Source organism: Peromyscus californicus, unplaced genomic scaffold (assembly GCF_007827085.1).
Source record: "Peromyscus californicus insignis strain IS unplaced genomic scaffold, ASM782708v3 Scaffold_4__1_contigs__length_199733344, whole genome shotgun sequence".
In the NCBI taxonomy this organism is placed as follows: Eukaryota; Metazoa; Chordata; class Mammalia; order Rodentia; family Cricetidae; genus Peromyscus; species Peromyscus californicus.
The window spans coordinates 159,991,985-160,259,901 of NW_026294562.1; the positions used below are offsets into that span (position 1 = coordinate 159,991,985).

The 267,917-nt window shown below is 49.1% G+C and overlaps 7 protein-coding genes, 1 non-coding gene and 1 pseudogene across 28 annotated transcripts; 6 read left to right on the forward strand and 3 right to left on the reverse strand.

Annotated features, from left to right (window-relative positions):
• Positions 1 to 37,853: 37,853 nt before the first annotated feature.
• LOC128095729 (U6 spliceosomal RNA) lies at positions 37,854 to 37,960 on the reverse strand. The gene has a single exon (XR_008213341.1). It is a non-coding gene; the product is annotated as a U6 spliceosomal RNA (small nuclear RNA).
• Positions 37,961 to 61,101: 23,141 nt separating this feature from the next.
• LOC128124018 (histo-blood group ABO system transferase-like) lies at positions 61,102 to 68,982 on the reverse strand (annotated as a pseudogene).
• A 33,318-nt stretch (positions 68,983 to 102,300) lies between these two features.
• On the forward strand, positions 102,301 to 123,836 carry Gramd1a (GRAM domain containing 1A). 4 transcript variants are annotated; one of them, XM_052761768.1, is made up of 20 exons: positions 102,301 to 102,461; positions 109,399 to 109,615; positions 110,482 to 110,502; positions 111,207 to 111,291; positions 111,435 to 111,538; positions 111,623 to 111,718; positions 112,840 to 112,920; positions 113,550 to 113,662; positions 113,892 to 114,042; positions 114,461 to 114,659; positions 115,207 to 115,350; positions 116,907 to 117,025; positions 117,107 to 117,249; positions 118,435 to 118,538; positions 118,618 to 118,791; positions 118,871 to 118,958; positions 119,704 to 119,715; positions 120,078 to 120,185; positions 120,277 to 120,397; positions 123,355 to 123,836. In XM_052761768.1, exons 1-20 carry the CDS (start codon positions 102,454 to 102,456, stop codon positions 123,445 to 123,447), a joined length of 2,181 nt encoding a protein of 726 aa, XP_052617728.1. In that variant the 5' UTR covers positions 102,301 to 102,453; the 3' UTR covers positions 123,448 to 123,836. The 4 variants fall into 4 exon arrangements, with proteins under 4 accessions (XP_052617728.1, XP_052617729.1, XP_052617730.1 ...); XM_052761770.1 differs by lacking the exon at positions 102,301 to 102,461 and adding an exon at positions 102,506 to 102,795; XM_052761769.1 differs by lacking the exon at positions 119,704 to 119,715.
• A 3,439-nt stretch (positions 123,837 to 127,275) lies between these two features.
• Scn1b (sodium voltage-gated channel beta subunit 1) lies at positions 127,276 to 136,463 on the forward strand. Its single transcript, XM_052761926.1, has 6 exons — positions 127,276 to 127,428; positions 128,877 to 129,043; positions 130,314 to 130,554; positions 135,165 to 135,306; positions 135,691 to 135,762; positions 135,847 to 136,463. The coding sequence occupies exons 1-5, from the start codon at positions 127,389 to 127,391 to the stop codon at positions 135,755 to 135,757; spliced, it is 657 nt and encodes a 218-aa protein (XP_052617886.1). The 5' UTR covers positions 127,276 to 127,388; the 3' UTR covers positions 135,758 to 135,762; positions 135,847 to 136,463.
• Positions 136,464 to 136,546: 83 nt separating this feature from the next.
• Positions 136,547 to 155,257, forward strand: Hpn (hepsin). Its single transcript, XM_052761888.1, has 13 exons — positions 136,547 to 138,424; positions 142,374 to 142,433; positions 143,843 to 143,944; positions 144,033 to 144,074; positions 150,583 to 150,712; positions 150,786 to 150,908; positions 151,017 to 151,057; positions 151,281 to 151,446; positions 151,537 to 151,727; positions 154,045 to 154,140; positions 154,304 to 154,446; positions 154,572 to 154,736; positions 154,927 to 155,257. The coding sequence occupies exons 1-13, from the start codon at positions 138,409 to 138,411 to the stop codon at positions 154,963 to 154,965; spliced, it is 1,314 nt and encodes a 437-aa protein (XP_052617848.1). The 5' UTR covers positions 136,547 to 138,408; the 3' UTR covers positions 154,966 to 155,257.
• Positions 155,258 to 166,072: 10,815 nt separating this feature from the next.
• Fxyd3 (FXYD domain containing ion transport regulator 3) lies at positions 166,073 to 183,393 on the forward strand. 9 transcript variants are annotated; one of them, XM_052761938.1, is made up of 8 exons: positions 166,073 to 166,218; positions 180,312 to 180,365; positions 181,826 to 181,858; positions 181,947 to 181,970; positions 182,602 to 182,676; positions 182,754 to 182,790; positions 183,042 to 183,079; positions 183,185 to 183,393. In XM_052761938.1, the coding sequence occupies exons 1-8, from the start codon at positions 166,182 to 166,184 to the stop codon at positions 183,202 to 183,204; spliced, it is 318 nt and encodes a 105-aa protein (XP_052617898.1). In that variant the 5' UTR covers positions 166,073 to 166,181; the 3' UTR covers positions 183,205 to 183,393. The 9 variants fall into 9 exon arrangements, with proteins under 9 accessions (XP_052617898.1, XP_052617891.1, XP_052617897.1 ...); XM_052761932.1 differs by adding an exon at positions 177,112 to 177,213 and having other exon boundaries at positions 166,120 to 166,228; positions 182,602 to 182,790; XM_052761933.1 differs by adding an exon at positions 177,112 to 177,213 and having other exon boundaries at positions 166,122 to 166,218; positions 182,602 to 182,790.
• A 613-nt stretch (positions 183,394 to 184,006) lies between these two features.
• On the reverse strand, positions 184,007 to 197,913 carry Lgi4 (leucine rich repeat LGI family member 4). Its single transcript, XM_052761866.1, has 9 exons — positions 194,156 to 197,913; positions 193,690 to 193,761; positions 193,280 to 193,351; positions 190,648 to 190,719; positions 190,468 to 190,539; positions 190,089 to 190,258; positions 186,761 to 186,925; positions 186,173 to 186,678; positions 184,007 to 185,042 (listed from the first exon to the last, which is right to left on the reverse strand). Exons 1-9 carry the CDS (start codon positions 194,323 to 194,325, stop codon positions 184,728 to 184,730), a joined length of 1,614 nt encoding a protein of 537 aa, XP_052617826.1. The 5' UTR covers positions 194,326 to 197,913; the 3' UTR covers positions 184,007 to 184,727.
• Positions 197,914 to 198,211: 298 nt separating this feature from the next.
• On the forward strand, positions 198,212 to 211,369 carry Fxyd7 (FXYD domain containing ion transport regulator 7). Of its 9 annotated transcripts, none has more exons than XR_008223069.1 (11): positions 198,227 to 198,329; positions 199,198 to 199,221; positions 199,543 to 199,607; positions 200,012 to 200,044; positions 200,420 to 200,494; positions 200,837 to 200,873; positions 201,710 to 201,759; positions 201,911 to 201,965; positions 202,089 to 202,558; positions 206,542 to 206,571; positions 210,964 to 211,369. XR_008223069.1 is itself a non-coding variant. In XM_052761930.1 (6 exons), the coding sequence occupies exons 1-6, from the start codon at positions 202,528 to 202,530 to the stop codon at positions 210,984 to 210,986; spliced, it is 234 nt and encodes a 77-aa protein (XP_052617890.1). In that variant the 5' UTR covers positions 202,393 to 202,527; the 3' UTR covers positions 210,987 to 211,369. The 9 variants fall into 9 exon arrangements, 3 of the variants coding, with proteins under 3 accessions (XP_052617890.1, XP_052617888.1, XP_052617889.1); XR_008223071.1 differs by lacking the exon at positions 198,227 to 198,329 and adding an exon at positions 198,344 to 198,553; XR_008223070.1 differs by lacking the exon at positions 199,198 to 199,221 and having other exon boundaries at positions 198,212 to 198,329.
• Positions 211,370 to 211,824: 455 nt separating this feature from the next.
• Fxyd5 (FXYD domain containing ion transport regulator 5) lies at positions 211,825 to 221,891 on the forward strand. 2 transcript variants are annotated; one of them, XM_052761921.1, is made up of 10 exons: positions 211,825 to 212,277; positions 212,376 to 212,436; positions 213,617 to 213,685; positions 214,581 to 214,637; positions 215,587 to 215,700; positions 217,611 to 217,688; positions 218,712 to 218,741; positions 218,826 to 218,900; positions 221,585 to 221,630; positions 221,723 to 221,891. In XM_052761921.1, the coding sequence occupies exons 1-10, from the start codon at positions 212,185 to 212,187 to the stop codon at positions 221,787 to 221,789; spliced, it is 690 nt and encodes a 229-aa protein (XP_052617881.1). In that variant the 5' UTR covers positions 211,825 to 212,184; the 3' UTR covers positions 221,790 to 221,891. The 2 variants fall into 2 exon arrangements, with proteins under 2 accessions (XP_052617881.1, XP_052617882.1); XM_052761922.1 differs by having other exon boundaries at positions 211,826 to 212,273.
• Positions 221,892 to 267,917: the final 46,026 nt, after the last annotated feature.

A 267,917-nucleotide genomic window follows, 5' to 3' on the forward strand; every position in this document is an offset into this window, starting at 1 on the left:
GTTTTTTGACCAAGTAAGGATTGACTTGAGGTAAGCTTTTCCAGGCGAGTTCTAGGAACCCATACTGGGCAATACCCACAGGTTGGACGGTATCCACATTGTTCTTCCCAGAGAGGGGTATCACTTCCCAGAATTTAAGGGAACCTGCAGGGGCACCAGAGCCACGGCAAAACAGACGGTAGAACAGCCGCTCCCCGGGCACTAGCTCCACGGCCCTGAGAGTCTCCTTGGAGACGAACTCTTGGGACTGGGGCTGTTTTCTCAGCAGCAGGTCCTGCAGCAGCCTCTGGATTCGGGGGGACTTAATCTGGTACAGGTCCATGAGCTGGTAAAACTTTTCCATCCAAGTAGTCATGTCTTTGGCATACCGCTGCTGTAGCATCCGCAAAACATGGTAGAGCGCCACAAACGTCTCCCACGAAGGCAGCGCTTCTCTTTTTTCTGAGACAGGCTTTGTCTTCTCCAGTTTGGCCAATACGGGATACCTGCCTTTTCTCTTAAGAGCCTTGAGTTCCTTTTGATACATCAGGGCCAAAGTTTGTCTGTCTACAGACGCATGGGCCCCTGTGAGAATGTCTCTTTGGGCGGGATAAAAGTGTCGCATCTCAATGTCTTTGAGGGTGTCTGATAACTGCTGCATACGGGCGCTTCTGTGTGACTTATCTAAAAGCTGCCAATGTACAGCCTTTGAGTCTGCAGTCCTACTGGGGATCAGTGGTGACACTGGTCCAGGGACAGGTACTATCTTCCTTGCCCTTGAGTCTGGGAAGTCCTTGAACATCAAGGCCAGGGTGTTTCTATCCTTAAAGGGATAGGCAGCTCCAAGACCATCCCTTCTGGTTGGATAAAGGTGCTCTGTGTCCTTGACAGCAGAGGGATCCCAGCTGAAGGCTTCTGGGGTTTGAGTTTGGGTGGTTGAAATGACCATTGGTTCAGGGATAGAGGATGATGTCTGCCACCCCTCTTCTTTTCTTTTAATCGGAGGGATCACTTTTAAGGGCAGGGGACTAAAAACGTCTTTACGAGGTTGTGATAGACCTGTTTGGCCTACATCTAGGTGCTGAACAATGGTCTTCAGATTGGAAAGCTGTATCCCCTCCCAGTAACTGGGTGAGCAGAAGTCTCTGAGGAGTTGGTGCAGTCGATGGAAACTCTCCCTGGAGAGCTGTTCTCCTGCTTCAAGCCTCCCAAAGGCATCAGTTATCCAGTCCTCATGGGAGATGCTTGCTCCTGCATAGGCTGTGCTTTTATATCTTCCAGGAAACTTTTCAGGAGAAGAGGCTGGGGCAGGAGGTACAACCCGGTCCTTAGTGTCCTCCAATGGAACAAGCCAACTCGACTTGTCACCTTTAGGCGTCTGTGGTTGTAGGGCAATGGGTAATTCCAACTGTGGTCTCTGGAGCCACTCTGGGATTTGAGTCTCTAAGCTAGTTCCTATGACTTGTAAAAAATACTTCCTGTCTTTTCCCAAGATCGCAGTCTCTTGTCTTCCCCATGAACTTGTTGTGGGGAGTACTTCAAGAAATTGAGTATCCCATCTTCCTTTCAGCTCCCTCAGGAATACTTCCTCTTTCTCCCCTGGGGGCACCTGGTGTGGAATTACTAAGTGGCTTTTGTCTGTTAATCTAGAATCTCTCTTTCCATCGAGCAAGACTTCTTTCTTAAAAAGCATTTTCCGTCCAACTATACCCTCCCTCTCCTCAGCAAGAGCTTCAACTTTCCACCACGGTTTGGGAAAGGCTGCTTCCGATTTCAACACTCTTTCCTTTTTTAAAAGCGAGGTGTCTTTAAGTCTCTTCTTTTTCTCCTTCTTCCTTTCCTCCTCTTCCTCCTCCTTTTCCTCCTCACTCAGGCTCTCTTCCTCCTCCTCACTCAGGCTCTCTTCCTCACTGAGACTCAATTCCTCTTCACTGAGGCTCTCCTCTTCACTGAGGCTCTCCTCTTCACTGAGGCTCTCCTCTTCACTGAGACTCAATTCCTCCTCACTAGGGCTTTTTTCGCTCAGTTTTTCCTCACTTGGGCTTTTTTCTCTCAGGCTTTTTTCTCTCAGGCTTTCCTCACTTGGGCTTTTTTCTCTCAGGCATTTTTCTCTCATGATTTTTTCTCTCAGGCTTTTTTCTCTCATGATTTTTTCTCTCAGGCTTTTTTCTCTCAGGCTTTCCTCACTTGGGCTTTTTTCTCTCATGCTTTTTTCTCTCGGCCTTTTTTCTCTCAGGCTTTTTTCTCTCAGGCTTTTTTCTCTCATGATTTTTTCTCTCAGGCTTTTTTCTCTCATGATTTTTTCTCTCATGCTTTTTTCTCTCGGCCTTTTTTCTCTCAGGCTTTTTTCTCTCAGGCTTTCCTCACTTGGGCTTTTTTCTCTCAGGCTTTTTTCTCTCGGCCTTTTTTCTCTCAGGCTTTCCTCACTTGGGCTTTTTTCTCTCAGGCTTTCCTCACTTGGGCTTTTTTCTCTCATGATTTTTTCTCTCCGCCTTTTTTCTCTTGGGCTTTTTTCTCTCAGGCTTTCCTCACTCAAGCTTTTTTCTCTCAGGCTTTCCTCACTCAAGCTTTTTTCTCTCAGGCTTTTTTCTCTCAGGCTTTCCTCACTTGGGCTTTTTTTTCTAATGCTTTTTTTTCTTGGGCTTTTTTCTCTCGGGCTTTTTTCTCTCAGGCTTTTTACTCTGAGGCTTTTTTCTCTCAGGCTTTCCTCACTTGGGCTTTTTTCTCTTGGGCTTTTTTCTCTCAGGCTTTCCTCACTTGGGCTTTTTACTCTGAGGCTTTTTACTCTGAGGCTTTTTACTCTGAGGCCTTTTTCTCTCAGGCTTTTTTCTCTCAGGCTTTTTTCTCTCAGGCTTTTTTCTCTCAGGCTTTTTTCTCTCAGGCTTTTTTCTCTCAGGCTTTTTTCTCTTGGGCTTTTTTCTCTCAGGCTTTTTTCGCCCGGACTTTTTTCTCTCAGGCTTTCCTCACTTGGGCTTTTTTCTCTCAGGCTTTCCTCACTTGGGCTTTTTTCTCTCAGGCTTTCCTCACTTGGGCTCTCTTCTTCCACACTAAGAACCCCCTTCTCATCTTCCCTGGCCTTGTCCTCCTCCCCAACATGCCCCAACTCTTCTTGAATGAGACGTCCCTCCTCTTCCTCATCTAGGCCCTCCTCTGCGCTCAGCTTCTTTTTCTTCTCAGCCAACCTCTTTTCCATTTTCCTTTTTTGGATCAGCCTCCTTTTCCTTTGTTCCTCAGTCAAGTTCTGTAAGTCCTCTTCACTCAAACTGACCTTTCTCTTCAGGTACCTCCTTTTCTTTTTCTTGGGCACAGCCTCCTCTTCCTCTTCGCCTTCCTCTATCCTCTCCTTTTCCTTTTCCTCCTTAGGCACCCCTGCTCTTTCTGGATAAGTTAAGCCTTTCTCCATTTTCTCCTCAGCCCATTCCTCAAAGAGGTGACATCTGACATTGTCCAGCAGCCACTTCAGCTGTATCTTTCCTGGCTCTCTCTCTTCAATGTGCTTGCCAAGCTCTGCTAGCTGCTTTTGCTTTAAGAGCTGTCCCTCCTGGAGCCTCGTCAGCAGTGTCTCTACCTGGGCTCTATCCAGGGAAATCGTCTCCTGGTTCTTCCTTAAGATCTTGCAGTCCTCCTCCAAGTGGGCTTTCTCAGTCAGCCTGTCACCTTCTCGCTTTCTCTCTTTCCCGGCCTGCTTCCTCTCTTCAGCTTTTACCCCCTGTTTCTTAAGAACTTCCCATCCGCGGCCAACAACTCTCATACCAGGGAGCTTATGCTCTTCTGCTGGTATGTCTGTCTCCCCCAAAGGCATTGAACCCGCTTCTCTAAGTATTCCAGCCAGGTCCCTCAACAGTTGCATCTCTTTAGCCCCTAGTTTTTTCTTGGCACCAGCTTCCATCTCTTTAGGAAGAACCCCACTTTCCACAGCCTGCTCCTTAACTGCCTGCTTTCTTTCCTCTCTGCCTTTTTTCTTATCCTTAACAATGTGCCCCCGCTTGATCCTAAAGATATCGGTTAATTTCCTCTCTCCCTGGAACAATCTTTCTTGTTTTTTCTTAATTTGTTCTTCTTTTAAGGTTACTTCTGTCTTTTCCTTTCCTAGCCCCATTCTCTCCTTGGCTTTAGCCGGTTTTTCCTGTCTCCTTTCCCAGTCTTCTGGGGTCAGTATCACTTCCTCTTTTTCCTGGAACTGGCTCTCGAGTTCACTAGCCTGAGGACTCTCCTTTTGTAGCATCTCTTCCTCTTCTTCTGGAACCAGTTGGAACCAGCTCTCGAGTTCACCAGCCTGAGGACCCTTTCTTGTTAGCATCGCTTTCTCTTCTGGAACCAATTGTTTTTTCTGTTCAGTCTCTCTCTCCTCCTCCTGGAACTGACTCTCCTCTTTCTCACTCTGTACAGCTGGTTTCTCTTTTTTCTTGGTTCTCTCTTTTCTTCCCTCAGGTGCTTTCTCCCTTTTCTTTGCCTGTTTCTTTTTTTCCGCAAGCCATTTCTCCCGCATTGTCTCGTCTTCTGGAACTACCATTAATCCCTTCCTTGGCCGCTGTGTTATTTTCACAGGCTCAGGCTCTTCCTCCTCTTTCAGAGTCAGTTGACTTCTTAGAATGGATAATCTTTCTCTTTCAGCTCTCTGTTTCTCTTCTTTCTTGGCTGCTTCTTTCTCCTCCTTCCTTCCCTCCTCCTCTTCTTCCTCCTCCTCCTCTGCCTCTTCTTCTTCCTCCCCCTCCTCTTCCCCCTTCTCCTCTTCCTTTGCTAGCCCCATTTTCTCCTTTTCCCAGAATGCTCTCTTCTCTCCTTCAGTTATCATTGTATCTTTCTGGGTTCTTCTCTTTTCCGGGTAAGCTTTTCTTCTTCCTTTCCAGGTGGGCCTAACTTCCTTCATTTTTTCAAACTCTTCCTTCTCTCCTAGGTCCAGTCTCTCTCTTTCCTGAGCTAAATGTTCTTTCTCCTTGGCTTCCTCTTCCTCTTCCTGCTCTTGTCCCAACTCCTGCTCTGGCCACTCTTCCCACTGCTGTTCATCCTCTTCCCTGACTAGTCTATCAGCTTCTTTTTCTTCTTCTATAGGCCAATCCTGTTTTTGAGCCAATATATCCTCTTGCTCTGTCAGGCTCTCCCTTTCCAATGCTTCCTCACTTCCTTCCTCAGATGTTTCCTCACTTCCTTCCTCAGATGTTTCCTCACTTCCTTCCTCAGATGTTTCCTCCTCTTCTGGAGAAGAATATGTTTCCTGCTCACCCTCCTCAGTTCTCTGCTTCTTCTCTTCCTGAGGCTGTAGCCTCTTTTCCTCAACTTGTTCCTCTACATCTGGGATCATTTGCTTTTCTTCCCCAGCCTCTTCCTCTTCCTCCTCTTCCTCTCCCTGCTTCCTCTTTCTGTGCTTCCTCTCTCTGCGCTTTCTCGGTTGCCTGGCCCTCATGCTCTCCTCATGGGCTTCCATAATCTTTTGCCCATCCCACTTTTTCTTTTCCAGGGCCATCGTTCCTCCTTCTGAGACTGCTTCCTTTTCTTCCTTATGTAGCTTCTTCTCATGTCTAGGCAGTTCCTTTTCTTCAAGAGCTAACTTCACGTCTTCTGTACTTAACACGTTTTGGGGAAATTCATGCATTTCTTTGTCCGGCATCATTGTCTTTTCTGGATGGGTTGGTTTCTTTTCATCCATGATCAGTTTTGTCTTCTTTTCTTTTCTAAGTTGTTTCTTCTCTTTTCTAGTTAGTCCTATTTCTTCTTGAAGTAACTTCCGGTCTTCCATAGTTAACAGCTTTTGAGGGGCAGCAGGTGTCTCTTTGTCACGTGTTAGTGTCTCCTCTGGGTAGGCTATTTCCTCTTGAAGTAACTTCCGGTCTTCCATAGTTAACAGCTTTTGAGGGGCAGCAGGTGTCTCTTTGTCACGTGTTAGTGTCTCCTCTGGGTGGGCTATTTCCTCTTGAAGTAACTTCTGGTCTGCCATAGTTAACAGCTTTTGAGGGGCAGCAGGTGTCTCTTCGTCACGTGTTAGTGTCTCCTCTGGGTGGGCTGGTTCCTTCTCATCTGGGATTAATTTTATTTTTTCCTTCTTTGTTTCCTTGGGCTTTTTCAATCTCTTTTTCTCTTCAAGCTTTATCAACTCCTTCTTGTCTTCAGCTCTTTTCCCTTTCTGTTTGCCTGGTTTTCTAGTTAGTCCTATTTCTTCTTGAAGTAATTTCTGGTCTTCCATAGTTAACAGCTTTTGAGGGGCAGCAGGTGTCTCTTCGTCACGTGTTAGTGTCTCCTCTGGGTGGGCTATTTCTTCTTGAAGTAACTTCTGGTCTTCCATAGTTAACAGCTTTTGAGGGGCAGCAGGTGTCTCTTCGTCACGTGTTAGTGTCTCCTCTGGGTGGGCTGGTTCCTTCTCATCTGGGATTAATTTTATTTTTTCCTTCTTTATTTCCTCAGGCTTTATCAATCTCTTTTTCTCTTCAAGCTTTATCAACTCCTTCTTGTCTTCAGCTCTTTCTCCTTTCTGTTTGCCTGGTTTTGTGACTATTGCCTTACTTTTCTTTTTCTCCAAGGGCCAATGACTGTCTGAGAAATCCAATCCACTTTTCTTGCCTTTTGGAGAAGATCTCTTGTGTTTCTTCAGAAAGCTTGTGTCCTTTTGAACTGGCACTGGCACTTCCTCCTTGATAGCTTTTTTAGTTACCTTTCTTCTAGGGACAGATGGTTCCTGCACAACTGCCTCAGGTTCTGATGGCATGGTTCGTGAGACCCTTCTCTCAGGACATATGTCTTGGAAAAGAGCCAAGCTGGGTTGGTCGGTGAGCACCACCTCAGCCAAATCCTGCAGTTCTTTACCCAGGTCCCTTTCCGTGTCTGGATAAGAACTCGCTATTCTTGAAGTGAGAAGGTTGCAGATATCCTCTCGCCAAGACTTCCTGTCTGATTGGCTCATACGCCCAGGGGGCCCCGCCAAACCATGACTCAACTTTTCATATGTCTTCATTGTGTCTTTTCCTGGCTCAGCAGGTGGTAGGAGTCCCTTTTGGACTTCTTTCTTGGGTGTTTCAGCAGCCATCTCTGGAAGACCCTCTTTCAGCTCCTGCTGTGCTACTTTTTCTTTTCTCACTGCTTGTTTCAAAAGCATTTTAAGGTAAGCTTCTCTTTGCTTAATGGTCGCTTCTCTATCTGTGGCTCCCAGGAGGTCCAGAACCTCTTTGCCTGCCTTCGTCCCTGCTTCCTGTTTTTCCGAGGTTTGCTCAGAGCTGAGCTCTGGCATTAAGGAAGCATCCTGGATGTCACCTTGAAGGAGTTTCCTAGCCCTTCTTTGTTCAATTGATATCACGGAAGGCACCTTTTGCAAATCTGTCTTTTTTCTCTTGGACACTTTCAGGGCTTTTCTAACTGTGAGATATTGGGAGAAAAATAGTAAGAAAATGTAGAGGTTGTGAGACATTCTGTGATAGTTCAGTGAACTTTGATTAGAGTAATAAAGGTAAAGGGGACAAGGCTTTAGAATTTACCAATTTACTTTTTTTCCCCCACTCCCCGCCCCAAACAGGGTTTCTCTGTATAATCTTGGCTGTCCTGGAACTTATCCTATAGACTAGGCTGGCCTTGAACTCAGAGAGATCAGCCTGCCTCTGCCTCCAGAGTGCTGGGATTAAAGACGTGCACCACCACTTCCCGGCAATGCTCACACTTTTATCCAGGTTCAATATCCTAAAGACAACTTTGGTAATTGCTGCCGGGTAGACCTTTCTCAGGAATACTGCTTCCTGTGACCAGCCCCTCCCACTTCACTGTTCCCACTTTTTATGTACCTTTGCCTTATTGGCCCTGCCTTAGTAAGACTGGCCCCAAGGAGGTCCCATGCATCATCACCTCATACATACCAATCTTTCTGGTCTTCTCTTGAACACGTTTCTTTCTTTTCTTCAGTCCATCAATCTTTTCAGATTCTGACAAAGGTATAAATGCTTGTTCCGCAGCTGTCTCAAGTTCCTCGAGGGTCACCGAATCAAAGGAAAAACGGAGTGAACTGCCTCTGTGTGACATGGTCAGGTCTTCATTTAACCGCTCCTTCACATGAGAGATCAGGCAATCCATGTCGCTAGCTTCAATCCTCAGCAGATGGCTTAGAGAGATATCATCAATCATTTCTTGCCTACAAAAGTAATGAAGAAAGGAAGACGACACTGAGCAAGGGACAAGACAATTTAAAGAGGGACAGGGCTGGTGGCAGCAGCGGCTGCAGTGGTAGAGGCAGTGCACACCTTTAATCCAGCACTCAGGAGGCAGAGGAAGGCGGGTCTCTGTGAGTTCAAGGCCAGCCTGGTCTACATAGCGAGATCCTGCTCAAAGAAAAGGAAGGAAGACGGAAGGGAGGGAGGGAAGGAGGGAGGAAGAAAAGAGTGATGGGAGTGATGATTCAATATTTTAGTGTTAAGTGCACTGGCTGTTCTTCCAGAAGACCTGAGTTTGGTTCCCTGAACCCACATGGTGGCTTACAATGCCTGTGACTCCAGTTCCAGGGGATCAATGCCTCCTGCTGGACTCTGCAGGCACTGCACACACATGGTACATATACATACATGCAGGCAAAACACACATAAAAGAAAAGTAAAATAAATCTTTAAAAACATTTTGTTTTGGTTTTTCGAGACAGGGTTTCTCAGTATAACAGCCCTGGCTGTCCAGGAACTCTCTCTGTAGACCAGGCTGGCCTCGAACTCACAGAGATCCATTTGCTTCTGCCTCCCAAGTGCTGGGCTTAAAGGCATGTACCACCACCAGCTGACCTGAAGACATTTTTAGAAGAGAAACAAGAGAAAAGAGAACAGGAAATTAAAGGAAACAGAAGAGGAAATAAAGGAGAAGGAAAACTTTATAAAGCACAATGGGAGAGGCAGGAATAAAGTCATTTAAAGCAGACTAGACTGAAGTAGAACACAGAGAAAGAAGAAAGAGAAGAGTAAATGGAAAGAAAAATATCCTTTTGGCCCCAGAAGAAATCTGAAAAAGAGATCTTTTTAAACCCTTGACGCCACCCAGGCAAAGCAGTAAAAGAAAAGAGAAGAATGCAGGGTTGATTGTTTTGTTAGTGGTGGTTTGTTTTCTTTTGTTTTAGTTTTTGGAAGATCTTACTGTGTGGTACAGGCTGGACTAAAAGTAACCCAGGTTGGCCTCAAATGTGATCCTTCTGCTCAGGCTCTTAATTGCTGGGATTAAAAGTGTGCAGTACCATATCTGGTTTAAGAGAGTTCCAGTAATTTATAATTTATTGTTGTGGTTGCATTTCTTTGGTTGGTTTTAGAGGTTTTTTTGAGGAGGAGGGTTTTTTTTTTTTTTTGAGACAGGGTCTCATGAACTCCAGATCCTCCTGCCTGTGCCTGCCAAGTGCTGGGATTCCGAGCATGGTTTAGGAGTTCAGAGTTGAATGCCTAGAATTGTTCCTTCATAATTCCTGACAGGAGGAATGTCATAAAGCTCACCTCAGACAACTAAAGTATAACCTAATGCTTGGGGTGTAGTCCATAAATAGTCCAAAGGGTGGATGCAGTAATGCAGAAAACCACATAAGACTTCCTCTAGAGAAAATGCTTACTGGTGTCTCTCAAACTCACACCCTCAGACTTCAACATGCCATAGAGCAAGCCCTTCCATGATCTCTGGGTTTCTGAGTCTTAAGCCTTTATTGGTGGTACCCACCATTCTCTTTCTCTACTACCACCCCCTCAATCTTTGGCTCTTTTTGAGGTGGTGTCTTGATGTCAAATTCTTTATCCAGCTGCTTGAGCCTCCCAAAAGCAGGATTACAAAGCATCTACCCCCATGCCAAGCTTTAGTAATTCATCTTGAAATGTGAATAAACAAAGGCTAAAAATAAGACTATATGGACTGGAGAGATGACTCAGCAATTAAAAGCATTGGCTGCTTTTATAGATGACCTGGGTTCAGTTTCCAGCACCCACACGGTGGCTTACAACTATCTTGAAAATGTAGTTCCAGGGGGTTAGCCAACCTTTTCTGGCCTTCATAGGCACCAAGCATTCATGTGATACACACACATACATGCATGAAAAACACTCATACACAAAAATAAATCTTTGAAAGAGTAAGGCTGCCCATCTGACAGTGATTGAGGAGTATCCAGAGGGCGTGATGTCATTTGCCTATAAGATTTCATTCATGAATTTGCCTTCCCAAGTAGGTGTTTTCAAGAGCTCCCCTGGTTTTTCTGCTTTTTCCAGATCTCTGTGACCCATCATGTCACCAGGAATGAGTGGGCTTCCTCAAGGAGAGGGGCTAATCTAGCTGTCAGGGTAAATGCATCTGTTTGTCCATCCAAATCCAGATTTTTCTCTGAAAGCACAATATTAGGTGTGTATTTTGTTTTCTGGAATTATTTATCTTCAGGAAAAAATGATTATTTATTACATTTTTTTCCTGTATGTGTGCCTGTGTCATGGTGCACGTGTGGAGGTCAAGAGACAACTTTGGGGAGTTGGTTCTCAACTTCCACCATGTGGGTCCTTGTGTACAGTTCCTCAGACTTGTCAGGAGCCACCTTTACCTCTGAGTCATCTCACCAGCTGTGGTGGTTTGAAAGACAAGGCCCCAAAGGGAATGGCACTATTAGGAGGTGTGGCCTTGTTGGAGAAAGTGTGTCACTGTGGAGGTGGGCTTTGAGGTCTCCTATGCTCAAGGTACCACCCAGTGTCTCAGTTCACTTCCTGTTGCCTGCACAAGACGTAGAACTCTCAGCTACCTCTCCAGCACCATGTTTGCCTACATGCTGCCATGTCCCACCATGATGATAACAGACTGAATCTCTGAACTATAACCCACCCCAATTAAATATTTTCAATTATAAGAGTTGCCATGGTCATGGTGTCTCTTTACAGCAATAGAAACTCTAAGACACCAGTCCAAATTTTTATTATCTATCTATCTGTCTGTCTGTCTATCTATCTATCTATCTATTTATCTATCCATCTATCTATCTATCCATTTATCTACCTACCTATCTACCTACTATCTTTTTATTTTTGTCTTCAGAAAGTAGAGGGGAAGGGAAAATAGTAGGTTATGATCTGTGAGGCACCACACATGATAGTGTAGTTCCAGAGTGAAGTTTCACTGCATGCCACCACTGCCTCTGAAATCAGCACATGCCATGAAGGAGTCATCCTATGTGGTCATATCTTCTATCTTGGGGGTTAATATCAGCAAGCGAGTAATGTAAGTACATGTCCAAGTCTCCCTAAGACACTTGAGCCATTGGATGCCCTTGAAACTGGGAATTCCCAGAGCCTTGTTTTAAAGATTTGAACTACAGTTACAGAGAAGAGCATAGAGCTCTTGTGTTCTTGCACAATACAAGACCTTGCACCGTGCAGGGTTTCTTCTGTGGTGGACTGTGTCCTAACTTCTCATTGTCGGTTTTGCACATGCTCAGACTTGCCTACCTCTGAAATGTAGCTGATGGCATTCACGTCCTTGCCTGCAACAAATTCAGTCCTTTTTTTCTAGCTCAAAAGTTGAGAAAAGAAGTTCATGAAAACATGCATATTCAGATTTTTGCTTGGCATTTCCAGGTGTTTGTAGACCCCTTCTTGTATTCAGCGTTCCAGTGCTGATTCGCATTGAATAACAAAGCCCTGATCTAGCTTGTCCTATCTGGTTCTATGACCTATGGAAGACTGAAGCTCGTCCTGTAAACGGTTTCCTGTTAAGAAGAGAGTGACAAGGGGGTGCTGAAGAGATGGTTCAGCAGTTAAGGACACTTACTGCTTTTGCAAGGGACCTAGGTTTGGTTCCCAGCTCCCCTGTGATGGTTCACAACCACCTGTAACTTCAGCTCAGTTAACCCTTGTAGGGTAAAAGAGCCAGCCAAAGAAACACACCCTGCCCCTGAAACCAGAGTCAGCCAAAGAAACACACCCTGCCCCTGAAACCACAGCCAGTGAAAGAAACACACCCTGCCCCTGAAACCAGAGTCAGCCAAAGAAACACACCCTGCCCCTGAAACCAGAGTCAGCCAAAGAAACACACCCTGCCCCTGAAACCACAGCCAGCCAAAGAAACACACCCTGCCCCTGAAACCAGAGCCAAAGAAACACACCCTGCCCCTGAAACCAGAGCTAAAGAAACACAGTCTGCCCCTGACCAACTGGGCATGAAACCAACCAATCCCTCAGCAAGAAAATCAGTTTATCCCTGAGCACAAAATCCAGTCAATCTCTGAGCTTGTTCAAGCACAGGCATTAAAATCCAACCAACTCTCACCCTGAAAATCTTCACCTTGGAAAAACCGCAACCCTAAGAAGCCCTATATAAGTCCTATAGCTGTTCAGTTGAGAGCTGCCCTTTTCCACCCTGGCAGAGGCAGCCACTCTGCTGGATTCCTCCCTCCCAATAAATCCCTTGAATGAGTTTTGGGTGAAGACCTTTTGCCAGAGCGGAGCAGAGAAGTAACAACTTTCGCTGAAACAGGAGCAGAATTGCTACATCTCTGAGAAGGAAATCCCCTTAGCACAGTGGAGCATAGCTGAGCTGTAACAACTCTCTTGGAGAGGAGCAGGATTGCTACATTCCTGCGAGGGTGGGGAATATCATCCACCATCAGAACAGGGCTGTAGGTATAGCCTGGCTTCCAACAGCCAGGCTACCTTCTCCTTCAGAGCTGTAACACTTACAGGCATAGCCTGACTTCTGACAGCCAGGGGTACTTCTCCCTCAGGAGCTGTAACATTTACAACCCTCCTTTGATCTCCATGGGCACCAGGTACACACACACACACACACACACACACACACACACACACATACACACACACACATACACACACACACACACACACATACACACACACACACACACACACACACACTGTGTACATACATAAATGCAAGCAGAACACTCATATACAAAAAATAGAATAAAGAATCTAAAATAACAAAATTAAAACTGAAAAAGAACAGAGTAACAGGGTTCTGTCCATACAGTCTGTACATGAGATATGCTCACTATTTTCCCTTCTGGGCTTCAGCTTGGAATTCCAGATTTCTGAGGAGAGACCCTTTCCTAAAAACCCAAATCAGAAGTAGACACTTGGGTGGCTGAGGCAATAGAATCTCAAGTTGAAGGCTAGCTTGGGCTACATACAGGTTTCCAGGCCAGCCTAGGCTATGTGGTGAGAGATGCTGTCTCAAAAAACAAAACAGAAAACTACCGAGGAATAAAACAACCCTGAAACCAGATGAAAGCCGGATCAGGAAGAAATTAGCCATGTTTTGGTTTTGCGTGGGTGAAGTTATTAATAACATCATTTTCCTTTTTAGGCACTGTGCAGGAGACTCCATTGGACCTTGTAGTGTATATTTTATTGGTGAATTGTCATGTGCTTTTTTATATTCACTCGAAAGCCAGTTCTGGAAGCCAGAATGGCCCCTATCATCAGACCCAAGCATGTTTATGTTGGGTCCTCCAGAACTCATGTTGCTGTCCTCACATCAACTCTGTGACAGAGAAAAGCAAGCAGTATTAAGCATTGTGCCTTTGAGAAAAGCCCAAAGGTGAACTGTTTCCAGCCAATGCTAGTATTTACGCCATCATATAAAATGTCTGTGGTGGGAAGAAGAACTGAATCTCAACCCTGGAGAGGAGGCTCTGGGCTGTGACAAAGTCCTGATCAGAACAGCATGACTGTTTCAAGGCTTTCCCAAGCTCTTTCTGCCTCCAAGTGAGTGATGCCATTTATCTGCGGCTGTGTGTTATTTACTTGGAAACCATACAGAGAGGACTCTGCAATGACTAGGACTCTCAGTCCAGCTGCCTTAACAGGGTTTCCCCAGTGGACTTCTGCGGGATGTTTGTAAGCTCCTGATTCCATGTTACCTTCCATTTGTTTTTCTCAGTTGGGATGCTTCAGTGGTTTCTGTTGGATGTCTGTAGCACCCAGTTTGATGGTGCTTTAATATATATCTGCTGACTCTGTCCACTACTTGTGACTTACTCTTTTACATTTACTTACCATTTACTTAAATCCAATCATTCAAAACCAAAAGTATGACTATCATAAATCATTCTCTAGACCAAACAAAACATACGTTTCCCCTGCATATTCTAGACTCAGAAGTATTGGTCTTTGTCCTGGTGATGATGGAGCAGACCAGCAGTCATGCTTCTGGGATATTAATCCTGAAAATAAAGTGGTTTTGATACTGTTTGTTCTTCAGCTATGTCTACTCTTCCTAAATAGTCCTTCCTTCTGCTCTCTCCAGGGCTTCAATTTGCCATTGAAAAAAATGATGAGAAACCTACTACTGTAGAAATGTCATGAAATATATACATATGTGAAAGGAATTTAAATGGAGTCACCATAGAATGGGGGAGATGATGCCCCCAACCAGATATCTTATGGCATCAAGGAAAAGCTCCAGTGCCAGAGATGGGTTATTTCCTGTTGAGTCATTGGCCAAAGGGATCTGATGCACCTCCCCAAACATCACAAGATATTGCCAAGGCTATTGGTTGTTCTCTACAACCTGATGGTAAGTAAGGTCCTATTGCTGAAGAAACTCTTACACATAGACTGAACGTGGAGAAGTGTAGCTAGTGCTCAACTAGAAGCTACTTATGTTACCCTGGCTGTCCTGGAACGCATGTAGAACTATGTAGACCAGGCTGGCCTCAAACTCACAGAGACCCACCTGCTTCTACCTCCTGAGTGCTGGAAGTAAAGGTGCACACTATTCCCAGCCTAGAAAATTTTCAAAGAAAAAAATAGTCAGGTGTGGTGGCCCACAGCTTTAATCCCAGCACTTTGGATCCCAGAGGCAGATCTCTATAAGTTTGAGGCCAGCCTGGTCTACACAGTGAGTTCCAAGACAGCTAGAGCTACATAGAGAAACCCTGTGTTGTGAGATATTTGTTTGCACTGACACTCTGAGACTGCTAATAAAGTTTTTATTATTAAGAATCAGAGGGTAGTGTCAGTGATTGGCTGACCAGATTAAGCCATAGAGGTTTTGGAGGACCTAGACAGAGGGGCACAGGAAGATATAGGGAGGGGATTAGAGAGATTTGCAGCCTTTTCCATCTGGGAAACTTTGGAAAACTTGGGGGTCAGCTGATCATCCCTCCACTGCTCTTTGGATCTATCAGATTTTTACCCCAGTATCTGACTCCTGAGTTTTTATTAATAATAGAACAGTAGAGGTAAATGCTTCATCTGGTGTCCAACACCTAGCAAGATCATGCAGTGGCTTTTAAAGCTGCCACTTCACTGTGCTGCTGAAGATCACTAGCTTTTCCCGACATGGCTTTCCAGCAGCAGTCTCCCTGCACTCGATGGGCCAACATTCCTCAGGTCATAGTCACAGCCACCCAATGCCAGCTCTACAGCCCCCTGAGTCAACCAGCTCTATCATCTAGGGGGCCCATGCCCTCAGCCCCCAGTTGCACATGAACAGCTGCAGGTGCCCTGGCCTGTGCATCACAGTGGCTAGCCCAGCTGTTTGGATACCCCACCACAGCCACTCACCTCAAGGGCTGGCCCTACACCAGCTCTGTGCCTCTCAGTGGCACAAGCACCTGGGATGAGCAAAGTTAGCCCAGCTGCCTGGACACTCCATCCTGAACACCTCATTGCCCCTCCCCACACACACAGCTGAGAACCACTGCTGTATCTGACACACAGCTCCATTATTGCTGTTGTGGAAAAATTGAAAAGTCAGCATATCTGGTGAGACACTTGAGAATTCTTTTTTTTTTTTCTTTCATCACTTGATACGACACAAATTCTTATCCTAATAGTGAAAGGTTTCACTAAAGCGTGCCCAGTGATTGGGCAAAACCAAAACTTATTATAAGCCACAGTCATCCTAGGGTCCCCCCTGCTATGTAGCCTCCCTGGTTCTGTGGGTTGTAGTCTGATTGTCCTTTGCTTTATATCTAGAATCCACTTATGAGTGAGTATATACCATGATTGTCCTTCTGAGTTTGGGTTACCTCACTCAGAATGATATTTTCTAGTTCCATCCATTTGCCTGCAAACCTCATGATGTCATTGTTTTTCTCTGCTGAGTAGTACTCCATTGTGCATATGTACCACATTTTCTTAATCCATTCTTCAATTGATGGGCATCTAGATTGTTTCCAGGTTATGGCTATTACAAATAGTGCTGCTATGAACATAGTTGATCATGTATCTTTGTGGCATGATTGAGCTTTCCTTGGGTATATACCCAAGAGTGGTATGGCTTGGTCTTGAGGAAGATTGATTCACAATTTTCTGAGAAACTGCCATACTGATTTCCACAGTAGTTGTACAAGTTTGCATTCCCACCAACAGTGGAGGAGTATTCCCCTTGCTCCGCATCCTCTCCAACATAAGCTGTCATTAGTGTTTTTGATCATAGCCATTCTGACAGGACACTTGAGAATTCTTAAGGCAGGAATTAGGTTTTTATTAAAAATATATATTATAATATATATAATCTTTCCCAAATTAAGAATAGGGAATATTATGATGCAGGGAGTTAGGTCTCTGTATGGTTCCACAATGGATGGTTCAAAAGTGGAAAAGTTAAGGGGTAACAAACTTATCTGGGACTGACATGCTAATTAGAATTATTATTTGGTAATTCATATTTTATCTTTTAAAAAATGGTTTGATATCTGTACCAAATATGAAAAATTGATACAAGCCCTAGAAAGACCTACTAATGAAACTAATAAAAATATTCACAGACACAGAGAAATTTAGAGCAGAACCTACTATACCAGTGCATGATGAAACTGAAGAGGAACGGCCCAAGGTTGTTAGAAAATCAACCTTAATTTATCCAGTTACCATAGAAGAACAATCACCAGATGATAAACACCCCCAAGGCTATGCAGAAGTTAGCTGGAATCCTGTAGAAATGTTATATTTGAGGAGATATAAGGAAGCATTTGTTTCATATAGTATACATTCACCCTTTGTGAAGCAAATGTTAAATTCATGGACAACTCAGAATAGAATTATCCCCCAAGACAATATTGGAACTGGTCCTCAGTTACAATGGAGAACATGGTGGAAAGAGGAACCTAGGGTCATAGAAAAATGAAATAGAGCTAAAGGTATTGGTATTTCCCAGGACCAGTTTCTCAGTGAAGACCAGAATGCTGATTTGCAAAGACAGTTTAGATTTGATGATTACACCTTGGCCCTATGTTGTCACACAGTTTCAAATGCTTGGGACAAGGTTAAAGAATCAGGTAAGAGGATCAAGTCATTAACTAAAATTATACAAGACCCCAAAGAAGCTTTCACTGATTTTTTTTGCAAAGATTGACCTCAGCTGTAAATAAAATAATATCAGATCCAGAAGTTAGACAAATATTCATTGAATTGTTGGCTTTTGAAAATGCTAATTCAGAATGCAAAAAGGTGATTAGACTTTTAAAGTCAAGATCAGCACTCATAGATGAGTATCTAAGGTAGTCTTAAGACATATAGTAATAAGCTTGTAAGAAGTAAAGATGCTAGTTGTAAATATAAGTTTAAATAAGAATAAGATGGAATGAATATAAGAAATATATAAGAAGTAATAAGAAATATATTTGCTAAAGTAGTTCTATAGTTTCCTTAAGGAATATAAATAAGTAGATGTTAATGTTATGAGTTTGTAAAAACACGTAAATGTTGAATGTGAGTCTAAATGCTTAGTAAAGAATGTTATATGTGAGTTTGTAAAGTGTAAATGTTAAGTATGAGTCTATTCTTAATGTATATGGTGAAAGAACCTGAGATACAGAAGTTAGTGTCCTAGCAGACTGCAAAGCAGGCAGTCTGAGCGGTTTTCAAAAGTTCCAGAAGCCGCTAAGAATCTAAGAATGGTGGACGCCAGAACCAGCACAACAAGGCATCCGCAGCTGAGATCCGTGGAAAATCAACGCAACACAGAAAAACCTGAGCTAACAGCAAAAATGGTGCAGTTTAACATATTACTATAACTAAAAGGGTCTCTGGCTTGAGAATAAAAGTTGCAGGGACGCTTGTTTGAACTAAAATTGTTAACTGCAAAACGTTTTGGTTGTAAAACGTCTCTTCATATTTGGAAGTGAAAGCCTGATACCAGAATTTATTTCTTGTTTGAACTTTTTGAAATGAAAATGAGATAAAACTACAAAAATTTTGGTTATGGATTTCTTCATATTTGGAAGACCTAGTACCAGAATTTATCATTTGAATTTTGGGACTTAAGAAATGAAATGAACAAGCCGGGCGGTGGTGGCGCACGCCTTTAATCCCAGCACTCGGGAGGCAGAGCCAGGCGGATCTCTGTGAGTTCGAGGCCAGCCTGGTCTCCAAAGCGAGTTCCAGGAAAGGCGCAAAGCTACACAGAGAAACCCTGTCTTGAAAAACCAAAAAAAAAAAAAAAAAAAAAGAAATGAAATGAACAATAGAGATTTCATTTCAATGGGACCATTTTGAGTTTACTTATAGTAATGACCTAGGAACTGTTTTCTGGAATTGGGTTAAAAATGGAACTGTTTAAATGAAGAAATTTATTGTTTCTACCTTGACTCAAGATACAGTTTTGTGTATGCATATATGCTGGTGATTCAAGTATTGTTCTGTGTTAAAAATGCAATTGTTTTGTGGAACTGTTTATGTAAAAATGGAATTATGTACAGAACTGGTTTTGTGTTACAAATGGAACTGTTTAAATGGATAAGTTTGGGTTTTCTAACTAGGCTTGAGATTTTGTTTAAAAAATTATAAAGAAACGGGAGAGTTAATATTCCTTAGTCTACTTAATTAAAAAATTGTTTGAGTGGATTGTTTTGTTAGTAAGAAACGCAAATGGGGTATACTAAGAGACTACTTTTAAGGTGTAAAGAGTTTTATTAAGAAACTGCTTTTGGATGTTTTGCTAAAAGTTTTCAAAGTGTTAATGGTTAGATTGAAAATATTGCTTTTCAATATGGGTTTGTAGGAATTGTTTGGGTTTTTTCTAACTAGGTTTGAGATTTTGTTTAAAAAATTATAAAGAAAAGGAGGAGTTATGAGTGAATTAAGGTTTAATGTATGTTTGCAGAAATTCTGTTTAACCTATTGATATTAATGCACCCTGGTTTTGTGGAGTTAAGGAAATATTTAAGTTTGATGTGAATACATCAACATTTTCCTGTGTTCTGTTAGCAAGAAAATTCAAATGATTGAGTTAAAGTTGTAAGACAGAGAAAATTGTTAACTATATATAGCACCATATATGCTAATTCAAATGGTTCTGTTAAGAGTTTGCTTTGTGTTGTAAGATTGAGAGAATTGTGACTATGTATAGCAATATTTATATAAACCTGTTAATGGTAATGATGAAGCTAAGGGATTCTTTAAGTTTGTAGTCATCTTAAGAGTTTTTGGTTTAGAAAGGGCTTGAGGCAGCTAAGACTGCTGTAGTCACCTTGGACCTAATTCAAAAGAGAAATGCCATCTTTATCATCTTCTACTCCATACTGGGAGGTGTAACAGCTATGGAGATTGCTGTAAGCCATTAATAGTTTTTTTTATATATATTAAGAAAGGGGGACCTGTGGGAGCCCATTCTCGGGTTCCTCGTGGCTTTACCCAGCAGGTCCGCATAGAGGATGATTAGGACCATGGGCCTGAGTGCAGGTGTCTGAGATGGTCTGCACTTGGCTGTGCTGGGGGAGGAGGTCTTTTGCTCCACCCCTTGGCGTCTCTATAAAAACCCTGGAGCAGAGATAGGGCCCGTTGGAAAAGGTTCCAGGCCCTCTCGAGGCTATCCTTTATTTTCTATCTGTTTATCTCCGCAAGATTCTCCGCAATAAATCCTTCTTTCTAATATTTCCTGCTGCTCGCACTCAAGAAAACTCTGGGGAACTGTGGGGGTGGTAGGTAAACGCCCCACAATAGTCCAAGAAAACTATCAGTTGAGGCTGAGAGAGAATCGGCTTTGGTAGAAGAGAAATTACAGGCTGCACATGTGGATCACTCGGCTCCAGAGCCTGATTATATCCTGGTCTTACTACCTTCTATACATTCTGCTACATGAATTCTCATGCAGAGAGAAGATAATATCTTAGAATGGATATTTTTACCATAAAAACAGAGTAAAAAAATTAAAGACCCATGTAGAAAAGGTTTCTGAATTGATTCTGAAAGGAAAACTGAGACTTCATCAATGAACAGGAAATAGACCCATCAGAAATTGTGGTACCTTTTACTAATGCTATAATTGCCTCATTGTGGACAGAAAAATGAACATTGGGAAATAGCTTGCAGTAATTAGTAATTTTGGGAGAGAGATTAGCAACAGATATCCCAAAAGAAAGAGACTTCAGTTTATAAAGAGAACTAACTGGAGCCTTCCTTACATGCTAAGGGGAACACCAATTTCTGGAGCCCCTACATTCTATACAGATGCAAACAAATCAGAAAAGGCAGTTTATAAATCAGGAAATTTAAGTAAAGTGGCTCAAAGCCCTAATGATTCTGTTCAAAAGTCAGAATTATGATATTCTCATGGTATTATTACATTTTCCAGAACCTCTTAACATAGTTACTGACTTTGAATATGCAGAAAGGTTGTTTTACATATTGAAACCACTGAACTTATTCCAGATGATTTGGAGTTAACTTTGTGATTTATTCAGTTGCAAGAAATAATCAAGAATAAAAATTTTCTCTTGTATATAACACATATCAGATCCCATATGGGTCTACCAGGCCCTCTAGTACAAGGTAATGATGAAATTCATCAGATATTGGTAGCAAATATGCTAGAAATCTCAGAATTTCATAAGGAACATCATGTTAATAGCAAAGTTTTGAAGAAAGATTTTTCCATCACTTGGCAACAAGCCAAGGAAATTATAAGGAAACGTCCTACTTGTTCTTTGTATAACCAAACTCTACTACCTGCAGGATGTAACCCAAATGGTGCTCAAATAAATGAAATTTGGCAAATCTATGTGTTTCATTTTGTGGAGTTTGGAAAATTAATGTGCACCATACCATAGATACATATTCAGGATTTCAAGGGGCAAGTGCTTTGAATTCTGAAAAGGCTGATTACACATTTTTTAGAAGTTGTGGCCATTATGGGGATATCCATACAAATGAAGACTGACAATGCTCCAGTATATGTTTTTAGTAAAATGAAACAGTTTTTGCATATTACAACATAAAGCATATTACAGATATACCACATAATCCTACTGGACAAGCAGTTATAGAAAGATTTAATTGCACTTTAAAATATATGAGTAATAAACAGAGAGGGGTAACAAAGACTCCCAGAGGTGGATTGCACAATGCTTAATTAACTTTAAATTTTTTAAATGCTAATGAGAAAGGAACAACAGCTGCAAAGAGACATTGGGCAGTAGAAAAAAACTGCTGAATTATATGGTGATATTTTATTTGTATTACAATGTTATTTGTATGTTAATAAATAAAGTTGCCCGGGGGTCAGAGCTATTAGCAAGCCATAGGAAAGCAGGGCAGTGGTAGCGTACGCTTGTAATTCCAGCACTTGGTAGGCAGAGCTGGGTAAGTCTCTGTGTGTTCAGGGATACAGCCATTATTGGATACACATGCCTTTAATCTTAATACCAATCATGGAAAACCTGGAGGCCTATACAGACAGGCCGTGAGGAGGCGGTCATGATGTGGTTGGGTTTACAACCAATGAGAAGGCAGGACAGGAACTCTATATAAAGACTTTAACACAGGGGTAGCTCTGGTTCGGAGAGGTAGGACCACCGCAGGAGGAAGGGTAAGGTTTTAGCTCTTAGCTCTGACCTCTTGGCTTTCTTCTTTGCATTGGTTCTGTGTTTCTTATTTAATAAGAAGGTTGGATACATCTACATTTGGCGCCCAACGTGACAAGAATTCATTAAAAACCGCTTGGCTTGGCTTGGCTGCAGGTCCGGTTTCCGGCCTGGGCGGCCCGGCTGCCTAGCTTGGGCCCAGGCCTGACTGACCCGCAGCTGGAGCTACTTGCAACTGCTACAAACAACTCAGGCCTGCCCTGCCGAACAGGGCCCCTGCCTGTAAAGCCAAGGCTTGACTCGGCTCAAGCGGCTACGCTTTCTCTCTCTCTCTCTCTCTCTCTCTCTCTCTCTCTCTCTCTCTTTCTCTCGCTGGATTCACACCTCGAACACCAGGTGGCTGTGAAATTCCCTGGGATTCTACTGTTCTACCCAGACTTGGTAAGTCAATTAACATATCTATTTAAAAGAGAATTTTTTTCTACATTAAAAAAATGGACTTTATGTGTACATTGGAAGAAAATTGGGCTTTGTTTGAAATTTTAGGCACTCTGACAATGGAACAACTATATGAAAAGATTAATATTGATCGAATTATTCAGTTTATTACTTTTCTTATCCTCATTTTACTATTTAAAAAGATCGTCAACTTAAGTGCCAGGATAACAGTCTTAGAAAAACTTGTTAAACTGGTAAAAATGAATTATAGAGAAATTCAAATTCAGACAGAAGAAATAAATAGTGAAGTTGTTTCAAAATTGGATCATAAGGTTACAGAAAGAAAGCCAGTTTTCACACAATCACCCTTAATTTATCCAGTAGCCGTACAGCAGCTACCTGATGAAGAGAATGAACAAAATACTTGGGTTCCAATTGAAATGTTAGACTTACGAAGATTTAAGGAGGCAATAGCATCTTATGGCATGCACTCCCCATATGTAAAGCAAATGTTAAACACCTGGTCAACTTGTAATAGGATTCTACCAAAGGACTGGCGGGAATTGGCACAGACTGTTCTTGAACCCGGACAAAATCTCCAGTGGAAAATGTGGTTCAGTAATGAGGCTAAAAATATAGAAAGACAATGGAGGGATAGCGGAATACAAGTCTGCCAGGATCAGCTTATTGGAGAAGGCCAATATGCTTCAGTACAAACACCATGTTCATATGATGTCCAAACCCTAGTTCTATGTCGAACGGCAGCTTTGAATGCATGGGACAGAGTTGAAGAACCAGGAAAAAAAAACTGAGTCATTTACAAAGGTTATACAGGGCCCCAAAGAATCTTTCACAGATTTCTTACAAAGATTGACTTCAGCAGTACAAAAAATGGTCCCAAATTCACAGGCTAGTCAGATAATAATTGAATCTTTAGCCTTTGAGAATGCAAATGCAGCGTGCAAAAGAATAATCAGGCCGTTAAAGGCAAGATCTGCACCTTTGGAAGATTGGATTAGAGATACAGTTAATGTAGAGGCTTATGACCATGATGATATGTGGGTAGGAAAAGCAATTTCAAAAGGTTTGAGCAATGTTACATGTTTTGGATGTGGAAAGCAAGGACATTTGAAAAGGGATTGTAAACAGGTCATTCCTAGAAATAATGTTTCTTCAAGGAACACTGGCAACAGAATGCCCCTTCCTTCTGGAGTATGCAGAAGGTGTGGTAAGGGAAAACACTGGACCAACGAATGTAGATCAACAAGGGACAGACAGGTTAACCCTCTGCCTCGAGCTTCGGGAAACTCCCAGAGGGGCCTCAGGCAGGCCCCCACAGTAAATCCAGTTCAAACCTTTCCTGCAGTTGTAGAGGAAACCCCTACTCAAAGCAACTAAATAACCAAATGTCTATTGGAATAAATCATGTTAGTCGAGATGATGAAACAGAGAAAATAGGAAATACAGGAAAAAACATAAAGAAAATTTTTTGGCAAACTTCTATTAATGAACAAAGACCAAAACTAACAATAAAAATAAATGGTGTTTTGTTGTCTGGTCTGGTAGACACAGGTGCTGACATTACCATAATTGCACCAGAATTTTGGCATCCAACTTGGCCTCTTCAGGAGGTAAACATTCAACTCTTAGGAATTGGGACATTATCTAGAGTGAAACAAAGTGTAAGATGGCTTGAATGTATAGGTCCAGAAGGACAGAAAGGAAAATTAAAACCATATATGGCTAACATAGCTATGAACCTGTGGGGTCGAGACTTGTTACAACAATGGAATACTCAGATTAATATCCCTCCAATCTCAGAAACAAATCATAAATTAGTACATGTTTCTGAGAGAAATATTAAAAGATATTATTCTAATGAGTGCTCACCAGCCATCCATGTCATGCAAGAACAGGGCACAACAACTGATAATCTTCCAAAAACACTAACAGCTCTACCTTTAAAATAGTCAACAGACAAGCCTGTATGGGTTCAGCAATGGCCTTTAACAACAGAGAAACTCCAGGCTTTACAAGAGCTGGTGGAAGAACAGTTAAATGCTCATCATATTGAAGAATCAACCAGCCCTTGGAATTCTCCTGTATTTGTTATAAAAAAAAATCTGGTAAATGGAGAATGGTAACAGACCTTAGAGCAATTAACAAAGTAATTCAGCCAATGGGCTCTTTACAATCTGGAATTCCTTTGCCTACTCTTATATTTTTGGTTGTGAGCCTAGCCTTTAACGGCTGAGCCATCTCTCCAGCCCTCCTTTGCCTACTCTGTTACCAAAAGGATGGCCTCTCATAGTTATTGATTTAAAAGACGGTTTCTTTTCAATACCCTTACAAGAAAAAGACAGAGAAAGATTTGCTTTCACAGTGCCTACTTATAATAATTCTCAACCGGTTAAAAGATTTCAATGGAGGGTTCTCCCACAGGGAATGTTGAATAGCCCAACTTTGTGCCAATATTTTGTAAAACAGCCATTAGAAGTGGTACGTAAAAAATTTCCTAAATCTATAATTTATCATTATATGGATGACATTTTATTAGCTGATTCAAATGCAGATACTTTAGAAAGAATGTTTGAAAAAGTAAAGAAAATTTTGCCTTGCTGGGGATTACAAATTGCTTCAGAAAAGGTACAAAGAGGAAATTCTATTAATTATTTAGGATATAAAATAGAACTTCAAAAAATTAGACCTCAAAAGGTGCAAATTAGGAGAGATCGACTACAGACTCTTAATGACTTTCAAAGATTATTTGGAGACATTTCTCATCTAAGAACTATTGTTGGGGTAAAAAATGATGACCTGAATAATTTGTTTAAAACCTTAGAAGGTGATAAGGACTTAAATAGTCCAAGAGAATTATCACCTGAAGCTGAGAAAGAATTGGCCTTGGTAGAAAAGAAAGTACATGAAGGGCACGTAGATCGTATTGATCCAAAGCTGGATTGCATTTTGGTTATTTTACCTTCTAGGCATTCCCCAACAGGAATATTAATGCAAAGGGAAGATATTATATTGGAATGGATATTTTTACCAAATAAACCAAATAAAAAGTTAAAAACTTATGTGGAAAAAATCTCTGACTTGATTTGGAAAGGAAAATTGAGACTTCGTCAATTAGCAGGAATAGACCCAGCAGAAATTGTCGTACCTTTAACTAAGGAGGACATTGAAAAATTATGGATAGAAAATGAAGCTTGGCAAAAAGCTTGTAGTAATTTTTGGGAGAAATTAACAGCAAATATCCCAAAAGCAATAGAATTGATCTTATAAAGAGAGCTGATTGGATCTTGCCTCAAATTGTGAGGAAAAAAACCCATATCTGGAGTTCGTACATTTTATACAGATGCCAACAAACAAGGAAGGCAGGTTACAAATCAGAAAATTTAAGTAAAGTAGTTCAAAGTCCTTATAATTCAGTTCAAAAATCAGAATTGTATGCTATTCTGTTGGTATTAATGGATTTTTCAGAACCTCTCAATATAGTAACTGACTCTCAGTATGCTGAAAGAGTAGTATTACATATTGAGACTGCAGAATTTATCCACGATGCTTCAGAATTAACTTCATTATTTATTCAATTACAAGATGCAATCAGAAAAAGGAGTCATCCTTTATATATAACTCACATCCGATCCCATACTGGTCTGCCAGGCCCTCTAGCACAAGGCAATGATGAGATTGATAAATTATTGATAGGAAATGTGCTGGAGGCCTCAGAATTTCATAAAAAACATCATGTAAATAGTAAAGGTTTAAAAAAGGATTTTTCCATAACCTGGCAACAAGCCAAAGAAATAGTAAAGAAATGTCCTACTTGTTCCTTCTACAATCAAACACCATTACCAGCAGGATGTAACCCAAAGGGTACTCAGAGGAATGAAATCTGGCAGATGGACGTGTTTCACTTTGCAGAATTTGGAAAACTGAAATATGTACACCACACTATCGATACTTATTCAGGATTTCAATGGGCAACTGCTTTGAGTTCTGAAAAGGCTGATTCTGTAATCACTCATTTGCTAGAAGTTATGGCCATTATGGGTATACCTGCACAAATCAAAACTGATAATGCTCCATCATATGTCTCTGTTAAAATGAAACAGTTTTTTGCTTATTATAATATAAACCATGTTACAGGTATACCACATAATCCTACAGGTCAAGCAGTTATAGAAAGATCAAACAGAACTCTAAAGGATATGCTAAATAAACAAAAAGGAGTAACAAAACCCCCCAGAAATAGACTACATAATGCTCTATTAACTTTGAATTTTCTCAATGCCAATGAGAAAGGAACAACAGCTGCAGAGAGACATTGGATAATAGAAAAAACTACAGAATTAAATCAGCCTATATACTTTAAGGATGTGCTGACCTCAGAATGGAAACCAGGATATGTGTTACATTGGGGACGAGGTTTTGCTTTTATTTCTACAGGAGAAGATAAGCTGTGGGTACCATCAAAATTGATAAAGGTTCTATTTGAACAAGAGAGACCTCTTAATTAGAGGAGGTGATAGTTCATCAACTATCGTAAACATCCAATTTAAACTAACTTACACCAGTAACACATGCCTTTTCATTTAATCAGATAACTTGTCAAAAAGGAACATCCCCAAAAAACCTTGGGGAAAGGTTTTTGTTTTTGTCTTTTAGGAGAATGAAGGTTAAGGAATTTGAAGAACACTGGACAAATGAGACAACTGAAGAAAAGGGACAAATCGTCTATCCTAAGAAACAGAGTGAAATGGCGTATGGGTATGTTATCTAAAAAAATTTTATGTCTTCCTAAATGTTTGTTTCTGCTTTTCTTTAAAGATTTAACACTATTTAACTTCTAATAGTCCCAGTTCAATTAAAATTTAAAGCTGACTTTGGAGTTGGAGAATGGCTCGCTCCTTCTTCAAACTCAAGCATGTTGTTAAAAGGAAAATGCAAACTCCCTGTATCATGCCAGAAGAAAAGAGCCATCTTCTGCTATGGGACAGGAGAAAAGCCAAATTAATTAAGGGACTATTCTATTACGAATCTCAACTCTTTGATTCTATTCTGATTCTTTAAACTTTTCTTAAAGTATGAATTTTATATCAAAATTTACAAGATCAATATATATATATATATATATATATATACATTTTAAACTTTGTTAAGATATAAATGGTCATATAGAGTACTAACTAATTCTAAAAAGTCGCATATATAGTCTTTGTGTTCGAGTCTCATCAGTTTTTTGCAGGAAATCACGGTTAGGCCTAACATCAACTGAAGTCTCCAGGAAGAAGATGGGGCCCCACAACAACAACAATTCCACGTGGACAATAATAACATCACTAAGCTGACAAACATCATCTACAGATCAGCTTTGAACTACAAAGTGCTCAGAGCAATTTTGAGAGAGCTAGATGAGATGATCCAGTCTCAAAGACTACTTGAATAAGGATTTGAGATAAACCCTGAATTTTGGCATTATACACAGACTGGATAACGAAGGATATATTTACCTTTCCTAGAATTTGACAATTAACCTAAAATTTTTCTTTCAGGATAAAGATACCTTCGCCCATACCCAGCAGGAAGCAATTTCAAGAATACGACGCCCACATTCCCAAAGAGGTGGTGTGGGGCGGTTGGTTTTTTTGGTCTTTTAATGGGTTTTGGGTCTGGGATAATTTTCATTGATTAGGGGGGTTGGTTATAAGTTGTTGTCAAGGGTTAGGAAAAAGGCTAAGCAAAGGAGATTAGATTTAAGGTTCTTATTAAAAAAAAAAGAAAGAAAAGAAAAATGTAAATACTTTACATTGGATTGGATTGTTCTATATTGTATACAAATTATATATATTGAAATTGATAGAAATTTTTATATATTATATATAATGTTATATATATATTTTTCTAATTGTACCGTTCATCTAACAATGTAATGCAATTTTCTGATCCTTGAATGTTATTACCAACTATTAGGATATAAAGAAATGAAAGTTAGTAGTTAGACATTATAATAGAACTTGTAGTTATATTAGGTATGTTTTCAAGATTGAGTAGATATATTTTAGATAGACAGGTTATCTTCAAACCCTTCAGAGATCTACAGAATATGGCATTTAAAATGTTTTAATAACTTAGAAAATTTTTCTTTTTTTTTATGACTATGAGACATGTCGGCTCCTGGCAGTACCAATCTACTTCAGAGAAAATATGGGCATTGAAGAAACTGCATATGGAGTTAACTTTCATTGTGGCAAAAGTTAGCCACTGGACAACAAAGTATCCTCGAATCAACAGGACAAAATGGACAGACAGGACATAAAACAAAGGATTACTGATTCTTGCCAAAACAAGTGTGGTTATGGCTTTATCAAAAGGCATCTTCAGAGGCCAGGACAATATGGCACCATCCCTGAAGTGGCCTTCGCAATTCGAAAAAGGTACAGTGCCCTTTTCTTCGAAGGCAGCTGAACAGGCAGTGGGCCGATGGCCTCTGATGTGCAATGGAACAGCAGCTGAAACAGTTATTCTTGAAGAGTAACTAAGCTCACGCCTCTCAATAGTAGACTGGCATTTGATAGAGGGATATGGAGAAGAATGGGATGCTGAGATGAAGCCATATATACACAGCCAAGAAGAATGGACAGCTGAATTAAAAAACCATCAACAATTTCCAGAATTTAAAATCCTGAATCATGACATGACACTAGTGGAATTCAGGTGTTTCTGGTACATGGACTACTCTCACTCAATGTGAGGTTGAACTGTTGACCTTGTGTACATCCTACTTCACAAATGAGTCTGTCAGATATGCTAAGCCTATAGGCTGAAGATGATGCCCCAGCACTGCGGAGAAACCTCAGGTGACTGTCCAGACAGCTGGCTGTTTCTGTCAACTCACAAATTTTTTGGAAGTTGCTTGCATGCACTTCCTGTTTTTATTTTTGTTAGCTAATATTATTTCTTTCTTGGGTCTCTGAGGGAGTTGAAGATTAGTTAGTTATAGTTGAAGGTTAGTTAGTTATAGTTGAAGATTAATTAGGATACATTTTGGACTTACCAAAATAGGATAGATAATGAAATTATTTTCTCTGAATTTGTCAAATACAAATGGACTAGACATTGTTTAGGTATTTATTACTTGTATATATTGTATATAGTTATTGTACTTTTGTATATAGTTTTTCTTATATTAGTTATAAGCTTTTTCTTTTTTTTCCTTTTTATTAAAATAGAAAAGGGGAAATATGGTGATATTTTATTTGTATTAAAATGTTATTTGTATGTTAATAAATAAAGTTGCCCGGGGGTCAGAGCTATTAGCAAGCCATAGGAAAGCAGGGCAGTGGTAGCGTACGCTTGTAATTCCAGCACTTGGTAGGCAGAGCTGGGTAAGTCTCTGTGTGTTCAGGGATACAGCCAGTATTGGATACACATGCCTTTAATCTTAATACCAATCATGGAAAACCTGGAGGCCTATACAGACAGGCCGTGAGGAGGCGGTCATGTGGTTGGGTTTACAACCAATGAGAAGGCAGGACAGGAACTCTATATAAAGACTTTAACACAGGGGTAGCTCTGGTTCGGAGAGGTAGGACCACCGCAGGAGGAAGGGTAAGGTTTTAGCTCTTAGCTCTGACCTCTTGGCTTTCTTCTTTGCATTGGTTCTGTGTTTCTTATTTAATAAGAAGGTTGGATACATCTACAGAATTAAATCAGCCTATATACTTTAAAGATGTGTTACCAGGCAGCAGTGCTGCACGCCTTTAATCCCAGCACTCAGGAGGCAGAGCCAGGCAGATCTCTGTGAGTTTGAGGCCAGCATGGTCTACAGAACAAGATCCAGGAAAGGCACCAAAACCACAGAGAAACCCTGTCTCAAAAAAAAAAAAAATTCCTTAGAATGGAAACCAGGATATGTGTTATATTGGGGAGGAGGTTTTGCTTTTGTTTCCATAGGAAAAGAAAAGCTATGGATACCATCACAATTGATAAAGACTAAATTTGAACAGGAGAGACCTCTTGAATAGGAGAGGCAGTAGTTCATTAAACAACTTGATCATTCAGTCCAAACTAACTTATGAGACTAATAAATGCCTTTTATTTGATCAGCTATAACCTACTAGAAAAGGGAACTCCCCAAAGTTAGGGTTGGGGCAAGGTTTTGTTTTTGTCTTTCCAGAAGAATAAAAGAATCCAACTAAGGAAACTGAAGACCGCTGGACAAATGAGATATTTGAAGGATGAATCATCAAGAGAAAATGTCCCAAGAAAAAGAATAAATTGGCCTAATGGTATAGCACACTTCCAACAGGATAACATTTCATAGATCTTCTAAAATGTTTGATTCTGCTGTTCTCTACAGACATATAAGTCAAATGGTTTTGTTGTAGTCCCAGTTCAATTAAAAATTAAAACTAGTGTTGGAGCTAGAGTGTGGCTTTCTCTTTCTCTAAACTCAAGCATGCTTGTTAAAGAAAAATCCAAAATCTCTATCTCATGTCAGATGAGGCACCTGGTATGGGACAGAAGGAAACCAAAATTAATGGGCTATTCTATTGCCACTAATCTCATAATCCTTTGGTTTTATTTTGATTCTTTAACACTTTTTTTATGGTATAAATCTTATCTCAAAATATATGAAGTTATTTTATATATATATACATATATACTTTCTGTCATAATATTAATGGTTATATAGAGTACTAACTAATTCTAGAAACAGGCTTCATCTAGCTTCCTATCCATGATTTCAGGCTTGAGTCTGAAGCAGGTAACTAGGAACTAAGTGTGTGTACCCCAAATGTACTTAACAAATTGTGATCCTTTAAACTTTCAGAGATCTACTGCATATGACACTAAAATGTTTAAGTTTTCTGAAATGACCTATGATCATTCCTGGCAGTGACCTTTGAGGTCTCCAAGAATAATATGGGGCCTGCAATGACAAATCCACCTGGACTGCAATAACATCATTAATTTGGCAAACACCACCCCAAAATCAGCTTTGGATTACAAATGGCTCATGACAACTTCAAAGCAGTTAGCTAAGATGGTCCAGCCTCAGACTACTCCAGTCAGGACTTTAAACAAGCCCTGCACTTTCACATCACATTGAGACTGAACAATAGCTAGCTCTCCCAGGACTTGACTGTTATCTTAATTTTCTCAGGGTCTCCTAAAGATGCCATCTCCCCCAGACAACAGGAAGTAATTTTAAGAATACAACATCCATATTCCCAAGAGGTAGGATGGGTGGTTTTGGTTGGTCAGTGGGTTATGGATGTTTATCATCATTTTGGGGGTTGGTTGCAAGTTGTTATTGGTTATGGTCAAGAATGAAACTAAGCAAAGGAGGTTAGATTAAGGGATCTCTTTCTGAAAAGATAAAAAAATGAGGTATATAGGAACAACAGGATAAAAGCTTAGATTATTGAATCTACTATTAAACTAAAAAGCAACTATTAATCTCAAATATTTTACATTGGCATGGATTTTTGTATATTGATACAAAGTTAAGGTTATTTTTGTTACAATATTCTGTATATTTATTTCTGCTCTTGTTTAAGGTATTTTTGTATATTGATACAAATTTAAGATTATTTTTGTTAGGACATACTGCATATATGTTTCTACTTTTATTTAAGGTATTGTACCTATGCAGCTCATTTTAAAACGTAAAGTTCTAGACCTTGAAAGCTATTTAGGATAATAAAGAAAGACAGGTTAGTAGTTAGTAATCTATAACAATCAAACTTAAAGTCATGTTAGGTATGTTTTCAAGGTCAAACAGAGATATATTTTAGATAGAGAGATGGTCTTCAAACACTTCAGAGACCTACAGAATATGGCATTTAAGTTGTTTTAATAATGTAAGGGTTTTCATGATAATGAGACACGTCTGCTTCTGGCAGCACCAGTTTACTTCAAAAAAGGATGGCGGGCACTGGAGAAACTTCATATGCAGTTTGTTTTTTTGTGGCAAAGTTAGCCACTGGGCAAGAAACTTCCCTTGTCCCAACTGCTGATAGTATGCTGCCTAATTGGAAAAGCAGGACACAAAAGAAGGCAACTTTGTCAAGACAAGGTAGGACAGTCCTTCAAAATTCCTGCTTCACAGAAAAGTCTGTCAGATATTCTAGGCCTGTAGGATGAAGATGGATGCCCCCAACATTGCAGAGGAACCTTGGATGACTGTATAGGCAGCCAGATGTCTCTGTGTTTCTATAGTTTTGGAAGTTGTTTGCTCTGTACTTCCTGTTTACTCAAGTAATGTGAAGGTCTCTGATGTGGTTGAAAACTAGATAGTTATAGTTACAATTTTCCTTGTTACCAAATTCAGAAAAGAAACTCAGAAAAGAGATGTAAAGTGTATAAGGTTGAGAGACATGAACGCTTAAGTTGCTATCTAAGAAAATATTTTAAGGTCTAAAAAGATATTTCTAGGTTGGTAATACAAGTTATGACAGAAAGTGAATTAGGTACAAAACTTTGGACTCATCAAGATGGGTTAGATAATAGAGTATTTTCTCTGAATTTGCCAAATACGAATGTACTGGACAATGTGAATGTAATTCTTACTTCATAATTGTTCTTATTGTATATAGCTTTACTTTGTTAAAGTTAAGACCTTTCCTTTTTAATTAGACAATATCTGACATTTGTTCTTATTGTATGTAGTTTTACTTTGTTAAAGTTAAAACCTTTTCTTTTTATTTAGACAGAAAGGGGAATGCTGCAGGATATTTTTTTGCACTGACACTCCCAGACTGCTAATAAAGTTTACCTTGAATTAGAGAGCAAAGTCAGCAATTGGTTGACTGGAATTGGCCATAAGGATTTTAGAGGACCCAACTAGGGGGGTAATGGGTGGCATGTTCTAACTATTGTAACAGAGCTTCACCCTCATCAATGACCAGTGATGGGACATACAAGGCAGCCTTCCTTGCCATTAACTTCAAAGAAGTCATTGGAAGAAAATGATGGAAGAAAAGCCTGGCTGATTGCTAGAACCATCAGTTACTGTCTCAGTTTACAATATATAATGGTTTACTGCTGTCATTGTCCATCCTACAGATGATTTAGTATTTTGGAATAGAGACACTTGTACACATTGCTGATACAGGGCACAAGGGCCATTAACTGTCCTGCTTTCAGCTTAAGTCCCTGAGGCATTTCTCCTGTCCTGCTGCAGTCAGTACCTGTGTCGGCAGGTGAGTTCACGAGCAGCCTTTCTGTGGGGAGGAAGAATAACTATATACAAAGTAGAGAAGTCTCCCATTATGTGACAACATTAGTGCAATAAAATCTTGCATAAAGTTTAAAAATAAGCAAATAAAAATAATAAAGGTGAAAAAGAAAGAACAAGAAGGTGGAATAGTCGTGTGACCCAAGATACTTCTTCGATTGGAAGATACGTGAACTTAAATCCTGAAAATCCTTTTTAAAAAAATGATCTAGAACTCAGGATCCCCCTGCCTCATCCTCCTGAATGCTGGGACTCCAGGTGTGCATTGCTGTGCTGGGTGCAATTTTGAAGACTCTTAAAGAAGTGAGGAAATGATGGGAGGACAGTTGTCAGAGGCAGCTGGGCAGAGCGAGGGAAAACAGTCGTGGAGCAGGGGGAGTGAAAGACAATAAAAGGAGTCGCGAAATGGGGCAAAACGCCGTCAGGTTCTAGAAACTAAGAGGAATCAGCAAAAGGGAAGCTCGCCATTCGACTTACTGTATTTCTTGGAGGGTATCTCGACGTCTTAGCTGGTGTAACAGCATGGACTTGGTCTGGATGCCAGTGTATCTGGACATAAGGTATAAGACCCTAGTCCGCACAGTCTTATCACTGTCCATCAACCCCGTAGTCAGTGGAAGGGTAAAAACGTGGCTTATGAAACCCAGCCTCTCTAGCATCTCCCAGGCTAGCTCACGGATACCGGAGTTGTAATGGGTTATATCTTTGAGCAGGCGGCAGGCTGTCTCAATACGCATCTTTGAAGGGATTTGGTAACTGGCGAAAATCTGTGTCAGAGCACCAAAATATTTCTTGTATTTTTCTGTAGAACAGTAAACTGTGAGGTTGAGAATGGTCTCTACCAAATTTTCTACAAGCCCATCACTAAATCTTCTTCCTGTCCATCTTTTATTGGACATGCTTTCAAGGATACCATAGGATTCTCTTTTCTCCTCCTGGTACATATCCCCCCGTTTTTCACTTAACAGTTCCATGTCTCCTAGATTCACAGATGACAGTGACCGGGATCTTAATGGTCCAAGTGCATCCTTATCCTTATCTTTGTAGGATAGGCTTAGATCATAGCGCAAGAAAACTGGGGTACCATTAGGCCAAAGGCGGGCACGAATCACTGAGTTAGGGATGTAGCAATCAGGAGCAAAGGGCCATTCCCGCCCTTGGCCAAAGAAGCTTTGGAACATGTGGTAAATGTTCAGCCCGTCCCAGCCAGGCAGGTGTAACTGAGCAGGGATGGCATTAGGATACATCTGCTTGGAGTCAGAAGTATCGGCATACTTATCCTCCACAAAGTACAACCCAGGTCTCTTGTGAGTTGTGATGGGTATTTGTTTGCCTTCCTCGACAACATGGGGCACAGTGTCATCAAAAGCAATGGCCCGTTTGTTGACAAGAGTGTCGAGCCCCTTAAGTTCCTGAACACTTTGTTCCAGGTACATAAATTTGGGTACAAATATCACTTCAAATGAAAACATGAAACTAGGAAGGAAGGGCTTCGGGATTTCTTGTATTTCATCTTCGATGTTTAGTGTATTTAGGTGCATCAGCCGAGTAAGAGGGAGTAACTTTAGGCAGGACACTATGTAGATGCTCTGGTTGAAAGTCAAAAGCAGGTCACCTCGATCATTGGCAAAGCAAGGTGAACCAAAATGCAGTTCGGAGTCAAACTGAGTTACCAGTTTCCCATGGAAGTCCCAGATCCGGACTGATCCATCAGTGGCTCCTGTGACAAAGAGTTTCAGGGAGAGGCAGACATCAAAGGAAGTGACAGCACATTCGTGCAGGCAGTTTGTCTCTCTTGACATAAAATTTTGTCTTGATTGTGATGTTAGAAAATCTTTATAGTGCCAGAGAACCCAGCAGGAGTGCTCAGTGATAGCACCCACAGAACCTGGCAAGAGTACCACATGTTTCAAGGGATAAACACAGAGAATTTTACTGACAGGCTCTAGGGTCATGTTCTTCTCTGAACGTACCACCTTTGTGAGGTGTATGTACTTGTCCTTGCCATAGGAGCACAGTAAAGGATTTTCTTCAAAACCCTCCGGGGTAGACAAGGCCAGCACTGCCCCGGAGTGGATAGTGTTCTCCGTCCGAATCGAGCAGTACTGAGACAAGATTCTCACAATGCCGCTCTCGTGCCCACAGAATATCAGTCCTTTGTTACTATTGCCCAAATGGGACCTCCCGTAAGCCAGGCATTTTACTTTATCTCTGTAGTTTTCTGAAGTGCACACGATATATTTGGCTGTACAAGGGGAACGTGTGACATCAAACACCAGCACCTCTGGACTGTCTATTGCCACAAAGAGCTCCTCTCTCTCTGAGTGATAGACCCACGCCACAGCCTTATCCATGATAAGCAGAGGCCACGTAACAACCAGGAGGTCCCCTGTTACTGGAGACAAGAAACGCAGTAAACCGTCCTCGGTGGCACACAGGATGCGAGTCCAGTTACGGCCACAGAGGACCCGCTGTATCTTCTGCGGAGCAGAGCCGCAGATATTGAAGAGCCTGTAAAAGTGGGGCAGGCGATTCAGTGAGAAAGTAGAGGCACTCTGGCAGAAGAAAGTGTTGTTATCCATAAACTGCAGTTGTTGCAGACCTGTGCCAACATTCAGCTGCCGCAGCAAGTTCCCAGAAGCAAGGTTCCATTCCTTCAACAAACCCTCTCTCCCCGCCGTGAACAAGGTGTAGGTCTCTGGTCGACTGTTGACGCACATCACTGATGAGGAATGGGCCTTGAAGCTGTGGAGGAAGTTACTGTTATCTATACCCCAAGCGTGGATCTCTCCATTCTTGTTTCCAGCGTAGAAGGTGTTCTGTGAAACACAGCTACAGGAGCAGGTGAGGGAGGAGCCGCTGGTTAGGGAAGTGAATGTCTTCACTTCTCTAAGCTGGCCTTGACCCTCCTGGGTAAAGACCCTCACCACACTCTCACACAGAGCCATCAGGAAGCCCAGGGATGAGTTCAGGGACAAGTCCTGTACAAGCTCACGACCGCTCACAGCCACTTTTTGAGCCATCTGGAGGCCCTCGCCATTTGCTAAGATCGACCAGGTAATCACAGCTCCCGAAGTACCAGAAAACAGCACCCCAGTTTCTGAGTCATAGCAGAGACAGCTGATGGAGAAACGACAAGGCACTGTGCTCAGAGTGACGAATGCCTGACGGTGGTCTCCGAAGAGCCGCAGGCGCATGTCGTCGCAGTAAGCTATTAACAGGCGATGGGAGCTCGCGTGGACCATTGATTTAATGGGTGGCACTTCAGCCATCATGGGAAATTTCATCTTCTTGACTATCCTTTTCTTTTCTTTATTTTTTTCCTGTATCCACAGTACTGCCTAGAAGAAGGTGGGAAACAGAAGCCTGGTCAAGCGGGAAGAGCATCTCCCAGGAATGCACTGTAAGGAAAAATGTCTGTTTCCTCTTACAGATAGAAGAAGGATTTGGCTTTGGGGGTTTCCTAGTACTAGATACTGGACTTACAATAGAAGTCCTGAGTCCAAGACCATTTTGTTGGCCTTCAGTCTACTTTATGATGAACATGTATTCTTTGGGCCTGGTAGTAAAAGGGTCGCTAATCTAGGTCAAACTCCAACATGGAGCCAGGTATTAAAATGAACTGATTTTCCAGCTGTGGGGGCATAGCCTGTAATCCCAGCCCCCAGGATGCTGAGGTGGACAACTTGGACCACATAGTGAGTTTGAAGCCAGCCTGAAATACATAGGAAAACCCTGTCTCAATGAATGAATGAGTGAACATATAATATGAATTTATTCAGAGGCATCCCTCTCACTCTGAAACAAGGACATTTTAGGTATGGGACATATAAATTGCATTATGAAGGAAGAAGCAAAATTGAAGTAGCTTTACTTGTATTTGTTTGTCATACTGTTCCAACCAGTTTAAGGCGATGAAATAGTTGGCATCCAGAGAGTAGAAGCACACAAAAAGCTTTTTCTGTAAATGATAAGACTCCTGGTACAGAGTCTGGTGCCGGTCACTCAGGACAATCACATTACGCCTGATGTCTTCCTGAATCTAAAAGAGAAAAATGACAGGTGCTAAGAAGTATGAGCAGACACTTACTCATTAAACAGACACTGAGGGATTAGTGAACATTGGTTTAGCTTGTTTGAGCCTAACTGATATTTTTTTGTCCTACCAATGGAAGGCATTATCTGGGGACCACTCCTCCCCTAATTAGCCTCAGGCTACAACAGAATTCTTCTGGGCTTTTTCTTTAAAGAAAAACATTATGGAGGCTGGAGAGATGGCTCAGCGGTTAAGAGTACTGTCTGCTCTTCCTGAGGAGCCAGGTTCGAGTCCCAGCATCCACATGGCAGCTCACAGCTGCCTGGAACTCCCGTTCCAGGGGATCAGACATACATAAAGGCAAAAAAAAAAAAAAAAACCCACCAATTCATATAAAATAAAAATAATTAAAAGAAAAAATTATGGAACATTTCACAAATTTTCATGTCATCCTTGAGCAGGGGCCATGCTGATCTTCTCTGTGTAGTTCTAGTTACAGTATATGTGCTGCCAAAGAAAGCACATATCTGGACTTTCCTTTTTTAAAAAAAGATTTATTTATTTATATGTATTTAGTGTTCTGCCTACACACCAGAAGAGGAACCAGATCTCATTATAGATGGTATGAGCCACCATGTGGTTGCTGGGAACTGAACTCAGGACCTTTGGAAGAGCAGCCAGTGAACCTCTGAGCCGTCTCTCCGGCCCTTCTGGACTTTCTTAACTAAGGTTCCAAAGAAAATTAAGCCCTACCATCCCCTCATGGAATAAAAGGATTCCTTTAGTTATGTAGCCTTGAAAACCAAGAGATAGCTACTCAAACCACCTCCTGTTGGCGTGGTTCAGATGGAAAAGCCTAGTTGAGAATGGCTAGTTGATTCTGTTCATAGTTTTGTTTTTGATTTTTCTTTTTTTTTTTTTTTTTTTTTTTTTTGGTTTTTCAAGACAGGGTTTCTCTGTGTAGCTTTGCGCCTTTTCCTGGATCTCGCGCTGTAGACCAGGCTGGCCTCGAACTCACAGAGATCCGCCTGCCTCTGCCTCCCGAGTGCTGGGATTAAAGGCGTGCGCCACCACCGCCCGGCTGTTTTTGATTTTTCAATACTAAACACTGGATCTAAGCTGGGCGGCGGCGGCGGCGGCGGCGGCGGCGGCGGCGGCGGCGGCGGCACACGCCTTTAATCCCAGCACTCGGGAGGCAGAGCCAGGCGGATCTCTGTGAGTTCGAGGCCAGCCTGGACTACCAAGTGAGTTCCAGGAAAGGCGCAAAGCTACACAGAGAAACCCTGTCTCGGAAAACAAACAAACAAACAAATGAAAAAGACCAGATCTAGAGCCTCCTGAATGCTAGGCAGAGGTTTTTTATCACTGAGCCACATCTCTACCCCCTCACTAGTGAATTTTAGACAAGTGCTCTATTGCTCAGCCATACCCTTTTTTAATTTTAAAAATATTTTAAAATTTCATATGTGTGTATATTTTGTATGTGCAAACCTATATGTATGTGTAACACCTGTGTGCAATGCCCAAGGAGGCCAGAAGAGGTCATAATCTTCTGGAATTGAAGTTACACAAGATTGTGAGTTACCTAATCTGGTAATGGGATCCAAACTTGGGTTCTCTAGAAGAGTAGCAAATGCTCTTCATAGCTAAGCCCTCTGTCTAGCCCCTGTCTGGCTGTTTTGAAGCAATGTCTCACTATGGAGCCCAGGCTGGAACTTGTAACCATCCTGCCCTAGCCTTGTTATAAGCTGCAAAAATGTATAAAGTATGATTTCAGCTGATTGTGACAAAGCTAACACCTGGAAGAAGCCCAGGGCCTTCCAGAGGTCAAGCTGAGGCTCAAGGAGCCTTGGTGATATTTGGCTTTTGATTATTAGCCGTTTCCTGCTATGAGTTTCTTGTGTGCTGTTGTAGCTTTTCCATCATTTATTGGGCACTACTTCCCCTCTACTACTGGAATATTTAGATAACCTTCTGCACTGACAGCTATGCACAGCCAGAACCCCAGTTCAAGCCTCCCTGTAATTACTGTCATCTGGCCAGGACCATCCCTGGAGGGACGAAAGTATCTTATTAGAGAAACCTCTGTACTCTCTAAGAACAAACTTAAGCATCCAAGGTCAAATGAAACAACATCTGCCTTTTAGGTCAGGAGAATAGCTTTATTTCTTGTGCAATTTAGGGTGAGACCCTCCTTTCTTACAGCCTTACCAATAGACTCCTAATTTCTTACCTAACCACTTCTAGGAATGTAGATTGAGCACATAAATTCCCTTCTTGACTAACCAATCATTAGCTCTCAGTTGACCTCCCCCTTTACCACTCCCATTTTGGGTTGTAAAAGAAAGCCTGATGTCACGGCCTGAGGAAAATTCTTACCTACCTTTATGACCCTGTAAGAATTCAAGCCTGGTGATCTTGCTCTGCCAGAGGATCACCATTGCTTGGGTTTATAACTGAACACCTCAGAGACTTGGGAAGAACTTGGAGGTATAAGGAGACAGAGAGGAAGATAGGACTGGAGAACTTGAGGACAAGATGGAAGATGAGGAAGAGTCAGATGGGAAAGTACTAGATGGGTAAGAAGAAGATGAGAAGGACCTAGATGAGGCAGAACTAAGATGAGAGAATTAAGATAGAACTTAGAGGGGACAGCAGATAAAGGTAGAGACAAATCAGACAAGAAAGGAACTAGGCTTGAGTACAGAACCGTAGCTGTGTAGATAGGATCTTATCCCAGAGGAACAAAGTACACGGACAAAGAGCTTGGTGTACTTAGATTCATTTCCCGAAAATAATTCTCGCCATTTGTAGTGCTCTTCTGAGCCCCTGGGAAGTATATTATTAAGGCTGGTCCTATAATAATATACAAGACAGCCTCCCAAGCAATGGGATTACAGGTATACCCCACTACACCCAGGCAATGAGCTCATCTTTTTTTTTAAAGACTTTTATTAATTCTTAAAATTATGTGTATCAATGGGCAGTGGTGCCACATGCCTTTAATCCCAGCACACTGTGAGTTCAAGGACAGCCTGATCTACATAGCTAGTTGGAGGACAGTCAGGGCTACACAGAGAAACCCTGTCTTGAAAAACAAACAAAAATTATGTGCATGTGTGTGTGCCACATGTATGTGGGTACCTTCATGTATGAAGCAGTCATTCATTCATTGAACTATGTCAAGAGTGAACTCCAGTGGACCATTCTGCTTCTGTGTGTGAGTAGGTGCACAGGTGTGCTACAGGCATTGGACCTCTTCAAGCTAGAGTTACAGATAGCTGTGAGCCACAGGTGTGGGTTCTGGGAACTGAACTCCAGTCCTCTGGGAGAACAGTATGCAATCTTAACTCCTGAGCCATTTTTCCAGCCCCTTAATGCTAATGTTCTAATGTAGAAGAGAAAGTTGTTTGACTGTATGAGGGGAGCTCTCCATGAATGTTCATGTCTTACCCATGCCCATCCTCCCATGGCAGGAAGAGATCATTCCAACAGCCCACCACATGCATAGCTTTCCCACAAATCACCTCTCTGTCATTCAAGATGTCATTTATGATAGATTTCAAATTCTTCCACTCAGGAATAAGTCTAGGTGAGAGCAAAGTCTTAGAAACTTTCCAGTTCTTCTTAGTCATCTTGGAGTATAGAACCTGGGAAAGATGAGAACATCTGACGTCAGGCTGGAAATTAAGGGAACTGAGAAAAGCGTAAGTTACAGAGGGAGGAACAAGTATTTATCAATGGGAAAACTCCTCTGTTTATGTGTATGAGCATTTTGTCTCCAAGTATGCATGTGCACCACATGTATGCCTGGTACCTGGGAGAGGTCAGAAAGGGAACCAGATTCCCTGGAACTAGAGTTACAAATGGCTGTGATCTGCCATGTGGGTGCTGGTAATCCAACCTGGGTTCTCTTCAGCAGTTACAAGTGAGGCTAGGAGCTGTGGCACATGCCTTTAATCCCATTTAATCCCATTACTCAGGAGACAGAGGCAGGCAGATTTCTGTGAGTTCGAGGCCAGCCTGGACTACAAAGTGACTTTTAGGACAGCCAGAGCTACATAGTGAGACCCTGTCTTGAAACAACAACAAAAATCAAATCAAGGATTTGAATTTTCCTTTCTCCCCCACCTCCCACCCTTGCCTAAGACAGGGTCTCACTATATAGCCCTAGCTGGTCTAGAACTCACTATGTAGACCAGGCTGGCCTTAAATTCATGGAGACCTACCTCATGCATGAGCTACCACGTCTGGCAAAAAATAAAAAAGTTGGGTTTTGCCAACTAAAGCAATTCAAAAATTAAAGTCAGATAATGAAAATCAAAAGGCTTGCAGTGTGGTGGTGGCTCATGCCTTTAATCCCAGCACTCAGGAGGCAGAGGCAGGGGGATCTCTGTGAGTTCGAGGCCAGCCTGGTCTACAGAGTGAGTTCCAGGACAGCCAGGGCCGTTACACAGCGAAACCTTGTCTCAAAATAAAGAAACAAAACAAAAACAGAAAAACAAGAACAAAAAGAACAGAAAAAGAAAAAGGGAAAAAAAGAAAGAAAGAATATCGAAAGGCTTTACAATTAAAATTTTTAACTGCATTGTAAAACCAGCGTTCTGGCACTGTGAAAGGGCCATACTGAAATCAAGAGAGAATGAGAGACGAAACAGAAGCGGAGTCCCACAAATTTACATTTATATCCTCCGGTTCTGCCACTTCGCTGTTTCTCTTTTTCCTTTGGATTTCTCAGACCCAATAGTCCCATCTGACGGATAGCAGAAGTCGTCATGATCTCAGCAGGACCAATGCCATTCATCACACTTCCTCCTAGCGGTTTCTAATAGTGTACAATACCATAGGCTTCCCATTCACTCCCCATTCCCTCCACACCTTCGCCATCCAGAGGACTACGTACCCTTAATTCAAGAGACAAACTCCACTTACAGGTTTCCACAGAAGGTGAGTCACCAGCTCCAACATCATAATGCATTGGACTCCCCAAGCCCCCTCCCCCAACCCACACATCTGTGGGGTTCACTGACAGCACCAACTTCCCTAAGAATCTGAAACTTCCCCAGCGAATGTGCCAGTGCTGGGAGGCATGGGGACGGGGAAGGATGAGTTTAAGAAGCCAGCATTATATTGCAGCAGAATGGAGGGGAATTGAGAGTAGCCTTTCATGACAGTGGATTTCTGAGGGCTGGTCTTGGGAGTCTTACAGTCTGATGAGAGACCTGTGTTGGAGGTAGGGGCAAGAGCTGTGCATGATTAAACTTTGTGTTTACATGCCTCAACGCTGTTCTAAAGGCTTACCTGTGCAGCATTACCTAACTGCCTTAAGGTAGGGCTGACAAAATAATTAACTTCGAATTTTAGGTACTAGGACACAGCTTGTTCTAAAAAGAAATCGCGGGCTTAGGTCTGAGGATGGAGCTTAGTTGGTAGAGTGCTTGCCTAGCACAATCGAAGCCCTGGGTTTGATGGCGTACCCGACACGGTGGTGTACCTCAGTAATCTCAGTACTCGGGAGGTGAAGAAGTTCTTCGTTCTCTGCTATTTCGGAAGTTCTAAGCCAACCCAGAATATGTGAGACTCCGTCTCACAAAACAAAACCAAGACCCAAACAAACAAAAACAACCACAACTAACAGAACAAACAAAAAACAAACAAACCAAAAAAAAAAAAAAAAACAAAAAAAAACCCACCGGGAACTGCAGCGTTTTCCCCCCTCCCTGAAATTAAATTTTAATTGGTTGCCCAACATTTTTACTTGCTAACCCTATTTCAGCCATATCTCCTTCCTTCCCCAGGAAAGGAAAACCCAGCCACACTACTAGAGGCAGGGCCAGAGAGAAAGACGCCAGGCATGGCAAAGTCACGGTACATGCATGGATGGGAAACGCAGGCCTTTATGACAGAGGCCCTGCATCAGCCGCCCGCGTGTAAGGGAGGGGCTCTCTGTGATTATCAGGGGTTTCTATGCTGCCCTTTGTTGTGTTAACCCTGGAACCAAGCTCAGAGGAGCTACAGTCAAACCTAGCATCAAGATAAGGACGGTACCCACGTTTCTTCCGTACTTCAAAAGCCCAAATGGATAGGTGTGGGGTCTCTGGAAGATAAATGAGAGGGAACCTCAGGTTCGTCCCATGGTCCTCCATCCTCTGGCCTAGGGATGCAGGGCGGGAGTAAACTAGTGTTCTCCGGGATGGGGTTGGAGTGGTGATGGGTGTGAGGTTAGCCCAGATCAATCACATGCGGTCCATCCTACGCCTCATGTTCTGCAAAAACCTCATTCTCGCCAGCTTGGACAGACAGACCACAAGATAGGGTCATTACCACATGATAGAAAGTTTGTGACATCCATCTACCACGCATGCATGCAGCGTGAGGGTAAGTTAGGCCATGAAAGGCACACTCAGGGGAGAGACAGCAGATGCGCATGCCCGCGCCGGCGGGAGGCGGAGCTATTCCCTTTGGAGGTTTCGGACATGGAGGCTCCACTCCTTCCTTCCTCCTGCGTGGGGCTTTCAACCTGCCACAGGGCTGACCTTCAGTCTCTGGTTTAGGAACCGCACCCTGAAACCATGGAACTATGTAGGTGTGACAACCTCGAGGATGGCTTCTTGCACTCGCTTTAGTGGCGTGCCTGCAAGAAGACTAGATTCCACCATGTTGAGGAAATTTCTTTCAGGTACTACCTCTCCCAAGTTCTGGAGTTCCCCCCATTACTGGTTTAACCTTCAGCCAGTGTCCCTTGGTGTCAGAGGTGGTGGTATTAAAGTCCCCATCCTCCTGGGCAAGGGGAACATGCCTTTTTTAAATCCCAGCACTCAGGAGGCAGAAGCAGGTGGATCCTTGTTTTTGAGGCCAGCCTGGTCTACATGGTAGTTCTAGGCCATCCAGTACTACATAATGAGACTCTATCTTAAAAATGAAATTCCTATCTTACCTTGAGTATGTATTAGATTGAGCAGTTCCCCCACTATGGCAGCTACACACCATTTTTAATTCCTCCTTCATATTGTTGGCTATTGTTTCTAGCAGAACTAAAAATAGCTATAGTCTGCCTCGAATTTCTTTTGTCTGAATCTCAGTTTATCTCAACCTCAGACTTTAAAACCTATTACTGTACAAGAATACTAATTATCAGAATAAGTTTTTCAAACTAAGGGGGAAAAAAGGTTACTTGTAATCTCCATGCTTAAAAATAGTAATAATTTATCATTTTTTATTATTACTGGTATTTTTGAGACAGGGTCTCCCTGTGTGTTCTGGCTGTCCTAGAACTCACTCTGTAGACCAGGCTGGCCTCAAGCTCATAGAGACCCGCCTGCCTCTGCCTCCTGACTTATGGGATTAGCGGCATTCAGCGCCACGCATGGCTGGCCTCACCATGCTAAATTTAATGATTGAGTTGTTTTCTCAACCTGCTAGGAGCTATTGACACAAAAGATCATTTCCCCTATTCCTTTATATACTTTCTTGACTTACTCTTCATGACATCATCTTAGTTTTCTTTTTGTTTTTTGAGACAGTGTCTCTATGTAGTCTTGCCTGTCCTGGAACTGGCTATGTAGACCAAGATGACCTCAAACTCACAGAGATCTCCTGTCTCTGACTCCCAGGTGCTGGGACTAAAGGCATGTGCCACCATGTCTGGCTTCTTGGTTTCCTTTGAAACCCATGACGTGTTCCTTCTCAGTCTCGTGTCCTGCTTCCTTCAGTTCTGTCTGGCCTCTCACTGTCAACTGTCAGTCTTCAATCCCTGTTCTTCTTTCCACCCACATTCCCCTGGTCATCTCATCCAGTCTTATAAATCCTACATACCCTTGATAGTCACGTTTCACTCCAGTCCAAATGTGTCCGCCGGATGCAGGCCTGTGGTTTTCATTCCCTCCTAGGCTAGCTTGTTTTCTGACAACTTGACACAAGCTAGAGCCATCCAGGAAGAAGGAACCTCAGTTGACAAAATGCTTCCATCGAATTAGCCTATAGGCAAGTCTATGGGGGCATTTTCTTTTTTGATGGTTGATGTTGAGAAACGGGTTTATTTCATTTTAGAGTTTACAGTCCATCATGAAGGGAAGGCAAGGCACGAACTCAGGGCAGGAACCTGAATGCAAGACCTGAAGCAGAGGCCATGAGGAATGCTGCTTACTGGCTTGCTCAACCTGCTTTCATAAACAACCCAGGACCAACTGCCCAGAGGTGGCACCTCCCACAGTGGTGTGGGCCCCCCCACATCAATCATTAATCAAGAACATGCTCGATAGATTTGCCTACAGGTCAGTCTGATGGAGGCATTTTCTGAGTTGAGGTTCTTTTCTTCCCGGATGACTAGCTTGTGTCAGGTTGTCAAAAAACTAACCCCGTACACTTTCCTTCCAGAATTGTTCTTTTTCTAATTTCAGTTCAGAAATCTGCCATCAAAAACCCACACCAAGGACACACTCACACACATGCACATTCCAAATAAAAATTAATGGGCTGGAGAGATGGCTCAGCCAGTAAAGGCTAGGCTCACAACCTAAAATAAATTACAAAAAAATTATGGCAGAGAGGGCTGGAGAGATGGCTCAGGAGTTAGGAACACTGGCTGCTCTTCGAGAGGTCCTGATGTCAATTCCCAGCAACCACATGGTGGCTCACAACCACCTATAATAGGATCTGATGCCTTCTTCTGGCGTCCAGGAATACATGCAGAGCACTCATACATAAAGTATAAATAAAATTTTAAAAAATATATGGCAGAGAGTAGCTGAAGAAGACACCTGTAGTGGTTTCAGTGAGAATGGCCCCCTAGGCTAATCTATTTTAATGCTTAGTTATCAGGGAGTGGAACTCTTTAAAAGAATTGTAAGGATTAGGAGGTGTGGCCTTGTTGGAGGAAGTGTGTCACTGGGGGGAGGGGGAGCTTTGAGGTTTCAAAAACCCATGCCAGGCCCAGTGTGTCTGTCTCTGCTGCCTGTGGATCCGAATACAAAGCTCTCAGCTCTAGGGCCATGCCTGCACGCATGCCGCCATACTTCCCATCATGACTAAGCCTCTGGAACTATAAGCAACCCTCCAATTAGATGCTTTCTTTTCTAAGAGTTGCCTTGGTCATGGTGTCTCTTCACAGACTAGAAGAACACAATAGAACACTGACTAAGACAACACCCAACATTGATCCCTGTCTTCCACACATGTACATGTGCACATGAGCACACATGAACAAGTATACTCACCAAAAAAAGAATGGGCATTGGACTAGGTGTGGCCATGCCTAGCCTGCAATCCCAACACTTGGAAGTCAGAGGTAAGAGGATCACCACAAGATCAACCCTAGTCTGATCTACATAGTGAGATCTAGGCCAGTCAGAGTTAAGAGTGAAATCCTGGAGCTGGGGAGATGGCTTAGTGGTTAAGAGCATGCCCTGTTTCTCCAGAGGACCCGAGTTCAATTCCCAGCAACCACATTAGGTGGGAGTTCAATTCCCAGCAACCACATTAGGTGGCTCACAACCACTTGTAACTCTAGCTCCAGGCTAGATCCTCTGTGGGTACCTGTATTCATGTGCACACACTTGCACTTAATCAAATATATAGTAATAATTTTGTTTTTGTTTCTCTGCCTTGAACTCAGAGATCTGCCTGCCTCTGCCTCCCAGTATACTGAGATTAAAAGTGTGTGCCACCACTGCCTGGCTAAATATATTTTTTAAAAGAATGTCATGTGACAAAACTAATCCCCCCAAAAAAGGGGGGGGGAGTGAGATTGTGTCTCAAACAAAAATTACAGAATAGGAAGTAGGCCTGGATCATTTGCTTAAGCACCAAGTTGTAGACCAGCTATTCTCAACCTTCCTAATGCTGTGACCCTTCAATACAGCTCTTCATGTTGTGGTAATCCACAAGCATAAAATTATTTTTGTTGCTACTTCATAACTGTAATTTGCAACTGTTACGAAACATCTGGTTTTCTGATGGTCTTGGGTGACCCCTGTGAAATGGTTGTTCAAGCCCAAAGGGTTGAGACCTACAGATTGAGAACCACTGTTGTAGAAGGTCACCAGAGTGGGTCATCCTCCTCTGTTCTGCGTCAGTGTGAGTCAGTGACTCCCAAACTCACCAGACTGGGATATTTCAGACTCCACGGGAGGATGGGAAGAGTTCTTTGCCTTGGACATCAGAGAGTTATGCCTAAGGCAGTGGTCCTACTTTGGCTATGAGTGGTGTCTGTAAGCCATAGGGAATGGGGACTGCTGGAACAGACCTTGCTCAGCTCTCTGTATGATGAATGTGACTTGAAGTTCCATGGAAAAGCCACACCTGTGTTGAAGATTGTGGTGACTGGTTTTCTGGTGTACAAGAACTTCTGTAATTGTGGACAATTGGAATACTGCAGCTTCTGAGTCAAAATTGTTTTGAGCTCTCTTTAGTCCTCCTAATAGCCATTTCATCCATCTCTGTATCAAAACTAACATCCCATTTGACTGTCATGGAAACCTTTCAGATTAACTCAGCAGATGCATTAGTTATTTTTCCACTGCTGTGATAAAACACCACAACCAAGGCAACTTACAGAAGGGAGGGTTTATTTGGGGCTTACCTTTCCAGAGGGGTAGGAGTCCATCTCCAACATAGTGAGGACTATGGCAGCAGGCCCGTAGGCATGGTGCTGGAGCACCCGAGAGTTCACATCTGGATCCACAAACAGGAAGCAGAGAGACCATCCTAGGGATGATGGGAGACTTTGGAAACATTAAGCCTGCCCCCAGTGACATACCTCCAACAAAGTCATACCTCCTGATCCTTCCCAAACAGCTGGCAATTGGGGACCAATTATTCAAATGCCTAAGACTAATGGGGGGATCTTATTCAAACTACCAAGCCAAAAGCTAAGAATGCCATCAGGCAGCGCTGAGATCTAGAGCAGTTTTCTCTGTCTATAACCTGCCTACCTGGAGCCCTGGCCAATGTGATTGGTTAAATCCATCAAGTTTTGATGATCTTTGTTCTGAGGCTCTGAAAGCTCATGTCACCACTCCCATGGTGGAACATGTCATTCAAGGCAAGCCAGCCAGGCCACAGTCATTCATGTTGGGCTCAAACAAGCCATATCTCACCCCTTTGGGGTGAGAGTTGTGATTTTGCATTAATCATTTGATGCAAAACATGAGGCCACAAGAATGTTTATCCAAGAACTCACCTATATTGGTACCTGGTACCAGCATGGGCCCTTTGGACCCAGCCATCTTTACTACCTTGTCAGGTGGATGATGGTGAATATTGTTAACCAGGAATTTTAGAACAAAAGCCTGGGTTCTGATAACCTCAGCAAACTAGTCTTGGCCGTTCATCTCCAACATGCCAATTAAAAAGACAATATTAAAAGCAGAAAAAAAGGAGATTTGTTCCATGTGGGTACATTGCGGAGAGAAATGGGAGAACGACTGCCACCCTCTCCATTCCACCTTGAGGATACTGATTAGAGGTTTACTTACAACAGCAGCAACAAATGCTTCAGAATTTAGCCAATAAACTTGTGAAATGTGTGTGTCTGTAAAATTTTAGACGTATTTATTTTATGTGTGAGTGTTTTTCCTGCATGTAGGAATTTGTAGCAAGTGCATACCTGGTGAAGAGAGTCAAATACCCTAGAACTGTAGTTACAGATAGTTGTAAGCCACTGTATAGGAGCCTACATGCACATAGACATGCACATAGCACCTACACAAATAAACCCAATGCCTATACCTCGAGAGACATCTCCTTTTTTATGACATGTATTTATTTATTGTGGAGATCAGATGACAACTTTCTTTTTTATATATTATTTTTTATTTCATGCACATTGAATATATATCTGTGTGAGGGTGTCAGATCACTGGAATTACAGACAGTTGTGAGCTGCCATGTGGGTGCTGAGAATTGAACCCAGGTCCTCTGGAAGAGCAGCAAGTGCTCTTAACCACTGAGCCATCTCTCTAGCCCCTCTAGAGACATCTCTTGTTGCTATGCTCTGGCTAAGAAGCCCCAGAGATCAGCCTGTCTCCACCTCCCCAGTGCTAGAATCACAGCATGTACCACTGTACCTAGCTGTTAGTTCTGAGAATCAAGCCAGGCCATGGCAAGCACTATTGACTGAACTATCTCGTCAGCTCGGGTATATGTAAGACCTTTTTTAATTTTAATTTAATTTTTTATTTTTTAAATTTTTATTAATTATGTATATAGTATTCTGCCTGCACATATGCGTGCAGGCCAGAAGAGGGCATCAGGAGTAAGACTTTTTTCTTTTTTTTGTTTTTCGAGACAGGGTTTCTCTGTGTAACTTTGCACCATTCCTGGATCTCGCTCTGTAGACCAGGCTGACCTCGAACTCACAAAGATCCGCCTGCCTCTGCCTCCCGAGTGCTGGGATTAAAGGCGTGCGCCACCACCGCCCGGCAGGAGTAAGACTTTTTGAACAGGCTAAATTTGCTTAAAATAGCAAATACATTCCTTAGAAAAGGATTTAAGTTAAAAATTGAGACATACAAACAAAAAAAAATGAAGGAACTTTTTTGGGGGGGTTTAGTTTTTGAGGCAGGATCTCTCTGTGTAACAGCCCTGGCTGTCCTGGAACTCACTCTCTAGACCAGGCTGGCCTGGAATCAGAGATCCACCTGCCTCTGCCTCCCAAGTGCTGGCATTAAAGGTGTTCACCACCATGCTCAGCACATACAATTTCTAACCTAAGAGTCTATATACCTTAATAACTCATATTTCACTGGGTATGACAGAGCACACCTGCAATTCCAACATTTGGGAGGTAGAGGCAGGAGGATGGCTATAAATTCAAGGCAGTCTGGGCCTACTATAGTAATCTGATTGAAGGACTTCATAATTATGGCTTTAACAACAATTTCTCTCTCCTGAAGACTTACTTTCTTATCTACTCATTTATTCATTCATTCATTCACATATATGTATAAAACAATTACATATAAGTAATATATATGATATGTAATGCATATATAAAATTTCATATATCCCAGGCTGGTCTGGAACTGACTGAAGCTGAGGATGACCTTGAACTCCTGACTCTGCACCTCACAAGTTCTGGTAGTATAGGCATACCCTCCTGACTCTCACCAGTATCAAGCCCTAAAGGTGAATCTTCCTAGTGCTGTGGGAAATGAGCTCTGCATGCACAAAATGTGATTCTCGACCAACCAGGGAAACCAAACTGAAGCGTCCTGGGAAAGCCACACCCATATTGAAGATTCTGTAGATTGATTGGCTAGAGCTTCTGTAATTGAAGAGAGATGAAATGTTGTGGGTCAAAAGCCAAAATTGCCTTGGGCTACTTTTAATCCATTTATTTATTTGTTTATTTATTTATTTATTTACTTATTTATTTATTTTTAAGACAGGGTCTCACTATGTATCCCTGGTTGGTCTGTAACCCATAGAGATCTGTCTGCTTCTGCCTCCTGAGTGCTGGGATTGAAGGCATGTGCCACCCACCACATTTAACTTAATCCACTTTAACAGAAAGATTTTAAATATTTGTGTGTACATCTGCCATGTGGGTGCTGGAAGCCAGCTAGAAGAATGTGTTGGATTCTCAGGACCTGGTGTTACAGTTAGTTGTGAGCAATCTGATTTGTGTGCTGAGAACTGAACCCAGATCCTTTGGGAGAGCAGGACACTCTTAACTGCTGAGCCATCTCCTAGCCCCTATGTTTAGACCACTTCATAGTCATTTTTCACCCATTTTTTACTTCCCTTTTGACTGCCAGATAAACCCTTTAGAGTGTATTAACTCAACAGATCACTATCTTCCACAAGCCCAAAGCTAAGAATGCCAACACATAGTGTCTTAGTTAGAGTTTCTATTTCTGTGAAGAGACACTATGACCACAGCAACTCTTATAAAGGAAAACATTTCATTGGGGCTGGCTTACAGTTTCAGAGGTTTAGTCCATTATTGTCATGGTGAAAAGCATGGCCACGTGCAGGCAGACATGGTGCTGGAGAGGTAGCTGAGAGTTTTACATCTTCATCCAAAGGCAACAGAAAGTGAATTGTGTCCCGCACTGGGCATGGCTTGAGCATATGAGACCTCAAAGCCCACCCCTAGAGTAACACACTTCTTCCAACAAGGTCACACTTCTAATAGTGCCACTTCCTGTAGGCCAAGCATTCAAGCACATTCATACCTACTCAAACCACCACACATTGCAACTGAAACCTATAGCAGAGTTTCCTCTGCTTTGCAGTTCCTCACATACCTGCTTCTCCCTTCAATGTATTGGGTAATTGCATTGTTTTATAGCCATCTTTGTTCTGTGACTATAAAGGTTCATATAACTGCTTCCACATGAAACATGTAATTCAGGGAAACCCAAATCCATGTTCCCGGGCCATGGCGTTTATTTGGCTCAAAATAAATGATCTCTAATTCCCTTTGGAACATAAATCATGTTTTTATACCAACAGTTAAAAATGTTTTAACCGTGCTTGGCTTTCCTTGGCAACCCCATTACCAAGACACAGTAGGCAGCAACATTTGGATTTCTACCCCTGGTTGTTGACATAGTGTCTTTGCTGCCCTTATTCTACCTCTAGCATTGATATCAATGCTACAGTATGGGTGAGTTTGGAAAACTTACACTATGTGAAAGAAGAAGGTTCTAGAGGGTCACATATATAAGACCCTGTATGTGCAATTTTGAGAATAGACACATACATGGATACAGAAGATGGTTTAGTGTTTTCCTATTGTAACAGGGCCCCAGACCTTAGCATAACTGACTCCATGATGGAAGTGCCATTCGGGTTGTAAAACTCAGCATGTAGCCAGCATCACCTGGCAAAAATGAAAACAAAAACTTAATCCATCAAAGTCCACAGTTCTGTAAGTCTCTAAATGTACTAACCTTGCCTTTTAGCTTCTGTAGTTCTGTTTCTGGCTAACTGTTTTTGTTTACTGAAGTATGTCAACCCAGGATATGGTTTTGGTGCTTAAAAGCTCATACTGAAGAAGGCTCAGTACTACACTGGGATCCCCAACACCCAGTGTAGTCTCCAGCCAGCAAATAAAGACTTTCTATTGGCTTAAACCCATGTCCAAGCAGTCTTCTCTGGTGGATAACCCTCAACATTTCTGGAGGTCCCACCAGGATCCCAGAGACCAGACTCAAGACATGGGGTGGGGTCTCAGAACCCCTTGGAGCAAGGAAGAGTGCAGTGATCAGGGAACTCCTAGGGGTGCAGAACCTGACATGTTCCAGATCCCCAGGGCCCCTTTGAGCAGATGTTGCCTAAAGCTTCAGAGGGGCCTGACACCTTCACCCCAAAAGGAAACAAAGTAGAAAGTCATCTGGTCACCTCTGAGGTAAATCTGGTTAAGGCGCCTTGTGTTGGAGCACTTAGGAGAGGTCAGACACGGCACCTGATCCAGTGTCTGGGCTCCACGTGAGATGTCACTGGATCCCTCTGTCTGTTCAGGTGTATGACCGTGCGGTGGCCACCCCTGGTTGTCTGTACTGTGTCTCTGTGTGTGTGTCTGTGTCTTTCTATGTGTTTCTGTAAGTTTTGTTTCCTTGTATTGATCAGTGGCTTTCTCTGGTATGAGAACCCCCAGCTTAAGAACTGTGCCCAACTCCTGTTGGGGATCCAAATCCTTTGGCTCTGCCAGGTCACAGAGAGGGGAAGGAAAACCAGGAGCAGGAGCTCTTGCTTGTTTTGCATTTTAGTTGCTTGACTCCTGCTCAGGGTCAGGGTTGGTCCCTGTGAGGAGGCGGGGAGGGGCCAGGCCTCTCATCCAGGGCCCCTCCCATCTGAGCTGAGCACACACAGGGAGGGGAAATAGTCCTCCAGGTGAGCATTCCCTCCACTCCTTGCCTGCTCTAAGAAGCCCCAGGGAAGGGGGAAAGTTCTCCTGGGCTGTGTCTGAAAGAAAAGAGAAAGTTCCACTCCTTTCTCTTTCATGATTTATGTCATTCTTTTAACCAATGATCCATAAAACCCACCATTCTCTTAAAAAAGCAAAACAAAACAAAACAAAAAACACCTGCGGGCTGGACACAGGGATCACTGTCAAACAATGCAGCCTGGACAGAATGGATTCTCCCTTCTGTCCAACACTGACCAAGGAGACTTTAAACAACCTTTGTTAGGTCCTTTTTAAAGGATTAAAGATAGATACAGTATGATCCTAATTAGTCTTATCAATAAAAACCAAGAGTCAAAAATCTGGGTAATAATCTGAAAGATCAGAGAAGCAGAGCAGCAGCCACTAGAGACTTCTTACTTCTATGAATCCTCAGACGGAAAGGGGGGCCCCCCCCGAGATCCTGTCTCCATCCACCTTATATTCCTGTCTCCACCTCCTGATTGTGCTGGGATTAAAGGTGTGAGCCTCCCAAGTGCTGGGACTAAAGGTGTGAGCCTCCCAAGTGCTGGGACTAAAGGTGTGAGCCATCACCGCTTGGCCTCTATGGTTAACTAGTGGCTAACTCCACCCTCTGATCTCCAGAAAAGCTTTATTTGTCAGAACATAAACAAAATATCATACAACAGGTACTGAAAAGATTTCCTTTGAGCCAGGCGGGAGGCAGAGACAGGTGGATCTCTGTGAGTTTGAGGCCAGCCTGGTCTACAGAGCGAGTTCCAGGACAGACTCCAAAGCTACAGAGAAACCAATCCTTCCTCAAGTCACTACAGACCCTTCAGTCCTACATACAGACTATTCACGAAACTGAGAGACCCAGTTTCCCCTTGTTCCAGTCCAGTGATACTGTCTGGGTCAAGCAGGTAGCCAAAGGGGCACCAGAACCAACTTGAAAAGGACTCGCAGTGATTCTCTCCACTTCTATGGCTGTGAAGGTCTGGCACTACACCATGGACCTATCACGTGCAAGTCAAATAAATGAAAGTCATGGATGCTGCCAAATGTCTCCAGACTACAGACTCATTGCAATTAAGGTCTCATTGAGGCCCCCAGGCCCTTCCACTCCCTGCCCCTCTAACCTCTCCTGAAACTTGTGATCGATATGAAGACTGGGTTATGGTCCAACCCCCCACAGCCCTCAGGCCTGGACCTGGGAACTGAGGAAGACAGATACAGGGAAGGTATCAGCTCAGACCAGCAACCTATATTCCATCTTGACCTGTACTTACTAATGCCCACTTTAAGTGTCTGGTTTTATTGGAAAAAGAAAAGATGTGGGAGTTTATCTTTTGAGATGGGAATACAGAGTTTACAATTCTCTGCATGCCCTGTGGCTGGACCCCTAGATGTCAGGAACAAGGGAGTTTCCATTGTAAAAACTGAGGGTTTATAAAACTGAGGCTTAGCCCGGCATGGTGGCACATCCCTTTAATCTCAACACTCAGAGTCAGAGGCAGGTATATCTTTGTGAGTTCAAGGCCAGCCTGGTCTACAAAACAAGTTCCAGGACAGCTAAGGCTGTTACACAGAGAAACCCAGTCTCAAAAGAACAAAAACAACCACCGGGTGGTGGTGGCAGTGGTGGTGCACACCTTTAATCCCAATACTCGGGAGGCAGAGCCAGGCGGATGTCTGTGAGTTCGAGGCTAGCCTGGTCTACAGAGCTAGTCCAGGACAGGCTCCAAAGCTACAGAGAAACCCTGTCTCAAAAAACCAAAAAAAGAAAAACAAAAACACAAAAAAACAATAATAATAATAATAATAAATAAAACTGAGGCTTCCTGAAAAATTCCTTTAAAATATTCTAGCCTTTGGGAAACAGGAAAAACCTGGAGAATCAGACTCTATGCCTGAAAGGGAAGGGACCCTGGGGATAGAGTTAATTATTCCCAGTCAGAAATCAGTCAGGATTGCTGGTTATGCTTAGACACACCTGGTCCCTGTACTACATAGGATATGAACTAACCAGACTGCCAGCCCATTGACTGACAAAACTCTCTGTGACTGGGGACAGCCCAAATCTATGTTAGAGGATTTACAAGTGGCTAAAACTTGTCTAATACCCAAAACCTTTGACCTATGCACTTCCCCTATTCTGATACCCGCTGTTCTGCCTTGTGGATTAATTCATGTGGATAACGATATCACTGGGCCTCTGAGACTACTTGGTGGGCGTGTACTCAAGGTTTCACTAAATGTGTCTCTTCTCATGCTTTCCAAACTGAGTAGATGGGTTGACCAGGACCTCGAGGTGCTAAAACAACAGTTAGATTCCTTTGCAGAAATGATCCTACAAAATTGGAGAGGCTTAGACTTACTTCTCATGAGATAAAGGAAACTATGTATGGCTTTGAAGAAGAAAGAAAACCTGTTGTTTCTATGATAATTGATCAAGAATAATTTTTTAAAATCTTGTCATGGTGAGAGAGCGAGAGAGAGAGAGAGAGAGAGAGAGAGAGAGAGAGAGAGAGAGAGAGAGAGAGAGAGAGAGAGAGAGAGAGAAAGAGGGATCTGATATCAGCAATGACTGGACCTTTAATTTCATTCTAATTGGATTAACAGCAGGGCCCTGCATCTTAAACTATATGGCCAATTTTGTATCAGTTCAGTAAAATTAAGTGTCCTTAGGACCAACTACATCTCTGTAGAGCAGGATGAGTCCATGATTTAACTCATCCACTAAGACCAATGGGGAATGTAACAGGTCCAAAGACCTTAACACAACTGACTCCATGATGGAAGTGCCATTCAAACTGTAAAACTCAGCACATAGACAGCACCACCGGCCAACATGAAAACAAAGACCTAATCCATCAAAGGCCGTAGTTCTAGGAAAGTCTCTAAATACACTAACCTTGCTTCCTGGCTTCTCTAGTTCTGCTTCTGACTAACTGGTCTTGTTGACTGAAGTATGTCAAGTCAGGATATGGCTTTTGTGCTCAAAAGCTCACCCTAGGAAAGGCTCAGGGCTCCTCTGGTGCTCATCCCAAGTACCCAGTGTAGTCGCTGGCCGACTAATAAAGACTTTCTAGTGGCTTAAACCCATGTCTGAGCAATCTTCTCTTGTGGAATAATCTTTTGTACACTGTGAAGACATGCCATTCTGGTTGGTTTAATAAAAAGCTGAACAAATAGCTAGGCAGGATTTCCAGGCACAGAGGATGCTGGGAAGAAGAGAGGAGTCACCAGGGGATCCAGAGCAAGCAGCATGGGCATTACAAAGCAAAGGTAACAGAGCCACATAAAAGAATATAGATTAAGCTCGGCGGTGGTGGCACACTCCTTTAATCCCAGCACTTGGGAGGCAGAGGCAGGCAGATCTCTGTGAGTTCTAGGCCAGCCTGGTCTACAAAGCGAGTTCCAGGAAAAGTGCAAAGCTACACAGAGAAACTCTGTCTTGAAAAACCAAAAAAAAATGTAGATTAAAAGATATGGGTTAATTTAAGTTATAAGAGCTAGTTAGAAACAAGCCTAAGCTACTGGCCAAGCTTTCATAATTAATAAGTCTCCGTGTCCTGATTTGGGAGCTGGCTGGAGGGACAGAAAAAGACTCTACAGTCTTCTTTGCTGAATACCCCACAACACTATGACTGGGAATGATGGGGTGGCTGATGCCCAGGCTGGCCCCAAACTCCCAATATTCATCTTGTCTCAACCTCTCAGGTACTTGGAATACAGATGTAAGTCACACTCAGCTGTTTTGTTCATCATCTTAGATGGTTTGTAGAAGAATGATATACTATTGTCTTTGGCCATGATTCTAGAAATAGAATTATTTGTCAGCTCCATTCACTGAGCTATCTGAACTTCATATTTACTAAATTTCATCTTGTTTTAAAATACTTTCTGTTGGGCCGGGTGGTGGTGGTGCACGGCTTTAATCCCAGCACTGAGAGTCAGAGCCAGGCAGATCTCTGTGAGTTCAAGGCCAGCTTGGTCTACAAAGCGAGATCCAGGACAAGCACCAAAACTACACAGAGAAACCCTGTCTGGAAAAACCAAAAAAAGAAAAAAGAAAGAAAGAAAGCAGGCTGAGCAAGCCATAACGTATTGTTCTTTCATGGTCTCTACATCAGCTCCCGCCCTGACCTTCTTCCATGATAGACTGTGAGCCATCTGTAAGGTGAAATACACCCTTTCCTCCCCAAGTTGCTTTTTGTCTTGATCTTTATCATTGCGATAGAAGGTAAACTAGCATTAAGGAGTTGCCCATAGAATTTGGAATCTCTTGGTTGGTGTTTTTTGTTTGTTTGTTTGTTTTGTTTTGTTTTTTTCTTTGTTCAAGGTTGAAACCAGTACCAAGCCCAGACCTTTCAATGACAGGTTTTCCAGCAGGGCTGCATTCACTTAGGGTGGTGATTGAACAAGATAATGCTGATGAAAGTTAGCATCCCAGCTCTAATAGTGTAAAGCCTGCTACCTCAAAACAAATCCTCAGTGGCTTCCATTTGACTTTAGGAGAATAGGAAAAACAAACATTGAGGCCTATGTCACCCCCTCTACCGTGTCTACCCAATGGGTCCTCCCAAGTGAGGGCCCCATCAGCCCACCTAGATGTGATGTTAGAGACAGTCTGGTCTCAACGCTGTGGATTTTCCAGGGAATTGGTTTCTGCTAACAGTTTCACAAGTAGGCATTGTCAAGGGCAGGGTGAAGCATGGGTGTCTTGAGCGCCAGGTCACTTCTGGTGGTGTCTGCCCTGCCCTGGTTTCATCATAATCTCTCTTCTTGGCCTGCTTAGTGATGTCCTTTGAGCTGGTCTCCTGAGCATGTTCAAGCATCCTGAGTTCAGTCCTATCTGCTGTCCTTGGTTCTCCAATGACTGACTCCTGTGGTACTGTTGCTTTGAAAACACTATAAAGAGAAACTGACTTCGTTGGAGTTCTGTCGGGATTTCCAGACTTCCTCCATTTGAACCACATGGCACCTGATACTTGGGTCAGTCTTGGGGACTTTGGAGGGCTGCTGGATGAGTAGGCTGTGTTGTTGGGGACTTGGATATCTCAGAACCTTGGCTTTGGCCCATCCAACCCAGAACAAGTCATGGAGGAGACACCAACAGCTGTGACTCATCTGCTGCCGAAATCTGAGAGATCAAAATATCACTCACTTCTTTCTGTGACCTTTGTTTTCCTGCTTGCCCTCACCCTGGCCTTTTTTGCCTACGCTTTCCTGATCCTGGGAAAACAGAAGCCAAATACATTCTAGCCAAGGACAGCATAACGGTTAGAGAAGTGGACCACCTGAAAATAGTGAATGTGTCCAGGATGTGGTATTATCAGTCAAGACTACTAGTGCCCAGTAGTGAAAACATAGTCATGCAACTTCCTCTTCAAATTCTTTTTTTGTTTGTTTGTTTTGTTTTTCTGAGACAGGGTTTCTCTGTGTAACAGCTCTGGCTGTCCTGGATCTCACTCTGTAGACCAGGCTGACCTGGAACTCACAGAGATCCGCCTGCCTCTGCCTCCTGAGTGCTGGGATCAAAGGCGTGCGCCACCACTGCTCAGCCCTCTTCAAATCCTCTGTGACCGTAGAAGACTTCCCTTGAAGGCTTACTCAGCTGTGATGCCAGATCAGGACCCTCTTTCCTCATGCCTGGCTTCTGTCCATCTCAGAACACTGTCCCGTGTTGACTGACAGCAGTGAGCATGTCTGCTGATGGCTCGTACTCCCCGTTCTCAGCTTCTCCATGATCCATGAGTGAATGAAGATGATTTCCAGCATGATTTGGCCTTGTTGCTTCAGGCCTGTGGCACATGGTGAAGGAGAGCCTCTCAAACACTAGCCAGAAGGAAGCAAAGACCAAGAGAGAGGGGGCAAGGCTATGGAGACAGAATTACCTTCAAGGGAACTTCCTCCCCAATGACCTACTTCCTCCCTCTAGGCCCTGCTTCCTAATGTCTACACTATCCTCTAACAGTCCATTCCCTTGTGAACTGATCACTAGCATCAAGACCTTCAAGATCCAGTCAGGTCCCCAAAGTCCCACCCTTTGATGATTGCAGCTTTGAAGACCAACCCTGCAACACACAAACTTTGTTGGGATGGGGTAAGGTGGGGGGTAAGATGGGGTATTTCAGATCTGAACTAATGCTCATCTTAATGTCTTTCAGGGTACCACGAGGGTAACAAGCTCGATAGACTTCTATGTTGAGTCTGTTTGAAACTAAACTGTTGATGGAGATGAATCTTTGCAACTGATGCTTCTTCCTGTTTTGTTGTGTTTTTAAAACTGTAGCTAAAACCCAGTCTTTATCACAGCGCCTCTAATAAAGCAGCCATAGCTCAGCCCGTGGTATCCAGGGTCTGGATGTTGTGTAGAGAATGGATGCCTTCTGGGGGATCATGGGGGACGGTGAAAAGTAACATGTGTGGTTGCACTGAGCGTGAGGACCCAAGTCAGAGCCAGAATACTTCTCAGCCCTGCCACTATGTATAAAGTAACATAATATGATATACATAGTGATATGCGCAGTAGTCGCATGCCATTTACATTCAATACCATCACATATTTTGACAACATTTTCCTGTTCTTACCTGCTTCTGGCACCATTCTCCAGGGCCTAGTCATCTCCTCAAGTCTTTCTACATTCGTGGTGTGTGTGTGTGTGTGTGTGTGTGTGTGTGTGTGTGTGTGTGTGTGTGGTGTGTGCTTATAATAGCAAGGTTCTACACAGGAGTGAAAACATTCAGTATTTGTCTTTTGAGTCTGGTTTATAAATTGATCAGATGTGGCACACACACACTAGACTTCTGCATAACCGTGAGGAAGAAAGTTCTCTCATTTGCAGGGAAATGGGTGAAACTGGAGATCATGCCGAAACTGGCCGGACAGTTCATCTGTCCGGCGCTGTTTACTCATTTGTAAAGTAGGCTTCTGCATTTTAATCTTTATTTTTTAATTTATTTATTTTATGTGTGTGTGTGTGTGTGTGTGTGTGTGTGTGTGTGTGTGTGTGTGTGTGTTTCCTGCATGTGTGTCTATGTGCCTTTTGCATGCTGGGTGCCTGTGAGATCAGAATAGGGAATCAGATTCCCTGGAACAGGGAGTGAGCTGCCATGTGGGTGCTGGGAATCAAACCTGGGTCCTCTGCAAGAGCAGTCATTAAACCATTTAACCATTAAAACATCCCTCCAATTCCATAAAGTGGGTTTTTAAAGATTATTTCTAGCCGGGCGGTGGTGGCGCACGCCTTTAGTCCCAGCACTCGGGAGACAGAGGCAGGCGGATCTCTGTGAGTTCGAGGCCAGCCTGGTCTCCAAAGCGAGTTCCAGGAAAGGCGCAAAACTACACAGAAGAACCCTGTCTCGAAAAACCAAAAAAAAAAATAAATAAATAAAGATTATTTCTAGGAGACAGGGTCTTCTGTAGCTCAGGCTGGCCTCAAACTTGCAATGTGGCTGAGGATGACTTTGAACTTCTGACCCTCCTATCTCCACCTCCCTAGTGCTGATTATTCAGGTAGATGCCACCATGGCAGTTTTATGCTGAGCTGAGGCTCAAACCCAGGGCCACGTGTATGCTAAGCAAGCCCTTTATCCACTTAGCAACACATCTAGCCCAAAGCGTATGTATAAAACTTCAGGCTTTAACCAATCCCCAAACATAAAAGTAATGTGGATGGCCACAGGCAGGGAAAGGGCTTTTATTTCTCTGAAGGCCATCCCAGCAATTCAGGGGGTTCTGGAGATGGCCTAGGAGGGCTTATCTCAAGACCCATCTATCTACTGGTGGCATTTGCCATTTTCTGCTACTTCCTGAGGAGGAGGCGGACCCGTCTGCATAGCTCCATATCATGGCTGCTTCTGCAAAGGTGGAGGAGGGGGCGTAGGGCTAAGGCTTACTCAGCAACAAGAGTAGAACTCCAGCAACTGATTCAGTCTGGCAGAGTACACAGTCTAGGGGGAAAGGCTTGATCCCTCTAAGGCATGCTCCAAAACATGCAAGGCAGATAACTACCTTCCAGTAGGGTGTGGTTGAAAGGTAGGAACTGGGTTAGGCTTTCTCTTGCCAGGGTTTAAATGTTTCATGTCTCCTTGAGACTTTCCATTCAAGGCTACCTCTAATGCATCAGTATTAGGAGCTGGGGCATTTGGAAGGTGACCATATCATAAGGGTCCACCATGGATGAGATCAAGGAAAGGACTGGAAGAAGGTAGCTGGGACTGTTATATCCTTGTCCCCGTGCAGTGTGAGTATCCTAGGCTAATGATACAGATAAAACTGTAGTAAGTTTCATCAAGAAAGTAAAAGGGAAGTTGAGCAAGGAAGTGCACACCTTTAATCCCAGTACTTGGGAGGCAAGGCAGGTGGATCTATGTGAGTTCAAGGCCAGCCTGATCTATGCAGCAAGTTCCAGACTAGTCAGGGCTATATAGTGAAACCCTATCTCAAAAGAAGAAGGAAGAAGGAGGAGGAAGAGGAAAGGTAGAAGAAGAAATTTAAATGGATGAATCCTGGTGACACGTGACTTAAGTGTGACAAAGAGGCAGAGGCAAACAGCTCCCTTCAAATCCGAGGCTAGCCTAGTCTACATAGTGAGATTGTCTCAAACAAAAGGAAGAAAAAAATTAAAAGGGGAAATACCAAATAATGTCAGGAATCAGCAAGAACATCACTACAGTCTCAAGAGTTAAAGAATAGCAAATGAGGACAAACACCCTTCCATGGTGGAAACTAAATCCGGCCAATTCTTTCAAGCACATTAGGACAATATTTTACCAGTGTTAAATTCTTTCAGTGGGTGGAGAGGAAGAAGCTTTCCTCTTAGCTGTCTCAGTGAGCCCAGAGTTACCTCAGGCCAACAATAAACATACTTGTAGATGAATACCCTTCATGAAAGTATACATAAAAAGCTATTAGCATTTTAGGAAATGCCAACTAACCCATGAGAAAAGGATGACCATGGTGGTTTGAATGAGAATGGCCCCCATAATTCATATGTTTGAATGCTTAGTCCCTAGTTGGGGAACTGTTTAGGAAGGATTAGGAGGTGTGGTCTTGTTGGAGAGGTGTGTCACTGGGGGTGGGCTTTGAGGTTTCAAATGCTCAAGCCAGGCTTAGTGTCTGTCTTCCTGCTGCCTGTCAAGATGTAGAACTCTCAGCTCCTTCTCCAGCACCATGTCTGCCTCTGTGCGGCTATACTTTCTGTCATGATGACAGTGGACTAAACCTCTGAATGTAAGCAAGCTGATCAAATGCTGTCTTATTGAGAGCTGCCATGCTCATGGTGTCTCTTCACAGCAATAGACAGTTAGACCCTAACTAAGACAGAAGTTGGTACTAGGAGTGGAGCATTGTTGTGATAGGCCTGACCATGCTTTTGTTTGGAGGAATGTGGACTTTAATATTTTGGATTAGGAAAGCAGTGAAATGCTTTACGTGTGGCCTACTGTGTCATACTAGCAGGTGCATGGAAGGCAGTGGTGCTGAGCGTGATTTGAACTGTGCGGGGCCTGGCTCAAGAAGATTCAGAGGAGAAGAATGCTATTAAGTTGCCTACAGACCAGTCTTGTGAAATTTTGGCAAAAAATGTGGCTGCTTTCTGCCCTTGTCTGAAAAGTCTGCCTGAGGCTAAATTGAAGAGTTTGGGGATTAACAGTATTGGCAGAGGAGATTTCAAAACAGCTTAGTATTGACTGTGTCCTGTGGTTATTAGTGGCCAGTTTTACGAAGCTATATAATGAAAAAAGCATCAAGCTGAGCAGGGAAAAATACAAAGTGTACAGTTCAAGGAGAAAAGGGGCTCCAGTAAAAAGTTTAAAGAAAAGCCTGATGCAAAATGGGATTAAGGTAGTGGTGACCACAGGGTAAGATCCCACCTAGCTAAACTTTCAACTTGAGAAAAGGTATTAAAGAAAAGCTTAGGGCCAGGTGGCAGTGGTGCCCACCTTTAATCCCAGAACTCCAGAGGCAGAGGCAAGCAGGATCTCTGAGTTTGAAGCCAGCCTGGTCTACAGAGTGAGTTCCAGAATAGCCAGGCTTAGGCAGTGAAGGAGACCATTGAAAAGAGAAAGCTGGTGAAGATATAATTGAACAAGAGGACCATGTTCCAGGCCCAGCAAGAAGAACTTGGCAGCTTCAGCCATGTGGCTCTGGAGTCAAGGATAGAAGAAAGGGGCTGTGGAACCTTCCTCCCTGACTAAGGAAAGCTGCTGAGGCCAGGCCTGTGTCAAGGGTGTCCCTGCATGGAGACCTAGAGAAGTCATTGCATGAAGCTGTGAAGGTGAAGCCTAGATTGCTTTGGAGAGTCCATGATGCTGGAGATGCCAGAGCTGTGGGATACCTGTCAATGAGAGCTGCTAACAGGAGTGGAAGCAGCCCAAGAGAGAGAAGTGTGTGTAAGTCAACAAAGCTGAAAGAAGTTGGAGATCTGAAGAGCATTTTGACAGTAGACATGGAGATGCAGAGTTTGGAGTTTGCCCACCTGGTTTTAGGTCTTGTTTGGTCCAGTTTTTCCTCACTATGCTCCCTTTCCTCCCTTTTGGAATGGTAGTGTATAACTGTGCCACTATATATTGGGAATATGTGATCTGTGATCTGCTCTTTCATTTTGATTTTACAGGGCGGGTATAGTTAAGAGTCCCATGAGTCTCAGAAGAGACTTTGAACTTAGGACTTTAAGTGTTGAGACTGTGATAGACTGTGGGGACTTCTGAAGATGAACTAAATGCGTTTTGCCTTATGATATGGCTGCAAGCCTATGGGGCTAGAGAGTGGAATGTGGTGGTTTGAATGAAAATGGACCCCATAGGCTCATAGGGAGTGGCACTATTAGGAGGTGTGGTCTTGTTGAAATAGGTGTGGCCTTGTTGGGGGAAGTATGTCACTGGGGGTTGGCTTTGAGGTTTCAGAAGTTCAAGCCGGGGTTGGGGATTTAGCTCAGTGGTAGAGCGCTTGCCTAGCAAGCGCAAGGCCCTGGGTTCGGTTCTCAGCTCTAAAGAAAAAAAAAAAAAAGACAAAATGACAGAAGTTCAAGCCAGGCCCAGTGACTCTCCCTCTCTCTTCCTGCTGCCTGCTGAAATGTAGAGCTCTTAGCTACCTCTCCAGAACCATGTCTACCTGCATACTGCCTTGCTTCCCACGGTGACGATAATGGACTAAACCTCTGAATATAAGCAAGCCCCCAATAAATGCCTTCTTTTATGAGATGCATGGCATGAAGAGATGGTCATAGCATCTCTTCACAAAAATAGAAACCCTAACTAGGATAGACCTGTTTATTCCTGCCACAAGGCAGTTTCTGGGTTAGAAAGTTCCAAGTGTAAGTAATGTAAAGAGGAAACTCTTCAGACAGTCAAATTGCCCACTTCAGTCAGGAACCTGAAAGTGAGTCTATTATTATTACAAGGGATTCTGCGGCCCATGAGGGCACATATTTCTAAAATGGGGTGCATGCAGTACAGATATGGTGTCCTGTTTGGTACCTGGGAGATAGCTCATAGACAGTTGCATGGTCACTACAAAGTCCACTCTGCAGAGAAGTGCATGGTGTTCATGCTGATGTTTGGTACACTCTGACCTGTATTAACTGATAAGGCAGCAGTGTGCACATGTTCACTAGCTGTGTGCTGTAATGTCAGATACTTGAACTATAACAAAAATATTACTTTTTTTTTTTTTTAGGCCGAGTCTCACTATGTATCCCTGGCTGTCCTGGAACTCACTATTAGATCAGGCTGGTGTCAAACTCACAGAGATCCACCAGCTTCTACCCTCCCAGAGTGCTGGGATCAAAGGCGTGAACCACCATGTCCAGGTAACAAATCTTAAAAGGGGACGTGCATGAGGAGAAAGGACACCCCCACCGCCACCCCGGCCGGTCAGGTGGTGAATGTATAAACTATGGAATCCTAGCTTCTGCCACTGCCACACAGGTGACCCAAGCACGTTTCCAAGTCTTAAATGCTCTTTATAGTTATTTAAATTTGCTAAAGGAAGCAATGATAAAGCACTTGCCCAGTAGTGGTGTTAGGGAGCTTGGCATCTGGGTAGATCAGTGTACCAAGTTCCCCTACCCAGAATCCTTCACAACCTGGCCAGGCAGGCTCAGAACTCATGCCTTTCTAAGGCAGCCATGGAGAAGATACTGTAGACTCAGGGAGGTCTAGAGGGACCTATGTGTGATAGTGCCGAGCCACCAAGTAGGAAGGGGAGTGTAGGTTATTGTGGAATATTAGTTTAAGGTGTGTTACATTCATTTATGCTGTGGGACATTCATTTAATGATACAAAGATGTGTTTCAGTCTTTTATGTTGCTTTTGTTTAAGTCTGTGAAGCTGTGTTACTTTGTCTGTCTAAAACACCTGATTGGTCTAATAAAGAGCTGAATGGCCAATAACTAGGCAGGGGAAAGGATAAGCAGGGCTGGAAGGCAGAGAGAAGAAATAGAAGGAGAAATCTGGGAAGAAAAGATCAAGGAGCAAGAGAAGGAGGAAAGGAAGACTCCAGGGGCCAGCCACCCAGCTACACAGCAAGCCACAGAGTAAGAAATAAAGAAAGGCATACAGAATAGAGAAAAATAACAGCCCAGAGGCAAAAGGTAGGTGGGATAATTTAAGTTAAAAGCTGGCAGGAAACAAGCCAAGCTAAGGCTGGGCTTTTATAAGAAAGAATAAGTGGGGCTGGAGAGATGGCTCAGTGGTTAAAAGCATTGGCTATTCTTCCAGAGGTCCTGAGTTCAATTCCCAGCAATCACATGGTGGTTCCCAACCATCTGTAATGAGATCTGGCACCCTCTTCTGGCCTGCAGGGAATACTGTTTACATAGTAAATAAATCTTAAAAAAAAAAAAAAGAAAAGAAAGAAAGAAAGAAAGAAAGAAAGAAAGAAAGAAAGAAAGAAAGAAAGCCTCCGTGTGTATTTATTTGGGAGCTGAATGGCATGTCCCCAAATAGCAAAGAGCAAAAGAGTAAAATAAAACCACCACCAACAGTGTGTGGTTGAATGGCATTCTCTGTGCTGGCAGAAAAGGAACATCAACTCATGCAGCTTGGTCCATTCCCCGGACCCCAGAGCATACTGCCTCATTGGCTGCAGCCACACCAGCCGCCTGGGTAGCAGTAATGGTGGTACCCAGAATTGGCCCGTTGCCCCAATCCTCATCTCTCCTACCCTGACCTCCTATGAGCCTTGCCTCAACCCTGGCTCTGACCTCTGATGACCCCAGGACAGAAGGCCCAGAGAGTCATTGGCACTGACTTTAGGTGCTGAGGAGTGATAGTTATTCAGGCTCTCCTGGAATCTGCCATCTTGAACTGTCCCCAAGTGCCGCCCTCCTACAAAGAGCAAAGGGTCATAAGCACTAGACAATCCTGAGGCTGAGCTGCTGAGCTAGAAAGCTTCCTTTGACATCATCTTCCTCCACACGATGGTAATGATCTTTCCACGTTAGAAAGAATCTAAAAATAAAAGTGTGCTCGTTTGTTCAAGAGGGGAGGCACAAGGCACAACACAGAGCAAAGGAGCCAAGAATCTGTGTCCAGGAGACTTTTTCCCTAATCCCTGAACAATTTCATCTCCAATGTCCGCTATGTTATGTCAAGCTGAGACTACACATGTCATCTGCCTTCAGGGTGTTTGGAGTAGCTCAGTGACAGAAGGGTGTTGTTGGCTTTTTTTCTCACTCCTTGTTCTTTTGGGGGTCCACCACCCAGCTCCCAAATAAACCACACACAGAGTCTTATTATTACTTATGAATGCCTGGTCTTAGCTTGGCTTGTTTCTTGCCAACTTTTCTTAACCTAAATTAGCCTGTTTACCTTTTGCCTCTGAGCTTTTACCTTTTTCTTATTTCTGGATATCTTTCTTTCTTTCTTTCTGACTGCGTTGCTGGTTGTGGAGCTGGGTGGCTGGCCCCTGATGTCCTCCTCCTCTCTCATTCCTTCATTTTTCTCTCTGAGATTTCTCCTTCTACTTATCCTCTCTGCCTGCCAACCCTGCCTATCCTTTCTCCTGCCTTTCTATTGGCCATTCAGCTCCTTATTAGACCAATCCAGTATTTTAGACAGGCACAGTAACACAGCTTCACAGTTAAACAAATGCAACATAAAAGAATGCAACACATCTTTGCATCATTAAACAAATGCTCCGCAGCATAAAAGATCATAACACACCTTTAACTAACATCCTACAACAGCAGGACAAAAACTTGTACCTGAGCTTGGACTCTGGCCTCCCTAAGTGTGCGTGTGCGTGTGCGTGTGCGTGTGTGTGTGTGTGTGTGTGTGTGTGTGTGTGTGTGTGTAACAGTCCTCGCTGTCTTGGAACTCCCTCTGTAGACCAGGATGGCCTCGAACTCACAGAGATCCACCTGTCTCTGCCTCCCGGGTGCTGGGATTAAAGGTGTGTGCCCCCACTGCCCAGCTCAAACTGATTTTAAGTGAAGAGGGCATGCTGAGGGTACAAGGGCTGGAGAGATGGCTTGGTGGTCAAGAGCATTCACTGTCCCTGCAGAAAAGCAAAGTTTGGTCCCCAGCACTTACATGGTTGCTTGCAGACATCCTTAACTCTGGTTCCATGGGGTCAGATGCCCTCTTCTGATCTCTGTGGACACTACACACATGTGGTGCGTGTACCTACATTCAGGCTCTCATATACATAAAATAAATCTTTAAAAAGAGAGAGAGGGAGCATACTAAGAGGGTGACTAGGGCACAGCAGTCATCATCTCTCTCTGAATAGTTTCTGACAATGTCTTTATTATGTGTCTGCATGTAATTTGGGGGCAAGTCCAAAATTTTAATGCGCTTGAAGAAGTGGAACAAATCGAAGTGTTCATTCACCCACCTCTCAGTAGCGATCTTCTCATTGAACATGTACTCTGAAGAAAGGATCTTGGTGGGTTTGTGGTAAAGCAGGTACTTGTTCAGGTGACTCTCGCTGAGCCACAGGGCCTCAATGTTATTGGTTTTATCTGTTATGATCATCTGGTGACAGGCTGCAGTGAGCCTATATATCTCTGCCACTGATCCCCCAAGTAAGGACCCTGTGTAATAGAAGTCCCCTCGTCCTTTGGACTATAAGCTTGTGACGTAGGCCGGCGTTCCTAGTGGATTGCCTCCCGACCAGCCATGAAGAAGTACAGATGAAGAGTGACGGCGGACACGGGAGAGAGGATCTCCACGCCCACCTTGTGCTGGAAGGTGACATCCACATCAGGACACACCAGGTAAGCCACCTCCTTGTGAAAACGCTGCTTGGAATAGATGCTGATGAACTCCATGCGCTGCATGGAAATGTCCTGTGGGCGTTCAAAACTCGGGATCTGGAGAGTAACCACTCTTCTTCCGTTGTGGAGGGGGATCTGAGGGACAGTGTGAGGTTGGTCGGTGAAGATGTAGTAGTTCACCTTGTGTCCTACCATGAAGAATGTCTCCGCAGACCTCAGGAACTGCTCCAAGTACTCCTTGTAGTTTTTTAAAGCAAACACGGTCAATCCAATGGTAGCATTCCGGAGGTGGAACTGCTCATTTAAGATGTCGATGTTGAAAGTCCCTTCCCACACAACCGGGGCCAGCCAACTGGTCAACACAAGGACATCTCTCCTAGTGGGTATAAGCAGACTTGGCTGGGTATATATCAATTTTGATAATGATTTATCTTGCAGTCTATACTGTTTTCTATCAGCCATGTCTGCCTTGATTAGTTCACCCTTGTGAATCTGGCTCTTCTGGTGCCAGTAGCCATAACCAAAGATGGCCAAGAGAAGAGCAATTAGAAGAAAGTCGCTTGGTGAAATGAGAAGTATTGCCTAGACAATGTCCACAATGGCCAGGCCATGGTCTACGTCCAATAGATGTAGGCTGGATCTGTCAAGGCTCTCAGCTACCTGCCCCTGCCAAGAGATGGGGGAAATGCATGGATCATGGAACACCCATGCCTCCTCCCACTCCTCCTGAGTCCCCATCACAGTGCAAGAGGTACCTGAAAGCAGGGTGTCCAGGGTCTCCCAGTGGAGGACAGTTCCAGAGACGTTACACAAGTTGTTAAATTCAGCTTTGGTTTGAGGTTCTGCTAAAAAAAAAAATTGCTCAGGGGAACCCAGTCAACAGGCAAGTGGATCTTCAGAGCCAGAATACAGAAGCCAGGACTCCTGAACCAGGGTGATGTGGACGCTGAGCAGATGAAGGGGACGTATTGTGATGAAAGCAAGTCAGGCAGGACCACCTAGGGGTCAGAAAGCCTGTGCCCTAGCCTGCCTGCCCTTCACCCTCCCCAGCTTGAAACCTTCGCTGACACCAGCCATCATTTGAGAATCCTGACCTAGAAACCCCAGTCCAAGAAGCAGGAAATCTCCAGGTCAAAGGTTACTTTCCTTTAGTCCCCAAGGAGATATTCGACACTCCCAAGGGTCTACTCAGGAGGCAGGAAGCCACACGCCGTGTTTAGGGTTAGACCGCCAAATCCTTTTATATAATTTTGATGCCACATAGAAGCCTACGTGTGAGTGCTGTGGGACCCTCCCAGCACGGATGAAAGCAAGCCCCGGGAAGATGGCTGACTAGACTTCGTTGACAGGCCCAGCTGGAAAGCAGAAACCAGTTCATCCGTGAGCTCTGGAACCCCTGATCTACCTCCTCACATATGTATCTTTTGGGAGGCTATTTAATGTCTTGGTTGACTTTCTATTGCTGAGATAATGACCATGACCAAAAACAACCTGGGGAGAAAGGGTTTAATTGGGTTACAGGTTACATGCAGCCCATCGTCGGGGCAGCCAGGGCAGGAGCTCGGGAACTGAAGCAGACCGTTGAGAACTGCTAACTGGTTTGTTCCCCGGGGCCTGTTGGGCTACTTTCCTTATACACTCAGGACCACCTCTCGTAGGGATGGTACCACCCACAGCGATTCTCACACAAGAAAATGCCCCACAGACTTGCCTACAGGCCAGTGTGGGAGGGAGGCATTTTCTCAGTTGAGGGTCTCTCTTCCCAGATGACTCTAACTTGTGTCAAGTTGATAGAAAACAACAACAGCATCAACAAAACAGGACATTTTCCAGGCAAATTATTTTGCTTAATACATGTCTTTGTGTGCGCATGTGTGGCATGTTTGTGCCTGTAGATGTGTGTATGTGCGGGAGTGAGAGGAAAATTTCAGGTGTTAGTGTCAGGAATGTCATCCACCTCCTTTGTAACAAGGTCTGTCATTGGCCCAGAGCTCAACAATTAGGCTTGACTGGCCGGTCAGTAAGCTCTGAGAATTCTCCTGCCTCTGCCTCCCCGGTACTGGTTTTCAAGTGCATGTCATCAAGCCAGGCTTTTTAAAAGAGGTACTGGGCCTAGAACTCGGGTACTATTGATTGCAAGGCAAGCATGTTACTGACTGAACTGTGCTCCAGCCCCGGACAAGCTGTCTTCTAAATGTGTCTTAGGCTTCTGTTTCAGCTGACTCTCAGACAGCACCCACTTGTGTGGGATAGTTTTATGTCAGCTCGACACAGCCTAAAGTCATCTGCATGGAGGGAGCCTCAATTGAGAAACTGTCTCCATAAGATTCGGCTGCAGGCAAGCTTGTAGGCAAGCATTTTCTTAATTAGTGATTGATGGGGGAGGGTCCAGCCCATGGTGGATGGTTCCATCCCTGGCTGTTGGTTCTGGGTTCTGTAAGAAAGCAGCCTAAGGGGGCTGGAGAGATGGCTCAGAGGTTAAGAGCACTGGCTGTTCTTCCAAAGGTCCTGAGTTCAATTCCCAGCAACCACATGGTGGTTTATAATCATCTGTAATGAAATCTGATGCCCTCTTCTGGCCTGCAGGGATGCAGGCAGAGCACTGTATGCAGAATATATATATATATATATATATATATATATATATATATATATATAAAACCTTTTAAAAAAAGAAAGAAAGAAAGCAGCTTGAACAAGCCATGGGGAGCAAGCCAGTAAACAGCATTCTTCCATGGCCTCTGCATCAGCTCCTGCCTCCAGGTTCCTGCCCTGTTTGAGTTCCTGTCCTGACTTCCTTCAGTGCTGAACAGTGCTGTGGAGGGGTAAGCCAAATAAACCCTTTGCTCCCCAAGCTGCTTTGGTCATGGTGTTTTGCTGCAGCACTAGAAACCCTCACTAAGATGGGGAGGGGAATGTTTATTTGCTTATGTTCGCTACACGCACGTCTCCTCTAAGCACTTCTGAGTGTGTGCCTCATTGAAGACAAATCTGACATAGACCCTTTCCCATGGTAAAACTGACAGAGTATAAGATAGAGACCCATGGTGGGGCAGGAGCCCATACCACTTACAAAATGAACCTGACTGGTGACATTTGTTTTTGCCTTCTTGCATGAGAGGTGGCTGGCTGGAAGTGTGCCTTTTCATGGGATTCTGCCCTTTAGGGCACTTCTGAGCACATGGCAGAAAGAAGGGGGTGGATAGGGTTGTTGCAGGGGGTTGGGAGGGGGCGTGCATTACTATTCTTTCTTTGGGACAAGGTTTGATGTAGCCCAGGCTGGCCTCACACTTGCCGTGTAGCTGAGGATAACCTGAGTGTTCTAATCCTCCTCCTCCCCATCCCCACCTTTCTAGTGCTGGGGTTACAGGTGTGCACCCCCAGACCTCCTTTACACCATGCTGGGGAATGGCTGGCTCCAACTCAGTGCTCCCTCATGGAGCACCACAGAGAGAGGAGCAGTAGCCTTGAGCACTCTGTACACAAAGGCCAGGGACCCCTGGTTATGGAACAAAAGATGGAAGGTCCTGAGAATTCCAGCAAACTCTGACTCCTGCTTAGCCACCTCCAAGAGAACGCAGCACCGTTAGGCAGGGTCTCCCCACTGTCTGCAGTACTGAGAACACAGCACCGTTAGGCAGGGTCTCCCCACGGTCTGCAGTACTGAGAACACAGCACCGTTAGGCAGGGTCCCCCACTGTCTGCAGTACTGAGAACACAGCACCGTTAGGCAGGGTCCCCCACTGTCTGCAGTACTCTGCCCCATTCACTAGCATCACTTCTCGCCTTGTGTCTTGGTTGCTATTCTACTGCCGTGACAAAACACCATAACCAAAGCAACTATAGAAGAAAGCATTTAATCTGGGGTTCACGGTTCCAGAGGATTAGAGCCTATGACCATCATGACAGGAAGCATGATAGCAGGCAGACAGGCATGCAGGAGGGAAGGCAGGCAGGCAGGCAGGAGGGCAGGCAGGTGCGCAGGCAGGTGCGCAGGCAGGCAGGCATGCAGACAGGCAGGCATGCAGGCAGGCAGGCAGACAGACAGGCATGCAGACAGGCAGGCATGTAGGCAGGCAGGCAGACAGGCAGGCATGCAGGCAGGCAGGCAGACAGACAGGCATGCAGACAGGCAGGCAGGCAGGCAGACAGGCAGGCAGGCAGGCAGACAGGCATGCAGACAGACAGGCAGGCAGGCAGACAGGCAGACAGGTGGGCAGGCAGGTAGACAGGCAGACAGGCAGGCAGGCAGACAGGTGGGCAGGCAGGCAGACAGACAGGTGGGCAGGCAGGTAGACAGGCAGACAGGCAGGCAGACAGACAGGTGGGCAGGCAGGCAGACAGACAGGTGGGCAGGCAGGTAGACAGGCAGACAGGCAGGCAGACAGACAGGTGGGCAGGCAGATAGACAAGCAGACAGGCAGACAGACAGACAGGCAGGCAGACAGGCAGGCAGGTGGGCAGGTAGACAGGCAAACAGGCAGGCAGACAGGCAGGCAGGCAGACAGGCAGGCAGGCAGACAGGCAGGCATAGCACTGAGCAGTAGCTAAGAGCTTACATCTGATCCACAAGTGTAAGACAGAGAGCAAGCACACTGGGAATGGTGTGGGCTTCTGAAACCTCAAAGCCCACCCCCAGTGACACTCCTCTTCCAACAAGGCCACACCTCCCAATCCTTCCCAAGCAGTCCACCAACAAGAGACCAACCATTCAAGCATATGAGCCTATGGGGGCCATTCTCATTCAAACCACCACACCATGCTTCTATATCAGTTGTGGACCCTCCTGGCCCCAGGAGATGGTACACCCACAAACACTGCACCACACGTGCTGAACTGGAGAAGATGGCTCCCTGGACAGTACCAATTAGACAGCAAATACTTACCAGTACTGAAGATTATCATGACTACCCTCTCCTAAAGATGACACAAAGAATTCAGAGCATTCAGACCACACGAGGGGCCCATGAAGCACAGGAATACTGGACCTAGAGAGCCCTGGGTACAATGCATACAAAGCCACATCTTCATCACCAGCTCTGTGGGAGGGCAGTAATGGGCATTTCTCTGAAATGCATATTTATAAAAATGAGAAACAATCGTCACTAAGCTGGATGTGGCGGTACACTCTTACAATGCCAGCACTTGGGAGGCTGAAGTTGGGGCATTGGTGTGGGCTTGAGGCCAGTTTGGACTACATAATGAGACCCTGTGGTGGTTTGAATAAGAATGGCCCCCATAGGCTCATATATTTGAATGCTTGGTCATCAGGTAGTGGCACTCCTTGAGAGGGATTAGGAGGTGTTGTTCCTCTTGTTGGAGGAGGTGTGTCACTGGGGGTAGGCAAGTCAGGCCCAGGGTCACTCTCTTCCTCCTGCCTGTGGATCCAGATACAGAACTCCCAGCTACTTCTCCAGCGCTATGTCTGGCTGCATGCTGCCAGGCTTCCTGCCATGTTGATGATAATGGACTAAACCTCTGAAAGGATGGGCAAACCCCAGTTAAATGCCTTCTTTTCTCAGAGTCGTCATTGGTCATGGTGTCTCTTTACAGAAGGAGAACACTGACTAAGACAGAACCTGTCTTTAAAAAAAATCAGCCAAAAAGGAAATATAATAACTGAGCAGGCAGACCCATCGGTAATGAATAAATGTTTACATGATAGAACACCATTTTTATCTTATTCCCTTTTATTTAAAAAAATTACTACCGTTATTTATTCTCTCTCTATCCCCCCCTCTCTCGTGTGTGTGTGTGTGTGTGTGTGTGTGTGTGTGTGTGTGTGTGTGTGTGTAACAGAATACATGTGTGGAGGTCAGAGGACAACTTGCAGGAGTTGGTTCTCTCCTTCCATTATGTGGGTCCTAGGGACACAGCTCAGGCCATCAGGCTTGATGGCTGTTTTTCTTACCCTATGAGCCATCTCATCAATCTATTTTGTGATGTTTTAAAAGAATTGTTTGTGTATGCGTATGTGTGTGTGCACCCACAGAGGCCAGAAGGAGGTGTTAGATCCCTTGGAACTGGAGTTACAGGCCTTTGAGAGCCTTGCAGTGTGGGTGCTGGGAACCAAACTCAGGCCCTCTGCAAGAGCAATCATGTCCATCACAGGAATGTAGATGAACTTTCTCGTTGAGATCACCAGCTCACAAAAATGACATGGAGACTTATTATTAATTATGAAAGCTTGGCCTTAGCTTAGGCTTTTTCCTAACTAGTCCTTAAAACTTAAATTAACTCATATTTTTTAAAATCTATGTCTTGTATGTGGCTCAGTTATCTTTGCTTTGTACTGCCCATCCTGCTTCCTCCCCATCTGACTGGCCACTCCACCTTGTTCCTTTCCAAGTCTCCTGGCTTCTCCTCCATGCCTAGATTCCTCCTCCTTCTCTTCCTGGAAATCCCACCTCTACTTCCTGCCTAGCGATTGGCTATTCAGCTTTTTATGACACCAATCACAGAAATCCATCTTCACACAGTGGACAAATACCCCACACCACAGGAACAAGGGCGTAGCTGGATCTGAGGCTGCACACAGTCCTGACAACAGGATGGGAGGTCTGGCTGAAGCAGGAGCAAATGCTGGCCCTCATCTCCCGGACTATACATCACTTAGGCTCTGGGACACATGTGAGCCACGTCTCTATATGATCCGTGTGTTAGTTTGTGGTCGCTGTGAGCAGCTGCCTATCATGATGTCCAAGATCTGTCATTAATTATGCTCATCCTCGTCTCTCTTCCAGCACATGCCTTGGATGCAGTATTACATTTAGTGGTGTTTTCTTTCTCTCTGAACTGTACATTTTGTATTTCTTTGGGGGAGAAAAAGTACATGATCTTATGGTGAACGCACCTTTCTAGGGCTGGCTCAACTCTCAAGGGAGGCGACAAGGGAGTGTCTCCATCTAGAGGGAGATCCTATTTCTATATTCCTATATTCTATAAGATAGTCATCTCTGGGAGAATACAACCTGAGACAGACTGAACCCCCCTGACTTCCTCCCCAGCTCAGCTTTGTGGGAGTCCATGATAGCAAACACTACATGGTGAAGAGAGGTGTACCCATGAAGAAAGGAGGAGCCGGAATAGTCTTTATGAGACTTCGATACATCCCTGTGGCCTTTCCTGTGGAAGCCGGATTCCAGAAGCAGGCACATTTACCTGGGTGGACAACAGTCACTGGTCATGTCTGTGGGGTGCTTACCATTCTCAGGGGGCCTATTACAGTGATGCCTATGAAACCATTCCTTTTTTATGGCTATGTAATAGATTGCCACACATATAGCAGATTAAGACAGCACCCATTTATTGATGCATTTACTTAAGCATTTATGTTCTTTGTCTGGGGTGGCGGTTGGGAATGCATGCTATGTGTGTTATGGGAATCCTGTCACTGGTCTGCTAGCCAACTGAAAGGAGTGTTTGGGTCCAAGAGGCAGAGTTTTCTTTGGGAAGGGATGTGATCCAAATAAAGACAGGGCCAAGGGATGCACAGGCCCTTTTGAAACGAGGAACATGCACCTAGCAGAGAGTGGAGCAGCAGCTAACTCAATTTGGATTTCCCCCTTTCTGTCTAATCAAAAAGGAAGGTTTCAACTTTTAACATAGTAAAATTACATACAGCAAAACAGTTACCAAGTAAGAATTGCAGTCGCGCCGGGCGGTGGTGGCGCACGCCTTTAATCCCAGCACTCGGGAGGCAGAGCCAGGCGGATCTCTGTGAGTTCGAGGCCAGCCTGGGCTACCAAGTGAGTTCCAGGAGAGGCGCAAAGCTACACAGAGAAACCCTGTCTCGAAAAACCAAAAAAAAAAAAAAAAAAAAAAAAAGAATTGCAGTCGCAACATCCAGTTTATTTCTATTTGACAAAAGCAGAGAATTTAATTATTCATCCTCTTTTAATTATCTATCCTATCTTGGTGAGTCCAAAGTTTTGTAACTAATTTACCCTTCCATCATAACTAAGAAAAATTATAACTATAGCTATCTAGTCTTCAGCTCCATCAAAGACTCCAGAAGGATGCAGTGTTACCTAATGACAGGGACATCAGGCTGCCTGGACAGTCACCCAAAGTTGCTCTGTAACGTTGGGGCATCCAACTGTGGCCTGCAGGTCTAGCATATCTGACAGACTTTCCTGAGAAGCAGGGAATTTTGAGGGACTGTCTTACCTTGTCTTGGCAAAGTTTGGCAGTCACTGTTTTTGTGTCCTGCTGGTCCAGTTAGGACAGTAACTGTCAGCAATTGAGGTAAGGGCAGTTTCTTTGCCCACATGGCCAGCTTTTGCCATAATAAAAATAAACTGCATATGGAGTTTCTCCAATCCCTATCATCTTCTCTGAAGTGGATTGGCACTGCCAAGAGTAGATGTGTCTCACTGTCATGAAAAGTTTAAGTTATTAAAACATTTTAAGGCCGGGCAATGGTGGCGCACGCCTTTAATCCCAGCACTCGGGAGGTAGAGCCAGGTGGATCTCTGTGAGTTCGAGGCCAGCCTGGTCTACAGAGTGAGATCCAGGACAGGCACCAAAACTGCACAGAGAAACCCTATCTCAAAAAACAAAAAACAAAAAACAAACAAAAAAATTTAAATGCCATATTCTGTAGGTCTTTGAATTGTTTGAGGACCATCTATCTATTTAAATATATCTCCATATATGAAAACATATCTAACATGAGTATAAGTTTGACAATTATAGATGACTATTAATCTGTATTTCTTAATTATACATTATATTTTTAATTGAACTACATAAACACAATACCTTAAGCAAGAGTAGAAATATACATACAGTATAAAAAAATTAACTTTAAATTTGTGTCAATAAACTAAAATCCATACCAATGTAAAACATTTTGAGATTAACAATTGTTTTTTAGATAAAGGTAGATTCAGCCGGGCGGTGGTGGCTCACGCCTTTAATCCCAGCACTCGGGAGGCAGAGGCAGGCGGATCTCTGTGAGTTCAAGGCCAGCCTGGGCTACAGAGTGAGTTCCAGGAAAGGCACCAAAGCTACACAGAGAAACTCTGTCTCAAAACGTCCCCCCCAAAAAAAGTAGATTCAATAATCTACCTTTTTTCCCAATCATAATAATCTACCCTTTTCCCATCATTTTTATATCATATCCCCCTTTCTTCTTTTAGAAAGAGATTGACTATGACTAATAACAATTTGTAACCAACCCCCCTTAAATGAAAACATTTATAAGCAATATTTTGGAAATGTGGGCACAGTTTTCTAAACTACTTCCTGCTGATTGGTGGGTGCTGATAATCTTTGAGGGCCCCTGAGGTAATTGTTAAATCTTGGCTGGAGTATTTTGTGAGGCTGGATCATCTCAGTCAGCAGCCTTGAAGCTGTTTTGGATGTTGGATCATCTGGGCTGTTTTTATCGGTGTCTGGTCCCCTTGTTCTGAAAATATATAAATGTTTAAAAGTAACATACATATCTGTATTAATACAAATATAAACTGTGCGTTGTACATAAGCCAGCCAAAGATAATTCTTTTGTTCTATGTTTGATCGGGAAAAATATACATTAAGTGTCTTGTATTTTACTTCAGGTTTATTTTCCCATGTCTGTAGTCAGGATTTCAGGGGGTCTTCCTCGATCAAACCTGATTTTCCTCAACACAGAATGAATCCACAGACTCTTATTTTCTGTGGAAACAAAAATACAACCTCTTCCCCCAAAGAGACATAACTTTTGACTTACATTTTGGAGTCAAGATAATTTTAAAATATATAAATTGATTTAATTTAGTAGCTTTCACAATCAAATGTCTCTCGGCAGTTACCATTTGCCCATTAACAGAAAAAAAAATCTAAAAACAACACAATAAAATATAGAATCCAGACTCTCTGTGTATTTTCCATCTTTACATGGCTTATCATAATTTTTTATTACTCTTTTCCCTTTTTAAGGACTTTACTATTATTTTTAAATCTTTTTTTCTTGTTTGTTTTGGTTTTTTTTTTTTCCGAGACAGTGTTTCTCTGCGTAGCTTTGCTCCTTTCCTGGAACTTCTGCCTCCCGAGTGTTGGGATCAAAGGCGTGTGCCACCACCGCCCATGCCTGGCAATCTTTTTTTTTTTTTTTAACCTATGACTGTTTCTACCCTTTCTCTTCTCTCTCACAAGCGTACGCACATTTTTCAAACACACTGTGACCCGTTTAGAGTCCTTTTTGTCTGAATCTGTCCTTACTGTGTATTTAACCCTTTTTGTCTGTAAGAACAAAACCCCTAAATCTGCCACGAAGTACACAGCTGGGAGACACTTCTCTGTACCGTGGCTTATGTGAGACTGTGGGAATTCACCATGCTGCGGCTCAAGCATGCATGCCGCTGCCTGCCTGCAAGACATCAAGTATGAAGCTGTTCTTGGCTCTGTTTTTGTGTCTAGAACCCCCCTTTTTAAGCTTTCTCAGGCTGTATGTGGATGTACGTGTCCCAGGTTGGGCGGCCATTTATGTGTGCCTCTAAAGTTCAGAAGACAATCGCAGAAGAATAAAACTAACACTTTGTTGTTGTTTGGTTGGTTGGTTTTTGTCTTGCAACTGTAATTTTGTTTTCTTTTGTGAAAATAAACTGGGAATTAAAATTGCTCCAAAAACCATAAAAGTGAAATGAAGTACACACAGAAGAAGGTTGTAAAGTGGTGGGGTGACGGGGAGGGAAGGGCAGATTGTACCAGCACAGACCAAGCTGGCAAATTGGGGTGCGGCATTGGGATGGACCAGGGGAGCTGGAGAGATGGCTCAGTGGCTAAGAGCAGTCGGGGCTCTTCCTATAAGACCTGGGTTTGTTTCCCCGCACCCATATGGTGGTTCACAACCACCTGTAACGCCAGCTCCAGGGGAATCAATACCCGCTTCTAGCCTCCATGGGCAGGCACACACACACACACACACACACACACACACACACACACACACACACACACACACACGGGGGGGGTGGGAGGGAGAGAGGGAGAGAGCTCACATAGACGTGTGCATACACATAAAAACATTTTTTTAAAAGTTGGAACAGCTTGGATGAGGCCTGCTCAGGTTATAAGGCCAAAGTCAAGGTGTGAGCATGCTGGGCTTGGAGGCGGGAGTGGGGGGAGCGCAAAAGAGGACTCTGCAAAGGCTCCAAGAGCACTTGGGTGGGGCGGGGTGGGGTGGGGGTGCCACATTAGCTTCTCCGCCCGGGGCTGCTAGGTCTATTCTGACCACTAGAGGGCACAAGAACCACGATTCCCGTGCCTTCCACCGGTGCTTTTGCTGCTGTGGCCCTAGATGCCAGAGGGCCCTAAATCAGATCCCTGGGGGTGGGGGTGGGGTGTTAACTCCAGACTTGCAAAATCCCTTCATCGTTGTTGACTCTCAGGCATTTCCTGCGCACACGAGAAAGAGCACCCGAATTCAGTGGTTCTTATCCTTGACTATGCGTGAGAGCTGCTGGAGTTTTTGAAAATGCCTGTTTCTGACTGGAGAGATGTCTCAGTAGTTAAGAATGCTTGCTTCCTGCTCTTGGAGAAGACCTGGTTCGCTTCCCAGTACCCACGTAGCAGCTCATAATTGCCTGTATCTCCAGCTCCAGGGGGTCCAACTCCCTCTTCTGGCCTCTGCCAGTACCTGTATGCACTCACGTGGTATACATAAACTTATGCACACGAATATATGTATTTTATGTGTATGTATATACATATTCATAAATATATGTATATATAATACATGTATTTTTAAAAATCTTTAGCTATTTTTCCTGATTCAAAGCCAGGGTTATACATCCTGGGATCATAATGATCCATCTATGAAGCAAAAGGATCAGAGTGAGTTCAGAACACAGCTAACTCTGTCTCAGTCCCTGCCCCTCCAACCCCCCTACCCCCTCAGCCCTGTCCTGTTTAACGTCCAGGCATTCTAAAACAGAAAAGAAAACGATATGGGGGAGAGAAATGGAACCGGAGAAGGGAGATGGGGAGATGGAGGTGTGCAACAGAGGAGGAGAGTGTATGTAGTTAAGAACAAATTGTAACGAATGAGACATATGTATGAAAATGCAATAACAAAATCCATCAACCTTAAAATTCAGCTGAGCCAGATGTGGTGGCACACATCTTTAACCCCAGCACTTGGGAGGCAGAGGCAGGCAGACAGATCCCTGTGAGCTCCAGGCCAGCCTGATCTACGAAGCAAGTTTCAGGACAGCCAGGCCTGTGTGGTGAGACCCTATCTCAAGAAAATAAAAATAAAAATAACTAATTGAAAAACTCCTGATTCAGCCGGGCAGTGGTGGCGCACGCCTTTAATCCCAGCACTCAGGAGGCAGAGCCAGGTGGATCTCTGTGAGTTCGAGGCCAGCCTGGTCTACAGAGTGAGATCCAGGACAGGCACCAAAACTACACAGAGAAACTCTGTCTCGAAAAGCCAATAAATAAATAAATAAATAAATAAATAAATAAATAAATAAATAAATAAATAAATAAATAAATAATGAAAAGAAAAAAGAAAAACTCCTGATTCGTGGGCATCCACCTCCAAAGACGATTTTTCCTGACCTGGGGTATGATGAGATTATTATTTATTGTTATTGTTATTTGAGACAGTGTTTTGACTTAGCCCCGGTGGTGGCACATACCTTTGATTCCAGAGCTCGGGAGGCAGAGGCAGGCGATCTCTATGAGTTTGAGGCCAGCCTGGTCTATAGCGCAAGTTCCAGGACAGCCAGGGCTACACAGAGAAACTCTGTGTCAACGACAACAAAAAGGAAAAAACCGAAAAGATTTTTAGGATTGGGATATGGCTCAGTCAATAAGCACAGGAGCCTGAGCCTGGATCCCCGGGGATCCAAGTGAAAAGCTCAGCGTGAAAGTGTAGACGTGTAAATCGAGCACTAGGCTGGCCTTGAACTCACAGAAATCCACCCGCTTCTGCCTCCCAAATGATAAAATTAAAGACGTGCACCACCAGGCCTGGCTGAAGTTTGCTATTTTGACTAGACCAGCTGAGCAGTGAGGCCCTGGGATCTGCCTTTCTCCATCCCCAGGGCTCTGGCTACAGACAGGCATCACCATGGCCACCTTTTTACATGGGTCCTGAGGACACAAATGCAGGTCCCCATGCTTGTGCGCCGGGCACGTTACCCATTGATCGTTTCTCGGCCCTGAATGTGTGTGTGTGTGTGTGTGTGTGTGTGTGTGTGTGTGTGTGTGTGTGTGTGTGTGTGTGTGTCACACTTTTTAAAAATCAGGAGCCCACTCTGGAGGTAGCTCACAGGTCGCTAAGGTGATGGCATCAATTCATTCTTGATGACAGAGACTCTGTGAACTGACCACCTCCCGCCCACAGGCGCCTTCTCTTCATACTGTTGCAATGGCAATTAAATTTTCAATGACTTTAGAGGGGGCGTTCGGACCACGGCGCCATTCCTCTCCGACTACCCTCCCCAAACTGATACCTATGAGTCTTATTGAATTAATTTTCAGTGACTGTATCATGTCACTAGGAACACAGACGTCAAGCTGGGACGTGTGTGCACCGCTGTTAGAGTTCCCTCTGGTGCGGCCCTCTCTGTTTTCCCTTCCGCCTGGAGTTGGACCCTTTTCTCCCGTTTGAAGAATTTCATCTCCGGTATCTTTGCTCCTCCACTCCACTCTGGAGCGCTGGGATGTTCCTTCACCATCACGTTGTATCTAGCCTCCGTTTCTGTTTCATGGGATCAACTCAAAACACAACTCTTGCTCCAGAGGAAATGGGGCTAATTTTTCTCAGAGCCGGTAAGATGGCTCACCAGGTAAAAGCGCTTGCCGAGCAAGCTTGGCGGCCTGAGTTCAATCCCCAGGACCCACAAAAGGGTGGACAGGGAGAACCGGCTTCACAGAGTTGCCCTCTGACCCCCACATGCCCACTGTGGCACAATAGTAACTTTATTTTTAACGTAAAAAGAAGGGCTGGACAGATGGCTCGGTGGTTAAGGATGCATGCTGCTCTATCAGATGGCCTGTATTCAGTTGCCAGCACCCATGTTAGGTGGCTCACAGATGCCTGTAAATCCCCCTCTAGGGGATCCAACGTCCTCTTCTGTCCTATGAAGACACCTTCACACACTTGGCAAAGACATGCATAACATAAACATAAGTAAAAACAAAAATCTCTAAAGAAAAAATTAAAACATAAAAAGAGATAATTTAATCCGAGCCAAATATGCATTCTCATGGCCCAGGAACACAGACTCAGGCTACCACAAATGACAAGCTCCACTGTCAAAGTAGTCACATAAACTTCAAGAGTCACAGAAGACAGCCATAAAGCAATGCCTGTACCAAACACATTGGTGGGGCCTTGAGGTTGGCAGGTGACACCAGGAGGGGCATAGCTCTCCTGCAGGTGTCAGACTCCGTCTTTAACATTCTTGGTGTTGGGGTCTGGAAGCCAGTGGTCTCCTAGGCAACCGCATTCCTAAATACATTACCTAGAGCTCAAAGACATTAGGTCAGACATGGAAGTCGCTAATGCATGGCTATTAAGAAGGCTGAAGACAGGCTGAGATAATGTTGACTGTCCATCTGCAGCACTCCACCTCTACAATTACAAGGTTCCTAGCCAGTCAGCCTGCGCGGCCTCCACGCCAGACGTGTCTTTTCCGGCAGCCTCTGCCCGCACTGGTTCACTCGCTCTTCTTTGGTGGGAATATCTTCCAGAAGCCTCCTCAAAGAATGCTCACGGGTAATCACTGATCTTTTGAGCCAAGACACTGTTTGCCCCCAAACGGCTACTCGTGTTCTTTTTTCCTGGAACTCGCTCTGTAGACCAGACTGTCCTCGAACTCACAGTGATCCTCCTGCCTCTGCCTCTCAAGTGCTGGGATTAAAGGCGTGCGCCGCTACGCCGCCGCTGCCACCTGGCAAAATGGCTACTCTTACTGGCACTTGGTTGGTCGCTGTATGGAAGTCTAAGTTAAACAGCTGGTTTCCTCCCCACCCCCCCCCTCCACCCCACCCCCAGCTGCCAGTGTCCTTTCAGCTACCATCTGGAACATAAACTGAACACTCTCAAATATCATTCCTACGGCTTCTCAATCGCACTGAGTGTTCTCCAGGCCTCCCCAATCATGTTCAGTTGTGGGAAATTTCCTTTTAGTGTTTCTTTAATATTTTACTTACTATTCTACTCTATTTCCTATTTCTTGAAATTCTGCATTTATACTCCAATTTTCTTATCTTTTCTGTTATTATCCATGTCCAATTTTTAGTCTACTAAGACTCTGCCTCTTCATGTAACATTTGTAGATGATGTTTCATTTACCAGCTTAATTTTCTTAAGATTAAAATCAGTGTGTGTGCAGGTACATGCAGAGAGGCCAGAAGAGGTCTCCTGGATCTGGAGTCATGCATGGTGGCGAGCAACCTGAAGTGCGCGCTGGAAACTGCAAGAGCAGAGAGTGAGTGCTCTTAACCTCTGAGCTGCTTCTCACCCCTCTCGTACCAGTTTGACACGTACTCTCCTGTTTCTAGTTTCCTGGGTGATTTTATTTATGCATCAGTGTGGAATTGCCTAGATTTTTTTTCATCTTTTCATCTTTAATTAGTTGGGTTACATTTATTGATGTGCTATATCAAGCCATCCTTACATTCCTGGCATAAATTGGTCTGTGAACTATATATAGTTCACTAATATTTTATCTATTGTGTTTGCATCTATGTTTATGAGTTTAATATTTCCCACAATGAAAATTGACAAAATGGTCAGATTTTGAAATCATGGGGTATTGAGAGGGGTTAGAAGGGCCCTGACTGCTATCCTAAGTGGCAGCTGGGAACAGAGGGAAAACCAGGTCCCGAAGCCCTGAGTACAATAGGGGCCAGGAACAAGCTGTGTTTGAAGCCTACGGTGACCTAAGAGCAGACGGCCCCAGCATGACCACGGCCAGCGGCCGCTCCACGGAGTGGAGCACAGTAGTAGTTACCAATGCAAAGGTGGCTGGAAATGGTTGGTGCAAACTCAAACGATTTCAAACTCTAGTGTGAACTGTTTGGGGTGCCCTTCCCATGGTGGGGTACCTGCTAGCCTGCCACTGCTTTGGTGAGAAGAGAAACCAAGCCACAGACTAGGTTTGGGAGGCTCTTGGCAGGCTTGCGTGCCCTCATCTCACTCCAGGTTTGACAGCTCTGTCCCGACTGGTTGCATTCTCTGCCCCATTTGCTTGCATAGACCCAGCGGATCCGGGCACCCCTGGCTGTCTATAACAAGGTACATAGGCTCCTCGTCAGCAAAGTCCTCCAATTGCTTATCCTCAGCCATCCTCACTGGAGCAGGAGAAGATGAAGGAGGGGATAGAGGAGATGGGAAACTGCCCTCAAGACTAGTAAGAAGCGGGGAGTGATGGTGCACCCCTTCCACCCCAGCACTTGTGAGGCAGAGGTGGACACATCTGGGGGGTTCAAGGATAGCCTGGTCTACATAGTGAGTTCCAGGACAGCCAGGGCTACCTAAAGAGACTTTGTCTCAAACAAAACAAAAAACCTAGCAGGTGACAGCCTTCCTATAGACTCAGGCCCTGAGGCTTTTGCCTCAGGTAGGGAACTCACTGAGGCTCCAACCGCTCTACCCTCCAAGACAGGTCCTGTGGCTAACAGTCAAGGAAACCCGTTCCTGCCTCAGCCTCTGAGCCTCTATGCTCCCATTGCAGATAAGAATTGTTGAGACCAAGGTTGGATAAAGCACAGGGACAAATAGCCAAATGAATGGAAACACATGAACTATGAACCAATGGCTGAGGGGTCCCCACTGGATCAGGCCCTCTGAATGGATGAGACAGTTGATTGGCTTGATCTGTTTGGGAGGCATCCAGGCAGTGGGACCAGATCTTGTGCTCATTGCATGAGTTGGCTGTTTGAAACCTGGGGCCTATGCAGGATTGTTTGGCTCGGCCTGGGAGGAGGGGACTAGACCTACCTGGACTGAGTCTACCAGGTTGACCTCAGTCTGTGGGGAAGGCTTTGCCCTGGAGGAGATGGGAATGGGGGGGGGGGGTTGGGGGGAAGGTGAGGGGGACGGGAGGGGGGAGAACAAGGGAATCCGTGGCTGATATGTAGAACTGAATTGTATTGCAAAATAAATTAATAAAAAAAAAATTAAAAAAAAAAAAAAAAAGAATCCATTCTGGCTGCTGTCCCCTGCCCTCTAAGATCTGCCATTTCTGAGGACTGCTGCTCTGAGCCTGTGACTCTCCTGGAGATCTACGAGATGGTGACATTTCTAACATGTGTCAGCAAACTCTCTGCCAGCCTCCTGCAGCTACCAAGAGTTCTAATCCTAGGGTTCCATTTAATTGTGGTCTCTCCTCCGCTCGAATTGTTCATTTCCCATTGATAAAGTTCCCCTTGGTTGCTCACCCTTAACCTCTGCCCACTTCAGTCCTGGGGAGAGCGAGACAAGAAGAGGATGGGAGAGCAGAGAGCCGACCTGGGAGGCAGACCAGGGAGTCGCTCTCCCTTTCCTTTCTAGAGAACATTTCATTTAGATGGGATTACCGTTCCCTTGGAAATCTGGTTCAGAACCTTTCGGTCGGTCTGTTTGAGTGGAGATGGTGACATGAGATGGTGAGACGCCGAGTTGCAAGGGTGTGTGTGTGTGTGTGTGTGTGTGTGTGTGTGTGTGTCTGTGTGTGTGTGTGTGTGTCTGTGTGTGTGTGTGTGTGTCTGTGTGTGTGTTTGATTAGTAGCTCAAGTATTGAATTTTAATGTAACTTACGATTGTTTTTCTTGAGTACATTTCAGTAATTCCTGGGAACTGGACCACTGTGTCTAAGTTTTAAATACATTGACAAGAAGTTAAAATCCACTCAGTATTTTCATACTTGTTGGATAAGTACCTTCCACTCTGACCGCCGTTCTCTCCCCCTCTCCTCCCCACCAGTCAGGGTACCTGAGGTTTTGTCAGTCTTCTATGTGTAATAAAAGAATACATATGTCCTCCTCCTAATTGTATGCAATTTGCTTCTCAGTGCACCCAAGTCTATGTTCCCCCCAATTAAGTGAACTTCTGCGTTGCCCTATCAATGTCATCTGTTTCCTGTTTTATTTTGAAGCAGGGACTCATGTAGCCCAGGCTGGCCTCCAACTCACGATCCTCTGCCTCAGCCTCCCAAGTGCTGGGATCACAGATATGTGCCACCACACCCCTTAAAGTTGGTCCTTTTAAGAATGCCTTTGCTTTTGTCCACTGTTAAAGCCACGCCACCTTTCATGTTATTATTTCCTCCTTGTTCTTCCATCCATGTGTCTGTGATTTGTCTCATAAATACTACACAGCTAGATCTTTGCTTCTTGTTTGAAAGTTTTTTTCCTTTTAACTTTCAATAAATGGTCCATTTTCCTGTATTATCATTGTTCATTTTTTCCAAAGTTTTATTTTACTTTTATTTATATGTATATGTGCATGCGAGGGCAGCGTCCCTGGACTCCCGAAGAGGGCACTGGATTTACAGGCAGGTGTGAGTCATCTGGTGTGGGTGCTGGGGACTGAACTCGGGTCCTCTGGAAAAGCAACCAGGATTGTTAAGCACCGAGCCATCTTTCCAGACCTACAACTGCTCATTTTTAAAAAACATCCCGTCACCTGTGTCCTGTTTATTTTCTCTGTGTGTTTCTTCTTTTTCCTCTGGTGTCTTCGGACTGACAACTTCTGCTCTTAGCTGGATTCCACGCTCCATTGTTTCACACAAGTTCCATCTTCTCACTCCCCTTGAGCAACTCAAAGACTGGGAAGCAAGTTCTCTCCAATGTCCTTCCTGTCGGTCCATTATTATCATGCCCACGGGCTCTGTTGGATTTGGGTTTTTTTAGATTTGCTTATTTTACGTTTTTATGTGTCTGAGTGTTTTGCCTGCATGTATTTATGTGCACAGAGAACATGCCTGGTGCCTGCAAAGATCAGAAGAGGGCTTTGGATCCCCTGGGACTGGAGTTACAGATGGTTGCGAGGCATCGTGTGGGTGACTGAACCTGGCTCCTCTGCAAGAATACCAACTGTTCTTACTTGCCAAGTCAACTCTCTAGCCCTTGCTTTGTTTGTTTGTTTGTTTTGAGACAAAACACTATGTAGCCCAGATTGGCCATGAATTTGTAATTCCTCCTGCCTCAGTTTCCTGAGTGCTGGGGTTACAGACCCCTACCTCTAAGGCCACCTCTTACACTTGCCTTTAAGTTACTGTGGCTCATGCATGACTCAGGGGACTGTCCTCCTTCATGCCATCTAATCAGGAGCTTTGTGGAGAGAGAGGAGAGCCTTTGTCTCTTCCTGACAGGAAACTTTCCTGGTGACAGGAACCATGTGACTTCTAGCATCGTTCTGAGCTACAGGACCGTGTGCTGAGAGCGTCTGCACCTTCCTCTGCCCTCAGCCCAGCCTCGTCCCTGGCAGACAAGCTGCTTCCTGCCCAGACAAGTGTGTGTTGACTCCTCTAGTGCCAGACCTCATTGTCAGCTTGTCTCACTCTTCACACTCAAAACAAGTGCCTGTTGATCTGTTCAGCACCGCTGACCTACCTCTTGTGTTCTGCTGGCTGAGTGTGAGACCATCTTTGCAGGCACATTTTCTTTCCTGGCTTTATAGACTCTTTTGTCTTTCTTTCTTTTTGGAGACAGGGTCTCATGTCACCCAAGCTGGTCTTGAACTCCTTATCTTTTTGTTTGTTTGTTTGTTTGTTTTTTGTTTTTCAAGACACGGTTTCTCTGTGTAGCTTTGCACCTTTCCTGGAACTAGCTCTGTAGACCAGGCTGGCCTCGAACTCACAGAGATCTGCCTGCCTCTGCCTCCCGAGTGCTGGGATTAAAGGCATGTGCCACCACCACCCGGCAAACTCCTTATCTTGCTGCCTCAAACTCCTCCACTAAGAACACAGGCAGATTCACCACAGCTGTCCTTAGACTGGTGACTCTGCTCTGGCAGTGGGCACAGCATTTCTGAATTCCCCTTGCTGGCCAGGTGCAATTCTACAAGAAAGAACATAGTAGTAATTCTATTTGGAAAGAAAAATGTAAAGATTTTTAAAAAATTGTAGTTTAAGTTATGCGTATTTATGTCAGTCTGTGTGTGGATTTGTGCGTGTGAGTGTGGTTGCCTGTACGGGTGAGGCACTTCAATTCCCCTGGAACTGGAGTTACTTCAAGTAAGCCACATCACGGAGTAAGCCACATCATGTTGTAATGCCCATGTCTCTCAAGGCCCCCAAACAAGACCACCACAGAGCCGATATCCGGTGCAAGCACAAAGGGGTTTATTACAAGCCCGGGCTTGGTCCTCATCCGACACACTGGCTAGCCAGGCAAAGGAGGACGGCCCTGGGCTCTCAGGGTGAGGGGTTTTTAAAGGAAAAAACCCAAGCTGGGGAAGTACAAGCTTTGGCGTTACAAGGTTAGGTTACTGGCTGGGTGCAGGAGAATTTTTTCATCATCAACGGCTGTCGAAGGACATTTGGAGAGTTCCCAGACATCGTCCAAGAACATTTGAACCCAGTAGATATTGTTTATTGTAACTACTTCTTGGCCAGCAGCCTTCCCACCCTGGTGGGGTCGCCTTGACCAGGGTCCTAGCTGGCTATTTGCATTTCCCTAAGAGCTATTTTGAAGGCTATTTTAAGTTTTACTGAAACTTATTTCAGCTTCTATTCTATTACTATTAGAAATGCAGTTTTTCTTTAAAATGAAGTTTGTCTCACTCTCTCAATGTGAGTAAGCCACGTCACGGAGTAAGCCACATCACGGAGTAAGCCACGTCATGGAGTAAGCCACGTCACGGAGTAAGCCATGTCATGTGAGTGCTGGGAACCGAACTCCCAGTCCTCTGCAGCAGCACATGCTCTTACATGCTGAGCCATCTTCCCCACCCCCAGTCCTTCCCGGAGCTGTGTCAGTGGTAAAGCACCCATGCTGAGGCATGTAACAAATTTGCTCCCTTTCCTTACTGCATAGTATTCTATATTATGAATGTATCGCAATTTGCTTAATCATTCTATCAGACATTTGTGTTCTTTCAAGCTTGGAACCACTACGAAGACAGCTGCAAATATAATTTTTAAGATGTGTAGCTTTTAGTGGACATTTAGAGTCTTCACTTGAGTGTTGTAGCAGCTTGAATTGCTCTGTCCCCAAAATGTCTTACAGTGAATAACTGTGGCCCTTACCCTATTTGGAAAAGGGATCTCTGTAGAGGAGAGTAAGTTCAGGGTCCCAAATTGCAGCTGTTTTGGATTTTCCTACAGGACTAAACACAATGACAAAAGCTAAATATGGTGGCACACAGCTGTAATCCCAAAACTCGAGGCCGAGCCAAGAAGGACCACCTGCTCAGGGTCATCCTCCGTTATATGGTGAGTTCACAGTCCGTCTGGGCTGCGTGAGACCCTGCTCCCCATCCCCAACAAGACAAAAAACCAAGCAAATAAAAAGGAACTACATCTAGCTATAAACGTCCTCATGAGGGCCTGGACTGACCAGCTCAGCTACCACCCAGGCCCACAGCAGGCCCTGGGTTGGCCCACCCTAGGATCTACCCCATCCAGGACCTGCTGGAGCTCATGAAGGGACTGGTCATGTTGAACCATACCTGTAAGATCTCCAAGACTGGGGCGACCACAAGATATCCCAGAGGAGTTCTGGTGAGGACCCAGTGATGATGATGGACCAGAAACCAGAGGCCTTGAACCAGACCAGTGACCCATCGCAATGACCATTTGCTAGTAAAGCTGCTAAGACAAGGCTATACCTATGTGGCACACCAAGGCCTCCGGTGCCACCAGGACAGCTGAAGAAGTGCTGGAGAGGCGGGAAAGAAGGAGAGCAAAGTGGTTTGCTGCTGCTGCTGCTGCTGTTCTGTTCTGGTTTGGTTTGGCTTTGGTTTTTGCTTTTGTTTGCTTGATTGCTTGCTTTGTTCTGTTTCCTTGTGGAGGGGTGAGGCAGGACTGAGGCAGGGGAGGATATGGGGGACTGGGAGGTGAGCGGAATTGGGGTGTATGATGTGAAACTCCCAAAGAATCAAAAAAAAGTTAAATTTAAAAAACAAACAAAAACAAAAGAAACAAACAAAAAACCCAGTGTCCCCATGAGAGACACGGGGGTGGAGTGGGGCGCTGTGCAAAGACCGAGGGAGAAGTCAGAATGGGATAGCCACAAGCTAAGGCATATCCAGCCCACAGAGCCTGGAAATGGCAGGGCAGCCAGGAATGACGCCTGACACCTACAGAGACCTACTGACAGCTGGCTCGAGAGCTCCAGGAGGCACACGTCTGCTGTTTCAAGCCTATGTCTGTGGTCTTTTATCACAGCACCCCTGGGAAACGAACAGACACCTTTAACTTTGTTAACAAAGCATGGTGGCTCCCTGTCGTCTCAGCACTTGGGATGCTGAGGCAGGGGGATTACCATAAGTTTGAGGCCAGCCTGGACTACATAGTGAGTCCTTGTCTTAAAAATATAATAACTTTAGTAATATCCATCTGTATTCGTTTTTAATATGTACCAAACCTGAAAAAGAATTTGAACGAGGTACCATTTTTGTTATCACTTTACAGGAAACTTAGGCATGAGGATGCACAGTCTCAGGAGCAGCCAGGCATCTTTCAGGCAGCCTGGCCCAGGGCTCAGGAGCCTAAGCTTTATCTTCAACACCCTGGCCAAAGTATTGGAGGGTGGGCATGATGACTCAGCGGGTAGGAGAGTTTAATGCCAGGCCTGACGGCCTGAGTTCAGTCCCTGAGGCTCGCCGTGGTGGAAGGAGAGAGCTTCACACACACACACACACACACACACACACACACACACACACACACACACGACAAATAAGTAAATACAGTTAAGCAGGTATTTTGCCAGCTCCATTCTGTGCCACATTTATGACACGTGTGCATCTATATCATTTTCAACTGAACTTGGCTTTCCATACAGTTCTGGACCCTGGGAAGTCCAAGAACCTAGTCTGGCATCAGCTGAGAGCCTTGTTGTTGGGTCCTGTGTGGCAGTGAAAGGCAGTGCATGGTCAAGGAGAGCTCGGGAGCTTCCAAATGGAAATTTCAATAAAGTATTTTGAGAACAGACTTCCCATGCCAAGCTATCACTTTATTCTGAGAGCAGGTGATGTGTCAATCCCAAATGGGCCCCACTGGTTCATATTTTGAGCATTGTGTCCCCCAACTCCAGACACAATATTCAAGCTATGGAGCTCTTAGGAGGTGGGGCGTGACTGGCAGAGATAAGTCGCTAGGGGCAGACCATTGAGGGTCACAACCAAGCCTGCTTCCCATGGTGTTCTCTTAGCTTCCTGTCCTGTTCTCTCATGTCCCGGTTCACCATGAAAGAGGATCCCCCAGCACAGACTCCTGCCAGACTGTTCTCCCAAGACTTCCTCCCCACATTAGACATAAATCCCCCGAAACCGTGAGCCAGATTCACCTAGTCTCCCTTCAACTGTTTCTGGCAGGTGTTTTGGTCACAGTGACACAAAGGGTAACCCACACAAGCGGGGTTTTGTATAATGTGAGGTGTTGAGAGAGGGGCCTGTCTTTGCCCTTTGGGGGTTTAATGGACTGGACAATTCAGACCAAACAGAAATGTATTTGACTCATGATTCATGGTTTTAGAGGGAGAAGTCCATTCTGCAATGGTTAATCTGTTTAATTTGTTTGGTTTTTTGAGACAGGGTCTCACTATATTATAGCTCTGGCTATCCTGAAACTTGTTATATAGACCAGACTGGCCTCAGGAAGATCAGCATGCCTCTGCCTCCCTAGTGCTGGGATTAAAAACTTGTCCTACCATGCCTGGTTAATCTTGATAATTGACTTGACTGCATTCAGAAATTCCACAGGGGTTTAGGTGGGCAACGGAAGATCCGACTTGAATGTGGGCTGGAGTCCTGGAGAGAATAAAAAGGAGAAGGCGAGCTGGACAGTGCCTCCATCCCTCCCGCTTCCTGACTGGGGATGCTGTGAGCAGCTGCCGCACAGTCCTGCCATGTGCCTTCCTCACCATGATGGACTGCGTTCCCAAAATGCAAGTCTAAACAACCCTCCCTTTAAAAACCTGCCTTTGTCCATCCTTTTGCCAGGGCCCCACATGGCCAAGGCTTTCTTTTTTAAAACTATCTCTTTATTTTATCTCATGTGTGTGTGCTTGAGTGCATGTATGTGCACCACATGCATTCAGGAACCCAAAGAGGTCAGAGGAGTGCTATGGGATGTTCTGTATGGCAAATGTGTTGCTCTGATTGGTTGGTAAATAAAACACTGATTGGCCAGTAGTCAGGCAGGAGGAAGTACAGGCGGAACAAGGAGGAGAATAAAGCTGGGAAGTGGAAGACTGAGTGAGAGACACTGCCAGCTGCCACCAGGACAAGCAGCATGTAAGGATGCCGGTAAGCCACAAACCATGTGGCAAGGTATAGATTTATAGAAATGGATTAGTTTAAGATATAAGAACAGTAAGCAAGAAGCCTGCCACGGCCATACAGTTTGTAAGCAATATAAGTCTCTGTGTGTTTACTTGGTTGGTATTGAGATTAAAGGCATGTGTATCCAATACTGGCTGTATCCCTGAACACACAGAGATTTACCTAGCTCTGCCTACAAGTGCTGGGATTACAAGTGTACGCCACCACTGCCCTGCTTTCCTATGGCTTGCTAATAGCTCTGACCCCTGGGCAACTTTATTTATTAACATACAAATAACATTTTAATACAAATAAAATATCACCATAGAGGAGCACATTGGATCCCCTGCAACTGAAGTTACAGGTGGCTGTGAGCCACACTGTGTGTGCTGGGCTCCTCTGCAAGGGCAATGAAGTCCTTCTAACAGCTGAGCCATCTCTCCAGCTCAGCGTGGGAATTCATAAAACTTTTTTGTTTTCTAAAAGCAAAACCAAATACATATAACTGCAATCCATAAAATGGGGGAAACTGACCAACCAAATAAGAGCTGGATTAAAGTTCTCACCAACCTGACTGTGGACACACAGTGATCACTCAAGTCTGTTGAGAAAGTGTGACTGGGACACAGGAGGAAGCATCCGCTCTGGACAGAGAGGGCACTGACAGCCTAAAGAAAGGTTCTATTCGTTGGGGCTGGCAGGATGGCTCAGAGGGTGAACGTGATTGCTGCCAAGGCTGACATCCTGAGTTCGATCCTTGAGACCCATATGGTGGACGGAGAGAACCGACTCATGTCCTCTGACCTCCACATGTGTGCTATGTGAATACACACACAGAGTTAAATACATACACATACAAAGAATAAGAAAAAGGAATAAAAAAGAGGAAGAGTCTATCCAAGCCAGCGAGTTTATTGGGGTTACAAACGAGAGCATGAACAACTCCGGGGCAGAGGCATTGAAGTCCCAAACCCCAGTCAACCTTCCACTTCCTGTACACTTCAGCCCTCCCAAGACCACGTGCAGCTTGGGAAGGAGGACATGGTAGCTGAATCTCCTGGGGGGGGGGGGGTAATGGAGCGGGGCGGGAGGTGGGGAGGGGTGGCGGGGAGGCGGGGGAGGATTATCCTTGCTTTCACTTCCCAGCGGGGTGTGTTAGAGCCTTACTACTATTACCACAGACCTGGCTGTCACTACTTGTTTACTCTTTGCCTTGACTGTGGGCCACGGTCTTCTGAAGGTTACCAAGGCAACTGTACCTCCTGATGGCCATGGTGGTGTCTGGCAGGAGGAAGCGGCTCCTCATGCAGCTCTCCCAGCCTTGCTCCCCTGCAAACATACCGGCATCACCAGCTCATCTTTAAGACCTTCTCTGGTAGGCAGTGTGGAAAAACACCCTGAGCTCAACAAACCCAACACCGGGAAATGACAGGCGTTCTAGAAAGGTTAGCTCGTGCTGGCTCTGGTCCCCAGCATCTGGCTCCCAGCATCCTGTACAGTGTGGGTGTCACGACAGATCGTGACCATCAAGTTCATGTCAACGCCCCTTTGGAAACGTAAAGTAATAACTTCCTACAACAGTGACTGGACACTCGGGTGCCTGCTCCAGCCCGGGAAGGCCTGTTACTTATGGGATCACCTCACATTCTCCTAAAGTCTCTTAACACTTCACATGCTTGGCAAATGAGGCCTATAAACCGACTGACTGCAAGGACTTGGTCTGCAGCTTAATTCCCATTTTCTTGTCTCTCTTTTTTCAGTGCTAGAGTTTGAACCTAGGGCCTCAACATGTGCTAGGCAGATGCTCTACCACTGAGCGATGCCCCCAGGCCCTCACTGGGGGATTCTAGGCAGGTGCTCTACCACTGAGTCACACCCCAACCCCTCACTGGGGGATTCTAGGCAGGGGCTCTACCACTGAGTCACACCCCCAACCCCTCACTGGGGGATTCTAGGCAGGGGCTCTACCACTGAACCACACCCCAGTCCCTCACTGGGGGATTCTAGGCAGGGGCTCTACCACTGAGCCACACCCCAATCCCTCACTGGGGGATTCTAAGCAAGGGCTCAAATACTAAACTATGGCCCCATCCCTATTTTTACTATTTATTTTGAAACAGGGTCTTTCTAAGTTGACCAGGCTGGACTTAACTCTGTAACTCGCACAGGCCATGTCCTCACAATTCTCCTGCTCCAGTCTCCTAAGTGGCTGGGATTACAGTGGCCTGTATCGCCAGGTCCAGTTTAATCCCTATTCTAGAAATCAGCTGACAATGAGCATACCAGTCCAGTGGAAAAAGAGAAAGTCTGGGACATTGTTATGATGACCAAAAGCCTTCTGCCTCAGGGGCCAAGCACGTCTGACCTGCGCTGTGGGTGTGGTGACACTGAACACAGCCAAAGCTTAGGATTTTCGTGGCCACAGACAGCTCAGTGTGCTTCCATTTTGTAATCTGTCACCTGTCCCCACACAGGCTTGAGTCTGTCTCTGGTGGTCCCACCTTATTGCTTAAAACAACCCATAAAGTTTCACCAGGACCACAGGGTCTACCTGGAATCAAGCATCCACTCATCAGAACATCCATGTTTCACGCCTTCCTTTGCTTTCTCAGGACATCACCAAGAAGGAGGTTGAGAGGGATCTGACAGCTTAAGACACCTGGTGAGCGTTCAGAGATGCTTCAGAATTCCTGGGACATGAATGGGACCTGAGTGCGGAACATCAAAGGAATCGGTGTCTGTGTAATGGCTGGTGTGGGCCTGCAGTCCCGAACCCTCAGAGGGTTGAGGCGGGGTAGTCATCGGCTCAAGGCCATCCTGGCGATATACTGAGACCCCCTTCTTAAAAATAAAAACAACTCTAGACTTTACAAAGTGGTAAGGGTGTGATGGGATCTGGCTCAAACCACACACATTTGATACAGAAGTCTTTCACATACAGAGAATGTGGGTGAGGTGTGGCAAGATGTCAAAACTTCATGGGTGGGAGTACTCAGGAAAAGATTAAAAAAAACCAAAAAACAAAGAAACAACCAAGACCACAGTTGGCTGGAAACAGATACAAATCTTGCTGTAACTGAGGCTGGAGACACCCTGGTACAGCTTATTGTTTATCAGGAATAGACAAGGCTGCTGAGCTGAGCCCCCACCTGGGAGTGAAGACGGTCCCATCAGGGCACACTGTCTGCACATTCATCTTCATGTGGAGACTTCTAGAAAGGACACAGCTCTGGGCATTTAATCTACCACCCCATCTCATTTGGGACTCCTGTGGGCAGGCTCACGACCCTGTCACTCCCCTGACTGTGGAGAAGGAAGACACAATGCAGAGGAGGCACTGTAGTTTACAGCGAAAGCATCCCCCAAAGGCCTAGTGTTCATCCATACACAGGAAGGGGGAGAAACCGGAAGTGACATGAGGCTATAAACCCCCAAAGCCTGCCCCAGTGACATGCTTCCTCCACAACCTCGCCCCAAAGTGCCACCAGCTGGGGACCAGGTGTCAAGTACCCCAGCCTATAGAGGGCAGTTCTCATTCAAAGCACCACACCACAGAGGCATTCACGAGGGCACTCACACATATGGGTAAGGGAGAGAAAAGCACCTCATTAATTCGTGAGATATCATCAGAGGCCTGAAGGGCACAGTGAAGGAGAGAAGGGAGGGAGGCCTGCCCAGGTGCCCTCAGTAGTAGGAACACCCCCCTCCCCCCGCTCACCTCCCCTCCCCCACCCCTGCTCTATACTTCTTCCAGGAACAGCTGGCCAGAGGTAACAGGACTCCAGTCAGACATGCTGTTCCGGCCTGAAGGTCAGGAGTCTCAGGCCTGGCCCACCTCAGGGAGAGAAGGAAGGGCCCGGTCTTCCCTTATCCCAGAAGTCTGAACCCTGTGACACAGAAGAAGAACTCAAAGGTAGAGTCTTGGGGTTCTAGTGTGCTGGTAAGGTCCAAGCTGGGCCTGGGAGTCAGGGTCCTCCTCAAACTAAGAAAAACCACCTTTGGTCCCGTCCCCCATCTCCCAACCCCCTCCCCAGCCCTCGCAGTCACCCTTCCCTTGTCCCCCGTGAGCAGACAGGCTCTGGGGTGGTGTTGCCAGACCCAGGCAGCTCTAACCACAAGCTGTTAACCCCACAGCCGTGCCAGCCTCCGGGCCACCTTCCCTTTGTTCGTCTTGGTTGAGACATTGAGAAAACCGGGGAAGGAAAGTCCTAGAGTCCGCCTTTCTCTGTCCCAGCTTGGCTAGCCATGAAGCCCAGCGAGGCCTGGCTCTTTCGTGGCCTTGTATGTGAAGGGGACATGGTGTCTGGGCCTCAGAGTACAGCCGTAGAGGACGCTTAGGAACGACACCCAGCCTGGGCACGTGAACAGCTGCATGCCGAGCACTCTGTGAGGTCTCCGCACTGGCTGTCCATTCGGGGATAGTTTATCTCTAGAGGGCCTTTAGCATGCCAAGAAAGAAACGGGAGCTCGGAGTCGTGAGGGTAGGATGTCAGCAGGGGTGGGAGTCTCACCCAGATCTCTGCCATAATGCCCCCCCAATTGTACTTGGACAAGGGCTTTCTGTTTTACCTCTCCTTGCTCTCCCCTAGGGGCCACATTGCTGTCCAAATTCCTCCTCATGGCTGAACTCCTGCCCCTGTTGCCTTGGGCTCCCCAGGGGGCCCAGGGTGGTGACCAGGGCTCACCTGGTTCTCCAGCTGAGCAGCAAACACAGGCTGAGTGTGTCCAGGACCTATCCCCTAAATCCTGGAGGCTCTTGGGGGTGCCTGCTATTCACATAACTCCATCTAGTGATGTGGAGTCACCTCCAGGCACCCCAAATCCACCACGCCTTCAGAGACTGAAGACCCAGGACCTGGAGTGTCCATCTCAGGACAGGTCAGACTCGGGAATGGGATGGGAGGCTTCTTTGTCTTGTCTCTTCCTATGACCTAAGCTCAAGTGTAGGCTCCTTTTGTTTGGTGTGCTAAAGAGCAATTAGAGTCTAGCCTGAGCCCACAGAGTCCAGATGTGAAGCTATGAAGTAGACATGTATACTAGTTATGTTTCTTTTACAAGTAATCAAATACCTGACAAGAAGAAATTACAGAGGGTTTGTTTGGGCTCATTATTTGAGGGCACCATCCATCATGGCAAGGAAGGTATGGTGGGAGGAGCATCTTGAGGCTGTGGCAGCAGGAAGGAGGCTGCCTGCCTGCTCACATCTTTCAGGACCATTAAGCAGAGAGATGGGATTACCAGCCCCATGCTCTCTTTCTCTTTTTCCCCCAGCTCAGAACTAAGCTACACACATTCGAGGCTACTCTTCCCTGGACTCTGGAAATGCACTCCCAGACACAGCACTCATTAGTGCTCTAAATGTACATCAATCCAACGAAACCAGGAAAACTACCCATCACAACCCCGCAAAGCTCAGGAATGTGCATTGGGAGCAGTGGCTGTGGGTCCAAATGCATGCTGCCAGCAAGACGAGCACAGGCTGTGAGTCAGGACCTGGATTAGGGCTATAAAATGAAGGTGGTAAATTGTAAACAGAACTTTGTGCCCACAAGGAAATAGGCTGACATTAAACATGGGCTGGGGTGATGGTTCACAGGCTAAGAGCATGCACTGCTCTTGCAGAGGACCTGAGTGAGGTTCCCAGCACCCACATCAGGCAGCTCGCAGCCACCTGCGACTCCAGCACCAGGGTATGAGATGCCCTCTTCTGGACTCCATCACATGTAACATATTCACACACACACACACACACACACACACACACACACACACACACACACACACAAACACACACACCTATATTCAAAAACAACAAAATGTTTTTAAAATTAACTTTAAAAAATTGAAAATAACACCATGAACAAGGCAAAGTGAGAATAAGTGTGGTTTCCTGCATCTCCAGGGACAAGACCTATTTCTAAATGTGCCACCAGCCATCACAAGAGCTATTTCCTGCTGTGGCTGACAGGTGGGGAAAATATTTAAACAAAAATGTTTTAGGGTTTCTTTTGCTTTGAGGAAACACCATGACCAAAAAGCAAGTTGGGGAGGAAAGGGTTTATTTGGCTTACACTTCCACAGCACTGTTCAGCACTGAAGGAAGTCAGGACAGGAACTCAAACAGGGCAGGAACCTGGAGGCAGGAGCTGATGCAGAGGTCATGGAGGGGTGCTGCTTACTGGCTTACTCAGCCTGCATTCTTATAGAACCCAGGACCAACAACAGCCCAGGGCCAGGGATGGCACCACCCATCATGGGCTGGGCCATCTATTGATCACTAAATGAGAAAATGCCTTACATCTGGTCCCATGGAGCCATTTCCTCAGCTGAGGCTCCTTCCTCGGATGACTCTAGCTTGTGTCAAGTTGACACACAAAACCAGCCAGAACACAAAACTTCTGCAAAGGAAAACTACCTCTACCCCTGGAGACAGAAACTAAGAGGTTCAAGGGCAGAGAGGCAGAAAAGGAAAGAACCCGACTGACTGGCCTTGAATAGAAAGGAGCATGTGCTGGGGTTTCGTCCAGCCACAGACGATGGGTAAGAAGAGCCAATGTTGAGGAAGCAGTCTGCCCCACCCAGAAGTCTCAGAAACAAGGGTGACCAATCAGGAGGGAAAACAGCCTGCAAAAGGAAACAATAGGGATTGGCTGTGTACCTCTTTCAAAGATACTTCGTAGTAGGCTGGCTTGTTGATGGCGATGTTGCAAAATTGCCCAGGAGGGACCCACACTGACTTCAAGGCAGTAGGTACTCAGCGTGCTCAGGCAGAGAAAAGAGGCACTTGGGCTGTTGAAGTTTATCTGTTTTTAAGTGTGTATTTAATTAAAAAAAAAAGTGTCTGCATGTGTATCTGTGCATGCACATGTGGGTTCCTGTGGAGGCCAGAGAGGGCGCTGGATCCCCTGGAGCTGGAGTTCCACGCATTTGTATGTACAGGAACCTAACTCAGGTCCTCAGCAAAAGCGTATGTGCTCACAGTCATGGAGTCAGCTCCTCAGACTGTTGGTTTTTGAGACAGGGTCTTGCATGATAACCCAGGCTGACCTCAAACTCATGATCCTCCTGCTTCAGCCTCCAGAGTGCGAGGATGACAGCACCATAGCATGGGACTTAACAGCTAGTCAGTCCTTCCCTCCCTCCCAAATCCTGCCTTTGTTGTTCTTTCCTTTTCTTTTCTTTTTTTGAGACAGTTACTGTATAACCTTGGCAGACCTGAGCTCTCTATGTAGAGCAAGCTGCACTAAAACTCACAGCAACCCTCCTGCCTCTGCCTCCCAAGTGCCTCCAACGCCTGTTCCACCACATCAGCTTAACAGTTTTAATTCATCTAAAAAAAAAAAAAAAAAAAAATCCAACTAAAATGGCCAACCACCAACCACCAAAACCAAAAGGAGAAGTCCGGAGTGATCTTTTGATATGCAAATCTCCCACTTAAACCCTTTATGACTTTCCATTGTCCTTAGATATAACTCAGAATATTTAAACAAATTAAAGAGACTTTTTTTTTTTTTTTTTTTTCGTTTTTCGAGACAGGGTTTCTCTGTGTAGCTTTGCGCCTTTCCTGGGACTCGCTTGGTAGCCCAGGCTGGCCTCGAACTCACAGAGATCCACCTGGCTCTGCCTCCCGAGTGCTAGGATTAAAGGCGTGCGCCACCACCGCCCGGCTTAAAGAGACTTTTTAATGCATATTTAATGCATACGGTGGTAGGGACACAGATGGCCATTTAACATAAATAAATATTTATTTGAAATAAATAAATATTCTCTACTTAAAAATGGAAAGGTTTCTAGGCATGGTGGTGCACACTTTTAATCTCAGCACTCCGGAGGCAGAGGTGGGCAGATCTTTGTGAGCTGAGGCCAGCCTGGGCTACAGAGTGAGTTCCAGGACAGCCAAGGCTACACAGAGAAACCCTGTCTGTGGGGAGGGTAGGGGGGAGTTCGAGGCCAGGCAGCATCAGCTACACAGTGAGTTTGAGGTCAGCCTGGGCTACACAATGAAAACCTGACCCTCTCTGCACCCTACCCCCACGCCCTCACCACCAAAGCAAATGTCTTTCAAAGAGGAAACGAGCAACGGAAGTATAAAACGAGCAACGGACACGGAAGGATGGAAGGGAGTCGTGCAAGAAGAGCTTCCTAGTGTAGAAGGGTCGGTTAGCAGTGCAAAGGTCCTGAGGCCGAAGGCAAGTGGGAGGGGCAGGGAGGCAGGCTGACTCCTGGAATGAGCAACCTGGAGGCAAAGGAGGAGGCCAAGAGGTCAGACAGGTGAAAGGGGCCGGATCAGGAGGGCTCTGGACACCAAGGTGAGCATTTAGATATTACAGCGAACGAGGTGGAGCCAGGGAAGGGCGTGAAGCCGAGGAACGGCCTTGGCTGTTCACGGGCTCTCTGGCTGCAAGCGGCAACAGAGTGGGGGCAGGAATGGAAGCTGACCAAGGTAGGACCAGGTCTGCTGCAGCTGGACCAGAGGCTGGGGAGGAGTCGGGAGAAATCCCTGGGCTGGCCATCTGCGTCCCAAAGCTAGGGTTCACACTATGTTCTCCAGCAAGGACAACCACGCTTGGCTTGCAGAGTGGGTGCAGGGTTGGCTGGCACGAGAACTCGTCCTACACTGCAATGTATGGTCATTTCCCGTCTTGAGGCTAGGCAAGCTTCCCAGTATCAAAAGCGCTGATGAGCCCTGCCCCTGCGCTGTTCTGGGGGAAACCCCTTGCTTCCGAGCAGTGGGCTCCCCAGGCCTGAGGGACTTGCCCAGGCTCTCAGGGGTGGGCTGGAGTCTGATTTGGGCTGCAGGACTAGGCTGGGGAAATCCCCACACAAGTGGAAGCTTCTAAGGCAGGAACTGAGGCTCGAGGACTGGGTGGGGAGAGGAGGCAGAGGCCTTCCGCCCCCCAGCTGCGGTTTCCCCCAAACTTCCGCCCCAGACCTGCTCTTCCCAGCATCAGCCTGATACCACCTCTCCACCCCGCCTCTCCGGTTCCTCCCGGGAACTCTTCTAAGTCCTAGCGGGGGAAGCCAGGGCGGTTAGACTCCTTTTGTTTGTTTGCTTGTTTGTTTCGAAGGCAAGTTCTCACTCTGTATTCCAGTCCGGCCTGAACTTCATTATCTGGCCCAAGCTGGCCTCGAACTCACGGCAATCCTCCTGCCTCAGCCTCTCGGGTGCTGAGACGTCAGGCGTACGCTCTCACGCCTGGCCCAGGCTGCTTAATTTCAATGAAATTTTCTTCTGTCCACTGGTCGGTGCAGGTCTCCCAGCCGGACTCTTTCCCAAGCCTTCTAGGCCGAGGCCCGCGCTCTGCGTCCAGGTCCCCCTCCCGGCGGGGGCGGCGCCGTGACGCGCGGGGCGGGAGCAGGAAGGGGGTGTCGCTGACGCCGCGGCGGCCTCCGGCGGCTCCGGCCTTTTGTGCGGGCCGCGGGGTCCGGTGGGGGCGGCGGCCGAGGCAGGCGAGGCCCGGGAGGCCCAGCTCAGCGCAGCCGGCCGGGTCCTGCCCTGCAGCCAGGGCGCCGCATCCATGTTCGAGTAAGCACCGGATCTCGGGGTGGGGAGCGGGTACGGCGGCGTGATCGGGCCCGGGCAGGGGACCGGAGCGGGTTCCCGAAGCTCGTGCATGTAGGAGCGACCCCGATGGGGACCGGGAGCAGAGACACGTGTCTCGCAGTGCGTGGGGTCTTGCAGCCCGGCGGCGAGGCCCGAGCTTGGGGCGTCACTGCCGGCCTGGGACGCACACGGGCAGCCGGGTGCTCCCCCAGGCCTGGATCGTCCCTCTTGATGAGGGCCGACCAGGCTTCCAGATGAAGGGACCACCGCGAGCAGCCCCACCCCCTCAGAACTGGCAGGCCCGGCAGTCCCTCGGGTTGGTGGTCCTCGTTTTTTCGTGGCGGCTGGGGGAGGGAGCTTCTTTGAGCCTGAGATTTAGGCGGGGTGGGGGTCGTGTGTGTTCCAACCTGATCCCCCGCTCCTGCTTCATTCCCTGTGCCCGCGGTTTTCCGTTTGTGATTGTGTCTTGGAAGTGCCTGAGCTCTGAGTGTGGTGTGTGTGTGTAACAGCTGGGATGCTTTGGGGCGGTGTTTGTGTGGCTCTCTGCATGTTACCTATCATCTTGTGTGGGATGGCTACCGGGTTGAGTGCATCTGGGGCTTCTGGACCCGCCATGGTTGTGTGAGAGGCCCGTCTCATTTTCTTTGTGGCGCCATGTGCAAATTACACATTCTGAGGTTGTGCCTCATTGTGACTTTGGAGTGTCTTGAGGTGGGTTTGGGGCTCCAAGTGTACAGAAGTTACAGTATTCCTTGGCTGACTCTGCCTGTGATTTACCATGAATTACACCTGTGCTTCCAAGGGTCTCTGTGAGTTGCTGCTGTGTGAGCCCCCATTGTGATTTTAGCATGTGTGCATGTGGTTGAGAATCTGCGGCTGTGTGCCTGTCATCCACCTTTGAAAGTCTTTTGACTTGGGTGGACAAGAAGAAATTGTATGTGTCCACCTGTGACATTGTTGTGTGTCTGTGGCATCCATGGGAAGGTTCCTATGTATCCATTTGTGGCATTGTTGCGTGTCTCTGGGTGTGTGGGAGATTCTGTGTGCCTCTCAGGCCCTTTGTGGCTTTGTCTGTGAAGAGAGACAGAGAGACCCCTTGTGGCTTTCTTGGCTGAGGACCCTCCCTCCTGGGACCTTGGGTGTAACCTTAACTGCCTTGTAAAGTCCGCCCAGGCCTCACTTCACCATCTGCATTATTCCTGAGTCCCCCATGGCTATTGGAATGTCAGGGTTCTGTCACTGTGACAGCTGACAATTCCGTTCTTCATCCCTTGGGAACTAGCCTTTGTGTTTTTTCTGCCTGATGAACACCCTGAAGTCCGAGGGAGAGGCAGGATGTGCAGGTTGACCAGATGACTTAACTTACCTTCGGGATGTATGTCTGGGTCACTGTGTGCTGTGGCTGGGTGATGTGTGAGTCGGTTTGTGGCTTTTGCTGTTGTTCTGGTCTTCAATGTTTCTCTAAAACTTTCCTGTGGCTGTATATGTGAAGCTAGTTTATCTTGGACTTACTGTGTTTCTCTTAATTTGGAATTCATTCTGGGGCTCTGTGTGACTATAGCATGTTTGTGGTGTGTGTGTGTGTGTGTGTGTGTGTGTGTGTGTGTGTGTGTGTACCTACGTGTGTGTAATTTTCCTGGCATTTTGTGTATGAATATGACATACTTACAGTGCCGTGGTTGTTTATGTATGTGACAGACAGGTGGCAGAGATAGGCTTCTCCTACCTGCAGCCAATTTTGCCAATGACACTGTGTATCCCCAGCCAACTTTCCTTCCCTACACACCTGTGTGTTCTTGCTCCTCTGTCTGGAGGCAGAGGAGGCCCAGGAGGCGGCCTGAGCATCTTGCACAAGGGAAACCCATTCTCTTCCTTAGTCCCGCCCCATAACGGTAGTCCTCTCGCCACTCCTAACCCCTCCCTTCTTCCCTCTGCCGGGACTGGCTGACGGGCTGGGCCGCCCTAGGGCTCTGCTGCCGGCCCTTGAGGACTTCCTCTTTGTCCCATCCAGGAGCAGGAACTGGGGGATGAGCTTGGCTTGTCTGTGCCTCCTGTAGACCTGGGGCTTCAGAATAGGCCAGAGGTGAGAAGAGGCCACGGGGAAGGGTCACCTTCTCCCTAGAACCAGGTGGCCCAGGGTCTCAGGCCTGCGTTAGGAGCCTGTGTGTCCTCCTCAGCTCTGCTGGCCATCCGCTAGTCTCAGACCTGCCTCAGTCCTGGCTCTGAACTTGATGTCCCGAGTGTGTCTCGCACTGTCTTCTCCCACACTTTGCCAGCTCTGTTCTTTGTCCTCAGCCCTTGGCCTCGGGGAGCCTTGCCCAGCTAAGCCTTCGCAGTCTGGCTCACTTAAGTAACCCTCGCTGCGCTAATGATTCTGTCAAGATTCAGTGTGTATTCAATTGTAAGTTGAGATTTCTGGTGGGGAGGGCAGAAGAGAGCCTTCGAATTTACATTTCTGTTTTGTTTTGTGGCCGTCCTGGTGATGGAGTCCAGGGCTTTGCACATGCTAGGCAAGTACTCTTAACCCAGAGCCATACCCTCAGCTCCTGATGGGTGGCTTCTGTTGACTCCTAGACAGTCTGCTGATGAGCCATGCCCCCAACCCCTCACCAGTAGGTTCAAGGCCCTTGAGCTACACACCCCCAACTCTGGGGTTCTTAAGACTGAATCTTGCTATTCAGCCTAAGCTGGTCTCAAGCTTGTGATCCTCCTGCCTCAGCCCTGGAGTACTGCATTACCAGGAGTGCATTCCTACCACCTCTGGCCAGAGTCTGCATTTCAAACAAGTTCCTGGTGCTGTTGGTGGTAGTGTCCTGGGGACTGTGCCGCTTTATCGCAATGGCAGACGGTGGAAGGCTATTGTCCTGATTTCTGTGGCTTTTTTTCTGATGCTCTGGCCCCCTGGTTAGTGCAGCCAGTCCCAGCTGGCAGATAGTTGGAATCTGTTGCCTGCACTGTGTCTCCAGCTGCAGCTGCAGCGACGGGAAGGCCTATGGCACCAGCTGAGGTCTCTCCGGGGTCAGCATAGTTTCCTGGACAGCTCCAGGAAGGTTGGTGGCAGGTTACTACTCCATTTCTTCAACCGTGGGAAGGGAAAGCCGTTACACATGGCTTCTTTGTCCCTGTGCCTTACACGTCACGTCACGTCGCCTCCAAGTAGCACTAGGAGGTGAGAATGCCAGGTGAAAGCCAGGCTGGGGAAGGTGCAGACCCCGCACCCCAGGGAGGCATCCATTGCTCTGAGACTGGAAGCCTTTGAGTCTTTGAGTTCAAGTGTGCTTGTCCAGCTCTGGGAGGGAACTAGCAAGCATGGTCGCTTCGCTCAGGTCATGGTGGTGCCTACTCATGGGCACCTGCTAGGCGATGTGGAGAAGGATGCGGAGCCAGGGGGCAGTCTGTCGCTGTCAGATGCTCTGAGAACAGAGCAGGTGAGGGGTCGGCAAGGGGCTATACGATTTCAAATACAGCATGGAGATACGTCTGTTGAGCACAAGAGTGAGTTCCTCTTATATCCAGTGGGGAAAGAGCATATGGGCAGAAGGGAGAGGGGAGGCAGGAACCAGGGGAGAGGTAGTTCAGCCAATGAGGGCCAGGGAAGAGCTGTGGGCTTTCCTGGGGTAAGGAGGGTAGGAAAACCTGAGTACCAGGAAGGCTCTGACATGCCCCATGTGGCCATAGGCTTTCTTGGGCTGTATGTTGGAACAGACTGAGTTCAGACACCACAGCACAGTGACTAGAGGCACTGGGTTGGCCCAGGGGGACAGGTAATGGCCCAGGCCACTGTTTATGTCTTTTATTTTGTCACATAATTTATTAAATGAACTTACTTTATAAGAATCACGTGACTCCCTCTCTTGCACCCCATCCAAGCAGGGCTAGGGCAGAGTGGGAACTAAGACATCTCCAAGGCTTGTCCCTAGAAGCCCATGGAACTGTCATTACAGAAAAGTCACAGCTGGATGACTGCTGCCCCGTAGGGTATGGAGACCCGCAGAAGGGAGGGGGTGCACCAGAGTCTTGAAGTGTGCGTAAGAATTTTCAAGGCCAAGGAACAGCAGTGTGGCCTGTAAGCCTGTTAAGCACCAGCTTCTCAGTGATTTCTTGGTATGATCACAAAAGCAAAGCCAACCAGACCCTGGCTTTAAAAAAAAAAAAAAAAAAAATTCATCAAAAACCCCACCCAGGCATGGTGGCGCAGGCCTGTTATCCCAACTACTATTCAGGAGGCTGAGACAGGACAATTGAAAGTTCAGTCCCAGCCTTGAGTACTGAGTGAGTTCAAAACCAACCTGTACAACTTAATGAGAGACCTGGCCTCAAAATATAAAGTAAAGGAGGTCTGGGGGTGTGGCTCAGTGGTAGAGCCCCTGCCTAGAATCCCCCAGTGAGGGGCTGGGGTGTGGCTCAGTGGTAGAGCCCCTGCCTAGAATCCCCCAGTGAGGGCCTGGGGGTGTGGCTCAGTGGTAGAGCACCTGACTAGAATCCCTCAGTGAGGGACAGGTGTGGGGGGGTGGCTTAGTGGTAAATGTCCACTAAGCATACACCAGGTTCTAAATTGAATTCCCAGCTCAGCAAAAAAAAGGAGAAAAAACAAAAAACAAAAAACCAAGGTAGGGCAAGGAAGAGCAAGGACATTGTGGACCAGAGGGACCGGCATGTACTAAAGATTACAGAAAGGAGATACACATTTGAAGAAACATCCTTGGGGTGGCGAGATGGCTTAGTGGGTAAAGGTGCTTGCTGCTAAACCCAGCCACCCGTGTGTGATTCCTGGGATCCACATGGTGGAAGGAGAGAACCAAATTCTGAAAAACTTCTTGAAAGAGGAGATGCCTCTTGTACTCCAAAATAGATCAGTCCTTCCCAGAAACCAGCTGTGCCTCCCTCTGCCAGTGCCTCTCGCTTGTAGCCTCAGTTTCCACTGTAAAGCTGAATGGTCATGGGACCAAGCACAGTGTTTTTGAGCAATGATAAAAATCAATCGCTTGGAGTGCTTGACATAATCCCGATAAGAAGTCAACAATGATATCCCTTTGAAGTCCTTGCCACTCACCGCCACTGCCCGTATTACAGTTAGTGTTTGCACAGTTACGAGAATGTTCTGTTTGCTTAACATTTGCCTCCGGCAGGAGGTAAACTCACCAGAACCAAGCTGTATTTCAGGTCTCTGTCAGCGTTGGTTCCAGCCAGCTCAGGGCTGTTCATTCAGTCCCACAGTGTTTATTAAGCATTAATTGTGTGCCCTGTCTCTAGTTCAGGTGCCAGGGATACAGATAGCAACCAAGACTTCCTCAAGTTCACGCCTTAGGGCAGGCAATAAGCAAACTGAATAAACAAATGAACAGGGTGAGTGTAGATAGTGTGGGTGAGCGAAGGGGGGAGGGGCCGCTTTCAAGCTAAGGGACCTTGGCAGAGGAGTGTGGGGACTGAAGAGATGAGTAGATCTGGCTGAAGCTGTGGGTGGGCTTTTCGGATGGAGGGAACCACAGATGCAGAACCCCTGATGTAGGGATGATCCTGGGAGCTTAAAAAACAAGAGGAGGCTGGAATGGTTGGAACAACCAGGAGGGACATGGGGCAGGGAAGTGACAGGACCTAGTCACATCAAAGTCTAGGCTTAGAGAACCCTGAACTGACTCAGCTGGTTACCAGCTTCCCAGGCTGGAGGTGAGGAGAGACTGTGGGGAGGGGACAGGAGCAGAAATCGAAAAGAAAACTTCTGTGGCTTATGTGGGGGAAGGAATGGAGGCTGGAACAAAGAGACGTGGTAATGAAAGGAAAAATGGAAGTAGGGTTTAGAGGTGGTGGGATTGTGGACAGACTAGAGATATGGGCAAGGAAAGGAAAGACATTAAAAAAGATGCAGTGTGGGCTAGAGACATGGCTCCCAGTGGCTAAGAGCATGTCTTGCTCTTTAAGAGAACCTGGGTTCGGTTCTCTGCACCTGTATGGTGACTCACAACCACCTGTAACTCAACCTCCAGGAGATCTGATGCCCTCTTCTGGTCGCCACAGGCACTGCACACCTATGGTGCACATAAACAACATACACACACAAATAAAAATAAATAACACTTTAAAAAGAAAGATTTGCATTTTGAGTGTCACTTGTCCATGAAGGTTTGCTTTATGAATGAATTAGAAAGATAATGTTTAAAAGTTATCAGGTTTGGGCTAGTGGAATGGCTTATTGGGTAAACACATTTGCCATGCAAGCCTGACATCCTGACTTCAGTCCCCTGAATCCATGGTGATTTAATCCCCCAAACAACTAGATGTATGGTCACCATTCCCTGGGTCACGGTGAAGCAGCAGAGGCACAGGGATGTTCAGGGACAGGCTCTAGGATCAGAGAGACAGGAAGTAGGTGAGTGGGTGGGTGAAGAGGTGGGTAGAAGGATAGATGGATTGATGGATGGACGGGTAGTATGTGGGTGGCAGGTGGATGTGTGGGTGGATGGGCTATAGGTGGATAGAGGATGCGTAAATTAGGTTTGGCAGATGGATGAGTGGGTAGAAGGACTGATAGATAGATGGCAAGGTTGGTGGATGGATGGATGGATGGATGGATGGATGGATGGATGGATGGATGGACTGATAAGCAGGCAGGTGGATAGATGGATGGATGGGTGCTTGGATGGATGGGTAGATGGATGGATGGATGGACTGATAAGCAGGCAGGTGGATAGATGGATGGATGGGTGCATGGATGGATGGGTGCATGGATGGATGGGTGGACTGATAAGCAGGCAGGTGGATAGATGGATGGATGGGTGCATGGATGGATGGGTGCATGGATGGATGGGTGGGTGGGTGGGCAGGCAGAGCCACTAGATGATGGATGCACCTTCAAAATCAGGTTCATCCCTGCCCCTGGCCTGTTTCCCCCCCACCTACTCCCCTTCCTCTCTCTTCCTAGCACCACACCCCACTCTGGCCGGAGCTCACCAAGCAGCTCCCCATCTCTTCGGAAACGGCTGCAGCTTTTGCCCCCAAGCCGGCCTCCACCTGCTCCTGAGCCAGAACCAGGCACCATGGTGGAGAAGGGGTCTGATAGCTCCTCAGAGAAGGGGGGTGTGCCTGGGACCCCCAGCACCCAGAGCCTGGGCAGCCGGAACTTCATCCGCAACAGTAAGGTGGGTGTGAGCTCAGGTGGGGTTGGGAGAGGGAGGCAAGGGCAGAAAACACAAGGGGTCTTGTTGTGGAATATTAGTTGAAGATATGTTACACTCCTTTATGCTGTGGAACAGTTGTTTAATGATGCAGAGATGCGTTGCATTCTTTTATGTTGCATTTGTTTAACTCTGTGAAGTTGTGTTACTTTGTTTAAAACACCTGATTGATCCAATAAAGAGCTGAATGGCCAGTAGTGAGGCAGGAGAGGGATAGGCAGGGCTGGCAGGCAGAGAGGATAGATAGGAAGAGGAAAAGAGAAGAGGGAGGAGTGAGCAAAGGAGAAGGAGAGAGGACGCCAGGGGCCAGCCACACAGCCACACAGCCACACAGCCACACAGCCACACAGCCACACAGCCAGACATGGAATACGAAGTAAAGAAAGGTATATAGACTAGAGAAAGGTAAAAGCCCAGAGGCAAAAGGTAGATGGGATAATTTAAGTTAAGAAAAAAAAAACTGGCTAGACACCAGGTGGCAGCGGCGGCGTAGGCGGCGCACGCTTTTAATCCCAGCACTTGGGAGGCAGAGGCAGGCGGATCTCTGTGAGTTCGAGGTCAGCCTGGTCTACAGAGCGAGTTCCATTAAAGGCTCCAAAACTACACAGAGAAACCCTGCCAAAAAAAGAAAAAAAAAAAAACCACTCAAAAAGAGAAAAGCTGGCTAGAAATAAGCCAAGCAAAGGCTGGGCATTCATAAGTAAAAAGAAATATCAAATGTCTGTGTATTTATTTGGGAGCTGGGTGGCAGGCCCCCCCAAAGAGTAAAAGAGTTTAAAAAAAAAAAAACGAACTACAGGCTCCTCCTGACTTATCTCTTTTTCTTGCAGAAGATGCAGAGCTGGTACAGTGTGAGTATCTGCACATGGGCTTGATAAAGGTATGGGAGGGACTGTCTGCCTACAGGGAGCCCCAGGCCGGAGCGGTCAGGGAGTGGGTGATGCTTACAGACGCACACATGAGATGCCTCTGTAACACATCAGACGGGATGCCTGCTGTTGTGCTCTCTAAGTGGCCTTGGGCAAGTCACTTAACCTATCTGAGCCTTCCTCTCCCTTCCTGAGAAACAGCAGCCCAGTCTGGCAAGGCCAAATAGATTTTGGGAATTGAGAAGGATTTACTGATGCAGGTGGTGGTACCTTGCACAGAGCCTAGCTCATGTATGATGTCAGTAAGTAAGGACTGGAGAGATGGCTCAGTGGTTAAGAGCACAGGCTGCTCTTGCAGAGGACCCGGGTTTGATTCCCAACACCCATATGGCAGCTCACAACTGCCTGTAATTCCAGTTCCAGGGGATCAGATGCCCTCTTCTGGCCTCTACCTTCATTGGGCACACACATGGTGCACACACATACATGTAGGAAAAACACTTATACACATAAAATAAATAAATTTTTTAAAAGTGAGTAAGTGGCAGGTGACCTTATGGTGACATGTGTATTATGAGCAAAGAGGCCCCAAGGGCCGAGAAGATGGAGAGGGGTTGAAAGCTTTTGGGGGCCAAATAGGGGCTTGGAATCTGCACTCAGGTTCCCATCCCCAAACCTCTCGGCAGATGCTGAGTCCCACATACAAACAACGCAATGAGGACTTCCGAAAACTGTTCAGCAAGCTCCCTGAGGCAGAGCGCCTCATCGTGGGTGAGTCTCCATGCCCCCCAGCCCGTTTCTGACCTGGATCCATGGCTCTGCCCTCCCTCCTGCCTCCCTGCTGGCCTGTGCGCTGCCGGGCCACAGCATGTGTGACTCAGATGTCTGCCGGTCTCTCCCTCCGCCACTCTCAGATTACTCCTGCGCCCTGCAGCGGGAGATCCTCCTCCAGGGCCGCCTCTACCTCTCCGAGAACTGGATCTGTTTCTACAGCAACATCTTCCGCTGGGAGACCACAGTGAGTTGCGCCACAGGTGGCTACAGAGGGGCCTCCGGGTGGGCAGGGCTTCCGGCTCTTCTCACTGTCCTGTGCTGTCCTTAGATTTCCATCCAGTTGAAGGAAGTGACCTGTCTGAAGAAGGAAAAGACGGCTAAGCTCATCCCCAATGCCATTCAGATCTGTACTGAGAGTGAGAAGGTGAGTGATGGACCTGACGTGGGGAGCCATGTGCCAGGATCACCGCAGGGATCCCCCAACTCACCCAGACACACCTGTCAGAGCAGAGTCCTATTTGTGTGTTGCACCTGGCCCGTTAACTCCCAGCCTTTGTGACCCTCATTTTGACTGGCATTTCTCTTTCCTATGCAATGTCCCCTCACATAGATGTCCTGCAACACAGTGATCCTGCAATTTCCCATGAATCCTGCAATTCAGATGCCCCCACCCAGCCAAAGCTGGGATTGGAATCGAGGCCTTTATAGCTGCCAGATAAACACTCCACCCCTGAGTCATTCCCTAGATCTTGTTGGTTTGTTTTTTGTTTTTTTGGGGGAAGGCAGGCTCTCTCCGTACATAGCCCTGGCTATCCTGGAACCCATTATGTAGATCAGGCTGTCCTCAAACTTAACAGAGATCCACCTGCCTCTGCCTCCTGAATGCTGGGACTAAAGGCTTGTTTGTTTGTTTTAAAATATTTCTTTTTATTTTGTGTGTATGGGTGTTTGTCCTGCTTATATACATATACCAAATGCCTGCAGTGCCCATGAAAGCCAAAAAGGGCATCAGATCTCCTGAGACTGGAGTTGGAGATGGTTGTGGGCCCCCTGCAGTGAGTGCTGGGAACCCAACCCTGGTCCTTTGCAAGAACAGGAAGTCATCTCTTAACCTCTGAACCATCTCTTCAGCCCCCTAGACCTTTCTGTTGTTTGCTTTTGAGATGGGGTCTGGCTGACCTCAAACTCCAGCTCTTGCCTGCACCTCCCTAGTGCTGGGACAGCAGCACACCTGGCATTTGTCCATTCTGTTGAAAGATAGCTGTGTCCCTCCGGGTCCTGACGGGAAAGAGGAAGGACCAGGGAAAGACTCGGCAGCAGGCCTCCCTTTGTGTTTTGTCGGCCTGAGGCTGGAGGAGTTAGACATCCTTGACAACAGAGAGTGCTAGGAATGTACACTGGGCTTGGTGGTCTCAGCTCCAGGCATGGGGAAGGGAGCTCAAGGGGATGTCGAAGAGACCTCCCGGAAGCCTCCTCCCCCTGCGGTGACCAGGGGCATCCCTGCTCCACCCTGCCACTCCTTGCTCTCAATCTCTCCCCTTGTAGCATTTCTTCACCTCCTTTGGGGCCCGGGATCGCTGCTTCCTCCTCATCTTCCGCCTCTGGCAGAATGCGCTGCTTGAAAAGGTGGGCGTGATTGAGCTCAGGGTGGAGGGTGGAGTTACGGGGGGGAGGGGGGGGACCTTGAAGGGGCTACTGGGCACATCTCGTCCTGAAATCCTGATGACGTTGCACTAATATCTGCTGTGAGTTAGCCCTGGCTCAGAGGCTGTAGGAATGCCAGCAGCTGGCGCAGCCCTGGCTGTTATCGTTAGTTGCTATTATTTCGTTGTCAGTGTGGCCTAGCCGATCCGTGGGCAGTGGGAAGGCCATGGCTGCTGAGGAGGGTGGAGACAGGATAGCATAGGGGGGCGAGAGCTTGGGCTCTTGTGGAATCTGGCTGGGTTTGAATCCTTGTGGGTCATTGGTGTGACCTTGAGCACGTGACTTCCCCTTCCTGAGTCTCCAGATCCTTCTCAGTAAGAATGGGAAGCTTCCCTGGCCCGCACATCATGGACTCAGGAGGTCTAAGGTGTGGCTTGTAGCACCCAGGGCCCAGGCTTTGCAAAAACAGGTTGGCTGGTGATAGATGCCAGCAGGATGGAAATGAGTGGGCTCTGGGGTGGGTGGCCATGCTGCTCCTTTGTGGAAGCCAAGGGAGCTGCTGGGACTCGGCTGTGGGAATAAGATGCCAACCTTGCATCCCTTATGCCTAGACGTTGAGTCCCCGAGAGCTTTGGCACCTGGTCCATCAGTGCTATGGCTCGGAGCTGGGCCTTACCAGTGAAGATGAAGACTATGTTTGCCCCTTGCAACTGAATGGTCTTGGGTGAGTTGGAGGTGGAAGGTGGTTCAAAGGGATGTCGGGAGTCTCTGAGGGACGCCGAGGTCCCTTGGATGTGTTGTCCAGAGACAAACAGACAGACATGAGTAACGTAGCTTTTTCTAGATCTCCTGAGTGCTGGGTGGTCGGAGGTTACTGTGCAAAGCCGGGCGTCGGGGGAGGGTGGGAGGCGAACACAGTGAATGTGGCCTACGGAGGCTCTTTTCCCTTACAGGAGTCCCAAAGAGGTAGGAGATGTGATTGCACTCAGCGACATCACCCCCTCGGGGGCGGCTGACCGCAGCCAGGAGCCAAGCCCTGTGGGTTCGAGGCGTGGCCGGGTCACCCCGAACCTCTCCCGGGCCAGCAGTGATGCAGACCACGGGGTATGCAAGTGGATGCTTGTGGAGAGGGATGAGAGGTTGGGAATGGAGGAAGGAGCATGGAAGAGCCATAGAAGGGCAGGAATTTGGCAGAGGGATGAGATGGGGGTGGGTGGGAGGGGAGGACAGACAAGGTAGATAGCAGGGGAATGTAGCAGAGTAGGAGGAAAGGCAGGACACAGGGGAGCGAGATCGATGGATAGGAGACAGGTGGGTAGTATAGCTTGTAGGCCAGGCATCAGCATAAGCCCTCATCACTGCGTGGTCCCGAGGCCTCTGCCACACTAGCCAGGAGCCCCCAGGTACAGACATCACGTCTCCAGAATTGGTCACTAAAACAGTCTATCAAACCCGCTGCCCCCTGGGAGCCCTTGGGCTGGAATCGAGGTATGAGAAGGCTGGATGGAGCCTTTCTCTGCAGGCCGAGGAGGACAAGGAGGAACCGACAGCCAGTCAGCTGGATGCTTCCTCCAGCCAGACAGTGACCCCAGTAGCAGAACCTCCAAGTACTGAGCCAGCCCCACCAGATGGGCCCACGTCCCTGGGCCCCTTGGATCTGCTGTCCAGAGAGGAACTATTGACAGACACCAGTAACTCATCTTCATCCACTGGGGAGGAAGGTGAGGCAGGTGGCCCCAGTTCATCCGCTTTGGTTATACCCAAGTAGGGGCCAGTAAGAGGGGAGGCACTGGAACACAGGGCAGGACATGCAGGCGGCCAGGGATGTCATTCAAACGGTGTGCCCTGAGCCCTGCATTAAAGGTTATGTGGCCTCATTGTCTCTCTACTGATTTTCAGGTAGACTTTACTCTTGTGAGCACAGAGAGAGCCCTAGGCCTGGCTACCTGATGATGTACGGCACAGTAACTATAGCAAAAATCCCAGACTTGGCTTCAGTTGGTTTGCCATGACAAATGACTCCAATTGATTGTAGGAGTCTGTGCCAGTGGATGCCCTTGTGGTGGCTTTTGTTGGCTGGGCTGGGGCGTGTGCCCACCGTGACACTAGTCTATTGGGTAGGAAGGGTTGAGTACTGTTCCAGGTTCCTGAGTGTCTCTTGTTCAAGAAGATGAGTTTGCCCTTCCACCCTGGAGGCCTGAGGAGGGCCAGTCGGCCCAGGGGAAGGGAGGGGTGTACCCACATAATGAGGAGCCTTTTGTCTCCCAGGTGATCTGGCCGCCCTGCTTCCCGACCTCTCTGGCCGTCTCCTCATCAACTCCGTCTTCCACGTGGGTGCTGAGCGTCTCCAGCAGATGCTCTTCTCGGACTCGCCGTTCCTCCAGGGCTTCCTGCAGCAGTGCAAGTTCACAGGTCAGGCTTGCAGTGCCCGCATTACCGCGCAGTTGCTATGAGGCAAGTGCCTCAGCAGTCGCGCACGAAGATTCCAACCAATCAAGTTAGTGGTCGGAAGTGTGGTGTCTGCCTCCTTAGACTCCTGAGGGACTGGGGAACAGTGGAATGTCTGAGGCCGAGAGCGTATGTTTAGGCTTGATTTTAACCAGGTATTATTCCTGGGTAGAACCCTGAGCAGGCAGAAATAAGTAAAATTGGACACAATCCTCAGGAGACTCGAAGACAGTAGCTCTGGGCTAGGGAGATGGCACGGTCTCCAAAGTGCTCTCTCTGCAGGCATGAAGGCCCAGGCTTGTACCAGAACCACATTCAAGTCAGGTAGTGGACCAGCAAGATGGCTCAGTGCCCACCCCAAACCCACATGGTGGAAGGAGAGAACTAACTGCTCAAGAGCTCTTCTGACACACTTGTACCCGGGTACACATGCTCCCCCAATAGATAGATAGATGGATAGATGCTCCCCCAATAACTAGATAGATAGATGTTCCCCCAATAAATAGATGATAGAAAGATAGATAGATGCTCCCCCAATAGATAGATAGATAGATAGATAGATAGATAGATAGATAGATAGATAGATAGATAGATAGATAAATGTAGTAAAAATGTTTTGAAGAGGCTAGCGAGATGGCCCAGAGGTCCAGAGCATGTACTACTTTGCAGAGGACCCAAGTTCAGTTCCCAACATCCATATGGGTCTGCTCACAACTGCTTGTAACTCTAGCAGGATCCAATACCTTTGGCTTCCATAGGTACTGCACTCACGTGGACGGACACACACACACACAACAACAACAACAACAACGAAACACTAAAAATGAAATAGCTCTAAAAATTGGGCACTAGAAGTTGGGCACTGTGGCACATGCTTCTGTCCCATCACTACCAGGTTGATCCCTGGCCAGCTAACCTGTCCCAGCTGGTGAGCCTCAGGCCATTGGCAGACGCCATCTCAGGAAAACAAGGTGGGTGTGCCTGAAGACGCTCAAAGTTGTTCTCTGGCTCCCATGTGCACCCACACACATGTGCAGCTGCACTCATCAACATTCACAGGCATAAATACACACGCGCGCCCTCACCTCCACCCCAGACAATAGAGGTAACACATTAGGGAAGTCATGGCCTAGGACTCCACTGAAGCATAAAGGATGGTGGAATTGGAGAGGTACTGAGTTCAGTGTGGAGCCTGGTAGGTGTGAGGGTTCAGGAGACCTCCAGGAAAAGGTGTCCCTAAGGTTGTGATTACCTCATTTAATGCTTTGGAGAGCCAAGGCCTCAGCAGCGGATGAGGCGGTTCCAGAAGGGGTCAGAAATACGGGGTCAGAGGTGCCCCAGCTGTCGTTATCACTGTAGTCCAAATGTTTTAGCTTCTAAACAGAAAGTGACAAGGGGTAGGGTGGTGCAGTTGGGGACTAATCCCCAGAGAATGAGAACCCTCTAGAAAGCCTGAGTCTCCACAGCCTGGCAGCAAAGAAAGGAAAACACTGTCCTTGTTCTCCCACTTCTTCCCCTAGATGTGACCTTGAGCCCCTGGAGCAGCGACAGCAAGTGCCACCAGCGCAGAGTCCTGACCTACACCATCCCCATCAGCAACCCGCTAGGCCCCAAGAGCGCCTCTGTGGTGGAGACACAGGTAGGCAGGGTGAGGTGGCCCTGGGTGGGGTGGATGTGTGAGGCAGCCCTGACCTCCCTCCTGCCCCTCCGCTCCCCGCAGACGCTGTTCCGGCGTGGCCCACAGGCAGGCGGGTGTGTGGTGGACTCCGAGGTGCTCACCCAGGGCATCCCATACCAGGACTACTTCTACACTGCCCACCGCTACTGCATCCTGGGTCTGGCCCGGAACAAGGCCCGGCTTCGGTGAGACCAAGTGTACCCTATCTCTACCCCATCTCAGGGCTACCTCCTACCTTGGTGGAGGTCAGAGGGTAACCCCAGGGACCACTGTTGGCAGGGGTCATTGGAGAACTGAGAAGCGTATATAAGTGAATAGAATAGTTCATGTGCTCAATTGTTTACTGAACATCTATTCTAAGCCTGGGGGACAAAAATCCTTCTGTTAGGGCCCCCAAACTCTACCGGAGAAATTCCAGTGAATTTCTGTAAGAGATTACAGAACGTTCCTCAGTTCACCACGTCACAAGAGGCTGGAGTGAGGGGCAGAGGGTTGTTCCCTGACGCTGATGATCGGGAAGGGTCTTCTGAGAAAGGAGTATTTCACAATAACCAGAGGAGGGTTCGTTCCCTTAGGAATGGCCGATACAAAGGCCCTAGGAGTGTGGGAGTAGCTGGAGCATGGGAGTAGCTGGAGCATGGGAGTAGCTGGAGTAGAGAAGTAGGAGGTGAGATCCAAGGTCCATGATAGTTCATGAAACTTTGCAAGGTTTTGTGGTAGACTTGACCATCTGTTGAAGCGAGGTGCATCCAGGGCAGGGCTCTGAGCCCAGATGACTCTGAATGGACTCCACATACAGGCTCCTTCTGGCTACAAATGGGAGCGGAGGGACCAAGAAGAGGCCTCCCACTCTGTTGTCTAGGTGTAGAGGTAGGGGCCAGAGCCAGTTAGGAGTAGCATAAAGGACAGTAGGTGGATTCTGGATAGGTTTTGTAGGTAAAGAGCAGGGCCTATTATCTCAGCCCTGAGGATGCTGGGACCAGAGGATCCCAGTTTCAAGGCTGCAGAGTGAGTTCAAAGCTGTCCTGGGCAAGAAGACCATCACAAGATTTAAAAAAAAAAAAAATGAAGAGGGCCGCTGTGGAATCCTCCAGGGAGGGGCTGGGGGCGTGGCTCAACTGCGGAGCTCCTGCTTAGCAGGTAGGAAGTTCAATTCACAGGACAGCCTAAAAGCAAAGACTGTGTGATTTAAATGTAAGTGTGGATGGAAAAAGCTGGAGACGCCGAGGCCTAGGCTTGAGGTGTTTAGCCTGAGCCATAGGAAGGACTGTTTGTTAGTGACAGACCCCTTTCTCTGAATTAGAAGTTTGGGGTACATAGATTCCCCTCGGCCAGACCTGACCTAGGTTCCCCTCTTGTCCCTGTCCTAGTGTGTCCTCAGAGATCCGCTACCGAAAGCAGCCATGGAGCCTCGTGAAGTCTCTCATTGAGAAGAACTCGTGGAGCGGCATTGAAGACTATTTCCACCACCTGGGTAGGGGACTGAAGGCTGGTGGGGCAGGGGCTGTGGCCCAGCTGGGTGCAGACATCCTGAGCCAGCTCTTGTCCCTCAGAGCGAGAACTCGCCAAGGCAGAGAAGCTGTCCTTGGAGGAAGGTGGGAAGGATGCTCGTGGACTACTGTCAGGCCTCCGGAGGCGGAAGAGGCCCCTGAGCTGGAGGGGACACGGAGACGGGCCTCAGCACCCAGACCCGGACCCCTGCACCCGGGCCAGCATGCACACCTCAGGTGCGTTATGTCGAGGTGGGCAGCTGGAGGAGGTGGTCCCTGAGGTGTGCCTGGCTCACCCCAAGTTGCTGTTTCACAGGTTCCCTCAGCTCTCGCTTTTCGGAACCATCCATAGATCAGGGCGCCGGGGCAGGCATCCCCAGCGCCCTGGTTCTCATCAGCATTGTGTGAGTAAGGGACTGATGTGGATCTGCAGCCTGGCTGTATGATGTGGATTGAGGGCTGGGCTTCTCTGGGCCTCTGCTTTTGTTGGGGTGTGGGCTCAACTCAGAAGGATTGCATGAGACCATGTTTAGGGTGTGGCCAGCAGAATCCCCACTTGCTGATCCATTTGTCTTAGAGAAGTCTATTGCTGGGACAGCAGCCACCCTGGGGACCATGGGAGATGAGGGGAGAAATTTTTAGAAGAAGAGACAAAACATATGGAGTTTGCCACTCAAAAGGAGTCAGGTCATGGTTTTTCTACACCCAGTCCTGAGCTGGATGAGGCCAGAGACGCAGCAGGGACCAAGAGTCCCATGGGAGTGGTGGGGAAGTTGGAGAGCTGCCATCAGACCAGAGGGATGGAGCTGGGCTGATATGGGAGACCATGGCAGCAAAATAAGATTCTGGGAAGCTGAGGATGGCCCAGCTGAGACTGGGTGGGGCTTGGGCAGGGACACCAGGCATTTGGAGGACAGCATGTATGGAGGAACACAACACTCTGAGGAAAAACAAGCAAGACTCCCCCAGTTTCAAACTGACCCAGACCACACACTCAGCCTCTCGAGGCCTCAGTTTCCTAAGGTCACCCAGGAGGAACCATGCTGTCTCCCGGGCTCAGAGCTAGCTGTCCTGGGTGGAGGAGGGCTGGGCACCAGCACCGCCCTGGGCAGTTCTCACATCTCTGTCTTCCCCTTGCTGCCTCCGCAGGATCTGTGTGAGGTAGGGCCCTGAATTCTCCCCCTGCTACCCCTTCACCCCTGTATTGCAGTTCATCCCCCTGCAGCATTCTCTCCCTGTCCAATGTCCCTGGCTCTTCCAGGGAAGGTGGTTTAGTGTGGCCGGCAAGCATGTAGGCATGACATAGGTCAGAATGTGAACCCTGTGTTTTCTGCTTATGAGCTGTGTGACCCCTAGGCATATCAGTCACCCCCCTGAGCCTCTTTTCTCCTCTGAAAAGGGTGGGTAGTCACGGTACCCTTTAAGGTGTGGTTGCGCTAGTGTGTTGGGGGCACTGGAGAGCTCCAAGCCAGACTAGAGAGAGCATCCTGATCCCAGGCCCTGATATCTGGCTCTGTCTGCAGCCTCATCGTCCTCATGGCCCTCAACGCCCTCCTCTTTTACCGTCTCTGGGCTCTGGAGAGAACGGCCCACACCTTTGAGTCCTGGCACAGCCTGGCACTGGCCAAGGGGTAAGTGGAGAGCCTGAGGCCAGGGGTAGGGGTGGAGCTCAAGTGGACTGAAGCAGCCAGGCTCCTTCACGTGGACTCTGCATCTCCACAGCAAGTTCCCCCAGACAGCCACGGAGTGGGCCGAGATCTTGGCTCTGCAGAAGCACTTCCACAGCGTCGAGGTTCACAAATGGAAGCAGATCCTTCGAGCCTCCGTGGAGCTCCTGGATGAGGTATGCAGCAGCTGCGTGGGCTCAAGCTGCCCTCCTCTCGGGCCTTTGTTTCCCCCATGATAAAACGAGTCCTGGTACTGACCTTTTAGCTTGCTAGGGAGGTCCATGGAATGGAAGGAAAAAAACTATCATATCCTGGAAAAATGTCCTTCAGGCATGGCTGCATCCAGCTACGTGCTGTAGTAGGAATCTTTCTCTCCTGCTGGTGGCAGGCTGGGTTTGGGGGACATGCGGAGGATAGCACTCTCTGTTATTAGCTGCTGGGGTCACATGCGCACCCTTCCCGCAGCAGATCAGAGTGGCCAGGTTGGGCTGGGCTTGGTCCTCTGCCTGTCTTGGGCTCAGGTCTGCTTATAGGGGAGTGACTCTCCCAGGGACATTTGGGTCCCATCTCCAAAAAGAGGTTGATGTGTAATTCAGGAGACAGCCGAGGTTGGACTCGGCTGTGTGACCTTGTGTGAGTGACAGTCATTTGAGCCTTGTCTGCATCTTCTGAACATGCGGGAGAATGCCATCCTTTCGGAGCTGAGAACGCACTGCCATTTGGAGCAGTGCCAATCACACTGTAAACACTTCATGGACTTGCCATTGGTGAGCCCCACCCAGGCATACAGTAGGTGCTCAATGACTGTACTGCCACCGTACAGTGCTGCCCTTAGGCCTGAGAGGATTGCAGCCAGCAGCTGTGGGAGACTGAGGAAAATGTGAGGTACTGGGATGGGTGCCTAGGATAGGGAGGAAGGTGAGAAAACGGGGAGAAGACCGGCTTTATCTGGTCCCTGAGGGCATCAGAGCTGAACTGAGAGGATTGACAGAAATACTGTTCAGTGGAGCTGGGGCATGGCTCAGTGGTGGAGCCCCTGACTAGAATCCCCCAGTGAGGAGCTGGGGGTGTGGTTCAGTGGTAGAGCCCCTGCCTAGAATCCCCCAGTGAGGGGCTGGGGTGTGGCTCAGTGGTAGAGCCCCTGCCTAGAATCCCCCAGTGAGGTTCTGGGGGTGTGGCTCAGTGGTAGAGCACCTGCCTAGAATCCCCAGTGAGGGGCTGGGGTGTGGCTCAGTGGTAGAGCCCCTGCCTAGAATCCCCCAGTGAGGGGCTGGGGTGTGGCTCAGTGGTAGAGCACCTGCCTAGAATCCCCCAGTGAGGGGCTGGGGTGTGGCTCAGTGGTAGAGCACCTGCCTAGAATCCCCCAGTGAGGGGCTGGGGTGTGGCTCAGTGGTAGAGCAAGTGCCTAGAATCCCCCAGTGAGGGGCTGGGGTGTGGCTCAGTGGTAGAGTCCCTGCCTAGAATTCCCCAGTGAGGGGCTGGGTTGTGGCTCAGTGGAAGAACACCTGCCTAGAATCCCCCAGTGAGGGGCTGGGGTGTGGCTCAGTGGTAGAGCCCCTGCCTAGAATCCCCCAGTGAGGGGCTGGGGTGTGGCTCAGTGGTAGAGCCCCTGCCTAGAATCCCCCAGTGAGGGGCTGGGGTGTGGCTCAGTGGTAGAGCCCCTGCCTAGAATCCCCCAGTGAGGGGCTGGGGTGTGGCTCAGTGGTAGAGCCACTGCCTAGAATCCCCCAGTGAGGGGCAGGGGCGTGGCTCAGTGATAGGGCTCTTGATTAGCATGCACAACACATGGGTTTTATGTTGTGTATGGGGTGGTGTGGGGCAGAAAATCAAAACGAAACTAAAGATATTCTATACCCCAGCACAGGTTAAAAACAAAACTCCAGTTTTTAGGGCCACTGTTGCACCCCAAAACCAAGTTCCCAGAGAGATGCTTCAGTGGAAGGGGCGTACAGGACGGAGTAAGGAGGAAATTGAGACAGGGTCACCTCGCTCATGGAGAGCAGAGCAGGACTCCCCAATCCTGAGGTCAAGCTTGGTTATATTTCCCTCTCCCTAAATTCCTGAGAATCCCAAGTCACTGTCACAAGTTAATGAGAGCAAGAGCCCTTGGCATAGCTGGGCTGTCTCTCCACTAACGGGAAGTGACCGTCCTCCAGCCAGCCTTGCAGCAGGAAGTTACTTTCACTGTGACCAACGTATGTGGCAGATGCAAGGTGAAGTGGTTGATTCCCCATCCCCGCAGCGCTTAGCAACTCAGGGGAGCCTTGTTTTACCTCATGGCTTCTAGATATAGTCCGTCATGGTAGTTGGGGAGGCTGTGTCCACGTCATTAGCGGCCTGGTTCTTGCTTAGGTTAGATTGGGATCAGGAAGTAGAGATGAAACAGAGACCCGCAGAAAAGCCAGGCTGTAATCCACAAAGGCCCGACCCTGGTGGCCTAGGTCCACCGGCTAGCCTCCGGACCAGCTGAGTTCAAGGACTTGAGCCCAGGGTGGGGGCCATTTCACAGCCAAACCATAAAAGGAGGAAATGTTTATTAGGCTCAAGATGTGGTGTCCGACATGGTGGGTGCCCTGGGAGCTTGAGAACAACAGATCAGGAAGTAGAATTAGGGGTCGGGTGTGACTCTCAAATGCCTCCCACCATAACCTAAGTAACCAGTTAGGTCCCACTTCTGAGGGCTCCACAGCCTTCCACAACAGCGCCATCTGGTGGGCACCTTTCAACACACTAGCCTGTGGGAGCCCTTTGAGATTTAAGAAGTAGCATCTTGTCCCCCTTTTGTAAACAGACTGACGCGATGTAGGAGGTGTGTGGCATCCTTTGGTTCAAGACTAGATACTTGGTCAAGGTCACCTGGTGAACTTACTATGGGCCAGGCTCTAGCATCCCTTAGTCTCTGATGCAATCCTATAAAGCTAGGATCTTAATCATGCGTACTTCAGACAAGAAAGTAGGCCCATAGCAGTGAAGGGATGTAACCACTGTTAGTAATAGCAGGGTCAGGATTTGAACCTGGGTCCCAGGATTGCACTTTGAGAGGTTATCAAGTGGTGGGGCAGTGTGGCCGTGCAAGATAGCATAGCTAGTGTGCTCATCCCACCTCCTCCTCCTCCTCCTCCTCTTCTGGCAGATGAAGTTCTCCTTGGAGAAGTTACATCAAGGAATTACCGTCCCGGATCCTCCTCTGGACACTCAGCCACAGCCTGATGATAGCTTCCCCTGAGGGAACCGAAAAGGGGAAGGGTACCGAAAAGCCGTACCCCAAAATGGACAGAAGGACACACGGAACCCTGGCAGCCACTGCTGGCACGGTGTGAACGTCGCCGGGAGGTTCCCGCCTGCCCCTCCCAGTGGCCCCGCCAAGAGCCACACAGACCTGGGGACCACAGAACCAAGATGCACTTTAGATCTGTGTGTGCAAATCCAGCTGCCACCTGCCTGCTCAGCCAGGGAGCTGGCCTGGCCTTTGGCAGGCTCTTCCCCCCAACTAACTTATTTTGCCCAGCTGGGGTTGTGGGGGGCACCTTTTGGGGTGCACGAGACCCTCATCTCTGGGTTTAATGTATTATATTTATTTGGGGATGACAGCCTCAATAAAGGGTTGGAAATGGCTATGGCTGTGCCTGTGGAGCAGATGGGGGCCTCCTCCTGTTGTGGTGCAGGTACTGGAGTCCTGTCCCTGTCTTCTGATGCCAGGTCTGCCTTACTCAAGTGCAGAGCAGCAGCCCCAGATGGCCTGCGTATCTAACAGCCCCTCAATGGGGGCACATCACTGTGGGAGGGCGACCACAATTGAGGTATGCCATCAAAGAGATTTGAAGTCAGTACATGTGGCCTTTGGGGATTGGGGACCAAACCTCAGGCCCCCACATTTGCTAGGCAAGCACTACCACAGAGCTGCATCCTCAGTCTTTTTCTTTCTTTCTTTCTTTCTTTCTTTCTTTTTTTTTTTTTTTTGTTGTTGTTTGTTTGGGTTTTTTTGTTTTTCGAGACAGGGTTTCTCTGTGTAGCTTTGGAGCCTGTCCTGGATCTCACTCTGTAGACCAGGCTGGCCTCCAACTCACAGAGAGAGATCTGCCTTCCTCTGCCTCCCAAGTGCTGGGATAAAAGGCGTGTGCTATCACTGCCCAGCTCATCCCCAGTCTTTTCACATTTTTTTATTTGAAATTTTATATTTATTTATTTATTTTGAGGTGGTGTTCCACTATGAAGCCCTGGCTGTCCTGGAGCTTGCTATATAGACCAAGCAGGCCTTGAACCCACAGAGATCCACCTGCCTCTACCTCTCCAAGACTGGAATTAAAGGTGTGGGCCACCTTTAATCAGATTTAATACTTAGATCTCTAATTTCTACTGTGAGATAGGGTCTCACTATCTGGCCTTGAACTCACTCAGAAAAGCCCCAGGAGGACCTGGAACTTGTGTTCCCAACTCAGTCCCCTGAGGAGCCAGATGACAAGCCTCTACCACCTGGCTCAGAATGTGGCTCCTAACGGGACTGGGCACAGTGTAAGCCAGAACTCATTCTGTTTACCGCAGAATTGGAAGGAAATATGAAACTCGCCTCGAGAGCATCAAATGGGGACCAAGCTCTGCTGATCATTTCATTCTGTGACAAACTCTTAACTCCCTCACGACATCTCCATATGTAAATTTTTGTTTCTGATTTTTTTTTATGTGTTTTTTGCCTGTTTGTATGGATGCGCACACAAAAGAGGGCACCAAATCCCCTAAAACTGTCGTTCTGGGTGGTTGTGAGCTGTCATGTGGGTGCTGGGAACCGAACCTGAGTCCTCTGCAAGAGCAGCAAATGCTCTTAACCGCCGAGCCATCTTTCCAGCCCCAGATCTTCAGGTTTATACACAAGTTGCTATCCTCTTGGAACCAGCCACCTCCCCATCAGCCATCAGTGGTGCAGGTAGAACCCAGGTATGTCCTCCAGACTCTGGGCTGAGGCCCAAGGGGCCGAAGAGTCTGTCAGTCTAAAAGGACCTTTGGAAGGTCACGTGCCAAGTTGTGGGGTGGAAGGATTGGATGAAAGCAGTTAGCAAGCGAAGGGCAAAGCCGGCCCCGCGTCGCCCCGCCCCGCCCGCCCCGCCTCTGCTGCTGCCGCTGTGCAATCTGGCTGCTTCCCATGTTGAGACTCCTCACACCTGCAAACTGGGCGAAGGTGTAAGGAATTAAGTTCGTTAAAGTGAAAGGCTGCTTTGCCCCCACCACAGAGGGCCTCCTCGGACACCAGTCTTGTAGGGCTGTGAGGGGGTGCCCCTTGTCCCTAAGCCTGTCCTCCCTTCACCTCCTCCCCACTGCCCCCGCCAAGGCCACTGGAACTGTGAAAGAGTTATTTTCTGCACAAGGAATTTCACGGCCCAGGAGGTGCTGGCGCAAAAGCCCAGACCACAAAGGTGTCTGGTGTCCCTGGCTACTTGCCACTACGTCCTGGACCTGCCCCACGCTGTGGCTTCTCCAGGACCTTATTCCAAGCAGACTTGGAAACTAGGACTGGCCAGCCACCCCCTGCCAAGTCTCCCACCTTAGTTCTGGTGGCTCAGAGCCCTGTCATGGGGCAAGCAGAGATCAAGGTGCTGGGGACCTGTTAGGACACAGGACAGTATCCTCACCCCTGGGGAAGGCAAAGGCAGCAAACAGACTAGTCATAAAAGAACACAAACACGGTGTGGTGGTGCACACTGAAGCAGGAGGACCACCGGGTAGAAGCTAGCCTGGGCTACATAGTGAGAGCCTTGCTATTAAAAAAAGGGGGGAGGGGCTGGTGAAAAAGGCTTAGCAGTTAAGGGTGCTAGCCGGGAGGCCTGATGACCTAAGTTCAACACACAGGACCCACATAGTAAAGACAAGGACCAGCTCCCCCGAGGTGTCCTCTGACCTTCACATGTGTGCCTTGGTATGGGTGTGTGATCTCACACGCACAGAGTAAATAAAATGTAATAAGAACCAAAACAAACCCCCATAATGTTAGGTACTAACAACTGTTCTCACAAAGTAAATATGAACCAAGATGGCCCAGTAAGTACGGAGGGAGGCAAATTACTCAAAATGGGCACAGAAAATACTGTGAAGGTGACATTGGAGCCCTGGGCTTTAGAACAGACAGCGAGTCCTTCCATTACCTAGGGACAGTGGGCCGGGGTGGGGTGGGGGGTGGCCAGGCAGGAAGTAGGGCAAAAGCCCTGAAGCAGTGATGAGCTGGTGCGCTGGGGGTGGGGGGAACCGGTGGACGGTAGAGTGGGAGGAGAGCTGAGAAGATGACGTCAGAGTCGCAGCGGGGGATCGCGGGAATGGCCCTTTTGAAACCCGGCACCTCCGACCCCCAGAGTGGGGGGGATGCAAAGGTACCCTTTCGGCTTGGGTAAGTTTGGAGGTTTCTATATATCCCTAGCCTGACCCCTTCACCCCTTCATGCCCTCTTAGGTTCTGGCTCAGTGACCTCCAGTCTGAGGGATCTCAGATGTCAGAAGTAGGTCCCTCGGATGTCCCAGCCCCATCTCCTCGAGAACTCTATAAGGTTGACCTCCATAATTAGGAAGAAGAAAACTGGTCCCCCAAACTGTCCTCCAAGTCCTCTTGGGGGTCTGGAGATGACCTTTCTCGGAAGAGGAAGAGGAAAGGGTCCCTCGACCCCAAAGAGTCTGGCGAAGTCGGAGTGACCCAGGCCACTCATCGGGTGCGCAGAAGCCGCGGAGCCACCGGAGAGGCTGGTGCCCGGGCGCCTCCCGGGCCGCTGCGGCAAAGGCTGGGCGGCCGCGCCCTCCCCCCGCGGTGATTCATCCCGCCCCCTCCCGCTCCCTCCTCCCTCCTCCGGCTCCCTCCTCCCTCCCGGGCCGCCGCTGCAGTGCGCAGGAGCCCTTGGTCCGCGCCCCAGAGCCCGGAGCCCGACAGCGAGCTCCCGAGCTGCGTCCGGAGCCAGGCAGGGGTCGCCGCAGCCTGGATGCGCCCTGTGGCGCGAGCGCACGCAGCATCCCGAGCCTCCCGCCGCGCGGCGGGGATGCCCGCTCTCCGGGCCCCGGGGCTGGGCCCCCGGCGGTAACCGGAGCGGGGGGGCGCGCCCCCCCAGCCGCAGCTGCCGCGCCCGCGCCCGGGCCAGTCTCCTCCGGGCCCCATCGCCTGTCGCCGCGCTCTGCGCACCCGCCGCCCTGCGCGGCCATGGGGACGCTGCTGGCCCTCGTGGTGGGCGCGGCGCTGGGTGAGTGTTGCTGGGGGACACGCGCCATCTGCGCTCGGGATGCCCCCCGCCCGCCCAGGAGCTCGCCAAGTCTCTGCCTGGGAAGTTGTGCGCGGTGCGAGGTCGCTCGGGTCGCGGGACCGCGGACGACACGGGAGGATCTTGGAGCTGCAGGGGATTCTCCGGGCGGGGCGGAGTGGGGGGCACTTGGCACGCAGGTGGGTCTGCGGGCGCCGGGCCGGGGGCGAGGAGACGCGGAGTCAGCTGCTCGCAGAGCCCCGCAGGCTGCAATGTGACACCCACAGCCGCGTGAGGGGTGGGGGAAGGCGGCACCCGGGGACTGGGGCCCGGAGAGACAAACCCGGAGGGATGGATACCAAGGGAAGACTCCAGGTATGCCCTGGACGTGGAAATAAACCGAGAGACTGAGGCAGACAGGGACATTGGAGCGAGAGAGTTAAGAGTCGGAGCCAGGGACAGAGAAACTTGAGAGAGGTGGAAAGATCTGGAGAGACCGGGAGGGGATGGAGATAGAGAGGCAGCCCCAGGGACAGAATGCCTGCCAGATGGAGTTTAAAACAGTAACAGTAATAGTAATGGTGAGACCTACAATGATGGGAAGACAGAGTGAGGGACACGTCGATGCTGGGGCCTTCAGACACCCCTAGAAGAAATAAATATGGGGGAGAGTGGGCAGCAGGGAAGGTGAACACCAGAAGCCCTGAGGACTAAGAGATCAGGAGACTGGGGGACAAGGGAGAGACCCAGAGCTGGAGTCGGAGTCATGACTTCATCAGCTAGTGAGAGGTGGAGGTGAGAGTGGCAGGTGAAGGAAGGACCCGAGGGCCAGGAACCCAGTGATGCAGCAAAGACCCTGAGGCAGAAAAGAACTTTTAACTTGAGGTGAAGGCCTTGACGTGAGGGAGTCTGGGGAAGAGGAGACAGGGCCGGGTGGTGGAGATGGAGAGGGGGTGGATTGCAGAGGCTAGAGGGAGAAGACGGCAGGGCTGGAGTGAGCCCCCCTCAACCAGCCTTCCCACCCCTCAACCCATGGCTGGTTCTGCAGACCAGTTCCATGGTGGGAGTGACATGGAAAGCTAGAGCTACTGCCTAGAAGGCTGTTGGCCTTCTGGGGACCAGGGCACTTCGGTAGAGTTGCTCCCCACAAGGACATCCTGTTTCCTGGGGCCTCCGGAGTGCATATTCTACCTAGCAACTACTAGGAACAAAGATACAATTTCTTCTAGCTAACAGGCAGAGGAAGGGAAGAGGGGGTAAGGGTGGGGGAAACTGAGGCTCCCAGAAGATGGGTGACTTGTCAAGGTCACACAGTGAGAATCGGGGAGCAGCTTGGCATCCAGTATTTGTGAAAATGCTGAAAAGAAGACAGATGCTTTCCATGGGACAGCCAGTGCGCTGTTGCCTAGAGTGGCAGGTGCCTCGCTGACTGGATCCCGCTGTGTGCACAGTGTCCTCAGCCTGGGGGGGCTGCGTGGAGGTGGACTCCGAGACTGAGGCCGTGTATGGGAAGACCTTCAAAATCCTGTGCATCTCCTGTAAGCGTCGCAGTGAGACCAGCGCCGAGACCTTCACGGAGTGGACCTTCCGCCAGAAGGGGACAGAGGAATTTGTCAAGGTGTGTGTGGGTGCCTGGACTGGGCTGGCATCCGGGAGATGGAGCCCACAGTGCTGGATCTCAAGGTTGTTTGCTTGCTTGCTTTTCAGTATTGCTTTTAGTGCTATTGAGACAGGGTGTTGCTAAGTAGCTCAGTCTGGGCTCTAACTCTTGGCAATCCTCCTGCCTCAGCTTCTGGGATTACGGGCATGCACTTAGCTTGTGTGAGTGCTTTACTAATGATGAAGATGTGGATATGATGGGTGGCCTGGATTTAAATCTCTACTCACCACAGACTGCTGATCACCTTAGGCAAGTCACTGAGCATGGGTCCTGTAACAGTGAGGGGCCGTGGTCTCTGCCTCATATTTTTTTTAAATCACATTTGTGTGTGTGTGTGTGTGTGTGTGTGTGTGTGTGTGTGTGTGTGTGTGTGCACGCCATGGCATGTGTATGGACATCAGAGTACAACTTGCAGAAGTCCACTCGTATTCTACCACATGGGTTCCAAGGCTGGAACTCAGGCTATCAGTGTGGTGACAAGAACCTTTACCTGCTAAGCCATATCTCACTGGCTTCAACCCACTAGGTCTGTGTGAAGGCTGAATGAGCTGATGCAGCTGGCATATGGTGGGTAGTGAAAAAATGTCACTGGAATTATGTGGCGCCAGCAAAAATGTCTTGGGCAGGTCAGAGAGCAAAATCAAAGAGCAAAGCTTTACACAGTATGTATATTTTGAAATGTGTATGTGGTAGGAGAGGGAGGCTGTGCCCGATGGAGACTGGTGGCTGAGAAGTAAGTAGAGAAAGGGGCTGCAGAGGCCAGGCAGAGCTTCAGACTGTGGAAGTGTGTGTGTATATGTGTCTCGGGGCTAGGACAGTCAGAAGCTGCTATGGTCCAAGGTGAGATCTCAACCTCCTTGATTCCTCACTGCCCAAAGTCAAGATGTCTGAGCTTGGGCTGGGGACATAGCTCAATGAGAGAGCACTTGCCTGAAACCCACCAATAAGGAGCTGGGGGCAGGGCTTAGCAATAGAGCTCTTGCCAAAAATTCAACAGTAAGGGGCTGGGGGCGTGTCTCAGTGGTAGAGCCCCTGCCTAGCATGTTCAAAGGTTACAATGCTAGAATCACAAAAAAAAAAAAAAAAAAAAAAAAAAAAAAGATGTTGCTCCCATACATGCATCATTTGTCTTTGGGAGGGTCAGACTGGGGGACGTCTTGGACGTCACTTGTGGAAGACAGGCCCAGACAGTGACTTATACACCCCACTCATCACTAACCGCCCCAAGATCCTACGCTATGAGAACGAGGTGCTGCAGCTGGAGGAAGATGAACGCTTTGAGGGCCGTGTGGTGTGGAACGGTAGCAGGGGCACCAAGGACCTGCAGGACCTGTCCATCTTCATCACCAACGTCACCTACAACCACTCTGGCGACTACGAATGCCACGTCTACCGTCTCCTCTTCTTTGATAGTTACGAGCACAACACCAGCGTCGTCAAGAAGATCCACCTGGAGGTGGTGGACAAGGGTGAGTCGAGCCTTGTCACCCTCCGGCAAGCCAGATGGAGGGACAGATGGAAAGAAGGGACAGGCTGGTGCCGCACAGAGACCAGCCAACAGCCCGCAGCCCTAGGGGGAAGAACACCCCCTTTCTGGCTCTGGAATCTTCAGCACTTCAGCCCATGGGAGGTCAGAGTAGGCCTTTCCCCTCACAAATAGTGTGCACCAGGCTGCACTCACACTGTGTGACCTGTGACAGGTGTCTTTCTATCTCTGAGACCCAGGATAGTCCCCAGGGACCAGAGAGAATATTGTATGTGGCTTGGAGTGTCTCTCAGGTGAGGCCACACAGCGGTGGGCCTTGGACCTTTTGGGGGACCGCAATGGGAATAGCAGAGGCCTGTGGTGTTTCTGAATGCACCCAGCATTTTACTTTCAGCTGCCTTGGACCTCTTCCTCAAACCATCTTATTTTTTAGTTTTGAGGCAGGGTTTTGCTTTGTAGCCCAGGATACCCTCCAACTCCTTTTTTTTTTTCTTTTTTTTTTGAGGAGGTGGGTTTTGAGACAGGGTTTCTCTGTGTAGCCCTGGCTGTCCTGGAACTAGCTCTATAGACCAGGCTGACCTCGAACTCACAGAGATCTGCCTGCCTCTGCCTCTCAAGTGGGGAGATTAAAGATGTGTTCCACTGTTCCAAGGTAGACCATCTTCTGATTAGCATCAGTTGGAATTTTCCAGAGTCCCCGTGTCCTATTGTCTTAGAAAGTCAGGGAGCTATTCCAAGCCTGGAGGCAGTGAAGGACTATGGGAAGTGGGTCCCTAGGGAGCGGTAGCACTTCATATTTTCCAACCTGGTGCCTTGACCTTCTGGCTTCTTAAAAAGTCCCCGCTGGACTCTCCCACCAGCATCTGAGGGAGGGGCTTCACCACCCCTGTTTTGTGGACCCAAAGGCCCAGGCTCAGGGAGATGAGATCCTGCAACCGAGTCACCTGCCTGGGTCGTGGATCGGAACCCAGCCCTGCCTGGGTTAACAGCCCCCAGCCCCAGACAGTGTCTCACGTGCATCCATGCACCATCAGCCAGAGCCTGCAGGATCCTTTTTATAATTAGCTTTTTTGTGTTTCTCATCAAAGTGGTACAGAAGGCAAGTGAGAGGCGCATCTGAGGGAGGCATGGGGACGTCACCAGGCTGGGTGTGTGGGGGGCGGGGGGCACACAAAGTGGAGTTTGCCTGCAAGAGCGGGCTTCAGTGGAGCTCAGGCCACCCCAAAACCAGGCCTCACAAGCCCCGGCTTCTGAGGGGAGCTGGAGGGTGCCGTTAGTCTCCGTCTCCCGCGGGCCCTTGCTCAGGGCACTACCACTGTAAAGCTCGATTTTCATCCGCGTTCTCCGCCCTGTTGTAACTCCTGAAGCCTGCCCTGGCCACTGTCCTCAGAACACAGAGCCCTTTCTGCTGAGCTCGTGTTTACAGAAGAATCTAGCATGTTCTAGCATTTTCTGCTTGCCATTTAAGCACAGGACTGCCGCTTTAAATTTTTATTATATTTTTATTTCTTTGGTCTGAGAGGCGTCTGGCATGTGCATGCCACGGTGCACATGTGGAGGTCAGAGGCCAACTTGTGGGAGTCAGTTCTCTCCTCCCACCACATGGACCCTGAGGATCAAAGTCAGGTCATAGGCTTGGTGGCTAGTGCCTGAACCTGCTGAGCATCTCAGGGCCATAGTATTACTGTATTATTTTTGGTATTTACTTACTTACATGTTTATTTTGAGACACATTATCCATTATGTAGCCCAGGCTAACCTCAGATTCACATTCCCACTCAAACTCTCCTACCTCAGCCTCCCTAGTGCTGGGATTATAGGTGTGAGTCACCACACCTGAAAAACTAATGTGTGTTGTTTTGTTTTCCCAGACACAGGTTTTCTCTGTGTAACTCTGGCTGTCCTGGAACTCACTCTGTAGATCAGACTGGCCTCAAACTCAGAGCTCTGCCTGCCTCTGCCTCCTGAGTGCTACAATTAAAGGCGGGCGCCACCATGGGCAACTGGCTATGGTGATTTTGTTTTTGTTTTTTTAATGTTTCATTTTTTATTTATATTCTTTTGGGGCTTTTAAAGACAAGGTCTAATGTTACCCAGGGTAATATAATGTCCAACTTGCTATATAGCCAAGGATGACCTTGAACTCCCGATTCTCCTTCCTTTACCTCCCACATGCTAGGATTACAGGTATGTGCCACTTTGCCCATTGTATTGAGTGCTTGGGCACAAACCCCAGGCTCTCTGCATGCCAGGCAAGCACTCCTCACTGAGCACCTGCTCTGGGCTTTTTGATTCAGCCTCTCCCTCTGCAGCTCAGGCTGGTTTGAGACTTCTGCCTCAGCCGCCCAGGTGCCGGGAGGCTAGAGATGTGAGCCATCCCACCCGACCCCCTCAGCCGCCCAGGTGCAAGGAGCCTAGAGATGTGAGCCATCCCACCCGACCCCACCAGGTCTGCTTGTTGTTCTCACTCTCTGTCTCACGGGGTTCCTGGTGTCGCCCACTGGTAGCCCCTAAACACACATGGAATCACATGCAAAAGCAGAGTGATGAATGAAGGGCTCAGGAGGCCCCTCCCGGGACGGCTGTGGAAGGTGGCAGGATGCAGCTGGGCACCGCAGGAGACGGTAGTAATACACGTAGGGGAATCTGAACCCCACAGTGTCTAAGGCTGCTGAGGACTCTGGCCCACAGAAGGGCTGCTGTTGTCTTAAGAAGGCAAAGGCCTGGTGTGGAGTCCCTGGCCTGTCATCCCCGCTGAGGCTGAGATAGGACCCTGGGCTGTAGAGAGAGTTCAAGGCTAGCCTGGGGAACATGGCAGCACTCCATCACAAAATGAAAAAAGGGATGTGGCTCAGTGGTAGAGCTCTCGCCCAGCATGTTTAAGGCTCTGCCTGGCTTCGGTCCTCAGGAAAGGTGGGGGTGTTCAAAGAGCCACCCAGAAGGAGCCACTGCCCTTCTGTGGGACTCGATGGCCTCTCCCTTGGCCTCAACTCATCTGTAAAGTGAGGACACCTCAGTTCCTCCTCCTGAGATGCCCCATGGCTTGGAGAGGATGGCCTGGGTATTCATTAGCTGTTATGAGGCTCGCCTTGGCCACAGGACAGCGACAGTGCACTCTGAACAGTTAGCTTGGAGTCCAGCCCTAGCTCTGAGCCCATCTTGGCTGTGCATCTTTGGCTCAGCACTGAGCTGTCTCTGGGCCTTGGAGTCCTTCTCTGGAAAATGGGCTGTAGACAGAAAAGACAACCCAATGGAATGTGCTTGTGGCATGCCTTAACTCTCAGCATTTGGAATGTAGAGGCAGGAGGGTTGTGAGTTTGAGGCCAGCTTAGGCTACATAGGGAGTCCTTGTCTCAAACGAAGAGAATTTAGCACAGAGTCAGGTGGAGAGGGGTCACTCATGACATGCGTAATGGCTGATGAATGAATGAATGAACGAACAAATGAACAAATGAGGGAGCATCCAGCCCTGCACCCTGCCCTCCCTTCCTCTGACCCAGAAACAGCAACATTGTCCAGGCAGAGTGGCAAGCACAAGGCTCACAGGAGAGGAAGACCTCACGGGCCAGCAGGGGTGGGGTGTGGGGCGGGGGAACGAGATCCGGGCTACCAAGGGGGCCAGGGATGTAGGGTGGACACCAGCCAAATCCGGCTGAGGACATGTGCCAAGGTGTCCTTCCTTTCCAGTCCCCTGGCTGGACACGCTCCCTTTACAGTTTAAATTTAGGCCCCATGAAAGGAGAGGCAGGCCAGCGCTGCAGAAAGCGGGGAGGCTTTCCCAAAAGCAGCCAGTGCTGAGCAATGCTGGCTGCCATGCTCTGTGTTCTTCTGTTGCCTCTGCCCAGCAACTCTGAGTGGTTTTGTCCTCATCTGACAGAGGGGCACTGGGGCTCAGAGAGGGGGAGTCATTTGCCTGAGGTTGCACAGCTAATAAAAAGCAAAGCCAAAGCCAGATGGTGGTGGCACACACCTTTAATCCCAACACTCAGGAGGCAGAGGCAGGTGGCTCTCTGTGAGTTCGAGGCCAGCTTGATCTACAGAGCTAGTTCCAGGACATCCAGGGCTACACAGAGATACCCAGTCTCAAAGGGGAAAAAAAAAGCAAAGCCAGTTCAAACCCCAACAACAGACCCAGAGTGGCCACAATTACAACAGTAATAACGCCTGCTGAGAGTCATTGACAGGCTGAAACTGTCCTGAGAAACTGGTCTTTTGTTTGTTTTTTGCTGTTGGAGGTAACAGAGGTTCAGAGAGGCTTAGTCACGTTTCCAAGGTCACACAGCTGGCAGAGTGACCCCAAGGCTTTCGATTTGCAGAGTTACAGACTGTCAGCACAGCCTGTGCACCCTCCTAAATGTCACAAATGCCGCGGGGAGGCAAGTTGACAGCGATCCCTAGGCTCATCCTAGCACCTTGCCACTGTCAGAGTAACTCTAGGAACCAACCCCGGGAGTGACCTTGTCTGCGGCCCAGGCCCGGAGAGGTTGCGCACCTGCCTGTGTTTACACAGCAGGCGGTTCACACTCTGCGGCTGTTGTGTCTCCTTGAGCTGGAGCCTCTGCCGCCTCCTTAAACCCTGCCCGGCCCCTGCAGCCAACAGAGACATGGCGTCCATTGTGTCGGAGATCATGATGTACGTGCTGATTGTGGTGTTGACCATATGGCTGGTGGCGGAGATGGTGTACTGCTACAAGAAGATAGCTGCCGCCACTGAGGCCGCCGCCCAAGAGAACGCGTGAGTGGGGCTGCTGCGGGGGGCTCGGGCCGCCCGGGGGCCGGCTGTCGCTCAGAGCATCTGTGTCAGAGCGAACAGAGTAGTCGGCTGCAGGTGAGGAAAACGGAAGCCCAGAGAATGTGAGGCTCACACCTCTGCCAGGTAGCAAAGCCAGGATTCGAACCCAAGTCTTCTGGTTGCCTCCACGGCTTCCTGAATGTCGCAGAGGTGCCCTGTAGTTACAGAGAGGCCTCCCCTTCAGACTCATGCGGGAGGGAGCTCAGCCCAGCCCATGGCTCTCCCCAGTCTCAGGAGCCCTGCATGCCTGAGGCGGGGACTCAGCTACCCCATTCTGTTCAGGCTTGGGCCCAGGGGTCACGGTGTGCCTTGCCTTTCCCTGAACAGCTCGGAATACCTGGCCATTACATCCGAGAGCAAAGAGAACTGTACAGGCGTCCAGGTGGCTGAATAGCGCCGGTAAGGCTGGTGGACCGGTCTGGGCATCGCCGGCCAGGAGGGTTCGGGGACTGGGTCTCCAAGTCTCCACTTCTTACCCCGCAGGCCCTGGGCTTCACCTCAAGGAAGAACCAGCCCTGACGGGTACCCTCTCCCGGCAGTGGGGATCAGCCCCTGATGGGGACCCTCCCCGCGGCAATAGGAGTCAGCCCATCGGCCTCCCCACCTCACAGGCCTGCAGAGGAGCCACCTGGGTGGGAGCGGGCAGGGACTGATCCCACCTCACCCACCGCCTCCCGCCCACCCTCCCACCGCCATGCATGATGGGTGAAGCAATATGGCCGCCCCACCCTGCTTTTGCTGCCTGTTTGGGGGAGGGGGCGGTGAGGCGAGGGGGCAGGCCCCGCCCCCTTCTTTTTGCTGATTTGCACATAGGCCACTTCCCACACGCACTGCCAGGCCAGCCGGCCCCAGCCCTGCTTGAGGGGGTCAAGAGTGGGGGCCGGGACAGGGACAGTCGTGGGCAGGGGGTGCTGGGCCTCATCTCCCCTCCGCTTCCTCCGGCTGGACCTGGGGTTCCCTCTCTGTGACACCTCCTAGCCCTGGCCCACCCGCCCTCTCTCACCAGCCTTCAATTGTGGTCTCTTGGGAAGGGCCCCTTCGGCCTCCTCTCTCTTTACAGAAGTAGTTTTTGTTCATGAAATAAAGATTCTTGGACTCGAGTCTCTATTCTCTCATTAGCATCCTCCGCTCCGCCTCAGCCCCAGTCCCAAAGCCTCGGAGTGTCTCTTGGGAATCCTTCTTCCCAGCAAGCACAGGGCCTCTGCCACATTTAAGGGTAACACCAGGGGCTGATGAAGTGCTTAGAGCTTGGTTAACGCTCTGAAAGTCATTGTTTTCAGTGGGTAAGAGTCAGGACCAGAGTCCAGAGGTGGTTTTGGGATCTGCAGGGACAGGCAATGGGACGTTAGGGTTTCATGGGGCTTGCTATGCTTTGAGAACTGTGAGTAAGTTTTGGGGAAGCTGGGCAGCGGTGGCGCACACCTTTAATCCCAGCACTCGGGAAGCAGAGCCAGGAGGATCTCTCTGAGTTCAAGGCCAGCCTGGTCTACAGAGTGAGATCCAGGACAGGCACCAAAACTACACAGAGAAACCCTGTCTCGAAACACACACACCCGCAAAAAAAAAAGAAAAAAAAGTTATGGGGAGAGAGGGCAATACAGTGAGACAGAGCGAGAAGGGTGGACGGAGGCAGAGAGATAGAGACAGAAATAGAGACAGGTAGACAGAAGCAGAGCGAGCGGCAGACAGGAAGGAAGTCAGACCCATTGGCCCGGCAGAGCCAGTGTGACCCCTGCCTGAGAGAGGTTTCAGGTCTGTGTCTGGAGGAGGTACAAGCCTGTTGTGTGGAGACAGCTGTTGTGACTCAAATGCCAGCCTGGGCTACTGGTGTAGATGGCCTCCTGGGCTGTCCGGTGTTTATCTGGCTCCGGGTCTGGGGTCTGACGCGCATGGCACTTGGCTGCTGGTGGGACTGGGCTGCACTTGCGTCTAGCCACTTCCGGCCACTTGGCCTGGACCTGAGCAGTCAGTGTTGCGTTTTCAGGGCCAAGCCCCCCATCCCCCTATCAGGACTTTCCGGGCTCCAGAGGTCACTGGGCAGGCAGCACAGCGGCTGCCAAAACAAACCAGCCCCCGTGACTTGTAGGAAAGTGGCTGGGGGAGGGGCCGGGCCCCGCTAGGGACAGGAAAGGCTAGAGGCCCATGGCCGCATGGACTGGCGCAGAGGAGGGCAGGGGACCGGCATGGAAGCAAATGCGAATGGACGGCTCCATGGCCACAAGCATGGTGGACCTAGGGAAGCCAAAACTTTGCAGCTCATTCCTCCAGTTCAGAATCCCATCCTTCGGGCCTCCGAGCACACCTGAGTGCCCCCTGCAAGTGGGAGGCCAGGCTGGTGGCTGCGCCTACCCGGTCCAACCCCTGCAGGCCCCGCCCCATTAGCCAGGTGGCCTCAGTGGCAGCCAGTCCTGGGGTCCGCCCTTCCCCGCCCCGTCTCCGCCTCCCACCCAGCCCCCTCCTCCTCAGGTGAGGCTGCAGGCTCAGCAGGCCCCACGCTGAGGCCGCCGCTGCCACCCCTGTCTCCCGCGCTGCCCGCGGCTGTGGGGACGCCATGCCCCTACCCAGGCCCGGAGACTAACCCCAAACCCGCACCATCTCCGGCGGACCCCAGGGTAAGGCGCAGAATGCGGAGCCCCTTGTCCCCCACCAATCTGACGCCCACCAGCCCATACAAGGGATTCCAGGAACCCCAGATCACCTCCACCCTGCTTTTCCTGCAAGCTCAGACATCCCAGGACTCCCCAAAGTTTTTCAGCCCTCAAGTCCCCTGGAGGTACAGTCTCGGCCCTCCAGGCTCTGCCTTGCCACTCCAGGTGTCCCCCTGGTGGCTGGTCACACATTGCCACCATTGACCCCCTCCCAACCTCTGCCCTTGCATGCTCTGTCCCCAGCTCAGGGCCAGCTGCTCCCTGGATGAGAGCCTGGGACTGGGGGGCCAGGACAGAGCCAAGCCAGGCTCCCCAGGTCGTGCCTCCTTGTTCCTGTCCCTAGGTTCCGCCCCAGCCCAACAGGTCAACCTGGGAATCATTAACAAGAGTCTCTGACATGGCGAAGAAGGAGGGTGAGTCCCCCTGTCCCTGAACCCCAGCTTCGGCCCTACCTAGCACTCATCTCCTGGTTTGTCTCCCAGCCTGTACCCAGCTCCCTGTCTTGGGGTCTTCCTGTCAGACTCAAGACCACCACCCTGGCCCGCCAGAGTCCTCGTCCATCCGATTAACTATTAGCCAACCGTTCTGTGTGGCTATCTCCCCACCACCCCATATGAACTTCCTGGTGCCTTAGTTTCCCCTCATGTCCCAGGGATTTCTCAGCTAACCAACAACATGCCGTCTTCTGGGGGCCGAGGTGGGGGCTGCTGCTGTTACCATCTCGGTTAAGGGTGTAGAGTCAGGCAGGCTGCTTCTGTTGGCTTTTGCTGTGTGCTCTTGGGCAAGTAGCATCACATCTCTGGGCTTCAGTCCACCCTTCCCTGCAGTCAAGTATGGACAGATAATAATAACTCCCTCCATGAGGTTGTTAGGATCACGGAACACTCGGGCAACAGCTTGGGACTTCGGGGCGTGAGACACGTGTTGGAACCCAGAAGTGTTCTGAAGGGTGTCAGTGGCGGTGGGGACCCAGGAACCCAAGGACCCAAGACCCCCCACAGTTCCAGGCATTCCTTCTACCTCCCAGCTCTGTGGGCGAAAGAGCAGAAGGACTTTGGACTTGACCTGGGTAGAGAGAAGAGAGGCACCCGGGGGGTCACTGAGACGCTCACGCTGGAGTCCAACCTCTCCTGCTACCTTGTCTGTTCTTGGGGACTAGATGGACATGCCAGTCAGAGCAGTCCCCCGTGCCCCCCTGCCCCAACTCTGGCTGTCTTCTGGGAGCCAGGCTAGCTGAGTTCATTCCCAGGCACTTTCTAGCTGTGTGGCCCTGGACATGTCGTATACTCTGGGCATCTGTTTCCTCTCTAAAATGGCGATGGTAACTGTGGTTTCATGACCTAACTGACACCAGGTAGGGGGCAGTAAACATGTGGGCCCGGTGATAAGACGGGTGTCTGGACTCAGACTCCAGGCCAGGAGTGGTCGGTCCACTGTGAACTCAGGCCCCCTCTCGCTTTGTACGAAGTGATCAGGTGAGTGACAGAGCCTGGCCTCTTTGGGACTCTTTCTTGCCTGGAGATCAGTGAAGCGAGGTACCAGGGCTAGGGCCTATGAGGAAGAAAAGGGAGAGAATGCCTGGTGGTGCTGGGGCTGGCTGCAAAGGGGAGACAGGAAGCATGCTCCCTGCATCCCCAGGCAGCTTGCAGTGCTCTGAGAGGGCAGCCCTGGGAAAGGTGAAGTGTTGGTGCTAACAGCTCCGTCCTCTTTAACTGTGGCACAGATTGCAGGGGTTCCCAGGACAGTGAAGTAAGTGATGGGTGATCCCAAAAGCCTCTTCAATGGCCACTGCTGATGTTTATGAGACCGTGATGGCTGGGGAAGTGCGTTCCAGGCTTCCAACTCTGTGGCTGGGGCCCTGGAATTAGAAGGAATGATGTGGGAGATACAACTCAAAGGATGATCAAGGAGGAGGGAGGAAGAAGGGCCTGCCAGGCAGGGGAAGATGGGGCAGAGTGCTCAGGTGTGTGCACACAGGTGTGTGCTGGAGCTAGTGTCTGTTGCTGATCAACCTCAGGAGCATCCTTAGCAGAGTGGGGTCTCTCCATAAGGTAGTGCTGGAGGCTGCCCTAACTCTTTTTCTTTTTCTTTCTACCCCCGGAATTGTGAGGATCAAAGCTAGGCTCTCATATATGCTAGGCAGGGGCTCTACCACTGAGCCACACCCCAGCCCCTCACTGGGGGATTCTAGGCAGGGGCTCTACCACTGAGCCACACCCCCAGCCCCTCACTGAGGATTCTAGGCAGGGGCTCTACCACTGAGACACACCCCAAGCCCCTCACTGGGATATTCTAGGCAGGGGCTCTACCACTGAGCCACACCCCAGCCCCTCACTGGGGGATTCTAGGCAGGGGCTCTACCACTGAGCCACACCCCAGCCCCTCACTGGGGGATTCTAGGCAGGGGCTCTACCACTGAGCCACACCCCAGCCCCTCACTGGGGGATTCTAGGCAGGGGCTCTACCACTGAGCCACACCCCAGCCCCTCACTGGGGATTCTAGGCAGGGGCTCTACCACTGAACCATGTCCTCAGTCTTTTTTCTTTTTGTTTTGACGTTCAGTCTCACTATGTATCCCAGGATGGCCTCAAATTTAATTATCCTGCTTTGGCCTCCTGAAAATTGGGATGACAGGCTTCTAATCAACATTCTGTGAGTTCTATTGTTGGGATACCCTGTGGAAGTTCTCTTAGATCTTTGATAATGACCAATGTCTGTCTGAGAATTTGAAGAGACCTATATTCAGGACTCTGGACTCTAAAAGTCATGCTTATTCTGATGGGGGAGCTAGAAATGCTCAGTCCAGGACACCAGGGAGGCCCAAGGGAATGTTCTGGATAGAGAAGGGACAGTTTGGGTTCACATTTACATTTCTCAGGTCTCTGTGTAGAGGGGCCACCAAGGAGATGAGCCAATTTAGTGCTATGGGTGTTGGGCTTGGAGCTAGCAAGTTGGAGCAGGAAGGAAGTGTTCAGCAGTTGAAAGGAAGTCCTGAGACGAGGGCTTCTGAGACAGGACTCCTGTGGGGAGGGAGGAGGTCCTGGGATGAGGGTGAAGAGCTGGACTCCTGTGGGGAAGGGAGGAGGTCCGGGGATGAGGACTTCTGAGATGGGGCTGCTGTGGGGAGGGGAAGAGGAGGGACAGGCTTTGAGAGACACTGTGGCCAGCATGGATGTGGTGAGTGTAAAGAGGAAGGTGTGCAGAGGCTGGAGAAGCTGCTGGACCCAACGCGGCAGTCAATGTTGGGATGATAGGCATGCCCAGTTCTCAGGCATCATTGAGCTATTTTCCTCTGTAAATGACACCTTGTCTTAAACCACTAATAGGAACTGCCCTGGCAAGATCCTGAACCACTCCCTGCTCTTTTCCTAGTGCCGATTTTGTACGGTGACCACTAGCCATGCTACCAGGGACATGGGTGAGAGGGCTGGGGCTCTTGCAGCCTTGAAAGTACTTTGCAAAGGCTTCACTCAAGCTGGGGTCAGGGGAAGACTTGTAGTCAGTCTATAGGATCTCTGTTACGCTGAGACAGAAAGTCCTCTTCTCTCTGGTCTACTGGCCTCCCACAGTCTTCCTCCAGCTCATGCCAATTGGCTACCTCTTTGGTCTTGTTCCTCTAACAGAGTGTGCACAGTCATACCTGCCAGTCCTAGCCTGTGCAGTTCCTTCCATGCGCAGCCCTGCACCTTGGTATCTCCCTTTGCAGGTCTTAGATAATCTCTTCCCGAGGCGTCTCCCCATTTCCTTTCAGAAGCCCCACCTGATCCCCCGCCCTACAGAGAGATGGAGCGGAGTTCTATCATATCGATACACTGAGGCTCAGAGAGACAGTGACAGTTGCCCATGATCACACAGCAATAATGGCTTAGAAGAATTTATCGAGGACCTGCTGTGTGCCAGGCACAATGGCACAGAGAGAGGCGGTTCGGCTTCTTGGGGACATACTTTGGACCCGGATCTCAGTGTGCCCAGGGCTCAGGAAGTGGCTGCAGGCTGAGTCACTGGAGATGTGTGACTAAACTATCAGGAAAAGGGGCACCATGATGCCAGTCAGAGATAGAGGCTGAACACTGGGCACATGGCGGGTGGCAGCTGGGGCTTGGCTATTCATTTAAAGCACTTTAGAGTCGTTTAAAGAGTGGGGCTGGGCGGTGGTGGCGCACGCCTTTAATCCCAGCACTCGGGAGGCAGAGGCAGGCGGATCTCTGTGAGTTCGAGACCAGCCTGGTCTACATAAAGAGTTCCAGGAAAGGAGCAAAGCTACACAGAGAAACCCTGTCTTGAAAAAACCAAAAAAAAAAAAAAAAAAAAAAAAAAAAAAAAAAAAAAGAGTGGGTACTAGGTGCGTGCTCATTTAACAGATGGGGAACCTGGGACTCACAGAGGCAGTTTCACGTGTCCAAGACCCCAGCCAGGAAAGGGTAAGGCCAATAATCTTATTTTTTTCTTTTCCTATTGTATTTTTATTTTCTCTCTGTGTGTGCATTGACACATATGTGTATGAGTATGATGTGTGTGGGTGTGGGTGCCTGTGCACATGCTGGGGAGGACACAGAGGAGGACACTGAGTGTCCTGATCTGTCACTCTGTCTTCCTCCCTAGCTACGGAGTCTCTTACTGAGCCTGCAGCTCACCCAACAGTGCTGGGCTCACAGATGTGCACCACCACACCTGGTATTTTATGTGGGTGCCAGGTCCTACCCCTGGTCCCCGTGCTTACCCAGAAAGTGCTCTTACTCACTGAGCCTTTTCTCCAAGGCCACTATTTCAAAGTGAGTTTGCCAGGCATGATGGTACATACCCATCATCCTAGCACTCAAGGAGGCAGAGGCAGGGGGATCACAAGTTTCAGGCCAGTCTGAGTTTCGAGGAGAGACCTTGTCTTAAAACAAAACAAAACAAAACAAAACCATAGTTGGGCATTAGTGGTGCACACCTTTAATCCCAGCATCCAGAAGGCAGAGGCAGGCGAGTCTCTGTGCTTTCGAGGCCAGCCTGGGCTACAGAGTAAGTTCCTGGACAGCCAGGGCTACACAGAGAAACCTTACCTCAAAAAAACAAAAACAAAACAAAAACAAAAAAAAGAAAGAAAAAACAAAAACAAAGAAAGAAAACAACAAAAACCCAGAAGCATGGGCAGGTATGGAGGTACATGCTTATCATCCCACCTCTAGGGAGGCAGGGCAGGAAAGCTCACTAGTTTGAGGTCGGCCTGGACTACATGGTGAGTTTGATGCTGGCGTTGCTATGTAGCAAGACCTTGTCTCAAAATACAAACAAAACAAAACAAAAAACCAAACTGAATCAAAACCAAAAAACCCAAAATAAGTTCAGCTAAGTTTTAAAACTTGTGTTCTCAACCTCCCAGGGGCAAATTTGATCTTGGAGCTGGGTCTTGTGAGAAAGAGGTCTGGCTTTAGGGTTACCAAGCAGGAGAAGGTCAGAGGTCACAGACGCCTCAAAGTTGCAAGAATTTCTGAAAGAGGGTCTGGGGACAGGCTAGCAGGAGGCAACCAAAGAAGTCCAGAAGTGCCATGTCACTGGAGAGAAGAACTCTGCCAGCACCAGGGAGGGAGGCAGGGAGCTGGCCGCTGGCCGAGCCATACCCCCTTCCCAGCTGGAACCCTTGGGGAGCCAGACACCTGGCTGTCCACGAGACTGGAACGAGACAGCCCTGCTAGCTGCCTGGCCCTGGGAAACGGGGCTTTAGGCACCGCAGGCCCAGGCCCGGTAAGGTGCTCTCCATTCCCTGGCAGGGTGCTGGCCCAGTGCCCAACCCTTGCTGTGCTGAGGACAGGCCTGGCAGTGACCAGCTTGGTGTCTGTTGCAGGTGTCCGGAGTGCATCATGCTGCTCCAGACCCAAAGTGGCGGCTCTCACTGTGGGGACTCTGCTGCTCCTGACAGGCATTGGGGCTGCATCCTGGGCCATTGGTGAGAGCATCTCCCTCCCCCAGCTCCTGAGGTCTCACCTACCCCAAGGGCTGCCACCTGCCTGCTCTCACTTCTCCCTTCTCCACAGTGACCATCCTACTTCGGAGTGACCAGGAGCCGCTGTACCCGGGTGAGTGGAGCAGGCCTGGGTCCCTGGGGTGTCCCGGAGGAAAAGCGTGATGGGGAACTCAAAGTGTTCTTGGGACTGGTAACTGCATGTGTACTTGATGCCTATCATGCTGTTGGAGAAAAGGATTTTGTCTGTAGCTCAGGCTGGCTTAGAACTCACCCAGGATGGCCTCAGATCTGTGGCAATCCTCCTGCCTCAGCTTCATGGTGATGGGGTTACAGGCATGAACCACTGTGCCCAGGTCATAGGCTTTTGTCTAAGTGACTCAATGAACTCCCATCCGAGTACTACAGACCCAACTCTGCTTAGCTTCTGAGGTCTACCTCCCAAGGGTGTCGCTGCTATCCAAGCCATAGACAAGTCACCCACCTATGCAGATGAAACATTTTCTTTTTCAATTCTATTTTTGAGAAAAGGTCTCAGGCTGACCGTTGGCCTCAAACTTACTATGGAGGACCCTGGACCTCTCGATCCTCCTACCTCCGTCTTCCAAGTCCTGGGACTACCAGGTGTGCATCACTACATAATACCTAGCTTGAAATTGAGGCTGAGGAGTTGCTCGGTCAGCAAAGTGCTTGCCTCGCAAGCATGAAGACCTGAGTTCAAGTCCCAGAACCCATGTGAGAAAGCAGAGTATAATGGAGCAGGTTTGTAATCCCAACACTGGGGACAGAGGCAGAGACCAGAGGCTCCCTGGGGCTCCAGGCAGTGAGAGATCCTGTCCCCAAACCAAGGTAGACAGTGCTTAGGGAATAATACCCAATGTTATCTTCTCCACATACACAAATATACACGTGTGCCTGCTGCACACACACACACACACACACACACACACACAGGTGCACACATAGAAAGTCTGAAAAAGATTAGAAATTATCAAAGTGCATTGCTCCCAAAGAGAGAAAGAGTTAAGTTTTTGCTTATACATTTATTTATACACATACAGCCTCAAAAGCCTTTTGAATGTGGGGTTGTTATTCTTCCCTTTTACACAAGGGGAAACTGAGGCTTGACCATGTGATGGTATGCCCTGGACCACAGACCTCCCATCATAATATAAATTGTGATGGACACATGTGTACCATGGGTGTGGTCAAAACTCATTCCAGAGGGGTGGGATGAATTCAGTAGACTCCCCGCTCTGAGGAAATAGCGGCTCTATGTGTCCTTTATACGGATGGCGGCCAGTAAGGATGGAGTCAGAACAGACTTGTGGGCATGACTGCGCATGCAGAAGGAGCAGCCACAGGAACACAGAGGCAGAAACCACAAGCAGAACGAAGGGCTGAGGCTTCCCCCAGTCCACCTCCAACATGCTTGTCTGTGACCCAGGGAAGCAGAAAAGGGTAGTGATGGGGAAGTGGAGCATGCTTTTTCGAAGAAACGAGATTCCAGATTTGAACAGTCACCGTGACTGAACTTAGAAACACTGACCCCGAGGCCAGGGACCAGCCTCGAGGCTTGATGGTATTGGCTCATTCAGTCCTGCGAGAGCACATTTTCCTGTAGTGTGAAGGGCATAGACACAGGCCGAGGCTCAGCATGGTAGCATACAGCTCCCCACGCTTAGGAGAATGAGGCAGGAGGATTGTGAGTTTGAGGCTAGCCTGGGCTACACAATGAGACTCTGGCAGTCAGGTGGTAGTCATGTGTAACTCCAGCTCAATTATTTGTCCAGTAACTGCTGAAGTCATTGCCATAGGGAAAGCTTGCACACCCCAGGCCTGGCTGCAGCCTAAGGCTACCATCATCCCAGTGTTTTGCATATGGGGGAAACTGAGGCTCTGTGAAGCAGATTGCCTTCCCTAAGCCCACAGGTCAATAAGTGACAGAACAATAGACCAGCAGGCCCTGCCGCTCCGCATGGCACCAGGATGGGATCCCAACCCTAAAGACTCAGGATATGGCCCTGTCTCACTGGCAGTTTACCTTGGCTTGTGGCTCTGTCTCTCTGGACTCAGGGCTTCCCTTTGGTCCCTAAATACCCAATTCCTCCAGTATCATCACCACCTTCACCTTCGCCTCCTCCTCCTTCACAGTACTGATGAGAGGAACTCAGGGACTTACACATGCTTAACTGCTTAGCAAGGGTAGAACCACGCCCCAGCCCCTCACTGGGGGATTCTAGGCAGGGGCTCTACCACTGAGCCACACCCCCAGAACCTCACTGGGGGATTCTAGGCAGGGGCTCTACCACTGAGCCACACCCCCAGCCCCTCACTGGGGGATTCTAGGCAGGGGCTCTACCACTGAGCCACACGCAGCCCTTTACTGGGGAACTCTAGGCAGAGGCTTTACCACTGAGTCACACCCCAGCCCCTCACTGGTCGACTCCAGGCAAGCACTCTACTGCTGAGCGACAGCCCCCACCCTTTTTGACTTTTCTTTTTGAAATAGAATTTTTGCTAAGTTGATCAGGCTGATCTTGAACTATCCTTAAACCTGGAATTCTCGTGTCTTAGCTTCCTGAGTAGTTGGGATCACAGGCTGCATCCCCAGGTGCTTCACTGTCCTCTTGCCAAGGCAAAACTCACCAGCGCCCACCTGGAGCTGGGGTTCCCTTCCATCGTTTCTGAGCTGTGACCTTCTGAGAGCTTCCACTTCTTCATCTGGGATGTGGGGTGAGCAGAGCCAAGTGGGAAAAGAGGAGATAGTAGTCCGCCTTGTCTATGCAGGGCTCAGCTTTTAGGCATCTCCTCCTCACTCCTCCTTGAGCAAGCCCTTCCTAAAGCTCACACTGCATACCTTCCCCACCCCATAGCCATCCAGCTGTCATAATGGAACCCTCACACTGACAGTTTATGAGCATTCCAGGGAGGCAGAGATGTTTTATTTATGGGTCAGGCTGTCTGTGGCATGTAGTAGGTGCTCAGGAAATCTCCCCTTTAAGAATAAGTGTGAGAAGAGTTGGAGTTAAGCATACTTGTAATCCCAGCACTCGAGAGGCTGAGGAAAAATGATTGAAAGTCTGAGGCTAGCCTGGGCTACATAGCAAGACCCTGTCTTAGAAAACCAAAAAAAAAAAAAACAAAAAAAACAAAAAAAACAAAAAAAAAAAACGCAAAGACAAATCAAAGAGCCAACTAGCCAAGGAAGAAAGACACCGATCGTGACTCCGAGAGGGCTCCGGCCAGTGCCTGCGCCCTGTGAGTAGCACTTCCTAGAACACTGAGATAAGTGGCACAGACAAGGAAACACGACCTTGACTGTAGTCCCACTTGATTTCGCTCTGGGATCTTCACACCTCTAAATATATCTAGCAGTTTGGTAAGCACACCTGGCGATGTACAGCACACCAGAAGAAACACTTTTAAAGTAACAAACAACAGCCCAGAAGGTGGCTTTAAAACAAACGCCCTGTGGGTGCACAGCCGTGATGGACAGCCACTCAGAAGGCTGAAGCAAAAGAGTCGAACTTTCCAGAACCATCGGGGCTACCAAGTGAGACCTTGTCTTCCTAAAACCAGAACCAGACAAAAAAAGAACGCATTTGATGCTCCCCATCCCCTATCTCCAGGGTCTTCCCGATGCACATTCATTAAAAAGGACCACCCCCGCCCCCCGCCCCCCGCAGACGCCCATGTGGCCGGAAATACCTTGGGCAGTTAGGAATGGTGCCTCCTGACTCCCAAGTTGCTGCTCTCATCTTGATCCTGGGAGTTGGGGGATGGTAGGCACCACTCAGTGGGAGCTGCCAGCCAGTCTCGATGAAGGCCAGAGACGAAGGCCATATTTAGAGCCTGCTGCTCCAGCAGCTTCAGTCTTGCTGTGGATGAGCATGTGCTGGGCAGAGAAAGGCAAGAATTCTTCGGAGACCCAAGCGAGGGCCAGAGAATGTGGAAGCCAGAGGGCACTCTGAGGTCAATCCTGGTTGGCTGATTGTTAGCCTGTCTGCTCTGAACAAGTGTATCCTTTGATGTTCAGTGTGCCATCTGTGAGATGTGCACATAAGTTATTATTTTTTTTATTGGTGCTGGGAATTGGACCAAAAGCCTTAATCATACAGGCAGGGGCTCTACCACTGAGCCACACCCCAGCCCCTCACTGGGATATTCTAGGCAGGTGCTCTACCACTGAGCCACACCCCAGCCCCTCACTGGGGGATTCTAGGCAGGGGCTCTACCACTGAGCCACACCCCAGCCCCTCACTGGGGATTCTAGGCAGGGGCTCTACCACTGAGCCACACCCCAGCCCCTCACTGGGGGATTCCAGGCAGGTGCTCTACCACTGAGCCACACCCCAGCCCCTCACTGGGGGATTCTAGACAGGGGCTCTACCACTGAGCAAGGATGACACCAGTCCTCTTTTTACATTTTATTTGAGACTCTTTTCCCTAAGTTACTTAGGCTGACCTTAAACTCACTCAATTGTCCAGGCAAGTTTTAGACTTTGATCCGTTAGCCTCAGGTTCCTAAGTAGGTTAGATGACAGTCCTGTCCCACTGGGCTTAGGTCTCTGCCTACAAAATATTCCCAGAATCCAGCTCTAGTCCCTGTGCTGCCCCCTGCTGTCCTAGCCTCTGTCCCGGTCACACTGAGTCATAGTCTGGGTGCCACTTCCTGACCTATAGTGTGCCCCCACCAGCATCCCTGAGTGAGGTCAATGTGTGAGCCCTTACCCCCAGCTCTGAGTCCTGGCCCGGCTGGCTGCATGTTGGTCCAGCTGCAAGCTAACTCTGCCATCCTCTCTCTGCCTCCTGGCTGTTCCTCACCGAGCTCCCCGCCTCGCCTTCAGATCTCCGCTTTCTGTTCTTCAGTTCCTCTGGCCTACTTCTCGGCCCCTCTCGGATCTCAGCCTCTTTCTCACCTCCTTCGTCTACTTCTCATTGCTCATGTGGCACCTTCCCACCAAAGCTGGCCTTGCCTGCCCACTTACAGCAAAGTGCAACTCCACCCCCACACCCCAGATCCCCAGTCCTTCTGTCGCCCTTGCCTGTCTCCGCGGGCCCTTCTGCTGTGACACAGGACACGTTTCCGTTATTTGTCCTGCTGGGTATCTGTCTGCTCTCCTGGGCTTTGCACTGCATACAGGAAGAACTTTTGTGTGATTTATCTACAGTCTAAAATAGTAACCAGCATGTTCAAAGTATGTGGTAAATACAAAGAAACACCCCTAAGGGGTTTGACCTGACTCAGGTGTGAAGAAGGCTTCTCTGACCTTATGAGGGCAGATGGAGGGCCAAGGAGGATTGGCCACACAGACTGCCCCAGCCACCCTCAGACAGAACCAGTGCTGTGTGTGAGCCAGCCTTCTGAGGCAGCCCTGTCCTGCATTATGCCACCCTCCCCCTCCCTCTCCCCCTCCCCCTCTCTCGCTCTTTCCCATTTTCTCTCTCCCTCCATTTCATCTTTCATTCCGTCCTGAGACATAATATAGCCCTGATTGACCTCAGACCCACAACCCTCCTGCCTCAGCCCCCCAAGTGCTGGTACAGCAGGCGTTTTCATGCCTGACTCTTGTCGGCCATTAATGATGTATTCGCTGGGTGACTTTTGTTTGGGTTTTTGAAACAAGGTCTTCTAATGCTATAGCCCTGGCTGGCCTGGAATTTAATATGCAGTCCACACTAGCCTCAAACTTGTGACAACTCTCCTGCCTCGGCCTCCTGAGTGTTGGGATGGTAAGTGGAAGCCATCCACCAAGCTAAGGCGACTCTGGGATCACCGAGTCCATCTCCCAGATTTTACTTGGCCGATAGGAGAGCCTGGGTTCTCCTCCTCTTCCTCCTCTCCTCCTCCTCTATTTATTTTATTATTATTATTTTACTGTTTGTTTGTTTGAGACAGGGTCTCTCTACCAAGCCCTGGCTGTCCTAAAAGTCTCTCTACAGACCAGGCTGGCCTCCAACTCACAGAAATACTCCAGTCTCTGCCTCCTGAGTGCAGGGATTAAAGGCAAGCGCCACCACACCCGGTTAACTCACGATCTTCCTGCCGAGGCCTCCCTCCTTCAGCAAATTCCAGGCTCATGCGCCACCATAACTGGCCCCTCTGCCCGCTTTGGTAGGTAGTTTAGACTGGTCTTGAACTCATGATCTTGTAGTCTTCACCTTCTGCAGGTTAGATTCAAAGGCACCTGCCCCGGTTCCTCCTGGTGCTAGGCCCCTTCTCATCTCCCTTTTCTCCATGTCATATTTATGTAAATGTTTTAGCAACCTGGTGAGTTAGTCAAGGGTTTCCGACCCCTGCTGGCAGTTCCCCAAGCCTACCTGAATCTGGGCTTGTTCATCCACAGTGAATAATACCCTGTGCAGGCTCACTCTCGCTCATCTGCTCTCTCCCTAAATCAAATGAAATCATTTCCCTGGTTCCTGGTGTCCTAGGTTTCCAGCAGCTTGGGTATCCCATCAGGGAGAGGCACCCACTAGTGAAGTCCCACCTAGTAGCGGGTGCAGATGAAGCCCCGGGCGACGAGGGGTACAGGATCAGAGCTCTCAGGACCTCAGGCGGTCAGAGAAGCCCATGGTGGGCCACTGTGGGACCCAGGCCTGGCCCTGTCGCCCTGCAGTGCAGGTCAGCCCCGGGGACTCACGGCTTGCGGTGTTCGACAAGACGGAGGGGACCTGGAGGCTGCTGTGTTCCTCACGCTCCAACGCCAGGGTGGCGGGGCTCAGCTGTGAGGAGATGGGCTTCCTCAGGTACCCGGGTGGCCCTCGAGGGAGGAGAAGGCATGGAATGGGCGGGAGGTGGATCTGACCCGAGCCGGTGCAGGGCCCTGACGCACTCGGAGCTGGATGTGCGAACCGCGGGCGCCAACGGCACGTCGGGCTTCTTCTGCGTGGACGAGGGTGGCCTACCGACGGCTCAGAGGTTGTTGGATGTCATCTCTGTGTGGTGAGCAGGGCAGCTGCGGGTGGCACTGGACCCCTGGCCTCCAAATATCATCCTAACTGGTCGCTTGGCTCGTCTCTCTGTCTCCACCCCTGTCCTCTATCTTTCCAGCGACTGCCCTAGAGGCCGATTCCTGACTGCCATCTGCCAAGGTGAGGCACAGATCTCAAATGAGGTACAGGCCAGGACTGGGGCCTGGGACCCCAGGGTAGAATATGTCCTCACAAACTGCCCAGGATCTCCACATGCCCACGGTTGGGGAGGGCCCTGTTCCCATAAACTGCTGGGGCAGGGCTGTGTCTCCTCCCATGCCTGGCTCTAGACTATGCTCTGCAACCCAGATTCTTCCCATTTTGAGCCTTGTATCCTCTCCAGACTGTGGCCGCAGAAAACTGCCGGTGGATCGCATTGTGGGTGGCCAGGACAGCAGCCTGGGAAGGTGGCCATGGCAGGTCAGCCTGCGTTACGATGGGACCCACCTCTGTGGGGGATCCCTGCTGTCCGGGGACTGGGTGCTGACAGCTGCACATTGCTTTCCAGAGTGAGTGTTCCCCACAGTCCTACCAGGGGTGGGGCAGGAGAGAGGTCTGCAGAGGCCGGGCCCAGGGACTTGTCCCTTCTGTCCCGGCAGGCGTAACCGGGTTCTGTCCAGATGGCGAGTATTTGCTGGTGCTGTGGCCCGGACCTCACCCCATGGCATGCAACTGGGGGTTAAGGCTGTGATCTATCATGGGGGCTACCTTCCCTTTCGAGACCCTACTATTGAGGAGAACAGCAATGACATCGCCCTGGTCCACCTCTCCAGCCCCCTGCCTCTCACAGGTAAGCCTGGAAGCCCAGACTCAGGTAAGGGACTCCAGAGACTCAGGGGACAAAGAAGAGGCCCGTGAAGCAAAGTATATCCATCTTCAGGTTTCCATGATTATAATGGATCCCTCATGAGGGAGCACGAACTGAGCATTAGTCATGAATGCTAGATAGCCATACCCGACCATCTGGGCCTCCACATAGGAGTCAGTCACTGTGACCCAGTGACTCCTTTCCTACACAGAAGGGGAGATACAGATGGTCACACAGAGAGAACCAGTGCAGAGATGCTCTTAATAGGCCCATTCAGTCATAGTAATCTGGGCGTGAAGGCACATGCCTGGAATCCCAGAACTCAGGAGCAGGAGACAGGAGGATCGAGTTCAAGGCTAGCCTTGGCCACATAGTGAGTTTGAGGCTAGCCTAGGCTGCATAAGACACTCTAATAATAAATAAATAGCTGATAAATAAATGAATAGCTCACCCAGGTAGAAGGGGTGGAGATGTTGCGAACAGGTAAAGAATCTGGGGTTTCTTTGGGGGAGACGAAGTATTCTAAAGTGGAACATGGTGGCAGTTGTACTAAACTGGGAATATGCCAAAGCCATCAACTCATACACACTTTGACATGTTGTGAAGTGAAGCCGCAGTAACGGTCAGTAAGGCTGCGCCCTCCAAACACGGTGCAGCAAACACCATGCAGAATTAAAATGTATGGAGAGGGGCTAGAGTGATGTCTCAGTGGTTAAGAGCGTTTGCTATTCTTACAGAGGGCCCTCGTTCAGTTCCCAGCACCCACTGCCAGCCTCTCACAACTGTCTCTAATTCCAGGGGATCCGACACCCTTTTCTGAACTCCACCAGCGCACAAGCTCATGCACACACACACACACACACACACACACACACACACACACACGCACGCACGAATATAAATAAATCTTAAAAATAAGTATGGAGACCTGGGCAGCAGTGGCGCACACCTTTAATCCCAGCACTCAGGAGGCAGAGCCAGGCGGATCTCTGTGAGTTCAAGGCCAGCCTGGTCTACAGAGCAAGATCCAGGACAGGCACCAAAACTACACAGAGAAACCCTGTTTTGAAAAACCAAAAAAAAAAAAGTATGAAGAAGCAGCTGGTGTGGCACATGCCTGTCATCTGAGCACTGAGACCGAGGAAGAAAGACTGTGAGTCTGAGGCCAGCCTGGGCTGTGTTGAGAGGCCCTCTCTCAAAATGCCCCAAATAAATAACCACTTAAATAACAGTAAATAAATAACAACGGTGGCATGCTGAACTTACAGACAGCTGTGTGCCGCATAAAATCATTTTGGTCACAGACAAAGCATCTCTATGACCGTGGTCCTATGAGATAAGATGGCCAGTCTCGTGACATCAGAGTCATCTTAATTTGCATGAAGGAGACTCTTAGGATCTGCACACAATGGCAGAATCATCTGAGGACACGTTTCTCGGAGTGTTTGCTTGTTGCTAAGTGACTGTGCGCTTTGCTCGGCCTTGGTGTGCCCCAAGTCTGGACTCACTTCATTTTCCCACAGTCCTCCAGGGTGGCCTCGCTATTGCTGTTTATACTTATTAGTCTTATAAACACTTCCTGTTTGCAACACCACATCCATTTCTTACCACAGTTTCTGCAGAGAAATTATTTCATGTGTATGCTGTGTTTTCAGTGCGGGGATCGACCCCAGGACCTTGTATACTGTAGGCAAGCACTCCACCACTGAGCTGGAACCCCAGCTTGGGGCATGATCGCTGTTTGCATTTTGTACCGAGGTGCTGAAGCAGAGGGAGGCTGAGCTGACGTCATGGCAACAGTGAGGCTGCCAGGACTGTTGGCGTGTGCTGCGCACTGCACAAGGCTACTCTTCCTAGGGAAGCCAATGCCACTGGAGACCTGTGTGTTTATTATGACGGTTTTCTGACAGGTAGAAGCCAAGGGTCTCAAGGGCAGGGTGTGTTTTCCGTTTCCTGCCTCTGAGCTGCTTATAGTCCCGTGGCCATGGTTAAGAGCCCAAGCTTGGGGAACTGAGCTAACTTTGGCTCCGGTTCTGATTATTCCATTGGCTTCTATGAAACGTGGGACAGGTGACTTGGCCTCCTGTCCCTCCTGAGGCAAAGGTCAGTCTCAGCTCCCTGGGGTGACTGGGGATGATAGGAAAAGATCTGGGAAAGTGTCACGTACACTGGATGATGAAGGTTCCATTGTGGTAGTGATAGGGTGCACTGCCGTTGTGTGGAGGCTGAGGTGCCTGTATAGCTGCGTCCCACAAGGGACAGACTAGCAGAGACTGGACTGGTATGTTTTTTCTCACAGAATACATCCAGCCGGTGTGTCTCCCTGCTGCGGGACAGGCCCTGGTGGATGGCAAGGTCTGTACTGTGACTGGCTGGGGCAACACACAGTTCTATGGTAAGTTCCAGGTCCTAAGGCCAGCCACACCATTAGGAGGGGACTGAAGCTGGTTGGGGGGGAGGGACTAGGTGAACCTCAGAGGGACCCCAAGGCCATGGGGTGGGCACCAGGAGGGGAGGGTGTGTTTCCAATTCTGGCCACCTTACCCACATCTCCTCAGGCCAGCAGGCTGTGGTGCTCCAAGAGGCCCGGGTCCCCATCATAAGCAACGAGGTCTGCAACAGCCCTGACTTCTATGGGAATCAGATCAAACCCAAGATGTTTTGTGCTGGTTATCCTGAGGGTGGCATTGATGCTTGCCAGGTGAGGGACACAGGGGGGCAGCCCTCTAGGCCCAACATTACAGAAAAGGGACCAGGCTAATAGGAATGGGGCTCCCCACTGGAGTCATGGTGGCCTCCAGCCAGGTGTCCCATCCTGCCCACCAGGGTGACAGTGGCGGCCCCTTTGTGTGTGAGGACAGCATCTCTGGGACATCAAGATGGCGGCTATGTGGCATCGTAAGCTGGGGTACGGGCTGTGCTTTGGCCCAGAAGCCAGGAGTGTACACCAAAGTCATTGACTTCCGGGAGTGGATCTTCCAGGCCATAAAGGTGAGTTGGTATAGGGCGGGACTGTCTGGGACTCTGCTAAGGAAGGTGGAAGTTTGGGGAAACCTGTGTTTGGGCCTACCAGAGGGCACTCTAGAGCACAGGTAGGTCTCCATAGGCTTCTGGGAAGGGGCAGTAGTTAGAGTGCTGTGAGAAGTCTCTGAGACCTTGGAAGCCATGGCTCTTTCCCTAGACTCACTCCGAAGCCAGTGGCATGGTGGCTCAGCCCTGACCCAGCCTCACCTCGCTGCTCTGCGCTGCACTTGCCTCCAGAGCTGGAGTTGGTTGACGCCTCCAGCCCCGCGTGGTAGGCTCCACACGGGGCCTCACACAGAGCAGTTTTCTTCACAGACCCAGTCCACAGGTCCGAGGACTCTCTTCCACAGTGGCCGGCCCACTCAGTCTTGGGGCCACTCAGCCTCAACCTCCCACCCCATGTATATATATTACTCTGTTCTCTGGGGGTTGCTGTCCAGGTAACCCCGTGGGAATACTCTTTAAATAATAAAGGTGGTTTTGATTAATGGGTCTCTGAGTTTACACACTTGAGCAACAATGTGGACACTGTTTAGCAGCAGAGAGGGCTGAAGGCCCATCACGGCTGGATTGGGACCCCCAATTCCCACCCATGGTGGCTCACTCCTGTAATTCCAACACTTGGGAGGATTGTCACAAGGTAAAGGCTATTCTGGGCTACAGAGTGAGTTTCAGGCCAGCCTTGGCTACAGAGTGAGACCCTATCTCAAAAAATAAAAAGGAGGGAGAGGTGGGGGAGGGTTTAAAACACCCAGGAGACTCTGACTTTAGGCATTGCTCAATCCAGCAACTCTCAAATCTCTGTTACTCCGTGTCAGCTTCATCTCCAAGCAGGCTTTCCCACAACTGGAAGAAACGCACCCCATTTCTATGTAAGTGAGGATATGTGCTGGGGACCAGATTCAGAATGCCTGAGGGTGGAGGTGGGGGGTGGGGCTGCTCCTTTCATGAGAACACCATAAAGTGGGGAAAAATCCTAAGGAGGCCCAGCTTTAAGTGGTCAGTTGGGTCATGTGATCTAGTTGGACTATCTTGCACCTGAAATGCTGCCTGGGGATGGGAGCCGGGTCTTCAGGAACCACATGAACTGATTGTAGGAGACTCTTCAAAAGAAAATGAGGAGCTGTTTCCAGAAAAAAGTGGACATCGGTGTCCCAGGAACAATAAATACATCTGCTTTGGGGCAATAGAAAACAAAGCCTTGTGCGCCAGGGAGGGAGGGAGTGACATGCCTTTTGAGAGCAGCGTGAAGCACCCGCCCTCTGCACCCCTTCCTGCTTTGGGGTTGGGTCCAGGGCACCAGCTTCTCTTGGTGCAGGATCTCCTCTTCCCCGGCATCTGCAGACCGCGGTGGCATCGTAGGTGGCCACCAGAGGGAGCTGTTGCCCCGGCGCTTGAGAACTTCGGCTCTTCAGGCTTAAACCGAAAAGGGGCACTCCGCTCACCGGCAGGAGAAAGTGCTCAACGGAGACTGTTTCTCAAGATTTTTAAAAAATTCTAAGTTTATTTTTGCTGGGGTTTTCTCTTGCCTTTTTTTTTTTTTTTTGAGACAGAATCTCACTATGTAGTCCTGGCTATCCTGGAATTCTCTATGAAGATCAAGCTAGCTTTGAACTCACAGAGGTGCACCTGCCTCTGCCTCCCAAGTGCTGGGATTAAGGGCCTTGCCACTGCATTCAGCCTTTTTTGGGGGGTGGGTAGGGGTGTATTTTAGAAGCCCGAAACCTCCCCAGGAGCATAATGCCCTGCGGAAGGTCTGAACAGATATGTTGGAGGGAGGAGTATGTTTGTGCAGAGGGCACAGTGGGGAGAGCCTAGAGCATGGCCCTGCCTGAGAGGGGGACACGTGGCCATATTCTAGGGGGTCTAGTAGAGGTCTGGACATGTATTTATTTATTGCTGTAACAAGACACCCAAGGCTGGTTATTAAGAAATGATGTTTAAGGGCTTGGAGAGATGGCTCAGTGGTAAGAGTGAATGATGTTCTTCCAAAGGTCCTGAGTTCAGTTCCCAACACTCACATTGGGCTACTCACAACCACCCGTAACTCCAGCTCCAGGGGATCTGGCATCCTCTTCTGGCTTCCAAGAGCATCTGCACGTATGTGCACACACACACACACACACACACACACACACACACACACACTTAAAAAAAATTTAAGAGGTGTAAACTGAGCCAGGCAGTGGTGGTGCACGCCTTTAATCCCAGCACTCAGGAGGCAGAGGCAGGCCAATCTCTGTAAGTTCGAGGCCAGCCTGGTCTACAGAGCTAATTCCAGCTATTACGCAGAGAAACCCTGTCTCAAAAAACAAACAAAAAATAAAATAAAATAAAAGAGGTATAAGCTGGGAAGGGTGGTGTATACCTGTAATCCCAGCACTCAGGAAACTGAAGTAGGAGGATCATGAATTGGAGGCCAGCCTGGGCTACATAGAGAGAACCTGTCCCAAAATAGAGGTGGGGTGTTTTCCTACAGCACACAGTTTGAGAAGCTGGAAGTCCAAGAGTGGCGCAGCTCACAGGCACCGTGGCATCCAGTAATGCTGTGGAAAGGCCCCGGGGAAAAGATCACCGGAGGAGACTGCAAGCAGAGAACGGGCAGGGGCTAGCCTTGCCCTTTTGGAATAGTCACTCTTGGGTCCCACCAGTGCTTAGTGATTCCTCTTGTACTGGTAGTTCTATGTCAATTTCACACAAGTCAGGGCCATTTGGGATGTGGGAACTTTGAGAAAACGCCTCCATCAGACTGACCTGTGGGCAAGCCTATGGGGCATTTTCTTGATTGAGGACTGATGTAGGAGGGCCCGGCTCACTGTGGGCAGTGCCACCCCGGACAGGTGGGCCTGGCTGCTATTATAAGAACAGGTTGGGCAAGCCATGCAGATCAAGCTAGTAAGCAGCATCGCTCCGTGGCCTGTTTCAGTTCCTGACTCCAGGTCCCTGCCCTGACTTCCCTCAGTGACAGAGCGTGAACTGGAAGTTGTAAGCTGAAATGAACCCTTTCCTCCCTAGGTCGCTTTTGGTCATGCTGTCCTATCAATCACACCAATAGGAACCTTAACTAAGACGCCTTCCTTCCAAGCACCAGCACCCCAAAACCCTTGCTCTAGGCTCTTGATGACCAAGTTTCCAAGGAGCCACAAAGGGGCTCACCAGATGTAAACTACAGAGGAACACCAGGGCCAGTGCTGTGTGGCAGAGGGTGTAAGTCGGGGCCCTTCACACTGGGTACCCGACATCTCTATTGCCATGAGACCCTAATGCCCTCAACTGGCGGGGGAGGGGTTCCCAGTCTTGGCTTTTCAGCCTCCAGAAAACCTTCTCTCTCTTCACTCCTGTGTTCACATTGTTTAAAAAACAGGAAGGCCAGGTCCCATGTAGCCCAGGCTAGCTCAAACTCACTATGTAGCTGAGGATGACCTTAAGCCCTGATCCTCCTGTCTCAGCCTCTTGGGTGCTGGAATGATGGACATAAAGCCACCCCTGCCTTTTCTGCTGAGACAGCATCTCTCTGCATATGTGACAGTCACTCTTCTCACTGCCGTGACAGAACTCTTGATGTAACTGAAGGGAAGGTTTATGCTGGCTTTATGGTTATTGGGGGGACACGGCCCATCATGGTGGGGAGGGCATGGAGGCTGGGTCAGTCAGTCACCGTGGTGGGAGCCTGAACCCAAAGTGCTTCACATCTTGCTGGGTCAGGACGAGCAGAGAGAACCAAACCGGAAGCAGAGCCCAGCAGTGACCGTCACCCCCAGCCATCACCCTCAGCTGCCACCCCGGGTGAACTCTGTCCTCCAGCTAGGCTTCCTACCCCAATGTCCCATAGCCTCTGGGACCAGCACCACTAGCTGGGAACCATGAATTCAGATGCAGGAGACTGGGGGGGGGGGGGGGGGCGCGGGAACGACATTTGAGATTCAAATCATGGCTGTAGCCCAGGCTGGCCTAGAACAAACCATCCTCCTGCCTGGGGCACCTCCACATCCGGCTTTCTTCTTCTCTTCGGCCTACAGAACTCTGCACTTAGCTGCAGCAGCGGGCTCTGTGCGTGGGAACGCTGGCAGCCAAGCAGGGAGTAACGTGCAGTCTCTTTCTCACGCGAGCTCCTCCTCAAGTGCAAACGCTGCCGTGATTAACTCGCCGCCATGGGGGCTGTGAAGGCCATTAATTTTACATTCCGAGTAATTGTTGGGAAGGTTCAAACAGTGGTGTGCGTGGGGAGATGAATTTTTGGTTTCTGCATAAAAAGCCATGGTATTACAATAATGCCAGTTACTCAAGGAGCTCCTGGTCTGCCCGAGGGCTGCAAAACAAACCGCCCAAACCTAGCAGGGGGTAACAGCCCGTCTATTAGGCTCACTGGTTCCATGGCACGCAAGGCTGGCCAGGGATAGCTGTGTCTGCTCCATGGTGTGCTGCGCTTGGCCAGCAACGGAAAGGACGGAAGGACGTGGTGAGTGAGGGACTATGGAGACTTCTTGGCCCATAACCTGTGTCTAGGCTGGAAGGCTGGCCTCCACTGGGACCACTAGCTCATCTTCTGAGTGGCTTGAGGTCTCTCCCATCATGGCTGCCTCGGGACATTTGCACTTCTTACAAGCGAGCCAGGGCTCCAGGGTGAGTATTTCAGAAGCGTCTGCCTTTTCTAACTTTGTTTTTGCTTGGTTTTTTGTTTTTTTGAGATAAGGTTTCTCTGTATAGCCCTGGCTGTCCTGGAACTCACTCTGTAGACCAGGCTGGCCTCGAACTCAGAGATCCGCCTGCCTCTGCCTCTCGAGTGCTGGGATTAAAGGCGCCCAGCCTTGTTTTTGCTTTTCGGTCAGTCAGTGCTATTGTCAATCTGTCTGAACCCTAGGGGGCAGGGACAAATACTCTGCCTTTCAGTAGGGAAGACATCAGAGTTGGGGGCCATTGTTTTAGAACAGCCGTTGGATCCAGTTGGCAGCTGACAGAGCAGAGAAATGGGCTCTCTTTAAAGAATCCACTCATGTTGACAATGATGATGAACTATCACTGCCAAGTGCAAGGCTCTGGGTTCAATTCCCTGTAGAAGTAACTGTCTTATTAAATAAGGAACACAGAGCCAATGCAGAGATGAAAGCCCAAGAGGTCAGAGCTAAGAGCCTTACCCTTCCTGCTGCAGCTATCCTCTTCAGCCAAGAGACCTACTTCCTGTGTGTTTGTCTTTATGTAGACTTTCTGTTCTGCCTTCTCATTGGTTGTAAACCCAACCACATGACTGCCTCGTCACTGCCTGTCTGTATAGACCTCCAGATCTTCTATGGTTGGTATTGAGATTAAAGCCGTGTGTCTCCATGCTGGCTGTATCCTTGAACACACAGAGATTCGCCTAGCTCTGCCTCCCAAGAGCTGGGATTAAAAGCATGCACCACCACCGCCCAGTTTCTGCTATGACTTGCTATAGCTCTGACCCCCAGGCAACTTTATTTATTAACATACAAATAAAATCACATTTCAGTACAAATAAAATATCACCATAATTCCCAGTACCAAACCAAACCAAACCAAGGACCTGGACCTGTGAGAAGACTGCCCAGCAGGGAGAGGGGCTTGCTGCCGAGCCTGGTGATTGATGTTTGATCCCCAGGACTCATGATGGAAGGAGAGAACCAACTCCGTTCTTTGAGATGTCCTCTGACCTCCATATATGCATACCATGACTTAAACATGCACACGTGCGCACATACACACACACACACAGAAATAAAATGTAATAAAATTTAAAATAATTTTAAGATTAAATATCATACTAGGTATGTAGCAATGGATGGGGAGGGTCATATCACCCTCATGAGACCCTCCGCTAAGATTTAAGTCACCACTCCCTCCTGCCCTTCTGGTGCTGATACTGGAGAAGGAGCGGGAAGTTGACTGAGAATGAACTTTTTTGGGGTGCAGCGGCTCTGAGTTGCCCACGCTCCTGTTAGTAACCCTAATAAAAGTATTTCCTGGCTGGCTGGGCTGGAGGGAAACTTTCCTTGGCCCGTCATCTTCCTTCCTGTTTGGAGTGGACAAACAAACATTTCTTTCAGCTCTCCCCAGGAAAATCACAAGACGCAAGCAGCTGAACACACCAGGCCTCATCACACCTGTGGCCTTGAACCTGACAGCCAACTTACCCACACTCCCCCAATCCACTCGTGCCCTCTCCCCCAACTCCAGGCCACCCTGTCACTGCCCCTGAATCCCTGCGCCAATGCTTTCTTTTCTACATCTTTGGTTCTCAAGAGGCCATCCCTGACCATCAGTGTCACGGGAAGCTGTAGAGATGCATAGCAGTGGGGCCTGCCCTGACTGCCCTTCTGGGGAAGTGCCAGCCAGTCCTAAGAGAGCCACAGATCTGAGTCCGTGTCCTAGTTACGTGTCTATTTTATAATAAGACACCATGACCACGGCAACTTATAAAAAACATTTAATTCTTTAATTCGTAGCTTACAGTTCTGGAGGGTCAGAGTTCTTGACCATCATGGTGGGGAGCATGGCAGCCATCAGGCAGGCAAGGCGCTGGGGCAGCAGCTGAGTGCTTACATCCTGATCCAAAAGTAGGAGGTAGAGAGAGCTAACTGGGGATGGCATGGTGTGTTTTAGTTTCTTTTCCAAGGTTTGTTTTATTTGTGTGTGTGTGTGTGTGTGTGTGTGTGTGTGTGTGTGTGTGTGTGTGTGCCAGAATGGAATCCAAGACCTTGTATATAACTAGGTAAGCAAGTGCTTTACCACTGAGCTACATTCCCCACCAAAAACTTTCTTGACAAGTTCCCCCTTCCCCCATTTCCAATCTCCTCAGTTCACATCCTGACTGACAGATACAAGTAAAGCCAGTTCAGGGCACAGCATCCACCTAAGGAGGCAGGGTCACACCCCAAAGGTTCTAGGGGATTACGGTGGTTTGCATTCATTGTCCCCATGCTTGGTCCCCAGTGGATAACAGTGTTTGGGTGGGTTTAGGAGGTGTGGCATTGTTGGAGGAAGTATGTTACTGGGGGCAGGCTTTGAGGTTTCAAAAAACTATGCCCTGTTTCCGGCAATATGGCCTTTGTTTCCTCTTTGCAGTTTGAGATACAAGGTCTCAGCTGCTGCCCAAGCCGCCATTCTGGCCCCTGTTGTCATGTCATGCTGTCCCCACCATTATGGACCCTAACCCTTTAGAACCCCAAGCCCCAAATTCATCCTTGGCCGTGGTGGGTTTTTTCTTTTTAAGATTTATTTATTTATTTATTATGTATACAGTGTTCTGCCTGCATGCCAGAAGAGGGCGCCAGATCTCATTACAGATGGTTGTGAGCCACCATGTGGTTTCTGGGAATTGAACTCAGGACCTCTGGAAGAGCAGCCAGTGCTCTTAACCTCCGAGCCATCTCTCCAGCCTGGTCATGGTGTTTTATTGCAGTACAGAAAAGAAACTAAGATGGGGTGTCTCAGTCCCAGTCCCAGGAGTCTGGACAGACTCATCCTCTACATTTGATTGGTGGCTTTATGCACGCCCACCTCAGTGCCTTGAGGAGAGGGTGTGGTAGGGTACTTGCCCTGGATTTCACCCTGCCCACTGCTTTCTCCCACTTAGACTGTTTACTGGTTGGCTTCCCTCATGAATGCTGGTGGGATTTCAGCCCTGTCTCCTTCAAGAACTCCAACTGAGCCGTTATCAGCCCCGCCCGCCTCGGTGGCTCTGCATTGCTTCGCACCCTACTGGCTCCTCCTACAGACAAAATCTCCCAGAACATCCTTGGCAGTCCCTCAACTTCTGCCTGGCAAGAGAAAGAGTCCTGAGGAAACCCAAACATCAGTTCACAATGTCCCGGCAGCTTTGATTGGCTCCTTCTTGAATCTTTCCTGTAGCCTGGGAACAGGATTCTCCAATTGGTGTCTGCCTGACCCAGGCTTGGCCCTGGGGGTGTGGCCTGGCAGAGGCTGGGATGAGGTTAGTGGTGGCAATAGGTACTGGCCGGTGCCCAAAGGACAAATGTCCACTTCCTGTGTCCTCGTCTTGCTGCCTGGCAATCTTTGTCAAGAGCATTAAGCAGTTTCAGCAGTCACTGTGATCATGATTTTCAGTTCCAAGGATCAAAGCCAGGGCCTTGTGCATGTAAAAGAAGACCTCTACCACTGAGACACACCCCAGCTCCTCACTGGGGGATTCTAGGCAGGGGCTCTACCACTGAGTCACACCCCCAGTCCCTCACTGGGGGATTCTAGGCAGGGACTCTACCACTGAGCCACACCCCAGCTCCTCACTGGGGGATTCTAGGCAGGTGCTTTCGACTAAGCTACATGCCTAACCTTTTTGTGTTTTCTATTTTGAGACCAGACTTGCTAAGTTGTCCCTGCTGGGCATGAACTTCCCATGCTCTCTCCTCAACCTCCAGTGTAGCTGAGATTGCATGTCCACATTGCTAGGACCGGCTCTGCTGTTGTCTTTTTTTTCTTTTTTTTTCTTTTTTTTGGCAGTGTCCCAAACTATGCAGCTCAGACTTGCCTTGATCTTATATCCCCCTGCCTCAGCCTATCCCAAGTCCTGGGATTGCTGTTCATCCATTCTCCTTCAAGGTAAGGAATGTCTCTACTTGCCTGTGCAGCATTGAGGAAAACCCAGATCCCAAAGCCAGACTGCCTTGATGAGAACCCAGTTCCACCACTTTCTGTGTGCCCCTGGGAAAGTCGCTGAACACTTCTGTGCTCTGTACCCTTTCAAATAAAAAAATAAAAATAAAAATGTCAAGAGTGAGGCTGTCACACCAACCTGTGCAGTTGTGAGAGTCAACCAATGAAGATCCACACAGCCTGTCAATCAAGGGCTCACTGTGGGTGGGAATGACACTCTGGGGGAAGAGCAGACACTGAGGCACAGGTAGAAGCCAGGCACGCCTGCGCACTCAAGTCTCCCACCACTAGACGGGGGACAGGAAACACAGCACTGCCCACAGTTTAATCCTGCCGCATCGGATGCAGCTGCCAGTCACAGTAACTCTAAACAGTGGCAGCCTGGGGTGGCAGCCAAGGCCTGTTAGCCTAGCACTCAGGCAGGAGGATTGAGTTCACTCTAGTCTGGGCTATACAGCAAAATCTTACCTCAAGGAAACAAACAAAAATTGAGTGTGAAATAGCTCCAGGAAATGTGAGGTTTCTCAGCCCCTAAAGACACAGGGCCTGCCCTGCCTACTGGGGGCTGGTGGCCACGGTGCTGGGTGGCACACACTGGGAGACCTGCCCAGGTAGCCAAACAGGCAGACTGCAAAACCTAACATCTAATGAATGGCTCCTCCCGCTGAGACAGGATAAAAACTGTTCGGGACTTTGGCCTGAGGTTCTTAACTGTTTCCAACACGGCACAGGGAGCTGCAGTGGCTGGCAGTGAGGGCTGGCCAGGACAGAGGCCTGGAGGTGGCCCTGCTGAGAGACCCTGTGATCTCCCAGCTGCTGGCAGGCCACTGGATGTGTGGAGTCTTTCAGGGACAGGCCCCATGCGAAGCAGCGCACGGAGGTCCTGTTTGTTTCTTTTCTTTTCATTTAGTTGTGATGATAGGTTACTTACTTTTTTGCTTGTTTATTTTTGCAGCCCTGAGGGCAGAATGCAGACCTCCTGCACGCTAGGCAAGGGAGCCACTGCTGAGCCACACCCCAGCCCTGGAGAGCTAACAAACAGCTTCAGGCCCTTCTCAGTGCCCCTGGCACAAGAACCCTGTGGCCACCATCACCACCATCTCCATCACTCCATCACCACTACCACAACCATCGCAACCTCCACCATCATCACCACCATCATCGCCACCATCATCGTGACCCCCAGTACGTCCATCATTATCCCCATCACATGGCTACCACATCTTCACAGCAGTGCCTCTCTGCTCCTAGGGTACCCTTCTGGTAGGAAATGCCTCCAGCAGAGCAATGCTCAGAGTCATGCCGCCCAAGCTGTCTTGCTCTAGCACCAACCTGCTCTTCGCACAGCCACTGCCGGCTCTGAGACTCATGTCCCAGCTCCTGTGCACACCCTTTGACAGCTGCCTGGCCCCGTATCAGGAGGGCTCAGTCCAGCATGGCTGCCCCACGAGAACAAGTGCACGTCCAGAGACACCTTCTGGCAGAGTATGTGGGCCCCCCTGCTGCTGTGGACGTTCCACCTGCACTGAGCTGCTCCCATCCTCTGGTGGGCCTGGGCAGAGGTATGGGACTCCCAAGGGCACCTCCTGGTGCCACCCACCCTCTCCCGGCGCCTGCCACACAACTGGGCACTCCCTTCTCACCGCATTGGCAAGAGGACACTTGAGTGCCTGGCCCCTACAGGGCTGTCTCTGTCTTATGGTTCCTCTTGCTTGCTGCGCTTTAAGGAAGAACAGGTCCAAATGCTCCATGGTTCTTATGTCCAGGCTGGTGGAACCCCGACTGTCTTGGTACCCCTCACCTGGTTGGAGCAAGCATTCACAATGCCCAGAGACTCTCTTACTGACTGAAGCCCAAATCACCACCCAACGGCTCAGACTCAGTGAAAAACCATACATAATATGTCTCCCAGTGAAAGCGCAGACATTGTGGGTCTGCAGAACCCCTTCATATACCAGTTTGGTTGTTTGGGGTACAAATAACTGCAAACATTATTAAAACAAAACCAAAACGAGTCAGATTTTTAGATTATGTAGCTAGTATTTAAAGGTCACAGGCACTAATGGAGGTATTAATTTGGTTTCTTGGCTTTTCTCCTGGTCTGGGGTCTTCTGTAATATTAGGTTTGTTCTCAAGTTGACTTTTCTTTTTGAGGGGGATGTGAGGAAAATCCCAGGCCGGGCCATGGGTGGGTGCTACAGTACCCTCAGGCTGGCTTTTCTTATGGTAGTAAAACGACCAGCCCTTTGTACGGCCTAAACTCTAATTTTTTTTTTTCACTTTACTTATGTGAGCAAATCCCTGTGACCAGGGGGTCACCTCAACTCTACCTCATCTGAAGGCGGGGGCAACCCCTCCCCAGCTTCACTGCTGCTCACAGCAAGGAGAGGGACATAGAGAGCCCCAGACACTGCAGTGTCTTCCTCTTCCAAAAACCAGTATTTCTTGTTGCAGTCTTCAAAGAATGTGACCGCCCTGGTAATCCTCTCTGAGACCTGGGACCTTTGTCCAGCACCCACAGGGCTGGCCATGTTCCTCCCCCAACCCCCGGGGCCCCTGCCCACAAGGGTTCCTTTGTTGACTGTTGAAAACCCCACCGCTCCACCCCGCCACTCTCCCCTTCCAGGAAGGGAACCAGCTTCCAGAATTAGTCACGCTGTCTGTATCCCACACAACAGCCCCATTGAAGCCAAAAGGGCAGCCCTGCAGGGGACTGGCTATTATTATCCCAGTTGCTACAAGGGGAAACTGAGGACCGGAGTGAGAGCTGTGCCTACCTGAGGCCACATGATGAGAAAGTGTCAGCGCAGGGATTTGATCCCAGGTACCTGGCTGTGAGTACCTTCTTTCCCCCTCCACCTACATAGGCTTACTGTATTCTCTGGGTGGTGCCTGCCTTCAGGAAGACGGGGTCTGGGACCCCGGAGCTCACAAGTGTGGCTCTCACTCAGCTGCCCAGGAAATCATCTCTGAGCTGTTGGCAGGCACCTGAGCTCTATAAGGGGCAGGTGGCAGCTTATGAGACAGCCAAGTTCCTTCCTCAGCCCCTTCCAGAGGGGAGAGAGACACAACTAATACCCAGATCCTAAACTGTGTGCCAGGAAGTGATGTCAGGCAGAAAGTGGACTTTAAGAGGCTTGGGGGAGATGGCTCAATTATGGGGACCCAAGTTTCATCCTCAGCACCCGCATTTTTTTAAATGAGGGCTAGAGAGATTGCTCAGTGGTTGACAACACATAATAGCTTTTGCAGAGGACCCAGCAGGCGACTCACATAGCTGTAACTCCAGCTCTGGGGATCCGAGACCTCTCTCTCTCTCTCTCTCTCTCTCTCTCTCACACACACACACACACACACACACACACACACACACACACACACACACACACACACACACAGAGGCACACATACACATATTAAAACAACAGAGCCCAGAATGATGGCGCATGCCTAGTACTCTGGAAGCAGAGGCAGGAGGGTCTCTGTGAGTCCAGGCCAGCAAGACTCTGCCTAAAACAAAACAAAACAAAACAGGAGCTGATGGCTCAGTGGTTAAGAACACTAGTTGTTCTAAATAGCCTGTCCAGAGGACCCAGGTTCAGTTCCCAGCACCCACATGGTGGCTCACAGCCACCTGTAACTCCAGTTCCGGAGGATCTTATGCCCTCTTCTGGTCTCTTTGGGCACTGCACACACATGGTGCACAGACATGTATGCAAGCAAAACACCCATACACACACAAAGAAAAAAAAATATCAAAATAAATAAAAAAAAAAACCAGCGACAGGAACGAAACAAAATAAAATAAATCTTCCAAACAGAAAAGGCCAGACATGCTATTGTTACAGTCTAGGAATCCTAGTTGGGTTTGTTTTCTCTGCCAGGTAAAGAATTAAAAGGCACAAAAAACATCTCAAGTGCCATCGTCAGCGGTGGAGAAATCGTGAACAGTGGAGACAGCACCAGAGAGGCCTGGCAGCTGAAGAAAGACTTTTATTAGGATGAGGGAACATGGCCACAGCAGACACACAGAAAAACAAACAGACAGACAGACAGACAGACACACACACACACACACACAGAGCACTTCTCCTTGAGGCCTAAGTCTGAAGGGTCTTCCTCACCTAACTTAGGGTTAGTGGGTTTGAAGAAAGTCAGGCTGGCTGATTGGCTCACAGTTGCTCAAACTGTCCAGATCTGGCCTTGACCTTGGTGAGCCAGCACATGGCTAGGGCTACTGGCAGGAGAAAAGGACCCCCGCCAGACCTTTAGCTGCCAGCTTTTGTCTCAGGTCAGGAGAAGGGGGGAGAAGTCAGCCATCTTGAAATCCACCACCTTCCTCTGTCTGCCTCCTAGGGAGTGTGTGTATCTTCTACTCCCTCAGCGTGGGCCTGCAATCTGAACTGGGGAGAAGAGGCAAGAGGGCCCCTGGAGCTCACCGGTCAGCCAGTCTAGAATCTGCGAGCTCAGAATACAAAGTTAAGTTACTGAGGAAGACAGCCAGTGTTGACCTCTAAGCGCCACACACATACACACACTCACTGTGACTTTAAATTGAGCAGTCTCATTGGGAAGGTGGTACCTGAGTGGAGTCCAGGAGAATGAAGATGAGGGAGGGGTGGAATGAGCGCACTGTTAGGAAAGATGCTTCACGGATGTGCAAAGACCAGGGGACCTGGGTGGCTGGCGTGTGGAAGGGACAGCAGAGAGGCCTGACATACAGAGCTGAGTTGGTGAGTTAATGGAGATCGTGAATCCAGAGGTGATAAGGGGTCAGATGTAGGACTTACACATGGTGACATGTGTAACCTTGGCTTTTAGCTGGAAGGAGATGCCTCGGGGGCAGGGCCGTGGGATCTGACTCAGCCATTCAGGCTTCCTCTGGCTGCAGTTGAGGATGGAATACAGGGACTGCAGACGGGGCAGGAGACCAGGCAGAGGCTGTTGTGACTCTGGGGTTGCGGGTAGAAGCTGGGTCTGAGTGAGAACAGTGAAGTGGGAGGCAGGAGCCTGCTTCCGGATCATTCTCCAGATCACTCTCCGGGGAGAATGCTCTTCTCTCCTCTGACTCTGTCTGTCCTGGGGGTCGGGGTGGCTTCAATGGGACTCGGCTGTCCTTTGTCATCTCACTGCACACACACAATACCTGCGTCTGATCCTTCATGGTGTGACTTGGCCCTAAGTCACAAGTCACTAAGCAGTCACAGCTAGCCCAAGAGCCAGAGGCACTGGGACAATCCCTTGAAAATGCCAAGACAGTCCACAACAGGGTGTGCCTGGCCCAGGCACGCTCAGAGCTCAGGATTGGCCTCTGGGATCAGGGCAAGGAGGCTCAGAGCCACTGAGGATGCTGAGTGCCAGCCAAGCCCCAAGATCTGCACACTCACTGTCCGCACAGCCTCAGGCCTGGCCACATACGCAAGGGGTTAAGTTAGGACAGGGTGTTGGCTGCCAGGGGTCACCAGCTGGAAACTGATACCTGAACAAAGACTACGAGGCACAAGAACAAAGGCTTTTATCTAAGGGGAAATCAATATGTTATTTAATATATAGAAAGATATTACTATGTAGATCACACATAAATATGATTTCTTACCCTCAACTAAACTCTTAAACTTTTACGTTACTCTATTCTTCCTTTTTAAAATGTATTTAGTGTGTGTGTGTGTGTGTGTGTGTGTGTGTGTGTGTGTGTGTGTGTGCCCTGTGGAGGTCAGAAGACACCTTTCAGTGGTCACTTCTGTCTTTCCACCATGTGGAGCCAGGATTCAACTCTGGTTTTCAGGTTCGGCAGCAAGCCCTTTTCCCCAGGGAGCCATCTCACTGGCCCACGGTTATTCCAGCCCAAATGTCTCCATTCTTTCCACACAGTGTGTAAGTCTTGTGATTAATATTGTTTTGTGCTAAGGATGGGCCTCCTCCTCCTCCAAAAAGACCAATAACAAAGACTCCCCTGATGAGGACACGGCCCTGTTCAGCAGAAAACAGCTGGGGCAACAGCTGCATTCCCTTTTCTCCTACCCAACAGAAATGAGTTAAAACAGCCGGGCCACAGCACTTCAGAAAGTCCCCATGTTGCTTAAACAATGACAATCCCCCAAAACTAAAGCAATTGGTTTTTATAACTCCTTTTTATTTTGTTTGTTTGTTTCTCTTTCTTTTTTGGAAACAGGTTCTCACTATGCAGCCCTGGCTATCCTGAACTTGCTGTGTAGACCAGGCTAGCCTCAAACTCACAAAAATCCACCAGCCTTCACCTCCTGAGTGCTGGGATTAAAAGTGTATATCACCATACCTGTCCTCATTTTTTCTAAGTTCTTGCCCTTTCTGCCCTGTTGGTCCTGGGTAATGGCTGGCCCTGAGAGGTGCTTATCAGTCACGTGCAGTTCTTTAATTCACCACACACCCCTTTTCTCTGCCTACACCCAGCAATGGCCAAGCGAAGGCTTGAAAAGACAAATTTCTGGTTCTCTTCTCCCACTCTGCTCTATCCCCAGCCTGTCAGGGGGCGGCAGGCTTTGGTTTTTACACCACTGACCCTTCCTCTGAGGGCGCCCCTCAAGAAAGCCTGCTGCGGTCAAGCCACTTCTCCCTTTGACTGTCTGTCCTCCTTCTGGCTTTACAGGAAGATCGGATTGTTCATGTGTGTATATATTTGGGGGTGTGCCACAACGCACATGTAGAGGGCAGGTGTTGCTGGTTGTTTTTGCTCTTTACTCTTTTGACGTTTTGTTCTTTTGGGGGGCCCGCCACCCAGCTCCCAAATAAACCACACACGGAGTCTTATTGTTTATAAACCACACACGGAGTCCTATTGTTTATAAAGCCCAGCCTCAGCTTGGCTTGTTTCTTGCCAACTTTTCTTAACCTAAATTAGCCCGTCTACCTTTTGCCTCTGAGCTTTTACCATTTTCTATTTCTGGATATCTTTCTTTCTTACTCCGTTGCTGGTTGTGTAGCTGGGTGGCTGGCCCCTTGTGTCCTCCTTCTCTCTCATTTCTTCTTTTCTTCCCGGATTTCTCCTTCTATTTATCCTCTCTGCCTGCCAGCCCCGCCTATCCCTCACCTGCCTCACTATTGGCGGTTCAGCTCTTTATTAGACCAGTCAGGCATTTTAGGCAGACAAAGTAACACAGCTTCACAGAGTTAAGCAAATGCAACATAAAAGAATGCATCACATCTTTGCATCATTAAACAAATGTTCCATGGCATAAACAAAGGTAACACATCTTAAAATATTCTCCAACAGCCAGAGGACAACTTGCAGGAACCTGTCCTCATCTTTCACCACGTGGAGCCTAGGAATCAAACTCAGGTCATGAGGCTTGGCAGCAAGCACCTTTACTCACAGAACCATCTTGTCTATCGTTTTTTGTTTTTGTTTTTGAGACAGGATCTTGATATGTAGCACAGGCTGGCCTTGAACTCATGATCTTCCTGTCTCAGCCTCCCCAGTGCTGGGATAGCAGGCCTCTGCAGGTCATGTCCAGCTCCAGGCATTTTTGTCAGTTAATTTGCCAAAGCCTTTGGGAGTGGGAGGAAGCCCATATTATTTCCTTCTTTCTCTTCACTGTGGACAGGTATGCCCTGGTTTCTAGGGCTCCAGGGACATCCTGTGGGGGCCTTGGCTGCACAGACGTCCCCGAAGATGTCCCTGTCTGAAGTCAAGAGCCAGTCTCCATCTAGAGTAATCCTCAATGAGAACCAAGGACAGATGGACCTGGGTCACCCTGGGGAGACAAACCTCACTAACTGCTACTGCCAGGTGATGATGCCCAGTTAGACCAGGCCTTCCAGGAGAAGCAGGAAATATGGCTCACTGTGCTGAAATAGCCTGGTCTTTAAATGTTACCATCTGTCTTCCTCCATTTTCTGCCATCCTAACAGAATAGCTGAGCGGAGTCACTTAGAATTAACTGGTCTGTGTTTGGCTCATGGTTCTGGAGGCTGGGAAGTTCAAAGGGTGTGGTGCTAGCCCCTGGTGAGGGCTTTCTGGTCTCATCACCCCATGGCAGAAGACAGTAGGGCGAGTGAGGGCAAGAAGAAGCATGTGGCTTGCTTTCAGAACAGCCCACTAGCGAGAACTAACCCACGCCCATGGCAACACATTAAGCCATCCATCAGGATCTAAAGACCGCCTCTCAACTTCCTTCCACGGGAATCAAATTCCCAAAAGACCAAAGCTCCAGCCACAGTAGCTACTGTTGCTTTTTTTGGTAACACTGTGTGAAGTAAAGGAAACTTACAGTGGTTGGATTCAGACCAGGGGTCTCCAGGTTGCCGGGGTCAAGAGTGAAGGAACGAGCTGGGCACTTAAAGGGGAAGAGATCCCAAGAAGAGGGAATTGCTGTTGGGAAAGCACGCGCAAGAGGGGGGTAGGGTGGGGTGGGGTGGGTAGGGCAAACTCCCCCGGAGCATTCTGGGATTAGTAGCAACTACTGGGATGATTGACAGCTGGGGTGGGCTGAGTCTCTCAGTGTATCTGGTGCCCTCAGCTGGAGAGCTCACACTGGAAGCCCCAGGGCCGCATTCAACCACAAGATACATTTGTTTGGTCTACAACCTGTTAAGCACTAGCAGGTGTGTTAACTGCACATCTGTAGTCCCAGCAGAGGCAAGAGGATCATGAGTTCAAGACCAGCTTGGGTTACACTGTGAGCGCCTGTCTCAGAAACAAAACACAAATTAAAAAAAGAAAAGAAAAGAAAAAAGAAAAAAAGTTAAGTCAGCGTCTTGGGAAATCTAGAGAGGTCATCATAAAAAAATATACTTTTAAGGGGCTGGAGAGGTGACTCAGTAGTTAAGTTCACTGTTCTTCTAGAGGATCCAGGTTCAGTTCCTAGCACCCACCTGGTGGCTCACAACCATTTGTAACTTCTGTTCCAGGAGTCCAAGACCTCTTCTGACTTCTGTGGACACTGCACACATATGACTCACATACACACACAGGCAAAACATCCATACACAAAACGCATGTTAAAAATACACTCTTAGGGGCTAGAGAGATGGTTCAGATAGTGAGCACGCTCGCACAGCACAACAACCTGAACTCTCCCTTCCTTGTGTTCTTAGACTCAAAAATAAAAGAATTTTAAAGCAGACTCAAAAGGAAGTGTCCTATTAGGGTTTTGTTTGTTTGTTTGTTTTTGTTTTTACTGTGAAGAGATAACATTCAGTCCATTATCATCATGGTGGGAAGGATGGTGGCATGCAGGTATGCACGGTGCTGGAGAGGGGCTGAGAATTCTACATCTGGATCCACAGACAGCAGAAAGTGAACTGGCTTGAGCATCTGAGATCTCAAAGCCCACCCCCTAGTGACACACTTCCTCCAACAAAGCCACACCCACTCCAACAAGACCACATCTCCTAGCAGTGCCTCTCCCTCTAGGCCTGTGGGGGCCATTTTTATTCAAACCACCATAGGAAGTTCGAGGGCAATTTGATTAGAGGTTAAGTAGCAAACATCAGGCCAGGCAAGCTGTTGATCTCAGCAGCTGCCCAAGGAAGGAGATGGAGAAGAGGGAGAGAGACAGTCACCTCTTTGGGAATGGAGGTCTACAAGCACCTACGTGGTGGAAGAGGTGGGGGTGCTTCTGAGAAACAGTGAAAAACCCCGAGTGCCGGGGAAAGCATGCTTAGGATTTTTGTCAGGTATGTGAAAGAAAAAGATAGTAAGGAAAGAAAAAAAAAAAAACATGCTTTGGGGGAGGGGGAGCTCAGAAAGACTGCTAGGCTGCAGTGCTACAGGATGGAAGACTTTCAGGCATCTGTACCAGGGAGGGGCTTTGGTGAAGGGTAAATACATTATCGCATTAAGGGGTAATTATTCCTCCCGTCTCCTTAGCATGGCTTTAGCGAAATCCTCTTTTTTGAGGGATGATCTGGCCAGGTGATTGACAGGCCCAGCTGGATTAACTCTTAAGGGAAGTGTCCCAATTAACTTTAACTGTCAACTCGACTGCAGCCTAGAACCTGAGAATGGAATCCCAGTTGTGGAATTGCCTAGACCAGACTGACCTCTGGACATGTCTGTGGAGAAATGTTTTTAAAATAATGCAGGAGAGCTCAGTCCACTGTGGGTGACACCATCCCTGGGCAGGTGATCCTTGGTTGTATAGGAAGGCTAGCTAAGCGTGAGACTGTGAAGGAGCCAATCCAACAGTGTTCCTCGTGGTTTCCGCTTCAAGTTCCTGCCTTGACTTCCCTCAACGTTGGACTGCAAGCTGAAACAACCTGTCTCCTTCCCCAAGTGTCGCTTTTGGTCAGAGTGACAGCAACAAAAGCAAGCTAGAGTAGGAGAAGACAACGGCATGTCATGTTCTATCTTTGGAGCAGATCAGAATGTCATGTCTCCACCCAAAGCCAGAGGTGGATTCCATTCTTTTAACCAGGGGGCACAGCTTTTCCTTAACAGGCTGGGAAAGAGCCTTTTAAGCCGTCCTCCAGGCCTCCGAGGGTTTTCACTAATACTCATGGTTTGACTCTGTGCTTTCACTGAATTCCTGAAAATGTTGTGATGCTCAGAGACCACAGGGAGGGTTGGTTTTTTCCGAATTAAGTAAGAATACCCACAGTGCTGAGAAACCACAGCCTGTTCCAGGTTCCACAGTTGCTCTGGGCCAGATGAGCATCAAAGAGCAACATGAGGGCTCTGGACAGATGAGTTAGAGGCGAAGAACTCTTCCTGCTCTTTCAGGGGACCTGAGTTCCATTCCCTTCACCCATGGTGGGTGGCTCACAAAAACCTGAAACTTCAGCTCTAGGGGGATCCAGTACCCTCTTCTGGTCTCCAAGGGTACACACACACACACACACACACACACACACACACACACACACACACATAAATAAAAATGAAATAAAGCAACATGGAGGGAAGATACTTCCAATAACTTTATCATCTACATTAATACATGTTGTCATAAAATATATGGTATGCACAATCATCCCTCTGCACCTGATAGTTCTGTGTAGGAAGAGAGTTCATCCACTTGGGAGAAGCACTCAGGGAAAACAAAACTGTGTTCTCCTGAGGATGTCTGACCTTTTGACCTTGCAACATGATGTCTTCTACAAATGTGTTGGGCAGCATTCATCACTCTCTGGGGTGGACACAATTGCCAAGATAACAATACAGAGTAACAACTATTTACCCACTGTTTCCACTGAGTTGAGTATTACAAGTACTCTGGAGGTAAATTTAAATCTCCAGAAGACATGGCTGGATTCTGGGCAAATACTGCAGCATTGTAAATAAGGAACTTGAACAGTGAATCGTATGGGCATCCTGGCATCCACATGTGTAGCCGCTGAACAATGTATGTTTATTTTAGTTTACTTAATATTTTTAACGACTGAAACAGGATCTTGCAGCACACCCTAAGCTAACCTAGGACTTGCTGTAGCTCAGGCTGGCCTCACACTCAAATCTTCTGGCCTTAGCCTTCCAAACGTTAGGATTACAGGTGTGTACCAGACTACCCTACCCATAACAGTTTCAATCAAGCTTTAAAAAAATTCTTAGTTTATTTTTAATGATGTGTCTTTGTGTGGGTATGTGCATGTGTGCGCAGTACCCTCAGAGGCCTTGGATCTCCAGGGGTTGTGAGCCACGAGTTCCGGGAACCGAATTCAGGTCCTCTCCAAGAGCAGCTGGCACTCTTAACTGCTGAGCCATCTCTTCAGCCCCCTCAATTAAGTTTTTTAAAAAGATAGTATGTTTTCAGGATGCAAAATTCCAAAGTATAAATGGAAGTACCAATCTCTCCTCCACCTTCTCCCAGGTTCCCTCCCCACACCCATGGGTATGACTTTCCAGAGACGTTTCATCCCTATACAGGTTACACACACACACACACACACACACACACACACACACACACACACACACACACATCTCTCCACCACAGTGGCATCACACCCTGCTCTGCCCCCCCCCTCCCCCCCCAGCTTCGGTCCCTTTGCAAGAGGCCTGGAGATCCACTTACATCTGACCACAAGGCCCCACTCATCTTAGTCAAGACAGTCATTCTCACTGTGCTGGATGGTCTCACAGTCCCCGGCCTCACAATTTACTCACGGTTCTCACCTGATCCCTCTAGCACCTGGGCTTGCACCCAGGAAGCTCAGAGACCCAAGCCTCCCGCCCCTCCGTTCTCAGATGCTTGTAGTTCCTATGATATCCAGAAGAGGGAGACACCATCCTATTCTCGGGACCACCAAGGGTTTTGGTTGTTTTCCTGAGGGGCAGTCAAGGTCGTGGTGTGGCTAGGTACAAAGATCCCCTAAGAGGATCTGGGATCCTCTGCACAGACCTCTACTAGGTCTCTCTTTCCTCTGCTTCTATCTCTGCATATGCCTCCTACCCTCAAGGAGAGGTCCGCTCATTTATGGGAGGCAAGAAACTGTCCAGCGAGGGCTTGGAGCTCAGGAGTTGCCCCAGGGAACACAGGCCAGTGTAGCTAAGTGAGCTACATCACAGAGGGAGGCCATGATGGGAAGTGTGTGTATGTGTGGGGGGGTGTCTTTTTCCTTGCCCCCTAGACCCTTGACCCTAAGTCCCCTTTAACTCTCCACACCCACAACAGCAGCCTCTCCCTAGCCTGGTGCCTCTGGAGCTCCACCCCACAGTCCTCACCATAGTGTTGGGGGTCGTCTGCAGTCCAGCTGGTGGCCGAATAGAAGCCACCCCTTTCCTGGTCCTGCCCCTCCCGGTGACCCCAATCCTCTGCCAGCCATTCAATGGTGCCTTGTTCTCCATCCAGCCCCCAGACAAAAGTCCTTCTGTGTAAGAAGGCGGAATTTGGGGGGAGGAGGCACCCCCAACAGGGACCAAGTGGGGGCTTGTACAGACCCCAGGCGGAAGGAGCACCATGAGGAGCAGGGCAGGAGGGAGGAGGGCAGGGTGGGGGCTTGCAGAGTTCGGGGGCTTATCTGTAGTGGAGAAAGGCAGTTCTGACATCCACACCCACACCCTCTCCGGAGCATCCTCCTACCAGCTCCGCATTCCTGGGAGAAACATGGCTCAGGACTACAGCCTGTGCCCAAAACCAGTTCCCTTCCCAGTCTTCAGTCTTCTGGGGCCTGGCCTATGAGCCCCGAGAACCACAACCCCCACCGTTGCCCACCATGCAAGTGTCTCCTTCATATGGCAGCCTCAGCCATGTCAATGTCTTCTATTAACCCCTCAGTCCTGCCAGCAAAGACTCCAGGACGGACAGAGGGCTTCAACTCCCTGTAAGCGCCAGCAATCCCACCCCCACACAAAACCACAGCTGGTGCTGCGCACCTTTAATCCCAGCACTCGGGAGGCAGAGGCAGGTGGATCCTGATGACACCAGAGCCAGCCTGGTCTACAATGTGAGTTCCAGGCCAGCCAGGGCTACATAGTAAGACCCTGCCTCAAATAAACAAACAAAGAAAAAGTATCCCCAAACCTAAATCAAATAGATGTTCTACTTTAACCCTCCAAAAAGATGGTTTGTTGTTAAGGAGCTGGGAACCTTCCCCATAACCCAGTCTCCTTTAGCGTTCAGGAGACTGGACAAGACATCTCCCCTCCATTATGATGCCAATCCCCAGCCCACCACAATCCCCTTTCACTTCACTTGAGGCTACTATAGCTAGAGAACGGGTAGAACTGTCTCTTTAAGGGAGGAATGGGGTGGGGGCGTCCCTCGCCTCAGGGAGACCTAACTTGTGCCTGCCTGCCCAGGTTTGCTCAGGGCGTGGCAGTTGTGGATAAAGACTGCCCAGGCTCGGCAGTCCACATTCTGCTCTCTCCCGGAACCACCTCTCAGCCTGTTGAGCTAATCAGGTGAGCGGCCTGGGGGCCCCTTCCTCCCAGAGACCTTTGCCTCTGTCCCCCAACTCTCCCTGGCTCTCCTCTGGCTGTCCCTGCTACATAAAAACTGGGGTTAAAGACCCCAACAATCTTCCAGTTTCAAGACTTCTTTTCTGGGGGCAGGAGACTACCCTCTCCTGCTTGAGCTGCCTGTTCCTCATGGCTCAACTCTGTGGGACTGGACTAGACATCTGGGGTAACCCACCTGGCATTCATAGTGGGGATCAGGAAGACTTGAGGGGGGGTCTGAGTGGACGAGAAGTCTGGTTTCACTGGTGGTATCTGAACTGGGTGGGGGTGTCAGGGTGGACGGGAAATGATCATACTGTGGTATCACGACTGGGGGTTTCTCAGTGGGTGAGGGGTAACTGAGTAGACAAGGAGTAGTTTAAGTGCACTGAGGGATGAAGTGAATGGGGGCTGTGTCTGGGTGGACAGGTAGTGGGGTACATGGACGATGATGAATGCCAGGAAAGAGGGATGCTCTGCTCTAGGGAGGCTGTAAAGTGGGACCTGGTTAGGAGATGTGGGGGACTCAGATGACACGTGTTTTATGCAGTATACCCCTGCCGAAGTGGCCGTCCTCCACCATCTTGGAGGAGGAGAGAATGCAGGAGGCAGGTGATAGCAACTGTCCTCCGACTGGCACAGCCAGGAAGTAGATGAGGTGGGGAGCGTTCCAGTCAGACGTCTCCGTGCTGGCTCCCACTATGCCCACTCCGAAGCAGGCAGCCTCTCTTCAGAAAACAGCATCAGCAGAGACAGGACAGTGAGGGGGGACGGCGGCTTCCGACTCCCTGCAGCCCTACACACGCCAGGGTCCAGACTGTGCAGCGGCAGGGCTGCAGGGCAACCCCTGTCTTTCCCCACCCCCCGATTCTGAGTGTTTTGTGGGGATGGGAGATTGGGGGCCTCGGGGGCCTTGGAGGAGTCTATAGGGAGAAATGTAAGAGGTGAGACCCAGCAGCCGTGATGACAGCGTACAATGTTAAGATGAACTCAGACGTGATGGCCGTGACATCGACGTGGAATAATGACAGTGCCAACTTCATCAAGCTGTGATGATGATATGAGGGAGTATCATGAGATCCTGAGAAAATGCCCGCATGGGCTGGGCACTCAGTAAGAGCAGCTGCCGTGGCTAGTGTTTTTACCCGAATGGGTAACAAAGTGTTAGGAGGCAGCCTTAGCCCACAGACACCTGCAGCATGTACCCTAACCACCACTTCAGCTCCCCAAAGCGCTAGCTGGGGCCCATGACATCTGAGACAGTCCCCAAATCTACTACAAAAAAAAAAAATGCATGTTTAATCTAAAACAGTGAGTCGTGTGTGTGTGTGTGTGTGTGTGTGTGTGTGTGTGTGTGTGTGTGTATGTGTGTGTGTGTAATGAGTATTAAATATTAAATCCAGGGCCTGAAGAGCAGGCTAAGCAAACCTCCACTGCTGGGCCAATTTTCCTAGGCCCTCACTGGGGCGTTTTAGGCAGGGGCTCTACCACTGAGCCACACCCCAGCCCTTTACTGGGGGATTCTAGGCAGGGGCTCTACCATTGAGCTGCATCTTACATCCTCTTTTGACTTTTTATTTTGTGAAATCTCACCAAATCGTTCAGTCTGACCTTAACTCTGTATCCTAGGCTGGCCGTGAATTATTAGCATTTCTCCTGCCTCAGCTTCCCTGGTAGCTTGCATGACAGGCCTCCGCCGACTTAGATTAATAGAGAAGCTGAAGGATTTCCCAGGCCTCTGGGGGTGGGCCCATGGAAATGGAGAAGTCTGTGTGAGCATATGGGACACCCCGCACCAGCACTGGCTGGCTCCATCCCTTCCAAGTGTGTGCTTTGGTGTGGGTAAAAAGGGCTAGCTCTGAAGTGTGACATTGGGACTGCTAGGGATTGAAAGAGACCCACAAGGTCACTGGACAGTGTTTAGCATGTGGGGAATGGGGACAAATGTTAGCGCTCACTATCTTGATTGTGTGTGAGTGTGCATGCACATGAGCTCACGACAGTTGAGCAGGACAGGTGGGAGAGGTGCACAGAGAACAGGAGTTTATTACAGGCCTCCAGGGTGACGCAAAGGCAGACTGTTAGGGCCCGAGCTGTATGGAAAGGGGCTCTGGGCTGAGTGAGCCTCGCTGGGGAACTACGGAGGGTTTGCTGCTAAGAGAAGCCCAGTGGGACTGGGGCTGGCATGAGGATCAAGAGCAGAGGCTGAGCCAGGGAGGGGTGAGGGCTAGGGTAGGGGGCAAAACCCAGGCTTGAGCTGGGACTGGGGAGAACGCTGAAGGGGCAGACCCAAGGGTAGGGCAGACAATGGAGGTGAGGCTGCAGCCAGGACCCCCCTCTGCACGTGCCCCACCAACTTGGCATTATTTCTGCCATACACCCACCCAGGAGCCCAGGGAGTCAGCTCAGGCCCCAGCTAGAAGCCTGCAGTGTGTGGGCAGAGCCAGGCAGGCTCCAAGCTGTCTGTGGGAGCCACTCCCGGAACCCGGGCCTCTTGCCACCTGGCTCCTGACACCCTACTCCCCAAAACACCCCGAGGCCCTCACAGTTCTGAGTTAGGAACAGCTAGTGGGGACAAGGCATTGTTTAAATCCTGTTTTCTGGACCAAGTGATCTTGGACATCAGCTTTCACCTCTCAGAGCCTCAGTTTCCCCCATCGTACAGATAGGGATAATAAGCTGAATGTGATGGTGCACACCTGTGATCCTAGCACTTGGAGAGCTGAGGCAGGAGGATGGCAAATTCAAGGCCAGCCTGGACATAGCAAAACACCACCCCACCTCTTCTCTCCAAGAAAAGATTTGTTACGGTAAAACCTAAAGTCGCGGTCCAGGGACGACAATGGCTGTTCCTTCATGGAGCCTGAATGCTCACCCAGCCCCCACTTGACTTTGGGGCTCCTTATCTCCCAGCCCAGTGAGCTTCAGGCTCACTACCAACCTTCCTGTGTGTACCTTGGGCTGTGCTCCTGGTGAGCAGCAGGCGGGATAGGGAACCAGAGGCGCATGGCCTTACATCCTGGACACTGCTAAGCTCGGGCCTCCTCTCTGGACTCTTCTAGATCAACGCTGCGACATGCAAGAGGTCACCCTGAGCCTGCTGGTCCTCCTAGCAGGTGAGGATCTGGCCACCAAACTGCCCTTTGCCCGGGGACTCTCAGCTGGGTGATGACAAGCTCTCTCTCTCTCTCTCTCTCTCTCTCTCTCTCTCTCTCTCTCTCTGTGTGTGTGTGTGTGTGTGTGTGTGTGTGTGTGTGTGTGTGTGTGTGTTTCCTTTGGGGAATGCCATTTACTTTTCAGTGACAGCAAGCCGAAGGCTCGGCCCAGTACTCTTGGGTGTCATGGCCTCCCTACATTGCCTTCCCAGATGCCTCTAAGAACCTATCAGTGATGTAGTGGGTAATGGGAATACCTCATGCCTCAGTTTCTCCATCCCTGAAAACACAGAGAACAACAGCACTTGGTCACAGGGCTTTTGTGAGGCTTAAATGTGTTAATGTTTGAAAAGCAATGAAATGGGGCCTGGGTGGAGTGGGCCCCAAGCGTTTGTGCCTCAAATATAATTAAGCATTGTTTTTCTCCCTGCAGCAGAAGTCAGGCCCAGGATGAAACCAACCAAGCTTTCAGCCAGAATTTAATCCTTACTCCTCGCTTTTGCCCTGTTTCCTCCTTCCGTCCCTCCTCCCTCTGCCTCCTTTGTGTGTGCGTGACTGTGTGTGCTCATGTGTGTGTGTGTAGCTCTTCATGCGTGTGCATGCGTGTGCGCGTGGCAGCCGGAGGACAACTTTAGGCATCATTCCTTAGGAGCGATCCACTTTTTTTTTTTTTTTTTTTTTTATTTTATGTGTTTGGGTGTTTTGCCATTTGAGTGTTTGGTGACTGTGGAGGCCAGAAGAGGGTGTCAGGTCCCCTGGAACTGCAGTTACTGATGTTTGGGAGCCATCTCCCAATGTGTGGGTGCTGGGAACTGAACTTAGGTCTTTTGCAAGAGCAATCAGTGTTCTAACCACTGAGCCATCTCTCTCCAGTGGGGGCCCCCCCCCTTTTTTAAAAAAAACAACAACTGCTTTTTACTTTATCATCTTTGGGCACAAGTAGCATTCTATTTGGAAAAAGGATAAAGGAATGAATTGTTGCCAACCATGAGTCATTTCAAAGGGTCAAAAGGTCAGCAACCCTGATAATGTGGGGTGTAGCTGTGGGGGGCTGTGGGCATTGCTGGTGTGGAGGAAACAGGCCTGGGAACAGAAACCATCTGCTACCTTGAGAAGCAAAGCCTCTTCAGCAGGAGGTGTGGCCTGGCCATGTGTCTGGAAACATTCACTCACACAGTGGCCAAAAAGTACCCGGAATAGGATCTGTTTCCGGTGGCAAAATGCTGGCATGACTCACAGGTGGGGGTGGGTGGGTGAGCCCATATCTCCATGACGGCGCATGTCCAGGTGAGACTAACCAGCAGCCAAATCCTGTGCACTTTGGAGGTGGGGCTGTTCCCCCATGGAACATTTTTCTCAGGCAACAAACTGACCCTGCTGAGGGCCACCATAGTCACCCTTGTCCTTCCTTGTCCCCGCAGGCCTGCCTGCTCTGGATGCCAATGACCCCGAAGGTGAGTCAGAGCCCACCCCTCCATCCCACTTACCTCAGACCCCTGCTACTCTCTCAGATTCATGCGTGTGTCCTTTCTCTCTCCACAGATAAAGACAGCCCCTTCTACTATGGTAAGAACACTATCCCCTCTTTACTTCTTCCCAGTCCTACACATTATTTTGTGCCAACGGTCCCACACAAGGGAGGCTGACAGTTCACAGTGACCCAGGGGACAGGATAGGAGAGGGTTTGGAATGGGTCACTGAGCATCCAGGTATCTGGAATCAGCCGTGAGGGAGAATTCAAGACAGACACGGGGCTGAGTCCGGTCTGCAAGAGGCGTTAGGTTCAGATCAACCACCAGAAAGTTGGTCACAAAAATCTCCCCAGAGAAGGTGGGGAATTGGACCCCACTCTTCCCGGCAGCCCCCCCTCTCACAACCTGTGCACCTTTCGCCTGGACCACAGTCTTCCATGTGTCTTCAGGGCTACCTCTGTCTTCCTGCAGAACTTCGTTCAGTGGGACCTCCTCAGACAGCTTGACCACTCTCTAAAGACCCATACCCCGACTTTCTATCCCTGACACTGATCCTTTCCCTTCAGACGGCTTCTCTGCCTCTGAATGGACATGAAATACCTTGTTTGGCTCTTAACTGCAATGTGTGCACAGCAGGGCGGGGCTTTCTCTTTCACTGCTATCAAATGAACTGGGAGACAGATGCGGGGCCTGGCCAGCTCTGAGGCCTCCCGTTTCTCTCTCAGATTGGTACAGGCTTCGAGTCGGTGGGCTCATCTGTGCAGGGATCCTCTGTGCCGTGGGCATCATAGTTCTTATGAGTGAGTACGGAGCTCTGGATGGGGGAGAGAACAGGGAAGAGTCGGTGTGTTCCTCTGACTGTATCCTTCTCCAACAGGTGGAAAGTGCAAGTGCAAGTTCAGCCAGAAGCCCAGGTGAGATGGGTTCTGGGCATGCCCAAAAGGCTAAGCCTTGTGCAAAGAGGACAGGCCTGGCTGCTCTGCCCTGAGGTCTCCCGGGCTTGGCTTCATGCAAATCATCCCTAGAAGGCTTTGGTCCCTAGCTCTGTATAAACCTACAGTGGAAAACCAGCCAAGAAACTGTCTAGGCAAGCTGAGAATACTTAGCCCTAAGGGAGAGAACAAAGGCGATTTATTTGTATGTTATCACTTTTCTATTTTCCCAGTCACCGTCCAGGGGATGGGCCACCTCTCATCACACCAGGTAAGACACTCAGGGTGGCTGGGGATAAGGGTCACAAGCGGTGGCTGGGGTAAGGGGAGAAGGGACTGGATAGACCCTTGCAAACTGACCCCATCCCTCCACTAGGCTCTGCTCACAACTGCTGAAGATGGACCAGTTGAAGAGCACAGCACACCTCTGAGCCAGGTCCTGGCTCTGGAGGTGGGCCTGAACTCCAAGACGGCCGTCCTGTCCTCTCCTGACACTGCCTTGCCTGGGTCTCATCTTACCTCTCTCATGATAGCTGGATCTTTGTTCAGTTTCTAATCTAAAATGGTCGTGCTCAGGTGAACTCAGACTGTGTGCATTCTGGAGTGTGGCTGTGAGCAGCGAGGGGGCGGGCAGATGTTGGGGTGGGCCTGGGGGCCCTTGATGAGGTGGGCACTTGTGTGCAGAAGCCGGTGGCCGAATCTCGGTTAGACCTGTGTGTCATGACCTGATGATGGGCATGAGACTTCCTGCTCCCTCCGTGGGCAGCCTCCGGTGCCACTTAGATGTTCTAGTGGTAAACTAGGGACACTTCTAGGAGTAAAAAAGAGCCCTAATCGAGTACAGTGTTGACACTGAGAATGACTATAACAGGTCATCCTACCGTGTTGGGGCCACTCGAAGAGTTTAGCCCCACCCCCACCCCTACAGTGGCTTTCTCATCCATTCTGAGACCTCACTTTATCCTGAGACTTTTCCATATACCAACTGTCCCTGTGAAACCTTTAATTCCCCCAGGACACCCCTAAAAATATACAGCAGGCACAGAGTGAGACCCTCCACTAGCCCCAGGCTTTCTTGAGATTCCCTAGTACCCATGATGCCATGTGACACCCTGGAAAATGCCTAAAACCTTTCAAAGCAAAATTCTTACCCAGGATCCCATCCAGGGCCATCACCCGCCACTCAACAACATTCACAAGACCTTCCTGCCATGAGCCCACAGACCGGGCAGGTTGGGAGCGCAGGGCATTTATTGAACTCACACACTTTCTGTTCTTGCCCCTGTCACATTCTGGGAACGGGGTACCCACGGCTTTCTCTGACACCTCCAGACTCATCTTTACCGTTTCACTTTTCTGCGCATGCGTAAAAGCATCAAAACGCCCCACTCGGACTTTGGCAGCAGACATGCGCATAAACAGCAAAGTGCCAGTCTCGGAAACTGCCCAGCAACTGTGACGTCACAGAGATACGTACTCCTCCACGAAAGCCAATGGCCAGATTGGGTTTGAATGGAAAAGAAAGCTCTCTCTCTGTACTTTATATGGAGCAGGACCAAGGCGGGATATCCAGACCTCTTGAGCTCAGCAGACTGCTCTTTTGATTTCTGTATCCCAGCTCCTTGTTGTGTCCCAGGCTGAGCTCCCAAGCCATTGCCTAGGGAACATCTGTCCTCAGCCAAAATGTGGCTTCAAACTGCAAGAGCCCCAAACATTGTTGGGAGCAGAGAGACCTCCTCCCGCTTCCCCCTAAAGTGCAGATTCTCCAAAAGGTGGGCTAAGCCTGACCCAGGCTGATGCACTGTCCTGTATCACACAGTACAGGCTGTGATGGCCAGGAGGCCAGGCCCGAGAGGGTACCCAGATGTCATAGGATGTCCTTGCCAGCCCCACAGCCACTTCCAGGGTCCTGCCCAGTCTCAGGCACTGAGATCCAACTCGTGGTGCTGGTAGATCTGCGTGGGGCCCTTGAAGCACGCTGCGAATAGAAAGCGTCTTCCTGCTACCATGACTTGGGTAAAGGCTCGAGGGGCCACCAAGGCCGGGGGTCCCAGTTCCTGTAGTGGCTCCAGGATCCCTTTATCAGGCTCAAGGCGGAAGACTTGGCTGAAGGCAAAGTCGCTGCCCAAGATGGCCAATTGGTCTCTGGCGATGAGCAGTGGCTGGAAGACATGGGAACCTCGAGATGGAAGCTGCTGTAGCAGTCGGAACATGGAGCCATCCCAGCGCATGACCTGTAGGGTGCAGAAGCTAGTTAGACCCTGGGTCAAGAGGCACTGGGCCTCCCTGTCATCCTCAAGGCTCTGGAGGACTTGTAACACGAGCCTGTAGGTCCTCAGTTTCACCGTAGCTATGTATGTATGTATGTATGCATGTATGTATGTATGTACGTATGTATTTGTTTGTTTGTTTTTGGGGAGTCTTGCTGGTACTGACTGACTATCTCAGACTCATGGTCTTTGTGCCTCAGCCTCCCTGGTACTGAAATGCCAGACCCTTGACTAACACCAACACTATGCCCAGCAGCTTTCCTAATTTACAGATGATAACATCTGTCTGCTCAGAGCTGATCTTTGTTCTAGACCTTTCTCTTTCCCTCACATGCCACACAGAGTGTCCAGCAAGGGTCTTTTGATCGTACTGTGACGAGTCGTGTTTATGGCATGTGTTCTGGCCACACCCTGGCTCAGCTTCCACCTTCTCCAGTCTCCTACCTGACCCCTGACTCGCATTCTCATCTGCACTGTTTTCCCCTAGAGACCCCTCAAATAACTGCGTGGGGCGGGGGTGTCTGTCCCTGACTGCACCTCATTCTGAAAAGAGAGCCCTGGAGGCAGTGAGCAGGGCCTACCACCAACCAGTTCAACCTTGAGGGTGTAGTATCCCAATGGGAAGGGTGTGGTTGGGGTTATCTATCATCCTGGAATGTTCTAGAGTTGCAGAGCCAAGCTTAGCGGAGCAGAATAAGTTTAGCGGAAGCAGGTCATGTTGGCACCTTCCTGTTACACCGGCAGAGGCCATGAGATTGAGGCCAGCCTGCACTACATGTTAAGACCCTGTCTGAGTCTCTGCCTCAGGCTGTATTCAGCAGGCAAGCCCTCACTTTAGAACTCATCAGCTGAGGGTTGGGAATGTAGCTCAGCTTATGCTAGGAATTCACTAGAAAGGGCCTGGGGCTGGGGCTTAGTGGGGCTTGCTTGCCTAGAATTCATGAGGGATTGGTTGTGGGTGAGGCTCAGTGATAGAAACCACGCCTGGAATTCACCCGTGAGAGGCTGTGCTGAAACAGGGGTCCAGCCCCCTGTCTAATGAGGGTCAACTGCTGTGATCAGGCTTGGCTTCCACTGCGTGCCCCCAGCCTCACCATGGAGTCCCCAATGTATCGTGTCAGGCACAGGAACACGTCTCCACCGGCCTGAAAGTGTTTCGTAGCATAGACGTCCTCAGCCTCTGGGATGTCTGTGCGCCTCTCGAAGCGGCCACCAAACCAATGAAAGAGCACCGGCCTCTGGGAGGCCGAAGCAAGCAGCAGATGCGGTCGGCCATCCAGCTCCAGGGCCTCAGCGTCCGTGTCGCGGTGCCAGGCATGCAGGCTCTGACGTGGGTAGAAGCCGGGCCCATCGCGGCACAGCAGCGTGGTGCTACCAGCTTTGGAGGCGTCAGCCACCACGAAGCAGGGCTGCCCATCCAACCACAGGAGCTCTGCATCATTGGGTCGCAGCAGCCTTTGAGGGGCTAGGACCTGTATTGGGGCCAGACGCAGGTCGGGGCTAGACCGAGACCACAGCTGTGAGCCTCCCCACAGGCGGGCAGCCAGTATGAAGAGGTGTGGGCCCAGCACCAGAGGTTTGCAGGACACCACGGAGCGCGCTGTAGGGAGAGTGTGACACAGTCAGGCTCAGTGGCAGTCTGGGGACAGGAGAGAAGGGGCCAGGACAGGAGGGGAGCTCACCGGACACCTCTTCCTCAGGCCGGAAGCGCTGCAGGCTGTAGTCCCAGACCAGGATCAAGCAGTGGCCAGCGAAGGGCTGTGCCAGGATCACGTGCGGTTCCCCCTGATAGGAGAAGGACTCCACGCTCAGTGCCGACTCCCCAACAGTCTGGAGCCAGGACAGTTCTAGAGGCAGCAAGAGAGTCAGAGGTGCCTGGGGGTGGACTGGGGAACCTCAGTTTCTGAGCCTTCTTAGCACATCTTTGAAATGAGAATTCAGTGTTCATCACATAGGAACCTATAGAATGTAACCTTTTTGTCTATAGATATCTTAACTCTCAGAAACACAAATATCTTTCTTTTCAAAGCTGTGTGGCATCATCAAATAGTCCACTGGAAACTGTCTTAGACAGATGTTGTGGGACATGCTTATGATGGTAGCCTAGGGGAAGCTGAGGCAGGAGGATTTCTGGTTGCTGGTCAGCCTGGGCTACATAGCCTGATCTTGTCTCAAAACACAAAACAAATCAAACAGCATGTTTAGTTACTCAATTAACTTTACAACAGCATTCCTGTGAGCTACACTTTGTTACCATGAAAACTTGAGGATAAGTGACTCTGTCAGCCAGCTAGCCATCAACATCCATTCTCCCCAGACAGACCGTCAACCCAGCTCCTCAGGAGAATGAGCCATGACAACTGAAAGTTCAAGGCCTGTCTGGGATACAGGAGTTCAGGACAGTCTTGGCAACTTAATAGCAGACCCTATCTCAAAACAAAAAAAGTAGAAAGAGGGCTAGGATGTATGTAGATCAGTGGTGGAGCCCCTGCCTAGACTCCCCCAGTGAGGGGCTGGGATGTGGCTCAGTGGTAGAGCCCTTGCCTAGAATCCCCCAGTGAGGGGCTGGGCATGGCTCAGTGGTAGAACCCCTGCCTAGAATCCTCCAGTGAGGGGCTGGGGTGTGGCTCAGTGGTAGAGCCCCTGCCTAGAATCCCCCAGTGAGGGGCTGGGGTGTGGCTTGGTAGTGGAATGCTTGCCTAACATTTGGAAGGCTCTGAGTTTAGTCCCTAGTAACACACACACACACACACACACACACACACACACACACACACACACACACCACTTTTTCCATAAAGCAGGGAGATGACCATCAGGCAGCCCAGACAGAATGTTCCAGTACCCCTACCAACACACTCCCCAGATATCATGATCAAGTTCACAACAGACAAGAAGTGTGATATTCACTTCATTGTGTGAACATGACTTGTTCTGGACCTGGCCTCTTTCACCTCCTTTTTGCCACATCCAAAAGCACATGGAGGTGTCACGACCTGGCTTGAACCATAAAAACAAGGGCAGCGACTAGGGGCTACCCCACCCATGCAGAAGACAGGTCATCTGCTCCCATTTGTGTTTATGTGTGGGATGCATGACCTGTGTGTGGAGGTCAGAGGGCAAGGGTGAGAGCTGGCTCTCTCCTTCCATCCTATGGGTTCTGGGGACTGAAGCCCGGTCATCAGGCGTGGTGGCAAGTGCCCTTAGCCACTGAGCCATCTCACCAGTCCAGGAGTTCTTTAGTTCACTCTCCAGGTTGTCAGAAGAGACCCAGGCTGTGTGTCACCCTACAGACCAGGCCCTGTTCCTAGGTGGCAGGGTTGACACAGGAAGAAGCTACAACCGGGGACATTCACACAAACTGAATCTCATTTTGTTTTTGAGGTAGGACTGCACCATGTAGCCTACACTGCTCTCAAGTTCACAACCCTCTGGCCTCAGCCGTCCCAGCGCTGGGATTGCATGTACTACCATGCCCTGAAGAATCTTTTAAAAAATGTCCTTTTAATCAGCCCTTCCTGGGCTGGGGAGATGGCTCAGTGAGTAAGGGCACTTGCCACCAAGTCTGATGGAGCTGAATTCGGTCCCAGAATTCATAGGTACAAGGAGAGAATCGGTTCCCACTTGTCCTCTGACCTCTGTACATGCGCCATGGTACACATGCAGCCACTATTCCCCCACACCCATATTTTAAAATGTAAATGAAGCCAGGCAGTGGTGGTGCACACCTTTAATCCCAGTACTCAGGAGGCAGAGCCAGAGCTAGTTCCAGGACAGGCACCGAATCTACACAGAGAAACCCTGCCTTGGAAAAACAAAAACAAAAACAAGCCCTTAAACAAAACCCACACTACTTGCTGTTTACACCCTTCCTTGGCTTTCCTGGTCCTAGCTCTGGGCTTCCTCAGGTGCTAATGACTGCTCCAGTCCTGACCTCACTCCTACCCTAGACTCTGTCTGTGCCTTCCAGCTCTGTCATCCCACCCCCCTACCTCCCTCCCAACCCCCCACCCCCGCCTGTGCCTCCCTGTTTTTGAGGGATCCTCCTGGACTCTTTGGGGTTGCCTGACTTCTCAGCTGTAGCCTCAGAAAGGGAGAGACCCAGGGCCAGCCAGCCGAGTCACTGCTGTCTCCTGCATGACCCAGCACTCAGAAAAATGTCCCGGTATACTCTATATATTTGTGGAAAAGCTAAAAGAAGACAAGCCCCAGGGAGGAGCGAGGCACCCGCAGCTCCCAGCACAAAATGGGTGCAAAGGATGGGTATTTAAGTGTCGTATTAACAATACCAGTGAACCCTTACAAAAGCCTCTTGTAAGCCCGGCATAGCGGGCGCGCCTGTCATGGCGCGTTTGGGAGGCAGAGACCAGAGGATTGCTACAAGTCTGAAGCCAGCTTGGGATACATAGAAAGACTTTGTCTCAGAAACGAAACAAAAATAGCAACAAACAAGTGCTGGAGAGACGGCTCAGGGTTACCAGTGTTTGCTGTTCTTGCAGAGAACGGGAGTTCCCATTCCCAGCACCCATGCAGGACAGTTGACAACTGCCTAGATCTCCAATTCCAGGGGATCCAACATCTGCACTCGAGTGCACATACCCATACACCGACATACACACATACATATAACAACAACAACAGTAATAAGCCTCTTTGCCAGGACTGGCATCGAAAGCTGTGCAGAGACCAAGCGTGGTTCATGCTTGCAACCCCAGCACACAGAAGGTGGAAGAGGCAGGAGGGTCACAAGTTCAATACCAGCCTTGTCTGTGAATTGAGAGCCTGTCAAAAGGTAAAGAAAAATACTGCCCAGCGTTTACTCTTCACAGAGATCTGGGATCACTGTTTCCACCCCTGCTTTACAAATGAGGAAATGAGGCTCAGGGAGGTTATTTCTCACCCCTGTGGCTGCCCCCCACCCCAACACACACACTTGATTTCCTCTCTTCTTCTGAGGCCCTGTTGCCCCTCCCACTGCCGAGGAGTTGGGGAGGGGCAGGAAGCCGTCACCTGTGGCTCTGCACTTGAACTTCTTAGGGTCAAGATGATTGAGTTGCATTCGGGCCAGGGCAGAGGGGCCTGCACAGGCCCCCAGGCCCACACTGGCATTCACCGTAGGCATCCACTGCAGCAGCCAAAGTACTCGGCAGTCACATTGGAACGGGTTCCCACGGAGGTCCCTGGGGCAAGAAGCCACGAAGAAGCTGTGACCCAGTCTCTGTGGCTTAGAGGCCGAGTCACCTTCCCAGGTGAAGGTCTAGGATGGCACCCTCAGATGACAGGAAAGTATAAGCCAAGCATACTCATGCGTTAGCCCAAGGAGGCCCAGATCTCCCTCCCTATTAGCATTCCCAAGCCCCACCCTCAGCCCCCCTGAGCCTGAGCTCACACATGAGTCAGAGTCTCCAGGTCTCGGAACAGGAATCTGGGTAGGGCCTCGAGTTGGTTGTTGGCCAGGCTTCTGATAGAGCGGGAGAGGAAAGAGTGTCAGCTGTGGCCAGGAGATGCCGTGGCCTTGAGGGATGGGTCGGGTGCCTATGGTGGAGGACTGGGCTGTGGAAATACACACAGGTGTGTGAGTGAGCGGAGTCCTCTCAGGGCGTTCTTGGAGATGGAGCCAATCTTGTTGTCCTCAATGAAGCTGTGGGGAGAGGGTGGAGTGAGGCGAGGCCCACAGTGCTGGAGAGACTGGCCCTAGGAAGCCACAGGAATGGTTTCTTTCTCCTCTCTCACCTTGAATGACCACAAGGAAACCATTCTTCACCAGGGCCATTCTCACACGGTAGCCAAGGTCTTGGCTCTACGGTCATTGTCAAGCTTATCATAAGTGCAACCACCATCACACCACCACCACCCTGGCACCGTGGAACCGACATGTGTGCCTCTGTTATCATCACTGAGCTCAGTTACCAATAATTAATCCCAGCCCTATGGACTCATAACACCCATTGCCAAACCCCACACCAACAACACAGATAGTGTCACCAACATCACACTTCCATGACCAGAACCAAGTCTGCTGCCATGACACCAACACTGCCACCACTGTTACAAACCTCAGCTGGTGCCAACAGCATCACCGTCACCACCAACATTCACACCATCCACCACGAGCACAGTATTTTCATGAATACCAACAACTTCATCATCATTGGCAAACCCAGAGCCAGCAACATCATCAAAACTAACAACAGGGCTGGGGCATGGCTCAGCAGGTAAAGGCAGTTGCCACCATGCCTGATAACCCCAGTTTTTGATCCCCAGAACCCATGTGGTGGAAGAAGAGGATCTGCTCCCACAAATTGTCCTCTGACTTGTATGCGTGGGCCATGGCACATACACTGTCACTCTCCCCCAAATAAATGCAACATTTTTAAAAAACATGACACCTGGGCTGAGGTGTGCCTCAGAGATAGAGTGCTTGCCTAGAATATTCCACGCAAGGGCTGGCCATATGGTTTGGTTCAGTGGTAGAGCCCCTGCCTAGAATCCCCCAGTGAGGGGCTGGACTGTGGCTCAGTGGTAGAGCCCCTGCCTAGAATCCCCCAGTGAGGGGCTGGGGGTGTGGCTCAGTGGTAGAGCCCCTGCCTAGAATCCCCCAGTGAGGGGTTGGGGTGTGACTCAGTGGTAGAGCCCCTGCCTAGAATCCCCCAGTGAGGGGCTGGGGTGTGACTCAGTGGTAGAGCCCCTGCCTAGAATCCCCCAGTGAGGGGCTGGGGTGTGACTCAGTGGTAGAGCCCCTGCCTAGAATCCCCCAGTGAGGGACTGGGGGTGTGGCTCAGTGGAAGAGCCCCTGCCTAGAATCCCCCAGTGAGGAGTTTGGAACTACTTTCCTAGTATGCCCAAGACCCCAGTTTCCAAAACAAACAAGCAAATAGGAAAGAGCCCCCAAAACACAAAACTAGAAAACCTCCACCAACATTCTACCCATATCCATTACCAACATCCACACACACACCATAAGCACATACCCCTACATTGATAATCACCACAAACAGCAACCCCACACACCTTATAGATATCCCCAATAACACCAACAATATTGTGGCAGCCATTTTGGTCAGCAACCCTCATACTCCATCAGCAGGCAGGGTGGCGGTGGCACACGCCTTTAATCCCAGCACTTGGGAGGCAGAGCCAGGCAGATCTCTGAGTTCGAGGCCAGCCTGGTCTACAGAGCGAGATCCAGGACAGGCACCAAAACTATACAGAGAAACCCTGTCTCGAAACAAATAAACAAACAAACAAACACTCCATCAGCAATAATATAATCATCACTGAAAGAGAGGTAAGGCCACGTGGCAGAATGCAGATTAAAAGAAATGGGTTAATTTAAGTTGCGAGAGCTAGTTAGTAATAAGCCTGAGCTATCGGCCAATCATCTATAATTCCTATTAATTCTCTGTGTTGGTTATTTGGAACTGGCAGGCAGGAAATAAAAGTCTGTTTACATATCACTTCCCTTTCATCAGTAACAAGGATACCCCCTACACACCACCCTCCACAGCAGCATCACCAGGCCACCAGCAGCACGCAGCCCTGTCATAATGCCAACCCCTCTTGAAACCTGGCACCCCCACAATGGCGCTGCACCCACACTGTCACATGATCACTGCATAGCTCCAAGTGGTTTCCGGGTAATTTTAAATGTTTCCTTCTCCTAACCTCTTTGTACACCCTTTCCTGGAATCCCCCTCCATCAGGACAACTGAGTCTGGCTATCTAGGCCCTTTGCTGATTCTTGGTTTCCAAGGCTGGCACTGAAACCTGGGGTCTCACACATGCTAAGCAAGTACCTACTCCCAAGATGTACCCCTAGTCTTTTATTTTCTTCTATTTTATTTATTTCTTATTATGAGACAGGGTCTCACTGAGTTGTTCAGGCTAGCCTTGAATTCATTCTGTAGCCGAAGCAGGCCTTGAGTTAGTTATCCTCCTGCCTCAACCTCCTGAACAGCTGGGATTACAGAGCTGAGCCACCAGGCCCAGCTTCCTCTGTGAATCTGAAGTACACAGAGGTGAGATTCACTTCTGATCAGTAGCTCCTGAGCTGTCCATACTGCAGCCTTCCTCCTAGGGACCTGCCGTTGGCCAGATGCCCCCTTCCCCAGACCACCTCCCTCTGTCCTCTTCCACTGGGGGTCACAGAGAGGCTCGCCCGCCCCTCCAGACCCACCTTTCCCCAGCAGGGCTATACTCACAGGTACCGCAGGTAGGACAGGCCAATGAAGGCATCGTCCTCAATCACGGAGAAGGTATTGGATGTGAAGAGCCTGGCAAGGGGGCAAGACAGATGCCTTCAGAGTTGTAGACTGGTACGTATGGCTGTCCTCTTAGCCCTCATCCAACTCAAAGACCCACGTGTAAGCATAGGTGTATGTGAACGGACACGGATGCTTCCATAGATATACAACAAAGTACACATGTCCTCACAGGTGTCCGAACACCCCCCATGCATGTACACGTTCACATTCACACACACACACACACACACACACACACACACACACACACACACACACGCGTGCGCACGTACACATTCACGCACACACGTGCAGGAACACTCATTTTCTTGAGCAGAGGGTCGTGGGCCCAGCCAGGCCATACTCACAGCAAGTGCAATGATGGTATCTTCATGAAGCTGCCAGCCTTCAGCTGGGAGACCCCCATCTTGATGAGGGAGCTGGGGACATGGGCAGAAATCAGTGAGCAGACACCCATTGCAGTTTTCCTCTCTCAAATCAGAGCCCTTGGCTGCTCTGGAGGCCCTGACCTTCCATGTTGAGCCCGGGGGTGCCTCCTACTGCTCTCTATCCCTGCCCTCTGCCCTCCACACATGTACAAGGTCCCTGGCAGCCCTCAGCCCCTGGATACTGCACCTCCAGTGTCCCCATTGATTCCCCCTGCCCTTTGGGACACCCCCAATCGGCACCTTTCCAAATCTCAGCAGCCCTCTTTCAGACATCCCAGAATTCTGTGGTGTGCAAGATTCTGATAGAGACCCCAGCACCCCACCCCAAACCCTGGAGTCCCAGGTCTCCTCCCTCCCTTTAGGCCCACACAGGGCTGGCACTCACAGTGACAGGAGCGTGGCGGAGAAGCTCTCGGGCAGCTCGGAGGAGCCCTCACACAGGGTGCTTTCCTTGGAACAGGAGCAGCGTGGGGGACACTTTGCCTTGGGGGGACTCCAGGCCACTCCTGCCCCAGCCCCGGCCAACAGCAACAATAGAATGCCTGCCCCTCCCATGCCCCCTGCCCCTGCCCAGGCTCCCACTCACCCTACCCTGCCAGACCCTGACCACTACATGTTTGTGGGATGCCCCTCCATCCTGCTGCTGGCCATGCTGTCCTGTGGCCGGTCGCCTTCTTGTTCTCTCTCTCAGCCAGTCCCTCTCTCCCTGTATCTGGAGTGTGGGACTGTCTGTCAGTCTCTCTCCCAATCTTTCTATTATTCTGTTTCCCACCCCTGCAATCTCATGTCTGTTTCTGTCTTTGTCTGTGTCTCTGGTTTGGCCTGTAGATCTCTGGTGTGTGTGTGTGTGTGTGTGTGTGTGTGTGTGTGTGTGTGTGTGTGTGTGTGTGTGTGTGCGTCTGTCTGTCCGTCCTGGTCCTTCTGCCTGGTGTCTGTAACTCTCACCTCCCTGCCCCGTTTCAAGCTTCCAGTACTTTCTCTGTGTCCTCCCACACTCTCGTCCCACTTGCTGTGGCCTAGGATGTGCCCAGCAGAAGGGTAGGAAGGAGCGGGTCAGAGGCCATAGGAAGAAAAGGCCCAAGGAAGGGACTGAATGGCCTTTGAGGGGGCGGGGCTGCCAAGGGCTTGAGCCACCCTAGGCACTCCCAACCAACCCCCTCATCAGAGTCCCCACTCAACCCCAGTTGAGGAGAGTGGGAAGGATGTCCCCAGGGTGGAGACCAGATGGCTCTGCAGACTGCAGATGGGAGGGGCTAGGAAGAGGAGTCACTGGGGGATGGGGGATATCCTAGCTGTTCCCTCCTGCCCCGTCTCTTAGAGGGTGTGGTCCACCCTGTCACCAAGGCACCACTAGGCCAGTACCGGTCCAGCTGCTCCCCCTTGTGGTCACCCGTGGCAGAACCGCTGCCCTGCCCCAAAGCCAGAGCTCCCTCCAGGTCCCTGTAATTAACACTTGAAGGCCAGGATCCAAGACTGAATACAAGTACTAACAGTGATGATTCCGCCTCTCTCTTCCACGTCAAATTAATCGAGTTTTGTCCTAAAACTTCACTACCAGCCCCTAATCTTCCCATGAAGTTCAGGTCAGTGTCATTTTCATAACGAATTTGAAGAAAGGCCAGGGGATCAGGGTGGCTGGCTCCAGTGGAGGCAGTGCCAGGATCCAAACCCAGGAAGCCTGCTCCAGGGCCACTCTGTATTATTCTCCATCCTGTCTTTGGAAGCTGGAATTTATGGTCATGTGCACAACTGCGTGTTTTCATCTGAACTAAGGTCTTGGAAACTCAGACAGATCCTCTCCATTAAATGAGAACAATTCATAAATCACACATAACCCAACCTAAGTCCTGATCCCTCCTACGCCCCTCAAGCTTTCTGCCAGGCTTTTACACTTGTTTGCTTGTTTTGAGACTGGCCTGGGATTCATTTTGCAGTCCAGGCTGCCCTCAAACACAAGACTCCCCTGGCTTAGCCTCCCAGGTGCTGGGATGACAGATGGGCGCCACCACACTCAACTGTGTGCCAGGTTTTACATGTGTTAGCTCATTGACGTCACAGCAACTCTGTGAGCTGGGGGTATTGCTGTTCCTGCTTTACAATCCCTGCTCCAAAAATGGGGAAACCGAGGCATGAGGCTCTTAAATGATTAGCTTTACAGGGCCAGTTGGCTCTAGCTTAGTAGGAACAACCTTTGTTGCCTGGGGTCAGAAGGCTGAGGAACACGTGGTCTCTTGCCATTGGAGGACAGGAGCCCAACAGATCCTGTGTTGCCTCAGTCAAGTTACTCAACCTCTCTGTTCCTTGGTGTCCTCATTTGTCAATGGGATCATTCCTACTGTCCATGCCCAGACTGAGGAGAGGACTCGGTGAACTAACCAAACAGTTCCCCTCTTCGGGGTTCAGTCAGGCTTGGGGGGGTAATCATTTTAGACAGAGTGCCACATAACTCAGGCTGGCCTTGAACTTTCTGTACAGCCTAGGATGACCTTGATCTCCCAACCTCTGGCCTCCACTTCTGGGAATAAACGTGTGTCATCACTCCCAGGTTATCTGGTGCTGAGCACTGAGCCCAGGACTCCATGAATGCTAAGTAAGCACTCTGCTAACTGAACCATATCCCCAGCCCTACATAGGAATACGCTGATAAAGGTTCAGAGAGGCGATAACACTTGTAATTCCCAAACTCAGAAGGTGGAGGCAGGAGGATTGACAGTTGGAGACCAGTCTAGGCTCCATAGTGAGTTTGAGGCCAGCTTGAGGGTGCAGAATAAGAGCCTGTCAAAACAAACAGACAGACAGAGAACAATTAAAAAGCTTCCTGCTAAGGACACACAGGGGCCAGCGACAGGCCTGGAGCATTCCAGCAGGTGCTCACTCCCGTTCATCAGGAGACAGATGGCTTATACAGTGATGCAGGGCATAACTTTGCAAACACAAGCATTTACTGTGCACCAGCCTTGCAGGAAATGCACCCGTTTTCACTGCTTTGCGTGGGTTGTTCTAGATAACCACACCACCTCCCTCTGTTGGGGGAACACTGCTCTTCTTTCCATTTTACAGAAGGGACAATTGAGTCCCAAACAGACTGCCACCAGCCTAGCATCACACAAAGAGAAAGGACTGAGCTGTCCCACCCTGGGGCGGTGAGCTCTTCAGAGCCATTCTCTAAGCAGAGGGAACTGGGCAGGCTGGACAGGCTGGCGGCAGCCCCCCTCCTCTCCTGGTGCTGTGCAAACACCAAGGTTATCTTCAACAGGGATGCTGGGACAGCTTGGGTAGAAGGCTCTGGGGCCACAGGGATATCTGAGGCTAAGCTTGTGTCCGTGACAGGGCTAAACTCCTGTCTGTAGAGCACAGTGTCTGGGCTGCTGTTGGCTGGGGACATTTCTACCCTCAGCTGGCAGGGTGACTTGAGGAAAATCAGTGATCTAGACCTCAGTTTACCAGTCTCTAAAACGGAGGTGACAAGAAAATACTAAGTTTGTGGACCTCGGAGCCTGGCCAGGAGTTGCAGATAGAGCATTAGTGGTTTCTCCCTTACGTAGCCCGGGACAGTTGAGGGACAGTGAGGTCTCAAGAGCTGCCCAAGGTCACACAAGGAGTCTTGAACCCATGTCTGCCCTCCTTGTGGTGTGGGAATGGGAGGGAGTACCGGGCGTGAGTCTGTCTTTGAATGTGTTCCTATGGGCTGTGTGTGATAGTGTGTAACGTGTGTAAGAGCACACAGGCACAGCAATGTCTTTTTTATGAGAAGGGATGTGTGTCTCGCTCTCTATGTAGCTCACTCTGCAGGTCAGGCTGACCTTGAACTCCCAATCCTCCTGCCTCTGCTTCCTGAGACCCATTCAGTGGTTATATCCTGACTGTATCTCTGCACAGATACCCGAGTGTGTGTGTGTGTGTGTGTGTGTGTGTGTGTGTGTGTGTGTGTGTTTTACTCCTGGTGAATCTGAGTCAGCAACACACAACATCCATGCAAAAATCAAAGCACCACGCATTTAAAATAAAAAACTAGTTACCAAAGGCTGGCAGAACACTAGGTCAGAGGTCAGTGACCTCGTAAGCACTTAGGCTGTGTGACCTTAGGCCCCAGCTGGGCCAATTCCCAGGAATCCTAGCAGAAAACATTCTCTGATCCTGGTCTAGAAGCAGGCTTGTGTTCGTGCACACGTGTGTGCGCGCGCGCATGGACACACAGACACACAGACAGACAGACACACACACACACACACACACACACACACACACACACACACACACGCACACACACAGGTCTGTGTCACCTCACAGGCCAGTCCACATGCTGCTCCTGGGGCTGTGCTGAGAGAGTTAATCTAGCGGCCAGGGCGGCCTGGGCTGGGGGCCGCCCCCTGGCCCCCCTCCAGCCTGGGCTCTAGTTTCAGTTGCTCGTGGGGAGGGCAAGAGTGGGGTGGGGCCAGGAGGGGAGCCTGCGGGGGTGGAGCGTCCAGTTCTGGGCCAGGGGGTCCAAAGTGCTTAGCTCCCAGGGTGCACAGCTGGACATTTGGGGGTCTTCTGTCAGCAGGGACAGCGTGAATGGGGTGAGCGTCCCCCAGCCCCCCCTCCAGGCCCCTCTGCTCCCCTAGCTGGGAGGCCTATTTTGGGAACAAGAGTGGCCAGCCTGTGGCTTCTCAGCAGGCCTGACCCAAGAGGGAGGAGAGTGTGGGGACCGTTTGTACAGGGCGGAGCGGTGACTCCGCCCTGTTTCAGTGGCTGCTGCGTGGGACCCCTGACTGGGGGGAGGCTTGTGTACTCATTTGTACAGGTCTGTTTCTGTCACTGTTTGGGGGTACAGAAGGCCTGGAGGAGTATGTGCTTATGTCCACACCCTATGTTCCTCTAATCAACAGTTTGGGAAGAGGGTGTTGTCTGTCCCAATTCTAGCCACAGCCGTTTTGTGTGTGTGTGTGTACGTGTGTGTGTGTATCCACGTATAAGTGTGTCTGTGCTCATACGTGTGTCCCTGAACCAAACAACTGACTTCTCTCAGGCCCACCAGCATGGGCCTCTTGTCATTCGCTTGTCTAATGTTGTCTTGTTATGAAAGATGTCACCCGGGGGAGGGCAAAGGGAGGGGTGTTTCCCCCTTTTCTCACAGCTTCCAGGAAAGGATACAGGGTAGCCTGTGGGGATGTGGCTCCTGGCTGAGCCTCACCCCAGGAGTGTCGTACAGGACCCCCCGAGTCGTTGGGAGAGGGGGGGCTGTTGCCATGGTGGCCTGTGTGCAGCGAATTCCTCCAGGGTGAAGTGGGAGATATTTATACCCAGGGTCAGGGAGAGAGCGGGCAGGCAGCCGAAGGCAGGAGAGCCGGGACTGTCTGGGTACAGAGACCACTGGTTGAGGTGTGTTGGGGCAGGTGGGGCTGGGCGTGTCCTTCTGTCTGTCTCAGCACTTCCACCTGTGTCCAGAGGCAGCTTGCTTCCCTTACAAGGGTAAGTTTCGGGACTCGGGGACCAGATGTTGGTAGGGGTGGCCCGTGGGAGGCCCCCCGAGGCCTGTATATGTGTCTCCCCACCCTGCCTTGCTCTTGTGTATGCTGCAGAGTCTCCTGATCCCCGTTATGGAGTTGTTTGGGGGACGTGGTTCCTGGGAAGCAGGGGAGCCCCTGTTTCTCAGGCAACTAAGTTGAATGGCTGACACTCCTTCCTTAGGTCCTTAGGCTGTCCTTGACTTAACCCCGTGGGTTCAGGCCCTTTCTAGGAGGGGAGGAGAACGGGGGAGAGGACATTTCTTGACCCTGGCTGGCTCCTTAGGGCAATGGCATCTCCCGGCCACATCCTGGCTCTCTGCGTGTGTTTCCTCACCACGGCCAGTGCAGGTGAGTCCAAAGGAGATGCCTTCTATCTCAGCCCTGTGGGTGCCAGAGGTAGGAGAAGGCCCCTGAGAAAACTAAGTGGGAGAAACCAAACTAAAGGAATTCACGTAAGAGGAAATCAGGCATCGCCACACAGGCTCTGGTCATGGCTGGCATTTGGGGAAGAGAGGAAGATGTCTGAGTTAGGCAGAAGTGGGAGTGGATAGAAGCTGGGTCCCTGGTTGATGGAAACATGAACAACCTGTAAGATATCAGGATACTGGGTCACCACAGGAGGTTGCTAGAACACAGAATAGTCTGGCAGCCTGTCTATGGTCCTGTAGCACCCAAACTCCCAGTGCGAGAAGGTAGGTAGAGCCCCCAACCCCAAGAGATACTCAAATGTTCATTTTTATTTTTCTTTCTAGAAGGTCCACAGGAACCCGATCCATTCACCTACGGTGAGGGGAACTGCTGTGGGGTTTGGAGAGAAGGCCTGTGTGTTTCCATTCCCTCTCTCCTCTCTCTCTCTCTCTCTCTCTCTCTCTCTCTCTCTCTCTCTCTCTCTCTCTGTCTTAGACTCCTTTGCCTGTCTATTTGATCCCCCGTCTCACCCATCCCCTTCTGTCTCCACTTTCGGTGGCACCCTCCTCTCCAACCTTTCTCCCTTCCCACCACCCTCCTCCTTCCCTCTTTCCTCTGCCCTGCCCTCTCCTCTCACACATCTGCTCTCCCCTCCCCGCTTCGCCTCTCTTCCTCTCTTCCCCTCTGCCCTGCATACTCTTACCCATGGGACCCCCCTTCCCTCCGCTCACTCTCCTCTGGGCTGCCCACAGATTACCACACCCTGAGGATCGGCGGCCTCACCATCGCTGGGATCCTTTTCATCCTGGGCATCCTTATCATCCTTAGTGAGTGTCTGCACCTGCCTTCTCGGCCCCGCCTCCAGCCTTCCCTGCCCAAGTCAGCTCCCAACAACCTACACAGCTTGCCCCACCCACGCCCAGCACAGGCTCAGCCTCCAACCACATCTCTCACATCCCACCCTGACTCCAACCTCGCCCCACAAGACCACACCCACTTTAAACCACGCCCACTCCCCACCCCATTCTGCGAGACCACACCCCCACATTCAACCACGCCCCCACACCCTACCCTTCCTCCAGCCCCGCCCCACGCCCCACCCCCGCGGCCTCCCCAGTTTGGAGGAGGGAGTATGAGGAAAGCTCAGCTTATACCCTCCCACTCCACAGGCAAGAGATGTCGGTGCAAATTCAACCAACAGCAGAGGTGAGTGCTCCCTCTGGGCCTCCCTCGCTCCTCCCGCAGTGGAGAGGCAGTTGGGGAGAGGCGGCAAGCGCACCCATCCTGCAGCCGAACACGTATTAAGCGCTGAGCATGTGCCAAAGCCAAGCCAAGTTCCTAGCCCCCGAGCAATGGTCAATCTCCCGCTTTGCCTGGCCCAGCTCCCAGCCAGTGGGGGCGCTGGGCTCCCACCAGCCCCGCAGATGGAAACTCAAGCATAGTGAGGCGAAGCTGGGCAGGAGCAGCAGTGCTGAAATGAGATCACCTCACAGGGCGGCCCAGTTTAGCTCCAGTCCCCATCCTCGCGCACTATCCCTCTCGAAATAAACCTTTCAAGCGCAGGCAACGTAGGCATGCCTTCTGCGTGCTGAGACGATCACAGATGCCTCCATACCGACCCTCTAGCGTGCATGAGTGCCACCACGCGCCGGGCGCCTTTCCTTCCCTGTTCTGTTCCCCTCACCCCACCTGGGTGCCATCAATTCCGTTTTGCAAATGAGGAAACGGTGGCACAGGGAGGTGAGGAGACTTAGGCTCACTCACTGGACCCAAGTCCCATCAGGGCCGTCTCCCTAGACCCTGTGACCGTCCCTCTCCCCAACAATGTCAAGTCCCTTCCCCAACATCCCGGAGGCCTTCACTGTGACCGGCTAGGAGCTCCTCCTGCCGCACCCCAGAACAGAAACAGGATGCTTCTTGGATGGACCTTTCCCGTATCCAAGTCCCCGTTGCGGTTCGGGAAATAAGGCCTGCACTTGGGGCTTCTCGGAAGCGGCTGCCCATCCTGGTCCATCCGAATTCCTCTGTTTGTCCCTTCCCAGAACTGGGGAACCCGACGAAGAGGAGGGAACTTTCCGCAGCTCCATCCGCCGTAAGTTCGTGGACACGGCAGGGGTTTGTGGGGCAGCTGTTTCCAAGAACCCCTCTTCCTGGGCGCACAGCACGATGGGTTTGGCGGGGAGTTACCCGGGTTGCAGATTCCCCCCCCCCCGCCCCCGCTGAACTCTCTGTGTCCCCCCCAGGTCTGTCCACCCGCAGGCGGTAGACCTTCCACCTGTCTCCAGGAAACTCAGCCAGGTCCTGCAGCTGATGGGCTGAAGTTGGGAGGGAGAGAGGCAGAGGGGCACAGTGCCAGGGTGGGAGCGTGGCAAGGAGAGCTTGGGGTCTCTGCTTGCCGTTCACTCCCTTCACCCCCCACAGGACCCCCTTGACATCTGACGCCTCTCCCCACCCAGCTGCTCGCCTGTGGCCACCTCCAGCGTCCCTTGCCTCAGCCCTGCCTCTCGGACACCCCTTACTGCTAAGACCTCCAATAAAACTCGGTTTTCCCTCTTGATAGCGCTTGGTTGATTTCAGTGCCTCTTGCGCGAAAACCCGGGAGCCCCCTTGGCCCCGGCAGGGGGCGCCCCCACCCTTGGGGAAGGGGCGGGGACGTCAGCAGTGGGCGGGGGCGGGGGCGGGGGTATGGCCTGGACGGGGGCGGGCTCTTCGGGCCCCCATTGGCTACAGGCCCCCCCGCCCTACCAGGGCTCCCCCACTTTACCCCCCCACATCAGTCTGTCCTGCTTCCAGCTGCTGCAGCCGCGCCTTCGCTGCCTCAGCTGCCTCAGCGTTCAGCAGCCCCCTGCTCGGGCTCAGCATGGCCACCCCAACCCAGAGCCCCACAAACGGTGAGCGTCAATGGGTGCTAGCATGGAGGTGGGGGATCCTGGATCTAAGAGCTTAGGGGACAGGATGTGGGGAGGATCCCGTACTGAAAGGAAGAGGGAGGGGAAATGTCTGCCCCTATCGTGGGTGGAAGCCCAGGAGCACATTCCTTGACACCCCTTGGGGTTTCTTGGGCACCCTGTACAGGACCTATGATTAGAGAGTGACAGTCCCAAGAGAAAGGATGCGCGGACAGGTTGCTATGGCAACCGGGTGCCTGGTCCAGCACAGTGGTGGAAGCTAACGGGAAGAGATGGGGGTTTAAGGGTGGGAGCTGATGGATCTGCAGCCACTGAGGTTCTGGAATACTTCAGCACCCAGAGGTGGGCCAGTTAAAGGGGTCGTTATCCTAAGACTGCCTTGTGTAGTGTAGATATTTACTGAACTCCGACAGGCAGATGCTAAAGGACCAGAGGGACTGTTGAAGGGAGAAGAGGGAGATGGTGGTGTGACAAGAGATGGGCTAAGAAAACCTGAAAGAGATAGAGACCAAGGGAAACAGGAGAGCCAGAGGCACGAAAACCCAGGTGACAGTCTCTCAGAGATGGAGAGAGAGAGAGAGAGAGAGAGAGAGAGAGAGAGAGAGAGAGAGAGAGAGAGAGAGACAGCTTTTCAGACGTAGAGACCCTGAGATAGAGGAAGATAGACAAGTGTGGAGGGAGGGGGGACGGGTGGGGCTGCAGCACTGCGGTGAACCTGCATGGTGGGAATGGAATGTCGGGGACCCCCTTCCCATCCCACATGTACTTATGGTTTCATCTTGGAGACACATCTCGTCTCCCTGTATCCAGCCGCACTAGGTTTACACTTAGCACCCATTAACCCAGATCTGGTGCACCCTCTTAAACCCTCTCTGGCTCCCTGGCTTTCTGATCTCCCTCTCTGTTGCCCGGTCCTCTGCAGAGGAGCTAGGGGTAGGATGCTTGAACAGGAGTGCGGGCAACACAGAGGACTTGGGGTGCTGCGGAGCCCCTAGCGGTGGAGGGAACCCCAATTCCATTCTCACGGCACCTTCCCTTTCCTCTTCCCCAGCAAACGCGCAGGGGGGCGGGGGGAGGCTGCTGTGCAGAGCCCTAGCTGCAGAATCCCAGGCAGGGCGGGGGTGAGGGGCTGCAGAGGCTAGGAGCCACCCCAGGGAGAGGGGGCAGGGCTGAACCAGCAGGTCTGGCGGGAGCCCAGGGCTTCTTTTTCGCAGAGGTGGCGGTTAACAGGATCGATAGCAGCAGACGGGTGGAGATGGGAGGGCAGATGCCTCGCCAATCCCCTTCTCCCTGTCACAGCCTGACAGGGGACCGCAGGACTTGGGAAACCCCGGGGGAGGAAAAGCTCCGGTGCATTCTTCGCAGGCAGCTTATGGAAACAAATTAATGAATTGTTGAGGGAGAGAAGGGAGATGCGGTTCTTGTCAGAGAATAAGAGGGAGAATCAGGGGTGAGCAGAACGGGGATGTGAGCATACCTGGATCGAGGACCCTATTTTTGGGAGCAAAGACAGCTTGGCCAGAAGCCATGTCTGCAGGGGCAAAGAGGAGAGGTAAGATTGGCCCATCCCCCAAACCTTACACAGGACCCCACCCAGCTTGGAGTGCCAGGACCCCAATCACCTCGCAAGATGCCCTGGTTACCATAGCAACCACCTCCTTCTTGATCTCTCCCTGGCAACTGGCCAAGAGTGGTGTACATTGCTTCTCTTGCCTCCTGGCTCCACCCTTAACCCAGCCACACCCTGAAGACTGGGACTGCGGTGGTCAGGGACCCGCAGGGAATCTTTGGAGGAGCCCAGGAAGACACTGGGACAGGCAGTCATCTGGAGAAGGGATGTATGGGAAACCAGGAGACTGAGAGATAGGCCAATACCTCTGTCTTTGATGCAATCACCTGCAGCCTTGGAGGCCCTCTCATTCATTCATTCATTCGTTCATTCATTCATTCCAGAAAACTTCTTGAGAACCAGACTGAGCTTCAGAGACCAATTTGCCCACCCTCTGGTGGTGAGGCTAAATTGCAGCCCAGATGGCTCTCAGACACAGGGTCCAGGCTGTATGCATCTGAGTTTGCCGTATTGGAACGTTCCTTTTACTGCTGCTTATTTAAGATTTTTTTTTTCTCCTGAGGATTAACTTCTTTAAAAAACATTACTGGGCTTATTTTTCTTTTTAAATCACCACCACAAATGGAAAATTCGTATTTTTTTCCCTCTCTTGCCCTAAAAGTCAGGAGGCAGGTGTGTGGTGCATGCTGGTAATGCCAGCACTCTGGAGGCGGGGACAGGAGGAATGTGAGTTTAAGAGCAGCCTGGACTACATAGTGAGATCCTCTGGGGAAAAAAAAAGCAAACCTAAGTCACATTCCCCAAACAACAATTCAGTTGACAAATGTTAAAGACACATCAGCACCAAAACCAGGATTTCTTTAGAGCCTGGACAGAGACCTGGGAAGGACACACCAAATAAACCAGAGCTTTTAATGGTCATGCCTCATAGCCAGCTGTATCAGTCAGTTTGGGCTCCAAGTAGTACTGGTAGCAAATAGTACCAAAAGTCTCAGTGGAGGAAGGCCACTAGGATGCACTGCTAACTTAGGGATGTGGATGGAGGCAGGAGGTCTCCACACCCCAAAGCCAACTAAAGCACTCACCATCTTAAGCATTCATGGGTCCCAGAGAACCCCGAAAGGGGGAGCACCAGTGCCATCACCCGCCCCCCTTTCTAGTGGCACAGGCTGCAGAATTCTGCTGTAGACCGGGCAGAGTGTGATGAGAGCTGCAGGGAGAGTTGACAGTCGCAGGGTGGACATCTTTTTGTTTGTTTGTTTTGAGACAGGGTTTCTCTGTGTGGTTTTGGTGCCTTTCCTGGAACTCACTCTGTAGCCCAGGCAGTCCTCAAACTCACAGAGATCCGCCTGCCTCTGCCTCCCGAGTGCTGGGATTGAAGGCGTGCGCCACCACCGTCCGGCTACAGGGTAGACATCTTTTAATTTAATTTTTAAAGGCAAGGTCTCACTATGTAGCCTCAGATAGTATGGAAATAACTGGCCTCAAACTTTCAGAGATCCACCTTCCTCTGCCTCCTTAGTACTGAGATTAAAGGCATGTGCTACCATGATTGGCCAGGGTGCCCATCTTACACTGGAAGAATGTTCTGAGCTCCCCCTCTACCTGGCAGGGTCTCCTTGTAGCCCAGGCTGTCCTTGATGTCTCTATCCTGTCTCATTCTTACAAGTGCTGGGGTATAGATGTGGGCCACCATACCTGCCTCTCCTAGCCTGCTAAAAGGGGTTTAGGACAAAGGTGAGAAATGGGAAAAGGCCTCACACACACACACACACACACACACACACACACACACACACACACACACATTTTCTGAGGCTGGAGGAATCCAACCTCAGAAACCTACATTTCATGTGATGGAGAAGATTCATTTACAAAGGAGCACAGAGTTACCACAAGATTGATCCCAACTCTCCAAACTGCTGGTATCTTAGATGATAGAGAATATAAGTCATCACAGGTTGCCCATACTGGATTTGGTGACAGCCTAAGCAGATGGGAAAGCTCTGCATGGGGCAGCCTTGTGACCTCAGGGGCCCTTGGATTACTGGGAGGGTTGAGAGAGTCTTTAGGGGAAGCCAATGCGTCCATCTGGTGGTCCTCTTGTGAGACTGGGCTCTGATAGGTCCAGTGTGTGTGTACATGTGTGTTTCACGGAATGATTCCGAGGGGTCTAGGACCAGGGCTGCCATGTACAATTGGGTGGGTGGTGCACTAGACAGGACATGGCACTGACTGATGGGTGAATGGGTCTGGAGAGCATCCTATGTGCTCTACTGAGAGGCAGTATCATCCACCATACAAAGAAGCGCTTGGTCCATCTTGGTCCTCGAACATATCCAGAAAGCCAGTGTTGAAACGTGTTTTCCCCTCTTCTCTGTCTTCTTTCCCACAGTTCCCGAAGAAACAGACCCGTTTTTCTATGGTGAGTGTTGGATCTTGTGCTGGGGATGCCCTAGGGCTGAAATGGAAGGGTAGTTTCAGCTGGGACTACAGGACACTGGCTCACCAAAGGGGTATGTGGAAGGTACAGCCCGATTGGGGGAGGGAGGTGGTCTTCTACCCCCTCCAGCCCCTGATGGAGGCTGTGAGCCTTGTAAAGCCTGTTTTCTCTTGGGTTCAGGGTAGAGATTAACTGGGGTTGGCAAGCACCAGCCTAAGGCTCCCTCTTTGGAGACTAGGAAGAGACTGGGAAGGGCAAATGCATTCATTATATCAGTGCTAGATAAACTACATCAGTCAGAGGAGGCTGCTGCCTGCCTCAATAGCAAATAATACTCAACGCCTCCAAGGATTCTGACCAGGACTATGGCTCATGCACTGAATTAATCAAAGAAGCAGCTTGGGAAGAGTCATAAAACGACTCTGAGATTTGAATCTTAATTTATCCACTTCCTAGCTGTGTGGCCTAGGGCAAACAACTTTACCTCTCTGGACCCTCCTATAAATAAGGTATAGCAATGGTTCCCACCTCTGAGGACTACAGAAAGAGTTTCTGTAATGATGCCTTTCTCTCATCCCTAAGATACGGAAGCCCTGGGTCTGGCAGACTGGAAGCTAGCCTGAATTCCCCCCATTTTCTGTCCTTACTCATGAATACAGACCCTCTCATTGGCCAAGGTCCTTACTACCTCAGGGCCTTTAGACTTACTCTTCCTTCTACCAGAAACATGATTCCTCACCCCCAGCTCTCCACACAGTGAGCTAAGGCTCCTCTCCTTGCTGGCCTCGGATCAGATATTGACTGATTTGCTAGGAGGCTGTCCCTGAGTCCCCAGCCAAAGCAGCCACACCACACCCTGCCGTGACTTGGGGATTTGTGTGTGTGGTTTTGTTTTTGTTAGCAATTTTTGTTTGTTGATGAATGCTTGATCACAGCATCAGAGCTAGCTGCTGAAGGGCAGATGCAGGCTGTACACAGTAGGTACTCCACGGTCCCCTCCCTGTGACGCCTGTGTGTGCTGGATGCTAGGCCCCACACCTGGCTCTGGAGACATCATGGGGAGGTTTCTAGACCAGCCTTTCCGTCCTGACAGCCTCATGCTCTCCTCCTATTCACCTCACATGTACAGCAAACAAGAATAATTCTTCCCAGCATTCAAGAGGCTGAGGCAGTGGGATTGTGAGTTTGAGATCAGTCTGCACTATGTAGTGAGACCCAGTCTCAAAGCATTATGTTCTTATGAAAAGAAAAATAAGAAAGGGAATGGGGTTAGAGAGAGCTGGGGCCATGAGACTTTTAAATGGAGCATTTCAGTTAAACTCACAGGTTGGTGAGGAAGTCAAGTGCATGGAGCCTTCAGGCAGAGGAAGTGGCTAGTGCAAAGGTCCTGAGGCAGGGTGGCTGGCATGCTCGAGGATTAGGGGGTTTATGCAGCTATGCAGAGGACTGCTGAGAAGAGAAGAGTGTGTGACGCCTTAGTAAGATCAGGACTAGGTCATCCACTGAAGAACTCTCATTCATTGTATCAGTGCTAGATGGACTCTGTCAGTCAGGTGAGGCTGCTGTCTGTCTCAATACCAAACAGTACTCAGCATCTCCACGGATTATGACCAGGGCTAATGGGCTCATGCACTGAAATAATCAGAAGTCATTTTACGACTCTGAGGTTCAAATCTTGATTTATCTTGGTTTTTGCTTGGAATACTGTGGGGGCCATTTGGGAGGCCTCTGCAGGTCCCCGATCTGACTGGGAGTAATAGAGTTCTTGTGGCTGTGGGAGGAAGAATGGGGGCAGGGCAGCAATACCATAGAGAGATCTGCCGGGATAGTCTAGGCCCTGATCATGGAGGACAGAACCAAGATGAGGACCCAGGAAGGGGCGATTGATGGGGCTTAGTGTCTCATGTGAGAATCCAGAAGGGCAGCATTGGGAAGGAGGGTGGAGGGTAGAGAGGCACAGAGGTCTCAGACTGTTCCAGGCAATCTGGGTCCTCCCCCAGTCCCTGGTGGAGTTGGGGGCTCAGCTGGCAGATTTCGTGTCCTGTTGGGCCACTGACCTGAGGCTTGGGCTGGGCTGAGAGCTGCCCTGCCCTGAGGTCCCGCTGTCTCCCTCAGACTATGCCACCGTACAGACTGTGGGGATGACCCTGGCCACTATCATGTTCGTGCTGGGGATCATCATCATCCTCAGTAAGTGCCCTCCCCACTTGTGGGGTCCCCAAATTGAGAGTGTCCCCACCTTAGAGGATCTCCTGCCCACCCCTACCCGGTCTGCACTTGCAAAGGTCCCGATTGTCAATCCTCAGGGGTCCCCTGCAGGCCTCACCCACTCCCTCCTTACCTGTGAAGGTCCTCTGCTTGCCCTGCCCTGTCTCTTCCTCCCCACTCGCATTGCTCCCTGCTATCTCTTTCCTAACAGGCAAGAAGGTGAAGTGCAGGAAGGCGGACTCCAGGTCTGAGAGGTGGGGCAGCCTGGGGAACTGGGATGGAGACCTAATGTAGGGCCCAGGGAACCTAGCCACCCTGCTAAGCTGCCTCTTCTCTCTCTCTCTCTCTCTCTCTCTCTCTCTCTCTCTCTCTCTCTCTCTCTCTCTCTCTCTCTCTTCACAGCCCAACATGCAAATCCTGTAAGTCAGAACTGCCCTCCTCAGGTGAGCATGGTTTTGGAGGATGCTAGCAGGATCCTTAGAGGGCTATGTGGGGGGACTGGAGCCTGGGGCCCCACCAGGCTGCAGCTGACCCTGGGTCCTTCAGGGGGTGAAGTTGCAGAGAGGGGATTCTGGCAACATCTCAAGGAGGTCTCAAAGAAATGCAGGCATCAGAGAGCTTGGTGGGTGGGGTGTGGCTGGGGAAGTCTGAGAGGATGGAAGGGGCGAGCTAGCACCTGGGAAAACCACACAGGCTTCCCCTCTACCTTCCAGTAGGCCCACAGGGAAGAAAGAGGAAGGGCAGGAGAGAGAAAGGAGAGGGAGGGAAGAGAGGGTGGGCTTCTGAATAAGGACAACCGGATGAAGCATAGAATACAGATTTAAAGATGGAGGGAAGGCAAGAATGTATGCCTTTAATCCCAGAACGTGGGAGTTGGAGTGAGGTGGGGAGCAAGCGGGGTGAGTGTGTGTGTGTGTGTGTGTGTGTGTGTGTGTGCATCTCTGTGAATTCCAGGCCAGCCAGGGCTGCATAGTGAGACCCTGTCTCAAAACAAAACAACAACAAACAAACAAAAAGCTGAGGTTTGCAGGGGCATGCGGCTGGGGTGCTTCCCTCCATGCATGCGGCCCTGGGTCGAATCCCAAGCACTGCCTAAACTGGGCACAGTGCCTGTTCAGAATCTCAACGCTCTGGAGGTGGAGGCAGGAGAATCAGGAGTTTGAGGCCATTCCTAGCTATAGAGAGAGTCAGAGAGCAGCCTGGGCTACATGAGACTGTGTCTCAAAACGAAGAAAAGGAAAAATGATTCCAGCTGGAAGGAAGTGGAGGAAGAGGAAGCTGGTGCAGAAGAGAGGAGGGGAGAGCATGGAGGGCAGCACATGGGGACAGGAAGATGATAAAGAAGGCTGGAAGGCGAGGGGGTGGGGGTGGGGAAGATGAAGAGTGTGAGGAGAGGTTGTACATGGGAGACTTTGGGCGTGTTTATTAGCAGAGTTACCTCCTTTCTAGGGACTTACTTCAGGGAGTAAAAACCTATCAGAGGTGGGGCTGTCTTCCTCTTACCATGTCTCTCTTTAGTCCTGGCTGTCCAGGACTCTGTAAAGAACTCACTGTGTCAACCTCAAACTCACAGCCATCATCTGCCTCCGCCTCCCAAGTGCTGGGGTGTTTACAGGTGTGAGCTAGCTTCCCATTAAAATCTTACGACAAAGGGTGGCACTCTGAGGACATAGGTTCTGTGGGGGAGGATGGGTGAGAAATTACGTCTTGTTTCATGTCTTCTTAACGAGAGTTAAGAACATCAGAGGTGTCTTTGTGGTGCTGGGGTAGGGTGGGTGCAGGTGTTTGGCTCAGCCCTAGTCGCGGTAGGAGTACAAAGGTGGCCTGTCCTGGAAGGGAAGTGGAGGCCTGAAAGATGCCTGCCTGACGTTCGGGTTGTCAAAAGCATAGATTGAAAAGGAGCTTGTCGGTGTAGCATGAGGTGGGGATTCTTTCTTCCAAGGAGACTTTAAACCCCCAGGAACACTCAGGTCAGCCTTAGGTGTCCTTTACTCCATGACCCAAGATGGAGCAAATAGCAGCAATGAAGATGTCCTCATGGTGACCAGATATCAGGGGACGGGGAAGACATGAGGACTCCCCAAGGCTAGCCAGAAGGAGACCATCCCTGGACTCTGGTTCTTTCCCTCACTTGGGTCACTAACGCGGGTTCTCTTCTGTTCCCAGCACCTGGAGGTGGCGGCGTGTAGGACCCTCTACAGATCTCCACTGCTGTCCCTGGCCGGAGCGCAGGAGCCCGAGAACCGGGTGAAGGCGGTGGGGACCCAGCCTGGCGCCGGGGAGTGTGCCCCCAATGAGCCGCCACACCCATCCCAAGGCCGGAGCCACTGCACCACCCCGCTGTCCCTCCCCAGGCCTTGGCAACGACGATCCCCCAAAGAGCCCATTTGCACCCCAGACCCAGAGACTCAGGCCTCCAGCTCCTGGGATCCAGGAGTCCGTCCCCAGTCCCCTGGGATCCTCGTATCCCTCCCTCCTGCATCTCCTGGTCACCTTCTCCAGGACCCTCCCGGCTGTCCCCTCAGGGTCCATGTCTTGAGCTTAATAAATGTGCATTCATTTTTTTCCTCCCGTTCTGTCTGTGTGTTGTCGTCTGTGGGCACCCAAGGGCTGGGTAGGAGGCTGAGGTAGCCGGCCTGTTCCTTCCTCCCTCTCCTTCCCTCACCACATCCTTCCCTTCCAACCTACCCAAGGGGCTTTCCCTTCTCGGTACCCTTGTGTCTCCCAGACCCTCGAATGGAGGCCACCGCCCTCAGTCCCCCATCGCCCTCCACCGCTCCTGCTCCCACCCCTGCTGGTGGGGCCTGGAAGCCAGAGAGGAAATGACTGAGCCGCTCTGGTCCCCGCCCGCCCGCCCGCGCCCCTGGCCACACCCTCCGCCCCGAGGCAGCTCCCACGCGGTACTCTCACACTCCAGGCTAGAGACCCTGGGCTCGGACGTAAGTCCCTTTTTTGCTCTACCCTCTTGCTGAGGACCATGGCATGCAGATGGGAAGCAGCTTGGGGACGGGGGCGGGGACCTGGATGCCTCTCTACCTCGCATTCACCCTTGGCTCCTCTGTGGGCACACCTCCTGCCTCAGTCTCCCCAAAGAGGAGTCTCTCCATCCCGGGCAGACTGGTTCTTCTAAAATATTCCTAGCATGGGTGCGGTGGTGCCTGCAGGGCAGCCGAACACCAGCTCACTTTTTCCTCTGAGGCATTAGTCACCCTTCCTCTTCCCCTCCGGGCCCCACCGCTCTGGGCTCCGTCCCCGAGGGAGCAGACACCGCGGGGCCCCTGGCTTCCTCTGCCAGGGAACCACCACCGGCGAGGAGGGTCAGCTCCGGCTGTAGGAGCAGGGATCGGCCTCTCTGCCTCAGGGCTGTCAGGAGGCCAGGCTTAGCTGATGCTTCTGGCTTTCTTTGGGGATCGGCTCATGGAAGAAGGGGATGGTGGCTTGGGACTCGGGCTTCTGAAAAGCATCCCTTCCCAGAGGCAGGTACCAGAGGAACCTTGAAGCCAGGGGCCTGCTCCAGGAGGATGTGGGGCTGCCGAGGGGTCTTGCCTCACTCACCTTTCCCTCCACTCACCCCACAGATGTCACCGTCCAGTCGTCTGTGTCTCCTTGTCTTTGTCGTCCTGATTCTGCCCAGCAGAGGTAAGACGACCCCACCATCACCACCCCGTCTCAGTGGGCGGCTAGGTGGGTGACTGAAGATTAAATGCTCTGTACCATCTCACGCCCCTTCCCTGCAGTGAGCTGGCATCAGGAAGTGGGGCGAAGCCTGGCGAGGCAGGCTCTGGGTTGCACCCTCTTTGGACACTTCAGACCTCGGGTGGCTGTTTCCAGAGGGTCTGGCTGGAGCCTGTCCTGCTGAGCACCCCTCCCCTTCACCGCTGAGAAGGACTTGTTGAGTTTGACTTGGCTGGGTGATGGGTGTCAGTTTTCTACTCGGCAGCCAGGAAACCCCAGGCTCCCAGCAAAGCAGAACTGCTGGGTTTTCTGAGAATACAGTCAGGCAAACGGGCCCAAGTGGGGCTAGGGTATAGAGTAGGAGACCCTCACCCTCACCTGGAAAGCAATTCTCAAAAGGGACAGGCCAGGTGGGCACTTGCTAGTGTGTCTTGTGCTTCAGCTCACGCTCAGCTGCCCGTTGTATGGACGGGACACTGATGCTGGGGGTGGGGCGCAAATGTGGGGACACAGGAAGAGGAAGGAGCTGTCTGTGTGGATCTGAGACACAGTGGAGGCCTGGGCTGGGGTGAAATGAGTAACGGATGGAGAAGACGGTGGTGGGACTGAGGCGGGGGAACTTGGGGACCAGATGAAAATTTTGGCTTTCCCTGGAGTGAGGCGCAGCTGCCCTGGGCTCTGAGCCTGGAGGATCTGTCCTGACTTGAGTTTCCTCACAGGTCCCTTCTGGCTGCAGGAGGCCAGAGAGGGGCTGCTGGGCACCCCAGTGGGAGGAGACAGGGTTTAGCCCGGGAAGCAGTGAGGCACCCCCACCTTTCAGATGGGGCAAAGGAGACATAGAGAGGGGGCATCAGTGGCTCAGGGCACACAGCAAGGAGAAAGTGGTCGGGAGCAGAATGTGAAACCATGGCCCTGGCTGACCCTAGCACCGGACTCTCAATGAGACTGTCCTGCAAGGGTGTGCAAAGGTCCTGGAACAGTAGCTAGGCTTAAAGTGTTCTCAGGACCATGGAGTGACCCAGCCAAAGCTGGTTCCCCTGGGAGTCAGGACCTTCAGGACTGCCAGGAGACTTCAGAAGGTCTGGCATGGTGGGACCAAAGGAAGTTTGAGGCTCCTTCTGACTGCTCAGCCTTGGTTCCCCAGGGCAGACACCAGAAAAGGCCACATCCAGTTTGGCGGAGGACCAGACTTCTGTGAATACTCATGTCCCAGGTAAGAAAAGGTCTATAAAATTATCACTTTGGGTAATGATGCCACCACGCTTGGACCAAACAGGGAAATTTACGTTTGTGTAACTGAAAAAAAAAAAAAAATCAGGGATGGAGCTTCAGGCATGACCTGATCTAGGTGCTTCAACGCTACTGTCAGGGACCTAACACCAAATCTGGCTTCTGGATCCTCTGTGTTGGGTTCACCCCTAGTCAGCTTCTCATCGAGAAGAATCTAAAGCTGGGGAAGTTAAATTTTTCCACCCATCAGCTGTCCCATTTGATGTCTGAGGAGGAGGAGGCTCCAAGCACGATCCACCTCCTGAGTACCCAGCCCAGGGGCTCTTATTGGAGCAAGTGATACTGGTTTGTGGTCAGGAAGGTTTGGGAAACTGAGTCAAACATTCTTTTTCAGGAAGGGCTTCTGAGTCTTGCTAGTGGTCTGGAGGCAGGGGAGACCCGGGCCTCATGTTTTAGGGCTTATCAAAGGGCCTGAATTCCTCTCTTCACCTCAAAATGGAGTTGAAGTCTGTCAGTAAAGCGCTTGCCTCACAAGCATAAGGACCCAAGTTCAGTCCCCAGAAGTCACATAAAAGGCCAGGCATAATGGCACGTGGTCGCAAACCCCAGGTGGGGAGGCAGAGACGGATGGATCCCTAGAGCTTGCCAGCTTGACTTCCTTGGAGAGTTCCAAGCCAATGAGAGAGTCTGTCTCAAAGAAGGTGGACAGCTCTTAAGGGAAGACAGTGGAGATTGCCCCTGCCGCTCTTGCAGATGGACAGGCAGTGAAAAAAAGAAGATGGAGTTGCTGTGGAAACTCTCCAGTCTCCACCTGCGGAAACTCTGCTGCTGCTCCCTTCTCCCTTCTCTCTCTGACCCTGTTATTACCCCAATTCCAGATAAAACCAACCCAGAAGTCCAGCCTACCACTCCCACCCCAAACTGGGAAGCTGATGGTGAGTGGGGTGGGGCAGGGTCCAGGGGGAGGGCCCAGACACACCCCCCTTCCTCTGACATCTGATGTTTCCTTGCTCACTTCAGCCCACCATAGCTCTGGACCCTTGCCAGCTCCATTCTATGTTTATTTTGTCCTCACACTATGCTTTGTAGCCCAGGGTGGCCTTGAACTAAGGGCAGTCCTCCTGTCTCAGCCTCTGGAGTGTTGGCATTACAAGCTTCCTGAACCTATCTGGTATTCAATTCCATTGACTTAAAAACACAATAATCTTTTTAAATTGACCCACTTTCAAAAGTTGAATACTCGATCTTTACAGACACTCCCAGTGCCTGCTCAGGTCTGTATCTCCTTAAAAGTTGTTTTTCAAGTAATTATTGTACTTTTTCTTAGAGTATAGCATAATTTAGAGTGTCCCTTATCATTTCTTCAGTTAATGATTAATGACGCTGGAGATGTGGTTCAGTGGTAGAGCCCCTGCCTAGAATCCCCCAGTGAGGGGCTGGGGTGTGGCTCAGTGGTAGAGCCCCTGCCTAGAATCCCCCAGTGAGGGGCTGGGGATTCAATGACAGAATGCCTATCATGTATGAGGCTCTGAGTTCAATCCCTAGTACACACCCTCCCTCCCCAAATTAAGTATAAATTGTTCTATGCCAGCACACAGGAAGCTGAGGCAAGAAGATGAAAAACTTAAGGTCGGCCTGGGCTACTTGGTGAGACCCTGTTTTGTTTTATTTTTAAAGAAAAGTTGTCTGGATGGTGGCCACAGACACACATTTCATTCCCCTGTGGTGTTCAAAGAGTCCCCACCCCATCCCAACAAAGTGACAACTGATATTTTAGACTGTGTGTACCAGCATGTGGAGGGAACTCTGCCTGGCGGTTCTGTGGCCGAGCACATCTCATCCCTCACCTCTCACCCTTCCCTCCTTTTCTTCTGACTGGAGCAGAAACCACACAAAGCCAGACAGTGGCCAAAACTGAGACTGAGCAACTGACAGGAATGGGAGTGACCACCATGAATCCAGTGACAGATCCAGGGACACACAGGAGCAGTAAGGAAGGTAGAGCCTTGTCTGACAGCGGCAGCCTCTAGTTTTTGTTTAATTGCCTCTGTTCTGGGTCAGCATTCCCCAAGTGCTTTTCTCAAAGCACCTGCCTGAGGAACTGCTAATAAACTCTCGGGGTGTATGTGTGTGTGTGTGTGTGTGTGTGTGTGTGTGTGTGTGTGTGTGTGTGTGTGTGTGTCTGTCTGTCTGTCTGTGTGTGACTGTGTGCAAGTGTGTCTGTGAGTGTGTTCGTGCATGTGTGTCTGTGTCTGTCTGTGTATGAGTGTGTCTCTGTGTGATAGAGTTCATGTGTGAGTGTGTGTGTATCTCTGTGTGAGTGTGTCTGTGAGTGTGTGTGTGAGTGTCTCTGTGTGAGAGCGAGAGAGCGATCGAGAGAGTGCATGTGTATGTCTGTGTGTGATAGTTGATGTGTGAGTGTCTGTGTGTGTGTGTGCAAGTTTGTCTCTGTGTGTCTGTGAGTGTGTGCGTGTGTGTGAGTGTCTGTGTGTGTGAGAGAGAGCAAGAGAGCGCATGTGTGAGTGTGTCTGTGTGTCTGTGTGCGTGTATGAGTGTGGTGTGTGTATGTGTGTGTGTGTGTGTGTGTGTGTGTGTGTGTGTGTGTGTGTGAAGCTATTTGGAGGATTCTGAGTTAAAGTTCAATGCTTCTTTATGAAAAGACCTTCTCAGATCCTTGATGAAGCTACTCCATAGCAAGTAACTCCATGCTGGAACATTCTAGCATGTTACCCAGTGCAAAGAGGAGCCGACCGACTGCCTGTCCTTTCCCTACCTCTGGGCTGGCAGGCGCTGAGAAATGGAATTGTGGATTTCCTTTGTGTCTTCTTTTTCTGTTACAGCGGGGGGCTTTCAGTTGCAAAATATACCTTTTAAAAAAGATGTATTGGGCCAGGTGCTGGTGGCACACACCTTTAATCCCAGCGCTCGGGAGGCAGAGCCAGGCAGATCTCTGTGAGTTCAAGGCCAGCCTGGTCTACAGAGCGAGATCCAGGACAGGCACCAAAAACTACACAGAGAAACCCTGTCTGGAAAAAACAAACAAAACAAAACAAAAACAAAAAGATGTATTGGCTCAATGCTGTAAAATCTGAAGATAAGGTGTCGGGGCACAGCTGGACCAAGGAACGTAGGAACTGTCAGTGTGTCTGACTTGCTCCCTCATGCCTCTACTGTCTTCATTCTCTTTGCTTCTTGGAAGCAAAGATGTCCCATACTTGAGCAGCTGGGAGACACAGACCTCTTTCCCGTAAGCCCTGCCCAAAATGAAATTGACTCTCATTGGTCCGGTTGAAATCACATGTCCTTGTCTGACCCAATGGAAGCCTGAAAAGTGGGCAGTTCTGATTGGTCAATGTCCCCCACCTTGAGGCTGGAAAAGTCCACACAGCCCAGAATCAGGAAGGAAGTAGTTTCCTCTAGATCACAGGTGTGAGGAAAGGGGCTGAGCTGAGACAGAGGCAGCAGATGACCCCTAATCCTCACGTAGTACCAGAACTCGGGAGGCAGAAGCGGAAGAGAGCGTGAGGCCAGCGTGGGTTACATGGCAGACCCCACCTCCAAATTTTTTAATTAAATTAAAAGTAAAAAGAGAATGCTCTGCTATTTTTGGTCCCAAAGCAGAAGGGATGCTCACAATATCTTCAATAAGTGTCTCCAGGACAGTGGGAACCAAGTCCGTGAAATCCTGGCTTCTGCGCTTGGGTTATGAATAGAGTTCCGGGAGAGGGGCCAGCCTGGGGGAGTGCAGGCAGGTGCTCGCTGCCAGAGAGTCACTGAGAGGTGTCTGGTCGCTGTCCCCAGATGCAAAGATGTATTCCCGTTGTTACATCCACATCTCTGTGTCTGTCCCTGTGGCCATTCCTGCCCTCCACTGTCTTCTGACTTTTTTTTCTGCCTTTCACCTGAAGGCACCACGACGCTCCCTGGGATCAGGACTCCAAGACCAACCAAAGACAGGATGCAGCATCACTTACCTGAGGCGCGAGGTTAGAACCTCCTTTTCCTGACTAGAAACAGGTGCCCGGTAGTTTCCGCTCAGAATGAGAAAGTCTGCAGGGCTCATGCCACGGAGGAGGAGGCTGGCAGAGGGTAGGAACGCTGTGATGTGTGACTAGACAGACGGCAGCACGTGCGTAAAGGCCGAACAAGCCCAGGTGGCTGCTTTCTGAACTCTGAATTCTACAAATTGAAATTCAGGCTGGCCTCAGCCGTGTGGCTCTTCTGTCCACTGTAGACTCACTCACACACCTAAGGTCAATTGTGGACCAGCTGGGGCCCATGTGATTCTTTTCATTTTTCCCCTCCTGATCTCCACTTCCTGCCTACTCCACCCCCACTGAAGGCGTAGAAGCCATATGCCCGGGTCACCCATTCATCTGTGTGTTCAGCACAGATTCATGTGTGTTTGTTGCATCCACGAACAAGACAGACAAATATCTCTGCTGTTGATGGGCATGGTGGTGCATTCCTGTAATCTTTGCACCTGGGAAGCAGGGAAGGAAGATGGCTGCAAGTTTGAGGCCCCCTGGGTTACACAGCAGGTTCCATGACAGCCTGGGCTATATAGCTGACCGTTAGTGGGGGAGACAGCGTATAATAACTGGAGTACTTATGTATCGGGTGATTTTTAGTTTGTTATCAAGAAAAATAGAGTGAAATTGGGGATTTGAGAATGATCAGGGAGTGTCTCATACACAGATCCAAGGAAGGTTTTCTGGTTAAGGAAGTGCCAGAGAGGCCTTGTGGGTGTCTAGGGAAAGGCTGTTCATACAAAGGACCTAAGATGACTGGATGTCTGGTGGGACTTGGGAGCAGGAAGGCCAGTGAGTGCCAAGAGGGAAACTGGGTAGAGAAGGCTCAGGAGCCACATGGCATGTCACAGTGAGGACTTCCATTTTTGTCCTAAGGCTTAGGAGGCCGGGTCTCAGGTGTCCTCACTCCCTAGTCTGCACTTATTCACTCCACAAACCTCTGCCCAGCTCTGACTCACATTTATCTGTCCTCTCTAGATAAGGATGAAAACGACCCCTTCTTCTATGGTAAGTTACCGGCTCCCCACCACCCCACCGCTGGAGGTGGGACAAAGACCCCCTGCCCTGACGCCTCCATTTCTGTCTCCACAGATGATTTCACTCTTCGGAAACGGGGGCTGCTGGTGGCAGCCGTGCTGTTCATCATGGGCATCATCATCCTCACCAGTGAGAGTGGGGCTTGGGCAGAAAGGGCACCGAGACTCGGGGTGGGGCGGTCTGGGCCGCCTGGTGACTGAGGGTCAGGGTCTTGAAACCCCTTGGGCAAAGCGGTGCAAACTCAGGTTCCCTACAGAAAAGCCGTGACTCAGCCCCGAGCCTGCCCTGTGGAAGCTGGCTGGGCCCCGCTGGCAGGTTCTTCTGGTTGCAGCAGGACTGAGTCAGCAGGGGGCGCTGTTCCAGGGAGCACGCCGCTTCCCCTTATCATCTTAGTCTTCCTGGGCTTGTGCATGTGGTGGTGCCCAGATGAGAGAGACAAGCAGGCACAGACAGAAGACACATGCTCAGACGGCTGCTAATATGTCCACCACACTCTGATTCACTGCAAGCCAAGGGCCAGCTTCATTTGTGAAATGAGAAAATAGATTTCGTTGTTTTCTTTTTGAGACAGGGTCTCACTATGTAGCCCAGGCTGGTCTCAAACTCACCACCCTTCCACTTCAGCCTCCTAAGGGTTGAGATTATAGGTGTGTGCCATACCGCTCAGCAGTTTTTGGTGTTTTGTTTTGGGTTTTTTTGTTTGTTTGTTTGTTTGTTTTGAGACAGGTCTCATGTAGCCCAGGCTGGCTTTGAACTTAACTATGTAGCCAAAGATGGCCTTGAATATCTTTTTTAAAAAGAGATTTGTTTTTATTTTTAAATTGTGTGTATAGGTGTGTATCTGTGTGGGTGTGTGCACATGTGAGTGCACACATGAAGAGAGTGTTGGATCGCCTGAGCTGGAGTTGCAAGAGATATATAGGAGCCTTCTTAGATGAGTATGGGTACTGGGAAACAAACTTGGATCCTCTCCAGAAGTAGGAAGGGACCAATCACTAAGCCACCTCTACCACCTCAGCCTTGGACTTCTGATCCTCCTGCCCCTACCTCCCAAGTGCTTAGACTATAGGCACACTTGGTTAATGCCGCACTGGGAATCAAACCCATCACTTTGTGCGTGCTGGGCCAGCACTGTACCACCTGAACCACATCCCCACTCTGAATTGATGGGAGCTCTGCTGGTTGCTTTTCTCGTTGTTGTGATCAAATACTCAGCAAGGAGCGACTTAAGGTCCTTCTTCTGCTTCTTCTGGCTTGTAGCTTAAGAAGGGATCCATGGGACTCGAGAGCTATCAGTGGGTAAGGTGCTTACGTGGACCTGAGTTCAGATGCCCAACCCTGGGTGGCAGCATGTATCTGTGATGGCCCCCACCCCATGCTGAAGAGAGAGAGGCAACCAGTGTAGCTGAGTCGGTGTGCGCCAGGTTCAACAAAAAACAGTCTTCAAATACAATGAAGTGGAGAGAGATGAACACACCCCACGCCCACCTCTGATGGGGGAGAGTGTGTAGCAGGAGAGGTCACATGACAAGACAGGAAGTGAGAGAGCAGGGAGGAGACTGGCTGATCTTTCTAGGACAGCTTCACCTCCTGAGGGTTAACAGAGAGCGGACCTATGACTTCCTGGACCCCAAAGCCCCCAGGCCGGGTACTGAGGCCCCAGCTCTAAGATGGACATTTAGAGGGCCACACCCGCACCACGTGAGATTCAGCGCAAGGCCTTGACAATCTTCCAGAGCATGGAAGAGAGGAGAGTCCTTGTCAGCCAAGCAAGAGGTGGGGGTGAAATCAGAATGTCCTAAGGGCCAGGTGACTACAAACTCCCCGGCTGGAGGGGGCAGCATCTGCAGAGGTCCAGGGGCAGAACAGCTGGGCACTGATGGAACACAGTGAAAAGAGACTAGGGTGTCGCAGGCAGGCAGGGGAGGGCACGAGGCCAGAGAAGCAGGTGGGCTGCCATAGCCCCGCTTCCCTGGGGCTTCCTAACATCTCTACCCATACCCAGGTGACTCTGATCCAGGTCCCAGCCTCTCTCTTGTCCTTGGAACTCATCCCTGCTCTTGTACCCCAGGGCCTTTGCACGGACTGTTCTGCCCCACCTGTGCTTATTTCAGTGTGTGTGTGTGTGTGTGTGTGTGTGTGTGTGTGTGTGTGTGTGTGTACATACAGTACACATGTAGAGATCAGAGGACAACTTTCACGAGTTGGTTCAGTCGGTCTGTCTGTCTCTCTGTCTGTCTGTCTGTGTCTGTCTCTCTCTTAAAACGAAGATTAGCTGGGTGTCGGCACACGCCTTTAATCCCAGCACTCAGGAGGCAGACCCAGGCAGATCTCTGAGTTCAGGCCAGCCTGGGCTACAGGGCTACACAGAGAAACCTGTCTAAAAACAAACAAAAAACTACAAAGATTTATTTATTTTATGCATATGGGTGTTCTGTCTGTGTGTACATCTGCACACCAGAAGGCATCGGATCCCATGGGACTACAGTTATTGATGGCTGTGAGCCCCCATGTGGTTGCTGGGGAATGAACTCAGGACCTCCGGAGGAGCCTGTGCTCTTAACCTCTGACCCATCTCTCCAGCCCCTTGTTTCCTCTTTCTACCACATAGGTTCCAGGAACAGAACTCAGGTTGTCTGGCTTAGCCGCAAGCACCTTTACCGGCTAAGCCCTCTCATTGGCCCTTTACATGTTTGTAAAGTGGACTGGGAGCTTCCTGAGGGCCAGGATTGGCCTACCTGTTGGTCCCCAGTGTGCGTGTGATAATCAATACTGTTTCTGACTCATGGGAGAACTGCTTCCTTTTCTGCTAGGTGGGAAGTGTAGACAGTTGTCCCAAATGTGCCTGAATCGCCACAGGTGAGTGGGGACTGACACCCAGATGGGCACCCCAGCTGGAGTCTCCATACCACAGCGGCTCACCATCCCCTGCCTCCTCCCTCTACCCCAAGAGCCTACAGAGTGGTCAACACAAAAAGAACCCGGAAAGAAGAGGCCACTGGAGGGAGCCTGGCCTAAGGCTGGTGGCCTCCCCACCCTGAGGGTGCCTGGCTCCCCAGGCACTGCCCTGCCCCTTATCTAATCTGTTCAGATAAATCCATGTGGTCGTTCTTCCATGGCCTCTGTCTTCTGTGAGTCTGTGACGGGGGAGTGGGAGGTAGAGTCAGGGCTGGGCTTGGAGTCCTTGGGAGTAGGCCAGGGTGCCGCACACTCCAGGGTCAAGGACAAAAATAAAGAGAGCGAGAAGAGGAGGAGGGTGTGTGTGCAGGGAAGAGAGGAAGGACCCAGGGCCAGCCCTCTTTCAGAACGTGGGTTAGGACCCACGTATCTGGGTATCAGAGCATGAGTAAGGATGAAGTGGGGACCCCTGTCCACAGTCACCCCCTTATCTTCCCACAGCCAGTCCCTCTGCCCCTCAGGATACCTCATGCATAGGTGTGAATATGCAGCCGGCACCCCCAAGCTTTGTCTCCTACCTCAGGTCATGCTTAAGCCATGTCTGCCAGGGAGGCTGGGGGCTCTGGGATGGGCTCTGAGGCCAGGTCAGGAGTGAGCAGAGTGGAGGAGGGGCGGGCTCAGGCAGACATTTCCTGGGGATCCTTGGACTCTACCTTATGGGCAGGGCTCAGCCAAATCTGGCCAGCCTAGCCCTTTCAGGCTCAGGGTGTTGCGGGGGGTGGTGGTGGTGGTGGTAAGTGGCTTCTCCAGGGTTATGGTCAGGGTCACACCGCAGTCAAGACACCAGATCCCAGGCAGGGGTTTGTGTAACACTGCTGCAGAAACTTCCAGTCAGAGTGAGCTAGGGCTTATGAAATCATTCCGGCAGGCCCTGAGCCATGTGAAAATAAGAAGAAGTCACGAGAAGAGAAAAATCTTGGGCTGGGTGTGCGAATGAGCTGAGTGCTTGCCCAGTCTGTCCAGAAGTTCCAATTTGAACCCCAGCACCACGTGAAACCACTCATGGTGGAGTGTGCCTGGAATCCCAGCACTTAGTCGGCGGAGACGGGGATCAGAAGTTCAATGCCCTTGGCTGCATATCCCAAGTTCAAGTCTAGCCTGGACTACATGAATCCCTGTCTTAAAAATAACTAACTAGGCTGGGTGTAGTGGTACACACCTGTAATCCCAGAGCTAGGCGGTGAGGGGGCAGAGGCAGGAGAATCCCTGTGAGTTCAATTTCAGCCTGGTCTACATAGCAAATTCTAGGCTAGCTAGAGCCTCATAGTGAGACCCTGTCTCAAAAACAAGTAAAAAAGAAAATAAACAAAACTAAATAAATATAAGAAAGAGAATGTCAGAATGTTTCATATAATTAACAAATTGCACCGGGTAGATGGCCCAGTAGGGGAGTGTGTGCTCACACGAGGACCTGTGTGAGCCTGGGTGTGGTGGCACATGCCTTTAATCCCTAGGGAGGCAGAGACAGGCAGATCTCTGTGAGTGGGAGGACAGCCTGGTCTACAGAGTAAGTTCCAGGACATCCAGGTCTATACAGAGAAACCCGTCTTGAATAACAAACAAATGAACAAAAAAGCCAGTTGTGGCAGCTCACACCCATAGGCCCAGCAAGCTAGTCTACAGGACAAATAAGCCAGGTTCAGTGAGAGATTCCTGTCTCCAAAAACAAGGGAAGGGGTTGGGAAGGTGACTGTGCTGTCGAGAGTACACACTGATTTCTGGCACCAATATCTGGTGGCTCACAATCAGTTGTAACTCCAGCTCCTGGAGAATTTGGTGCCCTCTTCTGGCCTATGTAGTCACTGCGCGTGCACACACACACACACACACACACACACACACACACACACACACACACACGTGAAAATAAAAGAAGGTTTGGAGAGCTGGTTCTTTGGTTAAGAGCATGTACTGCTCTTATAGAGGATTACAGTTTGATTCCCAGCACCCATGTTGGGTGGCTCCATCTCTAACTGGAGCTCCAGAGGGATCTGATGCCTCTGGCCTCCATGGATGCTCTCAGGTGTATGGAGGGGTATGTGTAGACACTACACCATTTATGTAAGGGACCTGAACACCCATGGGTTTTGGTGTCCTGGGGGATTCCTGAAGACAGAGGGAGATGGTATCTGTCTTAAGAGAGAGGGATTGCTTTACTGATACCCACCACCTAATCGGAGCAGCAGCAACTGCTAGGAGCGATTTCCTTACAGTTGAAACATCCCCTGGAAGACTCAGGGAGTGACCTGTCTAGTGTAAACAGACCTTTTTTCACATCTCAGGGAAAAAAAAAACAAGCAAAATCTACCTGTCAGCAAGAAATCTCTCTCTCCCCCCCCTCTCTCTCACACACACACACACACTCACACAACACTCACACACACAACATTCATACTCACACATTCACATTCACACACACACACACACACACACACACACACATGCACACTCAAATCATCTGAAAATGTCACTATTCTATTTTTTAAGGCGGGGCTCTCTCTGTAGCCCAGGCTGGCCACTTGTGGTAGCCCTCCTGTTTCCACGTCCTGAGTGATTGCAGACATGCACTCAGCACTTAGCATACCCAGTTTCGTGTGGTGCTGGGGACTGAAGCGAGGGTCTCCCACATGCTGGGTGAGCACTTTACCAACTGAGCCCTGCTTATCATTGTTGTCTTCTTTTAAAGTTCTGAGACAGACTCATTTCTTAGCCCAGGCTGGCCTCACACTCATTGCCCTCTGCCTCAACTTCCCAACTGTTGTGATTATAGGTGTGTACCAACCACATCTTGCTGATTTAAATATGTACAACCTGAAAAAATTAATACACAATGATGATGATATGACGTTTATTCCCAACTATGGGTCACTTTATTCTATTTTATTTTTGAGACAAGGTCTCAAAATGTAGCCCTGCCTGTCCTGAAACTCTCTATGTAAGGCTGACCTTGAACTCATGGAGATCCACATGCTTCTGTCTCCCTGGGTTTAAAGTACTGGGATTAAAGGTGTGCGCCACTATGAACAACTGTGGGTCACGTTTTTAAAAAAACATTGCACAGCCCCAGGAAGGGGTAAAAAGACTGTTACAGGGAGGAAAGAGCCTTTAAAATGGGAGAAGCTAGCTGCGATCTGCCCCTGGCTGGGCAATCACACCAGAATGCAGATGTTCTAGGATGTTCCTAGGATGGTACTTCCCAAACGTCAATCATGGCATCCTCCAACTTTTGCTGCATTCTCATCCACCTATACAATACACGACTTCCAAGTAAGGACCAACTCCTTCTTTAACTTAATAAATTTACTCTAAAAGCCAGTCCTGTGGGAAGTCAATACTGGTCGATATAAATAGAAGATAGCTGTTAAGATAACTGCAGTGGAGACACATGAGGACAAAGTATTATATTGCCTTCTAGCTGAGGATCAGGTTGCTGACCAAGGGCTCTGAGCCAGAGGCCACTCTTCTCTATTGGATGAGGACCATCAAATATCAGCGATGTGATTGTCACACTGACACCCACAGGGATGGCAGCATTTTGGAGGCTCAAGAACACCCATTTCTGGCACCAGTTGCAAGTTTGAAGGTGCCTAAGGTGGCCCTTGGTCCTGTATTTCGATCTGAAGTGTCCCTCAAAAAGGCTCTTGGGTTGAAGGGTGGGTCTCAGCTGAGAGGTAATTGGACCACAAGGGTGGTGATGTCATTGATGGATTAACCCATTGGTGTTCTCAAGTCTGTTGGGGCTGTTAGGAGGTGGGGTCTGATTGGAGAAGGTAGATAACCGGGGGTGTGGCTTGCCTTTGGATCCTCCCTATTATTCTCTGTTTCCTGGCTGTGGGATGTGAGCATCTCTGTACTGGATTTTCTATGGTGTTCTGCCTTGCCACGTATCCACAGCAACAGGGCTGAGGATGCCAGATTGAATCCTCTGAAACTGTGATTCAGAATCAATATTTGTCCTATAAGTTGTTACCCTTGGGTAGTTTGTCCCAGTAATAAATGCTGACATCCTTGGGTATGCTCATTCCCCAGAAGGATGCCCAGACTCCACTGCGTGCTGTGAGCCTCATGGTCACAGAATTTTTATTTTATTATTTTGCATGTATGGGTATTTTGCCTGCATATATGTCTGTGCACCCCGTATGTGCAGTGTCCCCAGAGGCCAGAAGAGAGCATCGGATCTCCTGGGTCTGGAGGTTGTGAGTCACCACGTGGGATTTCAGCCTCGTTCTCTGGAAGTTGAAACCTCTAAGTCATCTCTCCAGACCCCGGTCACAGATTCTTATAGCAAAAAAGAAACATGTTAAAAACCACTAGAGAAACAGAGACCTGGTTTCTGTTTGGTGTTCTGCCTTGCCACAGAACCACAGCCACAGAACTCCGGTGGTCTAGGCACAATGCTTCCAAATGGTCGTTCCTGATGTAGTCATTTGTGGACACTGTTAACTTCTTCCAGCAACAGAGTGTGACAAGACACATGAGATATTGCCAGCTGTCATGGTCCCAATATCAAATGTCCCCCACAGGATCATTCTTGCTGTCTAGCCAGTGACGGCATAACTTTGGATGGCTCTAGAAACACGGAGCCACCATGGAGGAAGTTGGTTCTGGGTGGAGGGGGTATACCTTTAAAGTGATAAGATACGTGCTCTCTCATCCCTCTCTGAACTCTCTGCTTCCTGTCCACCATGAAGTGAACAGCCTCCATCACACACGGCTATCTATTGTCAGGATGTCCAAGTCCAGGGGACCAAGTGACTGGACTCTCTGGAATCATGATCCAAGTGACCCTTCCTCCCTTAAGTATCTTCTTGGTTTTGCTGAACTAGCTAACCAACCGGGGAGACTCACTGTTGTCTTGGTGTCTGAGTTGTTTGCTAGGGCTGCCTTACAGCGGATGGTCTGACACCACCACCATGGCTGGCATTAGCTTCCAGCTGCTGAGGAGATGAGACTGAGACTGTGTGACATTCATACAAATCACACTGTTACACACCCTCTAGTATTACCAGAAACATGGGCATTCTTTTTTTTTTTCCCTCTGTGTAGCCCTGGCTGTCCTGGAACTTGCTCTGTAGACCAGACTGGCCTTGAACTCAAAGAAACCCACCTACTTCTGCCTCCTGAGTGCTGAGGTTAGACATGTGGGCCACCATGCCAGGCTGACATGGACATTCTTCAGGTAGAACTTTCCAGGGACTGAGAGATGGCTTCCTGACTTCCAGGAGCAACATGAGGGGACTCATTCCTTATGACACACATGCTTCGAGTGACTTTTGTTATAATGAAATAACAAAAACAAAAAACCTGCAAGTGTTGGGTGTGGTGGTGCATGCCTTTAATCCCAGCACTTAGGAGGCAGAGGCAGTTGTATCTCTGTGAGTTCAAGGCCAGCCTGGTCTATGTAATGAGTTCCAGGACAGCCAGGGATATGTAGTGATACCCTGTCTCAAACAAACAATCAAAAAAACAAAACCTCGGCCGGGCGGTGGTGGCGCACGCCTTTAATCCCAGCACTCGGGAGGCAGAGCCAGGCGGATCTCTGTGAGTTCGAGGCCAGCCTGGTCTCCAAAGTGAGTTCCAGGAAAGGCGCAAAGCTACACAGAGAAACCCTGTCTCGAAAAACCAAAAAAAAAAACAAAAAAAAACAAAACCTCTTCAGAATAGTAATTATGTTCATTGTCAGCCTCTATTATGTCTGTAGGGTTGGGGTGACTGCAAAAGACACCTTGGGACCTAAGGAATAAAACAATGGTCACTTTGTTGGCCTTGTCAACCTGCAGTTTCCACCATTAGGCTGACAGTTCTTGCTCTGAGTAGATAACCACCAATCATCTCACAATCTTGGTGACTTATGCTCGAGGATGGTTTTCCACTCACCGTACCTGTCCGTCATGGTCAGCCTGGAACCAGAGCTGAGAGGGAAGCCAATGTTAAGAGTGGTTTATGATTGTGATAGAGGAAAACAAGAATGAGGGGACAGCCTTCACCAAGAAGAGACATGCCTTGTTTCTTCTCACCCTTTCATTGGCCACAAGTCACATGGCCACACGCAAGGTCAACAGAGCAGGCATATTTGTTAGGCTGGCCCAAAGATGGAGTCCCCTAAGGCTGTAGGTGGAACTTTCCTGTGCCAGCAGCCACTCTCAAATAACTACTCAGAGCTTAATATCAATTATAAATGCTTGGCCAATAGCTCAGGCTTATTAGTAACTAGCTCTTACAACTTAAATTAACCCATATTTCTTATCTATGCTTTGCCGTGTGGCTTGGTGCCTTTCCTCGGTATGGCATGCCCATCTTGCTTCTCTCTCTGCATCTGCTGGGGACTCTGGACTCAGCCCTTCTTCCTCCCAGCATTCTCAGTTTGGCTTTCCCACCTAACCTTATCCTGTTCAGCTACTGGCCAGTCAGCTTCTTTATTAACCAATGAGAGTAATATATATTCACAGTGTACAGAAGGGCTATTCCACAGCATAAGACACCAAGATCGTGGCCCATGTGGGACCCAGCCCCTTCAGGGCAATGGAAAGTGAATGTTCTGCATATCTCAGAAGTGTGCTGACCCCTTATCTCAGGAGAGCAGTGATCACAACCTCCTGCTACCTAACGGCCAGAGGCCCCCTGTGAATTGTGCTTATAGTTCCCCTTTTGTCAGCCACAGCTCCTTTCTCCTTCGTGCCCTCCCTCACTCTCCCACACAGTTTAAACCACTTGTTAAAATCTAAACCCCCCTTTTTGGTAGGACTCATTTCCCCTTTCTTAGAGCACCCTGACAGTTCTACTGGAAATAAAACTATCTCTCAGACTCCACGTGGCTCTGGCAGCTGGTTCTCTTGTTAAGCCTCATAATATTGACTACTTTTGCTTGGCTGTGACACAAATTCCTGACAGAAGCAACTTTGGGGGCTTTATTGTGGTTCATGGTTTCAGAGGATTTCAGTCCACATGGGGGGACAGTATGGAGGTGCGGCTTGGTCTGTGGCAGTAGGTGCTGATGTGGAGGCAAAGCAGAGAACAACTTGTAGATGAATCGGCTGGGCTATTTTTTTTTAATCTTTTGAATGTGTGTGGTACTGGGGGTGGACCTTGGGCCTCGCTCGGGCTAGGCAAGAACTCCATTGTTTAGTCATACCCTAGCCCCTCTCTGGGGAACTCTAGACAAATGTTCCATGGGCTATAATCCTCCAGGTCCTGCCTCTAGTGACCCACTTCTGCCCACTAGGCTCCCACCTTCTAAAGGTTCCAAAGTCTCTCAAAAATAGCACCTCCACTGTTTCAAATGGTGAGCCTGTAGGGGATGTCTCAGATTCAAGCTGCTGTGGAATAATACTTTTGTACACTGGTTTAATAAAACACTGATTGGCCAGTAGTCAGGCAGAACATATAGGCGGAATAAGCAGACAAGGAGAATTCTGGGAAAAGGAAGGCTAAGTCAGGAGATACCAGCCCAACATCCGGGGAGCAGCATGTAATGATACACAGGTAGAGCCATGGAAAATGTGGTGACATACAGATTAACAGAAATGGGCTGAGTATAAGTGCAAGAGCTAGTAAGTAGTAAGTCTTAGCTAATGACCAAGAAGTTTTAATTAATATAAGCCTCTGTGTGTTTACTTGGGTCTGAGCAGCTTCAGACCAGGTGGGACACAGGAAAACTTCCAGCTACAAATGGCACCCAACATGGGGCAAGAGTTTTCCTCCTAAAACCTGAGAGAGCTTAAGAAGAGATTATAAATGTAGCTAAGAGCACCTTCCTAGTTCATGTCGCTCATGGTGGGCCTAGGTACAATGATGTGTCCCCTGGCTATGGCAGGTTCATGGCATGCAGGCTGGAGCTACAGCATGGCAGATTTCCATTGAGTTACACAGAGGTTTCTGCAAGCTGCGCAACATGGTGCATGATGGATATAGCTTTTACTGATTAAAAAAAAGAGGTTTCTGGGCTACATGCTGCTGGATGGAAGCATAGATTCACTGCTTCACAGAGCTGGCAGTGAGCTTGATTCCCAGACCTGGCTGTAAACTTAACACCACCATATTGGAAAACTAAGGTAGGCAGAGACAGCAGCCAAAGCTGCCATTTCAGTCCTAGTGATGCTGCAGTTCAAAGCAATAGATTCACATAAGACAGATTCAGATGGAACAAGACTTTAAATGGTTTACAATGTGTGTAAAAATGTATGTAGGCTTGGAACAGAGAAAAATAAATATAGATAGTTATATAAAGAAATAGTTTTAAAAAATAAAGTCTTGCCGGGCGGTGGTGGCACACGCTTTTAATCCCAGCACTCGGGAGGCAGAGCCAGGTGGATCTCTGTGAGTTCGAGGCCAGCCTGGACTACCAAGTGAGTTCCAGGAAAAGGCACAAAGCTACACAGAGAAACCCTGTCTCGAAAAACCAAAAAAAAAAAAAAAAAAAAAAAAAAAAAGTCTTTAAAGAGACAGTAAAGGTAGTATAAAAAATAAGCCACGTAAAGATGGAAATTGCACAGAGACTCTGGATTGTGTTGTCTTCGATATTTTTAACTGCAGAAAGACATTTGATTGTAAAGACTGCTCCATTAAACCAATATGTATATTTTAAAGGTATTTTGACTTCGAAATTTGGATCTAAGGATATGTTGCTTTGGAAAGGAGGCTCTGTTTTTGTTTCCACAGAAAGCAAGAGGCTATGGATTTGTTCCAGGTTAAGATGGATCAGATTTGATCAAGCCAAAACCTCCTGAACCTTAACAGATGGTACCTATCAACAAAGGTTATAGTCAGTCTTCCCAGAACTTGACCATTATCTTGAATTTTCTCAGGGTCCTCATAAGAATACAGCGCCCTTTATCAGCAGGAAGTAGCCTAGAAAACTATGCCCACATTCCCACAAAATGGATTATGAATGTTTTTATTTGTTTACGTTGTTGGATACAAATTGTTATTGGTCATAGTCAATATCTTTCTAAAGAAAAAAGGAGGATAGGATATAGATATGATAGGATGAAAGGGTAGATTATCAAATCTACTTTTAAAGAGTAACAACTTGCCGGGCGGTGGTGGCACACGCCTTTAATCCCAGCACTCGGGAGGCAGAGGCAGGTGGATCTCTGTGAGTTCGAGGCCAGCCTGGACTACCAAGTGAGTTCCAGGAAAGGCGCAAAGCTACACAGAGAAACCCTGTCTTGAAAAACAAACAAACAAAAAAAAAGAGTAACAACTTACTTGAAATGTTTTATACTGCTATAGATTTTAGTTTATTGATAGAAATTTAAAGTTCATTTTGTTATACTGTATGTATATTTCTACTCTTGTTTCAAGTATTTTGTGCAACTTATTTGAATTTGTAGTGTACAGTTGAGAAATGCAGATTAATAATTAGTCATCTATGATAATCAAACTTTTAGTCATATTAGTTAAGTTTTCTAAGTATACATAGATATATTTCAATTAGGTAGGTAATCTTCAAATACTTCAAAGACCTACAGAATATGGCATTTAAAATGTTTTAAGAACTTTGACTTTCTGAACATTGAGACATGTCTGCTCCTGGCAGCACCAATCTACTTCAGAGAAGATAATGGGCATTGAAGAAACTCATTATGGAGTTTGCTTTCTTTGTGGCAAAAGTTAGCCACTGGACAAAAAGTGCCCTTGTGTTGACTGCTTGATAATATGTTGTATAAATTGGACATGCAGGACCCATAGGAAGGTGACCACTGAAATTTCCAAGGTGAGATGGTTCTTCAGGTTCCTGCTTCACAGAAGAAACTGCCAGACATTCTGCAGGACACAGAGAGAAGCAACTGAGAGATTCTAGACCTGTAGGCTGAAGATGGATGCCACAACATTGCAGAGGAACTTTGGGTAACTGTCCAGGCAGCCAGCTGTCTCTGTCATTCTAGATTTTTACAAGTTGCTTACAATGCTCTTCCTGTTTACTTAGATAATATTGTATCCTTCTGGGGTCTTTGATGTAGTTGAAGAGACTAGATAGTTATAATTTTCCTTGGTTATGATAAAAGATAAATTGATATAAAACTTTAGACTCACAAATAAAGGATAGATAGGATATTTTCTTTAATTTTGCCAAATACAAATAAACTAGATATTGTAACTGTAATTCTTGCTTGATAACTGTTTTGTTATATGTAATTTTACTATGTTAAAGTTAAAACCTTCCTTTTTAATTAAACAGAAAAGGGGAAATCCTGTGAGATAATGCTTTTGTACACTGGTTTAATAAAACACTGATTGGCCAGTAGTCAGGCAGGAAGTGTAGGCAGAATAAGCAGACAAGGAGAATTCTGGGAAAAGGAAGGCTGAGTCAGGAGACACCAGCCCGCCATCCAGGGAGCAGCATGTAATGACACACAGGTAAAGCCACGGAAAATGTGGCGACATATAGATTAACAGAAATGGGCTGAGTATAAGTGCAAGAACTAGTCAGTAGTAAGCCTGAGCTAATGGCCAAGGAGTTTTAATTAATATAAGCCTCTGTGTGTTTACTTGGGTCTGAGCGGCTGCAGACTGGGTGGCACACAGGAAAACTTCCAGCTACATCAAGCCATAACAGCAGGAAAATATAATGTTTTTGGATGGAGAAAACAGACATTGATGGACAATAGCACAGCTTACTGTAAGGCATGTTGGCCATGTCATTTTGTGAAAACTCTGTGGGCAGAAATAACAGTGACTTAGAAGGGGCCATTTATTTCTATCACACCACAGAAACTGAAGTATTTGTGTTCAGGTCTGCAGAAACGTGTTCTCTCTCCCTCTCCATCTCTCTCTCTCTCTCTCTCTCTCTCTCTCTCTCTCTCTCTCTCTCTCTCTCTCTCTCTGTGTGTGTGTGTGTGTGTGTGTGTGTGTGTGTGTGTGTGTGTGTTCATCTGTATGTGCAAAAGATGGGGGCTCCCTTTTATTAAATGCCAAAGGAAAAGGTAACTCGACACTGTGGGCTCTGGGGACTTTCAGGGCTCAGCCACATGGAATCTCCAACTTGGAAAACTTCCAGAAATCTCTCCTGGGCTCCCAAGAGGGTGCTCACCAGCTACCCGAATGCTTCTGGACATAAGACACCTTTTTTTTTTTTTTCTTCTGTCGCCCTGTGGTCTGCCCTCCTCCTCCATGCTGAGATAAGGTGTGTTGAGTGGGATTTACGCCAAAAGTTAATGGAGTTGGTCTTGTCATTCAGCCAACTTCCTGCACACAGTTAGTTGTCAAGGCTTTTGCTTTGGAAGAATCAAGGCCAAATTGCATTAGCTGGAAATCATCTGTTTAAGGGGAAAGGTAGCTCTTGACACTGTGGGCTCTGGGGACTTCCAGGGCTCAGGCACAAGAGCCTTGACGTTGCAGTGGGGTGTATATGCACGGACCTCCCACGCCTGCTTCGGCACAGGGTGCCCCAGGCTGGTGAGTGGATGGCTCTGGCTCCCAGTGATGGAGATAGGATAAGTGGGATTTGAAACAGTGTAGGCTGGGTGTGTGGCTCACACCTCAGCTGGGGGACAGCTCAGTTGGTGAAGTCTTACCATGCAAGGATGAGGACTTGAGTTCGATCCCCGGAACCCCTGTGAAAAGTCTGGGTGTGCGATGGTGTGTTTGCAAACCCAGCACTGCACAGATGAGGCAGGAGGCTCCTGGGGCTTCTGGCCAGCCAGCCCAGAGGAGATGGTGGGTTCCGGGTTCGCTGAGAGACCTGCTTTAAAAAGAAAGTGAGAGCAGTAGAGTGAGGTATTCAAAGCCTACCTCTGGCCACCACGGCACCTGTGGAGGTGAGAGCAGTGGTCTGAATGCTATGTCCCGTATTCCTGGGCGTGTGAAGACTTGGTCCCCAGCTGATGGCCCTATTTGGATAGATTAAGGAGGTGTGGCCTTGCTGGAGGAAATATGTGACCGGAGGGCTTTGCTATTTCAAAAACCACACATCATTTCAAGTTGCTCTCTCAGCTTCCTGCTTGGGGTTTAAGATGTGAACTCTCAGCTCGCTGCTCAAGTCACCATGCCTGCCTGGGGCCATGCTTTCTGGTTGTCACACACACACACACACACACACACACACACACACACACACACACACCTGTATAAACTGATGGCATGAGTGCTCCATGATATGGTTAAGGGGAAGGTTTTCACATCAGAACACAGCATAAAAACAAAAACAAAAACAAAAACAAAAACAAAAACAAAAACAGGTAGATGGTACCTGAAGAATAAAATCCAAAACTGTCCTCTGATCTCCATTTGTACACACATGCAAATGTATATCTATGTGTGTGTGTTTGTGAGTGTGTGTGTGTGTGTGTGTGTGTGTGTGTGTGCATGTGACAACCAGAAAGCATGGCCCCAGGCAGGCATGGTGACTTGAGCAGCGAGCTGAGAGTTCACATCCCAAAAAGCAATCAAGCAAACAAATGAAACCAATCTGAGATGTCTTTGCAGTGTTAATGTGGCTATTTTAAACTCCATTCCCCAGAATTCCCTCCACTCAAATGGTGTTTTTCCCTGATCCTCCTTCAGCCACTCCAACTCTGAGTATAGCTTGTGTGCTTGGCCTTCTGGTGAAGGAGACAGCCACACTGTTGTTGGTGTCCTAGGCCAGAAGCCCTACTGTGAGTCTAGACTAATCAGGTCTAGCTCTGACTCTGAAAACCAGACAGGAAACAGAATGGTCCAGGACAAGAGTGTCCACCAGCATAGGGACTCCAGGAAGTCAAGAGCACAGGGGTCCTCAGAGGCCTGACAAGATCCTGCAGTTACGTGGCCAGCTTGATCACTGTCTGAGGTTGGTCAGGCAGGGCCTGTTCAACAGAAGAAAGCCATCACTGCCTGGGAGGATTTTGACTCCAGTCACAGGATGTGGACCCATCGGACCTGTTGCTCAAAAGAGAATGTTTGAGAAAGCCGCGAGGATCGGCTGGCCTTTCGCTTTCACAGCAGCTGCCTCTGGGTCCATTACAACATCTAAAGTCAAAGGCAACACAACCTCATCAGAACGATGCGCTCGGCCCCCTGCCAGCTCTAACTTGCACTTGTGGGTTCTAGGTCATTCTTCACTGTCCTTGACCCCACCTCCACATGCCTGCTCTGATCGGCCCTGTGGACTTTGAATTCCAGCATCAGGCCCAGAGATCACAGCTTTTTTTTTTTTAAGATTTATTTATTTATTATGTATACAGCATGTAAGACTGCAGGCCAGAAGAGCACACCAGATCTCATTACAGATGGTTGTGAGCCACTATGTGGTTGCTGGAATTGAACTCAGGACCTCTGGAAGAGCAGTCAGTGCTCTTAACCTCTGAGCCATCTCTCCAGCCCGAGATCACAGCTTTAAAGAGAATCTCACTGGCTTCAGCACCTGTTCAAGGTTGACTGTGTGTCTATGTGTATGTAGAATGTGTATATACGTGTGTGTGTGTGTGTATGTGTGTGTATATGTGTGTGCATAATGTATATATGTGTGTGCATAATGTATATATGTGTGTGTCTGTGTGTGCATAGTGTGTATATACTTTGCACATATGTATGTGTGTGCATAAATATGTCTGTGTGTTTATGTGTGTGTATAGTATGTATATACCTGTGTATATATGTGTGTGTGTGCATAGTGCGTATATACTTGTATACATACGTATGTGCATAAATGTGTGTGTGTCTGTGAGTTGAGATTAAGCTTTGCTGATACAGAATTTGGTACTGAGAGTAGCTCAGTAGAACCCCTGAGAACTCAGAAGGACAGAATTTTACTGGGGGTAGAGCTCAGTAGTAGAATGCTTGCCCAACATGCATCCCTGGGTTCCATCTCCAGCATCCCCAGAGGAAGAGGAGGTGGAAAAGGAAAGGGGGTGGGGAGAAGGAAAGGGGAGGAGGAGGAGAAACTCACAAATGTGCCTTGGGTGTCCTGGACTTGTTCTCTGACCTAATTAGATCTAAAGGCATTTGCTCGTTATCCTGTTTCCAGTGAGAATGGGGACGGCGGTAGCCCACGGCAGGAATGTGGCTAATGGTTACTCAGTCACCAGCAGCTTCCTCTACCGGTTCCTGTAGACCTCCACGCTTTGTGTGACGGGATCTTTGCCCCCACAGAACACTTCAGCGAGAATGAGTGGTGGTGTGAGGGGGCGGCTTCGTCACGTCTCACTATGGAAGAGTTGAGGAGTGAGTGTTGAGCTCAGAGCTTTAAGATACCTGCTCAATTTCTCCCATCCAAATACTAACCAGGCCCAAGCCTGCTTGGCTTTGGTGACCAGATGAGGTCAGGGTCATGTGCCAGACACCCAGCTCAGGAGCTCCATGAAGGACCTGAAACTCCTCGCAGACTCTCTACATGAATTGTTTCCCAGAGTCACATGACTATAGGTTTCTATGGTGGTTTGAATAAGAATGGCCCATAGGTTCATATAGTTGAATGCTTAGTCACCAGGGAGTGGAGCTCTTTGACGGAATTAGAAGGATTAAGCTTTGCTGATACAGATTGGTACAGACCAAGAGGTGTGGCCTTGTTGGAGGAAGTGTGCCACTGGTGTGGGCTTTGAGGTTTCAAAAGGCTTTGCCAGGCCCAGTCCTTCTGTCCCTCGTGGATCAGGATCTGTTCCAGCGCCCGCCATGTTTGCTGCCATGATGATGATTGCCTGACCCTTTAAACCTGCAAGCCAGCCCCAGTTAATGCTCTCTTCTGTGAGCTGCCGTGCTGTGGTGTCTCTTCACAGCAATGGAACACTGACTAAGATGGTTCTGAAAAGAAAATACTAAGTCTGATTTTGAGGATAATTCACTTACAGCCAAACCTGAACTTCCAAGCTTGCTAAGGTGTTTGTTAAAAGTCTGGGCATGGATTGGAAGGGAATGTAATCCGTCCTGCAGGCGTGGGGACATGTGAGCAGATTCCAACATACCTGGTGTCCTTCTTAGGTACTGTGTTACTGCTGTGAAGAGACACCAGAGGCAACTTAAACAAAGAAAACATTTAACTGGGGGATTGCTTACAGTTTCAGAGGGTCAGTCCATCATCATCACGGTGGCAGGCAGACAGACAGGCAGGCATGATGCTGGAGCAGTCATCCTGAACTGAAAATATTGAAGGCAGAGAGAGAGAAAGAGAGGGTGGGAGTGGCAGCAGGGGAAGAGGACCAGGCTTGGCATGAAAGTGGCTAGTTCCTCAGTCACTAGTATCTTTTAAAACTTTTGAAGCTTTTTGAAACCTCAAAGCCCACCCCCAGTGACACATCTCCTCCAACAAGGCCACACCTCCTGATCCTTCCCAAACAGTTCTACTAACTAGGGATCAAGCATTCAAACATAGGCCCCTATGGGGGGGCCATTCTCATTCAAACCACCACACCCAGGGACCACAAACCCCTAGATCAAGGCACTTCTTTTTTGATAGTAGAAACCTTTTCTTCTCTGTATGAAGGTGTGTCGTCCATTGCCTGGAGCTGCCGGCATGGTTTCCTGAGGTAGTTGGCTTGTGTGGTGCAGCTGCTGCTCCTGGGGACCTCCCCCTATTTCCTCCTCTTCTTAAACCTGCTACTAGACTCCAGGTTCAACTGAACTCAAAGGCTGATGGAGACTGGAATGGATGACGGTGACTCTATTGTTACTTATCCATACACGCCAGAATGGCTAAGGGGCCAGTTTTCATGGTGGGGCTCAGAAATAAATGTGTGAAGTCATAAGCAAACTGACGAGCTCTGAGGTGGTTCTTGTAGGTCATTCTAACAAAATGACAACCATTGAACTGGAATTTCTGTGTTCGGTGGGAGTGGGGGGGTGTTAACGGGTGTGTATGTGCAGGTGTGAATGCACATGTATGTATGAGTATGGATGCCTGAGGTCAACACTGGATGTCATTCCTCAGGAGCTCTCCACCTTTTTTTTTTTTAAATAGCCAAGTATGGTGGTGCACACCTTTAACCCCAGCACTTGGGAGACAGAGGCAGGAGGATCTCTGTAAGACTGAGGCCAGCCTCATCTACATAGAAAGTTCCAGGCCAGCCAGGGTTACATAGTGAAACCCTGTGTCTTAGTTAGGGTTTCTATAGCTGTGAAGAGACATCAAGATCGTGGCAACTCTTACAAAGGAAAACATTTAACTGAGCCTGGCTTCTAGCTCAGAGGTTTAGTCCATTATCATCATGGTGGGAAGTGAGGCACCATGCAGGCAGACATGCTGCTGGAGAGGTAGCTGGGAGTTTAACATCTGGATTGGCAGACATCTGAAAGCTCAAAGCCCACCCCCAGTGACACACTTCCTCTTACAAGGTCACACCAACTCCAGTAGGGCCACACCCCCTAATAGTGCCACTTCCTATGAGCCTATGAGAGCCGTTTCCATTTATTTATGTGTGTGTCTGTCTGTCTCTGTCTGTCCTCTGTGGAGCTGGTACTCTCTTTCCACCTTCACATTTGTCTGGAGGCAAACTCATGTCACCAGGCTTACCTGGCACTTTACCACCAAGCCATTTCTCCAGCCCTTTGAACGGAAAACTTTTTTTAAATGCGAAAAGCGTGATGGAGTCTGAGATGCCAGAGGTACTGGTGTCATCTACACTTACTGATCTGTCTTCTTAATTATGTGAGTCAGGATTCCACTGTGTAGCCCTGGCTGTCCTGGAACTCACTATGTAGACCAGGCTGGCCTCGAACTCACAGATCTACCCACCTCTGCTTCCTGAGTGCTGGGATTAAAGGCATGCGCCGCTGTGCCAGGCTGTGTGGTGTTTCATCACAGAGACAGGTGAGCAAGGTTCCTTTAGTGGGTAGTGAAGCCAAAATAGCAACAAGAGAACTCTGACTCACAGATGCACTTGGCATTCGTGGGCTTATAAGGAATTCCTAGAAAGGAAACGCCTGTGAGTTTACTGAGTCTCACTTCATCTAAGTGGGTGGGTTCTGGGTCTAGAGGTTTGAAACACGACCCAAACAGTAAAACCAGGATCAGAGCTTTCAATCATTTCCCACAGTTGGATCTGTGACTGAAGGAGAGGCTGGGTACCTGTGAGTAAGGAGTTTGGGATGGTGCCAAAATGTCATGCTGTTCATCTCCCTCTGGCATACTACTTCTCCAGATAGCGCTGCAGGCTTTTAGAGCACGGCTGTGCAGTGGAGAGAGGGAATGATTCAACTTTCCAAAGATTACTGGACTCAGGGTCTGAGTGCCTCTTATTCCCAGAGAGCCAAGTGTTGCTGTGGTCTGCTAGTGGGGGGCACTAGGGAGCAGGGGTGGGGGGTCGGGAAAGCCTATCTTACAGAGGACCTAAGGGGCCTCTGAATCCACTCTGTGGTAATTTACACACACACACACACACACACACACACACACACACACACACACACACACACACACTGTGGTGTTTTGAATGAGGTGTCCCCCATAGTCTCAGACATTTGAATTGCAACCCAAGTCCTCCAAAAGAACAGCCAATGCCCTTAGCCGCTGAGCCGTCTCTCCAGCCCTTCTCCAGAGAATTTTAACAGACATGAAAGATAACTTTGAAGGTGAGTTAATGCAGGAGTTTGCTTCTAAAGGGCACACATAGTCCTTAGGGTCCATTCCAAGGGTATTTTCCACACATTTTTCAATTTACAATTTTATTTATTGATTTATTTTTGATAATTTGGAAATGATCGGTATAAAGTATACTCTAAATTTTGAATTTAGGTCCCTTGGTCCAGGTCATCAGTTTTTGGTGCTATTTTCACATGATGCTGGAGTGACCAGTGGCCATGTCTTAGGCTGAGAGTGTGCCATCATTTGAACACCTAGATACAGCCATACAAAAATCGAAATATCTCCGGACTTTTAAATTACACATACCAACAAGTTCCATCTTCGTCGTTTTAAGTCTGTTTGAGTTGGGGTTTCTAACTGCTGCCATGTAGCTAAAACGAATAAATAAGCAACCCCTTTAGTAAAAGAAGCTATGCGTGCCTCACAGATGGGGCCGAAGCAGGGGGCTGCGGACAGTGTTGGCCACAGTGGCTGACTTTATTGAGCATGTCCTGCATATCGGCGCTCTTTAAACACATCACGGGGTCTCTTAAATCCTCAGAACAATCTTATGGGCTGGTTACTAAAGGGCCAAGGGTTCCTTTTTTCTCCCCAGGAGCAGGCAGAACTTTATAAACCAGCTCAGCATTACAAGGCCTAGGTAGAGGACATTTTGGAATGTTTGAGTCTAAGTTTACTGGCTTATCGCATTCCTCCTTCGGTTCTCCTTGCCCTAAGCTTTACTGGAGAGCCACAGGACTTGCATGCAGGCACTTTGAGAGCTGTTAGAGCAGCTGGACTCACAGCGTGAGGTCCCTCTCAGGAGGGTCTTTAGCTCCTGAAGTATGGGCCACCTCTTCTGTCCTCAGAGGCGCTTCCTTAGCACCTATCTGGATGGCCGCATCTTACCAAAAAACTCTGAGAAGTCTCCCCCGGGCACCTGGGGAAACTGGGGTTTATTTCTTCTTAATCTCCTTAATAGAATTTTAAAATGGACTTGAATGGAAGCTTGAAGACAATTTTATTCAAGTTTAGAAAAAACACAACAAGGCAGCTCAAAATCTGGGTGGCTGCCCCAGGAAGGTGGAAGAGAGAGAAAGCCTGTTGTTTGTGAGCAGCGAGGGATGCTTCAGAGAAAGATGAGAAAGCCCAGAGTGCCAGGGAAAGCTTGGCCAGGCAGTGGAAAAAGTGATTGAAAGAAAATTAGGAAAGAAATTGAAAAATTGAAAAGAAAAATAGAAAAGTAACTCGGAGAAGCGAGCGGGTGGGCGAAGCGTGCTGCCCTGGGCCTCGGCAAGCTTCTGCTGGCAGTGGGTCCTTTTGCCCAGTTGGGACTGACACCACCCCCGCGGCTGAGGTAGGGCGGCCTTGCTGGTGCACCTCTGGACTCTGAGGGCCAGCCGCTCCCCCAGCAGCCTGGCCTAGCAGGTCCTCAGAGTACTCTAACAGAGGAGGCTGACAAGAACATCGGTCCTGCATCCCTGGAAACCACCTTGTGTGACTGGCTCGGCATAAATAGCCAGGCATGGCCCTCAAGGTGGCATCTTCAGTCTGGTCTTTCTTCTCTCACCGAGTACCTGCACCTACCCGAGTACCTGCACCTACCTTGCCGGTTCACTTCTCTCTCTCTCTCTCTCTCTCTCTCTCTCTCTCTCTCTCTCTCTCTCAACAGAGTATAGCAATACAGTCCAGGACGGCCTCAGACTTAGTGATCCTCCCGCCTCAGCTGTTCAAGCATTGGAATGACAGATGTATGCCACTACACGTGGATTTCCCTGCATCCTGTTGTGTGTTCGTGTGTGCTGTAAGTATGTGTTCGTGTGGGTGTGTTCACATGCATGTGGGAGACAAAGGTTGATGTCAGGTGTCTTGCTTAATCATTTTACATATTTTCAAAGAGGGTTATTTCTTTATTTATGTTAAATATTATACTTATGTATATATGTGTCTTAGTATATCTGTATACCACATGCATGCAGATGCCTGTGGAGGTCAGAAGAGGGTGTCAGATCCCCTGGAGCTGGAGTTACAGATGATTATGAATTACCAAATGTGGGTTCTGGGAACTGAACTCCAGTCCTTTGAAGGAACAGCAAGTACTTGTCTTAGGATTTCTATTGCTGCCATGAAACACCATGAATAACCAAAAGCAATTTGTGGAGGGAAGGGTTTATTTGGCTTACACTTCCACACTGTGGTCCATCATTGAAGGAGGTCAGAACAGGAACTCAAACAGGGCAGGAACCTGGAGGCAGGAGCTGACACAGAGGCCATGGAGGGGTGCTGCTTACTGGCTTGCTCAGCCTGCGTTCTTATAGAACGCAGGACCACCAGCTCAGGGATGGCACCACCCACCGTGGGCTGGGCCCTTCCCATTAATCATGAATTAAGAAAATGCCCTCCAGGCTTTCCTGCAGCCCCATCTTACGGAGGCCTTTCCTTAATTAAGGCCCCCTCCTCTCAGATGACTTTAGCTTGTGTCGTTGACATAAAACCAGCCAGCACAGTTGACCCCTTGTCAGCTTGACACACAAACACATCACTGTGAAGCCACAACATTCCCTTTCTCATCCAGTCCCAAGATCTCACTTTAAAAGCACAAATAAACAAAAGTCCCGTCATCTTTACTGCTAGTGTCTGAACCGCCCCCGGGACCTGCCCAGCATCCTGGTGTCATCTTACCAAAGCTCCCTTTGGAAAAACCCCTCCCCCTCCTTCTTTCCCTTCTTGCCAAGAGGTAGGCCCACCTCTGCTTTCCCTCTTCCCCTCCCTTCCTCTCTCTCTCTCTCTCTCTCTCTCTCCCTCTTTCCCTCTCTTTCTCTCTCTCCCCTTCTCTCTATTCCCTCTCCCCTAACCCTTTAGTAATAAAATTTTGTACATGGATGCCGTGTCTGCATGGTGTGAGTAACTTTCCACCACACCGCTGCCCGCCGAGTCTGCAGAGAGTCCATGGGCCACCAAGGCCTCTCGCGAGCTGTTCCATAACATTTACAAATTTAGCCGGGCGGTGGTGGCGCACGCCTTTAATCCCAGCACTCGGGAGGCAGAGGCAGGTGGATCTCTGTGAGTTCGAGGCCAGCCTGAGCTACAGAGTTTCAGGAAAGGCGCAAAGCTACACAGAGAAACCCTGTCTTGAAAAAAAATTTTACAAATTTAAACACAGTAAAAGTTCAGCCCCTTTAAAATATCCAGTCACTTTAAAAATTTAAATCTCTTTTAAAAGTTCAAAATCTCTCAACTGTGGGCCCACAGTCTTCTGGGTTCCTCCAAAGGGCTTGGGTCCCTTCTCCATCCCTGACCTCTGCAGCGCTGGCTCCGCTCCACTCACTGCTGCTGCTGTTCTTAGTCATTCCATGGTACTGGCATCTCCAAAAACTACTGGGGTCTCTTGCTGCAACTGGAATGCACTTTCTTATTATTTTTTTGACAGAGTTTCTCTGTGTAGTTTTGGTGCCTGTCCTGGAACTTGCTTTGTAGACCAGGTTGGCCTCAAATTCACAGAGCTCTGCCTGCCTCTGCCTCTCGAGTGCTGGGATTAAAGGTGTGTGCCACCACTGCCCGGGGTGGACTGCACTTTAATAGCCTCTTCTGGGCTCTCTTCAGGGACTCCAGCCCTGCCACACAGTGCCAAGCCTCAGCTGCTCTTCATGCTTGTAAAACCAGTACCCCCGGGTGACTCTTACCTATGAAGTTTAGTTGCCAGCACAAGGTACAACCTTGGCTGCTTCTGGAACACAACCCCTCTGTGGTGACCCTGAGGAAACACTTCCCAGAAGACTTCGCCTCAACGATGCTGGGCACTTGTTAATCTCGTTGATTCCTCAGCCCCAGCTGACCAACATCCATAGTCCCTGCAAAGCAAAGGTTTTACTATAGTGGTTCTGGTCTCTTGTTAATCACAGCTCCAGCTGACCAGGCATCACAGAGTCTTCACACAAAAGACCTGGTAGAGTCTTGGCTTCCCTCGGAAACTTCACAAGCTAGGCCTCTATTGTTGCACTGCTCTCAACGTTCTTGTCTTCAGACCTCTGACAGAACAGCCCACTGACGCTCAGCATTCAGTGGCTCTTCTAGCTGGACAGTGGTGGCCCACGCCTTTAATCCCAGCACTCGGGAGGCAGAGGCAGGCGGATCTCTGTTACTTGAGGCCAGCCTGGGCTACAGAGTGAGATCCAGGGCAGCCAGGGCCACACAGAGAAACTATCTTAAAACAACAACAACAATAACAGAAGGTGGTTTGGAGGAATGCAGTGGCTCTTCTGGCCCCAAGTTCCCAAGTCCTTCCACAATCCTCCCCAAACCAACATGGTCAGGACTGTCACAACAATACCTCACTCCTGCTACCAATTTCCCTTCTAAGCTTGACTTAGTCAGGGTCACTATTGCTGTGATGAAACACCATGACCAAAGCAACTTGGGGAAGAAAGGGTTTATTTGACTTTAACTTCCACATTCATCGTTGAAGGACAGGAACTCAAGCAGGGCAGGAACCTGGAGGCAGGAGCTGATGCAGAGGCCATGGAGGGGTGCTGCTTACTGGCTTGCTCAGCCTGCTTTCTTACAGAACCCAGGACCACCAGCCCAGGGATAGCACCACCCACAATTGACTAATTAATCACTAATTAAGAAAACGCCCTACAGACTTGTGTACAGCCTGAACTTACGGAGGCATTTTCTCAGTTGAGGTTCCCTCCTCTCAGATGACTTCAGCCTGGGTTAAGTTGACAGAAAACTATCTGTTGTGGAGTATTCACCAGAGAAGACTGCTCAGACATGGGTTTAAGCCAATAGAAAGTCTTTATTAGCTGGCCAGTGACCATATTGGGTGCTCAGGATCCCAGCACTGAGTCTTCCTCAGAATGAGCTTTTAAGCACAAAAACCATGTCCTGCATTGATAAACTTCAGTTAACAGAACATGTTAGCCAGAAGTGGAACTACAGAAGCCAAAAAGCAAGGATAGTACATTTAGAGACTTTCCCAGGACTATGGACTTTGATGGATTACATCCTTGTTTTTGTTTTTGCAGGTGATGCTGTCTACATGCTGAGTTTCACCGCCTGAATGGCACTTCCATCATGGAGTCAGTTGTGCTAAGGTCTGGGGCCTGTTACATTCCCCACTGGTCTTAGTGAGTGAGTCAAGTCATGTGCTCATCCTGTTTTAGTTTAAGATGCAGGACCTTGACGTTAATTTAGTCAGAATGAGAATTAAAGGCCCAGCCAGTGCTGATTGCAGAGTAGTTATTCAGGGGGACCACGAGAACAGAAACTGATACCAATTATTTCCCCAACTATGGCAAAATGTTTTCCTAATTACTCCTGACCAATTAGCATAGAAACAACAGGTTTCTCCCAAAGCCATACATAGTTTTCTTTATCTCATGAGAAGTCTAAGCCTCTCCAATTTTGTAGGATCATTTCTGCAAAGGAATCTAACTGTTGTTCTAGTACCTTGAGGTCCTGGTCAACCCATCTACTCAGTTTGGAAAGCATGAGAAGAGACACATTTAGTCAAACCATGAGTACACGCCCACCAAGTAGTCTCAGAGGCCCAGTGATATCGTTATCCACATGAATTAATCCACAAGGCAGAACAGCGGGTATCAGAATAGGGGGAAGTGCATAGGTCAAAGGTTTTGGGTATTAGACAAGTTTTAGCCACTTGTAAGTCCTCTAACATAGATTTGGGCTGTCCCCAGTCACAGAGAGTTTTGTCAGTCAATGGGCTGGCAGTCTGGTTAGTTCATGTCCTATGTAGTACAGGGGCCAGGTGTGTCTAAGCATAACCAGCAATCCTGACTGATTTCTGGCTGGGAATGATTAACTAAATGGTGCACTTTGTCAAGAAAAATAAGGCAGGGGATCCCTCAGCTTCCTGGACAAGAGGTAGAATTCTGGCCCCAGGTGTGGAGGGGAGAGTTGGTTGGGACTTTGACATGAGCAGGAGATCTCTATAGGACCCAAAGTCTGGAGACCTGGAAGGGCAGGGTTTTGTTGTTGTTTGTTTTTGTTTTTTGGATAGTAAGCCTATCCCCAGGGTCCATTCCTGTAGCATGGAGTCTAATTCCCTCCTTTTTCCTGTTTCCCAAAGGCCAGAATCTTCTTTCCAGACCTTTAATTTTACCCCCATTGGATTACATTTTTTTTTACTGTGTGTTTCTTGCGGTGGCGAGGGGGGCTCTCTTTCTACATATATGTATTCATCTGAGTGTTTCCAGGAAGCCTCTGTTTCACATCCCCAAATTTGCAATGGAAACTCCCTTGTTCCTGACATCCAGGGGCCCAGCCAGAGGGCGTGCAGAGAATTGTAAACTCTGTGTTCCCATCTCAGAAGATAAACTCCCACATCTCTCCTTTCTCCAATCCAACCAGACACTCAAAGTGGGCACCAGTGAGCAAAGGTCAACATGGAATGTGGGTTGCTGGTCAGTAGTCACCCTAGCTGATACCTTCCCTGCATCTGTCTTCCTCAGTTTCCAGGCCAGGCCTGAGGGTGGTGGGGGTTGCACCATGATCCTATAGTCATACCAAACCTAGGACTCAGGAGGAGGTAGAGGGGCAGGAAGTGTAGGGGCCAGCGTCTGACCAAACTTTAATTTCTCCATAGTCCGGAGACAGTCCATTTGGCAACAGTGTCTGTGGCTTCTGCTTTCTTGACCTGGGTGTGATGGGTCCATGGTGTGATGCCAACTCCCTTCATAGCCATAGGAGTGGAGAGAGTCACCTGTGGAGTCCTTTCCAGGTTAGTTCCAGCGTCCTTTGGCTACCTGCCTGACCCAGACAGTGTCCCTGGGCTCGAACAAGGGGAAACTGGTGGTGGACTCAGGTCAGTTGTGTCTCAGAAAGGTCAATGAGTAGCCTGGATGGAGGCCTGGAGGGCCGTAGTGACTTGAGAAACGAGTGGTTCAACAGTTCTGACAGCTGCTGGGCTCTGAGCCTGGGCAGCGGGTGTGTGTGTGTGTGTGTGTGTGTGTGTGTGTGTGTGTGTCTCCCAAACATAATCTCATAGAGGTTAAGCCCCTCCTGTGGTGGTTTGAGTAGGTACGGTCCCCATAGACTCATGTATTTGGGTGCTTGGCCCATAGGGAGTGGCACTACTAGGAGGTGTGGCTTTGTTGGAGGAAGTGTCACTGTGGAGGCAGGCTTTGCAGTCCCACATATACTCAAGCCACGACCAGTGTGACAGTTCACTTCCTGTTGCCTGCAGATCAAGATGTAGAACGCTCAGCTCTTTCTCCACCATGTCTCCCTGCACACTGCCTTGTCCCACCATGATGATAATGGAATACGCCTCAGAAACTGTAAGCCAGCCCACTAAATGTTTTCCTTGTAAGAGTTGCCATGGTCATGGTGTCTCTTGACAGCGATAGAAACCGTAACCAAGACGCCTCCTCATATGGGGTGCAGCAGGCCAAAGCAAGGTGAAGGACAGAGGCCAACCCATCCCTCTATGGACTCTAACGAGAGTTTTGTTAGTTGTTTGCTTGGTTTGGTTTTTTGACACAGAGTTTCTCTATGTAGCCCTAGCTATCCTGGAACTCATTTTGTGGACTAGGCTGGCCTCACGCCTGCCTCTGCCCCTTGAGTGCTGGGATTAAAGGTAAGTGCCACCATGCCTGGCTCTAAAGTGTTTCCTTCCTTCCTTCCTTCCTTCCTTCCTTCCTTCCTTCCTTCCTTCCTTCCTTCCTTCCTTCCTTTCTTTTTTCCCACCCCTGGCCAGAACTCTGAGGTTTACTTGCACAGTGAAGTTTTAAAGCCTTAGTTATTAACTGAGAGGTTTGGGCTATGAAAGCTGGGCCATCATCGGACCCCCTTGGCTAGGAGGAGGCCAAAGTTCATGGAGTAGCTTTTAAGCTGCTGTTTGAGCAGTTTCTGTCTGGGTGGAGAACACTTTTACCCACCCGGAAAAGGTACCTATAAAAACTAGCAAGTACTTTTCTCCTCCCCCAGGAGTCTGGATCATGGTTGAAGTCACTTTTCCCAGAATTTTCTGGGGTGTTGGTCTCTCATTTGGACCCCTTCCTGGGTAAAGGCTCTCTGTTTTGATTCATTTGAGCACAAACCTGGCATCTGGCTGAGACATCCTGTGCTAGGCTGTCCAGTCTAGGCATAACATACCTTGATCTGAGCGACTCAGAAAGTTTTGTGGACCCCAGATGAGTAGCCTGGTGAATTTGGTTACAAAGTCCGGCCAGTTGTTTCTGGGAGAATGACCTTTTCCTCTGGTGTCCCCCATCAACCTGTGAGTTTTAGCTGTCCATTTCTTTTTTACCATGGAGTCTCAGGCAGCACGGGGTCATGATAAGTCATCAGAACATCAATAGGCCCCACTGGTCTTATGGTCGTTTGTCGGGCAGCCAGGTCAGCAAGCCTGGCAAAGGAGAACAACAATTTGGAGGAGAAGCCAAATAGCCTTTAGGAAGGCCATAATTTTTGTATTGTCCCTTTTCCCAGTGGTGAGAAGCCCTCTCTCCCTATAGTTCATACTGTGGACACATCTGGATGTAAAAGCATACTGACTGACAGTCTATGTGTGTCTATAGTTGTGGACTTTCCTTTTCCCCATCTGAGAGCCTGGGTCAGATCAATCGGTTCTGCTTTCTGGGCTGAGGCACCTGGCTTGGCCCCAAATCATTTTGGTTAAAGTAACTCCTGTGGTTCTCATATGCCTGGTTTCATCTTTCATCTCATCCAGAGCACCTGTGGGTTGTCACCAGGCAGGAAGGTAGTAGGATTGATGGTGGTGGGATTCTCAAACTGGACTTGAGGGTGGTCTAGGAGTAGGACAGTCAGCATCCTGGTGTTCCTTGGAGGAGGGTCTCACCCGTGTTGGATGTAGTGAGTTATAAGATCCTGACCCGGAATTTCATTAGACTAGCAGTGGCCACCACAGCTCTTAGACAGGTGGACCGTCTGTGACTACAGGGTCCAATCATTTGGACAGGTATGTTACAGAGCATTGCCATGGCCCCAAAACTTAGGTTAAAACCCATTTTGTAATGTCTTTTGTTTAGTCTCAGTCCAGATAGGGGCTGAGCCCCTTTGTGCTGGTGTATAGAGGCCTTGCTATTTCCACAATCTCTGCTATCCAGAGGCAGCAATACCTACCTGCACCTAGGAACTCTTGAAACTCTCTCAGTCTTTGGAGTTGGGATCTGAAGGATGGCAGCAATCCTACTCTGAGAAGGCTCCCTTTGCCTCCCCTCAGCTGGTAGCCAAGATAGGTAGCCTCTGATGTACAAAGTTGGGCTTTTTTTTTTTAGCTGATATTATGTAGCCCAAGGTCAGTAACTCTTGCAGCAGTCCCTCCATGGTCCTTCCTCCCACCCCTGGGAAAGCTCTGACAGAAGGGCAGGAGATCAGCATTTAGTGTCTTTAAGTCCTGGGACAGCCTGGTCCAGGAATATTGCCCTCTAACCTCCCACTGGGTCTGCACATTTAAAAGCACAGATGGGCCGGACGGCGGTGGCGCACGCCTTTAACCCCAGCACGGGAGACAGAGCCAGGCAGATCTCTGGGAGTTCGAGGCCAGCCTGGTCCACAGAGCAAGATCGAGGACAGGATCCAAAAACGACACAGAGAAACCCTGTCTCGAAAAAACAAAACAAAAAAACCCAAAAACCAAAAACCAAAAACCAAAATGCACAGATAGGTTGACTCCTTTGCCAGTGGGAGGCTGAAAATGCATCTTTCAGGTCCAAGACAGTATACACCTGTTTCTCTGGAAGAATCAGACTCATGAGAATCGGAGGTCCCAGATTTCTTCACAGTCAGGGGCGGTGTACAAAAGCCCAACTTTGTACATCAGAGGCTACCTATCTTGGCTACACAGGGTGACTGGCAGGGCACCAGGATGCCTGTCCCTTCAAACCAGGCAACATGGACTGCAATTTCCTTTTCCTTTCCAGGGTAACTGGGTATTGTTTAATCTGGATTGGGGGGCTAAGCTGGTTACTTGAACAATTTTAGGAGCTTGGTATTGGGCCAGTCCTGGGGACTGGTTTCTGTCCATACCCCAGGGAACCTTTGCTGTCAATCTGAGAGACAGTCTAACGTATCCCTTGATTGGAGGTAGAACTTCCGGTTAGGAGATAGTCTTCTGACAGAGGGTGAGACCCAAAACTTTGCTGGGTTTCTGTAAGTCTAACTGTCTCATCAGAGAAGGTGACAGTGGGTTTCAGTTTATGCAAAGGGTCTGGTCCCCATCAGTTCTCTGTTGTTAGACACCTTTGAGTCTCCCCCAGCAACTGGGACCTACTTCTGCCTTTAAATTATAGTTTTTAGCTTTTATAACTTTTTTCTGATATCTGGGGCTGACTGGGTGACAAAAGAAATCTTTTTAGCAGCTGTCTTTAATCCTGCTACTAAAGGACCTAGTGAAAAAAAATTTAAAGTCTCCTTGGTCAGTGCTGGACAGAAGGGAAGATCTGTTCTGTCCAGGCTGTGTTGTCTGGCATCAATCCTGGTTTTTCTACCTTTTTTCAGCGAATAGTGGGTTTTGAGTTTTTCAGTTGTATGGATCATTGATTAATAAGGAGACATAAATCATGAAAAAGAAAGGCATGGAACTTTTTCTTTTCCTTAGGGCTCTGCCCAGAGGAACTTTCCCCCTTCCCTGGGGCTGCTTAAAGCCAGCACAGAGTAGAGAGAATGCTCACCTAGGGGGACTATTTCCCCCTCCCTGTGTGTGCTCAGCTCAGATGGGAGGGGTCCTGGATGAGAGGCCCGGCCCCTCCCCGCCTCCTCACAGGGACCAACCCTGACCCTGAGCAGGAGTCAAGCAACTAAAATGCAAAACAAGCAAGAGCTCCTGCTCCTGGTTTTCCTTCCCCTCTCTGTGACCTGGCAGAGCCAAAGGATTTGGATCCCCAACAGGAGCTGGGCACAGTTCGTAAGCTGGGGGTTCTCATACCAGAGAAAGCCACTGATCAATACAAAGAAACAAAACTTACAGAAACACATAGAAAGACACACATACACACACACACACACACACACACACACACACACACACACACACACACACACAGTACAGACAACCAGGGGTGGCCACCGCACGGTCATACACCTGAACAGACAGAGGGATCCAGTGACATCTCACATGGAGCCCAGACACTGGATCAGGTGCCCTGTCTGACCTCTCCTAAGTGCTCCAACACCAGGCGCCTTAACCAGATTTACCTCAGAGGTGACAGGCCAGGAGTCTTTCTAATTTGTTTCATTTTGATATGGAGATGTCAGATTCCTTCAAAGCTCCAGGCAGCAACTGATCAAAGGGAGGCTTGTGTCCCCCGACCACTTCACTCTTCCTCGCCCCAAGGAACTCTGGAAACACCCCCCACCCACCCCCACCCCCACTACCCACCCCCTGTCTTGAGGTCTTGTTCTGGGATTTTAGTGGGACCTGCAGAAGCACTGTGGGGTATTCACCAGAGAAGAATGCTTGGACATGGGTTTAAGTCAATAGAAAGTCTTTATTAGCCGGCTATGATAACACTGGATGCTCAGGATCCCAGTGGAGTCCTGAGCCTTTCCCAGGTTGAGCTTTTAAGCACTAAAACCATGTTCTGGCTTGACATACTTCCACTAACAAGCAAAGTTAGCCTGAAGCAGAACTACAGAAGCCAAAAAAAACAAGTTAGAGACTTTCCCGGAACTATAGGTTTTGATGGATTAGACCTTTGTTTTAGTTTTGGCAGGTGGTGCTGTCTATGTCCTGATTTTTACAGCCTAAATGGTACTTCCATCATGGAGTCAGTTGTGCTAAGGTCTGAGGCCTTTACACTCTCCAGCACAGCATTCTTAACCACTGAGCCACCTCTCTGGCCCCACACCTTATTTTAATTAATTAGCTTTTAGATAAGGCCTCTCACTGAACCTGGAATTCATCAAAGCTGATACAGCTTTACTGAGTGGGAAATGAATGAATGAATGAATGAATGAAATTGATTCCTTACAGTGGAGGCTCCTCTTCCCATGTGTATTCACAGATTCCTATCATCTGTCTGAAACTATTGGCTTATTTACTTATTTATTTATTTATTTGTTTTGTTTTATTTTTTGAGACGGTGTTTCTCTGTGTATCCCTGGCTGTCCTGAAACTTTCTCTGTAGACCAGCCTAGTCTTGAACTCAGAGATCTACCAGCCTTTGCCTCCCAAGTGCTGGGATTAAAGTCATGAGCCACCATGCCTAGATGAAAATGGATTTCCAAAGGCAAAGATACAGCATTTTCACCAAGTAATATATATTTATCATGAAGTAGATGCTGTGGCTTCAATGACCTCAGAACATGGTGAATTTTAGTCCCTGCTCTAAGTGGTGAGAAGCAAGAACAGAGGAGGCTGATGGAAGATAATGGCATAAAGAAGCAGACAGATCCACTCAGGGGTTAATAAAGTCATGGGCTGCTGGGTAATCAGCAACGTGGGAGACTGAGATGCCCCAACTGGTTAAGATGCTTGCCACCAGGCCTGATGACTTGAGTTCAATCCCCAGGTCCCACGTGGTGGAAGCAAAGAACCAGAGAACCTTCTCCTGAGCGCGGTCCTCTGACCTCGCTGTGTACACTGTGGCATGGATGGGCTCTTCCGTAATCCCAGCACCTGGAAGGCAGAGGCAAGAAGAACACAAGTTTAAGGATAGTCAGGGCTACATGTCGAGATCCTCTGAAGGGGAAAAAACCCAACATGTTTGGGAGTCCGTTTGGTAAGACCGTGTCGTTCTCCAGGAGGAAGGCCTCTGAGATTCCAAGTTTCGGGAAGGAAGGTTTCCAGAGAGGCTGGTGAGGAGCCCATGGAACTCCCCACGCCACTGCAGGCCAGATCGCCCTTCTAACTTCCTGAGTGGGGTGTTCAGCCTAGAGCACTGGGATCAGCTTCCATTTAGATGTCCTCATCTGAGGACATCATGGTGGGCTGGGAGCAGGCAGGGGACAGCCTGCAGCTGACCCTTGAGCACAGAGACTGGGCTTGGCTGCAAGTGAAGGCAGTCTCAGGCTGAGAGCGAAGTCACGTGAACTGCCGGGAACTCTCTCTAGATTGTATTTAGCTAATTACATCATAAATCGTTTTTATATTCCACCCAGAATCTTGCAGCAGACTAGTGTCTGCATGAGGTCATTAAGCCTGTACCACAGCCTGTGTAAATGAAAGAGACAGAGACAGACAAAGACTGGGTCACAGGAGAGTGTGACGGCGCTGACCCCACTTTACTTCAGTGGCCTTGTGGGTCTAATGCTCCCCATTTAAAAAAACAAAAACAAAAATCTTCTAAATGTCAGTTACAGAGAGCAGGAGGGCTGGCGAGATGGCTCAGTGGGGAAAGGTGCTTGCTAAACCTGATGACCTGAGTTCAATTCCTGGATTCCATAAAAGCTCCACGGGAGGAGAGACCCAACTCCTGCAGGTCGTCCTTAACCCACATGAGCGCAGTGGCACATGTGTGCGTGCACACAGAGAGTAAGTGTAACTAAAAATAATACATTTAGAGAGGAGGAAACGGGGCACAAAGGGCGCATAGTCACTGGGGACGCAACACGGATTAGGAGTGTGCTACCGAGGAGCTCTGGGCTGCTGAATTCTCTGCCCCAGGGTCTGCCAGACCCTGGGGTGACAGCCCTGACAGCAGCAGGCCCCCACACAATGACTTCCAAGAGAGGAAGTGGAGCTGGGTGTTGTGACCTACAAAGGAAGAGCTGCAGGGGCAAGGGTGTGGCTCTGAGGAGGGATGGGGGGTAGGACGGAGTCGGACTCTGAGGAGGGGATGGGGGGAAGGACGGAGTCGGACTCTGAGGAGGGATGGGGGGGGGCAGGACGGAGTCGGACTCTGAGGAGGGATGGGGGGGCAGGACAGAGTCGGACTCTGAGGAGGGGATGGGGGGCAGACAGAGTCGGACTCTGAGGAGGGATGGGGGGGCAGGACGGAGTCGGACTCTGAGGAGGGGATGGGGGGCAGACAGAGTCGGACTCTGAGGAGGGATGGGGGGCAGGACGGAGTCGGACTCTGAGGAGGGGATGGGGGGCAGACAGAGTCGGACTAATACAGTTGGAGGGGATGGGAGGCAGACAGAGTCGGACTAATACAGTTGGAGGGGAGTGTTCCAGGTAGAGGAAGCAGCAACCAGAGAAGTGCAGAGGCCCAGGGTGAGAAGGAGCTTAGTGAGTTTGAATAACAGAAAAAGGAAGTAAGAATGAGGTGGGCAGGGAGAGGAGGAGAGAGGAGAGGAGGGGAGGAGAGGGGAGGGAAAGGGAGGGGAGGGGAGGGTAAGGGAGGGGAGGGAAAGGGAGGGGAGGGGAGGATTTACAGAGGATGTTCTCCAGGTAGCTCAGCTGCCTCTAGGTGTGATGCACACTGTGATCCTAGCACATGAGATGCCAAGACAGGGGGAGTGTGAGTCTGACCCCAGCCTGGGCTGCATGGTGAGACCCTGTCTCAGAAAAGGGAAGGGGAGGAGAAAGGGAAGGAAGAGGGAGAGAGGGAGGGCAGAGAAAGAAGAACACCCATCTCCTCCTCCCTGTCCTTGAAGACAATTTTGTCTGCCTATGACTGCCCCTTTAGCTTCTCTTCACATTCAGCTCACAAGCTGCTTCAGAGCAGTCAAGGATCTTTGCACAGTCCCAGCCCGTGGCACTCATCCATCCATCTGTCTGTCACCACCCGTCATCCATCCATCCACCCATCCATCTGTTATTCATCCATCCATCCATCATCCATCCTTCTGTATCCATCCATCCACCCATCATCCTCCCATCCATTAATCATCCATCCATCCATCCATCCATCCATCCATCATCCATTCATCTGTTATCCATCCATCCATTCATTATCCATCCATCTATCCATTATCCATCCATATCCATCCATCATCCATCCATCCATCCATATGTACCACCCACCATGTTTTCCCATGGATTACTCCCTACTGATTTTCCACACGTCTTTTGCCCCTGGGGTGCTTGTCAGAAACAGTCTTCATTCTACTTCCTGTGATGCCTCCTCTGAGAAGCCTTCCCTGACCACTGCAACTACCTTAGTCCCAGCTCTTTGTGCTTAAACAGGACATGGCCTGTGCTGTATCTGTGAGAAATCCGCCCACCTCATACATTTACTTCTCCTAGCCTTCCCTCCCCTGTGTAGCTTGGACAGGACCAACCCACTCCCTAGATCTCAAAATGAGCACGTTGTTCAAGTTAAGCCAATGGGAGAGATAACTGCAGGAAAGGTCTGGAAGTGGAGTTTTCCTTTTTGAGCTAAAGTAAGGCTGGGTTTGCTGGAGGCCATGTTTGCCCCTAGAAGGAGAGAATATGCAAGCACAGGAAATCAATATTAAAGTAGGGAAGAGGGGGCTGAGGAGGAAAGAGGAGGGCAAGGAAGGGCTCGGTGAATTGCTTAAGCACTTGGATTCAGCCATTCCTGAGACCCATGCTCTCCTGAGTTTTTCACAAAAACCAATAAATTGCCTTTTGCGCTGGGTTTCCATCACTCCTGATAGAAAGCCTGATACAATGTCAGAGACCTGCAGATGTAGCTGAGGTACTCTACCCCGGAGAGATGCGGGCAGAGGCTTCCTTCTCTGGGAAACCACTCCTGCTGCAGGGACTACAGTTCCCTGAGACCTCAGCCTGGGGCTGCAAGGCAGAATCGAAGTGCAAGGAAACCACTCCTGCTCCAGGGACTACAGTTCCCTGAGACCTCAGCCTGGGGCAGAATTGAAGTGCAAGGTCAGGGGGCAAAAGCCTGCAGAAACAACGCGGGGGGGGGGGGGGGGGCGGGGGGCGGGGGCAGGGTTTGCATCTTTAATGAGCACATCCCTTTTCCTTGATTCCTCTTTGCGGAGACAGCCCTAACTTTATTAGCCTGCTTATTAATTCTGGCCACTATTCAGGAAAGGTACCTTCCATCCCTGTGTGGTCCAGCATCACCATTCCCACACCCCATCTCCTTGGTGGGGATTGGTTCTGGAAAAGTTTGTCATTCATGCTTGTCAAGAAGACGGGAGGGGAATTCCACTGGGGCTGGTGGGCAGGAGGCTTTAGGGGTGAAATGTTTTTTGTAAAATTAACGGGGGGGGGGGCAGGCTGGAGAGGTGGCTTAAGAGCCTAAGCTTAAGCCTTTAAGAGCACTGGTTGCTCTTCCAGAGGACCAAATTTGGTTTCCAGAACCCACATGGTGGCTCACAGCCATCTTTAACTCCAGCTCCAGGGGATATGAAACCTTCTCCTGGCCTCTGCAGGCACCAGGCATGCATGTGGTGCCCAGAGCACAGACATACCTGTAGGCAAAATATTCGTACACATGAAATATAAATAAATAAATCTCCCTTTGTAGAAAGCAATACAAGCAGCTGGAGATGGCTCTGTAGTTAGGAGTACAAGCTGCTCCTGCAGAGTTGAGTTCCAGTCAGTGCCCAGCACCCACACTGTGGGGCTCACCACTAACTATCGATGGCCTTATTTAGCTCCAGGAGATTCCCTCTTCTAAACTCTGCAGGAACCTGTACACACACACACACACACACACACACACACACACACACACACACACACACTAAAAGGTATCTTTTTTTTAAAAAGTAATGTAAGAGATCCAGGTGTGATGATATATGCCTGTGATCCCAGCAATTTCAAGTCCAAGATAAGTTCAGGACCAACCTGGGCAACTCAGTGATACTATTTCTCAAAAAAAAAAAAAAAGTAATAACAGGGCTGAAAGCATGACTCCATGGTAGAGCCCCTGCCTAGAATCCCCTAGTGAGGGGCTGGGCTGTGACTCAGTGATAGAGCCCCTGCCTAGAATCCCCCAGTGAGGGGCTGGGGGTGTGGCTCAGTGGTAGAGCACCTGCCTAGCACTAATCAGGCCCAGGGTTCAATCTGCAGTACTATAAAGAAAGAAATTCCCTTCCTCCCTCCCTCCCTCCCTCCATGTAGCCCTGTGTCAATCAATAGCTGCTGTGGAGCTCTCTGCAGACTTCTCTACCTAAGACTGACATCTTTGCTTTTCTCCCATCTGTGTGGGAAATGAGGGGATGGTAATAACATAGTTCTGATTTAGCAAAGAAAAACCCGCTAATATTTACCCCTCTGAGTCTATGTGCCAACTTCAGTGTTACTCTCAGGGCAATAGATTATAAAGAAAGACAGTTATTCCCAATTACAGCTTTGGGAAAGTGTGAGTTTCCCTTCACAAGCCGCACTGAGCCCTCTGAAGCTTCCTTGGCCTACAAAGAACATGGTTGTGTGTGATGTGGGCGAGTATGTGTGCAGAGGCCAAAGGAGGATGCTAAGTATTCTTTATCAAACTCCACCTTATTCCCTTGAGACAAGGTCTCACTGAACTGGGAGTGATGGTGGAGGTCTGCAAGCTTCAGCTATCCTCCTATCTCTGCCCCATCATGCTGTGTAGTGATTTCTTCTCAGTTGAAACATTTCATGCTGGAAGGAAACAACTCAAAAGTCTTAGGAAGTTCCTGAATATGACCGGATTCAAAAGTCCCCTCCCCTGCCCCCCAGGTCATAAGCAGTAAGAATACTGGAGAGAGGAGAGAGACTCTCTGACCTGTTGAGTTCTCTACAGGTCATGCAGCTTTTGTGGCTATCATCCAGATGAGGTGGACTTTTAGTGAGGCAGCTGCCTCTGAGTCATTCACGCTCCTGTAAGTGACACCAGTCAGCTCACTGCCTCCTCAAGTGGACTTTGGTCTGTGCTGGGTTCCTTTCCTGGGCTGAGTAGATGTTTGTTGAGGTCTCCTCCTTAATTACCTACTGTAAAGAACAAGATCCAAGAAGCTAAGCTCGTAGAAGAAGGAGGGGAAAAAGACAGAGTAGAATTTGAGCAAAACAAATTTATGGTTGTAGTGCTTTACATCTATTCGAAATGAATACTTGGAACTATGGCAGATATTTTGCTACTCCAAGCAATGACAAGCCAACATGCCAAAGAGACTGAGTCCCTGAAGATGCCATGCACAATTGGTGCACCTACCACCGTGACAGGGAGGGGACTTTCTTCCCTCTGTATTATAAAAAACTCCTTAGTTCTTAGAGATGGTTGAAATTTGTTCCTCCTCATGTGCAGGCAAGAGTTTCTCACATGGCAGGTCGGTGATGCCCATAAGGTGTGGATAAAGTGGTACTGTGGAGACAATTAGACATGTGGCCCAGATCAGTGGCCTCTCTGAGCATTCTGCTAGCTCTCCACATTGAGACTCCTTGTTGTCCTCTAAGCCCAATCACAGTGTGGGTGACAAAGGGGACCCCGTACAGAAGGGAACTGTGAACGTTGTTTTCCTAGCACAGTCACAGTTTGCTTTCTATGGTTGTGATAAACACCACAACCAAAGCAGCTCAGAAAGGGAGTAAATTTCACCTCATAGATCACAGTCCATCATGAGAGAAATCAGGGCAGGAACTCAAGGCAGGAGCTGGTGCAGAGGCCATGGAGGGGTGCTGCTTACTGGCTTGCTCATCCTGCTTCCTTATTGAACCCAGGACCACCACCAGGGTGGACCCCAGGGATGGCACCACTCATAGTGGGCTGGGCCCTCCTATGTCAACCATTAACCAAGAACATGCCCACAAGATTGGATATAGGCCAATCTGATGAGTGTATTTTCTCAAGTGCGGTTCTTCTAACTTATGTCAAGTTGACTGAAAAAAACATCTAGATGAAGCACCAACCACAAAGTCCAATTATGATTATTCCTAGAACAGCTTGTTGTCAACCCTAATAACAGTAGAACCATGCAGAGCCTTTGGGGGGCCCTAGGGTTGGGGATTGTCTTGGATAAAATCAGACAGCTTTTTATTGCTGGTGGAAATGTTATCACAACAGGCTTTAGATTATGTAAATGGTTGCTAGGACAGAACTCAGCAGTGTCTGCTTTTTTGTTATTGTTTGATTTTTGGGGTGCTAGGGATTAAACACAGGGCTTTGTGCATATTACGCAAGGACTCAATCACTGAGCCATGCCCCAGCCCCTCACTGGGGGATTCTAGGCAGGGACTCTATCACTGAGCCACACCCCAGCCCCTCACTGGGAGATTCTAGGCAGGGGCTCTACCACTGAGTCACACCCCCAGCCCCTCACTGGGGGATTCGAGGCAGGGGCTCTACCACTGAGCCACACCCCAGCCCCTCACTGGGAGATTCTAGGCAGGGGCTCTACCACTGAGCCACACCCCAGCCCCTCACGGGGGGATTATAGACAGGGCTCTACCACTGAGCCATGCCCCACTGAGCCCCAGTCCAATTTCATTCTTGAAAATTACAAGGAAAACTAGTAGGGAAACATAAGTATGATCATCTTTGAAGAGTCAGAGCCAATTCACTAGCCAGATGGAGCACAGCTGTGGGCAAGATGGGTCATGTGAACTAACTCATTTCTCCTCACATCTAACCTGAGAGGTGAGTGTGGGTCTTCCACAGATGCAGAAACTGTGCCCCAGCAGGGTACATGGGAAGGGCTGGGCAGTGAATGGAAACCTGCCTTTGGAAACAGGAAGTCAACAAAGAAAGGCTTTGTGGGTAACAGATGAATCACACACCAATGGTGTAAACATCTTGCTACAAAAATCTCTCGCCGCAGAAGCTGGGCCTGTTGTTGGCCTGGGAGGAAGGAAGGGGTGGTTAGGGAAGAGATGGGTGGCATGCCCTGTGATAAGGGCAGGAGACCGAGGTCATGAGGCCTGAAACCTGCAGGGTCCCCTTGTTCAGCCTTGGCCTCACTCCTTCAGCATCCACATCCTCCTGGTGATGGCTGAAGCCAGGGACATTAAAATCAGAAGTGAGGATTGAGGCTTTGGGACCAGCCTGGAAGCTCAGACACACAGCCTCATAAAACCTGGAATATTCTGTGCACATCCAGCCAGGCAGAGCCTTCCCAAGTGTGCTGGCAGCTCTCCAGAGCCAGGCTGATGCTCGCAGCTACCGGGACTGTCTATGAAGCCCATGACTGGCATCAGAGGTGTCTTCACTTAACGCACATGTCCCTCCTTCCCTCCTCCCACACGAGAGAGTGAAGCAAGTACAGGCACTGACTTTTCTTCACACCTTCAGACACAAAGAAAGGAGACACTACAAGAAGCCATTGTACCAGGGACCCCTCCATGAATCCTGCCGCCGAGGATTGCCCAGCACCAGACCTTCCATGGTGGGGGCTGCTGACTCATTTCTCATGCCTTCTCTTGACCTTTAGCCACACAGAACCTGGCACGGGTAAAAGCAGTGACTGTCCAATCTTCAGGGCACCTGGGACAGCCGGGATGAACCACACAGTCGCCGTGTGTGCCTGACCTCCATTTGTAAAGTGGGGCTACCAGTGCTGTTCACTACAGAGTGCACCCAGGCCGGGTGTACTGCTTCGTGGGGAGGAGCTGAGACCCATGAGCCCCTTCAGTACCAGATGTGTGACGAACAGAACGTTGGCCTCAATAAAACAAGTAAGCGAAGCAGAGCAACCCACACCTAGAGTTATAGCTGCTACTCTGGAGGTTGAGGCAGGGGAATCACTTGAGCCAGGAGTTGGGTGACCACCCTGAGCAACATAATTAAACTTTATTTAAACAACCAAGGAATAAGGAACAATCTAGACATGGTAAAACATACCTGTAATTTCAACATTCCAGAGGCTGAGGCAGGAGCATTCTGAGGTCAAGGATATCTTGGGCTACATAGTGGGACCTTGGCTCAACTATGTATGATTATATATATATATATATACACATGGGGGGAGAATATGAAGAAACATAAGGGCAACATTTTTACCAACAAAGAGAAGGAGGAAGATGAGATGGGAGAGAGGCTGAAGATAGGTGAAGAAAAACAGGAAAGCCTGGCATGGGTAGAATGTTTCCAGAGTATTCCGGGAGAAAGACTCCAGTTCCCCAAGGAGCTGTTTGGTGATCAGAGGCCATTTGCTGGCTATGGGTCTATACAGTTTCTGTTTCACCAACCTGTTGCCATGTGGCTATGAGCAAGCAACCGTGCCTCTGAAGCTCAGTTTCCCCACTGGAGACCACAACCTCCATATCTGCAGAGTGGCTGGAGAATTTGAGTCCGTGCAGCCAGACATGTTCTTGCCTCTGTGGAACAGCAGGCGGCTTTCCACACGGAGATGCCACTGCGTCCACCCAGCTTGCGCTTGGCAGACAAATCAAAAGACTATAAATAGACATGTCTCAGTTCTCATAAACGGGTTAAATATGCCTTGGCGTCCTGCCCAGGCTTCCTGTTAGGGCAGTGGGTGAGGACTGTTCTCTGCAGGGGTCTGCTGGGTGTCAAGGTCACCAGCAGTGAAGAGGGCGGGGACTGGAGCTAAGTGCAGGTAAAGTCCCTCCTAGACACGGGCTGCCACCAGCACTCTGAGCCCTGGCAACAGCCCTGCCCAGTGACTCAGGCTGGGCCACTGGCCCGGTTGCCTGGACTCACCCCTCTGGCCCAGCCTGCATTAGGTCAGCCTGTCTGCAAATGAGTCCTGAGACTCTGGGCAAGCACTGGGGGAGGGGAGAGGAACAGGAGGCAGCACCCTGCTCTAGGAGAGCCTGGGCTGTCGTGGGGTCCTCTCCCATCGGACTCCAGGAAGAGCTCAGAAGTGGACCTCACCCTGGTACTCTAATACTCAGAAGTACGTTCTGGAGATAGCACTGGTGGGTCCTCAGTGCCTGGGTTCAAGTCCCAGCTACCTCAGTTTCCCCATCTGTGGAAGGCAGAAAATAACAGTACCTCCCATGCAGCGTGAGGGGATTTTCTGACTTTCAGCAGAGACTTGAGGCAGAGGATCTGCTCTGGATGGGAGAAGGGTGTGCCACTATTATTTGTTAAGTTTTAATTTTGAGATAGCATCTTACAATGTAGCCCCTTGCTGGCCTGGAATTCACTATGTAGATCAGGCTGGTCTCAGACTCATGAGATCCACTTGAGTGTTGAGATTTAAGGCATGCACCACCATGCTCTACATTGTTATTATTATTCATTTATTTTTATCTATGTGTGGGTGTGTGTGTACATGTGCTTGTCTGTATATGCACCATATGCATACAGTATCAGAGCATCCCAGAGAGGATGTTGGATTCCTCTGGAACTGGAGTTTGAGCTGCCATGTGGGTGCTGGGAATCGAACCTGAGTCTTTGTCGAGAGCAGCAACTGCTCTTCCCCATGGCGCTATCTCTGCAGTTGTTGTTATTTTAAGACGAGGTCTCACTGTAGCCCAGGGTTGGTCTTGACCTTGCAATCCTGACCCTCCGAGGTGCTGGGAATACAGGTGTGTGCCGCCCTGCTTGGATTAATATGACTGTGTTTTAGCTAGCACTATTGGTACTCAAAAGCAAGTACTATAACATAGATGAGCTGGTGCGTGTCTGTAATTTCAGTGCTTGGAAGGTGGAGGCAGGAGCATCAGGGCTTCAAACTGTCATCCCAGGCTCCATGGCCAATGCAATGCAAGCCTGGGCTACCTTCAACTTTCTCTGAAGCAGAAAATAAACAACGACAACAAAACAAATGAAGGCAAGAGTCAGAAGCCGCCGAACTGGGTTCAGTTCCCAGGCCCACAACTCCCAATCACTGTATTCTCAGATGTGGGTTTAATTTCTCCGTGTTTCTATTAATCATCTGTAAATGTTGGTCATTTCTGATGTGATATGAGAATGAATTAATGCTCTTGTACTAATTAGCCTTAATTGTCCCTTAACGCAGCCTAGAGTCATCTGAAAGGAGAAGCCTCGACTGGGAAATTGCCTGGATCAGACCGGCCTGTAGGCATGTCTGTGGGGGACTGTCTTGATTGTTAATTGCTGTGGGAGGAAGCAGCCCACTATGGGTGGCACCATCCCTAGCAGGTAATGCTGACCTGTATTAAAAACAAAAAAAAAAAGCTTCTGTTTTGAGTTCCTGCCCTGACTTCCTTCAGTGGCAGACTGTGACCTGGAAGTGTAAACCAAATAACCCCTTTCCTCCCCTAAGTTGCTTTCAGAGTGTTTTGACATAGCAACAGGAAGGAAACTACAACACCCTTTATTCAAAACAGGACTCAGCACACAGTAAATACCCGCATATGGTTACGGACACTTGGTCATACTGTTCTAAAGGTATGCTCTATGTCTGTTGAGACTGCTGGTCCATGATGTAGCTGGAGCTGAGGAAGGATGTGTTATCTTCTCTTGGGAAGTGTCTGATGAATGACTAAGGCTTGCAGGAAAACATGTGATGGACAGATGGAGGGAGACGGCTCAGAAGAGCACTGTATGAACATCTGGATCAAACTGCCTGAAGCAGCAGCCATCCCTGACTTCTCTGTGAGCCCCTTCTGAGCTTAAGCCATTTTGCTTGGATCTCTGTTCCGCATAGCACGTGCATCCTGGCCCATATAAAAAGCTCCCGAGGGGCTCTGAACATAGATGAGGACCACAGGGAAAGCAGGAGGAGCATGGAAGGGACCCAGTTCAAGAATGATAGGATGGTGAGACAGTGTGTCTCTGTTGGTGGCCCAGGTGGGCCACTTACTTCCTATAGTGAGAGCCTGCAGACGGCACACAGCTTCCCTCCCCCAGTACAGCCTCACCCTGTGACTTTGACCATTTGTCCATCACGAGGTGGGATCCATTTCCTCATCCTTGTATCTGGCTTTATAACTTCTCTGACCAACAGTCTGTGGTGAGAGAGATACTGTGTGGAGTTCAAGCTTGAGCTGTGAGAAATTGTGCAATTTCTGATCATTCTCCTGGTCACTTGTCATGACCTTGTGAATACAACCAGGCTGGCCTGCTGGGAAGGTTGGGGCTGGATGTTCCCCACCCAAGTGCCCATGTATCCTCCTGAAGAGGAGCCATTTAGCCACCCAGAGATGATGACAGAGGAGGCAGGAAGGAGCTGGACCAGGCCCTAAGAAGTGCCCAATTGATGACTCAGGATTCCACCATGTGACATATACCTAAGAAAAATAATCTAAAGGGGGGAGGATGTATTTTGGTTCATGCTTTGAGAGGTCTTGGTTTGTGGCTGGCTGGCCCCATTGCTTTCAGACTCATGGCAAGGCACAGCACCATAGTGGGGGGGTTGGGGGGTTGGCAGGCGCGGGGGAGTAGGGGGAGTAGAAGAGGATCTAGGAAAGAGGTGGGGGAGGCAGTGAAGAGAAGGGAGGGGAGGGGAGAGGAGAAGAACAATGTGTATCTCCTAAGGACACTCTTCCAAGCAAGCTACTCCCTCAGACCAGTCCTCACTAGTTCTAGTTCCTGGCATCTTCTACGGATGTCACTTAGAAATCCACTTCTGCCCACTGGGAAGGTGATAAAGAGCGCCTTCTCTGCAAGCTTGATGCCTGAGTTCAAATTCCCACACCCATGTTCAAAAGCTGGATGTGGCCCCCCACGCCTGTAGTCCCAGCTTTGGTGGGCAGAGACTGTGGATCCCAAAAGCTCACCAATCAGCCAGAGCAGCTGAAACCAGGAGCTTCCAGCTCCACCTGAGACACTGCCTCAAGGCAATTGGTAGGAGGGTGAAAGAAAAACCCCAAGTCCTGTTCTGGCCTCTGCATGCATGCAGGAGGTTATGCACACCCACATGCTCACAAACACACACACAATTTATGAAGTCGTCCATGGAGGAATCCATTGATCTGCTCAGAGCCCTCAGAGTCACCGCCCTGTGATTGGAACTGACCGCTGGAGACCAGGCCTTCTTGGGGACGCTTCAGGTCTAATGGACACTACCTGTAAACGACCCGCCTGTAGCAAACCTGCCTGCAGCATGGCAGGGAAGCACTTTGCTACTGTTCGAAGGGGCAGAATTTGGGCTGATCTCGTATGCAGTAGTAGGTGATTATTACATCTCTGACATCCCAGTTTTGTCAGATGTTAGAAACATCATCTGATGGTTTATCTTCAAAGCCAACTTAGGTCCAGCTCCAAAGAAATGGAAACGCTAGTCTGCTGCCAACACCTGCTAGTCTGGCTATTCCCCTCCACCCAAAACTCCACTAAGCAAGACCCCATCCCATCCCACCCCAACACACACACACACACACACACACACACACACACACACACACACACACACACACATACACACCATGCAAACTAGAAGTTGAGAATAGAAAAGTACAGTGAAGCTTGCCTACTAATAGGTATTTTTGTAGCCGAATAATAGGTTTCTCCACTAATGCAGTAAGCCAGATCAAGCCGAACGGAAAAAGTGAAAGAACAGGTTTATTTGAGCAAAGCAACTCCTAGGTGTGTTCTCCAGTCCCTGAGATTAAGGCAGGAGAAGTCACGCGCCTGAACTAACACAGGGAAGTTATATAGCCTGCAGGTGAGGGGTGATGACGTGTCTGTCACACGCTGGGTTTGTGCCCAAGTATGGTCAAAAGCTGAGCGCTTAGGCAGGGATTTGGCAGCTGGCAACTTCAGGGGAGGAGCTGCAGTAGCCGCTAAGAATGCAGAAATGGGCTTTTTGGTGCCTTTCCTCTGTTCAGAGATTCTCTGGGTGGGGCTTTCTGGATCATGCAGTGGCAAGCCAGACGTTTCAACCAAACACCTGGATCATGTGTCTGATAAACTTTAAAATAAATGTAGAACTGGAAAAATTCCCAACAGCTAAGAGCAGGTTCTGCTCTCACAGAGAACCTGAGTTTGATTCCCAGTACCCACATGGAGTTGCTTACAACTACCTGTAATTCCTTTTCCAGGGGAATTAATGCCTTCTTATGGCCTCTGAGGGCACTGCATGTACTCAGTGCACATAAACTCATAAAGCTACACACACATACACCTAAAAATAGATAAATCTTCAGGGGTGGTGGCACACACCTTTAATCCCAGCACTCAGGAGTCAGAGGCAGATGGATCTCTATAAGTTTGAGGCCAGCCTGGGCTACAGAGTGAGTTCTAGGACAGCCAGGGCTACACAGAGAAACACTGTCTCAAAAAAAAATTTAAAATAAAATAGTGGAGCTGGAGAAATGGCTCAGTGATTAAGAACACTGGCTTCTCTTGCAGGGGACCTGGGTTCGATTCCCAGCACCCATATGATCAATAACAACCATCTGTAATTCCAGACCCAGGGGATCAATTCTGGCCTCTTTGAGCACTACATGTACATGGTGCACAGACACACATTGATAAACATTAAATACATCAAGAGGGTGTGGTGGTGGCACACACCCTCAATCCCAGCACTGGGGAGGCAGAGGCAGTGTGTGAGTTCAAGACCAGCCTGGTCTACACATTGAGTTAGGGCTACATAGTAAGACCCTGTCTCAGAAAAAGAAAAGACTCTCAAAAGATAATTAAAATATAAAATAAAATAAACCTGATACTGGAAAGATGACTCAGCCATTGTGAGCCCACACTGCAAAGGATCTGACTTAGCTTCCCAGTACTCAAGCCGGGTAACTCCAACTCCATAGAGATCCAATCCCTCTGGCCTCTGCGGGTGCTTGCACTCACAGGCACACACCCTCACACAGACACATGCACACACAAAAATAATACAAAATAAATCTCTCATAAGTAAACAGGATATAAAGTGTAGCGAAGAAGCCACGCATGGCTTTTTGCTGAGAAAAAAGACAAACGTGAGCTACGGGGAAGCAGAAAGAGCTGGTGTAAGATTCTACCCTCCTGGTTACCCTGAATGGGGAGCAAGGACCCCAGGGGAGGGCTTATTCATTGTGCTTTGTGCTCAATCATCACACCTGCTATTCTAGAATGATGCCTTCTACAGTAGTGAATAAAACTGCTTCCCTTTCTCTTCTCTGAGTCTCTAATACTCTTATTATGAAGTGAGGACTGTCATTTCTCACATCAGGCACTTTCCAAAACTCTGAACTTCAGTCCCAGGCTGCACACTGGAGGCACTGTGTTAGCCCACCCCACCCCCACCCCAGCCATACCCCCACCCCCATGTGGCCTTGTAACCTTTCTTTGCTTTCTTGGATCCGTGCCACCACCTTGTGGACAAGTCTGGGTTCCCCTGCTGGAGAGACCACACTGAAAACTCAGGGAACAGCATGTAGTCTGACTTTTGGAAAGCCAGCTTCCAGATGAGAAAGCCCTGTCAAGCTCAGGAGAGCCGATCTATGACAGGCAACCTTGATTATCAACTTGATTGGCTAAAATCTCCTAGGAGATTCATGGACCCACCTCTGAGTATGTCTGTGAGGATATTTCCAGGGACAGGCTGTGAAGGATCTGATCCAGCCACGGTTTAATCGAGTGATGGATCCAACGTGGGAAATGAGAGAGCAGAAGAGACGGCTCCATGGCTAAGAGCACTGGCTGACCTTCTGGCTGAGTTCAGACTCCTTGAACCGTGCTGGACAGCTCACAACAACTTCAACTCCAGTTCTGGGGGATCCAGCATCCTCTTCTGGCCTCCACTGGCACCTGCACACACACTCACACACACACACATACACACACACACACACACACACACTCACACACACACACACATAGGCACACGCACAGGCACACACACACACACACATAGGCACACACACAGGCACATACACACGCACACACACAAATACTTTTAAAAAATGAATAGACTGTCGGGAGGTAGTGTGACTGTGGAGGTTGGTGCCTGGTTGGAGGGACTAGGACACTGAGGGGATGTCTTTGAGGGGTGTGTCATGTCTTACCCTCCCTGTTCCTATCCGCCTCCTGGCTGGCATGAAGGTTACAGATTTCTTGTCATACAATCTTCCATCACAATCTCTCTTCCTTGCTATTTGCTCTCACAGCAATGGAGCCAGCAAGCCGTGGCCTGGAGCTGCTGAAGTCAGAGCCAAAATAAACATTAGATTCTGTAAATTCTCTCAGGTATTTCATCCCAGTGACCAAAAAAAAAAAAAAAAAAAAGTCTAACACACAATCCACAGTTGCTGCTGACCAGAGAAGCATGCACATTCCCAGAGGGGTGTCCCGCTGACTTGTAAATGTGTAAAATGTATTTTTATCATTATTTGAAATCTCTGATTTGGGATGTGTTGGACTTTGTAGCCATAACTGATGCATGACCATTTCACCATGGGGAAAGGAACTCACCTTTCTGAGTCTCCATCCTCTCCTCAGTCTGTTATTGTACATTTATTGAGTCCTTATGTTCCAACTCTTTCAGAAGTTGGGCGTACCATGTGGAAATAACAAATTTCTTTTACAGAACTTATTGAGCCTATTAGAGAATAAATATTAACTCTATGGTGACAGACACAAGTGAAGAAAAACCACACAATTCGTAAGAGTTTAGACGGAAGGTGTTTCAGTCAGGATGCACCCGGCTATGCTGTGGTAACAAACATCTCCTGTGTCTTAGTGGCTTACAGTCTCACGAGGTTATGTCCTGTGTGCTGTGTCTGTTGTGGGTTGGCTGTAGTTCTGCTGGCTGGACAGCCTCGATCTCTGATACTGGGACCTCCACACAGAGAGCAAGAGAACCCAGGGTTCTCTCTCTCTCTCTCTCTCTCTCTCTCTCTCTCTCTCTCTCTCTCTGGAAATTAGTTGTAGTCTGAAAGTGTCTTGTGTTATTGCTTCCCACAGCTTGTCTGCCAGGGCTGGTTCATGGCCTTCTGCACCATAAGGCAGTCAGAAATTGCCACCTCATCCTATGATGGGGAGGTAGAGGCCCAGGGAGACCTTGGAGAGGCCCCAGTGACTGTTCTAAAAGCATCTATGTGGTTGGAAGACTCAGTGTTATTGGCAGCTCATTCTTGCTGGCTGCAT

What these genes read in the sequence shown, in the direction of transcription:
- Gramd1a (XM_052761770.1), top strand. Translation starts at nt 102,734, where the DNA reads ATGAAGGGACCACCGCGAGCAGCCCCACCCCCTCAGAACTGGCAGGCC. An exon ending in AGATGCAGAGCTGGTACAGT is followed by an intron (nt 110,503 to 111,206) that starts GTGAGTATCTGC and finishes ACCTCTCGGCAG; the next exon opens with ATGCTGAGTCCCACATACAA. An exon ending in GCAGTGATGCAGACCACGGG is followed by an intron (nt 114,043 to 114,460) that starts GTATGCAAGTGG and finishes CTTTCTCTGCAG; the next exon opens with GCCGAGGAGGACAAGGAGGA.
- Scn1b (XM_052761926.1), top strand. Translation starts at nt 127,389, where the DNA reads ATGGGGACGCTGCTGGCCCTCGTGGTGGGCGCGGCGCTGG. An exon ending in CGTGGTGGGCGCGGCGCTGG is followed by an intron (nt 127,429 to 128,876) that starts GTGAGTGTTGCT and finishes CTGTGTGCACAG; the next exon opens with TGTCCTCAGCCTGGGGGGGC. An exon ending in GGACAGAGGAATTTGTCAAG is followed by an intron (nt 129,044 to 130,313) that starts GTGTGTGTGGGT and finishes AACCGCCCCAAG; the next exon opens with ATCCTACGCTATGAGAACGA.
- Hpn (XM_052761888.1), top strand. An exon ending in AAGACCCCAGCCAGGAAAGG is followed by an intron (nt 142,434 to 143,842) that starts GTAAGGCCAATA and finishes TGTCTGTTGCAG; the next exon opens with GTGTCCGGAGTGCATCATGC. An exon ending in CAGCCCCCTGCCTCTCACAG is followed by an intron (nt 151,728 to 154,044) that starts GTAAGCCTGGAA and finishes TTTTTCTCACAG; the next exon opens with AATACATCCAGCCGGTGTGT.
- Fxyd3 (XM_052761931.1), top strand. Translation starts at nt 166,182, where the DNA reads ATGATGAGAAAGTGTCAGCGCAGGGATTTGATCCCAG. An exon ending in GCGCAGGGATTTGATCCCAG is followed by an intron (nt 166,219 to 180,311) that starts GTACCTGGCTGT and finishes GGACTCTTCTAG; the next exon opens with ATCAACGCTGCGACATGCAA. An exon ending in GCCACCTCTCATCACACCAG is followed by an intron (nt 183,080 to 183,184) that starts GTAAGACACTCA and finishes TCCCTCCACTAG; the next exon opens with GCTCTGCTCACAACTGCTGA.
- Lgi4 (XM_052761866.1), bottom strand. Translation starts at nt 194,325, where the DNA reads ATGGGAGGGGCAGGCATTCTATTGTTGCTGTTGGCCGGGGCTGGGGCA. An exon ending in CTCCGCTCACTCACACACCT is followed by an intron (nt 190,540 to 190,647) that starts GTGTGTATTTCC and finishes CCGCTCTATCAG; the next exon opens with AAGCCTGGCCAACAACCAAC. An exon ending in GCCTGAGGAAGAGGTGTCCG is followed by an intron (nt 186,679 to 186,760) that starts GTGAGCTCCCCT and finishes CTCTCCCTACAG; the next exon opens with CGCGCTCCGTGGTGTCCTGC.
- Fxyd7 (XM_052761928.1), top strand. Translation starts at nt 202,528, where the DNA reads ATGGCCACCCCAACCCAGAGCCCCACAAACG. An exon ending in AACCCAGAGCCCCACAAACG is followed by an intron (nt 202,559 to 206,541) that starts GTGAGCGTCAAT and finishes TCTTTCCCACAG; the next exon opens with TTCCCGAAGAAACAGACCCG. An exon ending in GTCAGAACTGCCCTCCTCAG is followed by an intron (nt 209,241 to 210,963) that starts GTGAGCATGGTT and finishes TTCTGTTCCCAG; the next exon opens with CACCTGGAGGTGGCGGCGTG.
- Fxyd5 (XM_052761921.1), top strand. Translation starts at nt 212,185, where the DNA reads ATGCTTCTGGCTTTCTTTGGGGATCGGCTCATGGAAGAAGGGGATGGT. An exon ending in CCTGATTCTGCCCAGCAGAG is followed by an intron (nt 212,437 to 213,616) that starts GTAAGACGACCC and finishes TTGGTTCCCCAG; the next exon opens with GGCAGACACCAGAAAAGGCC. An exon ending in TCACTTACCTGAGGCGCGAG is followed by an intron (nt 217,689 to 218,711) that starts GTTAGAACCTCC and finishes TGTCCTCTCTAG; the next exon opens with ATAAGGATGAAAACGACCCC.